Below are 249611 nucleotides of genomic sequence, written 5' to 3'. Positions count from 1 at the left end.
TGCCATTATCATATTACATTCATTCATTCATTCATTCATTCATTCATTCATTCATTGCCTTTTATGCTTATTTAAATTGTATTAACTTTTAAATGTATAGCCTTTTTTAATGTATTTTGCTATGTTTTTTACTATGTAGATTATATTAGATTTATTTATTTCCGTTCAACAATTTTTTTCAAGATATAATCAAAGTAACAATACATATTCAATATAATCGATAATGCAGACAAATCAATAAAATTTCAATTTTCAATTCAATTCAATTCAAGTTTATTCAACCATAAAAATATGTATATACAAATCATACAGTGTACATAATTATGTAATAAATGGTACAAAATATGGCTAGGACCATAAAAAAGCAAACTGCTTGACGTAGAGAATGGCCCCCAAAACAATAACATTGACAAAATTTACAATTTTTGTAACAAATGTTGAATATAAATTAAACAAAACTACAATTTGTTGCAATAATTTTATATATGAAAAAAAAATAGAAATGAACGGAGGGACTTGCCAATGTATTTAATAATGTGCCAACACCAACTTGTAAACATGATTTTTCCAGCTCTTGCTGTTTTTTCATGTGTGATTGTTAACATGTTTGATTATCAATAAAGACCACTTTTAAATTGAATTGAACATTCCTCCGCTATAATAGAGCATTGTGGTGAATGAGCTATTTATGTTTTCAATTACTTTACGTGATGTGATTGGTAGTAAAATAAGAGCACGTAATAGTAATGCCAGCCACACATCAGGTGCACCGCGGTGAAACCATAAAACCATGGTGAAACTGACTGAAGACCGATCTAAGCTATTTTCAATTATCATCGTTCGGTTTGAAGTCGGTTTCGGTTACAGTCACATCAACGAAACCGACTCCAAACCGATCAAATCTATTACGTTATTACCAGTGACATAATCATAGGTCGGTTTGGGGTCGGTTTCGGTCACAGTCACACCAACGGAACCGACTCCAGACCGATCAAATCTAATACGTTATTTCCAATGACATTTCATCGGTCGGTTTGAAATCGGTTTCATTGGTGTGACTGTAAGCATAAGCTTTTAAATCGGTTAGAATAATGGAAAGAACAATTTGCTTATGTAAAGGAAAACCCATTGATGTCATGGCCGTACACAGGGGGGGGGGGGGCAATTGCCCTCCGCCAGGTACTTTGAAAACTAACATTTTATCTTAACTGAAGATTTTCACAAGACTACCAAAAGTGTGCACGAAATCCTTCAATTTCACTTTTAATTAAAAAAATGAAAAAGCGTCCCAATGACAAACTTGGTCAAGGCCCTGCATGGGAACGATTTTTGTTCACAGGGGGTGCTGGTAGATATGTGAAAGCAAAACATTTTTTTAGGGGGTTCTCATTTTTGCTATTATCATATACCTACCTTCTGATTTTCAGAAGGTGCTGCCTACGGAGAATAACACAGGTAGCACCCCCCCCCCCCAGCATCACCTCCGATTTCCAGAACCATGACCTGGGCCCCATCTTACAAAGAATTGCGATTGATCCGATCAACCACAACTATGGACGGCCAGCAACGTCAACGTCTATTATGCATGTTTGTTCAAAATATTTTCTAGATATGATGTTTATGCAAGCATCCATTGTTTCCTTGAACAATCAATGTGCTTCTCTTTGTTACAAAGCACATTGTGCAAATTTTCCTGTAGAAAAAATTATGGCACTGATGGATTTCCATAGAATTACGATTGATTGGATCAATCATAACGGGGCCCTGGCCTCATGGTCTTACCCCCGGAAAAAAAGTCTGCGTACGCCCATGATTAATGCTGAACATTTTATAGTGAAATCACACATTTGCATCTTGGCTCCATAACTGCATGACTGAGCTTGCGCATGAATCCAAATCAAGTTAATGATCAGTACGAAGTTCAGTATAGAATTTCAATAAAAGGAAATGATCCAGTAAGTGATTTATATTGTTGACGAGAAATCTGTATCAGTGAGGGCTCGTTTGGTGAAATGGCTAATTCTTGGCGTAAAAGAAGAAAATATTGGACTTTGCTACCGTTTTCAGTACAGTTCCCATTATTTTTTGGTCCGCACCATTCAGGCCCGCACAAGCGTTCAGTAACTGTAGCAGGTGTCACGCGCGTAAAACATTCTCCATAGACTTGTGTGTTAAAATGGCACTTAAGAAAAATTCATAAAAAATAAATGTGAAATTAGAGGGTCGAATGTTTACTACCTTTGGATAGGATATATATCTGACATTCCATATCTGACCAGAGAAGGGTATCGTAGCCAGCTCATTTTAAAAATAAATCGCCATTTATGAAGATAACTATGATGGGATCAAATTCATCTTACTGAAACAGTAAAATAGCCCCAATTCTTCCGCCAGTCAAAAAATAGTTCCAAATCATCGATATATCTTCCCAATTTGGGCAAAGGAAGTTCAGTAGTTACCATTTCTAGAATCAGTGTTAGATTTTGAATCATATTCATACATTTTTGCCAATCAGCAATATCAAATTGAAAAAAATCGAATGGGTTGGGTCGAACGAATATCTTTAGCCCTCTTGATGTAATTAGTCTCATGGCACCAGCAGAGCTGTACTACGATGGTGCTGATAAAAACAGCACCAAAATAGCCCACGCCATTCATCAACTAAAAAAATTACGACTTAGCCCGGGTCTGGTCTGGAACAGCATGTTTATTATTTGAACCAACTAGAATTTTGGATGAACTTAGCCTTAAAAGAATTGCGATATTTATATTATTCAGATTTTTGACAACGCGTGAGGTCAGTTCCTCTATATTTCGTGTACATGCAAATTCTGTAAATTGCCAATATAAAATTTATGATTCGAGAGATCATATGTATAGATAAAAACATTTCATTGACTTCATGATGTTTGACAGAGTTAAGGCCTATATATATATAGGCCCGCACGTCAGGACTAGCGATCGACCTCATCATTTATTTATTTTATTAATTCATTCATGCATTCATTCATTCGTTTATTCATTCATTCATTAAGTCATTCATTTATTCAATAATCAATTCATTCATTAATTTATTCAATAATTCATTCATTCATTCATTCATGTATTGATTGATTGACTTATGCATGTATGTATTTATTTGTCTATCTATCCATTCATTTATTCATTCATTCATTTATATATTCATCTTTATTTTTATTCATTTTGGGATGTCATATTTTCAACAACAAAAAAGACTGAACTTGTCCCTCGTATACGCGTCGTCCTCGATACACAATTGATATCATGATGAGAATATTGTTTCTCGAATAAGTGCGGTTCTCAAAGAATAATGCGGGTGGATATCGACTTGTTCAAGAGCTAGGTAGTGAGAGGGCTTAACTACCCGAGTACAGAACTATATATATACTCTCACTTGATCAGAGATAATTCGATACAACAGAAGCAGTTTTTTGTTATACAGGCATATTATCATAGCGCTTGCTCAAAAGTGCAATACATTATAATGAGTTGAATTTATTATGTAAATGTGGGTACACAGACATCACTATCATCATAAAGGTGAATAATTATCATGCAGCTACGGGACTGTCCAAAATATTAAAATCATCTTTATAACCACTAGATGTTACAACACATCAGTATAGTGGTCCTTGATTCAAGTACAAATCGAAAAAAAAAACCCAAACAATGTTCTTACTTTGTGGAATCGTAACGAGACTATTTGTATACTAAAATAATTAAGCCGATTTATTACTCTAAAGAGCAAGGGTGATAAAATGTATTCCTGAGGGAGGCATATTCCATACTAAGATGCGTATTGTTATACAACACTACAGTACAATACAGGTCCTACATACTGGTGACACGACATTTGCTCCTGCGATAATTACCCGAGCTTAATTTCGTCTAAGATGTAGAGTTGCAATAGGATTTTATGATAGGTTTTAGGGTTAGGTTTAGGGTACGGTGTAGTGTTAAACCCAGGGTTGAAGTTGGTCATTCTATTAGTGTGTGGAATTTAGAGCGGAGAAATTGTCGCCAGATCAAATGTCATGAAACCTATATAATACTATATAGGACCTGTGATGTGTAATCATTTCATACAACCAGGGTTATGAACCTAATTTTGTTCATTAAAGAAAGTTTAAAGAAAGCTTGAACAAAATCATGTTCAAACTATTAAGCAACAGTGTTCGTTAAGCAATACATGTTAGAAATTGAACATTGCTGTTTGAATTAAAAAAAACCTCTATCAAAAACTCAAATATACGTACGTGATCAGGGCCCGTTGCACATAGTTCACATAATCAAACACAACTCCAGAAATCAATTGTATTTTTATTTTCGCCCAATTAAAAACAAGTATACATAGTAACAATGTTTTGGTACCACCTGGGTTTTCGAGATGAACTAACCAAGTACATGTATTGTTTAAATTAAAAGGGGGAAAAATCAGAACTCAACCAGCAATGATCAATTTCTAATATGTATAGCTTAAAATGTGAACATACATTCTTCAAATTTTTATATAAAACATTTCTCAAAACTCTCTTTTCACCCCTAAAGCGCACCTGCAAGTTCACATGATTTATCAGTCTTTATGATACAGGTTTTCAGTGCGTGCACTCTGCTTAGCTCCTTTTTTTTAAGTTCCGTTTTTTAATTTCTATAATATGTAACGGCGCCAAGTTCTACGTGGAATCACAAAGCATGTGTATTTCTTTTCATGAAAATATGATCATTACCCCAAAACAATGTTATATTGACTTTCTGTTCATTTTTTGTGTGCTGAACAATAGGGAGAAAATCAGTGAAAATCTGTTTACCTAGAAATAAATATTCAACTGAGAGTATTACTATGGCTATTGAAAGGGAATGTAATTCAAGCGTATATACAAAAATATTTATTTTCCGTTAATGACTGGCAATCAAAGCCATTGAAGAGTAGTTTTAGTAAGTATTTTGTTATTTTGTTATAGTTCGTTGATTATCTTTTGGGGTGAATATGGGTAAGGGAATTCGGTAAAAGTAGGGCGACTCGGTTCTGTGCCTTCCGCGGTTAAAAAGGGGGGCCAATTAAAGGGGGCGACTCTATCACCATTTTTTCTCCAAAAAGCTTCTCATTCTGCATTCCATTTTACTTCATTCAAACCGTGTGTTCCTGCATGCTTCACCTCCTTACAAATCTTTGACAATCTTTAACTTGATAACCATAAGTAAAACGCGAGGCATTTTTACGTATAAAAAAAAAAACATGATCTATTTTGTAGGTCTACATACAGTAAAAGCGATCTTTAACATTCACAACGCTGTTTACTATACATGTATGAACCTTACAATAGTTGTTTAACAGTTTAGAGTTAAACAACCATGCTTAATTCATTGATAATTGAAGGTTAAAAGATAAACTTTGTAGTTTAGGATTTCAAACATTTGAACAACTACTGTAAGGTTCATGTGTAAACAGCATAATTCATCATATTTATAACGCAAATCATTTTTTTTGATTCAGAAAAGAAAAGGTATGAATTATCAGGAATATAAAAACACGAAAAAAGGGAATCAGAAAAAAAAACTAAAAGTTTATCGGCTAAATTGTTAAGATAGGGCGGCATACACATTACTATATTGAATGGGCAAAAATTACCTCAACTCTAAAAAATATTGGGTAAAAATGCTCCATGATGATAATTATGTGTCCAACCAACATTGGGCATTTCTTTTGGGCATTTTCATTTATACAGTGTAATCCAAATTTTGCCAATTTTAAAGTAATTGCTGTTTAATTTTTAACCTTACTGGACAGTATGCTTCCCGCATTGGGTAAAAATACTGCCCAAAATTGGTTGGACACATAATTAACCTCGTGCTGGTTAAAATCTAGGCCAATATTTTTTTACAGTGTAGTTGTGACATTTTCAAATCCTAAATTGAATTACATGACCATGATGATTGAAAGATAACTTTTTCATATCCCCCTTATTTTACTATTCCCCCTTTCGTTTCTTGAAAAATCATGGGGCGCCCCTATCCCTATAGTGACGCCCCCGGGATAAATATATGAATGTAGGATTATTATCATACCGACTTTTAATATGATAACCCAGTGTCATGGTTACTGCTAAAACTGAATTAAAAGTGGTGATAGTATTACGCTGCGCCGAATAGACGACGAAATAACGACAAAGTACTTTTTTTCAATTAATCAGAATGAAGAATAAATTAAAATATAAAAAATTAATACAATTAAAACTTCACAGATTTTAAAACTAAGAAAGGAAATTTCAACGTGAAACTTACCTGAATGCTCTAAAAAAAAAATCCTTGAAGTTGAATACAAAATAAATGGCAAACTCGCAAATTCGGCCGGGTAATCCTAGAAAACTGAATAGAAGCTTATAATGAGTAATTGCTCGAGGAGTATTACCAAGGAGATATTAGAAATACCTCCTTGGCATTATTTTATTTTTAATCTCCTCGGTATTACCGGCTATTCATATTGTCGCTCCTTCCACGGGATGAACAAAAGAGATGAAGCGTATTATATTGTTTAAGTAGTAACTTCAGAAAGTGAAACGAGAACGAAAATAATGGGGCTATCCGGGAGTGTAATCTCCATTTCTGAAACAGGTTCAAACACTTCACGCGAAGGAGGACCAGGAAAATAAAAATGATACGAAAATTGAAACACATAGTTATTTATTTAGGTGATGTCGGAAGAGTCTGTGCTCGGAGCCCCGTAACACAAAGATTCGTAATCAATCGCTAAATCCTACTGGCCAATCAAATTCATTGTCGCGTGTGGATTTTGTTCCAGTGACCGAGCCGTGCCCTTCCAATCAGGACCGTTCTTTTCAGATTTGCAATCCATTGTAACCCTCCGGGTTCCGGACCGAAGGATTCTTTCAGAGGCGTAACGTTGATGACAGAAAAAACAAGAACGGGCCCACCATTGTTATTTTTACTCGGCCAACTTTCATTGTTTCTAATATGGCAGAATGGCGCCAAGTTATTTCAACCTTCGATAGATAAGTACACAGACAGTAAAAACGCTGTTTAAGTTTCTATACACCATTGTTTACTATATGAAAACGTATTATACAACAAATCTTATATTTAATATTCAATCTGTAATGAATTAAACATAGTTGTTTCAAAACAACAAATAATAAATTACTACTACTTCTACTACTACTACTACTACTAATACTAATGATAATAATAATGATAATGATAATAATACTTAACTACTACACTACTACTACTACTACTACTAATAATAATAATAATGACAATATTAATAATAATACTTACTATTACTACTACCACTATTACTACTACTACTACTACTACTACTACTTCTACTACTACTACTACTACTACTATTACTACTACTACTTCTTCTACTACTACTATTGATTCTTTTATATTAAATCTGTAACAAATGAAACATAGCTGATTCAATAAATGTTAAACAACAACTAATAACTTACTACTACTACTACTATTACTACTTCTACTACTACTACTACTTCTACTACTACTACTAATAATAATGATAATATAATACTTACTACTACTACTTCTACTACTACTACTGCTGCTACTACTACATCTACTACTGCTACTACTACTACTACTACTACTACTACTTCTGCTACTATTACTACTATTAATAATACTACTTATAATAATAATACTTACTACTACTAATAATAATACTTACTATTACTACTACTACATCTACTACTATTACTGTTGATTCTTTTATATTAAATATGTAATGAATGAAACATAGTTGATTCAATAAATGTTAAACAGCAACTAATAACTTACTACTACTACTACTACTGCTGCTACTACTACTACTACTGCTGCTACTTCTACTACGACTACTACTACTATTACTACTACTACTAATAATAATAATATAATACTTACTACTACTACTTCTACTACTACTACTGCTGCTACTACTACATCTACTACTACTACTAGTGATTTATAATATTAAATCTGTAATGAATTAAACATAGTTGTTTCAATAAATGTTAAAAAACAACTGGAAAGTTCATAGAGTACTATAAACAGCTTTATATAAATTTTTAAACAGTGTTTTGCCCTGTCAAGTATAGTCGCATATTATTATTATTATTATCATATATGATTATGATATCATTACATTTCCATTTAGGTCTGTAGTACTCGGAATTTACAAATGTTAGTTTGCTTCTGTACTATTATGTGATTATGCAGGTACAATGTATACTGTTTAGCTTCAATGGCACTTCACTCATTCGGGTTCATTCGCCAATCGCTCAACTTCAATCACAGGGCTTTGCCCTGTCAAGTATAGTCGCATATTATTTCTGGTTCTTATTTTTGTGCTGATTTTCAAAGACCATGTTAGGGTCTGTGTACATCGTATCATGATAGGTGTTTATGAAAATATATGTATCTTAACAGAACAGTAGCTGCTGCTGCTGCTGCTACTACTACTACTACTACTACTACTACTACTACTACTACTATTACTACTATTACTACTACTTCTACTTCTACTGCTGCTACTACTACTACTTCTACTCCTACTACTATTACTATTACTATTACTTCTACTACTATCACTACTACTACTACTACTTCTAATAATAATAATAATAATGATAATGATACTACTACTACTACTACTACTACTACTACTACTACTGCTGCTACTACTACTACTACTATTACTACTACTACTATTACTACTACTTCTACTTCTACTTCTACTACTGCTACTACTACTACTACTACTACTACTACTACTACTACTATTACTATTACTACTACTATTACTACTACTACTTCTAATAATTATAATAATAATTATAATAATAATTATAATGATGATAATAATACTTAGTACTACTACTACTACTACTACTACTACTACTGCTACTACTACTACTACTACTATTACTACTACTACTGCTACTATTAATACTTCTCCTACTACCACTCGTGCTAGCTACTACTACTACTACTACTTGTAATAATAATAATAATGATAATAATAATAATGATAATTACTACCACTACTACTACTACTACTACTACTACTACTACTGCTACTACTACCACTACTACTTCTACGTCTACTACTACTACTACTACTTGTAATAATACTAATAATAATGACTACTACTTCTGATGCAGCTACTACTACTGCTACTACTACTACTAATAATAATACTAATAATGATAATAATAATACTTACTACTACTTCTACTACTACTATTACTACTACTACTACTTTTACTATACTACTATTAATAATAATAATAATGATTATAACAATAGTTATAATAATAATAATTACTATTTCTACTACTACTACTACTAATACTACAGTGCGTCCCAAAAAAACTATACACTTTTGAAATGGCTGCCAAATAAAAAATGTAGCACTTTGGGGGAAAAGATTTATAGATATGGAAAGCCAATAAAGTCAACTTTCAAATGACACCAAAAAGTTGGAAAACTATTCATGCTTGAGCGAGCACTGCCCACTGAAACAAAGGGTATGAAGATTAGGGTGGGCCGGAATTAGCCTTCCAATTTCTTTCAGGTTTTTGTGTTTGGTACTTGCAAAGTTGAGGGTTATTTGGTGAATTAAAGATCAGATGTGATCAGTTTGTTGTTTGTGAAAATTTAATGCGTTATTAAATTGAAATTTAATGCATGAGTGATCATGATTTGCAAATTTTAGTGCAGCATTTTGTCTTTATCATGTGGATCTCAACAATGTATTCATGAGAGTCAGGGGAAGAGGGGGGGGGGGGTAATATGACTTAGGTAGGTGAAATACGTTGATGGGATAAAGGTCAACAGAACATTTAGCAACCCCTCCCTCCATCTCTACCCCCTCCCCCCACTTCTTGAGAGACTAAGCTTCGCTAGGCTGTACAGGAATTAGCCTTACAGTTTTTTTGAGAGGTTAGTCCTTTGGAACTTACAAAGCAAAGGGTGTTATGCTATTTATGAGTGAGATAAGTTATGATTTCTTAGGCAAATGTCATGAGTTACTAAATTGAAATGTAATGCATGAGTGAACAGGAATTGTAATTTTAGTGTAGCATATTCATCTTGTGGACGGTGTGGACCTCAGAAGTGTGTTCGTGAGAGTCAGAGTAATGTGATGGTACCTGTTACAAGCAAGAGGGCGAGATATGCTAAGACTTGGTTAAAAGGGCATTCCTCTTCTTTTTGTCCTTTTACAAATTAAAAGTCATATGTATCATCCCCTCTCCACCTCCCAGCCCCCCCCCCTCTCTCTCTCTGTCTCACTTCCTGGATTGTAGCCTATTCAAAACTTAACTGCCAAGTGACCGGTGGCTGTTTTTTTTTTATTGAATGATTACCAAGAAATGTAATTATTATGATGATTAATGAAGTAATTTATTGAAAAAAAACTGAATGTTTGATTGATCACATTACACATTGAATGAGTTGATTTACTGATAAATTGTAGATTAAATGATTGATAGGAAAAAGTTGATGCCCCAATTCAGAATTAATCATTAAATCAACATTCTGCTCTGGACTTCACGCGTACATGACAATAGCCATCAGTCTCTCAACAGGAGGGGAGGGCGGGAAAGATGGAGGGGGCGGGGGCTGAATGTTCTGTTGACCCTTATTCCATCAACCTACTTCTCCCACTTAAGTCCTATCTCCCGACTCCCATGAACACATGAACACCATGAACACATTGCTGAGATCCACATGATAAAGTTGAAATGCTGCCCAAAAAGAGATCCAAATGATAAAGTTGAAATGCTGCCCAAAAAGTGTAATTTATGTTCACTCATGCATTAAAGTTCATTTAATAATTTAAAAAATTGCTTAAGTAACCAAAACTGGTAACGGTTGATCATTAATTTATCACAACGCCCTTAACTTTGCAAGTTCGAAAGGATTTGCCTCCCAAAAACTGACATACATTGGAAGGCTAATTCCAGCCCACCCTAATTTTCATACCCTTTGTTTCAGTGGGCAGTGCTCGCTCATGCATGAATACTTTTCCAACTTTTTGATGTCATTTGAAAGTTGACTTTATTGGCTTTCCATATATGTAAGTCTTTTTCCCCAAAGTGCTACATTTTTTATTTGGCAGCCATTTCAAAAGTGTATAGCTTTTTTTGGGACGCACTGTATACTACTAATACTAATCTTGCAGCTGCTACTACTACTACTACTACTACTGATACTACTACTGATACTAATACTACTACCTTCTACTACCAACTATCACCACCACCACCTCCACCACCACCACCACTACTACTACTATGTACTACTACTTTTGCTAATACATATACTACTATATACTACTACTACTACTAGTACTACTGCTACTTCTACTATTGGTAGAGACAGTAGTACAGTTGCTGCTTAATTTTGAAGAACATTACTTTACCTCCTCATTGTCCAAAAAAAATCCATTAGGTCTAATAGTATTCGGATTTTACAAAAATGTCAGTTTGCTTCTGTACTATCATGTGGTTATGCATGACACTTCACTCATTCGCAAATTGCTCAACTTCAATCGCATGCATGAGTTTATTACCATGATATGTGTATTTACTTTGTTTTCATTCTTAGTATGAGTTACACTAACGTTTCCTGGTGTGAAATGAAAAATGTTATATCATTTATTTTTTTAACACTGGTATCTGAAGCCATTCGAATGAATTAAGATTTAGATATTGATTTCAGTCAGGAGCATTGCCCCCCAGAAAGTTTGAAAAATTGAGAAAAAAAAGTTTTAGTAAATGCGCCTCTGTGCCCCCCAAATTGCCCCCCCCCCCTCCCTTGCCTCTTCCCCTATTTTAAAAATCCTGATGGCGCCACTGTCCACAATAGTACCACCTGCATTGAGGCGCAAACCCCGGGAGTGGCGCAACAAAGGAGAGGGGGCGACAGCCCAAATGATAATTCAAAAAGTGAAAGGGGTAGACTTAGGCAAATTTTTAAAAAGAGGGTGAAGGAAAGGGGAGAAATTAGACAGAACAGTATAACTAAATAGATATCACGGTCATATAACTCTATTATATATAATCTTTATTCGCCAAATAATATACATGTAACATATATGTGGCACTTCTATAAAAAGAGAGAAAAAAAAATTGTACACAATAAATCACAATTAATAATTGAAGGGAAAATAAGGGAAAATAAAGGAAAATAAAGAATAAATGAATAAATGAATGAATGAATAAATAAACAAACAAACAAACAAACAAACAAATAAATAAATAAATGGATGGATGGATAGGTAGGTAGGTAGGTAGGTAGATAGATAGATTAGATAGATAGATAGATAGATAGATAGATAGATAGATAGATAGATAGATAGATAGATAGATAGATAGATAGATAGATAGACAGATAGATAGATAGATAGATAGATAGATAAATAATAATAATAATAGTCAGTTCTTGTATAGCGCATAACACATTTATGAATAACGTCTCTATGCGCTTCCAAAGGACTTGGATATTATTACCCTGGCTGTAGCTCAAGCAGCTTTTACGCGCACGGCATTTCAAGGAATAAATTCCTGCCAGGTACCCATTCACCTCACCTGGGTTGAGTGCAGTACAATGTGGATTAATTTCTTGCTGAAGGAAACTACTAGATATATAAATGAATTAAGTAATGAATGAAAAAAATGATAGATAAATGAAAATAGATAAATGAATGAATAGATAAATAAATAAATGAATAAATAAATAAATCAATCAATCAATAAAGCACCTAATAAAGTGTATATAGCCCACCCAGGTAACCAACATTATTGAAGGCATGTACAATATCTTAATATACACTAAGGGTGAACACGGATTATCACGATTCCGTGATAAGTGTTTTCTTATAACACAATTATGAGATAAATCACTCGCGACATTACATATGTTGTTCGAGATGATTAAGTATATAAGTTGCATTTTGCAGTATAGTGAGAAGGATGCTGCTTCGTTGATCTACCCTCGAAAAAGCATTCATTTCTATTCAATTCAATTTAAGTCAATTTTGTCAGCATTAGGTAGGATGGGGGGTCGGGTGTCCGGACACTTTATATTTTTGAAGCCTTCTTTTTTGTCTTTGGATTACACTAAAAATATGAATTCAATAGTTGTAATCATCTTCCATTTTGTTCTCTATAATATTTCCTTACATTTTGTACGAAAAATTGATGAAACTTCGCTTGTAAATTTTTCCAAATGACTTTCTAAAATTGATCGTCCGGACACACAACCTGTCCGGACACACAACAACTGGGTATATGAATGGATTTTGCAATGATTTTTAAAAGTGAGAAGACACAAATCAGTACGATAGGCCTATACAGATTATCACCTTACCTATCACATGTTGACATGTCGGGGCGTCCTCCAACAAGCGGTATGCATGCGAAAAGGTATATATAGCCTCGTTGAGCGATCGACTACGGACTATCATACGGAGTCTCCACATTGGACCGAATTCGATATTTTCTCATGCTTACCAATTACGAACAATCTTATACCAATTTCGTGGGCCTATTTTTTTGAAACCATCGTTATTCGGAGAAAAGACACTTTCAACCTCAGGTAGTATGCTCACGCAAACAAAGAATGGAGTAATTTAACAATCCCAGCATTATCAAGGATCGCTCAGATGAAAAGGGAATTCCTTTGAACCACTGATTCGAATGTCTTGTCGCGCCATCGTGCATGCGACAATGAAGAGATTTCGCAACCACTATACCCAGTCGCTTCTGAAACGTAGAGAATCTATTGTCAAAAAGCCCTTCATTACAAAGCAGCCTTTGCAGAAAACCGGTGAATCAAATCAGCAGTGTCGCCCATGACTCTTTACAAACAACGTTGCTTGCAATTTTTCGTTAGCTCCGAAACCGACACGTGCTAAAATTCGTCATTAAAATTATTTTTCACTGGAATCAGCATTCATATTACGATCATGGTAAAGTGTGAAAGGGCGGTAAATGATGATTCAAGATTCACGTGTGAAAAGGCCCTTATTTCTATACAGGTCTGCTGCATCAGGGTGTGTGTGTCTTCCATTTTAATTCATCCAGTGCTCAGGGGCGGTGCAAGAATATATTGATATGAAAGGGGTGGATTGAGACGACTTAAAGGAGAATGAAACCTTTAGAACAAGATAGCTTTTGTGAAAACAGAAAAATCAAAGAAACACGTTAACGAAAGTTTGAGAAAAATCGGACAAATAATGAGAAGGTTATGAGCATTTGAATATTGCGATCACTAATGCTATGGAGATCCTCACATTGGCAATGCGGCAAAGATGTTTGATGCATAGAGATGTATACTAATTTTCTCTATGGTTTGATGTCACTTGTGAACAACTCTCCCCATTACTTTAGTATAGATTTTACTTTTGCCTCTTTTATCACATAGATCAGTAGATCATGATTGTGTTCTTAGGAGAGCATGTAATACAGATTTTTAAAGAATACATCATGGATAAAGACTTTCTATCACCATAAGAAAAAGCAAAAAGAGACATTTTGGGGGCATTTTATAGTCCATCAAAGGGAAAGTTGTTCACATGTGACATCACACATCCTTGTCGCATTGCCAATGTGAGAATCTCCATAGCATTAGTGATTGCAATATTCAAATGTCCGATTTTTCTCAAACTTTCGTTGATCTGTTTCTTTGATTTTTCTGTTTCGACACAAGCCTGCTTATTCCAAAGGTTTCATTCCCCTTTAATTATTTTTTTTCTTATCGTTAAGTACATTACATGGGTAGGGGAAGGCGGGGTAAGTTGTGACACTTTGCTTTTTGCATGTTAGAATTGATATGATTAATAATCTTGTAGAAAGAAGTACCTTGCCTTAAAATTGAATTCTTCGGAAATATTTGTGTATAATTTTCTACCCCCACACTGAAAGTCATTGTCACCTTTGAAAGAAGAGATGTCAAATGGCTCAATTTGCCCCATCTGTGGGGTAAGTTGAGCCAACTTCTGGGGTAGGTTGAGCCACAAAAACTATGTACAAAATGTATGGAGATAGAACCAGCATGTCAATTTTTTATGTTAAGTCTTTTCACTTGGTAATTCTCTATAAATACTAACATCCTCTAAAACGAAAAGAACAGTCATATAAATTTGCTCCTTTCTGCCTGCATATCGATGGCTTTTTTAAAGGTTTTTTTTTAAATACATTACCATAAGTATTTCCATGGCTCAACTTACCCCAGTCCGAACTTAATGCGATAATTTCGCATCCACACATTTCTTATGCATCCATCATGACTTTGTAAAAGACTATGACAAGAATGAAGGTCCATACCTGGACTAACAATGTTGTTCTTATGTCTTTATTATATTCAAAGACGTATGTGTGTGTAAAATAAACTTATCTATTTCACACCCTTTTTTACTTTTTTGACTGAAATTTGTATTTATCCCTCTAAAATAGTACTTTTTGTTTCAAAGTTGAAAACAATGTGGTGGGGTTATGCAATGGGTCATCAATACATTACACCACCACAATGTCTGACTCATTCATTATTGGCCTGGGGCCGATGGCTCAACTTGCCCCTATGCTCAACTGACCCCGCCTTTCCCTATTATCTAGAACTACCCGACCAAATTGCACAGGCTTTACTGTTCATATGCTCTCCTTCTCATCTTCTTTTTTTATTTTCCCCTTTTTATTTCAAATATCATGGGGACTGTTGCCCCTACACTCTTATTACCGCCCCTGCTCTTTCCTTTTGTGTGCCTTCATGGAAGGGCAAAGAAATATGAAGGAAAATTGGTAAGTAAAACCATAACAGACTTATGATATTATTTTTGTCACCAATCTTGTGTGAACTTCAGAATGTGAATTTTTTTAAAACTTTAAATGTCATTGCCAATACTGCTACTGCCTGTTAATTTGTAAATATATCATCTCCTAAGATCTTATATGCTGACCAGCTAGGATGGCATCTCAAAGCGCTTTGTATCTCGCAGAAAAGACGCTATATAAATGTCAAATATTATTATTATTATGATTAATGTCACCTCTCCAAATTGTGGATGGTAGTTTTTTACGCACTGTGATTATGTTCATCTTAAATCCGGTCTGCAACTGATTCTTACGACATACACTGCAAAAACTGTGGTGTTAATTTAACACTAGTCCGGAATCTATATTTGACCACACCAGAGAAGTGTTAATCAAATTAAATTAATTTGTTTTTTACTATTCCAGATAGGCGTTCATACAACACCAATTAGTGTTAAAACACATAGATTGAATTTCAAACCGGTGTTGTTTCAACACCTCTCTGGTGTGGTCATATTCCGGACTGGTGTTAAATTAACACCGCAGTTTTTGCAGTGTAGTTAAAACCACCCCTCTCCCCCATGCAAAAAAGACGACATGCGTAACGTAATCATTGTGCATAATTATACAAGAGCTTCTGATTTACTCTCAATGGGTTTTTATCAAATAAAATTTATGATATTCCAATTCTATATTTTTTATAAAATAAAGAAATCAAATCAATGGAATTTTCTCGCGTTCAAACATTCCTTCACTGCAATGTCATATTGAAGTTCAGACTACGAATGTTGAAACACTAAATCAAACTGGTAATTGTGATTTTACAAGGTCAGTTAGGTGTTGTATAAATATTTTTCTTTATCACTGATGCAAAAAATGCAACATTCACATGTAATGAAACTTTAAGTAACGGTGTGAGACATCGTCGACTCTCTCGTGTATAGGTAGGCATGCCACCCGTGGTATGCATAGGCCCTAATATTCTGTTTTGCGATATATGCAAAAATGTAGAATGTCATTGTTGCCATATTATACTTGATTTATATCTCCTTTATAATATATTCTGTTTTCTAGAGTGGAGTTAGCTCCTAATTGAAAATGATAAACATCGTAGAATACTCCTAATAGATCTGTCAAGCATAATATAGGATGGGGATAGAGTGACCGGAAGCCTCAATTCTTTTTTATCTTTGGATTACACAAAAAAAATATGAGTTCAGTAGTTGAAATCTTCTTCAATCTTGATCTCTGTTATATTGCCTGACATTTTGTACTAAAATTGATGAGACTTTGCTTGATAACTTTTCCAAATGGCTGTTTAAAATCGATTGTCCGGACACACAACAGCTGTATTTTAAAGAGTGCTTAAAATGTTATGTCGAGTTTGTGGGTGTGTTTGTTTTGTTATTGCTGTGTGAGTTTTTTTTTTTTTTTTTTTTTTTTTTTTTTTTTTTTTACAAATGATAGAATCGTTATTTTTGCGCGTTCTTGGTATTCGCGAAAGAGAAAACACGTAATGTTTAAACCTAGAAGAGAACGAAGCTCATAAACTGACAACACTTTAGTATGAAGAATAACAAGATTATACTTACTCGTAGGTTTAGACGGTTCGACTATAGTCGCTGCATGACATTCGATATAATTTGGACATCCTGAGGGAAAATGGTATGAATAAAAAGTTCTTTCAAGACACTAGACCTGCAGCTTCAAAAGTCAGAAATAACAGTGACTGTGTTTATTTTCCTTTCTCACTTGCAGCGCAGTTCTGTGGCAATTTTTTTTCCCATTACCGTTGTTCCTATAAATGGGTGGGGAGAAAAAAAGGTGCTGGTTCTCGATAGAAATGTTGCGAAGGCGTTCCGAATGGATAACTCTATTAGTTATGTTTTTTTTCTTCCAATATGGTATCGTCAACGGATGGTTGGTGTAATGCCGGGTGTAATGATGATTGCCTGGGTCCCGTAACACAAAGGTTAGAAATGATCGTAGTAAATAAAGTTCTCCATCGGATATAGGGGATGGGGGTGTTTTAGGGAGGGTCGGGGGGGGGGGGGGGTAGGGTCCAGGGCTGAGTTTGTTGTTGAGATTGAATTCATCTGAGTGAAGAGGCCGAGGCGATGGGTTTTTTTTTTTAATATGCTGATGGCTTCAATTCGTTTAGGTTTTATTAATGATTTATTTTTGTGTATTTGGAAAATCTTTTTTTATGTTAATATTTGACACTGGAAAAAAAATCAATATGTTGAATTTATTGTAGAAGTTTTATTCTTATGCATATTATTATCATCAATGTTATTTATTATTATGTATTGGAAGATGTCTGACATTGTGTTTTATTGGAACACTTAAGGGAAGAAAAATGGTGTTAAATTTATGAGTTGTCAAGGTATTTATTATTATTTGTAAAGACATCAAACTTCTATTTGTTATATGTATTTTATTTTGTATATGAATTTGAGTTGTCAATAAAAACTACTTAATACACAAAAATATGTACAATCAATCGTAAAAATCAAGCGTACGATCACCGAATCGTTATGTTTTGCGTTACGGAGTCCTGAAGGTGCAGATCGGGGAGAGGGCACATGGGGCGCACCCCTCCCTCGGACTAAATTGTAAATCTATATCTTTTGAATATATCTAAACAGTCTTAGAAACATTAAGAGTTCTTGATTATAGAGGGTTCATACTTGTCCCGTATTTGGAACCTTTAAATGTTCCCTAATAGGTTCTAAACACCCATTACATTTTTAAAGGTTCTTTCTAGAACCATTTAAGGTTCTTGAGCACGTTTATTTTTGTGAACCCCTTTTCTCGAGGGTTTCAAATACTACACGCGACAAAATGCTTCCAATTCACATTTTTTTTCTAAGAGCGTATACATTGCTTGTGAATATATCTAATCGACGTGAGGACAAAAATGGTCCCTTTTGGAGTGAAAACACTGTTGTCTTTTACCTATATTTTGTATTTTTTGTGTGATCGCTTTTTATTTGATAGCAACGTTGACAGTTACCTTAATCAATTGATTAGCGCAGATTGCACGCAGTCGAGTTTATTTTAAACATAATTCGCAGCATTTATTTTCCATTTTCCCTCTTTGTTTCCTTTTTGCTTTGAGACATAAGTTTGTTTTGTCAACGTGTCTGCAGCGAAGCGAGGCATAGGGAGCGGCTTCTGGATATTTGTTTATAACGGGGATGGGGCATGCATGATGTCCCCTAGGGCTAAAAATAGCATCATACCTATTCTCAATTGAATAACAGAGGTTTTATACAGAAATATTCCCAGCAAACTCTTCCATTAATTTTATACACTTCGTCATTTTTTCTTCCGTCTCTCCCTATTCTCTTTTCCCCCCTCACTATTTGAACAATTACAGGGGGCAGAGGGGCAGTCTGCCCCCCTGACGAGCCACAACCCATGCAAAGGACGTATCTCTGCCCCCCTGACGAGCTTGAAAGACCTTTTTTGCCCCCCCCCCTGACGAGCTTCAAGACCTTTATTACCCCCCTGACGAGCTTGAAGCTCTTTTTTTTTTTTTTTTTTTTTTTTTTTGCTTGTCAAATTTTTTGGCGGACGGTTTTGCCCCCCCCCCTGTGAAAAATCCTAGGTACGCCACTGGGGGGGGGGGTGCCTCATTGCCCCCTATGAGACTGCACCTACATCTTTATGACAGGTACCCCCCCTAAAACGCCATCAACATCAATTCAAGTAAATGTGAAAATGAAAATCAGATACAAACTCCTTTTTCTGCATGGCTGCATGAATGGGTAAGGACAGAACAGTAAAGAAAATTATTGTGGATGAATGTATAGGACGGGGTTGTTAATAGGTCCATGGTTAGAGGGACAAATTAGATTCGATGTGTTGGGAAGGTCACGATTAATCTTACTTTACCTATTAGAATTATATTATAATGATTATGAGAAAAAGAAAAAAAGAAAGAAGAAGAATAAGAAGGATAAAGAAGAAGGAGAACATGGAGAAGAAGCGAAGAAGGAGAGGAAGAAGAAGAAGGAGAACGTGAAGAAGAAGGAGAGGAAGAAGAAGAAGGAGAACATGAAGAAGAAGAAGAGGAAGGAGAACATGAAGAAGAGGAAGGAGAGGAAGAAGAAGAAGAAGAGGAAGAAGAAGAGGAAGAAGAAGAGGAAGGAGAACATGAAGAAGAAGAAGAAGAGGAAGAAGAAGAAGAAGGAGAACATGAAGAAGAAGGAGAGGAAGAAGAAGAACAAGACGAAGAAGAAGAACAAGACGAATAAGAAGAACAAGAAGAAATAGAAGAAAAGGAAGAAGGAGAGGACGAAGAAGACGACGAAGAAGAAGAATGAGAACATGAAGAAGGAGAGGAAGAAGAAGAAGGAGAACATGAAGAAGAAGGAGAGGAAGAAGAAGAAGGAGAACATGAAGAAGAAGAAGAGGAAGGAGAACATGAAGGAGAGGAAGAAGGAGAAGGAGAGGAAGAAGAAGAAGAAGAAGAGGAAGAAGAAGAAGAAGAGGAAGGAGAACATGAAGAAGAAGGAGAGGAAGAAGAAGAAGGAGAGGAAGAAGAACATGAAGGAGAGGAAGAAGAAGGAGAGGAAGAAGAAGAAGGAGAGGAAGAAAAAGAAGAAGAGGAAGGAGAACATGAAGGAAGGAAGAAGGAGAGGAAGAAGAAGAAGGAGAACATGAAGAAGAAGAAGAGGAAGGAGAACATGAAGGAGAGGAAGAAGAAGAAGATGAAGAAGAAGAAGAGGAAGAAGAAGAGAAAGGAGAACATGAAGAAGAAGGAGAGGAAGAAGAAGAAGAAGGACATGAATAAGAAGAAGAAGAGGAAGGAGAACATGAAGAAGAAGGAGAGGAAGAAGAAGAAGGAAAACATGAAGAAGAAGAAGAGGAAGGAGAACATGAAGGAAGGGAAGAAGAAGGAGAGGAAGAAGAAGAAGGAGAGGAAGAAGAAGAAGAAGAAGAGGAAGAAGAAGAGGAAGGAGAACATGAAGAAGAAGGAGAGGAAGAAGAAGAAGGAGAAGAAGAAGAAGAAGAGGAAGAGGAAGAAGAAGAAGGAAAACAAGAAAAAGAAGGAGAGGAAGAAGGAGAAGAAGGAAAACATGAAGAAGAAGGAGAGGAAGAAGAAGAAGAAGAAGAAAAAGACGAAGAAGAAGAACAAGACGAAGAAGAAGAACAAGAAGAAGAACAAGAAGAAAAAGAAGAAAAGGAAGAAGAAGGAGAGGACGAAGAAGAAGAAGACGACGAAGAAGAAGAATGAAAACATGAAGAAGGAGAGGAAGAAGTAGAAGAAGAAGAACAAGAAGAAAAAGAAGAAAAGGAAGAACTTGAAGGAGAGGAAGAAGAAGGAGAAGAAGAAAAAGAAGAAGAAAATGAAAAAACCCGCACTGACCTTCAAATTAGAAAGTGCTGATGAAAAATATAAAATGCAATCAAGGAGAATAAAAGGGAAGAGCGGGGAGGGGGTGGGATGGTAGACTGACAAACCCAAAGGGACTGATAAAACCATCACAATTCGATTCCCTGTCTGAAGACTGTAGAGGGAGCTACAGTCGAATTCAATTTTGAGATATAAAATTCCGCAGTGTCGATATTCCGTCTTGAGTTGAAAATACACTAATGGCAAATCAAAACATCTTCTTTAAATGAAAGTGTTGAATTATAAGCAATAGAGTTTTATTTGTAGTTTCGTCCATATTTACTCTTGACGTTATACATGTAGCTTCTTAATTCCTTTATCCACTACTTTCCCCGTTCTAATGAAAACTTATACTGACCTTTTCTTTAAATTGATTTGGATTTACCTTATTCTTCCCTTTAAAAAAAAAATCATCATCTATATGGCTAATATTGAATTACCCTGCCCCACTCTTTGTTATTTTCTTCTTCTAGTTCCTTTCCCCCTTTTCGCCCTATTTTTTATGTAAATTACCCAAATCATTCGTTAAAAACTCGAAATATAAAGTAAGTTGATCATGCGCACTGGGGCCCGGCAGTTTCCATCAAAGACCCCTTGCAAGATACCGGGAGCCCCTGGAAAACATAGCATCCTTTCAGTGGCATAACCGAGGATGGGTGGGCCGTGGGGGGGGGGGGGGCTCTTGGGCGGGGGATATGATCAGCTTGTGCTATGTAGATATAGGCCCTACATGTCAACAGACATCTCTCCGAATGGTTTCTCCGATAAACTCCCCATGAAGCACCCAGACCCCCCCCCCCACCCGCTCCCCCCCCCCCTCGATCATGTTCCAATTTCGCAATGGAAACACAATCAGATCCATCAGTGTTATATTGATGAGAACCAGACTCGGACTAGTCTTCTCACATATTCTCCCCGACAGTTCAACTTTCGCAGAGTGACGTCCCACATTAATTTCGCCAGCTCGTCCGAAGCCGAAGAAAGTCCCACTCGGTGCACGGTCGAGAAAGAGATAGAGCGCCCTCTCGTGGTTGGAGACCGTAAAATGACGTCAGGCGAGGGAATACCTTCACTAAATAAGGGCAAGGAATGGGAGGCAGGTGACCGGTAGGTCTGCACTGCAAGCAGTCCACCGTGTGAATACATGGCCCACCCAAATATGGCCCATGGCGCTCATGTGCAAGCTCTTCAATCAGCCACCACCAATCCCCCTCCATAAAACTCTCCCAAAATCTTCCCAAAGTACAACAAAAAAGTCGTCGCGTTCCCCCTCCATCTCATCTGGGAATATAGGCCTACATGCAGTTCTGAATTTCAGTCCACCCCCTCCCCCCAAAAAGTTTTCTTATTCAAGTCATTTATGAATAATAAAATTGGTAAATGATCAGTTTTTATGAAGTGTTAAGATGTTTATGAATACCGTTTTTTACGTAATCAAAAATGAATTGCTGAAAAAATGGTGGTCAACTGAAAACGCTTTGGGGGATAGTTTAAGCTTTTGACGCTCATGATAGGCCTACTTTGTGTTATATAAATTAAAATAGATGCAATCTTAGATTATATAGAATTAAGTCGCTTTATGTTGTACAATGCTAAAAAAAAGCGAACTTCTAGTTTTCCAACCCACTTTCTGTGCCCTAAGCTAAAAGTTGACCAACAAGAAAAAAAAAAACTTGAGTGACAATTGTTTCATGGATTTGTACACAACTTTGCTCTACACAAGACACCCAGCTGGATAAGAAGAAGTGAGAGAGAGAGAGAGAGATGGTGCTGAAGTTTCAGGGATTGGTAGCCGGTGATGCTCGCTGCATCTAGCAGGCTCTACCGATCGCCGGTGGTCCTAACTGCACTTTGATTGGCTGTGCTCCTCTTTGGAGGGAGGGAGATCGAAAGGCTGAACCATCCAAAATAGAAAATTACGTCACACTTTCCCATGACAACCCCAGCCCCCTTAGATTGGAAGGGAGTCCCTCTGTATTGGTTCATCTTCCTTCATCATCACCACCACCTATCTCTCTCCGTCCCTGTCTCTCACGTTCGATCGCCGTACGTCTAGTCTGCGCTCGATCCGAAATTTCCCCTGAGCTGGAGTTCGCGAAATGCATGCTGGGAACGGGTGAGGTAGCGGCTAGCAAAGATGGCGGACGGTGAGGATAGCTCCGCCGGTGGGAAGCCGAAATCGGCGCTTATGCGCCGCCATGAACAACTTCAACGATGGAAAGATTCGGAATTTGATAGAGAACCAGCTGAAAGAAATGCAAAGAAAGCCAAAGTGAAATTTGCGGCAGGATGTGTATTTCTAGCGGCCTGTGCAAGCGAGGATTTGGATGAGATCGAAGCACTTATGAAGCGGGGAGCGGACATAAATTATGCTAATATCGATGGCTTGACTGCCCTGCATCAGGTATGTTGTGCGTGTAGTTCATAGTTGTTTGCCCTTTAATCTGGCCCACACGTCATTGGAGAATACTAGGGATCGTATGACTGATTTGTAGTCCTCTTACAATGTGAGTTCTAGGCTGAATATACCATGACAAGATCATGATAGCGAGATGGATCCAGTGCAATGCCAATGACATGTTCTCATCTGGTGCTGCAGCAGAAGGCGAAGTCAAATGTGAACACCCGTGTTGTCACTGTGTGTTTACTGTGTTTCTAAACGGGCATCATCTATGCCCCTGTTCACACAATCAGCTGATTTCACACACACACACACACACACATGCAGCCCCATTCACACTTTCACTGGTGTCTTGTAATAAGACCTATTGTCCACTATTGCCAGTAAAATGATCACTCCTTTCCATGTTTCTATTAAAACTTTTCTCTGGTTTCTCCAAATATTATTTTGATGATGATTGATGATAATCCACAGCCTAGTTTTATATTTATTGTGCCACATTTCTGAAATTCTGTTCGTGTTAAAACATTCAGGTTCAGTTGTTTAGTTGTTGATTATACTAATGTTGATACAAATTATGTTTCTGTCATTATTGCCCTATGTTGTTAAATGCTCTATCAAACATAGATCACCCATTGAGATTATAATTTGATCAACTTCAGGTTTCTTTCATTTCTTTCATTTTCTGTTTGCCTTCTTAATTGATTGATCATTTATTCCAATCCACTGGCACTGCAAATAATAGAGAATAAATAAGATATTGGACCATAATGATAAAAAAAAAATGGGAAAAATTATGATAATGATAATGATAATAACAACAATAATATAATAATAATAATAATAATAATGATAATAATAATAATATTAATAATATTAATAATGATAATAATAATAATAATAATTTGATGATGATGAATAATTGAATATGAAATTATTGTTTGTATTATTTTACTAATATTTAGTAAAGTTCATAGTGAATGATGACTTAATTTAATTATAATTGTTTTATTGAATTTTTTGAAATATATATTTTTTAATTATAATTCTTATCACTCATCATCAGGGGTGTGAGAGTTCAGATTTTTAGCTGATTTCAGATTTTTTTTTTGATTTTGAGCTTAATTTGAGCTTATTTTTGGCTTTCCTCTGTACAAAAAGTATGGGAGCTCTTTTTATTTCAGACTTTTTCAACATTCTTCTTTCAGATCTTTTTATTTGTGACCACTCACACCCCTGCATCATGATCATCATCATTATTATTCTTATAAACAAGTTTTATGAACGGGGGGGGGGGGGGGGGGGGGGGGCAGTAGAGATCTTAGTCTTCAATTCCCCTCTCCTCGCTTTGTTTCAGAGGATGATTGAGCGACATCGATCTTTAAGTTCCATATTCTTTCAATGCCTATCAAGTTTTCATCTTGTTTAGGGCAACAAGTCCTTGGACCTTGGACCTTCAAGTTTTGGGGAAATACTTTTTAATACTGCTTTCATATCAATATAACAAGGGGATGAATAGTTTACGGTGCTATGGTAACATTCTTGACCCTATTTTCAAACCCTGAAAGTTAAACCATTTAGATTGTTGTTTTTGCCAGTGCCACAAAAAAGTTTGGATCTTATGCCCTTTGATGGGAATGTTGATTTCATGAGGGAAAGAGACCTCAATATAAGTGTATGACCATCTTGAGAGGTTTCCATATTATCGAGTTAAATTGGTAAAAAATTCACTACCATGAATGCAGTGTTTGACTTTTACAAATATGTACACTCATTGTTAATACATGGCCAACAAAGCTTCAATAGAGGTCATTGACCTTTAATATTGCACTATTTTACCTGTCTCCCCTTCTGTCGATAGCCCCCCTCCCTCTTCCTCTCTTCCTATTTCCTCTCTTTCCCCTCATCTCCACTTCCCCTCTCATTCCTTCTCTATTCCTTATTCCATTCCCTCTTTTCTGACATGTAATCTCTCTTGTTGTTGTTTTTTTATTTTTAATACACAAATAGTATTTCTCAAATAATTAAATTACTCATTTAATGTATCAATAAAACTGATTTTTTCTTGTGTCAACTGTCAAACATTGTGGAGTTATCTCATTTTTGTTTTGAATATGAAGGAAAATGCAGATTAGTTTTATTAGATGTTTTTCTAACAGGATTATTGAAATGAATGGAAATGCTATATGCATTCTTGGTAGCAATGTGTGCACTTGTTTAGAATAAATAAATCAATAAACAACTTCTTTCAACAAATTTAAACAACACATACCCATTTACATGTAGGTAATTTTAAGAAAAATCAGGGTGAAAATGTTCTACTTCATCTTAATTACAAATAACATTTTTATTGAACCTACAGCATGTAATGGCAACTTGTAGGCCTATTTTAAAATTTACTGAGGCTTGTAATTTAGGTCAAGTCCACCCCGGAAAAATGTTGACTTGAATAAATAGAGAAAAATCAAACTAGCATACATGTAGTGCTGAAAATTTCATCAAAATTGGATGTAAAATAAGAAAGTTATGACATTTTGAGTCAGTCGATGATGTCCATCACTCACTATTTCTTTTGTTTTTTATTGTTTGAATTATACAATATTTCATTTTTTATAGATTTGACAATAAGGACCAACTTGACTGAACCATATTAGTATTGAACAATGCTAATTCCACATGTTCAGGGAGGAAGGAATCGTTGTATCATTTGACAATAAGGAGAAAATAAAAATATTTCATATTTCATATTAATAAAATACAAAACAAATAGTGAGTGGATGACGTCATATTCTCCACATTTGCATACCAGCCAGGATGTGCATACTGTTTTGTGAAATTAAGCGAAACTTTAAAATGTCATAACTTTCTTATTTTACATCCGATTCTGATGAAATTTTCAGTGTTATGCTTGTTGGATTTTTCTCTTTTTATTCAAATCAACTTTTTGTTGGGGTGGACTTGTCCTTTGAAAATATCTTAGGGAGAATTTACCTTTGCATCTTCCTGTATATTTTTGGGGCTGTAAACAGTGTTCTCTCACATTGCATGTACACTAAAAAGTTGACACGTACTGTATGATGACATCAGATGACATTATATGATCTCAAGTACACGTAGCTCAAGCCTTTGACTTGTTGTAAATGTATATTTCAGTTTCTTCATTAGGAAAATAAGGGGGGAAAGAAGAAAAAGAAAATATCCTTTAGCCCACCTGTTAAAGTACATGTACCTACTTTTAATACAGGTGTCTGGTTTTTAACCTTTAACATGTGTGCATACATGTACATAGGTGTATGCAAGTACGCGTATTTTATGTAATACAGTGTTAAATACAAAGTCATATGTCATTATTCAGTGAGAGATAATGCAATACCTTTAACAAGGAAAGAAAAAATCAACCCAGGGGCGAGAATGACAATCTTTCGTCATCATTATGTACACTTTGTATTTAATTCTACATCCCCTATTTGCCTTTTGGAGAAAAAAAAACGCAATGTCTAAATAAACGATGAGTGGACTTAGGCAGCATCTAACACAAGTGGCAAACAGAACTACTTTTGTTGTTTGTTGATCAGCGGGTTGAGGATTTTGATGGATATTACATTTGCATAGCGGCAGATTAAACTATTTATAGAGGGATCTCTTTAATGGAGGCATGTCCTAGCAATGTCCAAGCCAAGGCATTTTTTCTATTAAATAAAAAACTACAGTACCATGCAACTTGAAGTTTATGTTACATGAAGTAACTCTGTCACATATTGTTTTATTCGACTCTTCTTGGTTTTTGTGTTGGGTCAAACTAAATGTGGCACGTTCTTCCTAATCAAGTTGACAGGCTGGCAGCTATGATAGCACTTGTTTTGCACAATTTTGTCAGAAGAAATGTATTGCCTTGAGAGGTTGACGACTGAAAACTGTATCCCAGTTTATAGGATGTCACAACACAAAATCAATCAAAAATGAAGTATACATTTTCCTCAAAGTAAAACTGTGTTAAATTTTTTGTCATATGACATTTATATAATTTTCTGAATTTACGTGTATTATGATATACATGTACTTGTAGTTAAGAGCTTCTTTGTCATCATATCTAAAGAAAAGAAAAACAGTGGATATTTCATAAAATTCCAAAGAAATTATGAATTTGTGACATCATTTTCTTCCTAATTTGCGTACTGCCCAGGATTAGCATTATGATTTTTTTTAAACAGGCCACCCCCCCTTCTACAATCATGACCATGAAGTGAGCTACTGTACAATCTGTCAGACACGAGAAACTTGAACATTAATTATTATTTTGTAGGAGGGAGCCTGTCTTTTGCTCTTCTATTCTGTTCTGGTGTTGATAAAAAAAAAGACTGGTGGATCAATTGCAAAATAGGTACTACATGTAGTCAGCATACAGGAGGGCCATGTAAAGTTCTGGGCCCATTTCATAAACAGGGTTTATTTCCAATTGGTCTAATGCCAATTCGTCCAATTACCAACTTGTCTACTATCATTTGGTCTACCCAGCCCTGGGTCTACCATCAGTTCATCCACTATCCCCATGGTCTAATTACCATTTCGTCCACTTACCATTTCGTCTAATAACCAGTTGGTCCAATTGCCATTTAGTCCATGTACCATTTGGTCTAAATTGGACTAAGTATTAATTGGGCAAAATGAATGGGAAAAAAAGACATATATTTGACCAACTGCTAATAAGACAAAATGGTTGTAGATGATCCGGTGATTAGACGAAGTGATGATTGGACCAAATGGTTATTGGACCAAATGATTGTTAGATTATTAATTGGGCGAAATGAAGGAAAATTAAATGGATATTTGACCAACTGCTAATGAGACAAAATGGTCGTATATGATCTGGTCATTAGACGAAGTGATGATTGGACCAAATGATTGTTAGATGAAATGTTGATGGACGGAATGGCATTAGACTAATGAAGGTAGACTGTGTGGTGAGTGAACGAGTTGGCAATTTACCCATAAAAAGTTGTTTAATACATGATACCAACTCTTGCTGGAACGTCAACTTTCATTGGAAGAGCCAACCAGTAAGCAGAATTTTCACTGTTATGGCAATTTACATTCCATCAAGAATTTCTGTCATTTTTTAATGAAATGGGGCCCTGACTAGTTTTGGGTGAATCAAGGTCAAAGGTCACAGAGGTCGTTCAAGCAATACATGAAAACGACTCATTCTTGCTAAATAAAGAACTGTTTGCAAGTATCAATGGAGTTAAAATGATCTTAGGCCCACCACAGAAAAGGTGGTTTCAGACCGCCTCGAAGTTCGTCAGTTCCAGGTATTCTCTGATCGGGAAATTTACCCCGATCAGAAAATACCAGGTATTTTGGTAATGTGAAAGCAAACTACGCGTAATTTCCCCGAAAGAAAATGCCCGCTAAATAGTAGGTACTTGGCGAAATTACGAGAACTTTCGCGGGGATTTTTCCAAGGTCGCAGGTATTTTGGCAATGTGAAAGCAATTTACGGGAACTATTAGCACAGCGTGTCGTTGGGCGCGGGCGCCGTGGGTGGCTGCTGGGCTAGTGGTTTAGAATCTCGCGCCTTGCCTGCTTATTAGACCATACTGCGCATGCTCCTAACTCCAGGAATTTATCCCAAAGGGTATGTTTTGGGGCGGTGTGAATGCAGGAATAATTAATGGGTATTTTTTAGCCTAAAAATGTTCTCGTAATTTAACGGGGATTCTTGTGATCGAGGCGGTTTGAAACCACCTAAAGAGTGCAACTTAGATTTTAAAAAGAAAATGCAATGTTAAAAATAGTAAAAGAAAAAATCAAGTTTTATTTGGTTGCAACTCTCCTGCAGTGAGTGGGCCCCAGATTAGGTTTAACTGTATGGTTGATGAGGTCAAATGTCAAAAACTTCACAGAGGTCATTGTGCATGTACTGTAGTATACATTTGTCCTGGCAATTAATTGGGAACTGTCTGATGGATCAGCATCATCAACTTCAAACTTTGCTCATGTTATGCATGTGGGAGTGGAAACGATCTGATTCTGAGAGATTCGGTTTAATGAATATGGATCAAATCATCAGAGGCTACAGGGACCCATTGCATAAAACTTTTGTCATGAAAATAATCTCTGGCAAATAAACAAAAACTGGCAAACGAAATTATGCCATTGAAACTCGTCCATAAAAAACACTGGCCCCAAAAAAATTGCCAGAGCTTTTTGTGGGAAAAGTCTTTATTACATGTATGCAACAGGTCCCTTACATGTATATCAGAAATTGTGTGTTTTCACAATAACTAAATATGAAGAATTATTTTATGGTTCCAGGGTTGGATGGGTCAAACTGATTTTTTTTTTCTCCAATGCATGGGAATGACAGCCTTCATGTACCTGATGATACGATCAGCAATATATCTGGGTCACAGGGTCAAAGGTCATAGAGGTCATGGCTCTTTGCTATTTTTAAAGCAGCATTAAACTTGGTTCATGAATAATACATATATGGCAGTAATTATCTTTTTAGAATGAAAAAAAAATTATTTGATATATACGGCCCGATGTTACATTAATTCATAATATGATAAAAAGTTGCTCATATTATAAACCATAATTGAAATCTGATTAGAATATGATTTTTTTAAAATAATTTTGAAAGTTACAGAGTCGGCCTACACATCCATGTAACATATTTCAGATCCAGCAATGGAGTAGGCATGAATTTCAAATGCGCTCTGTCAAGAATGTAGATTTTATTTTATTTCATTAATAATAATAATACATGGCTTTTATGAGGTGCCGAATTATCTAGTTGCCTATTCAATGGCGCACTATATATTACCCCGACTGTAGCTCCAGTTGCTAAAGGCGCTTGGTGCATTCAAGGAATAAATCCTGCCGGGTACCCATTCACCTCACCTGGGTCGAGTGCAGCACAGTGTGGATAAATTTCTTGCTGAAGGAAAACACACCATGGCTAGGATTCGAACCCACGACCCTCTGTTTGAAAGACGAGAGTCAGAACCACTAGACCACGACGCGCCCACACATTACATTACATGTATTTTGTATCTTTGATAGAAGAATGGACCTTGAACATGCAATTTTTTTGCCCGGAGGATACAGTAAATTATGATTAAAGGGATGGAGAGAGTATGTAGTTAGTAGATAGTTGAGGTGCATTGGAATGCATAGTATGCAGACTCGCATTGCTTAGGTTAGTCTACATCCCACTGATGTAGGCATGTGGTATGCAGCTAGTCTCGTCTCAAGGACAACCTCCAACGAACGCCTTACGTCATTCGGATATCAGGCGGATCGTAGTTGGCCCCACATGCGTATGTACGTGAAGGCCCGTCATGTACATGTATGATAATAATCAACCATGTCATTCTCAAAGATTCCTAACTTAATTTTGTACATGTGATGTAGGCCTATGAACTGTGCACAGAACTTCATGTTTCGGCCCTACATATATTTTTTGGCACACTGGTAAACTAGGTACTAAGCTATTATGAAAATGAGATTTTTGTTTAATAGCAACATATATTGAGCTACCGTATTTAAAATTTACTAGGGCTGAGTCAAAATGTTCAAACGCTGTTCAAACGACCGTTAAAGGCATAAAACATTTACCTATTTTGACAAGTGTTTGAACAGAAGTAAAAAAATTAAAAAAATCCCCCAAAGTTGATGAAATTTCACATTTTTACATCCAAGAAATGTTTATTTTTTCCCCATATTTCCTTGAAATAATTGTTATTTAGTTGGAAACTACCAAGAAAATGAATGATATTCCCCTCTTCTTGACTCGGAAAGATGGTACATTCAGTTGATGTCGTGCTAGATCAACTAACATGAAAGTGTACATGTGGGACCACAATAAAAATATACTAAATTCGGGCTATATACAAATTACAAGATTTTAAAAAATAGTTGTAGACCTAAACTTACATTTTTTTAATGCCAATTGATAAGCCAATAATAAGTCCATGAATCATTTATAATCTATATACAGTGTATGCATTTGGGCTCATTTTCTCAACCTGAAAAAAAAATTGAAGAAAAAAATTGTATCACTCTAAAAAACAGTTTTGCTTTACCCATAATGCACTACGATTCCATCTACATGTAGGAGGTGATCTTAAATAATATTGAATTATATTATAGTTTAACTATTAAGAAAATATTTCTTGTACAGGTATATATTCTGAATGTTAAAGCACAAGTCAGACAGTACATGTATGAAAGTGGTGTAGAACGAGGTCGGGCTGTTACCCTTCCTCTTGTTGGGGCAGCAGTGACGTAAACTAAACTCCTGTTACACATACTATGTAGGCCTACATGTCCATGTACCTCTGGATGGGGGCATCACCAGCTCCGATGCATTACATATGATCAAGTCTAATCCCCTGTTTACTTGTGGAATGGTATCAATATCACCCCTTTCCCTTATTATGACATAATTAGGCCAGCAGGGATTAGACTTACATATTGCCCGGTTATCCAACATGAGTATCGTGTGTACATAGTGTTATGCATGTATTGGGTGTTCTGAGTTCTAGGTAGTAGAGTATGAAAAACAAGTGTATGAAATGCACTACAAGCAATGTACTAACATATGGAGGTTTTCTTTTACAGTTGTGGTAACGATCTCAAAATGAGTTTGAACAGAATCCAATAAAACTACCACCCAAGTGTTTGTACATGTATTTATAAATAAAAAATATTTGCCAAATAGCTCTGAAAGAAAATGCGTACCGGTAATTGCTATAAACATATGAGCAAAACAAGCATGCAATTCCATCAAATGTCGGGTATTTTTCCAAGCATCATTAATACACTGTCCCACATATGCTTCTCTGTGTTAGTGATTATCAGAATTATTGATTTTGAGCTAAGATTTAATGATTTCACAAAGATACACCCTTTACATTAATGTACCAGATCTAGATATACATGTACCCCGGTACATGTATGGTGACAATTAACCTTGATTTAAAAGACTTTCTCATGAAATAATTGTTGCTGCAAATACTTTATTTACCTTTAAATCCGTAACATCTAGATAAGGAATTAAAGATCTTTGCAGCAGTTGGTACTTACAGTAGGGCACAAGCTTGTAATTTCATGAAAAGCACCATCATCACCTAAACAACTACAGCAACAAGAAAGCCATGCTTAGAGACATCGTATTAAATGCATTATAAATGTTGCATTTGATGATTATGATTTTTCATTTTAAGAAGTGTAAAAATAATCTGTTAATCATGATTCTTTATTTCCTTTTTTTGTTTTGTTTCTTGTAGGCTGTCATTGATGAAAAGATTGATATGGTGGAATATCTGTTAGAACATGGAGCAGATATAGAAGCACAGGACAATGAAGGCTGGACAGCGCTACATGCCGCAGCCTCCTGTGGATTTGAAGACATTGCATCGTAAGTACATGTGCATTATTTGTTTTATATTTTAACTTTTAACGCCATCTAATTCAGGCTCAAGTGCAAACCATTTCGTTTGAGGGAAATGGTCTGAATTGGCCAGCTTAGGGCCCTGACTGGGATGTGTGTGCTATTCCTTGCTTAACTCATGGAATATTTGGGCTAGACTTGTCTCCAGACCCACTTGTTGAATAAAATTTCAGTCAGGGTCCATGCTTGCATCTGCCTAGATATAAAAAGGCTAATCCCTGCTAGTCCAAATGTGGTCCAGTAGTCGGTGTGGATATACTCAGTGAGCATGGGAGCGGTATTACCAGGTCCCAGCGGACTGAGCTGAACAAATTGATTTATATATTAGGCATAAAAGAATTTAAAATGCGACCAAAAATTAAAATCACAAAATGTTTTTTTTTTTCACCAAATAGTATTTCCAGTCTTCTAGATAAAAAGAAACCGTGAAGTTTCCAAAGTTTGTTAAAGGAGATCACCATATGGAAACACTGCCATAATTCAAGAAAGGAATTGATCCTCTTGGCCAGGCTGCATTTAGAGCAAAGCTAACCTTGAAATCAATCATGATTTCTGTGGAAACCTTGATACTGAGCATGAAAGTTATACGTACTGTATATAGATACATACTGTATATAAACAATCTTTATTTCATAATCAAATATCAAATAGAGACGGTACATGTACAAATTATCCTGTTCCTTTGTCAGTGATAATGGAACAAACTCCCCTTCACTGGCAATAGGCAGGTTTACTGTACATGTACATACCAATATTTCATGTAACTTCATATAGTATGATGCCGGAATTGAGTAAACATGGTTAAGACCATTTATCTACTGCTTAGACTATAACTATGTTATTAATAGTACAGTGTAAAGAGTGTACACCTTGTAGATTGTTGGCCATGTACATGTATCAACAACATGAAAGTAGGTCATTCCGTGGGATACTTCCTAAGAATCGCTAATCCATTCCTTCCACAGAGTTGACTGTATTCAGGTCACAGCCAAGATGGTCAAGCCTCCATATAACTGTCCAACCCTATTTCTAATAATAGCACCTCTGTGAAGCTCATCTGTAATCCCTCTTAATCCCTGAAACCTTAATCCCTCCAATCTCTTTCACCAGTGGTTGATTGTTGGTAACTGTGACAATGGCAAGGCCTTTTACAGCTGCTTTAAAGGGGCAGATCACCTTCTATTGATATTCAGATTTGAACATTAGTGTCTAAACTGGAGAAAGTTCCAGTACAGTACTTGTACCAGGGGATGGGAGGGGCTAATGTACATTGTAGGTGTTCAGAATATTTACATTTTTATGTATGTGTATGTGTAGTAGTAAGTGGGAATCAAGATACTGTAGGCCTAGTTTATTATACATGTATGAAGGCCTACATTTAAAGCATTCTAAGGCTCTCAGACATAGCAGTGTGATGTAGGAAAGCTCAGCAACATTTTGTGTAGGCCTACAATGTGATTGAAGTTGGCAACTTTTATTGCTCCCGAAAATCAAAAACATTAAGAAGTCATGAGCCTGTCCGAACAACTTTGGATAATTTTCTGTAAGAGTTGAACATAAATAGAGCATATATTATGATTGTATACTGCCCAAGCAGTTGTCTCTGATGTGAACTTGGAACAAAACTTGTAGAGGTTGCTGAGCTAACCATATCTGTCTGACTATGAGGAGTAACTGTTCTGTTCAGGAATTTTCAGCTTTCCATCTGATGATAATACTGTCCATGTATTCCAATTTTATGTAGTGCTTGAAACACAGTTTCTCTTTAGGCATACATACATGTACATACTATTCCCTGGTCCTCTGTAGGGTAGCTACATTTAGGCCTATAGTGTGAAGCAACTTCAATGCCACTTTCCTACACTGAAACAATTACCCCTCCAGCCCCCTCCTATCAGTTCAGAAATAAAACTGATATCAACAACAGAGCAATAGGAGTAAATGTCAGAAGTTAGTCACAAGGTTCTTCATTACAGAAGATATTTTTGGTACAATTTTCATACAGTATTGTCTGCCTGTACTATTAAAAGTCTGAGGATTTTTTTTATTTATTTTAATCTTGTGAAGTATATTTTGGGATAGACTGCTGATAGTGCAGCTGTTGTACTTAAATGTAGGTTAACATTTATAGAATTTACTGCTTTGAGGAATTGGTACATGTACTGTAGTCCTACATACTACATTGTGCATAGGCTGTAGGTTAGGGTTAGAGGCTGTTCTCACTACGTTCCTAAAACTAGTTTACTGGAAACTAGTTTAGTGGAAACTAGTTTAACGCATAGTGAGAACTAGTGCTGTAGCCGAACCGCCGAACCGAACGGTAGTTCGCCGAACATGGCACTTCCGAACCGAACAGAACCGAACCGAACACTAAGACTTGGTTCGGAAGTTCGGCAAAAAAAAAAAAAAAACGGCTTTCAGCTAATAAATTTATAACTTTACACCCTTTCTAATCATTATATTTGCGCATTCTCTAATCTTCTTTGCAATTGTATGTTGGAAGTATGCGCTTATTTTGCGGTTACTAGATTTTTTTTTTCATTTTCATGTTGACATTGTGGTTTTTACGGCCCTGATTAAGAAAAGAGATCCGATGAATGATGTCGCGCGAGCTTGCGCTATAATCATTTTACTGGCTTTCATCATCTCTCGCTCTGTGGCCGAATCGCCGAAGCATGGTAAAGAAAACCAAAACTGTATGAGTGTTCATTGGTTAAATCTAATTATTTAAATATTGTTGTTTTTAGGTGGCGAACAAGATTCTTGTTTGAAAATCTTCAAAGTATTTTGAATGAACGAGCTCAATAAACTGAAAGTGAAAGATGAAGTACCATTAATATTACGAATTACGATACGTGATTAAGATCGTAACTCGTGTATTGTTGCGGCGGAGAATAAAGATCTGATTGAGGTGATTAACATTATTATTGAGGTGTCGGCTCGCTACTGTCTAGTTTTCATGATTTTAGAGAGAAGTAAAGAGTTTTGAAAACGAGAGATCCAGTGAAAGTGGGAAATAAAGTGAGTGACTGTTAGAGATGGAAAGGAGAGACGCAAAACAAATAATATAGAAATGAGATGAGGTGAAGTTATCTTTTTTATTATTAACAATCAGATGAAAATAAAAATCAAACACTCATGAATGATTACGGTATAGCATATAGCAAGATCCCCTTCCCCTCGTTGAAAAGTTGAATGAAGATAAAGCGGAAACAGTCATCTCTTGGGGGAAAATGACCCCCAATCTTTACTTTTTTCCCTTTCTTATCAACTTCTCAAATTAACCATAAACAATTCGATGATCACTCTACTCCCCCTGTCCCATTACAGTCGTAAAACTTTGCATCCCACTTTGTCTGTATGTTCATGGTCGAATGAAATCTGACCAATAAAATCATAGAAATCTCGGCAATTGCTCTTCAATCGGTGAGCTGAGTTTCGCGGGTGACAAAGCACATGGCTGTATGTACCAATGCGACAATCAGCGACATGCGATTGGTGGTTTAGTTCACCCATAGAGCCAATTAGCGAAAGGCGCATTACATAAGCACGCTTTCTTCGACACGCCCCTGGCCCTACTATGCCTGCAGTTCAGTGCACTGGCGCTGGCCGCCTCGTATGTGATGCAATGGCCAATCACGTTTGGCCGGACTGTAAATATAAATATTCATGAGCTCAGAGTCCCGCTACAAGGGGACTGCATGCGCTGGCCTAGCTGGTACTGGTACGAGTGCGAGCGTAGTTAATTTGGCAAGTATCCAAAGCGTGGTCCAGGTATGGACGACGAGGAAGAGTCGCCATTTTAGAACTGTGAGTTACCCAATAAATCTGTCATCAGATAATCAAATTCGAGATAACAGTTGATTCGTTGAGCGCTATAACTTTCACAGTTTCATGTCAACAAGATAGAGATAAAATGGTTTGATGTGACAGAGGACACGCGAGCACATGCAGTCAATCGAGTACAAATTGTCTACCGGTACGCTAGCTACGTATACCTGAATGAACTATAACTTTATCAGTCTATCATTACCGAACCCCGAACCGAACCAATGTTCGGCAATTTTCTGCCGAACCTTGCCGAACCGAACCGAACCCGAACATGGCGCCTGACTTGCAGCACTAGTGAGAACGGTCAAAGCGGTCTTGGAAGCGATCTTCCAAACCAGTTTGGAAAACCACCTCGCGATGTAGTTTTCAAGATCGCTTTGCCTCGTTAAACTGGTTTTAGCGTAAGTGAGGACACAACCGTTCTTCGGGAAGCAATCTTCGCACATTTTGAGCGCGCTACTCCACACGACAGGTGTAGAATGCCTATGCTGCGGTTTCGAATTTCGCGCGAAACGTGTCACCCCACTGAGAGCGTTTCCATAGCAACAAGAGCGCTTTACGTGAAGTGATTTTGAAAACCACTTTTGTGTGATCAAGTGGCAACGCTAGCAAAGCGATCTTCCAAAGTGGTTTCCTGAATCGGTTTCCAGTAAACTAGTTTTAGAAAGCGTAATGAGAACGGCCTCCTAGGCCTCCGTATGCTACACTGCAACGTTCTCGCTACCACGCGTCACGGTTGGCGGGCGCCGACAACCCTGAAAATTTTCAGGGCAAATCCGCCAACCGTGAACTTCCCCGACAACCGTGGCCGACAACTGTAAAACAGGCCTAGATCCACACAAAAAACTGAATAATATATTTAAAATAAAAACAATCTGCTTTTCAGATCCTAAAATAAACTTGTCGATTATTTCTTCCCGGGATTTCTTTGCTTCGCTACTATGCTGTATACGATACGACCTCGACTCGAGGCCCAATTTAACTCTCTCTCTCTTATCTGGGAAGTGCGAAGATGTTTACCTCGCATTTGCGTATCGCATTGCTCTCATTATTTACGTCTTTAAAATGGTAGTAAAATACGCTAAAAAATAAAGTGAGAAGAGAGGGGTACCGTGGGTTACTGGGTTGGGCAATGTAATTTAGATGTTACGAATTTCAGTTGATATTGTCATTTATTTTGTCAAAAGTAAAGTGTGTCAAAAAATAATATAAAAATTCGATCGAAATTTAGTTTCATCTCGTCCCAGGCCCCAGCCTTATTATAGCTACATCTACATGAATTCATTGAATGCATTTCTGATGACACTGCCGTAGAACGAATTGAGAAAATTATTAAAAGATCACGTTAATAATGACAAAGCCACAGCCACAGGAATGGATTGATATAATGTCCAACTCATTTACTTACAGCAAAATGATTATTCACATTTATATTCCAATTTTACTCCATAATTTCCAAAGTCTTGATCTCTACATCGATCTTTTGAAAGTGTTGATTAATTTCGCGACGGTGTGTCTACCAAGTTCTGTGTCACTGCACTAGCGCTCGCCATGGCCACATACATAATACAAATCGCACATGGCATCAAAATCTATCCGAGTCTTCCAAAATTAGATGGGATCCAAAACCGATTTGAATGTTTTTTTTTTTTCTTCAGATATTCATTGAATCTGTTATAATTTTCATAGGTAATAATCTTTATTAATTTTATTCACGCTTTTTATCATATTACGACTCATTTTTTAATGTTATACGTACAGTGTATTTTCATTTGTATTGTTCTTTATTACTCTTTGCCTGCCAATTAGTCATTACAGTGAATGCTTCATGAATTTGTTGTACAATTGCTTAACAACTCCCGGTAACAACTACGATTTAAAATAAAATATTATTTGAAATTAATTTGTGTAAAGGAGAAAGAGAATAATGGGAGGTGGTCGTGGGCAATGTAAATGAAAATGATGGGATGTTTGTGACTTTGTGGGGGAGGGGATTGGCGAAAAGAAGTCAATGTTCGGAGCGAATTAAATTAATATTCTTTTATGGATGTGTCTACTGTGATTGTGGCTGCATAATCTTTATGGCGAGTGGAAAATCAACCCTTGGACTTGGTCGGGAGGGGTACGTGATTCAATAGATTTCAATAAAAGTACAAGTGGAATTGACAATTCATTCACAGATATTCATTTCAGGGCCGCGGAAACAGGGGGGGGGGGGGCTGGGTGGGCTTCAGCTCCCCCACTTTTTTTTTCCAAAACCGTGTACAAAAACAGGACCACCTGATTGCGTTTTTTGCATGGTGGTCAGCCCCCCCCCCCCCCCCCCACTTTCAAGACCTTTCCGCGGCCCCTGCATTTCAAGTACGAATTATTGAAGTTGATATGTGTGAACGTTTTAGAGGATATGTATTTCGTTTGCCCACGCCCACATGAGTCGCTATTATAATTTGAATATCGCTGGATGAATTTTTCAATTTCACTTATGTCGTTATATATGTTTTATATCGGAATTGTGTTTTATATATAGAGTTATCTTTACAACGTCGTTAGCCTAATTACTGCGAGTGGATTATATTTATGAAATGAATTGGAATGTGAACGAGACGCCCCAAAGCCGATGGCACGTGATCTAATTAGTATTCACTTTCTGGGTTGAGCCAATCATTGTGCTTGAAAACGGGTTTCCCCGAATTCCCGCCCATGGAATGACTGTGTACCATGTGCGTGACCTGTTAACCTGAATGCGAATCAGCTGGTTTCGTGACCTCAAATATTCTTCATGTTGTTTACGCTGGATGGGGGCTATAAAAAGATCTTTCTGACTCTTTTTTTTTTTCAATTTTAATAATCTGTTCGTGAATTTCTGTAACTTGAAAACTGATGCAATTTATTGAATCACGTACCTCGATCTTCCCACTCATGGTGCAAGAAAATATTTTAAAAATTTAAAATCGCCAAAATATACATGTAAAGAAAGATTATTCAGCCGTCATCATCAGTAGTAGTGTCTATAAATATGCATTCGCTTCGAATATTGACTTCTTCACCAATCCCACACACACGTACGATCTCAACATCCCCTTGTCATTGTCCACGCCACGACCCCTCCCCTTTCGCGCTCCCCCTTCGACCATCCTAGCTACAACCCCCCCCCCCCCTCTTCCTCTCTTTCACACACGCTGTATTTGTAGGCCTACATAGTGCATTATTTAAAAATACAAATCTGCTTTCCTGTCAATTAAGCTTTACTTTCTAAACATTTTAAATCGCAATTAATTATAATAAGAACAAAATCGTAATATTAAAGTATGATGAATGACTAAAAATATTTCTCCCGCTCGTGATGGACACATTCATTATTTTATAGGCGAGTATAGAACAATACAAATGAACATATAGCAATAATTGACAGTGAGTATAAATCTACTTTCCTGTCAATTAAGCTTTACTTTTAAAACATTTTAAATCGCAATTAATTATAATAAGAACAAAATCGTAATATTAAAGTATGATGAATGACTAAAAATATTTCTCCCGCTCGTGATGGACACATTCATTATTTTATAGGCGAGTATAGAACAATACAAATGAACATAGCAATAATTGACAGTGATAAACGAATCTTGATTGGATATTATTAGTATAAACATCATCAGCAGAAGTCTTAATTATGAGAGTCATAGTTTCAGTGAGTATCTGAAAACAAAACAAACATGCAAATTATATCGTCTCATGAATACCGATGCCCATTATTTGGAAGCCTCGGAAGTTTTCTTCCGAGGCTTCCAAACAAAGTCGGAACAATCTTTGGATTGAGTAAGGGCGCGGCGCGCATGCGGTCCGTAGATGTAGTCGGTCATTGACACGCATTCTCAAAATGAATCGCACTTTCTAAGGACGTAGCGATCTAGACATTGGAAAGAATGGAGTACATTATCGATGTCATTGATGTGAATAAATCTATAAACTGTAAGTATAAAATGAGATTGAATTTAAATCTTTTCTTTTGACCTTTTTCATCAGTACTTGCCTTTCTGCTTCAATCGATCGCAATTCGCGCAACCGTTACGGCTGTGTGGCCGGAGAAGCATTAAATAGACATAAAATGTGGTGCATTTAGCAGCAATCTAAGCTCGTCGATATTGATATTTTCGATAGCTACCGCGCTCTGCGCGGGAGGGGGGACACCCCCCTCCCGCGACCCTCCCCCCGTGCGTGCTTCGCACGCACACCAAGGCCGCTGCGCGGCTTGCGTATCATCGCTTCGCGCCGCCAAGCGTCAGAATGAACCTGGCGAGAACGTTGCTACACTGTATATGTGCATACAGTGGCCCGTACTCTGAAATCGGGTTTAATTTAAACTCTGGTTTTAAGTTGTGGTTTAACTATGGAAAGCCAGTTAATACATAAATCTATAACAGTAGAGGTTCAATGTATCAGCTCATTTGACTCCCAAATGTTATTTAATACATGTAACTGCCTGGGAAGGATGACAGTTGTCTTCACCATTAAAGAATTAGTAAAGAGCACAGTAAACATGAGAAGCATTCAATGTAAACAATTTTTTGAACCATTTGGCTTTCCATAATTTTAGCACAGAGTTAGGCCATGGTCTAAGTTAAACCCGACTACAATGTAGGAATACGGGCCAGTATGTACGATTTTTTAAGCACTGGACAATTAGAGTAGGTATCAAAATGATAATCAATAAAAACTTCTCTCTTGCCACTGTTTAACAATTGATTACATAAATGTGAAACAGCTACATGTATTGAAGACATAAAAACATATCCCTTTCAATTTATACAGTATACCATCTGATAGATTTGGGGTTTATATCTCTTTTGGGGAATGTACATACATGTATAAAGCCTTATACACTATAGGGATAAAGCATGTTCAGTAGTCAAAATTTGTTTTAATACCAGAAGATATTGGAGAATCATTGTTTAATTAATGTTTAATAGGGAATTTCATGACACAAGAGAAAGTGAGGAACAATTAATCAGCGCACGACACTGGCTCTGGTCTGGTCTGACAGTCCCAGACCAGTAAAAATTGCTGTTGGGTGAGTACCTATTCAGAAATACCCAGATTTACTGGTCCGACATGACCAGTAAAAATATATCATACTGATACAAATTATGATCTATTCTCCTTTTTTGTTGTAAATTATAAAAGTGGCTCTCCAAAATTGAGAAATTGCTCTCATGAATTATGTAGTGAGTGTGTACTGTTTATTTGTAGTGGGGGTGGGGGGATAAAATCAATAAACGATAGCATAATTAACTTTTAATGTTTTTATTTACTTCGGGGGACCAGTAAATTTTAGGTTCAGACCAGTAAAAAGTTGAAAATCTGGTCTACTGGTCCAACATGAATAGGTTGGACCAGTAGAAAAAAGTGTTAGTGTGGAGCCCTGAATTAATTTTATTTATAAAGCTGTGGTCGATCTGATGCGTGGAAGAAACGATGCAGTTGCCCAATTGTAAGTTTTCTTTTTACATGTATGTAGTCAGACCTTGTACTTTTCTATGGAAGCTTGACATGTACAGTATAAAGTGAGTTGTTTGATTTCTCAACCAGTGGATTTAGTACAAAAATGACTAGCTTTCTGCATTACATTTACAAACAACATCTTCACCACTGATCAAATATGACAAATGCATTAAAACAGATACAAACTCTATTTTTTATCAAACTTTTACCTCGCCCAACTAATAGGGCTGAACAGATTTGGGACAGCAAAGGTCAAAGGTGAAGAGACTACTCGTAGTCTCTTGAACCAGACTCTAGAATAGCAATTATGCATAAAAACTTGCTAGTCTGCAGGCAGCAGCCTTTTGTTTTTGCATAGTGCATAATGCAGAGTCTGAAGCAGTGAGACTAGATGCACTCATGTACACATACAATGGGTTTGGAGTCTAGTTTGGAGTCTTCACCCGAGACATGGTATTACATGTATTTGTTAAATTGGCGGTGTCAGTTTAAAGGTTAGGCCTACCTGTTACTCAATACTGCAGTCCGAGCATTCCATGGCAATGCAGAGCTTGGTTTTGCAGCCTAATAACACAGACACTGGTGAACACAATTTTTACATATTTTACTAGTCTGCGGGCACAGGCCCTGTTTGAAACTATTATCAACAAGTAGGTCTCCAGTTCACATATATTAAAGCACAAATAAGAGACATTCTGTACACAAGTCAATGTCAGGGAACGTAGGCTGCATATATTCAGACCACTTTCCTTTAGTGAAGGGTTTGCAAAGCAAACTAATCTTTGACTTGGTGTCTGTGCATGTCATTGTCAAGTGTAAAGACTAATCTGAATAGTTCGCTGGTGCCTGTCTGCGGGTGATTTGTGAGGAAATGGATGCATAGTTGGGGAGTCAGCCAACAGTTGACATGAAGTTTGACCTCTTCAGGATGACAGGCTCGTCTGACATACATACAACTACATGTACATGTAGTCTTGGCTACCAGACCTCTATGCTTCATGAAAGAAAGTGTGAAGACGTTCAGCCTGAGTTCCTTATAGTGTACTCGTGCACAGGCTTCTGACTAATCCAATTGGATTCTGGTATTTTTTTTTACAATTCTTGTTCTGATGAAACAGCTTGGTCACTATAGAATAACTATGAGACCATAAAATGTTTGGTTTTACTGCATTCTTGCGATTTTGAGTCCCTTATACCGGCTTCTGACTGATCCGAAGGGATTGGTTCTGATGAAACCATTAAGGTCCCTGGAGAAAAAAAAAAGTTTTTGCTTTCAGCGATACGGGCTTGCCATACACCTGGATCATTGAAAGCCCTGTAGGTCGTTGAGCGAAAACTCCCTACTACGGTATATGTTTCGGGTTTTACCGCATTTCAGCGATCTTAATATTCAAACCTCAATTTGAATGCAACTGTTTTGTACGAGCGCTCTGGTAGGTGTTTCATAAAGATCCTTATACTAAATGATACGGTGCACATATTTTCATTGGTGTTGATTTAGCGCATAGAAAAAGGATTACCAGTCATTCGTATCGTCACTCATAACTTTTAAACAACTTTTTGAATCACCTACACAGTACATGTACACCTACCATGAATCATATTTGTCCATGGTAATTCTAATACCCCTTTCATAAACCTATCCTCTAATTAGCCGCCTAATAGTAATGTGGATAATTCAATAAAAATTGCGTTCACAAACTCCGAAAATTATCCGCATTATTTTTACGAGCGCCCGTCCCGAAAAAGGCGGATAATCGTCATGACAACTGGACACGCCCCCTCCGATGCGGTTGTGTTGGAAAAGGGTGACCTTGTGACCGCACCATGGCAATTATCCGCATTATTTGGAAATACGTTCATAAACTGAAAATCTTGTCCCGATGCTGCTATTATGCGGATAATTGCAGCATCAAAATAATGCGGATAACTCTGGTCCTCCTCCGATTTTACGACCAAATTATGCTGCTATTAGCCGCATAATTGGGTTTATGAAAGGGGTATTAGTTTCTGTGCTCAAATTTGAAAGTTTATTCATGTAGGCCTTTGTTTTTGCGGCAACCCCAAAATCGATTTACAAAGACTTTGTGAACGTAGATAGATTCTGATAGAATGTAATCTTTACCACTGAATACCACACCTGGGGAGCGTTTCATCAACATTTATGTCCGACAACTTTCCCCGATTCTGATTGGCTGAGAGGTACTGTTGCTATGGTAATTGTCGGATAAAACAGGACTTGTCGGATAAAATCCGTTCATGAAACGCTCCCCTGATATTTATCTTTGATGTTTATACATGAACATAGGGCCCTGTATCATATGTACAGTAATGTTTGTCGCCCCATGATAACGTACTCTCCTCATTAGTTGTACACTCTATATATCGCCAGGGAAGGGAAGTGGAATAGTTTTTACTATTCCCCTGGTGGGCCTACTTGTATATAGTACAAGCATATTTCTCCAGGGACCATACATTACATTGTATCAGTTCTGTGAGGGGCTTTTGTACAAGTTTTACATGTAGGCCCTACATGTACATGTACATAGATTCAAGTTGGGTTCAAATCAAGTTCATATAATAACATGAAATGTTTTCTTTGGTAGCCAATACTCCAGGCTATATTAATTGATATAGACCCTCACCCCCTATATGAAGCAGTTTGCAGTGCTGAAATATTGGATTTACGACAGTGGACTATCCCATCCCATGGCGTTTACTATACAACCCCTGTAGGCTATCCCATGACTGTATTGTAGCTTCTATGGTATGCCAACTATGCCCCTACATTTCCTACACACACATAGTACACTGACACATAATGTACAGGAGATACATGTAGTATCCCTCCAATGCCCTGTGTTCATTGCATGGGAGGGCTTGTGTGTGTGTGTGTGTAGTGTGTATTGAATGATGTATACAGTGATAAGTAAAGCGCTGTAACAAACAAATCTTTAGTATAGGACAGAAAGAGTGTGACTATTTGAATGAGATCCCTTATTTTCTACAACTGTCTACTGTACATCTAAGGTTTACACTATATTGTACTATTATTACTTGAAGATAATAAGGGTGGTGTATATAATGTACCATCGCACAGTTTGTAATGTCCAGCTTGGATACTGGGTGCATATATTGAGGTGTGTCATAGCTCATAAAGCTATCAGATTGATGAATTGATGGAATTTAGGGTAATGATGCCACAGAGGCTCATCCTAGGCCAGGATTGGATCCATGGTGTGGTTGAGATGGCCAGAGCTCTGTGAGCTCACTATAATTTGCAGATGTCCCTAGTCAAATGTCTTTCTTCTGAAAACAAATATTAAAATTGGTACTGATTTTTTTGGGTGATACTTTGGAAGAAAATCTGGACAGTACATTTTTAATTGAGTTGACAGTCCGGCCCAGTTTATCTGGTCTTTGTTTATATCTACAATGTACTTGTACCACTCCCTGGCCAACTTTAATACTAATACCTACATGAATACCAGGGTGTAGGCCTACTTGTGTAGAAAATGTTCTATATGTAGGCTAGATAGCGATTTTTTTTATAGGCCTACATATAGGCCTACCCCAGTAAAAACAAAGTTTGAAGGGAATAGATAAAGGAAATAGGGAACAGTGGGTCCCAGAAAAAAAAAGGACCAAAAATCCTTGGTTACTCGTTTAGTATAAGGCAACTGATTTGTATTTCATGTACATCATCTTAAAGGTTTTCTTTTCTAATTTGATTTTGATACTATAACAAATAGGCCTATGATATTATTTTTTTAAATGTATGTAGTGATTACAAGAATAGTTTGGAAGTTTGATGTCAGTGTCTAATTGCACTGAAAACTGGTCAAGATTTGTTTAGGATGCGATTACCTTGGATGCTCATAGGTATTTCATATTCATTGTACTAGTATACATTGTTATATATGGTATGACTGGCATCATCGTTGAGGCCCTGATGAGCCGTTGGGTTCAACGTTGGTCTTGTTGGATGTGAAAATTGATTTTTTTTTTTTATAGAAGATTTTAAAAAATGTACATTTTGATTCGACCCCCCCCCCCTCCCCATGAAGCTGCTCGCTGAAAAAAGTAACATGTTTTGCAAAAATAAAATCTACACATGGAATATGATTTTTTTTAGCATTTCAAAGTCGCAAAATCAAGACTGATCATATATACATGAAGGAACAATGAAATATAAAAGGTAGAGAAGTTTTCTGTTTGAGTTTACAAATGTACAACATCTCACAATAGTGACTGATTTGATGTGAAGTTGTTAAAGATAAATGCCAGTTTTATCAATTTCAAAATCAGTTTTAAAGATTCCAATGAATTGACCACCCATGTGTCTGTGCTATGAATGAAAAATATGTGCCAAATGATCCTTGAAGAAATTACTTACTTGCTGAGAAATAAGCAAAATGAGCATGTTATTCCTGCTGGATGTCGGGTCCCTTTTCAAGCAATAATAATGCACTGTCCCACAAGTGCTTATCTGTGTAGGAAATCGCATCTTCAGTGATCATTTTTCAGCATAGATTGATGATTTTACAAAGCGCAGTATGTATAACTGTACCAGATCTAGATGTACAATGATATAATGATGATTAAAGAGAAATGCCAGTAGTTGCAGTAAACACTGATTTCATGAGAAAGTCTGTAAAACAAGGCTTAAAGAGAAATTCCAGTAGTTGCAGTAAACACCGATTTCATGAGAAAGTCTGTAAAACCAGGCTTAATTGTCAGTATATCATCGAGGATCTAGATCTGGTACAGTTACATAAACTGAACTTTGTGAAATCTTGAAATCTACGCTGAAAAATGTTCAGACTGAACTTCCCCAACACAGATAAGCGCACGTGGGACAGTGCATAATTATTGCTTTGAGCGTCGGGCCCGACGCTCTACCCGAATCCTGTGCTTATTTGCTGATTTCTCAGCAATTACAAAATTTGTTCCAGAATCCTTTGGCACATGCGTTTTATTTATACAAACAGACACTTTGGTGGTCATTTCATTGGATTCTGTACGAACTCATTTTGATATCGTTACCAAAACTAGCATTTACCTTTAATTGTCAGTATATCATCGAGGATCTAGATCTGGTACAGTTACATAAACTGAACTTTGTGAAATCTACGCTGAAAAATGTTCACACTGAAGATCACCAACACAGATAAGCGCACGTGGGACAGTGTATAATTATTGCTTTGAATGTCGGGCCCGACGCTTGACCCGCATCTTGTGCTTATTTGCTGATTTCTCAGCAATTACACAATTTCTTCCAGAATCCTTCGGCACATATTTTTTATTTATACAAACATACACTTTGGTGGTCATTTCATTGGATTCTGTACCAACTCATTTTGATATCGTTACCACAACTGGCATTTACAGTACCTTTAATATAGGTTTTACAGACTTTTTCATTAACTACATATTTTTATCTTTTTTTACAAAAAGTTTTTAAAATCAAATGGACTTGGAACGTATGCATTGTATGTTTAGGTGCCCCTACACACAACACTGCTGTATGCTAGTCTGATCATTGCTGGTGTCATATTAGAAATGAGTTGGCTGGCTACGGAACTGTGACAGCATGATCCGATTGTTGAAATATTATACCGCTATCTTCTTGCCTATCTGTAACCTTATCTAGAGTTTGAAAATACATATGTACCAGTACCTCCCCCCCAACACACACAAGTAAAGGGGCTTGGCACAGCCAAGTACATGAACATACTCAAATAATGTACACGATATGAGGTTTGTTAAAAACTATTTTTCGAACATTTATTAAGTCTGAAAAGCCCCCTTCCTAATCCTTAGGGGTTGATTAGCCTGCCATTGCTATGGATAGTATGTGGATGATCTTTCAGTCATTTGATCTTTCTGAAACACTGGTGAATTTAAAGAAAAGTGTTTTATTGATTATCATCATATATTTCATATTTTTCTTTTTGACCGTAGGGCAAGGCGACCTTGGACATATGTAAATTTGTGTATCCCCATAACCACCCCCACCAAATATTCTTGTGTGATATGTATGAATATACAGTACATCAGTTCTTGAGTATTAATGGTTGGAGGCGAGAATATGTACATGTATAATGGGGGAAAAATTGATTTAGGGACTTTAAACATGTATGAAGGCCTACATGCATATCCTTTTCTATCTATGTGTCCAAAGCTATCCCGCTCTACAATGATTACAAAATATATTTAAAGATAGATACCAGTTATGGTAACGATCTAATCATGAGTTAGAACATAATCCAATGAAATTACCACCAAAGTGTTTGTATATATACTGTATGAATAAAAAATATGTGCCAAATAGCTCTGGAAGAAAATGCAAAATAGCTGAGAGATGGGCAAAATAAGCATGGAATTCCATCAAATGTTGGGTATTTTTCAAAGCAATATCAATACACTGTCCCACATATGCTTTTCTGTGTTGGTGATCATCAGAATTATCGATTTTGAGCTAAGATTTCATGATTTTACAACGATAAGTTTACATTAATGTACCAGATCTACATGTACATGTAGATGCATGATAATATTTTGACAATTAACCTTGATTTAAGAGAATTTTTCATGAAATAATTGTTTGCTGCATTTTATACTGTCTTAACCTTTAAATAAAAAATCAGGGGCAGATCCAAGATTTCATGTACCACACTTGAGTACATGCCAACGATCTAGCAATTTTGTACATGATTACCCTTTCATGAGATCATCTTTCATTTTTTAAACCAATTATTTCAAGTTGACATTGATAAAGCAGTTGTTGTTATATGTGCCAAACCACACATGGAAATCTTGGCTAGACTTCAGGGAATGGTGAACTGGAGAGACAGACATGAAACAGTAGTCAAGTGATTTTCATTGACAAATTTGTTCTTAGCCAATCAGGTGCTAGGATTTTGGTAGCTTATAACAAGAGTTGGGAAAATCACTTACTATCTGTTTCATGAAACACTCCCGGCTCCCCATTCTGTGTTAGTGAGTTAACATCTTTTTAACTCGGCCCATTTCTGGGCCCCTGTACTTACAAAGAGTTACGATTGATCCGATCAATAGCCGCAACCCCAACTTCTAAAATTCATGTTTGTTCAAAATACTTTCTAGATATATATATTCATACATCCATTGTTTTCTTTAAAATTCAGTGTGCTTCTCTTTGTTTACAAAGGACGATGTGCAAATTTCCTGTGGAAAAAATTATGACATTGATGGATTTCCATGTACATGTAGTTGAGGGTGATCAGATCAATCGTAACTCTATGTAAGACGGGGCCCAGGTGATATACAATGTACAGTGTGCATACATGTAACTGCATAATTATGCCCCTGTTTGAATTACAGCATGTACATGTACATCATTCAAAATGTAAACAATATTGAAAATTTAACAGTTTATGTTTTTTAATTCTTTAACATGCAAGATTCAACCATATATACCGGTAATCACCGGCCTACCAGTGTAGGTTGTTTTTGTTGAGCAAGCCCTTTCTGTGGAAGCGTGTGGAAGCACCGTGGTGTAGTGGTTCTGAGTCTCGCCTTGTAATCAGAGGGTCGTGTGTTCGAATCCTACCGCGGCCTAGCGTCCTCTGGCAAGGCGTCAATCCACAATTTGCCACTCTCCACCCAGGTGTTAAATGGGTACCTGGTTGGATGCGAAAGCCTATGTAGTATGCCTAGCAATTGAGTCTTGGAACTCTTGTTGGAATGCTCCCCAGGGAGTGGAGAAGGTGCATACATGTACATTGTATGAATCTTGCAATGTTATTTGTATCCATTTTTGTAAATGCATTTACATTCATTTTATACATGTATTCATTGTTGTGAATATGTTCGTTTTCATGCAAAAATTATTGTGAATATATTCACTTGATCAAAGTCATTCTCGTGAATGACACACAGATCTTAAACACAAATTAATTATTGTGAATATGTTCAAGTGGAGACTCATTATTCTTGATCAGGGGTTGATAGAGTAACAAAATCTTTATCTGTCTTAAAGGTACATTGTAAATGCCAGTTGTGGTAACGATATCAAAATGAGTTCGTACAGAATCCAATGAAATGACCACCAAAGTGCCTGTTTGTATTATAAATAAATCATATGTGCCAAAGGATTCTGGAAGAAATTGTGTAATTGCTGAGAAATCAGCAAATAAGCACAAGATTCGGGTCAAGCGTCGGGCCCGACATTCAAAGGAATAATTATACACTGTCCCACGTGCGCTTATCTGTGTTGGTGATCTTCAGTGTGAACATTTTTCAGCGTAGATTTCAAGATTTCACAAAGTTCAGTTTATGTAACTGTACCAGATCTAGATCCTCGATGATATTCTGACAATTAAGCCTTGTTTTACAGACTTTCTCATGAAATCAGTGTTTACTGCAACTACTGGCATTTCTCTTTAACTTCTTATTTCCTTTTTTTTTTCTTTGCAGATATTTAATAGAAAATGGGGCCGACTTAGTAGCATGTAACAATGAAGGGGAATTACCAATGGATTTGGCGGAGGAAGAGGACATGGAGGAATTTTTACAAGATGAAATGGATAAACAAGGTAAGATCTAAGATCTAGAGGTTTTTAAAGGACCAGTCCATCCCCCCAAAAAATTTGTTTTATAAGGAAAAGAAAAATCAGACAAGTTGATAGGTGAAAGTTTGAACAATATTGGACAAACAACAAGAAATTTATGAATTTTTAAAAGTTATAAATATTGGTAATCACTATACCCATGGAGACTTCAAATTGGCCGCATATGGGAAGTCATAGTGATGTAAGGCAAGGACTACTCTTCCATGTACTCCAATACATATTATGGCTAAAATGTTGTTTTCCCCAAAAGTTTTATTTCAAATTATATTTTTCTTTCATGAGGACATAAAACAATATACTACCTGGGTTATATTTAGATTACTGCCTCAGGGGAATGGGTACTTAGAGAAAACCACAAATCCCTGATAATAAAGTACATGGCCTACAAGTGTATGGGAAAGTTGTCCTTGCCCCTTGTCATAATTTACTTACTCAGTTGCCAATTTGAAATCTACATAGTATTAGTGATCTCAATTTTAAAGCAGCTATAACTTTCTTATTGCTTGTCCGATTTCTTTCAAACTTTCACCATTCTGTTTAATTCATTTTTCTCCTTCCCAACACAACATTTTATAGCCAAGGCTGGATTCCCCTTTAAAGGACAAGTCCATCCCCAAAAAAATTTGATTTGAATAAAAAGAGAAAAATCCAACAAGCACAACACTGAAAATTTCATCAAAATCGGATGTAAACTAAGAAAGTTATAACATTTTTAATTTTCGCTTAATTTCACAAAATAGTTATATGCACATCCTGGTCGGTACGCAAATGAGGGAAGTGATGACATCACTCACTCACTACTTCTTTTGTATTTTATTATATATGAAATATGAAATTTGACTAATTTTCTCCTCATTGTCCTGTGAAACAAAGTTTTATTTTGCCCTGAACATGTGGAACTACTATTGTTTAACATTTTATGGTTCAGTCAAGTTGGTCCTTATTGTCAAATCTGTAAAAATTGAAATATTGTATAATTCAAACAATAAAAAACAAAAGAAATAGTGAGTGAGGGATATCATCAATTCTCTCATTTGCATGTGACTAAATTGTGCATATAACTCTTTTGTGAAAAATAAGCGAAAAACGTTGAAATGTCATAACTTTCTTATTTTTCGTCCGATTTTGATGAAATTTTCAGCATTATGCTTCTCTGATTTTTCTCTATTGATTCAAATCAACATGTGTCTGAGGTGGACTTGACCTTTATAGAATCACCAACATGAATCATTAAAATGAGAATAGTAATTAGGGCTGAATCAAAACGTTAAAACGCTATTCAAGCGACTGTTAAAGTGATTGGTTAACATTGGTTTGACTTTTAAAAAATCTGAGCTAGAAGGTCACACTTGTCACCTGTGTCTGTGATATGTTACAAAAATGAAGCCCAGAAAAAAATTGCGTTCGAAAATAATTATTTAGTGCTTCAAAAAGTGAAATATAAAGTGACCGAAAACTCCATCTTAATTTCATCCCATACACTTATGTGTACTATTTAGGCGTCTATGACGCCTATGTACAAAATCGGGGTTTGCCTTGTAGTTTTAGCTTTTCATTCTCAATAATGGTTGTTTTCAGGGTTTATTAGTTCTAATACCTGCACTTGTACACATGTTTCATCTTGGTTTGAGAATTTTTTAAATCGGCTGCTCACAAAGTTAAACAATACCTTTAAAAGCATAAACATTTTAGTATTTTGACAAATGTTTGAACAGAAGTTAAGAAAAACGAAAACTGGCTGTTAATGTCCAGGGCCCCATTTCATAAAACTTGTCATAATAACAAATTTGCAATAACAGTTAAAAGCTACTGAAATCCATCAATCTGATTGGCTAACAGTAAATTTATTATGGAAATTGTGCATTTGTTATAACAAAACAGGGTCCAGGCTTGATGGTCCCTTTACTAACCTGTTGTTATGAATTGCAACTATCCATGCATGAATGATTATGACTGTCTACGCGCACAATTGGTGCTCATTTTCATTTTCCGATGATCATTGAAATATATGTTGAGCGTTGTGGCCCAGTGGATTAGTCTTCGGACTTTGAAACAGAGGGTCGTGGGTTCGAATCCCAGCCATGGCGTAATTTCCTTCGGGAAGAAACTGATCCACAATGTGCTGCACTCAACCCAGGTGAGTTAAATGGGTACCGGTAGGAAGTAATTCCTTAAAAAGCTGTGTGCGCTATGAACGCCTGGCTTAGCCGGGTAATATAGGAGCGCCTTGAGCACCTAACAAGGTGGATATGTGCGCAATATAAATACCCTATATTATTATAGTGTAACTAGTCACGCTCCTGATTTCATAGTTTGTTTGTTCCATTTTTTTAAAGGTGAAATTATATTCTTTGATTAGATTTGATTTTCCACTTTGTATGTTTTGACCCAAACTATGAGTCTGACGCTAATATTGAATGTGAATCTATGTACAGGCCCACTAGATATTAGTGTACATTGTACATGTAGGTCCATGCACACTGTAATATAAAGCAATAATGACAAATTCCAGTTAAAATGCAGAGTTCAACTACATGTAACTGTATACTGACGTTACTGTTGGCCAAATTGTTTATCTTTACAAAATTATGTTGGGCAGCATTTCAATATTATCATTTATACTCTGTATTTAATATGAATGTCAAGAATTTGCCTGTTGGCATTGTATCAACAATATTTTATCAACTTGTAATTATCCTTTGGCAATCGTCATAATCTACATGTACCTGAATTTTTTTGTATTTATTTATTTATTAATTGATTTATTTATTGCTTTAGTATAATTATGTTGGGCAGAATTTCAATATGTTCAATCTGTTTGTAATTTATAGAAAAATTGCACATTTTTCCAAACAATATTATTTGATTTGGCATGCAGTTGTATGAATTTGTGTAGTGCATTACTTATAGAATGGAAATGGTTATGTTCAGTTAATTGCTATCGGTAAATTGCCAATTCGTCTACTGCCAACTTGTCCACTCATCACATCATCTACTATCATTTTTAATAGTCTAATGCCATTCCGTCCATCAACATTTCGTCTATCAACCATTTGGTCCTATCATCACTTCGTCTAATCACCATTTCATCTTATACCCAGTTTGTCTAATATCAATTTCATTTTGCACAATTAACACTTAGTCCAATTAGACCAAATGGTACATGGACTAAATGGCTATTGGACCAACTGGTTATTAGACAAAATGGTGAGTGGACGAATTGGCAATTAGACAATGTGGATAGTGGACGAACTGATGGTAGACCAAATGATAGTAGATGAGTTGGCAATTGGACGAATTGGTATTAGACAAATTGGAAATGAACCTTGCTATCGAGTAATAATAAATTTAAAGAAATGGTTGTTGATACATGTACATGTAGGCACTCTCAGATAGGATGTACTGTGAACTTTGATCATTATCACCTGTTTAGTTTGTTTTAATGACTTCCATTTCATCAACATTTTGGGGGATTTTAAAAGATACCATATGAGCATACCTCTTAATATTCTATTATAACTTAGAATAGAAGATTTTTTTTTCTACTTATTTAATCAATATTGATAAACCCCTTAAAGTAAAAAAAAAAGTCTCTTTTTAATGATGGGTGTCAAATCTATAAGAATTTATTTTTATTTTGTGGGCGCATTGTGGTCTAGTGGTTCTGACTCTCGCCTTTCAAACAGAGGGTCGTAGGTTCGAGTCCTGGCCATGGCGTGTTTGTTTTCCTTCAGCAAGAAATTTATCCACACTGTGCTGCACTCGACCCAGGTGAGGTGAATGGGTACCCGGCGAGATTGATTCCTTGAATGCACGAGCGCTGAAAGGCAGCTCGAGCTAACGCAGGGGTAATAATAATGATATTATGATAACATTGCGCCTCGGAATAGATTGTTTCAAGTAATTATTATTACTCTTAATATTATTATTCAGGTATGCTTCTGATAGATTACATGTAAGTTGATCTGGAGTTGGGTCAGGGAAAAATAGATTTTCTTTACGGGGGCTAGTTTTCTTCTATTCATTCCAAAAGACATTTAGTAATAGCATTGAAGCCATTCTGCCTTACTTTGGCAAAAGGAAGCAAGTTTAATTACAAAAGTATCATTTGTTGTAAATGAGCAATGTGTGTTCGTCATTTACTTAGGCGTCATTGCAATTTAATAGCATATTTTCTTCAATATCTTTCCATAGAATGATCATTTCTTCTCCAAATTTTGCCTGAACATACAAAGGGTGTTTCAGAAACAACAATAACTCAAATTTGACTGATGTGTTACTTGCCAAAGTTGGGCAGCATTGTATAATGGTTATTTTTTAATACACCTTATGGGCACTTTTTTTTACACTTTGGGGGCAAACTGCCTATTTTTTTAGCCATTGTGTATATTTTGGACTGGTCTAGAGCTTGAGCTTCATGTACATGTAGGCCTAATTTTTGCAAAATATTTCACAACTTGAACTGATGAAGAACCAACTTCATTCTTCAGCCAAGTTAGGGCCAATACCTAGTTCATTCAATAGTGGACTACATATATGATATATTCTGTGAAGACCCACCTAATGAATGGCTATGGTGTCTGTGATCAAGTAGACAATTTTGCCTGAACCTCCCAGTCCATTCAATAATGGACTATTCTGTGTGAAGACTCACGTTTTGAATGTCTATGGTGTCTGTGAACAGACAATTTTGCTTGACCATCCCAGTCCAATTCAATAGTGGACTGCACATACTCTGTCTGTGAAGATCCACGTACCGAATGGCTATGGTGTCTGTGAACAGACAATTTTGCTTGACCATCCCAGTCCATTCAATAGTGGACTGCATGTACTCTGTCTGTGAAGATTCACATATCGAATGGCTATGGTGTCTGTGAACAGACAATTTTGCTTGACCCCTTGCTCTGCGGCTGACTCCACAGGATGCATTCTTTGCGGAGCAGCTGTAAACGAGTTATGAGAGTACCATGGCCAGAGATACATTCTCATCTGCCTATGCCTCTAATTACAGAGGCGCCCCGCAAGAAGGTCGTTGATGCAATTGATAATGTACAGCGCCAATGGCCTTCTTGCGCCAACACGGCGATTACATCTCCGCATCCCTGGCGACAGTGTAGACTGGGTGTCTCTGCCAAGGACAAGAGTACAAGATGTCACCAACATTGCGTGGCAGGGACAGCTAGTGGCTATCCTTGCCAAGGAGTTACATTTGCAGTTCAGAAATTTGTTTTAAAAAAATATTTTAAAAATGCTTAAGGTTTGCAGGATTAAAAATAGCGATGTTTTTCCCCTGGCGACTGTTTATTTTGAAAAAAAGAGTTCTGTTTTATGATTTCATGCACACACAAAAAACAAGCTGTGGAAAGTACATACATAGTCGGTAATACAGATACCTGTACACAATCACTTTTGAATAGCCTTTCCCATATCACATCGGAATGATGTCTCAATAAAAAAGCCTTACAGATGTACATGTATCAATTGAATTTAATATTGTTGGAGTAAAAATTAAATTGATTGAATAGGTGAAATTGCATTGTTTTTATTTACAACTTTGTTTTGAGTTGGTTTAACAAGAGAAAGTATGATTAATAATCATAAATAATGCTTTCCTGAATTAACTGTTTTGAGTTTGCATTTTTATGTGTAATTTTGTTTGTTTGTGATCCTATCCTTAGAAGTTTGATTAAATGCACCCCAGATATGATGAACACTTGTGCGTGCATTTAATTGTTGTTTTGAACAATCATGAAGTCTTGGACTGGGGGGGGGGGGGGGAAGAGCCGGGGGGTGGAAGAGCCGTGGTGTAGTGGTTCTGACTCTCACCTTGTAAACAGAGGGTCGTGTGTTCTTTGGCAAGGCGTTAATCCACACTTTGCCACTCTCGACCCAGGTGCTAAATGGGTACCCGGTAGGATGCGAAAGACATCGTATGTTTTAATTTGCCAGCACCATAATGAGGCTGCGATGAATGCAAGGAATGCTCCCCAGGGAGTGGAAATTGTGCACTTTTTCGTGCCGGATTGAAATGAATCCAATGACCGGGTTAATAATACGCTGTAACGTGCTTTGAGCCATTCTGGGAAAAGCGCTATATAAAAATTGGCTATTATTATTATCATTTTATGTTTCCCATTTTAGGCCAAAATGAGGCTTTAACATGTTCATTTATTTCAAAATAATGTTGCATTATTCTCATTTTCATTTAAAGGGAAGTTCACCCTGACAAAAATTTTATTGTAAAATAGCAGAAAGATCTTGAACTCGCTAAAAGGCGTGTGTAAGATCTGCACTTCTCCAGAAAGACAACTTTTTAGGGAGGCATAAATCCAACATGATCATTACTCAAGGACCAAATGGCTAGCACTAACTTCAACTTTTGTCAAGAATTTACCACAAATTCTTTATCCTCTTTTATCTTATAGATGAGCATATAGTTTTCAGCAATCTAACAGGAGATTCTGTACCCAATTTATCTTCCTGTTGGTAACTTCAATTCTTTCAAGAATTCACCACAAATTTTGGTGGCCTCTGTATCGTCCTTTAAGCGGAGCATGTTCAGTTGTTGGCAATCGTATGCAAGATTCTGTCCCCCAATTCATCTTCTACAACTTTTCCATAATCAGTGAATTAACCACAAGTTTTGTATCCTCTTTATCTTCCTACAGATTTAGATGTAGATCAGGCAAGAACGGAGGAGCATGATAAGATGTTAGAAGATGCTAAACAATGGTTAAATAGCAAACAAGTCAAAGACAGGCGGCATCCAAAAACTGGTGCTACCTCCCTCCATGTTGCTTCTGCCAAAGGATATATCAAAGTTATGGAGTAAGTATTTATCTTGATTTCAATTTGGTTATGATAGGTATATATATATTTTTTTATTATTAATATGATTTATTTGGCAGTTTATGCATCAAACACAATAGAATGATGACATAACAAAGTATGACAATAGAAAAAGACTTCCCCATTGCAGATCCCAAAGTTGCCAAGAAGAAAATTAAGAAATATAAAATTCCTGGACCCTGTTACATAAAAGTTCCTTTTACGAGGATCAACAGCCAATCAAAGTCAAGGATTCCATACAAGTTACCATAATGGTAACTTTTATGCAACAGGGCCCAGTACCCCTAAAGTCTTTTTTTTTTTAATCCATTCGTCCATCTATCTATGGAATATGAAACACAGGCAGATGTTGTTCAACTCTTGCTGGTAATAAACACTTGATATATATTTTCACCCAAAATGTGAATGATGTCATTTGCACATAGTTACAAAATCAGGAGGAAAAAAAACACACATACATGGACTACAGGCTAACATTTAGCTTTTCATATTCTTCGTCAAAGACATGTAGCTATGCAAATTTTTTCATTTTTTTTTATTTTTTTAATTTTTTTTAAACCAAACACCCCAGGTCCATGTTTACATAGAATTCACCATTATGGTAACTTTGGTATCCAATGGTAACTCTTTCATGGATTCCTTGAATTTGATTGACTATTGAGCATGGCTACCGCAGGGCTCCACACTAACCCTTTTATTTTACTTGTCCAACCTGTTGGTATTGGACCAGTAGATACCCAGTTTTTCAATTTATTACTGGTCCGAACTTAAAATTTACTGGTCCCCAAAATAAAGAAAATAAAGAAAAAACATTAAAAAAGACTTGAGTTTATTTTGCTGTCTTTTATTGCTTATCATTACCCCCTACCCCCCCCTCCCCCCAAAAAAAAACTTGGGCAAGGTACACACTCACACACACTACATAATTCATGAGAGCCATATTTTTGAGACTCCAGAGCCATTATTATAATTTACAAAAGAGAAGAAAATATCATTTGTATCAGTTTGATATATTTTCTTTGGACTGGTCATGTCGGACCAGTAAATCTGGCTATTTCTGAAAAGTTACAGGCCCGTCAGCAATTTAAACTGGTCTGGGACCGTCGGACCGGTGCCAGTGTCGTGCGCTGGTACCGTGTTAGTTTCCATTGATTAGCAAAAATACCATTACAAGTTTTATATGCAATGGGGGCCTGGTATGAAAAGTCTATACACATGTAGATGCCAATAGGACACTAACATACCATGTACAGTGAGTGAACAATCCCTAGATGACGTACGTAGCCCGATCGGCGAGATCTTCCAGCAGTGGGCCTCGATCCTTGTCATCTTGCGTTTGGTCGGGCAGGGAGGCCTGGGGATGCTGGGAAAACAAAAACTTTTGACTAAGTGCTAAGTAATGCCAACCCTGCGGTCTTCCTGACGTCATCCCATGCATGGATGTCCCTGTGATGAGGGCAGATTGATCAGTATTGTCATCAAATTGGCAATATTTATTTTTTTTAAGCCAGTATACCTTATCCCCTTTGAACAACACCGGGGGAGTGTTTCATGAAAGGACTTGTCGGACGTTTTATCCGAACGTCCGACAAGTCCTATTTTATCCGACAGTAACTATAGTAACAGTGCTTCTCAACCAATCAGAATCCAGGGGGGCGTTTCATGAAAGGACTTGTCGGACGTTTTATCTGACAAGTCCCATTTTATCCGACAGTTACCATAGGAACAGTGCCTCTCAGCCAATCAAAATCATGAAAAGATGTCAGATCTGACAACTTGTCGGATGAAAATATTGATGAAACGCTCCCCAGGAAAGTTGTCAGATCTGACAACTTGTCGGACGAAAGTATTGATGAAATGCCCCCCAGCTCAAGATGTGAAGCTGTCATAGGATTCCTGGATCCTAAATACCCAGAATGCAGTATTTTGATAGTCTTATCTCATATATATCTTTAAAAAAAAGATGAAATAAATTTCCACTACTCTATCATATGATGATGATGATCAGCATTTGTATAGCATCATTTATCTCTAAAAACACTCAGACTCCAGCTCCCCAATGCAGCATGTATGTGAAAAAAGATAGGTCTATAGTTCAGATTGTATTGCCAAGTAATGGAATGTTTTCTCATACGTTTTTTTATTTAGTTTTATTTTCTGGGGGGTATTAAAGATTGAATAAACATTGCCATTTAAAATATGAATTTTAGATAGTTTTCTGATTGTTTTATGGAAGGGTACCAAGGCTACCCTAATGCACAGGGGCTTATGGAGCAGGGGCGCGAGTGTTTAGCTTTTTTAAGCTGATTTTAAATTCTTTGTTTCGATTTTCAGCGTTTTATTTTAATTTAGATTATTTTTGCTCTGTAAAAAACTAATGGAGCTCTTCCAAATATTATTTCAACACATCAGCTTTTTCCAGGGGCCTGTAACACAAAGATTAGCAATGATCGTAGAACATTTTCTATGATTGATTCCATTGGCTACAATGTACAATCAATTGTAAATATCAAGCGTACGATTTATCGCTAACCTTTGTGTTACCGGACCCAGATCTTTGTATTTGTGATCACTTACATGTCATTCAACTAGACAGGAGGGTCAATATCAAATAATTGAAATACCCTGAAGTTTTTAGGAAATTGTGTCCTTTAAGGATAGGTTGTGTATATTTCATCAATTATTTTAATTTTCCTGTATTTGTTCTTTTTCTCCTCCCCAGACTTCTTATACAAGCAGGGGTTGACGTGAACGCAAAGGATAACGATGGATGGACGCCACTCCACGCGGCGTCACATTGGGGTCATAAAGATGCCTGTGAAGTTTTAGTAAAAGCCATGTGCGATATGGACGCAAAAAATAGATTAGTAAGTTTGAGGCACGCCCTCGCTCTGGCAAAGTAAGTGGTGTTGAGGAGTCTGTAGAAAGGATAGCCAGTTGGACATCTTTGAGGAATTGTGGAAGGATTGGTCCAAAGGTATAGCGTGACACACGCTGCTGCGGCAATTGCTCCAGAGGAGTAGCTTCAGACGCGCCTAACGGTTATCCTTGATGCTAACCTAGACCTAATCTAAAGCCCAACTGCAACCATTGCTGCAGTCCTCTAAGGTATTGCGTCACAGGGAAACCTGCAGACAAGACGTGGTGGAAATTGGACTGTAAGTTTAAACTGCCAAACATGGGAACCAGTTAGGTAAGCGTTTCAAGTACCTTGATTTAATAGCAGCTTTTACGTTTTCGCGGAACCGGAACAGGTAGTCTTGTCTGCAAGGTTTCGTGATGACCCATTGCCTTTAAAAGGGATTCATAGCAGTTTAGCGAAGTTCTATTTGAAACACAAGTTTATGTAGGTTTGTTCGCTTCACCAAGATCTTTGGTGAAGACTTGAGACATTGCTCCATTGGTTGCGCTCTTGCTAGCATATTTTCTACCCCAGAGCACTTTACATGTAAGTTTAATAGCAACCATAACAGGAGGGGGGAGAGGGGTGGGGCTTTCCAAGAAGATCAAAAGCAATGTCAGTAGGTCTTTCAAATCAGAAGCTGCGTTGCTATGTCAGAGCACAAGTTATCTTTTGATAGGCATATTTCAAGTCCATCCAGTTGGAATAACCATATTAAAAAAAAACCTATCCTAATTGAAATTGGACTCAAAGGAAGGTACTTTAACAATACTCATGGAGATTGGCTCTCCTGATCCCTTAATACTTTATCAATGAAGAAACTGGAAAATTAAGGTAACGGATGCAGAGTAGGATTTCCGCTGAAATGCTGTAGAGAAAGTAGCTCAACCTTTTGGTGAGGTACCTCAAAGAGCAAATACAAACCACCAAAGCTAAAGACCTGGTTAGTGCTTCATTAAACATCTTGTCAGTGATATTGACTGACAGACTTCCTCTCGGCCAATCGGATGCAAGGATTTTGGTAGCCTATAACAGTAAACACTGGCAAATACTCTTTGTGAAACACTCCCCTGGAGCAACTGTTGCAGGAGCAATTGCGAGCAGAGCAATAATTGAAGATCAAAGTCACCACACTTGTGGGTGGTGGTTTGCTGCAGTGTGTTGTAATAGGGATCTGTGGTTATGCACAGTTTGCCATGCTTAACCACAGGTGCCAACATAAATTCAGACACCCGAGATTGATGGTGTGCTTGTGGTAACTGGCCAGGAGTGAGTGAAATCTGATTTTTCAGTCATTATTTACCATTATAATTATTCATTATTTATTAATTTATTTATTATTATTAATTATTTATTATTATTAATTATTTATTATTATTAATTATTATACATTATATATAACTTGGTAGAAATGTCCCAACACTTAATGACTGATACCCCTTTCATAAACCCATCCTCAAATTAGCCGCCTAAGAGTAATGCGGATAATTCAATAAAAATTGCGTTCACAAACTCCGAAAATAATCCGCACTATTTTTACGAGCGCCCGTCCTGAAAAAGGCGGATAATCGTCATGGCAACCGCACACACCCCCTCCGATGCAGTTGTGTTGGAAAAGGGTGACCTTGTGACCGCACCATGGCAATTATCCGCATTACTTTTGAAATGCGTTCATAAAGTCAAAATCTGGTCCCGATGCCGCTATTATGCGGATAATTGCAGCATCAAAATAATGCGGATAACTCTGGTCCTCTGGTCCAAATTATGCTGGTATTAGCCGCATAATTGGGTTTATGAAAGGGGTATGAGTTTTGTGTAAAATTGAAATCCGTCTGTTAAGTCATGAGTGAGTGAGCACCGCTTTGAATGCAAATTTGTCGCCTTTGAAAAAGTCACAAGATTCATATTCAAAGGTAATTTAGTCGAATGCCTTCTCTTGTGAATGTTCAATCATTGTATTTCTTTTTTTATCATCCATCGCTTGATCTAGTCCAGCTTACTCTATCCTGAAACTAATTGTGCTCTGAATAGGTAGATGAGAACACTTTTATGGGGGTTTTACAATGTTCAGCTCCCCTAAAATTGAAAGGCTTAATCAATCCAGCTTATAGAAAAAATATGTTGTTACAATGAAATATTGTCAATTTTTGAATAAGCGTAAGTATTGAAAGGCTAAATCAATCCAGATTATTGAAGAATTTTTTTTTTTTACGATGAAATATTGTCAATTGTTGAATAAGCATAAGTGATAACTTTAATATCATGGTTGAGCGGTGTTCACATTGAAATGAATGGCACGAAATGAACTAATCCTTTCTTGGTATGGTATGATGAATATGTCCTGTTAACTCTTGAAATTGACAGTGTTAACTTTAATGTGTGCTCTCTCAGGCAAGGCATGACAGATCGATTTCATGTTTACACAGAAGTTAGTTAGCGAGTGAAGACACACTTGTACAAAATTCATTTGCTCACAATGTTTTCAATGAAGAGTTATGTCATTTCAGGGGGATATAAATATCTCCAGCCTGGACCATCCCTTTAAGTCAACTTTTGCCTAAGTTGAACAAATTTCTGCGGTCCCAAACAATTTGAGTTGGGTGCCTTTTCAATAGTCTGTGTCTTTACAGGAATCTTGCTAAAGAGGCACTATGTGCCTTTTCATAACGGGTTTCCTGTCTTCCCCAGGTTTTGTCTAAGACACCGTTCTCATTATAATTTTTCCTGGAAACCGGTTCAGGAAACCAGTTTGGAAGATCGCTTTGCTAGCGTTCCCGTTTGATCACCCGAAAGTGGTTTTCAAAATCACTTCACGTGAAGCGATCTTGTTGCTATGAGAACGCTCACAGTGGGGTGACACGTTTCACACAGTGTGTGGAGTAGCGTGCTCAAAATGTGCGAAGATCGCTTTCCGAAAAACGGTTGTGTCCTCGTGCTAAAACCAGTTTAACGAGGCAAAGCGATCTTGAATACTACATCATGAGGTGGTTTCATGAACCGGTTTGGAAGATTGCTTCCAAGATCGCTTCGACCGTTCTCATTACATGTTAAACTAGTTTCCACTAAACTTGTTTCCAGTAAACTAGTTTTAGGAAGGTAGTTAGAACGGTATCTATAATGAAGTGTGGTAATTGTTAATAAAAGGCCACTTGCAGGATTTCTGCGGCTCTGACTTTTGACCTTAGGCAGAGTGACCTGTATTACCTCATGTCAAATCATCATTTTTTGTTTTCTACCCATTTCTAAACCAGAATCATACAGCATTCGATTTAGCAGACGAAGAAATTCTAAAATGGCTCGAGGAACTAAAAAAGAAACAAGCATCAGTAAGTAAAACCTTTAAAACAAAACAAAAACAGAACAGATCAAAGATCGCTGGATTTTCAGTGATACTATGTTTATTTGTAATTTAGATGTTTATGCATTTGGTTACAAAGAAATCAACCTCCCGTTCTCTGTTGGTGTTGGTTGAGGTTGACGTTTACTTTGTAATTTAATATATTGAATGGTATGTTCAACTTCTGGTATTTTAGCATGATATGAATAATAATATGAAGCATTCATTTAGGAGTTATTAGGATTCTTTTTAAGTGCTGGCAATATCAACGCGAGCCCTTCTTAGTTAAAGTCAAGTACAGAGGGGGGGGGGGGACTTTAAAATAAACCGAGTTCAGAATATTTTTAGACAAACTGTCAAAATATTCAACATCTGTGCAGGGATTTGTAGTGTTGAATGAAAGCTCAGTTATTTCTGCTTCGAAATTAAATTCATAAATTGCCTCGAATAATGTTTTTGAGTGGTAACTAAATACTGAAGTGGGGGTCGACCATCTTGACCTCACAGAGGAAAGAATGTTCATTGCTTTTTTTTCAATGAGTAAAGTATGTTCTCATTGGGAGTTGCAAATGGCTCTCAATGTTCAGGGGGAAAAATGCCCTTACATTCAATTTTTAGCCGCATTTTAAAATTCTTTTGTAATAAAATAGTTACTTGAAGTTCAGGTTGAAGTTTTGATTTCAAACTCTTCAGTAGAAATTATATTGGTTAAGTATTTTATTCTATTTTCCTCCTTGGGTAGGGGAGGTATTGGGAGAGTTGGGTCAAACAAGGGTCACCTTCAAACCTAATGTACACATTTGTCAACGAAGACATTTGTTATTGTTGAAATGGTACATCAATTGCACTGGCTATGACAGGCCGTTTCTAGGAATAGCTGTCAAGCATCAAGGGTCCCCTTCACACTGGTGCTTTTCTCAGAAATGATACAGATGTCAATACCGAAGTACCTGCTAATGATTGATAATATTAAGTCAAGTTAAGAAGTTAATTTGCATTATGAAACCATCAGTATTTGATAGTCTATATGTTGTTCAGAATTGTTGTAAAAACTTTAGCGATTTGGCTATGGTAATAATGGCTCAATGTCTATTGCTCTGTGCATCGCCACATAGAGGATATAAGCACTATTCAAGTGATCATTATTATTATTATAATATCATTAGGTAACATTTAATTAGGAATATGACATTATGAATACTGTATATATGAATGCTGGCAAAACATTGGTAAAATGCATACAAACAATACGGAAATGTATGTGATTCTATCAAATAGACAAAGGCATTGTATTCTAGTTGTGTAATCTTATCTCCTAGTCCATTTATAGTCCATTTCTAGTTTATTTTAAGCAACATGAGATAAGATTCATCGAAGCAATCTTACTTTCTTTTTTTAAAACCAAGATATGATACGGTTCGAATATCAGCCCTCTGAGAATGCGATGAAGGGACGCTATAGCAAAGGCTCCATGCAGCATTCCATTGTCACTTATATACAAACTCAGAAAATACATGATAGATTATCTCTCTACTCCCTGACTCATCTGCAAATTGGCAACCATACCATAGGAGTCAATCTAGCCTTTGTCCCAGACCAAATGATTTTTTTTGCTCTAGATAACAAGAAAAGATTCTTGTAATGCGGAAGTTGGGAAGAAAATTCATGAAGTTATGAATACACTAATTTTTTATTTAAGGAGAAAGGCTTTTGTGAAATTAACAAATTAATACTGAATTAAGTAGGAGTAGTTTAATGAGTATTTGAGATGGATAAGATTAAATTGACAAAATGGCACAAAATACCTTTTCTACAGCTATTCATGTGAAAATGTTGGTTTTCATTCCCAGGCATATTATGAAAGTATATGAATATAAAATATCTTGTACATATACAATGTATTTTAATCACAGCAAGGGTATTGTTACATCATTATATGGATATGTATTGGATGATTTTGGAATGCATTATTAATTCATTTTATAAGTATGAAACAGTTTTATTCTCATTGAAGATTAATGGAGGTATCCTTTATATTAATACTTCTGAATTCTTCCTTATTTTTTTTAAAACCCAGTTATTGAATGTTGTAATAATGGGACGAGTTTAGGTATTTATGAAATGAAATTAAAACTACAATTAATTTAAATGAGAGATATCGGTGGGTTCTCAAGACTGATAACAAATGTCTTGTATCAAATCAAAAATTTTAGACATAACAAAGAAATCCATTTAAACACCTTACAACATGTTGCCTTTGAAAAACACCCCTCGAGTATAGTTTTCATATGGGTCTGAATTTGAAAACTAAGCAGTAGAGCCTTTGTAATGAGACATGTATACAATGTACATTCCGATCCAACAACTGTAGATTCTCCAACAGTCCCTTGTATGCATGGACATTCCTGTATTCTTATTTAGTCTAGCCTTTAAGGCTTTTTAATCATCCAAAATATTAAGTTTTACGCTTCCTATTTTGTACAGAAAATTCAATAGGTCTGTTTGTAGGGACAATCTTCTTCTGAAGGTTTGAGCTATTTGTTTATCACTAAATTCAATAGCAAATGGAAAGCAGAGGGTCTGTAGCCTAGACTTGGATCTTGGCCTTTCATTCCCAGAAATCGTGTAGGCCTACGTTTCTCTGAAAAATTAATTTGAGATAAATATGTAGCATAGATTTGAGAGGGGTCACTCAGGGCTAGCAGTTGACCGATATGAAGAATTTAGTGTTTTGGTTTCAGAGCAAAGATTTTCATCGATTCAGACCCAAATTTGTACAATGAATTTATTCCGTATTCGTTGGGAGGTCTGTTGCACTCGGTATTATAAAAGTATAAAAATAACATGGGGATCAGGGCGATTTCATCCCTAAAATACTCGAAAGGTCCCTGGAATATCCTCATTCATAGCAATGTTAAAGCTTATTGAATGTAGCCTGTGAAAAGTAGCCCCTGAGAATTAAAAAAAAAAAAGATTTTTTTTTGGCCTGGTATTACAGAGCTGCCAAGTAATACGGATTTTCCGTATTTAGTACTGAAAAATGAAAAGAATACTGATGGTTTCATGCAAAATACTGATTTCTAAAGTTTTAGTTTTATGTTGTGTCCTATGGTACTTCTTTGAAAATACTGATTTCCTTACTAAAATACTGATTTTCAGCTTTTATAATTTACTGAATTGTTCTTGTTCTTGTTAGCAGCTCTGGTATTATATGCCTAGAGAAGGGGCGGGGGTGGGTGGGTGGTTACACTACGATACCAAGTGTGATTTTCATTCACAACTATCTCAGTACATTATATTGCACCATTTATGGTACCAGAATTTCCAAGACTTGTCTTTTTAGCCATTTCAAATATGATAACTCTACATGTTTTGATAGGGAATCCAGTGTTTACCCATGGAGGAAAAAAAGGAATTAAACTTAATTTGCAAGTTCAATTTGAGACGATTCAAGACGATGCGGTGAAGGGGGCTCCCCACTCAGCATTAAAGTGAAGAGAAGAAATTTCATGATTATTATGTCATGCTCATAAATATTTTCTTAGTAGATGACATTTGAACATTCTATTCTTGTAATTATAGTTGTAATAATTGATTTTATGAGTAAACTATATTTCATATTCACATTAATGTATAAATGTATGTTCCTTTGATTGGATAGAAAAACATTATCATGAATCTGAATATAGCTATTTCAAAAGGCCATACTTTGTACTGAAATTTCAAACTGATTTGTAAATTTTGATGTTCTTTTTTTGCACTTAGCATAATTGAACTTTGCATGAATGAGACACATTTGCAGTTTGTTTGCGTTTTTCACAGGAGTTTGCTCTTTTTCTTCCTCATGATTCTTGTTCTCTTTTGATTTTGCGCTTCTCCCTTTCGTTCTGTTGTCCCTTTCCTTTGTCCCCCGTCCCAATTCCTCACTTTCAAACGTGTTCTCCCCCTTTCATTTGTGGTGCCTAGCACAGAGTTTTTTTTTTAATTCAAAGAAAGTATGAATTTGCTTGAAGTATTTTAGTGTAGCCTGGCCATTTACTTGTTTTGGGCTGGTTAGTAACACATGGAGCAAATACGCACTGCATCATTCAGATATGTTTAGGCATTTAATGAACTTCTTCATAACTTGTCATCTTTTGTTCAACTGTTATTCATATGTCCTTCTTGTTTTTCACTTTGAAAAGTCTGAATGTTTTTCATTCATGTCTATTTTTCTTCTTCAAACCATATTTTTCTGGTTTGAAGCACATTCCTTCAGATGTATCTTTCCTTTCTGTGTTTGACTTAAACTGAATATAGTCTATCTAAAATTCTTTTGTAAACATGTCTCTTCTATACATGTAATGTATGTATATTTATGTGAACAACATATTCATGTGAACACCATTTCACATATTCTAATTTGAATCTACATCGAAGTGGTTTGAATAATTTATAGGATTAAAACTATGTAAACGGGACTTAGAATAAAGTAGAATTGTATGAACCACAAATTTTTTTCTCAAATTTTAGGTGAACATCTATCCATTAGTAAGGTGGTAAATTATGTGGTTTTTGTGAGTAACCTGACAAAGAAAAAATGTTAAGAGATGGGAGGGGATAGTTCTAAAGCTTCAGCATTGTTGATGAAACGTAAAACGAATCAATGTTTTGTGTTTGTGTGTTGGTAAGTATGTCATGCGATACTGTTCTGATACAGGTGACTGATCACTGCGTTCAAACTGCTAACCCATAACGTTGGCAAACGTAGAATAGCAGAGACTTCTTGTGTGTGTGAACTGGGGTACTTGTCCCCCCCATCTGAAAGCAAGTGAACTGCAAATCTTGTGCTTTAACACCAAGTGCAACACGTCATTGGAGTTTTTTTTCTCAGATATGGGAGTCAGCTTTCACTAAAACGAATTAGGTCGTGGAAGAAAGTAGTACCTAACATGCACCAATTTCTGCAGTTATGATGTGATCTTTGGAAAAATTGATGTTGGTTGTTTTTTTTAAATATGTATATAACTTTAGAAAATCACACAAATTTCAATTCTGTGATTCTGTTCAGACTGCTATGGAATCTTGTATGCTATTTATTCAGCAGTATGAAAAAATAGTATAATAGGTTTATCAATATTACATAAATGAATGACAGTGTCGTCAGTGTGAAGTTAAAAAATAATAAATAGATACAATAAGGTGCCGAACTCTACCTGGGCAGCTGTTTCAAATTTTATAGTAAAACATGTATTAATTCAAAACAAAAAAGCTTCACTCAAACCAGTGAAGAATGTTAATGATTTATTATAATATTCATTGTAAATTTTGTTACCATGTTTGTAACTTACAGCATGGACCCTGCCACAAAGGGTACATACTTTTCATGGCTATTTTTTTAATATATTTTTTGTTAAGAGGGTGGGGGCACACTGCACTTTACCCACCAGCTCAGATTAAAAAGGGTGTAGTGTTAAATGTTAAAACGTTTTCCAATAAATTCAATTTCAACTTAACTTTGGTCCGATTACTGTGACTTGCTGGATATCATGGGGGGGGGGGTGTAGAGGTTTGACCAATTTCTCAAATAGATCCATCTATCTTTTTGAAGTGCCTGTATATGAATTATTGCTATTCGTCTGATAATTGTATCATTCATCCAAATACTTGCAAATTTCATTATTTTCAAACCAGACAGAACTTGTCAACCAAATTATTTATGGTACATGAAAATTCACATTTTCACTTATTGACAATTGTGTAATGGGTAGAAGAAAATGATTGATGTCTAGGCAAGTTAGATCTGTGGATTTATTTGGTTGTAAGCCAAAAGGCTGTAGAAAATTCAAGTCAGCAAGTTGACGCCTTACCTACAAGAGATAATTTCTTATTTTATTGAATGGTTGTAATATTGATTTGCCAATGTTTATATTCTGCCATTTTTCTTATGATGGAATTTCACATTTGAGTAACTTCTTTCTCCCCTTCGAACAGGTGTGTGTATATATTTTGTGTATATTAACATTTATTCCTTTGTGCTATATGTTGTATGTATGCCTGAGTGTGAATAGGTACATTATATGCCAGTAGGATGATTCAGAATATTTTGTTAATTATCGGTTGAAAAACTGAATACAAGCTGATTGGTGAGGACATAATGAATGCTGTCATTGCATTATAATCACAGTATATTATGTTCAGATACTATTTTTGGAGAGAGTCAAGGTCCCTTACTATAATCATTATGAAAACAAAGGATTATTCAAGTATCCTTTATTTTTTTCCCCTTTTAAGAGAAGCTTGAAATCAGGATTTGTTTTACTTTTTGTTCTTCATCTTGTTTTTCTAAATCCCATCTCAAAGGAATTTCAAGTTGATTTTTTTTTAGATAGAAAACTCTGAACCCAAGTTGAATTTTACATTTTTTAAAATTCTTATAAAAAATGATATCTTAATCATAAGAATGAAATGTTTATTAGTTGTCAGTTGTTATGTTGAAGCCATATTTAAGGGCCTGACTTTTCAGCTCTTTGTTTAAGTGTTCTTATTCTTAAACAATAGCCCCTTTTAGGTGACGATTTCCATTTATTTCTATATGAATCTATTATCCCTCTGTTTATACATGTAGCAGCAATATTTATAATGTGTTGTACTGGATTTATGCCAGTGTGAACAGGTTCTTAGAGGAAAATCCACACTTTTATATGTGAAGTGGGTTTACCTTCTGTGAAAATGATATCTATGTTTCACCATTGCTTGATAGACTGAACTGTACAAGCCTAATTGTGTGTTCCTGTAAACTGTCGTCTGTCCCACATGTGCACGTTGTTGCGCCTGTTTTAATGTTGAGTTATCGTTTTGCATGTGTCCTCTTTGCTTTCAGATGAAGAAGGACGAGCCAACCGCTCCCCGGATTGACACAAAAGTACCTCCACCATTGAAACGAAGGTGAGTTCCCACTTCCATCTCTGTGTCGCTTAACATTTAACTTGTGATTTAACATGCATTTTCCTCCACTACACTAAGGTGCATCCATCGGCAGTGTTGACAGGGGGCTTTCCCTATTCGGGGATTTCCCTGTAGGGGAATTCCCTTTCAGTGAGTGGGGGCTTCCCCTGCCTGCACCATCCATGCAGCACTGGAGATACCAGCTCAGTTTTGAGAGTACATTACATCTGGACCAGGTAGACATGATTCAGGAGTGTTGTTATATCAGTGACCCTGTACATATTTATGTGAAGTCAAGGTGTGAACACGCTCTTATTTTTTATTTTATTTATTTTTGCAGTTGGATCTCATCTGATGAGAACTTTGACTTTAAACCCAAAAAATGTTGTTTGTCATGTAGCAGTAATATTAACAATAATAGGTTTTTAGAACTTAAAAAAAAAAAGCCCATAAGTTACGAGCTGATGCACAAACATATGAAATCGGTACACTGCAACATCAATAGATACAATTGATTTTTCAATTGATTGTGAAGAATAGTACATAGTTGTCATAGAATTACAATCGATACCTAATCATTAGATTGATTGTATTTTGTACATGTATGATTGATGGTTAGATACCATACTAGGAAGGTACCATTCCAATCATAAAGTCTTCCCACATATACATCATTATGCCATATAGTTTCATATTGTATAATTTCTTGTTAATCATCAACTATTAATTCTCAGTCCCCAGTGACGTTATCACAGCTTCAATGGCTCACAGCTTGGTCCCACTGCACGTACGGATGCAGAGAGGATGTAAAACGGAAAAGAATCTTGCCATCCGTTGGAAAACGTTATGTATCCGTTGTGTACTCTTTGCATAGCGGGTTTCTTACGCTCTATATCCATCGAGCATCCGTCCACTGTGATATCATTGTTCGCTCATTTTGTCCATTGTCTGGAGCGGACGAAAAACAGATGGAGCGACCCCGAAATTCTGCTTATGATTCTGATGTATCCGTTATGTGTACGTTTTGTGTCCGTCGGCCAGTGGGACCAGGCCTTTATGATAAGATCATGACTTGGTCACATGGTAGTTCTGTTTTGAGAGTGATTTTTTTTTTGTTATTTGTAGAAGTGATACGCTAATGAATGAACCTGTATAGAAACACCATGTGACTTTAAAAGATATTATTGCACAATCCTATGCGTGTGAGGTTTGGTTTTGTTTTAATGCTACAATGTCATAAATTTCTAATGACAGTGTACTTCTGATTTTGTTCTACCGAGTGAGTAAAAAAAAAACTTGACACCTCAAAAAAACCCAAATTTAAGGAAACAATATGTCATGAACGCATAATCATTATATATGGCTGGAAAGAGTATCTTCTCCCAAATAATTTGATACCATATTTATATTGTAAGTCTTCACGCTTGGATGATCAGTAGGTATTCATTGCAGTGATGTAAATTTGGACTTGCGCCAAGGTAAGGCATGACTGCAATGAATGAATCCAGATGTCAATGATGTCATAAATAATCCCATATGAGTCAGCAAACATATTTACTAATCCAAATGGAATTAACTCGAGAATCGATACTAAAATGTGTTTGTTAAACAATCATAATGTTAACTACTGAAAAGGTGCGTTGAAATGGATTTTTAATGCAACCCTTATAGGATTATGACATCATTGACATCTGGATTCATACATTCCATTCATGCCATAATTTGGCGCTAACCGAAATTTACATCACTGCAAAGAATACCTCCTGGTCATTCAAGAAATACCACATAAATATGGTATCAAATTATTTGAGAGAACATTCTCTTTCAGGCCATATGTAATAAGTATGTGTTCATGGCATATGTGAGGTGTCAAGTTTTTTTTTTACTCACTCGGTAGTAAGACTTGTTGATTTAGAGTGATGTCAAAAGGAAATAGGAGTCTCATGGCCCATATGCTCGAAAGATCAAATCCTGAGAATATTTCAGTTTCATTTAGAGAAAGTAATAGTTGATAGTCAACCATCCTAAAGCATGCTTCGGTATTTCCCAACGGATCAGGATACATATATGCTTATACTTAGTAGTGACGATCGTTCAGTGTAAACATGACTTGGTTATTACAGAGGAAGCTGTGCGTAAGATGAGAAGGAGTAGGACATGATCGAGGATGTAATTCTTCTCACTTTTCATCCGGACTGCCGCAAAACCATTGTCATGTCTCTTTTGAATACGTTTCTGAAATGATTTATAATCTTTTATAAACAAATATTACTCTGCAGAAGATATTCATAAAGTGAACGGAATGGAATAATGAACAATAAAACTAAAAACAAATGAAAGCGTTTAGGATCCACCTTCCAAAGTGATGATGAAATCTACTAAATCTCTGCACACATCTCTGCCCATCTAAATGCCCATATACTTTTGAGCTGTGAAAATAATTGATATAAATGAAATTAATTATTGAGTGAAATAAATATATACACTGCATTATTTATTTTTTAATGAAATTGCATATAATTTTATGAATCAAAAGCTAATCTTTCTACATAGAAGCTCCATAAATGTCATCAAGCATTCAGGATTGGACATTGATTTAACAAAATTAATTCTATTCTCTAACCTTATTATTTTTCTATGTTTATAAAAACAAAATTTAGTACTCAGGCTAATTTTATATGGACTTTGATGAAAATATATATTGTCTAATATAAGTAGCTTTGTAATCTATATTGAGTGCATGTGACTGTATTTGCAGACAACGATTATCATCGTCGGGTAGCGGGTATGTATTATGATTTTATTTGCTTTTTTCTCTTTTATTTGACAATTATTATCACTCTCGAAACAAAAATGATGAAATATATATGTGCATTCTGGCCACCCTTTTTACTAACAACAGGCCCCCATGCGGCAGGCATGTTCAGGTATAGGCAAAGCAAATTGGACATTGTGGCCCGAATTCACAAAGATGGTTTTGAAAACCCACGGTTGAATCCATGGTTTATGCAGATTTCCTGTATAAATTACGCTTATTTTACCGCGTATCGGGCGCGTATATAAAAAATGTCCAATGCTGATGCACGCTTTTGTCACATTGCGCCAAATTGACGCCTGTTACCATGGTTAGATACGCTATTTTATTCATGAGTCCACTGTTTGAAGAGTGGACTCATGAATAAAATATTGTGGATAACCACGGCAACAGGCGTCAAGTTGGAGCACTGACAAAAGCGCGCATCAGCATTGGACATTTTTTAATATACGCGGTAAAATAAGCGTATTTTATACAGGAAATCTGCAAAAACCATGGACTCGACCGTGGGTTTTCAAAACCACCTTTGTGAATTCGGGCCTTTGTGTTTGATGATGGTGTGTTATTGTTTTGATTTCCCTTGTTGTTCTTGCTCAACAAAGTCACTACATTTGGTATCAAAATATTTTTTTTTCGATTTTCTCTTTTTCTCAAGTTATTACAGAAAATAATTTATCAAGATTTTTATAACGTTCTTTTTCATGGTATAAGAAAAATATAGACAATAACAAACCATGACATAAATGCTTTTTTGAAATACATACGCAAGCATAAAAGGGATCCTGCTAAAATGCATTTACAGATTTTTGAAATTTGTTTTCTTTGTTCTCTATGTAAAACATCCCCAAAAGAAATGTAAACGTCTATTCATACCTTTAAGTTAGCATAATACAAATTTGCGAAAAGCTCAAAATCTGTATTCTTTGCCCTTAATGTAAAATCCCTCCATTTTTTGAAAATAAAGTACCTCCCGCCAAAAAAAATAAATAAATGAAGTTGCCAAATTTTCTGAAAAATATTTGTTCATTCATCTTCATCTTGTAAGTGTATGACAGAATAGTGGAGATATATTTTATAACCTGAACATGGCCTAGGTCTTCAATGCACTTTGCACTAACACAAAGAAATCCAGCTGTAGTTTATGTACTACCGTATATATCGTGCCGCAAAAGAAATTGTCGATTGTGAGGCTTATTCCACCACATATCAAAAGAAAATTGCACGCACCACCAAAGCACTGCAATTCTTATCCTCAAGTGAATCATTCTTTTGTGGTCTTCCATGATATTGAAGCATTTGCAGATCTGAAAGATCCCCTCATCCTTCCAGGCAAAGTTTTCATCAAAAATTGCGCAAAAGGCTTTTAAAAAAAAAATCAAGCACTTGTATTTCAAAAATATGTGTGGCATATTTCATGGTCATTTTACAAGGAAAGTTTTTCATCTTTTTTGTTTTTTGTTTCCCTATCCCCCACAAATTTTCCAAGTATCAAGTCTGTTCATAGAAATATGTACATATATGCGCACAAAATTCAGTATAAAATGGCACATTTCAGAGGAGTTTCATTGATTTGTGTTTTTTAAAAAAATGCAAGTAAATTTTGCTTTGTCCTCCATTTTACTAGTTTTGCCTACTTGTAACGACAATTTCTTTTGTAAGTGTATGGGGTTGAATACATCATTAGGTACATTGTGATGTAGCGGATGTGAGGCTGGGCTTTTGCGGGTTGAGTGTGTGTTTTTGGTGGATGCGTGTCGGAGAAATAATACTGTAAGATATCATGATCTCTTTTCCAAGTTAAATAAAGATTGAAATCATGTCAGGGATAAATGAAAATAATAATTTTGATCTTGAATTATGCTCTGATATTGAAAGCCTGATAAAATTGCCATGAGGCAGATTTTATTTTTCATGCTGAAAATATTTTTAGCGTTGTATGCAAAATCGAAATCATTTGTTGTTTCAATGAAATTGGTGAGTTTTGCTAATGGGGCAAAAATTGGGGCGCTTTTTCAGGATCAAAATGAAACATGCTAATTTTTGCGGTTATCGGCAAAGTGTTTGCTTTTAATAGTGCCCCTAACTTATCTTTAAATCTTAAATTCAATCATATTTTTAATCTTGAAGTTTCTGACTGGTTTCATATAAACTTGACCAATTATCGATTGGGGACGATTTGGTAAAGAGTGGGTGCCAGATCTAAAGAATAACATTGGTTAAACCAAGAAAATAACTGATGATCACCTTCAAGAAAAGAGATCTTGTTGATATCCTGCAAATGCTATGGCAATACCACACTGTAGAGAGTGAAGGTTGTCCATTCAGACCAGCCAAGGTAGATGTAGTCTTTGACAGGTTTCTTCAGTACACACCTCAAGAAGAAATCATATGGGAGTGATCTGTATTCACCAGTGATCCCTCACAGCCTGATGGATCAAATAGTGGTTTCAACCCTTTTTATTCTGGAACCAAGTTGTACCTGTATAAAGCCTACCGGAATGTCTAGATTCTGTGTTCAACAGATTAACTTTAAATGTAGATATCGTTGACTGGTCACATTTTTGTATCGTAAAACCATTCCAGGAGGCCTTCCCGCGGTCGCCGATACAGTGATGCAATAACGAGCGATGAGGAGATCGAGAAGGCGTTGAGACTATTACGGAAGTATCAGGCTAACCAAGATAAACCCGAACAGCCCCGCAGGTTCATGTCTATGACATTCAGAAAATATTAAAAAGGAAAAAAAAATCGCTCGCAGCTAGATAGAAGGGCCACCTTACCAATTGCTGCTGCTCTATTCGAGCTATGCTAACAAGCTTTCTAACTATTAGCCATGGGGGTCTGTAAACTGTGCATGGAATTATGCAAGACTTTATGAGTAATTCTGTATACAATTTGTATACAGAATCCAGTGGTATTCTCAGTTATTTTTGATGGAAGACTAAATAAAGACTGAATTCTACCTAGGCTATAAAGATGGAGATAAAAGATATGATTATCATACTTACAATCAACAGAAGTATGTGTTTTATTTTTTTCTTCAAAAAGTTAATTGAGATTGTTTAAAAAAACTTAAAATAATAAAGATAGAAATTTGTATCCAAACTGGCACTTCCTTTTTCCTTAAGCTTGTTTGTGAAAGGTACAAATGACTTTGCAAATGATACGAGTATAAACTGTCGAATGAGATGCTAAACTTAACCCCCTGGGAATTTAGAAAATTACAACTACATTTGCTACAATCTCAACTAAATTGTTGTAAATATATATTTCCATTTAAAAAAAGAATAAAATAACTTGCTAAATTGGACTTTTGTTTCTGCAATATAAATGATTGAGAATCATGCCACCTGGCTTGCCATAGTTCTGTCTTTCATAAAGTCATGCATAACTCTACACTACACTGCAAATATTGTAGTGATAAAATAACACCATTGGTGTTACAGAGAACTACACCAACCACTTTACACTGGTGTCAAATTAATGGTGTTAGCTCAACACTAACATCTATTGGTGTTATACCACTCTATGGTGTTATATTCAAACTCCATGGTGTATATAAGACCTTAAGGTGTAGTGCTCTTACAACACTGACAGGTGTTGTTTTTAACACTGTAATTGTTAGTGTTCTATCAGAGACCTTCCATGGTGTACTGTAGTTGTACTTATAGATCTATCTCACATGGGTGTAGGGGAAAAAGACCGTAGATTATTTACTTTCAATTCATTTGCATCATTTATGCTATAGCTATGAGGGATAATTGCAAACTTATAGAAAATATCTGCGAATACACAAAATTCATTCTTTTTCTGTGTTTCACGTTTCAATAATTAATCTGAGTGTTGTTGTCTCCATGGAAGAAAGTCAAAGTTAAAAAAATGAGCAATTGTTAAGAGCACTTGACTTATTATCAGGATTGTTTTTGGTGTATTGCTCAAATCACAAAATGGGGATGATTTCATTTTTTTTTAAATAAAGAAAAATAGAAGTCGAAGGTGGGGGCTTAATGGGCTTTCATGTCAGGCGTTATTACATTATGAATTAATAAGCCTGGTGGCTAAATTTAGTATTCACTGTTATGCCTTGCTTTTGCCAACTCATTTATTAATAATCTCAATCAGTTTTGCAATGAAATGAGAGTTGAAGTCTTCTTGAAGACTTTAATTTGGAAAATCATCTTTGTCATTGATGGAGAAAGGTAAAACCCAAAATGCCATTCAAAGTGAAATTGAATTCTTGTCTGCAGTATTAGTCCTGGCTTTAAAAACAAGATAAAGCACATCATGGCAGTTGGGATTGAAGAGAATCGGTATATTTGAAAATGATTTTGGTAGATTTGATGAAGTTTAGGCAGATGTCTCATTTATGATGGGAGGATGGAAATGGGTCTCCTGGGGAATGAAACTTTTTTTTCTTTTATTTGTCTTTTTTTTTCACTTTCATTTTATTTGTTTTGCTTTTGCAATTTTTTAGCCTACAATAACACTAAGGCCCCTAACAGCAATTCTTTAGAAACAAAAAACAAATACTTAGCTGTTTTTATGGTGTACCTACTTCATGTGTTTTTTAATTTTGATTTATTTAATGTAGTACAAATTACTCAAAATCGATTTGAATTTTTAAAGAAATGATTTAATGAATTTTCGACTACACACTATCTTTTTAGAAGAATGAATATCAGATGCCTTTAATATGATGAACAATATCAAACAATTTTAAGTGAATATGGGGTTGAATGTTTTTATATATGTTTTTCAGAAAAAAATATTTTAGGCCCTAAATTGCTCCTTAGCTACTTTAGTATACCTAAGGCATATTAACCTCTTAGAGAAGAACTTTACAGACTTTTTATTAGTCCATATACTGTTTAGAATGAGGAAATCTTTGAAGATATTTTTTTTCATTTAAAAATATGTATAATTAGTTGAGGGTTTGTTCTTTAAAGTGTACTTTAACACTTCAAAAAGTATGTTAGATTTTGTTCTGAGAAAGAATGAGATGGTAGGGGGTGGTAGTAAAACAACTTTGAGGAAAAAGAAGAAATTGTGCTTAAATAGATTTGCATTATTTTATGTTCATGCTGTTTATTTTCTCACAAAGGGAACTTATTTTCGTTAAAGGGAACAATATACCCAGATATTATCAAACCATTAATGCCATAATGACTTTAATGAGCAGATTTGCTTTCTGATTAATTTCAATAATTCTAAATGGAGCAGCTGTTAAATACTTGGCAATGGAGAGTATTCCGTAGGTAAAATGATACATTCTTTAATATTGTAGTTTCATTTCAACTAAAATCTTACAACTTCAGGGAAGTGATGGCTCTAACTCATCGATGCACTACTATGAAAGGCAGCAGTAGAATTATTGTCAGTGAACTTTAGTTTCTTAGGGGGTTTTGCAAGAAAATATTTGCGATCAATTGCAAATATTCTGTTGCAATTTTACAATTGATAGATCAACGTTAGCTGTAGCAAATCAGATTAAACTTCTTGTCAATCACTAATTTGCAATTAACGGCAAGACATGTGATTGATTTAGGGACCTAAATTGACTTGCGATTGATCGCAAGTTTCTTGCAACACCCCATTAGTCTATGTCTAGTTTTATTACAAAACTTGGAGCAGAATTGAGTGCAGCAACTTTACAAATATCAATTAGAAAAATAGAGAGAGACTTGGTACATGTGAAGCCTACCATGTACCTCTCCTGAACAGGGGTTATTTAAGTCTTCAAAATGTAAAGCATTTGCTGACGATCATGGTTTTGTTTCTTTATACTTAGTTCCATTCATTTGCAGGTTGTGGGTTTGGAGTCTTAGGACAATTTTTTAAGCTGGTTCACTTTGATTGGATATAGTTGATATTTGAAGTGTGCGCATATTTAAGCTTGTTATGCCTTGCTAGCAGGTGGTATTGTATGGATGAAGTTTATATTAATAAGATCAATAGAGACAAAGAAAGATCGAGAGAGAGGGAGAGTGGGGCAGACAAGGGGGGAGGGGTGGAGAAAGAGGGGAATAAGGGAACAGTCAAGGTGGTGAGGGAGAGGGGGACAAAAAGGAGAGGGCAGAAAAAAGGAGATATGTAAAGTGTGCATATTTCAGCTTGTTATAGATTTAGTTTATAAGAAGATCAACAGAGAGAGGGAGATCGAGTGAGAGAGAGTGGGGCAGGCAAAAGGGGGAAGGGGTTGAGAAAAGAGGGGGAAAGGGAAAAGTCAAGGTGGGGAGGGAGAAGGGAGGAGAGGGCAGAAAAGGGGGGAGAGAGAGGGGAAATTCAAGGTGGAGGGGGAAAAGAAAGTGAAGAAAGAAAGAATGAAGTAGAAGAAGGAAACAAGTGGAGCAAAGCAACAGGGGGACAAGAGAGGAAGATTAGGAGGAGTCCGTTAAAAGGAATTATTAGACAAATTATATGAGGAATACACAAGAGTGTCCAGAAGATATTTACCCTTTACATTTGAGATATTTTGAACTTCCAGTCATTATCACCGGATCTATATAGGTATTATGCAGCTAAATAAAACAAGGTTTACTATGTTTTTCTAAGCTCTAGCAGTTCTCACATCCGTATTCTGAGTCACATAATTTACATTTTTAGATGTCTTTGGAATAGATTTCTAAATGTTTTCATCCATTTTTTTCTTTTTCATCAAGATCATCGTCTGATCAAAGGTAACGGTTTCGCCATGGCAATATTCACGCTAGATCATAGTTAATGCTTACAATTTTTCTTTTCTCCTCCTTATCATGTTCAAGACAGATTTAACTCTAAATCATTGATGTATATATTGAGATAGACATTTCTTCATATGAATACAATGACTAAGCTATTTGAGAGCTGTAGTTGCGATACTGCACCTGTAAAGCTTTATTAAATAAAGTCACTCGTGGAGTCATTGATTTATTTATCATTTTCATTATTTTTTATAGAGTAAAAAATACAGATTGGTTTAACCTCTTTAGAAGTTGGACTTCCAAAGTCATATTTGAATCTTGATACCTATCTAACAAACTTACCGACATTCAATGTGAGTTTGTGTCAATTTTGCAACTCCCTGAAAACTTGGTGTTGAGACATCATTGCCACAGCCAGACACAAAGTCATGCAACAAATGATGCACAGTGACATAAACTGACCAATCAGGTGCAGATTCTGTTGTTGCAACTCTCAAAGAGCCATGTCAAGATAAATCAGTTTGTGCAAGAGCAAGTTACTTTTTGCTTCATCCAAGCCAAGGGAGCTTTTCATGGAACATCTTGTCATTGATTTTCACTCACAAATTGGCTCTCAGCCAATCAGATCCTTGGATTTCAGTAGCTGAGAACAATTATCAGTGAAAACCCACTTACAATAGCTTCATGAAATGCTCTTGTGTTTTTATTTCTTCGCTTCTACTCTTTTCTGATTTTTTCAGCCATCCTTACTGTCGAGCCTTCAAACCTAATTAAAGCATATCATGTGAAAGCCAGTTCACAAACATGATTTTTTTTCGCCATTAGCGTGTGAAGTTTAAAGCGATGCTCTTCTTCATTAATGTTTCCTGGTGCTTTCCAACATCACATTAATACATGTACATTTAAAAAAAACATACATCTTCCAGCTTTTATTTATGAACATCATGATTTATTTATGAGTATCCCTGCTGTTACTAAAGGGAGAATGGTATGTAAAACTTCAAGTCTTCATTGTTCTTCCATTGAAAAGGTTAGTCAAAACCTACAAGAAGAAATAATTTCCAAAACTTTGATTAGCTTTATTTTATGCAGCCAATGATTTCTGTTTACATGTGCCTACAACACTATGCATACCTATGCTGTCTCATCACATTGCTGTTTGTCAACCCATGTCAAATACCCAAAACTTTGGGTAACAAATAGTAATTAATGTGAGGGTATAGATATGTATAGCTTGCTAGTAAATGATATTATCACTTTAGGCATTTTTTTTTCTTACTTAGTTTTCAGTTTTCAGCTGGTACAGCATATAGTTTTGCTAAATTTTGTTGTCAGTCAATCGTCATCCCTGGTATGAAAGTTTGACCTTTTTATTTTTTATTTTTAAACAAATTGTTATACTTTGTAAAGTGCATTCCAAAGTGCTAGGAAAAATGTTCCTTATTTTTCAGATTTCACAGTTGGTATACTTTTTACCATTATCTCTTAAAAGTGTGGAGGATACACTATGTATCAAAGTGTGTGCAATTCCAGCTCTCTGCTCTGCGTGTTTTGCACAGATTGGTTAAAGTTGTATTTTTGGTGTAATGGTCACAGGTTACGTGATGGAATCCCTTTGTCCTCTTTCCTTTTTTTTGCAGAAATTTCAAAAATTGTTCTCCCTGTTTGCTGTGTCAAAATGAAAAGAAAATTATCAAGCTTCAATTCCTGCTTTGGAAAACATGCAAATCAAGAGAAAGATTTTTAAAAAGTAGTGTTGATTTCGTAGTTTAAGGTAGATAGGCAGAAATACTACGAGTAGTCTTTTGTTTATTCTGTCTCGAACCAGTCGTGTAAATTTCATTTTGTCAACTTTTGTTCTGGTAAGTTTTGAAAAGAAAAATGATACATTTATTGTTATTTCACCAAGTTTTATGATAATTATAGTACAAAGACCATGAATTTACACCTTCATGCACTCAAAATATGTAAAGGTGTTTCACAAGAACTTCAAATTTTCACATTAAATTTTCACATGTGGTGACACATATGTATTCTTTCTTTGGAACATGCATGCCAATGTTTATTCATATTAAAAGGGGTCTATTCAAAACCTGAAGAAATCATTTATTTTCAAGTGCATGAGAGATTTAATTTTTCAGTTCTGTTCATGATAAAAGAGGAGATTGAGGGGATTATGATGCTTAATTTCCATTTCAAAATCACAAATAAATGATAAATAACTTAATATTCATATTCACATATATATACATCACATCTTTTCCAAAATTAATAAAGGCAAAATATAAGTGTGAAGTCACCCATGCATGACAAAGCACACCATTTTATCAAAATTGTGCATTTATGCCAGCACATTGATTATAACCCAATCCATGCATATTTTCAATTGAATATAATTGCACATATTGTATCACAACATTTATAATGAAAAATTATATCTGTACAACAGTTGCATATCATTGGATATTCATTATTGAAGTAATATTTGGGCTTATATCTTGATAGATGTAACATACAACGTATAAACAAAACTAGGAATAATCATTATTATTTGGTAGCTAAGATTTGCTATATTTAATCTGTAGTAAGCTAGAGGCATAAGTCAGTTATGAAACTAAGACCCATAATAAATAACTAATAATTACAGTAATCAAAGTTACAGTCATTTGTGTACCAAGAAACTTCTGTGTTGGATTTCATTCGAGTTGCAGGTTGATGAATAATTATTCAAGAGCTAACATTGATTTTGGGAAAGAAGAAATCATTTTGATCAATGGCATTTAAAAATCAATTTAAGCCATTAATCAGCCAGCCCTCCGGTTGTTAAGCATACCTTACACAAACTATGGCGTATAAGAAGTGTATGTAGGTGATATAATGAATATGATGCCTTTAAAATAATGCCAGGTATAAACCATGAGATAAATTTGATCAAGGGGAGCTGATTTGAAATAGATTTTTCTCTTTTTTTCTCTCTCTCTCTTCCTTTCTTTCTTTCTCATGAAATGCAATTTCAATACATCCAATCATGTTTTTAAATTACAGAAATACAGATGAAACCTCACTAAATTGTCTTACCTTTTTGCTTTCAAAACACTTTCAGTACATTCCACTCAAATGGTCCAAGAATGACCTCATTAATATTCATCAGATACCTTCGATGATATACAGTGTGATATTCTGTAATAATGCATTGATTGATCAGTAAGACATGGGGTAATTTGTTATATTACCCTCAAAGAACAAAAAGGCACTCAATATTTATGTGTTACTTTCCCGTGATCAACAATTCATCAATTTACATTTCTTGTCACATGCTCTGGTATTTTTTAATTTATTTTTGTCATAAATGAATAATTATTATACTATCATTTCTATAGACTTATTTAGAGAGATACAAAGCGTGTTAGTAATAACAAAGACTCACTCCTATTTTTGTTTCGGTCGTTTCCTCGTCAGGTCGTCTGTTACTCGAATAAGCGTCCCAGATCGGAACATGCTTCTCCACCAAGACATGGCGAAGGAAAGGAAAGAACTGGAAAAGAAAATGCACGGAGGGGATAAGGTAATATAAATCAAAGTGCTGGCACACATTGTAACATTCTCCCTCAAAAGACTATGGCAGCTTGCCCTTCAGATAGGAGGTAAAATGGGAAGTCCTCTTTGGGCAAAAGAATTTCAATTAGATTTACACAATGTAGCAATCGTTTTTTTTTTTAAGGCTTTTTTTTTTTCTTCCATAGATAAGACCCTAACAATTCAAGGGTATCTGTTAATACTACATCAACAAATTATCTATGACATGGCGCAACACAATTTTTTTTCCTGGTGTTTCTCAAGATTCCAGTATAAATTCTGCTTGTTAATCATTTAAGGGAAATGGATTTATTCATGGTCCATATCATTGCTTAAATGAATAGGCTTTCAAACAGGCCTAACATATATACACTGTAAATACAGCCCGAACTTACTTCTACATAGTTTGTGGATATAGTGTTAACTATTCTTTGTTTAAAGCTAAACAAAGCTTTGTCTAAAACAATTCTGTACTCTTTCTTTTTTAGAATACCCTCTTTTTTCCCCTCCAAAGTTGTAACCCAATTATGGACTCCCATTTGAATTTGCTGCCATTGGTTTGCGAGGGAGATATTTGCACCCATAATGCATTTCCACTTGTGATGAGAGCATTACAGATACCTTCACTGTTTTGCTCTCGTCTCTCTTCTCAGTCCAGGTCCCGATAACATGAAGCTAAGCGATTGATCATTGAGCTGATTTCTACAATTGATTGCATTGATTAGTGTGTATGATCAATCATAAAATAAGCCTAACAATCAATCACTTAGATGTATGTTAACTGGCCCAGCTCTTGCTCATTATAAAGCCAGATCTTCCTATCGGGCTTTCAAAGAAACATTTCCCAATTAAAGTTCAGTGAAATATTTACAATGTACTCTTTGATCCTCATTGCATAAAACTTGCCATTGATTATTATTATTATTCGTATGCCATCATTGGTAGTAACCATGGTAACGGTGCTCAGCAGCCAATCAAAATCAAGGTATCCACTTAAAAGTGACTGTCGGTAATAAGTTCATTCAAGTCGTCTCCAACCCTTTTTACATAAAACTTACAATCAGTGGCAACTTACCGTACATGTAAATGTTAACTTCAATCAAACCTTGATTTTATGAGCTTAAAGGCAATATTACTATGATATTTGCAATTGATGTCAATAATATGTACAAGTCAGTTAATAGTAAGTTTTATGCACTGGGCAAAATGATCCAGATTGATCTATCAGTATACTGTAGGACTGTTATAGTAATAATTAACTACTTTTTTCCATTGTTCCTCATTGATATACCTATGAAAGGGTAAATCATCAAAGTTCACTTGGTAGAAACTATTCAAATGTCTCGTACAGGATTTGGGGCATATAGCTGCTATTTGAAGCATGACCGTTTCTTGTGATTGTTTTAGTAATGCCACTTGTCTTGACACCTGACTGGCATGGAAAATCACAAAATGGAAAGGAGTTGAATTTCTATCATGTGAAAATGGCAGCAGTCAAAATGTTAATGTTAATTTTTCTACCTTTCAAAAGATGTCTTTATTAAACCCGATTGTTATAAAAGATGTTTTGTGTTCATGGACGACAATGTTTATCTATTTTCTGGAACAAAAACAGTTTACAAGTATTTACATTTTGATGCCGACTTTAACATAAATGAAATACCTGCTCTTGCTATGAAATTCACATCATTCATGCCCATACATGTTTGATCATGACAGAAATTTCACCATCTTTAATCCATTTATTTTTTTTAGCCAGGAATGGGTATGAAATCGTGATTTTATTGGTATTTTCTTTTCTTCCTCATTCACTTTGTTTTATTGCACTCTTTTGGCCTAGCGTGTTGTTCTCAATTGGCTGGATTGTGCATGTCTATCTCACCATGGCTTGAAAATGGCTTGTATCTTGTTTAAAAAAAGATTGGTTTCTTGTTCACCAAGTGAAAAAATAATAAATGAAGGAAAGTGTCATACAGGAGAATTTTCTATTATTATTTTTTTTTTTGTGGAACCCCCTTCATTTGAAATCTGTTAAGATGACCGGGGGGTGTTTCACAAAGATTTAAGTATGACGTAATTAGAGTTGCACTTAAATGTCTAGTTGCACGTGGTATAAAAGACATGACAGTATTGGCCAGATCATGCCAAGAGGACGCGCAGTACTGCGTATTGATCAATAAGATTGCGCGTTGCATATCATGTACGCGTCAGCATTTAAGTGTGACCTAAGTCATACTTAAATCTTTGTGAAACACCCCCTTGATTGATTTTAATAAAGAATAAAAGAAGGGGATAGGTTTTTTTTTACCTTTTGCCATCATTGTGTAAATTGGCCTGGTTGAAAGTGTCCCAAGGTTGATCAACCAATTCTTACACTGTAAGTGAGAAGAGAGAGAGAGAGAGAAAGACAATTTTTGTTTCATGAGAATGGTATTATTTTTATAATGGGCATTCCGCCTACTGATGTTAATTTGATGTAGATGTAAAGGATGAAGAAAGAACATAGATAACATTGAAAAAAAAACAATCATCAATAATTGGTTATTATTGGGAAATTACTCTGTTAAAATCCTTTAATAAAAGAAGAAAATGGCAAGAATAGGAAATCAGGATTGTTCTTTTTCTCTCACACAAAATACGGTATTAAAATAGAAATTAGAATTATACTCAATGAAGAGCTTGGTTAAGAAAGTACTATTGGTATATTGACCTATTAACAAATATGAAAAGTTATTATCATGCATATTCCATTGGTCAGGGCCATGTAACAACAGTTAGTGATGGATGCAAATATGAAAAAACGAGTTTGATTGGTTCCTTGTCAGCATTTTGAACTAGATGCACAAGCAACACTGACCTTGATTGGCCATTGCAATTATTAAGTGATTGATTGCAGATCTCTAGGTTACAGGGGCCACTTCATTGATCAAAAGTTTTGCCTCCATTTAGAAAGCAACCATTAAGAAGTTCATTTTCTATTGTTGTCCAGAGGAGCAAATTATTATTTTTTTTTTTGTGAATTAAAAAAGATGATAGTAGTCTGTTTCCTAGCCATAGGATTGATTAGGTGGGTGTTTCATAAAGCTGTTCGTAAGTTAAGAGCGACTTTGAGAACGACTGGTGATCCTTTCTTACGCACTAATCACCAATGAACATTTAATGGTGAATATCATTTGCCACAAGAAAGGGTCACCAGTCGTTCTTAAAGTCACTTAACTTTTATATGAACAGCTTTATGAAACGGCCCCTGGATTTGACTGTCTTCTTATAAAAGATAGGCATGTATAATTTACTGAAAGTTTAAAGTAAGAAATGAGTTATTACTCACCTGTTCTATGGAGAAAAAAAATCTTTTTGGTAATGTACTGTACATGTTTATGATATTACCAATCGAGACATTTAGAATCTTTAAAATTATTTTGAATAATTACATTTACATTACATTACATGTGCAATAGGTGGTTAAGTCACAAAAAGGCTCGATATAAATGGTGTCACAAAGAAAGATGTTTTACAGAAGGAAGGGAATTGTTGTGTCATACACTCTTTTATTAAAGTACACCTTTTCAGCTCTGTGACTTAACTTTTAATCGGATTATGTATTATTTTGATACTCTTAACATACTAAAAAGTTTGTAGTCTGTAGTATATTGTCAGTATTATGCAGAGCATCGTATATTCACTGTACCTCTTTTTTCTGTTTTATAAAAGTTATAACCTTTCTTTTCTTCATTTGAGTGAGAGCAGAGAAAATGGGAGGGGAGAAAGATTTCGATAGTGATTTACAGAGAGATAGAGAGATCGTCGGAGGGAGAAAACAGAAAGGGTCATTCCTATTCATGCAATAAAAGAGGCAAAGATGAGCGGGGAAAACGCGTCCAGAAATACATGTCCCGAAGATATTTCAAATAAAGACAGATGGAATGAGTATGGGGGCATTACTTGCCACCACATTTGACCTATTATTTAATTGACTTGTTTTTTGTGAGAATACTGTAATTCATAAATTTTAATCATACCAAGAATTAGAATGTCCGACGTGGAATGATTATCACAGTGAAATTAATTTGGGGGAACTGGGGTAACTTTTCTATCTACAGTGTATGGCTATGGGGCCTGTTGCATGAAAGAAAAACTGGCTTTTTTTTGTTGCCAGAGTTTTACAATGTGTTACGACCAATGGCTTAATTTTATTTGCCAGAGTTTTTTATGGCAAAAGTTTTATGCAACAGGTGGGTGTTTCATAAAGCTGTTCGTAAGATAAGAGCGACTTTAAGAACAACTGGTGATCCTTTCTTGTGGTAAATGGTATATTCATTGGCGATGGTTTAGCGCGTAAGAAAGGATCACCAGTCGTTCTTAAAGTCGCTCTTAACTTATGAACAGCTTTATGAAACGGCCCCCTGGTCCCATACAGGTGTATTTGAGAACCAGTGGCATACATGGAGCGTTTCATATAAGAATTATAATTATAACTATTGTAATAACTTTGCCATTAGAGTAACTACCTTGAAAAGCTTGATTTTGATTTGCTGATTAGCCCTGTTACCATGGAAGTTACCATAATGGTAAAATTACAATAATCATGAGTTCTTCGTGGAATGGGCTCCTGGATATGTTTATCTGACAGTTACCATGGAAACTTTGCTTCTTAGCCAATCAAAACCAAGGAAAGTGACATATCGTCGGGTGACACATGATGGTGAAACGCTCCCCTGGGCTCCGTCTTACAAACAGATACGATTGATCCGTTTAATCTCAAGTATATGGAAATCCGTCAACGTCATAATTTTTCTCTAGGAAATTTGCACAATGTCCTTTGTAAACGAAGAGAAGCACACTGAATTTTCAAGAAAAGGATGAGTGCATGTCATTGAGCATATCAAGAAAATGTTTTGAACAAACGTGCATTTTGGATTTTGATGTTGCTGGCTTTTTATAGTTGCGATGATCGAATCAATCGTAACTCTTTGTGAGACAGGGCCCTGGTCTTGCTTATAGTGGCCTCTTCTTATTCAAACCTTAGCAAGTTATCTCCTCTAATCGATATTAAATATCACTTCTTCTACTAACCAAACCATCATCTCTCTGCACTTTGATTTTTTTTTTCCAGCAGGTCAAGAAGACGATGGAATCATCGAGTTCCAGCGAGGAGGAAAGTGAAAGCGAGGAGGAGAGCTCTGAAGAAGAGAGCGAGGAAGAGAAGAATAGCGACAAGAACCCGACCCCGGTCCGAAGGCCGCTCGAAGTCAACAGTAGACTCGGTCGCCCGACGATCACTCCTCAGCCTTCCGCTCCATCGAAAAAAGAAGTAAAAAAAACTTGTTAATTTGTAGATTGATAGATTTTTGGGGGTTAATTTCTAAGGGTATTTTTATGAGTTAATGTCAGCAAAAGATAAGATTAGTCATGCGTCACCGATCAGGACAAATGTATTTGCCCCTTTGCATTAAAGTTACCAAATGTAACTTTGCCATCCAATGGTAACAATGGTCAAGAGCAATTCAAAACGAAGGATTCAATGGAAGTGACCATGTACTGAACAGATACAGTAATAGTAACTTTTATGCAATTGGGCGTTGGTATTTTGCTGGTGTTAAAATGAATTTAATAACTTGGGGCATTCCTGAAAAGACCTGCAAGTGAGGAGGTACTTTTCCAGATGTTGAGCACTTTTGCATGGATTTCTCTGAGTGGATGAGATACTTTGAATGAAAATGTGGGAAATTTGTCATTTTAGAGGGCATGAATTATAAGACTACATGATGAAATGCTGCATTCTGGGTAGGAATCAATTACAGTTGAAGTGCTTTAGGACTTGAGATGGCACTATTCAAGGGATCCATGGCTCTTTACCTTTAAATTTGATATTTGGTTGTAACCTGATAGGGGGTGGTTGGGAAATTCTGTTTTACATGAATTCATTTAACTTCATTCTTTTTCTTTGACCTTTTTTTTCCATTTCTTCTTTTTTTTCATCAAAGCATTGGAAGAAAGTAAGATTCATTCATTTTATTTGTTCTTTCCCCCTTCACTTCTCTTCTAATGATCGTACCAGCCCTAACGGGTTAGCTAGGCACAGCTAAATTTCAAATTTCAGCAGCAGCTGACAGATCACAGAACCCACCTAATACGCTACTAGCTGAAACTACAGTACAAACATGCATGAGTGATGCGCTACACAAATAATAGGGGGCTGATTATGATTCTAAAGGGGGCACTTGCAAGAGACATGCTATCAATTACAAGTGAATTTTAGGCTCTTGTGATTAATCCCAAGCCTTGTCATTGATCACAAATTTAGGATTGATTGCTAGTCTTTTCCTGAAACAGAAAATTTAAAATGATTCGATAATGCTTACTGTCGACCCATCGAAAGCAAATTCATAAATGAAGATTTGCAATCATTTTTTTAAATAAAAAATTTGAATCAATTGCAGTTAGGTTGCTTGCAACACCCCTGAGTTAAATTTTTGTGAAAGTCCACTCTGGTGTTCCATTGACATTAATAAAGCAGATAATTGATAAATGAACTTGTAAAATTTTGAGTTAATTCCATTTAAGATTCTGTGCTAATGAGGCTTTTAAAACCCATTTGCTAGATTATGTTTGATTGATAACGGCTCGTATATAACCTTCATACTTCTTTTTACATTTTTCCCATTTGCTCAAATTTCTCTGACTCTTATCATAACTTTGTGCTTTTAATTTAAAGTCAATTTTATAGAAGGTGGACTAGTACTTCATTAACTTCTGAACAAAAAACGCAAAACAAGTAGCTACAGGCTTCAAATGTAGGGCTTAATTAGGGTTTGGTGAGAAAAAAATAATATCTACACATAGATTTGTATAGCTAGATTAGAGGGGAATTCCCTCTGTAGATTTTAGGGGTTTTCCCCTATGAAGAAATGATTGGATTGTTTGTATGAAGTGAATTAGCAATTCTCACAGCTCTTGATTATTTGTCTAATATTTGATTTTCACAAACTGTACATGATAGGTAATAGAAGCACTTTTAGATGGAAATGTACTTGCAAAAAGCTGTGTGATAGGATTACACAAAGTCACTTAAGAGGTGTTGATATTGATTTTAGAAGGTGTTAAAGTGTTGACTACCAACATCTGGTGTTTTTACTCATGTAGTAGAGAGAGAGGTTGTGAATTTAACACCAATCTATGATTGAGAGGTGTTCAGTGCTGAAGTAGGATTACCACTAAACAGCACTTCACTGGTGTTGATATTTACACTTGATTCAACACCTTATCTCACATACCACCACGGAAGTAGATTTCTCGATAGAAATAGTTGTACTTGGTTGAAAGACTTTAACGTGTGATGCCTTATGCTGCAGTCACATTTCCCCTATGGTGGCCATACGGCGAGTCGAAAACAGCCGTATTCATTTTTATTCAAACTACCTTTATGTAGCTGGTACAAAAAATGTTATAACGGCTGTTTTCGACTCGCTGTACGGCCGCCTGTAGGGGAAATGCTAATTAATTGAAGCTATAAGTTTCATTTGTCGTGACCAACCAACCAACTTCCAATCGTGTATTTTAAGATGCAAACAAAAATGGCTGTAGAGAGACCAGTGGATGATTCGCTTTAAACTAATCAATTTTCAGAAGCTATATGCCAATTATCTCTCACAAAATTGATTTTGTTTCCCATAAAATTGATTTTAGCTGTAGTGAATCACCCAAGTTGTGCTCACATTGTATGTTAAGGTCAATATGTGGTTAGTGATACACGCTATTAGGATAAAAAAAAGTTGAAGTCTGTATTTGAGATTGGTATTTCATAAAGGGGCTATCGCTCTTGGGCGTTTAGCAAGCGTATTCCGTTATTTATGACAAGCCGTTTTATCGTTTTGATCCTCGATCTTTATATCGAGATTTCAATTTGTTGACAAAATAATGACACAAAATAATTTCTTGATGTCAAGAAGTGGATTCTTGATAGCGAGGAATAAAAAAAATAAGGCTTAAATGATAAACGGCATGCCTTAGGACCATCAGAAATATAAAGAAATAAGGCTTAAATGATAAACAGCTTGCCATAGGACCATCAGCACAAGCTGTCTAAGTCGTTCAGGTGAGATGGCCACTTTAGATACAGGCTATTGTTATATGAGCACACCTTACTCACTAGGAGTTTTCAAACATGGAAGCACAAGATATCCCATCATCAACTGTTCTGGTCGACAGTTCCGGACTGTTCCTCTCGATTTCTTGTTCCCCTATAGTTTGTGGAATCCTCTGTAATCGTCGTGCGAAAATCTCGTCCTCGTCCGTCTATGAAATCCTTTGAAGTCGTTTATTGTCGAGTTGTTGAGTTCCTGTGTCTTTGTCATGTCAGTGGCTTTGTGCCGACTCTCTCTTTCTCTCTTTCTATTATGTAACGGCACCTTCTCTTGCTCTCTTCTCCCCATTGGTTCTCTCTGTAGGCATGAACCATAACGTAATAACATTGACTCTTCTGTGAAGTGGTGTAGTTTGGTTATACCATGAGTTTTTGCATGCTATTATTTCCTCTTTTTTTTTTGCTTTTGATAGTTGGATTGATATTGATTGCACCACCCTCTTATAGCCGACCTGACTTGAAAGTTTTAATCTTATTTTTATTCATCAGATTAATCAACACCTTCGCACATAATTTTGTTTCAATCCTAACAGTGTCTTCAGGATCCATTGAACACAATGGGATATTGCTTGTAGAATTTATCAATGGTTGCTGCAAACAAACAAATTTTATTTTAGTTCTATGGAAAGGAATGGCCTGTCATTACTGTAGAATATATATCTTTGCTTCTACAAAGTTCGGATGAAAGATATTTCTCCTCTCTAAAATTACATTTGGTAGTTTGCTGCTTCAAAATGGCACTAACAGTATCATATTTCTACAAAATGAAAATGGTATTTGCAACTGCAAATTTTAATTTTGTAGATGTGATATGAATTTTCACTTTTGCAAAAACAATGTCTGCATTCTTTTGGCTCCTACGCATTTTATTTTTCTTAAATACTTTATAACATTTTTTTTCCTTCTTGTGGAATAGAAGTGAGCTAAGAGTAAATTTCTTCTGAAAATTGAATATAATTTGGCTTTGAGAAGTTAAGCTTAATGATGTTTTGCTAAAGTAATGAACGTCAAGACATCAGTCATAGACAAGATAAAGACAGCATAGATCACAAAATAAAATGTAAAATGGTTTTGAAATTGTTTAGGAAATATTTCCAGGATTTTTATAAAAATTAATAATATATTCAAGTGCTTTGTATAGATAATATTAAGCTAAAGCATAGTATGTAATAATGATGTCTTTATTACAGGCCACCTAAGGTTTCTAGTTTTAAGGCATACTTAGCAATTTCTGATATTATGTTTAGTTGTAAATTTGCATTAAGTGTGAAATATTAAGACTGATCAAATGGTTACAATGGCCTTTGCAATTAAGCAGTGTCATGATATCACTGATTTTGAACTGTGAATCAAAATCGGTGATAATATGATAAAAAGATTGTTTTTCAGCTACTTACTTAGTTATAGTAATGATACTATTATGAGTATGGGATCTTACGGCACCAAGTCTGTCGGAAATCAAAACGCTTCTGACAACAGAAAATAAGATCAAGAATCAAATAAGAGCATTTTGTTCTCAAATTTTAACTTGTGTCTTTTACGATCCAATAGCATTGCATTTTAGACACCCAAATGAACTGTTTACGTAAGATTCAGTGGTAAAGACTTGTTGAGGCATTTGCCTCCTTACGCCACTTCGCAGTTGGGGGGAGCACAAAGGGCTAAAGGACCAATAAAATATAACCAAGCTTTGATTTTCCTCGATGTGTCACTGTAGACTAGTGGTCTAAGAAATGAAGCTCTAGCTTTCAGCAAAGTTTAGAACGGAATTTGTCACCACAAGTTCTAAAAAAATGGCTAGGTGGTTAGACCTGAGCTATCAGGACCCTAATCTCCTGGGTTCAAACACATATACAATTCAATAGTTCCTCAGGCTGCAGCTCAACTACCCTTTCCCTCTGATAGGATGTGAAACTGCAGGTCCTAGTGTTCTTCTATGTAGTTTTCACACTTCTTGGAGTCGCCTCAAGCTAAATCAGCATCCATTCCAATATTCTCTTTTCATTGCAGGTATAATGTTGCCACAGTACCTCATCTCTATGGAAATAGTGGTTTTTCTGCAGGGAGCAAATTAGGGCTTTGCTCTTAAATTGCCAATTTAAGGAACAAACTTGCAGTGATTTGGTGTTTTTTTCCTCCATTGTCCATATTTACAGAGTTTTCCTCCTCTAAAATTTGATCTGACTCAGAATCCAGTTTGGAGACAGTTTCTACTTACAGTTTGCTTGTCTTCATTGACTTTGTTAATTAATATCCCAGTTTGAGCCTGGCCTACAGACGTATCAAGGGCCTGTTGCAAAAAGAATTGCCATTAAACGCAACTTCAAAAATCAAATGCGACGTGATTTTCCAACCAATCACAAGCCTGCATTTTGGATTTGTGAATGAACTTTTGGGGTTGTGTTTGAGCACAACTTTATCTGCTATGGCTACCAGATCCATTGTCTCTGACATCTTTGATTAAAGTTGGGTCTTGAAGATCAGACTAGAGTATAATAGATTGCACAGTTACTCAGCACATAGTAGCATGTTGCAATCTGAAGAGATACAGTTGAGGCCAGAAGTTTACATATACCCAGGAAATTCAAAGAAGAGTTGACACTTGTCAAACATCATAAAATTAACTGTATCTTATAAAATATTTGTGCTATCATGACGAATTTGATATCAAACAAATGAGTATGTCATCCCCCTTCATCACATTGCTTTGTCATCAGGAGCTGAAAAATATTTAGGTCTTATTTTTCCCAAAAAATTGTCATATTCTAGACAAATTAAAAATAAAAACTTGACGAAAACATTTCATATTTATGCTAGATACTTCTCAACGGGAACATTTCAGATTACACTTTTGTGTTCAGTGATAGAAAATGTAATATAAATCAAAGATTTGACATTTATATATTTCTATGAAGCAATGTTTGAAAATATAATAACAAACAATAGAATACATTTGGCACGAATATTACTTTTTTTCTTCAAAGAAAATTCCACCTGAAATATACTCTTAATCCCAATGGCATCCCAATCATGTGAAAGAACTTAATATGCTCTTTCATTTGATACCAAATTCGTCATGGTAGTATTTATATTTCTGAAGATATAGTAAATTTACTATGTTTGGTAAGCGTACATACTTCACTGAATTCCATGGGTGTATGTAAACTTTTGGCCTCAACTGCATAATTCATGTTCTTCTTTCACATTTAAAGTAAACAAGTGGCTGTCTGAAATGATATTGCATATTGCAGACAGGGTGTGTATTTTGGTAGGTTACAAAGATAACTTTGAGAGGAATTTCGTAGTATTTTTACGTATTGGTATTAAGAAATGGTAAAATTTGGAGCAACATGAAATCATCTTAATTTCCTGTAAGCCAGGCTGAAAAGGGTGAAATTATATTTACTCTTTTTGTTTGTTAAGTTAATAATTAACATAACTTTGTTTTGTTCCCGTTTCTCTACCTGTTCCTTATCAATTCCCCCTCCTTTTATTCTTCCTCCGCTTTCTCTCTTCTCTTCATCTTTATCTCTCTATTTCTTTTATCCCTTTCTCTTCCTCCATCTTTTTATCCTTCTCCCCCTTACCTCCCTTTTCTTTGTGTCTCTCTATCCCATCTGTTTCATCTCGCCCCCATCTTTTCCCTTTTCTACATCTCTCTCTCTTCTACTCTTTCTCCTCCCACCATCTTTCCCACTCACTCTCTCTCTCTCCCTCTCTCTCCATTCACACCCCGTAGATGCCTAGTTTTTCACCCAAACCCTTAGCCCCTCAGCAAGCGCAGGTCAAGCTGCCCCCTCCCAAGCAGGAGAAGAAACAAGAAGAAGAAGTTCCAGCCTGGAGGACGGGTCTCAGGAAGACCACCAGTTCCAGCACGGTCCCGGAACCCAAGAAGACCGAAACCCAGGCTGATAAGTTGGCCCGGTCCGCTTCCACGCCCCGAATACCAACCTCAAAGCCAGAAACTAAGCCTCCAGCAGTATGTCGCCATTTTCTTTTTAATTTCAACCTTAATTTTTTTCTTATAAATCTTAAGATCTTGAGCCATAATTTCACAATAAAATCACCCAAGTTCAGTATTGTCCCGGAACCCAAGAAGACTGAAACCCAGGCTGATAAGTTGGTCCGATCCACTTCCACGCCCTGAATACCAACCTCAAAGCCAGAAACTAAGCCTCCAGCAGTATGTCGTCATTTTCTCTTTCATTTCAACCTTAGATTTTTTCTTATAAATCTTAAGATCTTGAGCCGTAATTTCACAATAAAATCACCCAAGTTCAGTATTGTCCCGGAACCCAAGAAGACTGAAACCCAGGCTGATAAGTTGGTCCGATCCGCTTCCACGCCCTGAATATCAACCTCAAAGCCAGAAACTAAGCCTCCAGCAGTATGTTGTCATTTTCTCTTTAATTTCAACCTTAGATTTTTTCTTATAAATCTTAAGATCTTGAGCCGTAATTTCAGAATGAAATTCACCCAATTTCAGTATGGTCCCAGAACTCCAAGAAGACTGAAACCCGGGCTGATAAGTTAGTCAGATCTGCTTCTATGCCCCCAAATACTAACCTCAAAGCCAGAATCAAAGCTTCTAGCCATATGTCTTTTCCTATTCTCTTTATTTTCACCCTTAAAATGTTTTAACATCAAAGATTGGACCTGTCATTTCTCGATGAAGTAAATTCACCCAATTTCAGTATGGTCCCAGAAATCCCAAGAAGACTGAAACCCAGGCTGATAAGTTGGCCCAGTCTGCTTCCATGCCCCCAAATACCAACCTCAAAGCCAGAAACTAAGCCTCCGGCAATATGTCTTTCCTTTTCTCTTTAACCCCCCTAAAAAAATAAAATAAAATAAAATAAATAAATACATACATAAATAAATGTATTAAATTTATTTGCAAATTCAAAGGTTGCACTCGTAATGATAGAATGAAATTCAATTTCCCAGGCTGAGAGTTGGCCCAGTGCATCAAAGCCAGAAACTAAGCCTCCCGCAGTATGTGTCTTCCTATTTTCATTGATTTCAGAATAAAAAAAAACTTTGTAAAAGGCGACTTGTCACCAAGATTGGACCTGTCATTACATAATGAATTGAAATCGCCCAGGCCCAATCTCCTTCCTTCCTTGCACTTAATTCCAACCTCAACCCCCAAATTGATTGCCCCTTCCACCCCACACCAAAGTACTTGATTCTCTTACACTATTTTCTGAATTTCATCCTGAAAATTCCCTAACGATTGATTATTGCAATATAAAGATTTTTACAGCAATGTTTAACAGCAACATGAAAATTGTGTATTTTTGTACGGTTATTCTGTAATGTGTACATTCCTCATAAATTACTTCCAAATTTCCTACTTATCTCAATCAAGTTTGTATTGCTGATACTCTTTTATCTGTGTTTCTGTAATCCTGTCTGTTGAATCACAATGTTATTTCATATATTAATGTGTGCTATTTCAATAATTTATTATATTAATAGTATTTCTTAAGATTTTGAGATATTGCAGTAACAGAGTGACTGAGTCATGTTTATATTAATTGTTTGTTGTTATTAAAGTGACCTGGATCCCGTAACACAAAGATTAGCGATTAATCGTTCGCTTGATTTTCACGTTTGCTTGTACATTGTAGTCTATGCAATCAATTGAAGAAAAATGTTCTACGATCATTGCTAAGTTTTGTGTTACGGCCAACCCCCTGAATGGTATTGCAATTTATTGATTATTAATTTATTCTCTTGTCTTTCATTCCCCTTTATTCTTTTTATTTGCTTCTTTTTCTTTGTTTCTTCTGCCCCTTTCTCTTGTTTTGTCTTCTTTCCTCTCCCCCATTTTTGCTTTCTGTCCCTTTCTCTATCATTATCTCCTGTCCCTTTCTCTTCCTTATCCTTATCCCCCTTTCTCTTTATTTGTCATCTGTCCCTTTCTCTGTCTCATTGTCTTCCTTTGTCCCTTTGTATTCTGTTTCTTTATCTATCTCTCTCCCTCTCTACTGTCACTCCTCTCTGCTCCCTTTCTCCCTTTCCCCTCTCTCTCTGTCCATATCTTTCTCTCCCTCTATCTTCTGTCTTTTTGTCTCCTGTCCCTTTCTCTGTCTCATTGTCTTCCTTTGTCCCTTTGTATTCTATTTCTTTATCCATCTCTCTACCTCTCTACTGTCACTCCTCTCTGCTCCCTTTCTCCCTTTCCCCTCTCTCTCTGTCCATATCTTTCTCTCCCTCTTTCTTCTTTCTTTTTGTCTCCTGTCCCTTTCTCTGTCTTTTGTCTTTGTCTCGTACAGCCCTGGGAGAACCAGCGGGTATCTCGACCAGCGCCCCCTTCCTCCACCAAAACAGTGGAGTCGGAACCCAGCAGGTTTGTTATAAAGATGCCTATAAAAAAAAGATAATTCACCATTCTACAAACAAATCATTTGTTTTACCTGTGAACCAGTCCTATGTAACACTCTGTCTTGTATTTTAACCTCGTGGGAAGGGCTCGTTTACATTAACACAAATCTGATACAAGCGGTCGTTTCTCACCTCTGCAACTTCCGGCCCTGCGCCATCACTGCAAGTTCATCTGCGCTTCTACGCAGTTGCGTCTCAGGTGTGGAAACAATGCTGTTGCATCAGATATATGTTAACGTAAAAGTCTACCAAGAATACCATCATGTATTGTTGCAATATATTATCTCTTGTAAGAAATATCATGGATAATACTACTTCATGTCCCTTGCCATAGTCTTCAAATGAGTTCTGTAATTCATTTTACCTCTATCTAATTGTACCTGTCACTTCTGTATTCATTTATCACATTTTACTTCACATTTTCTTTTGAATGAAATGATGATCACTGTATAGTAGAACTGTATGATACTTCCCTTTAATAATTATATTGTCTGAGATATTGTGAGATATATATGCAATTATGTAAGAGAACTATAGCTGGGTACAGTGTGCATACATGCCTATCAATGATTTTCCTTTGTATTTGAGCTGGAATAGATTTTTAGTCAATGGAAAGTTGATTGAGAGCTGATATTGCAAGATAAAAATGTTTGGTTAAGCTACTCTTGTTTTTCAAAGAGATTGTTATTTTGTCAGTTGTAGATCATGAATGGATGAATGGAACTTTCTGGGCTTGATGCTCCTGTCACATATGGTGTGGTTTTTCTGTGCAGTAGGAGAACTGCACCTCCGCAAATTGCCGACTCTACAACTGTGAACCTGCCCGGTGGGTGGAAGATTTGCAGTGGCCCTGTGTGTGGTGGTACTGTGCGGAAAAACCATGCCATATTGCAGGGGACTGGAGGAACGATTTTCAAGTAGGGACAGGCCATGCATCCCGCCAGGAAGGCGTATCTCCTAGAAGTGCCTTACAGTGTACAACGTCTTTCTTGTTCCTTGGCTTTACTTGTGAGAAGTCTTTCATGTATTCATGTAAAAAAAATCTATTAGAATCTTTTATTTTTTGTAGTTTTGTAAAGAGCATTGTACAGGCTATCAAAGCTTGGCGCCAAAGAGTACTGTATCGCTTACGACTTTTTAGCGGGATCGCAGGACTGTCCCACATTTGTTCTGTTTCTGGTGGGTTCTCTGAAGGCCAAAGGCAGGCAGTCTGGAGCGATGAGCTGTTGCTTCATGTGTCTTTGGATGTTTTTTCAATCCCTGAGAGATTGTGTTTGGGGTGAAGCCTTTGTCCGGAATATCAGCACACGCCAAAACACACCTATGGGACTGAATCATCCATAGGACTCCAACATTGTTGCTGACAAACTGTACCTTATCTAGATTTATATTGCTGGGAGAGTTTGAGTTTAGATGCATCATACAGAGATCTGACATTGAAGGTGGCTCTCTACTTGGCAGAGAGAAACAACATGCAGTGGATTCGTAAGACATTCAAGAAGTGATCATGTCAGGGACACCGCCATTGATGTCTTCCAGAGGTATACAACTTGATATTGGAAGCAGAGCACCATCTATCACTCCAATGTCACTTTCAAGAAGAAACATCTTTATTTACACCATTTATCCAGAGATTCATCTGGTTGGATTTAGAATTTGACAACTTCTGCTGAGTAAAAGCAGTTCTTAATCTGCCTCTGGAAGTGATTTTAAGACAGGATCTACGAACACTCAACTAAACGTCTATTTCTTCAAATCTACCATTCTAGTCACAAGCACTTTCTGTAGGTATGCTGTTTCTGTGATAAAGCTGTTTGCAGAGTCACTACTGAAATCTGACATAGTAATCAATGTCAGGTATCACTGGTACATTGCCCGTCAGAACGTCTGCTCTATTTTTAAGTGGCTATACTGGTGAATGTAGTGAATATGTGACGTACAGTATCTTCATCGCTGTGGCTAGCAGGTGACCACTTGTCAGCAGTTCTATGCCTCTAGAAGCCAGTAAAGAAAATGATGACAGGTCACACCTGGATCCCGTTTTCAAGATGTCTTATGTGTCCCAACAGTTTGGGCCATCACTAAGTCCATGGAGCCTATTTTGTAATGTCCTGCAAGATTTCATGAAACAGTCCATATTGAACTGATACAGAATTTTCAACATATCACCAGCTCCACTCATTAACATCATTGCCATGAACGTCATCATCTTCTGGTCATTTTCTCTACGCGTCTACTTCATGTTTCATGTTGACTCCAACCAACAAAAATGAGCTGAGATTTTGTCATTACATCAATTCCAAGAACACATCATTAGACACCCTTTTCATTGCCAAGGGGATTTTGAGCCATGTAAGCAATATCTATGGCACATCTACAGGATGTCTCTAAGACACTTTTGTTTAGTCTTCAGTAGTGTTCCAGCACATAGTCTGTACATCAACAACCTTCTGAACAATGTTGCAGAATCATCATTGATCTTCAATTGAGGCATCATAATAATGGACATATTTGAACATACTCTGCAGTGAGATCCAACACCAAAGTCCTGAATAGCAGGTGTCCTTCACTTGCAAATCCCTTGGACATCCATCAGAAATTCGCTGTATTTCCAGATTGAAAAACGAGCCAAAACGTCTGCTATCTTGACTGATGCTTTCAGAAATGACATAAGCATTAACCGATCTGGGAAATACTTGCAGATATTCTGAAGTCCATATTCAATAATTTGGTTGATACTGAAGTACAGGACTAGGAAATACGTCTGAAACAAACAGTCCATGATCTTTGGAAGTAGTGGAAGTCTTTGAAGTCAACACCTTCAAATTGCATTGTAGCTTGAACCTTTTGTCTTCTCTCTGGAGTACATTGTTCGATTTGGAATTCTTTGATCGTCATCTTAGAGTGGAGTCTGATAATTTTGTGACTAGAAAACCATGCAGGACAGGACATAACTTTGCTTTGGTAGATTGGTGATGAAAGACAATTACATAGCATATGCAACATCAAAGACCACATGTGTCTAGCAAATGAAAATCTTTGCCTGAAATGTCTACAGATGAATCATTGAGATTGATAAACAGTTAAGAATCGTTGCCTGAACGTCCTCGGGTGAAGCATTTGAGGTTGATCCCTAAACACAGTCGGGAGCTTTCGAGAAACATCCATTGATGCATCAAGCGAGGGCTCTCTCCACAGTTCACCCTACGTCGGTCATCAGAGGACCTTTCCAGATTGAGAGCATCACCCTCCGGTCCTCTTGGATGTGGTGTGGTTTTCTCACAGGAAATCACATACTTTGTCTCTGCGGTCCTCTACTGGTTGCAGCTCACATTGAAGAGTATAGTCTGTTCGTGCAACTGCTTGGTGATGTTTTACAATAAGGGTGCCCAAGAATACAAGTTCCATTCATCCATTGTAGTTATATTTCAAGTGTCTTGTTGATTTTGTTGTTTTGGGGATAGTAAAAGAATGTCATGAATTGTACAGAATATAGTCTTAAGAGATTACATTCTTTGCCGAAGTATTCATTATTACGTGGTATGTATTCTCTGAAGACTCGTAATGTATTGATTTTTGGAGTAGGCCATTTTGTGCAATTTTGTAGTTAATTTTTTGTCAACTTGCCATCCCTTTTCTGTGCCAAAGTTCTTCAATTTTCATAGATTTTTACCATGAATTATAAGTTAAATCACCTGACTTCTATGATGTATTTAGAGTTTATATTGAACATTTTGCTCATGTCTTGATAGTTAAATTTCCTGTTAAGAAAATGTATATAGTATTCATAATAATGGGAATATCAAATTTGTTTAGAGCTTACAGCTTAGGTCGTTTTTTTAATATTTATCATAGCTATGAATGGATCTGAGTAACCAGTGATATTAGTTTTATCAATCTTTGATTTATTTTTTTTCATTATTTTAATTTTTCATTTGAACTTGCCAATATTTTGTTTGCTTCACTTTTCTCCCCCCCCCCCCCCCCCCCCCGGAAGTGATACTATCTTTCTTCTCTCTACCTCTGTAGAATAAAGTTTATATCCATCCAACAATTTTCAAGATATTGGAGGAACATTGGGGGTATCTTCACAAAATGAATTCCACAAAATGCATGATATAGTAACGGTTTTGATATGAATTCAATGATCTGTATAGGATACGTGAAAGAGACATTACTCCAAGTTTCTGGTCATGACTTGGCACAACCATGAAACATTTTTTTCATGGGTTTTTACTTGAATTTTTCCAAACCAAATGACTAATATGACTAAGGGAAAATCTGAATATTACTTAAAGATTGGTGATATGTGAGGATTTGATTGAAAGTGCTATGTCAGGTAAGCTCATATGGAGAGTTTGAGCATGCCTGACATAGCGGGTGGTAGAATGTTTGTTGAAAAGGACATAATTCCCACAGTCTAATTTTCACGACCGTCTTACTTCTTGTAAAGCTTAAATTCAACGAATCATGGTACATTTTTTTATTGGTGCGCGGGGGGGGGGGGGGGGGGGGGGGTCTGATAAAGATCAAAAAGTAAAATATTTTCCTCCCAAAATAATGAATAATTGTATCCATCATTACAGTTTTCAAGTCATTCATTAAAAATCCTTCAGTTATCTGCTACATGCATCCATAAATCAGTAAGGAAAACCTTCTTGAAATCATAAAGTTTAAAAAGGACTGTCTTTTTTATGCTATCCTGCCATTGGTATCAATATTGAGTTTGAATTCACAGCATTTCGACAGTATTAAGGAATGGTCATTTCAGCTTGCGTTTATGACATCAATTTCCATCCCATTTAATTTTGTGTGAAATTTAGAATAATCATGAATGGTCACATCACTTACAGAAATTCAAACAATAGTTACCTATATCTAGTATCATAAGTGCATATTAATATATCTCCTGGCTCATTTTAGTAATAATTACCAAGTTGTGCAAATTAAATTTCAATCATTTTGATTTTTCTCAAAGCCAATGTGAGCAACAAAATTATGATTATCCTTCTCGAACTTATCTTAGGAAAACCTCTTTTGTTCATATGACACCTAAGTTAAAAAAAAAAATCCTAGCCTACACCATTTATCAACTTAATTATTAAATTGCCTCCAATTATTTTCTCTACTTCTTCCTCAAATTCTGATTCTACTTCTACTTCTCCCACAAATGTATCACTTATCTTTTTTATTATATTTTTCATAGATCTCCTCTATTATTAGCTCATGCTCTCATAAGTGTTTTCTTTGCTTTGCTTTTTTTTTAGTTTTGTGTATTTTGCTGTATTTTTTTTTTGTACAGTATACATTTCAGAGAGTGCCGTCAGTCATGTTCAACCTTTTTTTTATAGTTATAACCAAGTAGTATAAAGAAATTGGTAGGGATATTGTTAGTATGAGAATGAGACCTCTGCATTTCCCATTATTCTCATAAAGAGTGGAATTACATTATAAAGTTAAAGTAAAATAGGATGTTTTCCATTGTTTGAGAGTGAAACATGCCATAGGACAGTATGGCTCCTGAGAAGAAAGTCAGAGCCGCATCTTCAGCAGGTATCCCGTCACGAGGGCACGATATGCTTTACACTGCAGCCCTCCTTCATTCCCCATGAAGAGATGAAAAGGTTTGGGATATTGTCAAGGAAAGAAGCGGCTCTGACTCTTGTTCAGGTGTCTAAGAACAGCCATATTTGCTTGCTTCATTTCAATATCATTGCATAACGAAGAACAGACAACAGAGGGCAGTGTTGTCTACCAGCGAGTACGCCTTTACAAGTGAAGGCATTTAATTTGGTTAGCCCGGAACATCCAACCGATCTCGCCTTGTCGAGAACCACAGATGTAGTCATTTCAGATTCAAATTACCATCATTTTTCAAATTTCAAGCCATCATTGCATTTTCCCCTTCATGAATGTCACCAATATACTTTCAACCTTTGTGTGTTTGTGTGAAAGTTTCATGGTATAATGCATTTGGGGATGATTTCGAGGCGATGACGTGGGTTAGATGTTCCGTTGGCTAAGATCAACTGATGTTCAGTATTTGTTGTTAGATTCGTACGATAAGTAAGTACTCTTGCAAGCAATCCCAAGAGTTCTAGTTTCCAGTTTAATTGCCGTGTTTGGATGCCCCTCCCATTCTGTTGAGGTGTTCAAACCCATTTTGAAATGGAATATTCCTTTTATATTACAGAGTGTTCATGCCATTTGATTTATGATGAGTTTAGATTGACCTATACATGTAGATGTTGGAATGGATTTTGAAACATTTGTGCATGAATTTTTGAAGGCATGATGTTCAGTTCAATTGATTCCATGATTTTGAATAACTTTAGTCCGTGGATAGATCTGTGAAGCAATCCCGCAAAATTCTTGAGAAGGTAGAAGGTTGAAGCTCCCAAAACACAGTTCATATTTCTCAAGAAACAAAAGATCTGGTGCACTGTGTAGCAAACTTGAATGAACCCACTTAATTCATGTTACCTAGATTGAACCATAGCAATGTCTAGGCCATGAGCATTATAATTTTTTTAATTATTCACTTCTTGAAATATTTTTTGAACGTCACAATGAAGTAATGGCTAATTATTTCGTATGATACCCAGAACCAACCACGGTTTGTGAAGGCTATTAACATTATTCTATTTACCATAACACCATAACCCATGTACCCAAACGTATTTTTCATATATATTTATATCTCTTAAGGGGATTCCCCCCAAAGTATTGCTTGAGGGGATCCCCCCAAAGTATTGCTTGAGGGGATCCCCCAAATTATTGCTTCACATTTCTCTGATATTTATGGAATCCTGTTGTGTATTTATGCCGTGGGTGTGTTACATCTAACCATCATCTTCCTCTACCCCTTTTCCTCCCTCCCCACCATCTCTTACATAACTCTCATACCCAAACCTCGAACAAAACCACCACACTCATTCCTCCGCGTAGAGAGGTCATACTCCCCTCTCCACGGGGCAGCGGAAGGCGCCGTATCGCTGCCGAGATTACCACAGACCAGGATAGGACGGAGCCGGCCCGGGATCGCACTATCCGGGACCGGAGCGTTCCCAGCGCGATCACAACACCTAGTACTACCAACGATACCACCTCCACCACTTGCAATAATAACACCTCTGTGGGTAGCTCTGCAACCACCACGATACCTCCATCACGAAGGTAACATCATTAGGGGTCAAAGGTTATGTAACAATGCACCTGCTATCAGACTTTGGGGGATTGGTGTCCCTCAAGGTTATATTCTGTCTCCTATAAAATTGTAACTGAAAATCAGACCTTGATTGAGAGTAATAATGTTATATTTTGGTCTTATTATGATAAGGATTTGGTGTCCCAAAGGGTTAGATACTTTAACCAATATTATTTTGGATAAAACTGAATCTGTCTTCTGTATATGATTTTGTATCATACTTACAACATGCATGAAAAAGAATACACATTCGCAAAATAATTTACAAGTTATAGCGATCAATGCAATTATGTTCATTTTGGAGTCCCAAATAAGACTTTGTAATAGCATGAACAAGCAAACTTACTAATACATTTCAAAGCTTTTCAGCTGATGATATTGTATAACCAACAGTTCCGTACAATTCAGCCAATTTCACAATAGATTTGAACTTTCTAAGATACCTTTAATATTATTGTGAATACATGACATTACGTCAGATGATAATTGAACTGAAGATTGGGTACTTTCGAGATAACATTTTCCTCTCTACTCTTAATAGCACATATCTAATAATAACTTCAACTAAATTCCCTCTAATCCATCTCTTTCTCAATTTAGAATTGAAGAATCCACTCTTTCTGATGCGAAATTATTTAAAATTATTTTAAAATCCCACACAGCATATACACCTTGTCCTCAACATCACTCACTTAATAAAGGGAATAAATGAAACACTTGTCTCCTACCATTATTACTGCACTATGCAATATTACATTACATTGCACTCACGGTTGGACATCAGGAGAACCATACACCATCAGATATATAATCATATTGTTCATACAGTATATTTGCACTTAATATACATATATATATATATATATATATATATATATAGTTATCATGGTCTCATATATTTTCCCAAATTTTCATAATAACCAACTCTTATGTGTACTTATTATTCACCTACCTTCATACTTATCATTCAAACCAGTGATATGGCTTTTAATGATACAGACGGTAATCATAGTCAGGCTACCATCTCAATATCAACGATTCTCCATTTATAAAAAATACTATTGCCTCCTTGATAATACCCTCCGTCCCTTCATATCATGCCATATTTTCCCTTTTTCATCTCACAATGGAGTCCCCCCCCCCCCTTTCTGTAATTATTAATTTTTCATGATTGAACATTAATCACACTTCACGTTTTGTGTATGAGACAATGGCATGGGGATTGCCGTTCAGTTTTGCAACCATTCCGGTTGAATAACGTAGCGTAGTTAATTACTGAAATCCACCATCAACCGGATCAGACCAGCAGTATCCAGTCTCTTCTGCCATGTTAAGGTACCTAAGTTTCCTCAAATCTGGTTTTAACCGGTTTTGTGCAGTTCAACCGGCAGTTTCATTAGTTCAGATACCCCCCCCCCCCTTAAGGTTTTCGTGACAATGGGCTGTGGTCTAGATTAATCTCATCCCAAAGTGGTTTCATGCAGTTTCAACCAGTTTCAACTGCCTCCATGCAGCCTTTAACCAACATTTCCAGGCAAGAGCAGTTTTCCCCCATTGCTTTTAGGTATTACATGTAGATGATTTGGTTCCTCTAATTTAACAAAACTTGAATTGGGATTTTTATGCATTTAATTTCATAGAAATTTACCCTTAGTAGTTTCATAGATTTGATAATCCCTGCATTTGTTAAAAACTAAGAATTGAAAGTTATATGCATCATTAACTATGAGTTATCGACCTTTGTTGTGAAATTAAATATCCTAGTTCGATCACAACTTCTTATAATATTGACAAATGTCAATTAAAGGGGAGGGAGAGTCATTTTATAATCATGACTGGAATAATTTATTTCAACATCCACCCTTCAGTTGTATCTTCAGTACTGCTGTGTCGATCATTCTTATTTTATTTCATCTCTTTTAGTTGCATGGGTTGGTTTGTCCATTAGGTCCATTGGGCATAGCTGCTGTGGAAAGTTTACGTGGTGCCCATTTAGCACTCATATGGACAGATTTTTTTCTGAGTTTAGTATGTTGCATCCACTTTGTATGAAAACCTGTAATCTAAACCATGATAATATCACAGATAAAAATTCAAGAGTTACTACTTAAGAATTCAATTAGGTGCTAATTAATAAGTTCACTCTCTTAGTTTATATAAACCTCTTTCTTACTAATTGAACATGTGACAACCCTTCTAAGGAATGTCAATGTAAATTGGTCCTTATTTGAGTTTTGGCAAATTATGGTTTTGATAGTGCATGTTGTTAACCCTTTGAAACCAAGACTGCACTTAGCAGTTCGACTGGACTTAGATTTTGCTTAGAAGATGGCGATAGCCTGTAGTGCATGGGTTAAAACCAAGCCTAGGAGTGATGGTTTGAAGTTTGGTTTATTGACCAATGAGCTTGTATTACGGAACTTAGGGCGGTTCTGAAGTAAACTTGACGGTATGGGTCATTTTTCTGTGAGTTTCATGACAGTTGATTGCCAATTTGAGGATTTTAAAGAAATGTTCCTAGTTTTAGTTGCAAACCTTGGAACTGAGTCGATATTACAAGTACAAGATCTTTTAATGGTTAATGTTACATTGTGACCAATTAGGAGAAGGATAGCAACCAAAGTTGCACAGTTTGTCACAAATCTCATCAACTTTTATATAGCAAAGTCATCAAATTGGGAACTAATAGTTGTGAAATTCATGACAGTATGGCCTCTCATCAAGCACAGTTCAGGCCCACCATTGGAGTTCCTCGCTCACTGGACCACACTCCAAACTTGACCTTCCGCTCTCTAAACCCCACTGTGCATAACCTAACATCCACTAAAAGGATGGATCGTCCCTTGTTCTTTCCCGTGATCTAAACCATTAGACTTAATAACCAGAACTTGAGACTGTAGTCAGCGCTTCCTTTAACTTGTTGATACCGTCTAAGGCACTTTCTAGAGACTGCGCTGAAGATAATTCTCCATACCTCTTACCCATTCTAGGTCGATTATGACACCGTCGAAGGAGGAGGAGTCGGAAACGCAGAGGAAAGCACGGGCAAAGAGGGAGCGATCAAGTCGGAGATCAACGCAGGTAAGTTCGTACTAAAAAATTTGAGAAAACAAACGATATGATGAAGTGCAAAGCAGACTGCATAAAAATGTCCATATGACTGTTTACTATTGAAAATTGGGTCTAGGCCAACTTGATCTACCGGTACTTTCTGTTTGTTTCATTCCACATGCCTAATTCTAGTAGTTCATCTATATTTACTTACCCTTTTTGTCTAATTGCTATTTAGCCTATTTACCATTTATGTCATATCGAGTGAGGCTCTACCCATTCTCGAATCATTCTTCACTGCCTGGGGTGGATAAAAGAGATAGTTATCACCACCATTAAAGCATTAGGAGAGAGCACAGTAAACATAAGAAACATACAATGTAAATAATGAAATAGTTGTCTTCCCATAATTTAAGTGTAGACTACACATCAATGTCCATTCGACTATTGCAACTTGGATCTATGCTAACTTGATGTACCGGTACTTCCTGTTTTTGTTTAATTCCACATGGCCTAATTCTAGTAGTTCATCTACATAATGATAATAATATAGGATTTGTATAGCGCACGTATCCACCTTGCTAGGTGCTCAAGGCGCTTCTATATTACCCCGGCTAAGCTAGTCTACCGATTCTGGAGCGCACAGCTTTTTGAGGAATTACTTCCTGCCGGTACCCATTTACCTCGCCTGGGTCGAGTCCAGCACTGTGTGGATAAATTTCTTGATGAAGGAAAACACGCCATGGCCAGGATTCGAACCCACGACCCTCTGTTTGAAAGGCGAGAGTCAGAACCACTAGACCACATGTACTTGTACATGTACTTGCCCTTTTGTCTAATTGCTATTTAGCCCATTTACCATTTTATGTCATATCGAGTGAGGCTCTACCCATTGTCCCGTAACCTGAATTTGGGTTTAACTTATACTGTGGTCTAACCCTGTGCTTAAATTATAGGAAGCCAACAATTTCAAAACATTGTTTACATTGTATGTTTCTTATGTTTACTGTGCTCTTTCCTAATGCTTTAATGGCGGTGACAACTCTCTCTCTTTTATCCACCCCAGGCAGTGAAGAATGATTCGAGAATCAAATGAGCTGGTACATTGAACCTCTCCTGTTTGAAATTTATGTCACAATTGGCTATCCATAGCAGTTAAGCCACAACTTAAGACCAGAGTTTAGATTAAACCTGACTTTAGAATATGGGCCATTTTGTCTAAAATTCACTTGGTTTGGCACCACTTAATCTATATGGTTATATTATATGTTTATAAACCAAATATTCATATGACAAAGTGCAAATAAAAAGTATACTAAATGGAAATTAGATAAAGTTGGTTTTGGAATAAATGACAATTAGCCCAAGTGATTATTAGACCAAATTATTCTTGTACCAACTAAAAGGCCATTGGACCAATTTAGTCTCTCCATGATGGTGTCCCTCAAGGTTGTTTACCTTCACCTATAAATTTTTTATTTAGAATAATCCTGTCATATTTTGGTTATTAAGATTATGATTTGGTGTCCCAAAGGGTTAGATACTTTCACCAATATTATTTGGGATAAAACTGAATCTCTGTCTTCTGTTCATGATTTTGTATCATGATTACAACACGATCTGAAAATTAGACCATCTGCTATTAGGCCAAGTGCGTGCAATCCACTCTGTGTTGCTGCTACACTTGAAATACTATTCAGTAGTTATCAAAATAAAGACCAACCCTACTGACAATTTTTTTTAAATGAAAGACACATATATAAGAATCAAAGAAGCTGACTGATGAAAGCTTGAATGAAAGTTTGCATGTGAGATAAAACCATAAATTATTCTTCAAGTGTATTTAAAAAAAATTCAATTAAGTTATCAAAGAATATTGTAGTAGTCGACTCCCTCAGTAGCCATTTCAAATTCACATACCAGTAGATTTTATGATTTCAAGCATTAATGATGTTTAAACATTTTTTTCAGTCAAAATTTCATCTTTCATTTGGTTTATTTGTCAAGTTTCACACACATTTTTTCTTTACTAATGACGGACTCTGAATGTCATGTTGCTAATGTTTTGTTTTTTCCTTATGTCATCACTACAGGGTGTTTCAGCAGAAGATATAGAAAGTGCCGTCAGTACCTTGAAAAATAGTGAACCTAAGGTAAATATTTACTCTGATTGGGTGATTTCAAGTTCGGTGTTGGCCTTGGTGTTGGTGTTGAAATTTGGATTGCTTCCCCTAGCTCCAAAACTTATTCAGAGTTAGTAAATCTGATCCAGATCACATTATTGACCTCTCAACAACTAGTCAGTGACTTTTCGGGACAATCTTCATTTTATGTTTGGTGTTATAATCATGTAAAAATTTATCTTTTTATGTTTGGTGTTATAATCGTGTAAAAATTTACCTAACACCAACACCAAAAGGTCAACACTGAACTTGAAATCACCCATTGTGTTGGGGTTTCATAAATTATTCTTCAAGTAGATTATATAAAATTCAATTAAGTTATCAAAAAATTTGTAGTTATCAACTACCTCAGTAGCCATTTCAAATTCACATTTGAAATTTGATGATTTCAAGCTTTCATGATTTTAAAAATCATGAAAACAAAATAGTGAACCAAAGGTAAATATTACTCTCATAAGGTTGGGGTTTCTCAAAACTATTGTAGCTTCAAGGGATATTGCGAGGAATCATTCAATCAATTTTAGGTCCCAAAACCTTATAAATCAATTTGTGATAGCTAGAATTTACCTATCAATTGCAAATTTGCCATTTCGTTTGCTACTGATTGCATATAAGTATATTGCAACCAGCTGCTGTTAAAACTTTAAGTTCTTTGAAATCATAAAGAAATGCATTTTGATTCTATGACATACATTTAGGCGGGTTGTGCTTGAAAGGAAAGCTTGTGAAATGTCAATCGAATGGGCCCTGGGTATGTTGAACATCAAAATGCTTCGAATGAAATTTAATGGGGGAAATTCTGATAACAATGTGGTTATTATTTTGTCTGTTTTCTATAGACGCAAGATAACAGAGTATCTGTAAGTATACAATGAGTGTTTTTTTTACTTTTGATTTTGTTCTTTATAAGTGGGTTATTCATAAATCACTGCATAAAGCGATTGATTTTTAGAACCAACGAGGATGGTTTGAAGACAAAACATGTTAGACTGAATATAATACAGTTAGAATGCTAAATGCTATTGTTCAATACTGCTGAATAAGTGTAAGAAAAATTACCATTCATTATTTATTTGACATTGATATTGAAATAAGAATGTGGTTATATGCCCTGTTTCACAAAGAGTTGTGTTTGATCCAAGCATTTACAACTATGGAAAGCCATCAGTGTCATAATATTTTGTGAACAAGACATGCATGTAGTCCATCATTACACCAACTATGGAAAGCCGTCGGTGTCATCATTCTTTGTGTATGGGGCTTTCATGCAGTCTGTATGTCGTGCAAAGGAGCATGCTTAATTGAAATGAGTGATGCATGCAAGAGACTTCATCAAATGAAACAGGGTTCCCAGCCCATCAGGGAAAATGATTTTACTTTTTTCCAGTCAGGGAAAAATGACAGAATTTGATTAAAAAATACCTCAAATCAGGGAAAAATCTGGGAATTTTGATCAGCCCAAAAGTCAAAAGCATGGTAGTCAGTCAGACTCTGTTGTATTTTGTTACATATCAAAACAATATACATTGAATGACTGGTTATGGAGGTACTAATTAGTTTTACCATGGTTTTACATTATTGTTTTTATACTGAAAATACATGAATTAACTGCAACAACTATAATAGAAAACATGCGAAACTGGGTATGGGTTTAAATAATTATCAGGGAATTTTTTTAACTTCATCAGGGAAAAATCAGGGAATTTTGTTTTCTTGAAAAGCTGGGAACCCTGTGAAACTGTTTAGGTGGACATTTACATTTGTATAGATGGTGGCGTAGTCAGCTTTCCATAGTTGTGCTCAATTTGATCGATCACAACTCTTTGTAAGACGGGGCCCCTTGATGTTCATGTTTGTAAAATGATTGTTGGTGAGATGGTGTGTTGTTTGACCCTTGACCCCGTGAGCAGGAAAACAATAAACAAGAAACTCCAAGATTGCGACCAAGGATATCAGCTTCTACAGTAGAGAATAAGGTAAAACGATACAATAGATGTCATAATCTCACATCTTAGCACGTCAACGTCATATCAAATGCATGTTAGGTTGTATGGGGCAGTTTAGTCAATAGAAGAGTGGTTTATAAAAGCAAGAGGTGTTTTCAAAGAGTTACAGGTTCGTTCTACAATGTATGAGCTGCAATCAATATTAAGTCTTGCAATTAATCAGCAATTTGCCATTAATTGCTGTTCTGTTCTTGCAGCAAAAAGTATAAATGGATCTACGAGTTGAAATTGATATATCAGAGGCCCATTTCATAAAACAAGTTATAATAACAAATTTACAATAATATTTTATAGCTACTAAAATCTTTCAATCTGATTGGCTGATAGTAAACTTGTTATAGAAATTGTGTATTTGTTATTGTAACGTGTCTTTTTGAAACAGCACCCTGATGCATTGAAATTTGCAATCAATTGCAACGCGCCCTAGGTAAAGCTTAACTCTTTGTAAAACACCTCACATTCATTGACATGAAAAGTATGCAAATGTTATTGCAGGATGTTTTCACAGTTCATTATTGCATCTTGATGGATCATAAGTGACTTATGCATCCAATAGGTTCTGCATCTACAGTAAGCTTCATAATAACATGTTTTAACAGCAAGGTCTGTGACACAAAACTTAGCAATTAATCATAAGATCGATTGATATTACATTATGATCAATGCAATCAATTTGGTGGATTCACGATACGGTGCGCCACCTATCATTTGCTGCGGAATGGTCGAAATTCGCAATGCCTTGTGGGAAAAAGTTGACATCTGTTGCGCGCATGCATGCGCCGATATGCTGCACTGGCCAAAGCGATTCGGCCAGTCTGCATAAAATTATGCTCTTTACCAGGGTCCAGGGGGTGGGAGAGAAATTTGCTGCATATTTGCAAAATTTAGACCGTTGCCATTATGATTTTCATTTTTGAAGCACCACCGCCACATAGCACTGTGCGCTGCCTGCGCATGATGTCTACCCCGAAGTTAGAAATTGCCCTGTCAGCTGCAACCAATAGATGGCGCACCGTATTGTGAATCCACCGAATTGTGGGATATTTTCTACGATGGATTGCTAAATTTTGTGTAATGGAGCCCTATTCGAAGTTTTGCGTATTTGAATATTCCTTCAAATACCCAGGCTTTCAAGATATTTGAATGAATGTTAACTTTTTTTTTTTTTTATTTATGTTGTAAAGAAATAGTTTCGTATGCTCAATGTTACTAACTGCATCATCAACATTACAATCATCAGATTATGTTGTTTAAAATAACTAGAAAGATTGATTGCAAACTCCTGCAGTCAGATTCGCATACAGCCAATAAGAATCAAGAGAGCCACTTCTGATTGCAATCATTGTGGTCAGAATTTGTGTATACAACCTGAATTCTTTTTATTTTTCAGTCAAACTCAGAAAATATATAATTACTTTTTATTTTGATTTATGTTGTACAAAATAGTTTCATATGCAACAGAGACTAACTGCATCATCAATGGCACAATTGTTCATTTCTGTTTTTAAAAGTTGTTTAGAGAATTTAAGATATTGATTGCAAACTCATTCAGTCATGCTGGTGTTTACCAACAGCCAATAATGACCAACTGTGATTGCTAGAAATAACAATTATTTAATTAGAATTCCAGTCCGTGTGTAGTCAAAACTAATAAAATAATATAATTTGCTTTTTATTTTGATTATGTTGTACGCACTATTCTCAAAAGCTCAGTGTTACAAAATGCCTCATCACAATTGTGTTGTATAAAGTTCTTGAAAGATTGATTGCAAACTTGTGCAATCAAACTGACGTTCACCAGCAGCCAATAAGACGGTCACTTTTGATTGCAAGATCTAACCAATAGAAGTTCTATGATTACCAAATAAGAAGATGAGAAGTTAAAAATCTGGAAATCCGACAACCAATCAAAAATATTATTTAGCTGATTTTTTGAATGATTGACAAACTTGTTATCAGAATGATTACATCTTGTGCATTCAAATCAAGAAGTGGTCCAGTAGGCAGTAAGGCTGTGTATAGAATGAAAGAGTGATTTCATCTGCATCATGTATATAATTTGTGTCTCATGCTTTGATCACATTTTAGAGTGGATACCTTGGCCCAGTAATACAAAGGTTTGCGATCAATTGAGATTTTGAAACGATAATTCAGGTTTTGAAACGATAATTCCAGTTGGTTACTCATCGTATATTTAAGCAAATGTGCATGTAACAATGATCTAGATTGGCCGTTGCCGTTTAGTGATTGATTGCAAACCTTTGTGATATGGGGCACTGTTTCCTAAAGGTTGTCATCACTGTCAAGTTGACTGCTATCATGATAACCATCATTGAATGTCACCAATGACATAATACCATTCACTGATGAATTAAGTGAAATAATTCATTTTGATTATCTAGATAGAAAGTATTTTTACTTATGCAACTGTCAAGTTGTCAATGAAAAAAATCCTAGCCAATCGGAATGAAGTACTTGTGTTTCAATGACAATTACTATAGTAACTATACTTTCTAGCCAATCAGAATGGAGTATTTAACCGATTTTGGTGAATGGTATTTCGTCATTGTTGACATTCAGTGATGGTTATCATGGTAGCAGTATTTGAATTCAAAATCCTTTTGAACTTTAAGATTGATTACTTTTTTAGAATCAATATGATATGGTGAACTTATGTTGTTTTTAATTTCATCTTTTTGTTGGCATGTAAACTTGCATGGTTATACCAAATGAGCATTTTGAAAATGCATTGTACTTTGATTATATCATTAGAACACCATTTATAAACAAACTACTTGCACTTATAAGTATATGCACTTGGCAAACAGCTATTACACTGTTGCAATAATTCTTACAAGGGCTCTGCAACATACACCTTTAATCTGTTTCTTTTTTTATGATCGATTGTAACTTGTTTATAATGTTATGTAGACCCACAGTTACACAATTGACAATTTGGATATTTATATATTTGTCATGTTACATGGCCGAGTATTCATGTTACACATTATTGTTTAAAAGGGTAGTTGCAACAAACTGATATTTTATTGCAAGTCTGAGTTACATCCAAAATCAATGCAGTTGGTTGCTAATTTGTGCCTTGCAACTTTGGATAGGGCAGTTTTCTAGCCCTATAGCTAATGAGATGTCAATAATGTGATATGGATCAGTTTTACAAACTCTGAGTAAGTTTTGGTGCTAGGGGAAGCAATCCAAATTTCAACACCAAGGCCAACACCAGACTTGAAATCACCCAGTGAGATCATATATGTTCATGTTTGAGTGTGTAAGTTGACTTAACAGTTGAATGTGAGTGTGTTTCATTGTTAGTGTGTGGGCTACGTGTGTTCAGTTTTTTTAATGGTTCGGGGATTTAATATGATAAATAAGTGTGAGTGTATGGGATATGTGGGTGAGAAAGTGGGTTAGTGGGTTCAGTAAATGGATGTGTTATGTGAGTGTGAGTGGTGATTACCAGCAGGGAACAATTTTCCTGTTATTGCATCGCAATTTGCTCCACATTTTTTATAGACTGCTATGCATAAAGTCTTTTGTATAGCATATTTTGACATAGGACTGTACATTACTTAGTTGAGAGCTTTTCTCTTACATGTATGACCAAAAATGCCATTCAAATTTGTAAAGCAAAATCATTCCCTGACCAGTAAATGACATAATTGAAAGGATGTGTATTGGGGGATGCAGTGGGTTATTTTGGGTTGAATGTGATGTGAGAGAGAGGGTGGGTTGGATTGTGGAGAACTACAGAGAGTTTGTAATGAGGATTCAAAACATACAATTGGCGTGATGAATGAGATTGTCAATATTCCTTGTAACTGCAGGATGATAAGCCAGAGGAACCTCAGACAATGACCTTTGTGGCGCGACCGAGTAGAAGCACAACCTCAGACTCAAGCAGTACCCCTACAGCCACAGCAAGACTAGGGAGAGCCAACAGGGATGATAAATCAGGTTTGTTCATAAACGGCCATGCATTCAAATTTAGGGAATAAGAGTGGTAACTTGACTGACCCTTGAGGAACTCCACAATAATTCATAACAATGTGTAAAGCAGTTCATCACTGAGGTAACATGACTCTGACAGGACATCAAGTTATGTCTAGATCATTACTCCATATATCAATAAATGGAGTCATGTTTCTTCACTCTCCAGCAGCAATTCTTACTGTATAAATTAACAAATAGATTCTCATATAGTCTATTAAACTGATAGCAAACGTTAACACAAAATGTTGTTTGTCTCCTGACTTGCGAATCATGCTTCAATTCATGTTGAATGAACACCTATTTTCTTGATTCTGCTGCAGCAACTGATGAAGCGAAAGAGCGGGCGAAGGAGCGGGAGAAGGAACAGGATGCCTTGAAGAAGAATAGCACCAGTAACACCGCCCTCTCCAGGAGGAGACCGAGAGAGAAGAGGAGAGACACCGGGGTAATTCATCCTGTCGCAGAGGTGAAGGACCCACTTTGATTCATTTTTTCTCGGCTCATTAAAACAAAAAAAAAACAGCATCAAAGACTTCACCAAAGAGATCCGATGCTCACGCTAACAATTGATAAACCATGTAGACACATTCCCTCAACTCGCCGTTAGGTTTTATGCCCTTCTTTTCTCAAAGCTCATTGATTCAATAACACTCTACCATAGCATAATAAATCATTGATTAAAATCTTATCATTATATATGGACCAGTGGCAGAGAACTAACAGACTTTATCATTTTTTCTTTAGGGTTTTATTGTCTCCACAATGACTTCATTCCATGATTGTGGTTCATGAAAAATATGTCTTCATTTCTTTATCCTTTGATGGCCTGGATATCAACATTTTTCAATAGTCACTTATCGGACCTAACTTGGATGATCTGAACACATTTGTTAAATCTTTTACAAAATCCATCCTATTGATGTTTGTTGGCCATACCTTAAGTAAAACGGTCATGCTCAAAATTTATCAACAAAAACAGACTTTGTTCAAAGAATAAAAATCCCCCCCCCCCCCACTGCAAAACAAACAAACAAAGGGCATGAGGGAAGTACTTTGTCTTAAAGACCTTAAATATGTCCATGCTATTTTATTAACGGGCCGTACCCAAATTTGAAATGGCATGTTTGAAATTCATGACCGAAAATGAATTTGCTGGGAAAAAGAAAACAACAGTCCCGTCCCTCTCCCCATGAAGTAAAGATCAAGTGTTAGTGGCTTTGAGGTTTCAGCACCATTTGTGCCATTGATGTTAGCTGGTCATGACCAAAATCAGCACAAAACGGAGCATTTGCTCGGCAATGAAATCAATGACCCCCCCCCCCTGAAAAAAAAATCAAATTAGCATCGTTCATGACGCTGATATCACCTGGCCATATGTAAAGTGAAGAAAAATAGGCCTGCCCCAAATTGAGTAACAAAAGGAACTTTTGCTAGGCAATAAAATCAATGGACAGCCCTCCCCCCTCAAAAGAAAAAAAGGTAAAACGCAAAAGTCATATCAACATTATTTATGCTGCTATTAGCAGACAATATCTTAAGTGAAAGAAAAATAGGAATGACCAAAATCATCACCCAAAAGAACATTTCCTAGGCAAAATAAGGCAATGAAATACACGACCACCCCTTCCCCCCAAAAAAAAAAAAGCAAAACAAATCAAATCAAAAGTGATGCTTATCTTAAATCAATCAACGCTGGGTCTTTCAAATCAATTTTGTGTTTTTTCATGCATCCATTCAAACCCTGCAAGTATACCCAGTCTGGTTTTTGCATATATATATATTCTGCATGGGTTCTTTCAAGTCGACTTCCATTCTTGTAAGAAAAAGCATGGCGCCCTCTATGGAAACTGTATACTCCCCCAAATCTCCCAGCTTCTAGATCAGGGGGGCATTTTATGAATCAAATGGTCAGCAATTTTCACCGACTATTGTTTTAAGCTACTGAAATCCTTACATCTGATTGGCTCAGAGCAACTTTGTCAGTGAAAATCAGCGACTGTGTGTTTCATGAAACAACCCCAGTTTGCTATTCCCCTATTCCCTCATTCTATGCTCAGTGTCTTTTGCATATATTTTATAATTGCAATTTTTTGTGTCATTCCGAATTCCATCGCTTTCCCCGAACGTCTTGTTGGTTTGCTAATAGACGAAACCAAAGGTATGCTTCAAATGGAGATGAAATCACTTGATGTTTTTTTTTTTAACTCATTTTTGTTCCACTTCACTTCACTTCTTCTGTGGGCTATTCTATGCAATTTTACTTTTTCTAAATATCATTTATCTTGGTTTGATATGGATTTATGATCTGAAAATCATACCTGTAGTAATCAGAACAGAAAATTCTTGATGAAATTGTATGGATACGTTCTTTTGAACCATTTGTATGTGAATGGTCAAGACTCTATTCTGTATATATTCAGTATGTTATTTTTACGTCTTGCATGTCAGCAAAAAAACAATATGCGTTTTTTTTTCCAAAATGTAACTATTCTAAACATATTGATATGATTAAGCATATTCAGGCAATTAAATTTACAGGTATGATTTTAGTTTACACACCACAAAAGTATGAATTAAAAGTGGAAAAAGACATGTTTTGTGTTGAAATTATTGCATGGAAAAGCCCTTTGAAAATAAAAATATATTTTGCGAATCCCACAAATATTTTATTTCACTCACATTCATGTACATCTAAATCATTGTGTTGCATTCATTATAAAGCAATTCTTCCCTTCATCAAATTAGAAAAACAAAAACAAAGAAATATAAAAATTGTTTAAAAAAAATGAAAAATAAAAAAAAGCAGAAGCAAGGTTTGAAAATGGCTGTTGAGCCCTGTGACTCGTAGGCCCGTATTCTGAACTCTAACTCTGTGCTAAAATTATGGGAAGCCAAACATGTCAAAATTTGTTCACTTGGTATGTTTCTTATGTTTACTGTGCTCTTTCTTAATTCTTTAATGGTGAAGACAATTATCTTATTTATCCTTCCTAGGCAGTTAAGAATGATTTAAGAGTTAAATTAGCTGATACATTGAACAACTACTATTAGAGATTTATGTCTCAATTGGCTTTCCATAGTTAAACCACAACTGTGGACCAGAGTTTAAATTGAACCCAACTTCAGAATTCAGGCCTTAGAAGTTATAAATTCAAGGCCTGTTGCAGATAAATGCAATCAAATGCAACTCCATTGTTTCATTTTATTAGTGTTATTGAATCCAACTCCTCCGTGTATTAGGCCCCTGGTGTTTGTGAAAAGGACAGATTAAATCATGAAGATGTCATTGTGAGTGAGAGCGGTGTGATAAGTCTTTCTCTCACTCTCTAAAGAAAAGTTAGAAACTACTTACTTTCAGAGTAGATTGCAGTTCCCGCATTTATGAATTCCTTGGTTTGTTTAGATTGAATGCACTTCATATATATATATATATATATATACATTTATTTAAATCATTTCATTTCATTTATTACCATTCATAGCAATCATATCACTTTCACTCACTATTTTAGCAGTGGCGTTGGTGTTTGTTAAAGGGATCTAAGATTGGAAATATGTGATAAATAAGATTCAGGATAGTTAATGATAAAAAAAAATGAAATTAATTTATTATTCAAGGAAATCAATAGGGAAGTGGAAAGAAAAGTATTTCTAAATAATTTTAGTAGAAGTAGTTGTACTAGTAGTAGAGTGATGGAAAATGCAGTACTGTTAGAAGTGTACTAATGATATGAGTAGGAGAAGAAGCGGTAGAAGTAGTAGTGGTAGAATTACTAGTATTAGTAGTAGTTATAGTATTAGTTGTAGTAGTAATAGTAATAGTAGTAGTAGTAGTATAGTAGTAGCAGTAGCCATAGTAGTTGTAGTAGTAGCAGTAGCAGTAGTAGTAGTAGTAGTGGTAGTAGTAGTAGTAGAAGTAGTAGTAGTATAGTAGTAGCAGAAGCCATAGTAGTTGTAGTAGTAGTAGTAGTAGTAGTAGCAGCAGCAGCAGTAGTAGTAGTAGTAGTAGTAGTAGTAGTAGAAGAAGTAGTAGTAGTAGTAGTAGTAGTAGTAGTAGTAGTAGTAGTAGTAGTATTAGTAGTAGTAGTAGTAGTAGTAGTAGTAGTAGTAGTAGTAGTAGCAGCAGTAGTAGTAGTAGTAGTAGTAGTATTAGTAGTAGTAGTAGTAGTAGTAGTAGTAGTAGTAGTAGTAGTAGTAGCAGCAGTAGTAGTAGTAGTAGTAATCGTCAAAGTAGAATTAGAGGTAGTAATAGTACGAACGAGCCCTTTAAGCTACCTTTCATAATAAAACAAATAATTTGTGTCAAATCTTATATAAGATATTATTTTCTACAATACGCTATATGTAATTGCAAATTAAGTTATTGAGAAGAAGGTAATAGTTCATGAAAATAGTTTCAAGCTACATCAACAGTTTAGCTCAGCAGAAAATGGGGACATGTGTTTGACTCTATGAAAAAAATTATTTTGCCAATGTGTTTTTTTGTTGCCAGTATTTCATTTTTGCTTGTTGATTTTGCAATGCACCCAACGTGACTTATATTCATTCTTCATCTTGCTTTACCATTTTTAAATATATATTTTCATATTTTTTGCAGGTCATATTTTTGCTGATTTGCAGGTTTTCTATGAATCTCACAAGATATACATGTATGTTAGGCAAAAGTTAGTTACCAATTGCAACACACACAAAAATCGAACAAACTCAATCCGAAGTAATAGTTGTGTTTTTGATGGATAATCCTACATTATAATATCACATGATACACTTTTCACCAATCATACAGTAGCATTTTGAATGTGGTATATAAAGCAGTAGCGGATCCAGGCGGGGGACCAAGGGGTGCACGCCCCCTCTATATTTTGAAAATAGCCCATTGAACACACATATTAATACCACTGAAAATTGTCGTCTGTGCCCCCTATAGTTTTCAAATTTGCTATTTGTGCCCCCTCTATTTCAAAATCCTGGATACGCCACTGTGTAAAGCCAGTACACACTATGCGATCCGATGCGACGCGATTTATTAATATTCGCATTTTGCATTAAATGTGAAGGTTCCAAGAAGTAAAATTATTTTAATTGAAGTTCGGCATTATTATACTCAGAAAAATGAAATCATAATTGTGCTTTGCCGCAAGCCCTGTGGTCGGAGTAAAGTCCAAATCAGCTTCAAGTCGCAGCCGATGAGGACATCATTATGATTTGAAATTGAATTTGCTTTTATTCCTTCAGGGAGGTTCGAACTAGACTGATTTTCGATTTCAGTAGTTCGTGCAACTATTCTGAACTCTGATTGCTAAAATTTTATCGGCTGGAATGTTCATCTCAAATGTTATTGCCATTTCTTTGAAATTTGGATCGCAATGAATCGCATAGTGTGCGTCGGGCTTATATGATATGAAATGCATGGTGCTTGGTTGCAGTGTGTATCTCTGTACTACCCTCCTATAGCCTAGTGCACAAATCCCCTTCATATTGCACTCTGCACGTTGAATGTGCATGCTTCAGAAATGTATATATATTAATTGTTTTTGTTCTTTTTCCTTTTCTCCCTCCATTATCATTTTCCATCCTTTTTCAAATCTTCATGTCCTCTTATCTCTCTGTCTACCTTCCTTCCACTTTCCATTTCTCCCTTTCACTTATCTTTTACCTTCTCCCCCCCCCCCTCTCTTTCTCATTTCTTATCATTTCCATTGATTCATCTCCTTCCATCCATGTCTCCTTCAAATCTCCATTTCCTCTATCTCTTCATCCACTCTCCCACCAATCTTTATTCACTCTCCATATATCATTCATCCCTTTCACTCTTTTATCTTCTTTCCCCCTCTCTTTGTATCTCTATTCATATAACTTTTCATTGCTTCATCTTCCACTCATCTCTCCTTCAAATATCAATTTCTTCTCTCTCTCCTACCTTCCTTCCAATCTCCATCCACTCTCCATTTCTCCCTATCACTATATTTTATCTTCTCCCCTCCATCCCCCTCTCTCTTTCTCTATATCCCCTTTCACATCATTTTCAATTGCTTCATCATCTTCCTTCTTTCTTTCCTTCAAATCTCATCTTTTCTATCTCTCCTTCCATCCATCCAATTTCCCATTTCTTCCTGTCCCTATCTTTTATCTTCTTTACCCCATCTCTCTCTGTATCTCCTTTCATATCAATCCATCTGTCTATTCTTCAAACCTCTCCTGTCCATTCTCCACTGTCCATTTCTCAATCCTACCTTCCCTTCTTCAATCGATCGCCATTATCTGCTGGCCCGATCATCGATGATCAGGAGGACGAAGATGACGACGAGGAGGAGGAAGAAGATCCTCTAAAGGTGAGTGAACTTTTGCTGTGCTCTGATTGGTCCATTGGACATCCATCTTACTTTCAAATCGGGGGCTGGTTGCAGGAGTGTTTGTCATCAAACACATGTCCTAAAGACAGGAGCCAGGGAACAAGTGTGAAAGTGGGGGGGGGGGGATGCTAAACAAAATTTCATAGTCATTTTCAAATGTTTGCACACTGTTACTGAAAAAAAGTTTGAGCAGGGCTGAGGACCCCCCCCCCCCCCCCCTGTTCTGCAGCTCCTGAAATATGTCAATTTGTGTTTGATTTGATTTTTGGAGTTCTGTATTCGATTGTAATTCTTTCTGTAACCAGCCCTCGGGCTCTGTTTCATACAACATGTTATCAATGGCTGCTGAAATAGTCACATTTGATCAACTGGAAACCAAAATGTTATCAAATTTTAGCATTTGCGATTGATACAAATGGTTATGAAACATGGTCAATTAGAAATATTTTGATTATTGAAGTATATGAAGAGTTTTCAAAATATATAAACAGTGAAGGGCTGCTCAATATGCTGAGATGTGTTAATTATGTGTGTAATATGTATGTTTTCTATGTATGTATTTGTTATGCATTTTTGTGAGTATACTTTGTTTCTGTTATCCATTCTTTTGTCCAATTTCTGTATGTGTTCTGTATATTAGGGAGAGCACTTTATTTCTTCACAGGTTTATGTGTGTTAGAAATTAGTTATACATGTGTGTGGTGCAATTGCAGATGTATATATATCATTGTATTTAAGAAATTGTTGAGTGATGATTATTTGTTTGGAATTGTAATGCAATTAGACTGGTGTTTCCAAAAATGTGTAGAATATACGAATAGCAGCAAGATCTTTGAAGGCTTTATTGTTTTGCACTAATCTATTTGAAGATGTGTATTTAGATAAGGAAATAAATTTGTAGTAATAGATCGGTGGTGTGCTATGTCAAATATATACAGTGGTATACAAATTTGTAATTGCATGATACAAAAGGGAAAATACAAACCGATGCAAAATGCTCGTAACTTTTTTAAGCCAAAGAATAGGGGGAAACAGAGACAGTGGAACATATCAAAGCAAATCAAAAGATACTTATATTTATTTGTCTCCATGAATAATTTTATTCTTTGTTCTCCGTATTCAATTTAAGACTCATTTAGCACAATGCCAGCACTTTTGAATGTCATATTAATGTCATTAGGACTAAAAAACGTGACTGTTACAAGGCTGGTATCATTTTGATTATGTACACAGTCGATATGCTCCAGATCCCGTGGATAATAGAATTCGTTGAATGCTATGGTAAAAAACCTTCACAGTTATTACATTGATAGTGCATTATAATGCATTATAAATGACTGCCTTTGAATATGGAAGTCTAATTTTGATTAATAAACCTATATTCCATGAATGAATCCTCTATTTGCTTTGTAAAATTTAGACTTGTATGAATATGGATTTCAAGTATAATTTCCTTCATCATCATCATCCGTGAAAGTACAGTCCACCGGGATGGTGAGTCGTCATACTTGTAAACCTTAAACCTAGTTCACAACAAATTGACTTGCATTGTGCATTGTAGATTAGCACTCGTGTGAAAATCTGACCAGTTTAGTGTTAAGTCAGGTGTTAACGTGAGTGCAAAGTTGTATGAGAAGTCGTCCATAATTACCAACACCTTTAATAAACTCCTCCCAAGCCATTCTGACTGGAAAAGAGATCATTTGGGTGATGAGAGTCTCCTATATATCATAGATTAGATTGACATTGGTTGCTATGGTGATAATGATGTCATCAGACAAGTATGTGATCGCCTCAGATGGTGTCCGAGGGTCGAATGTTAATTGATGGGAGGGGAGATAGATGCATGTGAGGAGGAGAATATACATTTCATCTGTAATTGTTTTACGGAGCTTATTCCCTGATTCTGTCTCCTTCGTGATGCCTACAAGATGCTTTTAGTCTTTATTTGCAGTCGAGTCTGCCGAGTTGACCTCAAAAGGGAAATTACCGCCTCAGGGGATATTGCAAGGAAATATTTGTAATCACTGATTTTCTGTTGCAATTTTACAATTTTAAGATAAAATTAAGCAGTAGACAGAGCTGCCCAGTAGTACGGAGTTTCCGTATTTAGTACTGAAAAATGAGAAGAATACTGATGGTTTCATGCAAAATACTGATTTCTGAAGTTTCAGTTGTATGTGTTGTCCTATGGTAGTTCTTTGAAAATACTGATTTCCTTTAATAATAATAGGCATTTATATAGCGCCATCTATCCAGAAATATTTTATTCCGAGGCGCATGTTATTATTATTATTACCCCGGCTTTAGCTTGAGCTGCCTTTCAGCGCTCATGCATTCAAGGAATTAATCCTGCCGGGTACCCATTCACCTCACCTGGGTCGAGTGCAGCACAATGTGGATAAATTTCTTGCTGAAGGAAATTACTGATTTTCAGCTTTAAAAATATTGAAATGTTCTTGTTCAGGTTAGCAGCTCTGAGTAGATTACAATCCATGTAACGAGAAGTCGATCAACGATTAGTGCAAATTTTCAATTGACTGCAAGCCATATACTACAGTGTTCACATACTATGGGCATCAGTGTTTGGATAGCATGGTACTGAAGCATAAAAAGCACTACCAGTCCAGTCAAGAAATACTTTCCCTCATGAATTTGTATATCAGTTGGTGAACTTACACCATATGTTGCAAATAATCCTGAGTCGACTTAGGATTATAATCTTGAAATGTAACCCACAAAATGCCTACCTAGTCACACATGTATTACAAATTAGCTATGTATTATTCTGATTGGGCTAATTTGCCAGAACATACATGTAGCCCTTTAACACAAAGCTTTACAATGATAATAGAACAAATTATTGCGATTGATTGCATTGAGGATGATATACAAATAATCATGAAAAATCAAGCGTACATTCATCGCTATACTTTGTGTTAATGGACCCTAGATATTGCTCTGAATAGGGTAATTTGCTGGATCAGAAATTAGAGAGTAATTTGAAAAAAACTGAGGCTAACTGGGGCTGGTGTTGACTGGCTCAAAATAGCCCAGTCATGATCAAGACATATCATAATACTTTGAAAACTGGTCGTGTTTGGTTACAGAAAGGGGAACTTAGAAGTGCTGTTTATTCATGCTGCTCTTAGAATAACAAGAGAGCCGTGATATGATATTTTGTTTTTGTTGATTCAATTGAAGGCGCAGTGCCTTAAGGTCTGCTGCTCGTCTGAAATATCTTGATTGAAAACAGTGTTCACATTAGAGGGGCAAAGGTTTATTCCGTGGGTGAGGTTTACAATAAATTATAAGAATTAGTTAAACTTACCAAATACAGGCATAAGGACAATTGATGAGGACAAGATCCTGCTTAAAAATATAATGATAAATAATAATATAGGATTGTATAGCGCACGTATCCACCTTGTTAGGTGCTCAAGGTGCTTGTCTGAAAATATCTTGATTGAAAACAGTGTTGACATTAGAGAGGCATAGGTTTATTCTATGGGTGAAGTTTACAATAAATTATAAGAATTAGTTTAAATTACCAAATACAGGCATAAGGACAATTGATGAGGACAAGATCCTGCTTAAAAATATGATAATGATAAATAATAATATAGGATTGTATAGCGAACGTATCCACCTTGTTAGGTGCTCAAGGTGCTTGTCTGAAAATATCTTGATTGAAAACAGTGTTGACATTATAGAGGCATAGGTTTATGGAATATATGTCAAATGGCTCTGGAAGAAAATGCGTAATTGCTGAGAAATGAGCAAAATAAGCACAAATTTCCATCAAATATTGGGTATTTTTCCAAGCAATATTAATACACTGTCCCACATATGCTTTTCTGTGTTAGTGATCATCAGAGTTATCGGTTTTGAGCCAAGATTTCATGATTTCACAAAGACAAGTTACATTAATCTACCAGGTCTAGATATATGATATGATCACTATTAATCTTGATTTAAAAGACTTTCTCATGAAATAATTGTTTGCTGGAACTACTTTCTTTTACCTTTAATGCCACACGCAATAGATGTAAGGGATGACTTCAAGTTATCACACTAAGCAGTACTTGACATTTCACATTAAGAAGTGGCTTGTAGATAACTAGGCGGTCTGGTAGTGTTTCACAAATGCGTTAGGAATCACGTAGATGGGACAGATTTCAATAGTATGTCACTGAACTTATGCTTACGATGATACTGTGAAAGATGCCCCAGGATGAAATGAGGTTTGATTGGTAACATTTATATGGGAGTTAACATAGTTTTCAATAGGATATCACTGAACTTATGCTTATGATGATACTGTGAAAGATGCCCCTGGCTGATAGGAAGTTTGATTGGTAACATTGATAGGAATGTGTATATTGGAGTTAACATAGATTTCAATAGTATGTCACTGAACTTATGATGATATCGTGAAAGATGTCCCTGGCTGATATGAAGTTTATCATTTTGATTGGTAACATGCTTTGTTGTGTGTTATCTCCCAGAAACCCCCCACCGTCGTCCGTCCTTTCCAGCTTGCCCCTCTTTCGAACATTCCTCTCATACCTCCAGACTGCATTCCATACAGTCTTATAGGTCATTTCCGTCGTAGTCTCAACACAGTCCCATCTATTCACTTTTGTGTTTGTTCTAGCCATGTATAAACACAGTCCCATACTGTACTTTTCGGTGTTGGTTTAATTTCAGCATGCATAACACAGTGCCTTCTATTCATTTTGGTGTAAGTTTGATATCAGCACATACGACAGTCCCATCTAATCTTTTTGGTGTTAGTTTAATACCCAGTCCCATCTAGTCTTTTCAGCGTTGGTCTGAACTCAACACTTTACACCCAGTCCCTTCTGGTTTTTATGGTGTTGGTGTAATCTCAACACTTTGTCCATCTATTACTTTTGGTGTTTGTGAAAGCTCAACGTTTCTCAACCAGTTCCACTTATCATTTTGATGTCACTGTAATCTCTGCACTTGTAACATAGTCCCATCTATACTTATTAATGTCAGTTCTTCTCAGCACTGGTAATCAAGTCTTGATCGTTTCTTATTAAGGATGCTTCAATACTTGTCACTTCTTCTTTTGATGTGAATATTCAGTAAATCTTTTAGTGTAGCCCCATGCATTGTTATAATGTATACTGCTTATTTCTCAGCTCTGGGTCTTTCATTTACTTGACAAAGTATTTTTGAAGGTATTCTAATTTTGGTTAAACAGATTTTTAACATCTGTTTCAATATACATGTATATCAGAATACAAATTGCCTTTTAATGCTTTGCCATCTGCCTTTCACTCAAATTTCACTTTTCCTTTTCCAGACTTTAGAAAATTCTTTAATACGTGCCGTGCTTTCTGGAAGTGATAATTAATCATTTATTTGGTTGATATGGCAACACCCCAAACGTGCTTTTACTGAAGTTAACCTCACATTGTTCTGCATTCTACCAGCAATATCCTGTCAGAGTTTGAAACTTTAAAAAAGGGACTCAAAATCTAAACTGAAAGAAGAGAGAGAGAGAGCGATCCTGATAAAGATCCTAATGTTTTGATGATAAAAATATTTTACATTTCCTTTTTAAAACAGATACCATGTAAGAAGGAACTGAGTTCATCCGTTGGGCCATACATATTGACTTTTAATTTGTTAAAATGTCAAAACACAAAATCTTGGTTTACACTGCAGAGATTCCATGCTGTACCACAATCACTTGTTCATCCATGCTTTACAAAATTTGAAGTTTGATGTTCAGCAATATTTCAAAAAGATTCTGGCATGTTATTGCATGTCAATCCGCAGTATTCCTTTCTATTCACATAAATTCATTGTTAGATCTGATCTCACCCTTGAAAAGGGCTTTCTGACAATTTAGGTTATGGTTTTGACAATAGGGGTATAATACAAAAGAATTGTAAATCTAGCGTGATTCATTATGTATTGTGATCTTATGTATTGATTCAGACTATGCTTGCTGAATGCGTGATATATTTTTTGTGTGCTCTTTTACTATATTGTAATTTTGTTAGGAAAATAGGTGGAAAAGAAGTAATGGTAATGATAACATGATTGTGTTGTTGTAATATAAAATGATGAGGAGGAGGAACAGAAGATGACGAAGGAGAAGAAGACAGAAGAAGAAGACAACGAAGAAGAAGACAGAAGAAGGAAAAGGAGAAGAAGGAGGAAGGAAGGAAGAGGAGGAGAAGAAGAGGAGGATGGGGAGGGAGAGGTAGGATAAGAAAGGAAAAAGGGGAGGTAGAGAAGAGGGCAATTTGATTATGTATGAAAAATGAAGAGTTATGGAGGACAAGAGTGATAGAAATATAAAGTAAAAGAGAAAGTTAAACAACCGACTCTCCCAATGTTCATATGTATTGTCACACTTGTGTGTTCACTCTGTCTGGGTAGAGATAATGCAAGTTTGACTACCGATTTAACTATGTTTTTAATTCATTGTTACCACAGAAATCATGATCCGTAGAGCAAACGGTGTCTCTTTCATTCTTTCACCTCTTGTATATGTCTCCTATTTCTGTCTCTTCCTTCTCCCTCCCTCTATTAATATGATGTCTTTCTTTACCTTTCTTTTGCTCCACCGATCTCTCCTCAGCCTGTCACCCCTTAATATTTGTGTGTCTCTCCTCTCTCCGGATTATCCATATATTTTCTGTATGCCTCTTTTCATCTTTCCTCTCTGTCTTCTCTTCTCTCCTCTCTCTTTCTTTCTCTTCCTGTGTGTGTTTTTCCCTTGCTGTCTTTCACTTTCTCTCTCTCTTTTATCTGATTCATGAATGTAATGGCATCTCTTATTCCCTGTTTATAAACTTCCATTGCCACGTCTCATACATGTCCTTTCTCTCTCTTCTTTTGTGTGTTTTTCCCCTTGTGTCTTTTGCTTTTCTCTCTCTCTTTTATCTGATTCATGAATGTAATATCATCTCTTATTCCCTATAACTTCCATTGCCACAGTCTCAATACCTGTCCTTTCTCTCTCTCTCTCTCTTTCTCCCCCTTGCACTTCTTGCTGCTCTTCTCTTTTGCCTTTTTTCCCCCTCTCTCTCAACAATCATGATCAGCTGCATTTGCCACTCGAGCATTCACATTATACCCCCGGGCTCCTTTTCACGCCATGAATAGGCTGCATAATCAAAGTGATATTTATTGTGTGTGCGAAAGGGACTGCATGGTGGTGGCAGCGGTGGGATCGCCACTGCTATATCACTGCATCTGTTCAAAAGTCTTGTTTTTTCACACATTCTCTCACGAAGGTATCAAATGAATTGGAACCTCCGTAGAATGTTTGAGCTCGACACCTGTATAGCCAGTCCCATCAAGGATGTTCAATGCATACTTGAGATGGAGGAGTAATTTGAAAGAATATAAGACGCCTGAAGATTGCTCAAGTTAGAATTTATATTTGGAAGAACTGTCAGACTGAATAGGCATTGCACAATAGGTGTTTGTGTAAAACATGCACAAATCGGGGTAATCCTTTTAGCACATGTTTGTGAAGTGATTAAAGAGAAGGTTGCCTTTGTGGAATGCCAGATTGGGCCATTGTACCTCTTTCATGATCAGGGGAGGGTTTCACGGAGCACGGTTTCCACTGACAAATTAGCTCTGAGCCAATCGGATGCGAGGATTTCAGTAGCTTATAACAGTTATTAAGTGAGTGGACTACAAGTGATTTGCAGCTAAGGTGATTAAACACATTTCATGTGATCAGCGGAGCAAGTGGATCTCTTTTATTTATTGATTAATGAATTGGAATGGCTTTTGATCGATTTCTGAGCTGCAGCACTTGGATTGTTGTGTCTGGGATTGGCCATCACTGTCTGCATATATTGTCTCATGTTGTCCTGGCATGGAGTAATGAAGAAAATCTTAATTTGTAGGGCAACTGTTTGTTCCTCTGGATTCAATATGTGGGACTACAGTGGATTTATATCGGAGATACATCAGCGAAATACCGTGAACATGTTTTTGGATCTATTATAATTATTGAACTTTTATTCAACATTTTTGCGTAAGGTGACACTGTTAAGGTGTATTTCGGATTATATTCTTTATCTCTGTTTTCATACCAGTGCTTCAGTTTATTTGAAAGGAATTTATAGTTGCAGAGAAAGAAATAAGAGAACATGTGTCATTGGCTATTTGATAATATCTGGGGAGGTTTCATGAAAGGACTTGTCCGACGTTTTATCTGACTAGTCCTGTTATATCTGACAGTTAGCATAGTGATAGTGCTTCTAAGCCAATCAAAATCATGGAAAGTTGTCAGATCTGACAACTTATCGGACAAAAGTGTTCATGAAATGCTCCCCCGATGAGTAATAGGATGGGACTACAGTTGTACATTGTCATCTTTGGAAGTTGAAAATTTAAAAAATCATAGATATGTAAGAACTGCCCGGGGGGGCCACTTCCATTGACGAGTGGATACCATGCACGACCATGCGGTCTCAAAAAGCACCCTAAACACGTATTTTCCATATTCTGAAAATGCACCCCTTAACAAGTATTGGCGTCTGAAACCCTACCCTTAACAAGTATTGGAAACAAAACGATACTCTTGGCAAGTATTCCCTTAAATGTACCCCTAAACAAGTACAGCGATATTGTATTGTTATGTCACGGGTCTCGGTCGTCGGTTTTACCTTTACAGTTTACACACCATTTGGTTTAGTACGGCCCCAGCTTTCACACCTCGCGCAAATTGGACTCTAAACACGTAGTGTTGGGGCAAAAAGGACATCCTTTGTAAAACATTTTAATTTTGTTTTATCATCCCCGCAAATTTAACCCTAAACACGTAGCTTTCCTAGCAAAATAGATACCCTTTTTTCATTATTTTTGTGTTTTTGACACCCTTATCACGTTACGTACGTAACGTGCCCTATCTTGAAAAAGACATCCTTTTTACGTGTTTTTTTGTTCGCGCATGGTATCCACTCGTCAATGTAAGCGGCCCCATTTTTTTTTCGACTTTATTCATTTTTTTGCTTCGATAACAGGCTCTCCAGGAACCTAGTTTGGGGAATGGTTTTATCATTACACCATGTGCATTTTTCATCGAACTGTTTGAAGAAGGCATCGAGGTACCTTACAGAATGAAGCCCTGTGTTAAAGGAGAATGAAACCCTTGAAACCAGCTGAATCCATATCAAAGAGAAAAATCAAAGAAACATATTGTTGAAAGTTTGAGGAAGATTGAATGAATAATAAGAAAGTTATGAGCATTCGAATATTGAGATCACTAGTGCCATGTAGATCCTCCCAACGGCAATGCGACCAAGATCTGTGATATCACACACGTACAACTCCCTCATTACTTTAGTACTTATTTCACTTATATTCTCACTTTTATAGAGTCTATCACAAGGTGAGGTGTTCTCTTTATGAGATGACAAGTACAGAGGTTTCACAACATTATATCATTGATGAATCGTTTGTCATATGATTAGAATGAGCAAAAAGAGATGTTTTGGGGTATATTTTCAGTGTCCAAATGGGAGAGTTGTACGTGTGTGACATCACAGATCTTGGTCGCATTGCCAATGGGAGGATCTCCATAGCATTAGTGATCTCGACATTCAAATGCTCATAACTCTTTTATTGCTAGTCCTATTTTACTCAAAGTTTTGTTGATCTTATTCTTTTATTTTTCTGCTTTCACAAAAGCTAACTTGCTCCAAGAGTTTCATTCTCCTTTAATGAGACTTGCACATTTCTTGTATTTTTTTTTCATATCAAGTTAAGCAAATGGATACCTTAGCAACTCGCTGACAGCTGAAATCAGTTGTGAAATCAATTTTCCGAGAATTTGATCAGTCTAATGTTTTGACAGTGAATGTGTATATCATAGGTGCCTTTAATATCATTTGAGTTGCTCCTCTTGACCAGAGACTTTTTCATTCGATGATGGTCATGCTTCACAAACCTTACCCCTCCCCACCTCATATTTCAAACATCTCATGTTGCCAAGCTAGCATTATTAATCCCATGGATACCTTGTAAATCATTCATGGCTCCAATATCGTGACCAGCTCCTCTTGACGAGAGATTTTCATTACATGAATGATCATACCCCACACCCCACCCTACCCATACCCCACCCCTATCCCATCTCATTTTCCTAACATCTCATGTTGCCAAGGAAGCATTATTGACCCTATGGATGCCTTACTATCATGGAAGCCGTCAATATAATGTGACTATCTCCTCTTGACGAGAGAAATTTTCATTAGATGATGATCATGCTTCACATCCCCACCCCACCCTGCCCCTGCCCCTCCCCCACCCCATACCCATCCGCTTCTTCGTACCCCACCCCTCCCCATCTCATTTTCCTAACATCTCATGTTGCCAAGGAAGCATTATTGACCGTATGGATGCCTTACTATCATGGAAGCCGCCAATATAATGTGACTATCTCCTCTTGACGAGAGAAATTTTCATTAAATGATGATCATGCTTCACATCCCCACCCCACCTATACCTTGCCCCTCCCCCACCCCATACCCGTCCGCTTCTTCGTACCCCACCCCTCTCCATCTCATTTTCCTAATATCTCATGTTGCCAAGGAAGCATTATTGACCCTATGGATGCCTTGTGTATCATACACGCATTGTATATCATAGATGACACCAATATCATGTGACAAGCACCTCTTGACGAGAGACATTTTCATTAGATTCGTGAGTGATCGCCGACACGGTTTGTCGCGTAGGCTCAGATGACCTGAGACGACCTCGCCCTCATATTGGTCATCTGCATGTCTGGACTGTATTCAATTAAGTCCTTTGAATTCAGACATTATTTCATTTCATTAGCATTTAATTAAGTCAGTAATATAACTCGGCGTCTCAAAATCACTTCAAGAAGAAAGCTTATTGATAGGCAGATGAGGGTCAACTTTATTTATCAAGGTCTTGGGAAATCTGTGGTGTGGGTCCTGTAACACAAAGTTTAGCGATTGATCATACAATCAATTGTACATTGTGATCGATGCAATCGATCTTAACAAATATTTTATACAATCATTAAGATCTGTGTAAAGGGGGCTATGGATTTGCTCTTGAATATTTTGTTATCAAATTTTTGCTTGCATCAAGCATCAGAAGATCTGCACATTTGATAGATGGAGCTAAATTAAAAAAGAGGTGAACTTGTTTAAAAAGAGATCTTTTTAACATTTAATTTGTATTACATAGAGAGAAAAAAACATAGAAAAAGCAACAAGAAAAATTTAAACAAAAATATGATCAATGATTGGGAATTGTAAGTGATTGAAGAACAATAAATCCATGTTTATCCACTTTGGAAGAAGAGAAAACCAATTTCTGTTTTTATTACTTTACCTCATAAACTGCCCAAACTGTAATAATTTGAGAGCATTACACGACAATACAGTTGTTTTAGGATTTTTTTTTTTACTGAACACCATTCTAAAATGTTGACTGTCCCTTTAATGAGGAAAGCTAAATCTGTATAATTGTCTTAACTCTTCTGGTCCTTTCATGTAAGTTACATGTATGAGTTAATAATTTTTAAACTGACACCAACTTGGAGGTGTAGGAGTTTATAATTCATATAGTCCTTATCATTAGAGGAAGAAAACTCATATTTCAATTGACACCAATTTTCTTGGCTGTTCTTGAATATTGAAAATGTTTTGCATCAGTGGAGTGAGTCCCTTTAATGAAGATAGCTCAATCTGTGAAACTGTCTTGACCCTTGTCCTTTAATCCCAGCTGTGAGTGGAATGTCTTCCTATCCACCAAGCTTGGGATGATTGAGATTCCAGTCCCATCTGACTCTCATCCCTCTCTCCCCCATCCTTCTCCCCGCATCATCCCTCTCCCGCATCATCCCTCGCATCCCATTAACATGCCACGAGATGCCATCTCAATGCTCCAATAGAAGCACCCTCGCCCATCTCACGCTGCATAGCCGCTTCGCCCACACCACGCCACATTCGAACCTGTCACGCCGCGGCTTCCTCATTGCACATAGGGATTTAGCCCCGCCGAATGTTGTATGGCCCGGATAATCCCCCATCTTTTGATCTGTTGATCCGCGGATTAGGTAATCCATTCGCCCGTCGCCGCGAATCACCGCATCGCCCTCACAGGCACCATACACACTCCCCCCTTACACTCCATGCTTCGGGATAGCTGATCGGAAAGTGGGATACCCCAAGTAACGCTACACCCTTCGGATAATCACATCCTTTCTGCTCTATGGGATTATACCTGACATCTTCGCTTACATGTATTGTCTATCTTCTTGGTAAACAGATCTAACCTTACATCGAAGCTACCTGATCTGACCTTCCCGAAGCACTCTCGTTGCCTTGCGGAGCCAAAGCAGATGCTGACAGCATCAATTTCTTTTGTTGTTCCTCTATGAAGGCTTAATTGATTTTTATTGATCCGTGCATAGAATCCATATGTCATTTTCATGGATCTGTGTGTGATATCTCTCTCTGTGGAATGCTATTGCAACATTTGATTAATCCACGTTCAGATTTGTGATTTAGTGCTTTAGTTCTTCAGTCGTGCGACCTGCATACAACTCATTTTCGATGTCTTGACTCTGGAGTATCCATAGTATTTGCCAGAGAAAGTAATACTTTCTTGGATATCACATTCTCGCGTGGAGTTTTCATTAGATTTACCATAAATTATTATTTTGAGAGATGTTTTAAAATCAAGCTGGAATTATCGTGTGTGGAATAGCAAGTTCTGTATCCACTGGTCACCATTGAGCTGTGATCATGTATGATTTGTGTCATTACTTCATTTGTCTCGTGACATTTGTTGAGTTAATATTAGCATGTGTTTATTCAGTATTCACTGCAATTCTGCTATCAAACAATATTATTCCTAAGCCATTCATTGGAGGTTGTGGTTTTTGCTCTTGTACTGTAGTTCTTCAAATATACAGGAATAAATGTCACCTTTTTTTTCTCCGATGTCTGGAGAGTATATTGGATACTGAGAGAAAAGGTGCAAATTTCTGAGGATTAATTTGATATTGTTGCTTTTCACATGTTTCTAGAGCTATTTGAATAGTTAATCTTTGTTTATTTTTTAATTTTGAATAATGTTGTAAATCGGATCAAAAATCAGATCGAAAATCGGATCGGCAGTTAAGCTTCTAAAATCGAAATCGAATCGAAAATCGAATCGGCGATGTTTAAAAACAAAGGAATACATCAAAATGTTGTTCGCGGTCGCGCGCATCTTCCTGACAAAGACACAAAGACGAATGCATTGGAATGGAAGTCGCCAACATGCGCGATCGTTTGGAACATGTTTTAAAGCCAGGGGTTTTGAGGTGTTATTGCTTTAAAATAAACCGAGTGATTTTTATTAGAAAGATAAACGAAAGACGCATCTTCCGAGCAAAGGCGCAAAGGAAAATAAAATGAAAATATTTCTCATAGATCACAGGTTAATGAACGATCGGCGGGACATCTTTTAGAAGTATTTTAGGTGCTAGCGATTTAGAATTATTGGAATGATCTCTTACGACGCATCATCTTAAAGTCGCAAGTGCAATTAAAATGAAGTAGACGACGCAAGCACACACGATGATTTGAAATATGTTATTAAAATGTTTTGGGTAGCTAGCGTTTTCAAATCAATTTGAAGTTCACGGCGGGGTCCGCTATCACCACGAGGTTGAAGAGAAGATGTCTATCATCATAAAGGGGGTAAGAGAGTAGCGCAGTGAGCTCCGTCAGAAGCACGATCTTTAAAAGTTCACGGCGGGGTCCGCTATCACCACGAGGTTGAAAATAAAATGTAAATCATCATAAACGATGTAAGAGAGTAACGCAATGAGCTCCGTCAATAGTACGACCTTTCAAAGTTCACGGCGGCATCCGCTATCACCACGAGGTTGAAAATAAAATGTATATCATCATAAACGATGTAAGAGAGTAACGCAATAAGCTCCGTCAATAGTACAGTCTTTAAAAGTTTCTGGCGGGGTCCGCTATCACCACGAGGTTGAAGAGAAGATTTATATCATTATAAACGATGTAAGAGAGTAGCGCAGTGAGCTCCGTCGGTAATACGACCTTTCAAAGTTCACGGCGGCTTCCGCTATCACCACGAGGTTGAAAATAAAATGAATATCATCATAAACGATGTAAGAGAGTAACGCAATAAGCTCCGTCAGTAGCACGATCTTTAAAAGTTCACGGCGGGGTCCGCTATCACCACGAGGTTGAAAATAAAATGTAAATCATCATAAACGATGTAAGAGAGTAACGCAATGAGCTCCGTCAATAGTACGACCTTTCAAAGTTCATGGCGGGGTCCGCTATCACCACGAGGTTGAAAATAAAATGTAAATCATCATAAACGATGTAAGAGAGTAACGCAATGAGCTCCGTCAATAGTATAGTCTTTAAAAGTTTCTGGCGGGGTCCGCTATCACCACGAGGTTGAAGAGAAGATTTATATCATTATAAACGATGTAAGAGAGTAGCGCAGTGAGCTCCGTCGGTAATACGACCTTTCAAAGTTCACGGCGGCTTCTGCTATCACCACGAGGTTGAAAATAAAATGAATATCATCATAAACGATGTAAGAGAGTAACGCAATAAGCTCCGTCAGTAGCACGATCTTTAAAAGTTCACGGCGGGGTCCGCTATCACCACGAGGTTGAAAATAAAATGTAAATCATCATAAACGATGTAAGAGAGTAACGCAATGAGCTCCGTCAATAGTACGACCTTTCAAAGTTCACGGCGGCATCCGCTATCACCACGAGGTTGAAAAAAAAATGTTTATCATTATAAACGATGTAAGAGAGTAACGCAATAAGCTCCGTCAGTAGCACGATCTTTAAAAGTTCACGGCGGGGTCCGCTATCACCACGAGGTTGAAAATAAAATGAAAAATCATCATAAACGATGTAAGAGAGTAACGCAATAAGCTCCGTCAATAGTACGATCTTTAAAAGTTCACGGCGGGGTCCGCTATCACCACGAGGTTGAAAATAAAATGTAAATCATCATAAACGATGTAAGAGAGTAACGCAATGAGCTCCGTCAATAGTACGACCTTTCAAAGTTCACGGCGGCATCCGCTATCACCACGAGGTTGAAAATAAAATGTATATCATTATAAACGATGTAAGAGAGTAACGCAATAAGCTCCGTCAGTAGCACGATCTTTAAAAGTTCACGGCGGGGTCCGCTATCACCACGAGGTTGAAGAGAAGATTTATATCATTATAAAAGGGGGTAAGAGAGTAGCGCAGTGAGCTCCGTCGGTAATACGACCTTTCAAAGTTCACGACGGCATCCGCTATCACCACGAGGTTGAAAATAAAATGTATATAATCATAAACGATGTAAGAGAGTAACGCAGTGAGCTCCGTCGGTAATACGACCTTTCAAAGTTCACGGCGGCATCCGCTATCACCATGAGTTGGAAGAGAAGATATCTATCCCCTTAAACATTGCCATAGATAATACCGCGACTTTCTCCCTGAATAATGCGACCTCTAAATAGCTAGCACCTCAAAAACAATCTTGAAATATGTTCTGAGCGATCACGCACTGTAACCAGATCTACGCCGATTTTTTATTTTCGATTTTTTCCTTCAAGGGGCATGATCGAAGATCGGCAAGTGATTGCCGATTGTGGTGAAATCGAATGGAATCGGTTGCCGATTGCAAAATCGGTTACAAGCTTAATTTTGAAGAAATTTTGGCAAAAAAGTTATATCTCGTCCTGCATTGCACTCTGTACAATCATTACTGTTTGGTTATACCTTTATTCTTAAAGGGGGACTTAACTGTGTGTGGTCTCTCATTGACTGTGTGTTATAAATACATAGTCTTAGAATATACGTTTTCAGATATCTACTAATACTACAGAGAATAAATTGACCTATAATTGTATTTGTATAGAGGAAGTGAGGAACTAAAATGTTTTGAGAGGAAAAGTAATTGTTTTGCTACTTGGTAGCATAATTAGTGCAGTATAAATGTATTGAGTAGTTAATTAGCATGTTATCATTCAAGTGGGTCTATATTACTAGACTACACTAGCATTATGGGTCAGGAAACTGGCCAGGTATGAGTAGTTGAGGACTCGAGATGGAGCTATTTGTTTGTATCTGCTTCAAGGTGTCTCTCTGGTTAATTTGTCTGTTCTTTTTTATGCCTATATATCGGATTTGTGGAAACAAGTATTGGATATATATCATTTGTACAAGTTATTTTCAAGAACTATTTCCAAATATTATCATTGTTGACTTTGTGAAAATTTTCAAGCTGTTAGACCAGCTGAAGTTTTCTATAGGGAAATCACATTCCATGTGTTTCTGAAACTTTGTTAATTTGCCTCATGGGCTCATTTGTCTTGCGCTAATTGCATCTCGCCTGACACTCATTTGTATTTCCTTAATTATTGCTGAGACAAACCGGAGACTCGTTTAAGGGTATCCAGAGGAACGTTTCCTTGTGCCCCATAAAAAGACCAATCAAAGTCCTCACTGTAACACTCTGGCTATATCTCTTGGATAACTTAGGTGTCTCAAGGAGTTCCTTCAGGACTTTGTTGGATTTCTATGATATGTATTCCAAGAAATGCTTCCTCACATCAACAACAACAATAGAGTCCTCACTGTTATCCTCTCTCTTGGGTAACCAGGTTGTCTCAAGATATTCCTTCCGGACTATAGTGGATAAGTATGCTATGTATTCCATGGATTTCTTCTTGGTACCTTTAATATATCAACACCTATTGAAGTTCCTGCTGTCTTTTGGAAAATTAGGTTGTCTCAAGAAATTCCTCCAGGATTTTGATTGATTTGTATGCCATGTGTACCATGATGGGTCTTGTCTTAATGGGATATATCTACCTGACTGGCATGAAAGCATGGACATCCATTGACTGATGTCTTTACAGCCTTTCTGAGGGATTTAGTGAGGAACACCTTTTAAAGGACACTAGGCCTGGGTATCGTCTCAAAAGACCGCTGCACCCACTGAGTTATCTCATACTCTTCAATGTAATAACACTTTTCTTTCTTTTGCATTGTGGTTCAATGGACTCAAGGTATTTTCGCCTAATTATGTAGAAAACTGGTGTCATTGATTTTCTGCCAGTGATGGTGCTTTTATAATTAATGTGTTCTGTGTGAAACACCCTCCTGACTTGAAACATTGGTACATGAGATGTCTTTAGTTATTCTCAAGAACTCACTGGTCTGTTTTTGGAAGAAGACCCTTATTAAGGTCATAATAAGTACAGGTCACTGGGGAGCTTTTCACAAAGCCTTCTAGTACTTGTTTCCACTGACTACTGTTATATAAGCTAGTGGAATCCTTGCATATGATTAGCTGAGAGCTAATTTGTCAGTGAAAAATCATGTTTCATGAAATGCCTCTCTCTTGCAAGGAGCCAACAAATTATCCTGTTTATCAGACATGTGTCTATTCTTCTGCGCTAATTGAAGGCTACAAAGGGTTTGATAGCGTGGAACTATTTCATCCTTCACTCCATTGGTGTACGCATTTTCCAGCCTTGCAGATGCATTCAAGAAAAACATTCCATTTTGATAGAATTCAGTACCTGTTGGCCCATAAAAACTAACCGGGGGTTAATACTTAAAATTACTGTTAAGTACTCAGGTGATGCTAATGATTCAATGCATTTGTATATTGTCATATATATGTGCCTTTAAATGATGCAGACTCTTTCAATACAGTATAAAACGCTGGTTAAAATTATACACAATGCTGTTAACTGTATAAACCTTACTGTAGTGGGTGTGTCGTGGTCTAGTGGTTCTGACTCTCGTCTTTCAAACAGAGGGTCGTGGGTTCGAATCCTAGCCATGGTGTGTTACTGTTTTCCTTCAGCAAGAAATTTATCCACACTGTGCTGCTCTCGACCCAGTTGAGGGGAATGGGTACCCGGCAGGATTAATTCCTTGCATGCACTGAGCACTGGTGATGGTAGCTCGAGCTAAAGCCAGGGTGAAAATAGCAAGCGCTTTGTATCAGGCAAAAAGCACTATATAAATCCAGCTATTATTATTATTATTAGTTGTTTAACAGTTTAAACAACCATGCTTAATTCATTGAGAATTAAACATTGTTGCTCAAGATTTTAAATACTTGTTAACACCAACCACTGTAAGGTTCATATAGTTGGCAGTGTTGTATAAAAAAAAAAATTAAACAGCATTTTTACTGTGTAAGCTTTTGAATATTTGGAGGAACATTGAAGTCTTGAGAGTGCAGTTTGAGGTTCTTCAAATTGTGAATTTCGCAGAGAGACCATTGCTTTTTAGATTTCTGGAAGGAGATAAAAAGATTCCTTCATTTTGCTTGGCTATACCTTTTCAAAGTAATCCTTTGAAAGTGTATTGGGAGGCAATCTCTATTGTGAGAGTAGTGTGGAAAGATCATTGATATTGTCACAATATTGTTAACTTCAAGCCAGGGTTATCATGCATGTATTGCTTTATGGTGACACAACATTTGCTTCTGCGACATATGCTCCGGTCTTGATGTCTCAGGGGGCATAGGGTTCGTGTTAAGATTGTAATAAAGCTTTTGGTTCAGAAAAATGTCTTAATAAGGATTAGGGTTTATTTAGTTTTAGAGGTTAGGTTTTATGCTTGGCTTAACGTGCAGATTTTCCAACGCAGCAATTGCCGCTGGAGCAAATGTCATGGAACTGCTTGTAAGTCTAACCTAGCCATTTACAAACTATTCTGTGGGCCCTTTGCACTATTGAGATGCAATCAATTGTAAAATCAAATACAACTTTGATTTAAACCAATGAACATTGCCCTATGAAACCTGTGTTTGATTATTTTAGTTGCTATCAATACACCTCTTTCTGATCACTTATTTCTTTCTGTTGAATTAGTATCATTGATAACAATATTTATGTAAATATTGGGACTTTACACATTCCAAACATGTATTAGATACAATTGTTGATAATGTATCTTTGCAAATTCTCAAGTTCTCTGTAAAAAAAAAATGTTTTCATTTGTTTTGGTTTGTCTTTTTTTATGAAGCCTTGTAGCCAGATTTATGGAGAATATAAAGTTACATGTATATTTTGTATTTGATTTATTTTTTTTTAAACATGGATGTGATACAAACCTAAATTCCCACAAATTCTAAACTTCATGCTAAAAGGCTCAAGAAAAATTGTGAAATACAACCACAGAACTACATTTTTTTAGTGATTTTTGTAGTGGATTATTAATGAAAACTCAAGATTCATCTTGAAACATTTTTTTTTTCTCAAATTATTGGAGTGATTGTTGCAAGGAAAGTTGATATCATTGCAGGAAGTTGTTGATTAAGTTTGTGAGAATCCATACATGTGTCTTCCAGGAATTTGGCAAGAAATGTTTGCCAGCATGTAGCAATAACGTTTGGATCATCAAAAGTAGGTCAGTGTTTTGAACCCCTTCATGCTTTCATAAAGGAAGGAAGTCTGATGATTGGAGTTATTTAGTGAGTGTGGAAATTGCAATCCAATTATTTTTGTGACAACCATCAAGTACCTTCTCATTTCTTTGTGGTGGTGAAGAGCTGTTGCATTACCAATTCTTCAAATGTACAGACGGCTACAATGTAAATAATGTAGCAATGACTTCGGTTGTATACCATTTGTTGTATGATTGTTGTGATTTCAAATTTAGGACCTTCTTTTTTTCTTTGTGATGGTGAAGAGCTTTTGCATTACCAATTCCTCAAATGTAGAAAGATGGCTACAATGTAGACTGTGATGTAGCAACGACTTCAGTCGTATACCATATGTTGTATGATTGTTGTGATTTCAAATTAAGGACCTCCTTTTTTCTTTGTGATGGTGAAGAGCTTTTGCATCACCAGTTCCTCAAATGTAGAAAGGTGGCTACAATGTAGATCGTGATGTAGCAATGAATTCAGTTGTTTACATACCGTGTGTTGTAGCCATTCAGTTGTATACCATTTGTTGTGACAACATTGTTGTCCGTTCACCTGAGGCAATTGAATCACCTTTGGATCATAAATATCTTTTTATAACCTGTGATTATTCTGCCTACTTCTTGTAACTTGCAAGGTTTTCTGGGGACCTTTTCATGATAGTTGTCAGCAGTGACAAGTTGTCTTTCTGGAACGGTTACCATAGTAACAGTCAGAGGCCAGTGCTTCTCAGCCAATCAAAACCAACTATTTCACTGTAGTAGTCGATGCCGATGATAAAGTCAGTGCTGGCAAACTTTCCTACATGCCCCTGTTCTTGGAGCGTGTGTAGGAACTATGGCACCAGTGGTCACCGTGACTGCAATCGATCTGCTTGATGTTGTCATTGGACCCTGCTAGAAGCGCTCATTACGCTTGTCACTCAATCAAAGTCACCAGACACTCTGTTGGGACCAGGTGTACGTCTTGAGGCACCAATTATCACATTAACTGTACTTACCCTTAGATATCACATATTTATGAAGGATACACTGAAACCTGTCATTACGTCAATCAAGGCACGTACACACGGATTTGACTTGCCTGGAAGTACCACGTGCACAGGAAATTGATGTCGTTTGAGCGGCAACCCCACGTTTCCTCCCAGTGTTTCTTCAAGAGTGCTTGCTTGACTCCCTTTCTAATTGTGGCATTAAGTCTCGGTAAACTCCACATGCACAGCTTGTGGTACAATTGTTATTGACAGCCGAGACATTTTTTTCCCGAACAGTTCATTTCTGGGTGAACACGAAAATATATTATTGCCAGTAGCCTTTGGAGTTCAAACTGATGCTGGACAATCTAGTCTTTGATAGGGTCAGGTCATTGGTTTGATGCATGTGCCTGCTTCTGTTAAGCATTGGAGATTTGAGAGGTATCAACTGGAATCACTCTCGACTGTCCAAGCTATAGTTGGAATGATTCCTTCATCCTTGATTGTGTGGTTACACATCTAATTTCATCTTTAGACTAGGAGTCCGATGTAAACATTGAACTTGATCTGTTCATGTAGTCATATCAACCCTCAACGGATCTTTACCTGTGGGACTTGTGACACAGTTTTGGATTGGGGTTCTTCATAGCCAGTACAGGATACCAATATCCCTCCATCAAAGTCCAGTATGATGGTATGCTGATCGCAAAAGAACTATAACCTCAAGAACCTTGAGAGTTTAAATGGAATATTAACATTTTTGTGGAGACCCGACTGTCATTTTGGAAGTTACCAAAGGCATCGTATTTGTGATATTTGCCCATATTTGGATTAAGCTTCAATCTTGCCAAGGATTGTTACAACCATGTCGTACGGAGGCTACGGCCGCTACGGCTCAGGGAGCTCCGGATCCTCCTATACTCCTGGTAGTGGATCCAGGTATGGATCTGGAACAGGGAGCCGACTAGGTTCCACAGGGAGCTATACTCCAACATCATCAGTAAGCTGCTTTTCTTTCACACTCTTTCATCTGTCTCCCCCTCTCTCTCTCTCTGATGAAATCATGAAATGTGTTATTCTTGAATAAATGCAAGTTTTGAAGTTCGGAATTTTAATCATCTAAATTGTATCTTTTATTGTACCAGGTGGGTGTTTCATAAAGCTGTTGGCAAGTTAAAACGGACTTTAAGAATGACTGGTGAACCTTTCTCACGTGCTAAGTAATCACCAATGAACATTTAACGGTGAATATCATTTACCACAAAGGATCACCAGTTGTTCTTGAAGTCACTCTGAACTTACAAACAGCTTTATGAAATGGCCCCCCGGTAATTAAACTTTTAACCTTTTAAGAATACAAGGACGTGACTAGAAAAACTCTGATGTAATAATTGTAAATCATGTATATGGGGCTACCTACATGTATAACGTGGTGTGTTTATTGATTTTGTTTTTGTTTGAGCAATCAGTCAATGTTAGTGTTTCTGAATTATATTTGTATTCACTGTTGTGATTTGAAACGTACATATACTTTTTTGAATATGCGCATATATAATATGTGTGCTTTGTAGATCTTTAGTTTTAGTAGAATGGTAGAAGCAGTAGGCAAATTTTAAAATGTGCTGCTTCCAGAAGTAGGCATTGTGGTGAAAAAGTATGTTTCTCAGTGTAATATATTTTGTAGAAATTGTAAAATGCAATATGTGTATAATCTAATAATCCCCTTTTTGTTTTGCAGTGGGAATACAAAGCCATTTTCTCATCCCCAATTTTTTTTTTCCGTTTACAAACAGGATAACAACGATCAGTTAATTATCAAGCTCTTCGTTTACCCTCCACAGTGTTTTCAGTTCTTTATCGAATGCAATATTCTTGCCTCAACTATAACAGCAGTGCGTGTGTCACACGCATTGCCGTCTTTGGTATATCCGTGTTTGTAAATTAAAAATCTGTAATCTGAAATGCCTTTTTCCCCCTCAGAGTCGCCGACCATCTCCTCTGTATTCCTCTTATGTAAGCATACCCGACAATTTCCTTTCAACAATTATTTTACACCTCCACTGTCTATGTCAACACCTCGTGTATATATATATATATATAATCCTCGCTATCCTCTCGTTCGTGTCTAGTCTGTGTTCCATACTGAATGTCTTATTTAACCAACATTACATCAGTTAATACTCTATGCAGTCATTTATCAGTGGTTCTGTGTCTACACTCTCAGAATTTTTAACCAACCATTATTAAAGTTGGTTCGAATTCAATCTTACCAACTGTTGGTTAAAACAACGTTGTATGCAAACTGAATTGGTGTTTGTCATAACCAACAATTGGTTACAACAAAGTACAACAAAGTTGCATGCAAAATGAATTTGGTTTGTTTTAACCAACAGTTAGTAATATTTTAATCAGCTTTGGGTTGGTTAAAAATTAAACTGAGTGTATTAGTTATCATATAACTACATCATTCCTCATTGGTAAATTGTTTGTGTTTATTTATTCATTAGGTATACATATATAAGTTGAGAATAAACAAGTTCTAGTATAAATCATTCTCAATCTAGTTTGTACATTGCGTAATTCAAATTTGAGACATTCAGCGTGAGACACATCTAACTGTTGTTACCCTATGCTTTGTATCTGACCTTTTGCATCTAAAGGCGTTTAGAGGCTGTTAAATTGTCAGTGCATTGCTGCTTTCTGGGCTTAGAACCTAAAAGAACTAATTCTGTTAAATTACTTGACAATAATAATAATATGCAACAGTTATATAGCACCTCATTCAATGTTTCTAGCGCTGCATACTATTACCCCGGCTTTAGCATGGCTATCCTGATCATGCGCTTGAGCATTCAAGGAAATCCTACCGGATTCCCATTTACAACACCTGGGTGTAGAGTGGCAAATGTACATAAACGCCTTTCCAAATGATACTTTTACTGATTTCTTTTTATCGACGTCAATTCAGTGCTGGTTTTCATACCCAAAACTGCCACTGGACATTCGTCAATAAAAAGAAAACAACTAATGCAAGACGGGAGTCATTTTCTGCATCAGACTCATAAAAGGAAAAGACAAATGCTGCAGCCTGTGTCTAAATTAGAGGCTATATGATGATGTAAAACAAACAACATTCAATCCTAGGAATAATTTTTAGTCAATTGCAAGAAATATTCAGATTTTCCGTCATCCAACAACAATAAAAAAAAAAATGCTTCTGAACCACTGTGTTTTGGGGTAACTTAACCATCCAAAAATGTTAATTGTAGACTCTGCCAATTCTTTTTTTTATTTGTTAGAATTTTTTAATATCTCAAGTTAGATGTAAACCTCGTACAGAACTTTAGCCTTAGTGTCAATCGAGAAGTATTGTATCCAAGCCTGCATCTGTTATAATATGCGATTATAATATTTTCAGTTTCATATATGTATATCATTGGGACATCTTAATCACTTCAATACTTAACTTATGAACACAGTATGTAATCCCTTTCCTTAGTTGATAATCTGAATGTAGTTCACTTTGTCTTATTCATACATAGTGCCATGTGAATGTACATGTATTGTATAATGTCATATTGATTGAATATTATACAAGTAGCAATCAGTATTCATCTTATCATAGTCATATGTTCATATGAAATTTATGCAATTTGTGGTGAACAATAAACATTCACATAGTGATTAGGTGGACAAGTTATTATGCAAATAATGCACTTCATTGAGGGTGTCATCAAGAAAAGCATGCACAAAGTACCTTTGAAACAGGTCTCATACTGTTTCAAAGATACCAAGTGTGTGTGATTATTCTGATGCCGAGCAAAATGATGTGCATTATTTGTTTTATAAGATAGTGATGTGGGTCCTTGTTATTTGATAAACCATCCTTGTCTCAAAACTATGACCAGTCAATAGAATGAGTCATTAATATCAGTCATTAGCAAATTTTACTGTTAACTAGGGAAAATATATGACCGGTCATGTGATTTATATCAGCCAATCATATGATTAGGATCCATATCACTATTCTATAATGGGCTATATGCTTCATGACAGAGTCACATTCACATTGGTAGGGTACACGGTGCATCAGTCATTTAATATGGTACATTCCCATTAGAATGCATTGCTTATGAAGTTATGTAGAAAGTTCATTCGAACTTGTGGTATAGATAATTAGATATCAATTATCATGTAGAAAATATTTATACTCCAACACATGTATCATTTGAGCATTATTTGTACCTAGTTTGTTAGATATGAATATTTATTAAGTCAAAGTGTTGATGCATATTCATGGGTATTTGATAAATGGTATGCATGCATTTTGTGTGGTAAGTCCTGGGAATGACTGTTCAACTCTTGTTTGAGCCAAGTTTTGAAATTCAATAGACAAATTTGTTCTTAAATCAAATAGTAATTATAGATGAAATTACTTTGCAAAACTACTTTTCACAGTTGCATTGCATATTTTTCCATCTCTTCCTAAAGATGTCCCATAGATGATACCGTTAACATGACCCCGGGTTTATTAATCCCCTTAATTAGATTTGTTCGCTATAATCTAATTATTGTAAGCTTATTATGGGCGTATAAGTCTTTGAATAATTTTGTTCATTTACAATCTTGTAATGTATCAACCACTCTTCTGTGGTTTACAACATACCATATCATTATCCCTGGCTGGAGATATAAAGCTGCCATATTAGATAGATATATGCTAAATCGTTCAAGGGGCATCTCTGCTCAGCCAACCACAAAGTACTTTATCCCACTTGATTACAGACATGACCTAGTTCTTTACAGCACAGTATGACAGGTTTAAAAAAGCAACTTTTCAAATTGGGTGATCAAAGAAAATACAAAGAGCACCGGTAAATACATAGTGTCAGATTCCTCGAGTTGAGTAAATGTTATGAAAAGAAAAAGGAATATCTCTCTTACGTATCAAAATAAAACTAATCGAGGATTTACCTTTTAATATCTAAAGGAAGTTTAAAGGGAAAGTTCATCCTTTGGGTGCTGAACAGAATACTTAAACTGCCATGTTTTATTTATGTCATTATTAAGGGAAGAATGTCATTCTAAATGGGTCCACGTCGAGCAATTACTCTTGAAATACCCTGATGTTTTTAATAGTAATAATTAGGGAAAAAGTTGAAAGGTTTGAGCAAAAAAATTGAACTGGAGATTTTGGTCAGAACTGCACTTGGTTCCATTCTACATGCCTGTGCATCACAACTTCCTTGGTGGAATGTTTGTGAATTTCTTTTCTGCAAATCTCGTCAACAATACCCACATCATGTATTTCATTATTCAATTGATGATACTTTCTAAATTGCTTTGAATTATTTTCATTCATTTGAAAATCACATGATCAAGTCTAAATTTTACCTTAAATCTGCATTTCAGCCTCCAAGAGAGGAAGAGAAAAATATCTTTCCCTTCTTTTGTTTTGGTGTGAAATTTGTGACTCATTCTCTTGGTGATGTCTTTGAGCATTTCCCGGCATTCTGGGGAAGAAAAGGGGGTGTGCGTTCCTTTCAAACAAAAATGGAGTCACCAGTATTTGAGAATGTGTATGTGGCACCTTTCTTCGTTTCCTTTTCTTTTTTACAATCGGTTCTTTCTAAAAGAACTGGAACCAAGGGTCCCAGCCGGGTGTGAAACTATTTCTGCAAAAAAAATCCCGAAATCTGGAGAACCCAGCTGCTCTTACACAATGCAGTATTCATGCAGCTATCACAATAGGTATTGTTAGAAGAACATCTAGGTCTGCCTGTATTGGTGAAGTGCAAGGTTATGAAGTATGGAAATATGATAAGGTATTTAGTCGGTAGTTTTGATGGTCCTTGTGTCGTTTTGATGATCCCGGCTGAGGAATCGAAACCGAGTCGGGTTTAATCACGCTTCTTTTGTTGGGAATAGTCTGTTTTGAGATCGTTGTCAGTGGTACATCTGTTGTGGATTGTGGCAGAAATCTGCAATTTCATTTTGCATGAAATGCACGAAATGATATTTCTGTTACGTGATTGTAAGGCATTGCGATTTGGTGCACAGTTCCATCAAAATTCTAATGATATAGCAGTAATGTGATTTACCGAGATAAAGACGAGTGTAACAGAAGCCAGTTCAACATATACATTTATGATTCATTAGTTGGATTGATTTGCAGCAAGTTTTAATTCAGTAGTTATATGATGGATCCTTTTGATTCAACGGCTTACATGTTAGTGTCAGATGATGACAACGATGATGATGATGATGATGATGATGATGTTTTCTACCATTGTGAAAGTGTGTATGTTAACCAGGTAAGGATCAATTGCCCCAGGGTACTGTAATGTGAATGATACAATCGATAATTGCGATTGATTGTGCTTTTTTTTTTACATGGTTTATCATAATTTACAGTTACATTCAATTATACAGTTGTTTTTTTTATTGATCTTCTTTGTGACAAAGCCAGTTTCTTCATCTTACAATCGATCTCAAATATGGAAGGCCAGCAATGCTATATTGTACTTAACATACAACACTTTATTATTTTCTCAATTTGGACTTGCATAAGAGAGGGTTGTTTGGGCTTAAATAATAATAATTGGATTTATATATTCCACTGTATTCCACTTAACATTCAACACTTTATTATTCTCTCAATTTGGACTTGCAGAAGAGAGGGTTGTTTGGGCTTAAATGCAAGATAGCACACAACAAGTATGTTTAGCACAGGGCCACGTAATATTAAGCTTCGCGATTAATCATGGGACTGATGTCGATGATGGATTGCATCAAGTTTTGTGTAAGATCAATCATAAAAATCAGATCAGTCGCTAACCTTCATGATACAGGACCTTGGACCCACCAACACAGTACAGCAATATGTAATCACAACGCGAGCTGAGCTGGGGGGTGTTTCACAAAGATTTAAGTATGACTTAAGTCGGTGCTGCACCAGCCCGAGTTTGCTCAATCTTGAGATTTTAGCCGGATCGGCCCTCTTCGTGGTTAATCTCGAGTTTCAAGAAACCCCGTCTCCACCACCGCAAGAAGAGCGATTCCTGCTCGAGCGAGGAATCGATGCATTATGGTCTGACGCCGTGAATAAAATAATCCCAAGTTGACTTGGGATTGCAATCTCAAGATTAATCCATTACAAATAATCTCGAGATTGTTCAGATCGGGATAATTTGCCGGATCAGAAATAGCGCGCTAATTTTAAATTTCGGGCTGGTGCAGACGGCCCTTTAGAGTCGCACTTAAATGCCAATGTGTACCTGATATGCAACATGCAATCTTATTGATCAATATGCAGTAGTATGTGTCCTCATGGCACGATCTTACCAATGCAGTCATGCCTTTTATACCACACGTAACTAGGCATTCAAGTGCGACTTATAAAAGTCATACGTAAATATTTGAGAAACACCTCCCTGGTCTGATTTGCACTACTTATTGCGCAATTGGAGAAACCCATGCAATCTTCATATAAGGTGGTTTCAGACCGCCTCGAAGTTCGCCAGTTCCAGGTATTCTCTGATCGGGAAATTTACCCCGATCAGAAAATACCAGGTATTTTGGCGGTGTGAAAGCAAACTACGCGTAATATCCCAGAAAGAAAATACCCGATAAATAGTAGGTACTTGGCGAAATTACGAGAACTTTCGCGGGGATTTTTCCAAGGTCGTGGGTATTTTGGCGGTCTGAAAGCAAATTACGGGAACTTTTAGCCCAGCGTGTCGTTGGGTGCGGCGCCGTGCATGGGTTGCTGCTGGGCTAGTGATTTTGAATTTCGCGCCTTGCTGCTTATCAGACCATACTGCGCATGCTCGTAACTTCAGGAACTTATCCCGAAGGGTATGTTTCAGGGCGGTGTGAATGCAGGAATAATTAATGGGTATTTTTCAGCCTAAAAAAGTTCTCGTAATTTAACGGGGATTCTTGTGATCGAGGCGGTTTGAAACCACCTATATACTGGGACACCAATAAACTGAGGTTGAGGTGGATAAGCTTGCAGCATGCTTTTTAACCACATAATCACAAAAACAAACAGAATATATTTTATTTGATAAGTTGCAGATTCGACCATTTACAAACTCCTGATTTGCTTCTATCCAAAGTCTAAACTGATATTTCAACTTTTGAAACTTGCGAATGGGATTGAAACTTCGCAAAATAAAACAAATTTATTTTAAAAAATTCTCTCTCGTTTATGTTTGGGCTGGTTTTTTACTTCGATGAAATCCCCAAAATTTTCACATTGCTCCTTTGATTTTGTTATTCATTAAAATCTTTAAAAAAGTTTCCCCCTTTTTTAGAGTGCCTAACTGCCAAACATGTGACAATAGTCTTCTAGGGTAAAATCATTATGGATAATCTCCTTTATTGCTACAATCACTATGACAGCTTTTTATTCTGAACCCATAGAAATTTGAATATATTGATGCATCGTTACAACATATGTATTACATACAGTGCCTTTTCTTACAGCTCTTTTATTTGTATTATCTATCTGGTCTGATGATGTTTAACTATTTACATGCAAACCCTATTGAGTTTGCACAGTTCTTGTATGTCACTCAAATTTTCACACGACTCGTCTAACCAAATTTGCCTACCCCATAGAAACGGAGCCTTTTTTCTGTTTCTACCTTTGAGAGAAATCTAGTTGGGTGTTGTGTGTGGATATGTCACAAATTCTGTTTGCAGTAGAAATTAAGCACACAGTTCAATAGAAACGCAATGTTTGTGTTTTTGCCAGGTTCCTCTTAAAGGCTTAGCATATAATAAGGAAAATGACTCGAAAGAACATGCTTTTCAAAAGTGAATTATGAAAGGTGCTTTCTTTTCGTTGTTGTTGAATGTAGCTTCTCCTAAAGAACCTAGTTAGGGGTGTGGGAGGTCGATGCATTTGTTGGGTTTTTTTGGCACAGGGATGTGTGTAACTTATTTCAGATAGGGATATAACTGTTCTGTGATTGTGTATGACACTTTCATGCCCCTCCCCCCTTCTCCCACCCCATCCTGTCCCATATTTATGTTTCAATATACTCCACACATTTTCTTTTTCATTTTGCGTATTGTTGGTTATTCCCACTCTTCAAATTTCTTTGAACTTTGGTCTGTCACCCCCCCCCCGTCCTTTTCTCTCTCCTTTCATTGTTTCTGTGTCTCCTTTTTTCTCTCTCTCTTCCCCTGCTTCCCCCCCCCCCCCTCTCTCTCTCTATCATCTTGCTTTATTATTGCTCCTCCTCTCTAGGTGGTTTCAGACCACCTCGAAGTTCGTCAGTTCCAGGTATTTTCTGATCGGGAAATTAACCCCGATCAGAAAATACCAGGTAATTTGGGAAATGTCAAAGCAATTTACTTGTAATCTCCCCCAAAAAAATACTCGCTAAATAGTAGGTACTTGTCGAAATTATGAGAACTTTCGTGGGGATTTTTCCAAGGTCGCAGGTATTTTGGCAATGTGAATGCAAATTACGGGAACTTTTAGCACAGCGTGTAGTAGGGCGCGGGCGCCGTGGGTGGCTGCTGAGCTAGCGATTTTGAATCTCGCGCCTTGCTTGCTTATCAGACTGTATACTGCGTATGCTCGTAACTTCAGGAACTTATGTCGAAGGGTATGTTTCGGGCGGTGTGAATGTGGGAATAACTAACGGGTATTTTCTTGCCTGGAAAGGTTCTCGTAATTTAAGGGGGATTCTTGTAATCGAGGCGGATTGAAACCACCTTCTCTTTCTCCAATCTTCTTGACTCTTTTCTTTACTCCATCTCTCCCTGCCTGCCTTTCCCCATTGCCTTATATAGTGTACACAGGGGGCTATCCATAGCCATACTCCCTCATTATAAACTTAGTAGTCTTAGCCAACTGAAAATCATACACAACTTGGTCTTCAACAAATCAAACAATGTGTGCATGTAAATTGTGCTTGATTGTTTATTTTTAAATTTCATTTAAATGCAACTCTGCTGCAATGATCCCCCATTCATGTGACAAAATTGAGATATTTTATTCCAATTTAGATTTTTATACAGTTTCTGAATCTGAAGCAAAACCAGACCCATTCATGAAAGTTATCAATTACAATGGGTTGACATTACTCTGGTCAATTTACTCCTCGCCAATAAAGTGCTATTATTTCAGTAGCATATGATAGTAACATTTACCTCGTTGAGTTGTCATAATAAAAAGTTAAATGATAGAACTGCCGAGAACCTCTCAGACTGAGGAGCAACTCGTCGACACTGTGTCAAACAAGGGTCTTGTTTCCGAGACTAAGGGATGGATGCATGTACATCACAGGCAGTGTGGGACCAAATGATCACTTATCAGTCGGGCATCCTTGGTATGCGGGATACCCCCATCTTCTCATTCTGGCCCGTATTACTTGAAGCATAGTGATTGATTGTACAATTGATTTGTGCAATCGATTGCATGCAGTGATCATTGCAATGAAATTTGAAGATCGTCCCTATAATCAATTGCTGAGTTTTGTGTAAACGGGTCCTGACCACCATTTTGATGATAATGATGCTCGCTGGTGAACTTGAGGGAGGAGGCTGATTGCCATGTGGTCTCATACCATTTGGTCTAGCCCTTTAGTATTTGGTCTGCACATTAGACTACCAATTTAGTCCAATTCCATTTGGTCCAATCGTTAGTTGGTTTGATATTACATTGGCCAATCCTAAGTTCCTCTAATGAATAATGTACATAGTCAATCAAATTTCCTATGTTGTTTAATGACTGGTCTGTTTCTTAATAAGCCAGTTCGTAGTTCCTTTCTGCTCATGATCAGAAGATTCTGCGCATGATCAGAGAAAGGTCATTTGTACTAAAGTTGCATGGTGGTTTAAAATTTAATGAGATAAGCACCAACTTTCATGTCTTCTCATATATTCTTTTCAATTGTGTTTTTCATTTGCATCCACAAAGAACAAAAATGCGTCCACGACTGGTATTTCACTGCAGTTTGCCAAGTACATTGTACAACATGCTATAATATAATAATAATAATAATAATATAGGGTATTTATATTGCGCACATATCCACCTTGTTAGGTGCTCAAGGCGCTCCTATATTACCCGGCTAAGCTAGGCGTTCATAGCGCACACAGCTGTTTAAAGGGGAATCCAGCCTTGGCCATAAAATGTTGTGTTGGGAAGGAGAAAAATAAATTAAACAGAATGGTGAAAATTTGAAAGAAATCGGACAAGCAATAAGAAAGTTATAACTGCTTTAAAATTGAGATCACTAATACTATGTAGATTTCAAATTGGCAACTGGGTAAGTAAATTATGACAAGGGGCAAGGACAACTTTCCCATAGGCCATGTACTTTATTATCAGGGATTTGTGGTTTTCTCCTAAGTACCCATTCCTCTGGGGCAGTAATCTAAATATAACCCAGGTAGTATATTGTTTTATGTCCTCATGAAAGAAAAATATAATTTAAAATAAAACTTTTGGGAAAAATGACATTTTAGCCATAATATGTATTGGAGTACATGGAAGAGTAGTCCTTGCCTTACATCATTGTGACATCCCATATGCGGCCAATTTGAAGTCTCCATGGATATAGTGATTACCAATATTTACAACTTTTAAAAATTCATAACTTTCTTGTCTTTTGTCCAATATTGTTCAAACTTTCACCCATCAACTTGTCTGATTTTTCTTTTCCTTATGAAAACAAGTTTTCTTTTGGGTTGGATTCCCCTTTAAGGAATTACTTCCTACCGGTAGTATATGAATATGCATTCAAAGTAGAAATGCAACAAATACCTTCATGGAGTCTTCAATGGTGTGCTATTCTAGTCACCTGGTATAATTCAATTTCTTCATCCTGCTATGTAAGGCATGCATATGTTATATCCTGCTTTGAAATCTGCCTATCATAATGAAATAAATGAAAGGTCATTTGACCAAAATTGTCCCTGATGTAACTACGAACTGGTCTATTGATGAGAAAAAAATATTAATGAGACCAAGCTGGTTTTACATGCAATTTCAAAATACGAAATGATGGTCAAGATGGTATAACATTTTATAGACCAAATGGTTTTAGACAATCCTGTTGTACATGTACATATATATAATATATATTTATATGAAATGGGATAAAACCATGCGGGATAGAGCTAAACATGCAGTATGTTTACATAAAAAACAATAACTGCCACTTGGTTGATTTACTACCAAGTGGCAATTTTATCTCATATTTCATGCTCTCTGCTATTTTAACCAGCATCTTCGTTCATTGCAGTAATCGGGCGGATCCAGGATTTTTCAAAAGGGGAGGGGGCACATTTTCCCAACAAAAAATTTGACAAGCAAAAAAAAAAAGGTCTTCACTTTCAAAAGGGGGGGCACAATTGTGTTTTAACAATTACAAATTTTAATTGTGCCTCTTAATGGGGGGGAGGGCATTGGCCGGCTTTGCCCCCCCCCCCCCCCCCCCCCCCCCCCCGTCCGCCAGTGGTAGTAATAATGAATATGTTCTCAACTTCTCGAAGCTGGATGTCTAAAGTTTTATTAATTGTCATGACTTGTTGTATGTAATCAATGTATATATTGCCTTGGTGTACGAAAGTGCAACTAAAATGTAATGAAATCTTGTACCGGTATATGTTAACTCACAATATTTATTTCTGTTTTGTCTCTAATTATAACTAGACAATAAGGTATGTGATGTATCATTGTACATGTATATTTGTCATTGAGTATGTTTGTATTATATGCTATGTACAATGTCTTGAAGATGTACTGTATTAATGAAATGTGTATGTGGAATGTATGTCCAAAGTGTTATGTCTATTAATTGATGGCATAATGAGCAGCCCTTTGCTTGATTCAAAAGCAGCTCATTTGGATGCTTCTTTCCGCATCAAGTTATCAACTGATTATTATGTACTTTCTATCAGTGTAAGTATGGTACCAAAAAAAAGAGTGTATTAAATACTTTGTAATAAACCTTTTTTAAAGTTACATATGATTAATCATATTTTGTGAATATCCCTATGCTATAGTTTGAGAATCTCATGATTAAATCTCTATTGAATATTAATTAAATTTGGTGTTACTCAAGGTTTGATCGTGTCACCACTACTGTTTGTTTAAAATGCACTTGTTCATTTATTATCTATAATTTCATTAGAAACTAATTGATTTGGTCACAAAAGAATATTCAATTTTTGAAATCATCATTTGGAGGAGATTCATAACATTGCTAATGCTTTATGATTATTTCTTAAACTGCTTCTGATAGTGTATAAACTTAAGGTAATAAAGATTAATTTGTTGTTGTTTTGTTTTTCCTTCTTGATGCACAGACAACTGACCGTTCTTCGAGACCGTCATCAACTAGCTCAGTAGGAAGCAGGTAAGTTAATGAGTTTTCATAGTGACATTTTTAAAAGAGGGTTGATTTTATTGGAGATGCTGTTAAAGTGATTGGTTAACATTGGTTTGACTTTTAAAAAATCTGAGCTAGAAGGTTACACTTGTCACCTGTGTCTGTGATATGTTACAAAAATGAAGCCCAGAAAAAATTGTGTTCGAAAATAATTATTTAGTGCTTCAAAAATTGAAATATAAAGTGACTGAAAACACCATCTTAATTTCATCCCATACACTTATGTGTACTATTTAGGTGTCTATAAGACGCCTATTTACAAAATCAGGGTTTGCCTTGTAGTTTTAGCTTTTCATTCTCAATAATGGTTGTTTTCAGGGTTTATTAGTTCTAATACATGTACATGCACTTGTATACATGTTTCATCTTGGTTTGAGAATTTTTTAAATCGGCTGCTCACAAAGTTAAACAATACCTTTAAAGAGGGTTGATTTTATTGGAGATGCTGTTAATTATTTACGTCAATTTTCCAATGACATGATGACTGTACTGATTCTACATGGCATTGAAAAACATGCACTGGGGTATAATCTAGTACTGTAGATATCAAGTAAAATATGGGGAGATGAAATCCTTTCCATTTGAAGTTTGAAGAAGCCAAAGGAATTAATCTTTTTAACATCTCATTAAAGCTACCGTAAATTACAGTAGTTGCAGTAAAACACTAATTTCGTGAGAAAGTCTGTAAAACCAAGGTTAAGTATGACTATATCATCGTGGATCTAGATCTGGTACAGTTACATAAACTGAACTTTGTGAAATCATAAAATCTAAGCTGAAATACGATCACACTGAAGATCGCCAACACAGATAGGCACACGTGGGACAGTGTATTATTATTGCTGGAATAAAGACCCGACGGAAGTGACCGAATCCGCGCTTATTTTGCTTATTTCTCAGCAATTACACAATTTCTTCCAGAATCCTTTGGCACATATTTTTTATTCATACAAACAGACACTTGGGTGGTCATTATATTAGATTCTGTAAAAAGTCATTTTGAGATCGTTACCAGAACTGGAATTTACCTTTAAATGTGTAATAAAACTTATTTTCAACTTTGCACTGAATCAAGATGAGCTTGAAGCTTTTTGACTGGCACTTTTCAAAGGAATTAATAGAAAGAGCAAAGATGAAAGCAAATGAAGGAAAATGGAAGCCAGCAGAACTTGTTTTACTCTGGACTGATTCAGAAAGTATTAAAGGGGAAGTTCACCCTGACGAAAAGTTTATTGTAAAAATAGCAGAAAAATGATGAAAAATATTGGTGAAGTTTTCAGGAAAATCCATCAAAGAACAAAAAACTTATTAGAATATTAACCATTTGGTCTGTATGCGAGCTGCTTTTCTACATATCGAATGATTAGAAGTCAATGAAAGCTTTTTTTCAGAAAACTGATAATGGCTTTTATTGTACCTTCAGTATATCAACATACAAATCATTTCACACCCGCTCCTAAAAGAAAAATAAGTCACCACGAACCACTAAAAAATTGAAATTTATGCATTTTATCTTGCATAATATATGGGACAGCTGCTCGTATATAACGTCACAAATCAAAAACTTAAAATTCTAATAATTTAATTTTTGATGGATTTTCCTCAAACATTCACCATAAATTTTTTTCTGCTATTTTTACAACAAGCTTTTGTCAGGGTGAACTTTCCCTTTAATTGTTGAATGAAGAAAAATGAACGAGATTGTATAAAACTGTGGTAACCTGACTTACATTGAACTTTATTCAATGAGGAACTAAACAAAACTTTATTTGCTTTATTCAGTGAATCTAAGCTGACATAACTGAAATAAAAAATACTCTCCTAAATTTCATTTAACTGACCTGGGGGGTGTTTCACAAAGATCTAAGTATGACTTACAGTCGCACTTAAATGCTGACGCGTACACAATTTGCAACGCTCAATCTTATTTATCAATACGCAGTTAGTAGTGCGTGTCCTTTTGGTATGATCTGACCAATGCGGTCATGCCTTTTGTACCGATGAAATTAATTTAATGGTTTTACTAGATTAAATGACTATGAACTAAATTGAATGACAATGAAATAATTTGAACTGTTTTGAATTTGATGTTCTTCTACGCCAGATACGGGGACTCATCATCAGTGCTGGATAGATCGAGAGGATCAGATAGAAATCAAACTTCAACTCGCTCTTCTACGGGACAATCGTGTTCATCTTGCAAAAAGGTAAGATAGGAAATGCGTGAAAGGCATGTAGCAGTAAAAAAATTTGGTGCACTATAGGTGGTTTCAAACCGCCTTGGTCACAAGAATCCCCGTTAAATTACGAGAACTTTTTGAGGCTAAAAAGTACCACTTAATTATTCCTGCATTCACACTGCTTCGAAACATATGTAGTATGGTCTGATAAGCAAGCAAAGCACTAGATTCAAAATTGCTAGCTCAGCAGCCACCCACGATGCCTGCCCCCATCTACACGCTGGACTAAAAGTTCCCGTAATTTGTGTTCACACTGCCAAAATAACCGCGACCTTGGAAAATCCCTGCCAAGGTTCTCGTAATTTTGAAAAGTACCTACTTTTCATAGTTGGTATTTTATTTTGGGTAGATTACCTGTAATTTGCTTTCACATTGCCAAAATTTCCTGGTATTTTCTGATTGGGGTAAATTTCCCAATCAGAAAATACCTGGAACTTACAAACTTCAAGGCGGTCTGAAACCACCTTATGTTACTGGGATATGAGATGATAAAATTTCACAGAGGCAAGGCCTAGTATGTGTCTTGTCACAAGTACATGTTTCGTCAAATTGCTGTATAAAGCTGTGGAACAATCAAATTCCTTTTAAAAAAAGACAGCGCAAAGTCTGCAAAATATGTCACAATGAAGGATGATTAGATAATCTATACTTGACCCAAAAAAAATATCAGCAACAAATTAAAATGTCCTGATTTAGGGCGTTTACATTTTTTTTTAATAAGAATAAGAATTTTCTTCTTGTTGGGAATCGCTCATCTAATCTAATACATGTTCATGAACATAAGCATGAAGCAGGAAATTCATCCACATTGTGCTGCATGTAACCCAAGCAAGGAGAAGGGCATCCAGCAAGATTTATTCCTTGAATGCTCAGAGCGCTGGAAGTGAAAGCCGGCATAGATAATATTGTTCCTCGGAATAGATTACTTCTAGCTCGATGGCACTGTATAAATGCCTATCATTATAAAAAGTGAACCAATTTATCTCGACGTGTCAGAAAACTTTAAAAAAACTTCTTAGTATTGTCTTGTCAACTTTGAAAAACGCTTTTAGTATAAATGAAGATGTAAGTGAAGAACTGATAGTTAAGGTTAGTGATTGTGAAAGGTTTCACTTAATACTTAATAAGTTTCATTGATACTTATTGAAGGAGGCTACTATTAAAAGAAAATGCATATAATTGTAAATATTGAAATATACAACCAGGATATAGCTATCCCACAGAATCTTTTATACATAAGATTTACACACTCATTTTTTTGTTTTTGCATTTTTTCGTGGGGCCTGTTTAAAAAGGACTTGCAAGTGTTGCAACTTTGCCATAATGGCAACTACCGTGGTAACAGGGCTCAGCAGCAAATCATAATCAAGGGTTCCGTGGTAGTTGCCATAATGGCAAAGTTACAACAGTTGCAAGTCCTTTATGAAACGGGGCCCCAGATCCCCTGTCCATTAATCATTCCCCCTTCGAATGTAATAATGACTTGAAGATCCATCCAAGCAAAATTTTGAATAACCATATATCGTTTGCCTCATCTCAAATCTCGTTTCACAGTTATTTGAAGAGAAAGACACACTTATAAGCAAACTTCAGGGTGAGGTGAAACAGAAGGATCAAGAGATAGCTGAACTAAAGAGCCAATCAGATCGTAGGTCAGACTCGAGGTCAGGGGATTCAGATAAAAGAGTAAGTGAAGAATGGCATTCAGAGACCAAGACCCGATACTTGACCAGTGTAGACATAGACATATTCCGTTTTCATTAACACCTTATATTTGGTCTGCCCCAGGCCCACACTAAAATAGTCCACACTACAAGCATTCAGTAACTACATGACAGAGCGGTGCTACTTTTACGATCACCCATTCAAATACTTGGGCACATCAGGGATGACGCTGGTCTGGTGCTGCTAATAGCAGCATCAAAGTAGCACCGGTCTGGCACGGGCTGTTTTAGCACGCGGAATTAATAAGCTCAAAATTTCATGACTTATCCAGGAGCTGGTCTGGACCAATTTTGTAAACATAACCTATGAGTCTGCTCCAAGAGCCAATTTCTGAAAAATATTTATGCCAAACATATTAACTACTGTACAGTGTACAGTAAAGGAATGTGTTGTGCTTTCCCAAGTATTGATAATTTTGTGTGATAATGTGACTTAAGTAGGAACTTATTTCTGATTATCATATGTTTCAATTTTTTTTAATTATTGTGCTTACAGGAAAGACGGGGATTAGAAAGAAGAATTTCAGAGCTTGAAGAAGAACTCAAGGTTAGTCCAAGGACACAAGTTGATATTAATTTTAAGAGAAATGCAATGACTTTTATGAGATTAAAAAAGAACAATTTAATTTACATCCTCTAAGGGCCTTTTCACACGAGAATCTGGAACCATCATTGTAATGATGATTGTAATTCGTCTTTAGAATCATCTGACCATTCACACGCTCACTCGAAAACTGTGATTTGAATTCAAATTTCTGTGCCGGAAGGCAGTATTGTCCTTGATGAATTGTCATTCAAAGCACTGCATCGCAATACGATGAGTGAATGACAATAGTATTATCACGGCAGTGCTTGAAATGTCACGTAAGCTCTGCCCCCCAAAGAGGTTTTGGAGGTCAAGCCTTTCAGACATAAAATTCGTACCGTAATTTGAGTAAAACTAAACTGGAATTTACCTCCGGAGTAGAATTTGAACTTGTGATTGTGATTAGCGTTTGTGATTCTAGTTTGGTTCACACGTGCTAAAAATTCGTCATTAGAATTATTATTTTTCACTGGAATCATCATTCAAATTACAATTTTGGTACCGTGTGAAAGGGCGGTAAGGAAAATACTAAGAGTTAGCGTTAGAGTTATCCCCAACCCTAACACCAAAGATTGTTTGAAATATTTAAACAATAAGATACTAAGTAAAAGTAACTTGAAACATCAGCTGAATCCTGTAACATGAAATATCTACTCAATTATACAACTTTTTTGTAAATATAGGTTGGAACATGAATTCCAGCTGTGGTAATGATCTCAAAATGGGTTTGAACAAAATCCAATAAAATGACCACCCAAGTGTTTGTATGTACACATAAAAAAAGATTTGTGCCACATGATTCTGGTAGAAACGTTGTAATTGCTGAGGAATGGATAAGATAAGCTTGGCAATTCACCCAAGTGTCAGATCTTTTTCCATGAAATTATAGTACACACTCCCAAATACAGGTTTTGGTGATCTGCAGTGTAATTTAGTGTCAGCAAAGATTTAATGATACCACAAAGTTAGGTTAATGTAACTCTTCCAGATCGAGATTTACACTGATATGATGACAGTTAACTTTGATTTTACAGACTTTCTCATGAAACTGTTGTTTGCTGCAGCTGCAATAGTTCAGCTTTTAAGAATTTTGTTAAAATATTGCTTATTATATCCTTTTTTTTCTTGTTTCTTTCCATTTCCCGCCAGGCTATGGAACAACTAAAGTCTGACAACCAGCGACTGAAGGATGAGAACGGTGCCTTAGTCCGGGTTATCAGCAAGTTATCCAAATGAGGCCTACTGGTCCCTCTCCCCGGAAACCACTCTTCCACCATCACCGTTACCTCCACACCTCCTCATCGGCTCCCTTGTCGCCATCGGTTTCGTCGTCATCGTCGATCAACTGTAGTTTTTGTCTCGCCAGCCAGAACGACCATTGTGAGGTTTCCATCACGTGTCCTCTGTTCTGGACGCTCACGCGCGACATTCCTGCTGCCTAGGGCTGGCTCTTGTCAATCCCCGTCCTCCGGAGACCATCCCGTCTTCCTTTCTTGGCTAAGCTACCCCTCCCCGACTCCATTTGCTTGATGTACGTTAAAAGATCGCTCAGTCTTTCTTTTATATTCTTGTTAATGATAGACATGTCCCCCTTCCCTATTTGTTTGCTTCCCTGTGAGTTAGCTTTGCCGCTTTGCTTTTGTAGCCGAAAAAAAATGTGGGTAGCGTGGTCTCGACAAGAATCCACACGTTCCTCGGAGCAAGGGGACGTTGGGCTCTGATCAAATCTTGATGATTGTATGTGTTACCATGGCGATGGGTGCTACCGGAGGTCAAAAGGTCAGGCTAAGCAGGAATGCCCAATCGTGCGCTGAGTGCAGGGAGGATGCGTGATGGATACGACAGCAATCAGCTGACCGAGATTTGACCAATCAGGACGGAGCGTGACGGAGGAAGGTTGCGTTTTCGCCGGGGAACGGAGTGGCCGCCCTCGGAAGTGTGTCTATTTGTAGCTTTTAGAACAAAAGGAAAAAAAAAATATGAAGAGGATCCTACAAAACAGAGTTTGCCGAACGCCTTCAACGAAGCTATCCGTGATTCTAAATCGCGAGGATACATCTCACACCAGACTATCACAACGCTGCCCTCTGTAGTTGAAGTGTGGTAATGTTGGCACGTTTCAAGTAGAGAGATCAAATGGCCAAAGCAGCGTTAATTAAAAACAGGACCTTTGTTTTAAGTGTTTCTTGTCGGATAGTAACGAAGGAGTATGTGGGGAGTGCTCTCTGTAGGTAAATATGTGTAGATGAGATAACAGAACTACATAGACCATGATAGAATTTGGGCCAAGCGCTATGGACATTTTTTTTTTCATCATCATTTTATGTTGTAGTATTTATGACATTTTTTTATTACAGGTATTCATTTTGATTATATATGTATGAATGAATACTCCTCAGAATTTGTAATTTTCTCTTTGAATTTCATGTCTTAACAAACAATTATTCAACTCTTGAAGTTTTTCTTCTCATATGTTTGGGGATGTTTGTTGAAATGTGGGCTGGCTTGCAAGGCTGTCCTGTATTTTTCTTGATCAAATCGTGATAAATTGATTAGCGAAGTCTTCCAGGGAATTTGCCAGCATGTGGATTGCTGCAAGTCACTCTCTTGTAACGGTTTGGGCTTTTGAGTGAGTCTTTTCACTGAAGTTACCAAAACGAGTCTGGTATTTGATCATTTGTTTGTGATGATTTGTGTAGATTTCTGTACGATAGAAAAATAACAATCTCGTTGGAATGTTAAAAGGAGTACTTTAACCAAACTCGTAGCTTGTAGACAAGAATAGTAAACATTTATCATTAATAATTTGACAGTAGTCAAAATGAATTACCAGAGTTTAATATTCCTTATTTGATCAGATTGAATTTAATCGTCTTTTTTCTGGATGCTGTTAACATTTTGATTTCTCTCTATCTAATGATTTATATTTTGATGTGATAGGATATGGACAACATTAGAATACCAGATCAATTAATGTTTGATCTCATCTCGGAAAAAATTCAACTGAGATGTAAAAAAAAAAAAATATGGTGATGTATTGATTCTAATAACAGTAGGAAGTATTTAAAAAGCAACGGTAAGGAATGTAGATTTTGTGTGCAATAATTAAGAAGCTTGTGTATTATCATATACTGTTTTCCAGTATAGACTATTTATTGGATTGCTGTATCTCTCTGACTCACTGCTGGCTCCGGGCACACGTCTGGGGGAAAACCCGGGGGTGTTTTCACTCACAGATAAAATCGATTGTTAGTCGTGAAATCAAGTTTGTAAAATTTGATTGGACTGCAGCTTCTGTGTGAATATATCGTAACTGCAAGTGAACCACGTCCGGGAAACCCGGTGGTGTTTCACTTAACACCTAAAATCAATTTCAAGTGAGATGATAATCAGTTTTATATAATTTGATATCAGGTTGCTGATTGTAGGAAATTGATTTCAGCTGTATGTGTGAACCGGCCCCCTTGAGCTAAGCTCTACTTAGAACCGAAGTGAGTACTTGTAGTATTTCACTTCCGTGCGAGATTTTTTTTTTCACTGTATCTAGATAATAAATATGACTCGGTCTCTGTGGTGCTTATGCGTTGTTGTGAAAGAGCGAGCGAAAGAGAGCGTGTGAGAGATGCGTGACATGGCTAAAGAGAAATGAGAAATCGGCAGATTTTACATGTAGCCCTTCGATTATGTCTCCAATAAAAAAAATTTTGCGTCTTTTTGTAGATCCCTACACATGTGCATAGAATCAAATTAATTGTGAAATTGTTTCGTTTTCTACCGGACATGTTTAAAGGTTATTGCACTTTCTGTAACATTGTTTTTTTTTCTGTTATTATGATTATTATTATTAGAAGAGTCGACTACATTGCATGATGTTTGTGTGGTGCTATGTGTGACTCTATTCGCGAGCGAGCATGTTCTGGTTATTCCTTCAAATTATTTGTTGTCTTCGACTTAGAATAAAAGCTGTCTTGAGTAGTAATACAGATGACACGACACTTACATTCGTTAGGCAAGGCTTGTGGACTGCTGTCGACGCTATCATTTTTAATTGCACTATAAATCACCATTAGGCTTTGTTTTATTTTATTATGTTTTATTTGATTCATGCGATGTCGGTTGTTCACTATGTTTTTGGTTGTATTATCATCTTGTTTTTGCCGACCCATTATGTGGCTAGAATACAGGGAACTTCTTCTAGTAAAAAGATATTTTGACGTGAAATTGGTTGAGTGGGGTATGTACCAAACTCCATGTTAAATTGAGGTGTTTAGACAGGTCAATGTGTTTCTTATTAAGGAGAACCTGATTCAATCCCAAAGTTTGTTTTCATTTTTTGTTTGCTATTTTGAAGAGACCCCAAGCCAAGCCTTGAAGTTTCATCACTTATTTTGGGGGAAAATGAAATGAGAGAAATAGAGCAAGAGTTGATTTGATCCTGCCGTGGTCTGAAATCTTTTGAACTTGTGCTTTGTAGAGTTTTAAAGTAGCAAGAGTCGTAGGTGTTATTATTTTAAATCTCTTATCGTAGCACTTGATGTCTGAGTTGCAGATCATTTTAACCCGTCATGAAAATGAAAGATATTTTTTGCTGTCCTCTAAAATCACTGATGTTTAAGTCCATAGAGACCTAACTACATTGGCTTCAAGTCCCACATACTTGTTTTTGTGTCCTGTCTTTGTCATTGTGCTGTTATAAGCAATTCAATAATTCAATGATAATTCAAAAAGCTTTGGGAATTTTTATTTGCATTTATATAATCAATTTAATGAGAAAAATGTGGCTAATAATATTATATATCATAAGCTTTTTAGGGGCAGGTTCTTTTTATAATAGCATGCCCTCGGTAAACACCTTGTTTTTTCTTAAGCACTGTACTTGGCCAATCACTGTTTTGTATGCTTTGCCAATAACATTCAAAAAACAAAATCGTTTACAATTATGAATTTAACTTATCAGTGCTTTTTTTAGTTTTAAGTAAGATTTATGAACGAAACAGTTTCAAAGAAAAGGGAAAAGGGGGAATTTAAAAAGTCCCAAATTACTTGGCAATCTTGTATTCTTAGTATGTTAATGTCTGTATGATTGTGGGTGAGGGTGTGTGTGGATGTGTGTGTTGCTTTCCCTATCTCTGACTGAATAGGTTATTTTTATAGAAATAACTACAGAATTCAGAGATTACTATTCAATATCATGTGCATGTTCCACCTCAGATGAGTTTATGGTAGCCTCAATTTTTTTTTTTTTTTTTTTTTTTGTAACATGGCTTGCACCTAGCCACTTGGGAAGGAAAAAGAAATTGTCTTGTACTAGTCTCGTATTCAGCCACTGTAGAGCATTTTGTAATTGCTTGAGCAATTGTATCGGGTGTGGAGTGCAGTGCCTATCTTACAAAATGTTTTTGTAAATATATTTAAAAAAACATGGAAGGGAGTAACGTACATTGGAGGCATGATTTGATATACCAAAAATGCCCTGGATATCGATGCAAATATGCTGGGGATATGTGAGCACATGTTTCTGATCTTTAATAATCATTTCAGATAGGATTGCAGTCCAGTTTTCAACTCATTTATTATTATTATCATTACAGCAATTGAGATGAAATGGTTGCCCCGATGAAAAGTTTGCCTTATAGGAAGAACAATACCTCCGGGGTGAAGTTTTGAGCTTTTAATCGCACATCAGTTTGAAACAAACTCTCGAGTCCTTTAAGCTTGGGGTGCTATCTTATGCTTTATTCACTTTTCCCCCGTGTTTTATTGTAAATGGGGGAGAGCTTGATAAAGCAGAAATAAACAAATTATTTGGAGTGTGATGTAATTGATTAAAGGTACAATATTTTCCATAGATTTGCATTGCAGATAGTTCTATTATATGAATATTATTATCCAAATTCTAATTATTATTATATGTAGTCCATGGTTTAACAAACGCTGTACAGAGTAGAAATATTGTAGGCTAATATTGGTGCTTTATAACGTGGCAAGTGAGAGTGCGAAAAATAAACACTTTTTTTGTATGTGAGGTGACTATTCCTTCGTTGGAATTCACACAACTTCTTGGTAAATCTATGCACTTGTGTCCGTCTTTTTTTTTCTTCAAATGTCTCACCCTTTCCCCCTCTTGTTTTTAATGTCTATGCTTTTTTAGTTCAAGCATTTCCCATAATTTTTTTGGTGAATAGTAGTATCTTTTTTCTGTCTGATTTCATTTTTTTCTTCCGAGGAGCTTCTTATGAATGAACCTACAACGTTGCTCAAAGAAATATTCATAGCTTGCTTGTTGATTTAGTATGTATGGGAGCTTTGATGATAATTGAAAAATTCATTTCAGTAATTCACCGCTTCTTGTTTCCCAACACTTCTCATCTTGAAAATTAGTTGTAAAAAAATCCCTGAATCTACATTTTGACATTCCTTAAGGCTTATTTAAAAACTTTTTGTAGCGTCACTGAGATGTCCCGATATCGAAATTCACAAAAGCACTTACACCACGTGACACTATTGGCTGATACACTGTCTTTGTAATTGACGAGGGGGGAATCCCCTAAATGGAGAAATGGGGAATCCCCACTTGTGAATCTGCAAGGGTGTGGCCATGTTTTGGTTGTCCTTTGATGGGAAGTGCTGGGAAATGAGAAATTGGCTGAATTACTGGATAATGTTTATCAACGCATTATTTATTCTGTTCCCTTTGACTGTATTTGATCAGAGGTATTTTATGAAATGTTTTCGTGAAATGCTTCACGGGGTCAGGGAGGGACTATTAAAATTGGAGTGCCTGACTTTTGAAGACAAATTGACAAGCACAGCTTACAGCATGTGGGACTAGAAGCAATGAATGTACACCAAACTGAAGTTAGCGACTTGTAATTTTTCCTCACCTCATGAAACAGACATGCTAAAATGCTACCATTCATCTTGTATCATTTCTACCAACTTCCCTGTCACCTGTAACACTTTCATTGCACAAATTTCTTTGTATAAAAAAAGAACGAATGTCGGAGGAATGGGTGGAATTTTTTGTGTGAATACAGCTGTTTTTTGTGGTTGTGAGTTACTATGTTATGGAGCACAGTCTCACAACGTATGAAATAATTCTGTATCTATTTACGTAGGTAATTCTCCATGTTTATAACTGTAATGTACAGTTCTTGATACTAAATACAAAACTATACTATGTCCTGTAGGAATGATTGATTTATAGAAACACAGTGTATTCTCAGTCTTGTATTAGTTTCAGGGAAGATTAATCTTCTCCTTTTTCTCTCCTTTCTCTTTCTCTTTCTTTTCATTATTTATCTTTTGTTACTATTTTAAGTTTATTTCATAATGTGTTTCGTTTGTAAGAGGAGGAAGGCAACTCTGGCTTTGTCATATTAAAATAGTTCTCAACATGAACCTACCTTCGGCTCTTTGCTTTGTATTTATTGTTCGTTTGTTTTAGGGGTTTTGTTGGGATTTTTTTTTTTTGGGGGGGGGGGCTCATTTAAAAATGATATGGGCCCGTATTCTGAAGTCAGGTTTAACTTAGACCACAGTCTAACTCTGTGCTAAAATTATGGGGAGCCAAAAGTTCAAAAATTCTGTTTATGTTGCATATTTCTTATGTTGAGTATTTTGTTTCCTTTTTCATAATGAAGAAATATACGTCAGTTATCATTCCGGGACTATTATGAACAATTTGGATGCCATATGACTTCATAATCTGAATGTGTACTGTTAGGTATTTGTGCCCCAATTGGCTCTCCATAGTGAAACCACAACTTTAAACCAGGGTTTAATTTAAACCTAACTTTAGAATAGGGGCCATGGACTTACAAATAGTTTTGAATGATGTTATAATGATAAAACATTTTTTTATTAAAAAGATTGATATGGAATGTTTTGAGGTGCTTTACAAAATATGAAATAAAATACAGTAGAATCTGCATCAGTTGACCTATGTTCTGTTTCATAAAGACTTGTTATGATAAAAAATACAACATTTCTATGTAACAAGTACTATCGGCCATGCTATCAGCCAATCAAATGAAGCAATTTTAGTAGATGAAAACTGTTAATGCAAATCTGTTAAAACAAGGTTTATGACACCGGTCCAAAACTATGCAAGACATTGGTATATCTTCCAAGTGGAACCGAGTCAAACAGATATCTTTGGTCCAAAGATACTAATACAGATTCTACTGTTATTTGAAATTTAAAAATAAAAGTATGATACAGGACATTGTCATATTGATACATCAGGTCCCTGCCTTACAAAGAGTTACCATTGATCCGATCAATCGTAATTCTATGGAAATCCATCAGTGTCATAATTTTTTTCTACAAAAAACTTGCGTTATGTCCTCTGTATGCAAAGAGAAGCGCAGTGAATTTTCAAGAAAACAACGAATGCATGAATATACATCATAGCGAGAAAATATTTTGAACAAACATGCATATTAGATGTTGACGTTGCTGGCCGTCCATAGTTACGATTGATCGGATCAGTCATAACTCTTTGTAAGACGGGGCCCAGATATACCAGGGCCAGTCATACAAAGAGTTATGATTGATACGATCAGCACCAAATATATGGAAATCCATCAATGTCATTTTTTTTTCTACAGGAAATCTGCACAATGTACTTTGTGAACAAAGAAAATAACATTGAATTGTCAAGAAAATGGTGAAGTATGAATAAACATAATATATCTAGAAAATGTTTGGAATAAACATACATTTCAGATGTTGACGTTACTGGCATTCCATGGTTGAGGTTGATCTGATCAATCACAACTCTTTGTAAGACGGGGCCCTGCTCTGGTATCAACCTACACTGCAAAAACTCTGGTGTTGATTTAACACCAGCCCGGAATCTATATATGTCCACTCCAGAGAAGTGTTAAACAACACCAGATTCTTTTTGGTCTAACACCAGATAGGTGTTTATACAACACCAATTAGTATTAAAACCGCATCGGTTTGATTCCAAACTGGTGTTGTTTCAATACTTCTCTGGTGTGGACATGTATAGATTCCAGGCTGGTGTTAAATCAACACCGGAGTTTTTGCAGTGTACATGAGTTGGAAAGACAAAATGAAACAAGATGTATGGTAATTATGCCGTTTTATTCAATCACAATATTTCATTATTAAAATGAGGCAAATAATCGGTAGTTTGTAAGCAAGGAGCAAGAATACAATAAAACTGCCATCACAAGCTAAAGCCGGGGTAATAATGCTATAGCGGGGTCCGCTGGAAGACCAGTTTTTGGAACTAATTGGCTACCCTGTGTAAATATACCGTTATTATTATAATAACAGCAAGTAAAAGAGAAGAAAGAGAGTGAGAGGTGAGACAGACATTGACAGAGGGTAGAGAAGATTTAAAACAAAAGAAAAAAACATGGGCGGACATCTCTCCCCCCCCCCCCAAAGGTAGGGGGACCAGGCGCGGATGAAGGATTTTTCCCCCAGAAAATTTGACCAGCAAAAAAAAAAGGGTTATCACAAAAAATGTATGGTCATTTCGTCCAAAATAAATTTGACAAGCAAATAAAAAAGAAAGAAAGAAAGGAGAGTGACACTTTCAAAAGGGAGGGTGACACTTTGGAAAAAAACTTTTTTTTTCTATGACAAATTTCGATTTTGAATGATGTATTTTTTCTATCATAAAAGACCGAAAATAGTAGGGGGGACATTTGATATTGTGCCCCCCCCCCTTTCAAATGGTAGGGGGGACGCGTCCCCCCTGTCCCCTGTGATTTCCACCCATGGAAAAAAGGTAATCAGACATTTGAAGAAAAATCTTGTTATTTGTACATGTTGTACTTTATGAAGATACATATATCAGGGGCCACAGAATCGTTTTGAAAGTGAGGGGGGGGGGCTGACCATGCAAAAAATTACAATCAGGGTCCTGTTGCATAAAAGTTACCATTATGGCACTGGCGGATCCAGGGGGGTCACAGCCGTCCCGTGCCCCCCTTTTTGAGAAGCAAAATTAAAATTTGTAATGTAAAAATGCCAATAAAACAGAAGTGTGCCCCCCCCCCCTTCTGAAAGTTTGCTTGTCACATTTTTCCTGGGACGAAATTTTAGGTTAAAAACCTATTCTTTTTTTTTTGCTTGTCAATTTTTTCCTCGGAAAAATATGCCCCCCCCCCCCCGTTTTGGAAAATCCTGGATCCGCCCCTGCATTATGGTAACTTTGCCATGTAATGGTAACTTGCATGGAATCCTTGTTTCCTTTATTCAACGGGTCCAAAATGATCATTTTTACATTTCTGTACACGGGTTTGGAAAAAAAGTGGGGGGCGGGGGCTAACACCCACCCTCCCCCCTCCCCCCCCCCCCTCCCCCGATTCCGCGGCCCCTGTATGTATATTTCAAGAACTTTCAGTTTTAATTGGATAAAAATAGGTGACTGGGAGAGAGAAAAAGAGAGGGGGTGTCAGATACTACGAAGGGTGCGTTTAAAGGGATGGTCCGGGTTGAAAGTATTTATAGCTTAATAAATAGAGTAGAATTCACTAAGCAAAATGCCGAAAATTTCATCAAAATCGGATAACAAATAACAAAGTTATTGAATTTTAAAGTTTAGCAATATTTTGGGAAAACAGTCGTCATGAATATTCATTAGGTGGGCTGATGATGTCACATCTCCACTTGTTCTTTTGTATTTCATTAAATGAAATGAGGTTTATTCAAATTTTTTCCTCCAAGAAGTAGAAAAATTGGAATGACAACTGATTTAGTGCATTAGATATTTATTGCTACAACTTATTTCATTATAAAGGAGACATATTATTCACACAAGTATGAAATAATGAAAAAATTATGATTTTATGTAATAACATAAGAAAACGGAAAGTGGAGATGTGACATCATCAGCCCACCTCATGAATATTCATGACGACTGTTTTCACAAAATATTGCTAAATTTTAAACTTCAATAACTTTATTATTTGTTATCCGATTTTGATGAAATGTTCGGCATTTTGCTCAGTGAATTCTACTCTATGTATTAAAATATAAATATCTTCAGCCCGGACCATCCCTTTAATTCTCTCCATTACAAAATTTCCACTCCCATGGAGGGGGAGCGCTGAGGTTGTAAAACACAATTTCGGACCATAGCAGATGATAGCACGGGCGCTGCTACATAACTTTTTTTGAATAACTTGCCCGACTGGGCAAGTAAATGTAAAAAGAAAGAAAGAAAGAAGACAGGAAAGGAAGAGGAAGCAAGCAAAGAAAAGTTAAGAAAAGAAAAGAGGAAGGAGTGATAACAAATGATGTGAATTACAAAATAACAATAATTAAAATCTCAGATGTTTGAAAATTTGACTCCAGATTGTTTCAGATAGTAATTTTAACGTTTTTGCACACGTTTATTGAAAAATAACAAAACCCTAGTCAGGGCCCCTGCTTGTCCTTTGATGTTATTAAAACTGGATTTCTATCTTCAAGTGAGCAACTGAGCATATCATCTAAGTCTTGCTTTAATACAACTCTAAGGTACATTATTGTTAGGCATAAATCATCTTTTGCAAAAACAAACCAACAAACATATGCCCACTATTAATACTTTCTCGAAATTCGAAGCTATTCAGCAAATTATGTTGCGTTATGAAAGTAAATTATGATTAAATGGTGTCTTATAGCAGACAGAAATATGATTGCCTATAGCAGTTGCTTTTATTTCATCAATAATGTAGACCCATGGTGGTTTTCTTTTAGCTACAAAGTCAAGAACAAATATATCCTCTAAATAGAATCACCAACTATCACAATAAGATCTGAACTTCCTGAATGAGCGGAGATGAATGTAAACAAATCGACCACGCCCATTTTATTCATATCAAATCAGTCGGTTATTTCAGTCACAGGCCCCCAATCGCTTGAAATTTGGACTGCTATCTTCATTATTTATACCATTGAAAATACGAGATGGCTTCTCCAGCGAAGACCCAAGCAACTCTGAAAAAAGACAAGAAAGAGGAGTCTTTCCTCGACAAAGTCACAACGATAGGAAGAAAAAAGAAATCAAAGGAAGGTAATGTACGAGACGATCCTTTTTAAATGAGTATTCTGTTGGTATTTCGTGAAAAACTGGGAAGGCAATTACCGGCTAGTATAGGTTTCGATTTTCGCATTCTTCACATTCGCTCCGACTGTCTCATCGCCTTTTGAGCCTCGTCCTCGGGCAGGGAGTGCGGGGATGCAAGCGAGTTCTCACTGCAAGCATTAGTCTCGCGTTCACAACAACAACAAATCGCGTTCACATTAGCCAGGCGGCTAAGGTTACTCTCATACGAAGCCAGGCCTTCTATCTCATACATAGTTAGACCCACACAGAGCCAGCCAAAACCTGAAAATTTCACCCCCGAGATTTCTACTTTCCTTCTTAAAGATCTAGCTCTAAATCATGTAGGGCCTACATGGCCAGTCATGGGATAAAATAACCCAGAGAGCTCCAGCCCGCATAGCGGGCTGGAGCCCAGACGCTCAGTGTGCAAACGGGCATTCAGGTGAGAGTACCGTGAAGTTTGGTCAAAATAATTTTGATAATACATAATTAAAACAGAAATTAAGCACTTACCACGATTGTATGGATGATAGTCTAACGAGTGGCAGTTTCCTGACATCGAGGCACAGACTGGAACCTCAAAAAACGATCAGTTCTGTCGCGGTGGCTCTCCTTCTTTCAAAATTCATAGCAAAATGGCCGTTCGAGAGGGTGTAGGGCGCATGCGCGAATTTGACAAAGTCTATATGCGCTAGTGCTATACTAGCCTCGGTCTCGATCGGCCATTTTGTGTTGAATTCTGAAAGAAGAGAGCTACCGCGACAGAACTGATCGTTTTTTGAGGTTCCAGTCTGTGCCTCGATGTCAGGAAACTGCCACTCGTTAGACTATCATCCATACAATCGTGGTAAGTGCTTAATTTCTGTTTTAATTATGTATTATCAAAATTATTTTGACCAAACTTCACGGTACTCTCACCTGAATGCCCGTTTGCACACTGAGCGTCTGGGCTCCAGCCCGCTACGCGGGCTGGAGCTCTCTGGGTTAGGGATAAAACGGACGCGAGCCTCGCGTAACGTTGGGGAAGTGCAATAAGAAACAAGATGGCGGCGTAAACATCGGGCAAGTCTCTTCCGTCTTTTCACAATATTTTTTCATTTTTTTGATGAATTCTTGTTTTAAAAATAACAACGAGAGCGTAGAAATGTCGGAAATGAAGTTTTATCCCATGTAGGCCTACATGATTTAGAGCTAGATCTTTTAGAAGGAAAGTAGAAATCTCGGGGGTGAAAGTTTCAGGTTTTGGCTGGCTCTGTGTGGGTCTATGATAGCGATGCTAAACCGGCCGCGCGTTTGCAACGGTATGCTCTGCCTAGTCTTGAGGACGCAATGATGATGATTTTTAAAATAATGAAATATACTTCTTCATCATTGACGTCTTGACACTCTTCCCCCAGTCGCATAAGAGAAGGACCATAATAAAGATGGATTTCCCTCGGAAATCCATCTTTAGAAACAAAAATCACTTTAATTGTATTGATTTCATTAATTTTCACACCTTCCTACGCCTAATGCGTAGGAAGGTTTTAAAAATTATAACATGAAAATGTGAAAAATTTAAGGTTTCTTACCTAACTGATGCTGAGTAAACCCCTCGATCCACATGTAAACAACGTAAGTACAATAGCGTCGACCCTTGAACCGCTTATGTATGACGTACTTCCGGCTAGCGATGCCGTTCTGATGAATAATTTATAGGAAAAAAAATTATTTCGCAAATGTTAAAATTTATCACGTAATTAAAAATAATTGGTATGAAACTGACAATTATTTTTAATTTACGTGATACATTTTAACATTTGCGAAATAATTTTTTTTTTCTATAAATTATTCATCAGAACGGCATCGCTAGCCGGAAGTACGTCATACATAAGCGGTTCAAGGGTCGACGCTATTGTACTTACGTTGTACTTACGTTGTTTACATGTGGATCGAGGTGTTTATCCGGTTAGGTAAGAAACCTTAAATTTTTCACATTTTCATGTTATAATTTTTAAAACCTTCCTACGCATTAGGCGTAGGAAGGTGTGAAAATTAATGAAATCAATACAATTAAAGTGATTTTTGTTTCTAAAGATGGATTTCCGAGGGAAATCCATCTTTATTATGGTCCTTCTCTTATGCGACTGGGGGAAGAGTGTCAAGACGTCAATGATGAAGAAGTATATTTCATTATTTTAAAAATCATCATCATTGCGTCCTCAAGACTATGCTCTGCCCCCGTGTAAAACATGGTCTCAGAAAACTCTTTTCCAGTCTTTAAATATTCATTCAGTAACACTCTGACCCACAAATATCCGCAGATCATTAAATTAAAATATGAAATTCTCACTTTACATTCTGATTTGAGGTTAGAATCGCCAGATATTTTGCACTTGAAATGTGTCATTGAAACCTGCCTGATCGGACGATGCGCACGGCCATTTTGAATCGCAGAAGCCTAAAGTGCAAAGTACTGCTCCTGTCATAATCATGTGACACACAAGATTTTGACTTACACCAGTGTTTGTGGCAAATTGAATTGTTAGCTTAGTACTTTTGCTCTGAAATTATGTCTAAAAAATCCGATTTTTTTTTTTTTTGCATTTTGATATCATGATTTGTTGAGATTTTGTTGATATGGTGATTTGATGATGACATGAATGTTTTGACCCCTTTATCGTACCCCTACACATGAAAAACAAAAAAACTCCCAGCATCATAAGATTCTTTGAATTCTAAGCTTTGTAATGATACCAAACTTGTTACCAATTAGTAAACCGCGAAATACCGCCAGCGGGAAAGACTGGGGCTTGCACTGTCCTCCATCTGGAAAATTTAGGGTCAATGCGGAGACTGTAGTCTGTTGAGTAGGGGTGTTTGGATTTTGGTGATTATGTAACAGATATTGATGGACCTTTCTTGCCCTTTTAAACACTGATTATGGCCCAAGGCCCCATCTGTTTTTTGCCCAATTTACTATAGATCTATGTTTACCCCTTCCATAATTTGCCCCAGGCCCCTGCGTGGCATTACAACCCGCCCCCTCACCCATAATTGCCATTACTCACCCGACCCAATTTTTTTTTCTTGGGGGGGCCCTTTGTTACACGTACCCCAAACATTACTGGCCCTTGCCCCGACCCCAATTTTTTGGCTACCTTTACTCGCCCAACCTCACCAGTCCATGCCCCCCCCCCATCCCGACCTTAATTTTTTTTTTAGGTACCTTGACCTTTGTCCAACCCTTTTTTTTTTTTTTTTTTTTTTTACAGTCGTCCAACATTACTGGCCCCTCCCCCTATCATGACCTTATTTTTTTTTTTAGATACCTTAACCTTTGTTCAACCCTACCGGCCCCTGGCCCCACCCATCCTGACCCCATTTTTTTTTTTTTTTTTTTTTTTTTTAGGTACCTTGACCTTTGTCCAACCCTACCGGCCCCTGGCCCTCCCCTCCCCATCCCGACCCCATTTTTTTTTTTTTTTTTTTTTTTTTTTTTTTTTTTAGCTATACCTTGACCTTTGTCAAACCCTACCGGCCCCTGGCCTCCCCCCCCCCCATCCCGACCCCATTTTTTTTCCCTTTTTGTTTGCAACCTTTAAGTGGTCCCCCGCCCCTGCCCCCCCATCATGACCCTAATTTTTGTTATTTATTTTTTGTTACCTTCACCTGTCCAACCACACCGGCCCCTTCCCCCATCCCGACCCTATTTTTTTTAAGCAGATGATATGTGTGGTATACTATACCATTAACCAATTCATTGATCGGTGATCAGGCAGGTTTCTTGCATAATGATAATAATCAACAATGGTATTTTATTTCAAGAATGTTAACAGCATGAACTGAATTGTACAGAACTATTACATATAAACAAAAGAAAACATAACATTATTAGTACTTAATAAAAATTAATATCAAATTGCATTATACAAATATACATTGGATACAAAGCATGAAGAAGCATAAATCTTTTGAGGGTAATAATGGATGCAGCTGGGCAAGTACCTCTGCTCTTGAATTGTTAATTACATATTCATCTCATTTGCATATTTACTATTTTTTGTAGAAGATAATATTCTATGAATTTGTTCTTGTGCAATTGAACATCATATCATTGATTATACTTGTATCCAATTTATTTGTAATGAAATGGCCCATACACAAGAACAAACATCATTGTAACATATACAATATGTATACTATATTGCGTCATCTCATTTGCATATGCATTTAAATTTGCATACTTTAATACATGTATTTTGTTTGAATTATATATTATACTAGTTTTTAATCAAGGAATGGGCCACTTGACATATTGTTGGTGGTTAATTACCTCATACATGTAGTTTGAATAGAAATATTTTTAACATACATGTATGTTTACAATATGCGTATCATTGCATCACAACCTCATTTACATATAGGATCTTTGGCATTTTAAATTTGCATATTTAACTATATGAAACACTGTTTTTTTGTCTCACCTGCATAGCAGAGTGAGACTATAGGCGCCGCTTTTCCGACGGCGACGGCGACGGCGGCGGCGGCGTCAACACCAAATCTTAACCTTAGGTTAAGTTTTTGAAATGACAGCATAACTTAGAAAGTATATGGACCTAGTTCATGAAACTTATACATAAGGTTAATCAAGTATCACTGAACATCCTGCATGAGTTTCAGGTCACATGACCAAGATCAAAGGTCATTTAGGGTCAATGAACTTTGGCCGAATTGGGGGTATCTGTTGAATTACCATCATAACTTTGAAAGTTTATGGATCTGATTCATGAAACTTGGACATAATAGTAATCAAGTATTACTGAACATCCTGTGCAAGTTTCAGGTCACATGATCAAGGTCAAAGGTCATTTAGGGTCAATGAACTTTGGCCAAATTGGGGTATTTGTTGAATTACAGCCATAAATTTGAAAGTGTGTTGGTCTAGTTCATAAAACTTGGACATAATAGTAATCAAGTATCACTGAACATCCTGTGCGAGTTTCAGGTCACATGATCAAGGTCAAAGGTCATGTAAGGTCAAAGAACTTTGGCCACGTTGGGGGTATTTGTTGAATTGCCATCATATCTCTATGAGTGTAATGGTCTAGTTCATAAAACGTGGAAATAAGAGTAACCAAGTATCACTGAACATCTTGTGCGAGTTATAGTAGTTTTCAAAATCAGCACTGCTGCTATATTGAATCGCGTGATGCAGGTGAGACGGCCAGAGGCATTCCACTTGTTAATAGTTTATATTGGTTTAATCAAAGAATGGGCCAATTGACATATTTTGGTGGTTAATTGCCTCAAAATCACTAGCATGGGTGAAATTACAAAGGCAAATACACATTCTGCATGAGCGGCAGACATTTTTAATGATATGCGTGCATATTTAATTAGATGTTTGCCTAATTTGCATAAATTAAGAAAAAACCGTAGTCTTATTACGAAGAGCAGGCCACAAGCTTCAAAATGAATCGTCACAACATATGTATACAGTAAATATTTTAAAATGATGTGGCATCGCTATCTATGAGATAGAAGGCCTGGCTTCGTATGAGAGTAACCTTACGTTAGTAAATGATTTTTACTCTCTAGAAGCCGCCTGGCTAGTTCACAGCCAACCCAAATTTCCATTTCGTGTGGTAAATTTTGTCAAACGTTTGGCATTAGATCTATAGTGAAATAAAGCATTTGCCGGTCCCTGCAAAATTCAGGTCAAGTCAATCTTGACATTATTCACATTATTAGACCAAAAGCTTCGATCTCTGTTAAGACTAAGAATAAGATTATGTTGGTTGTTCCGCTGAACTCCATTTTTGGCTCCACTCACCAAATACAGAGACCGAAGTTCTAGCTCGATCTGTAGTACTACAGGTACTCAATGGCCATATATTGTTTATGTATTAAGTTCGGTAAACAAGGGAAGTGGGAGTTGCGCGACAGCCGAAGTAAGTCACTGTTTTTCCCCAGTTTTATGTTAATTTTTTTCCCGTTTTGGTGCATTTCAGGCCCAAACTGAATAATCTTTATTTTGGTACAGTTCTTTTTATATATTTTTATGAAATAAAGACAAAAATCAATGAGCCCCGTCAGGGGGATTTTGCATTGTTAACCCCCTAATGGTGGCTGCACGATGGTAAAAAAAAATCCTCGAAACAGACGGCTGCCAGCTGTCTAGACGTTCATATGCCATAATAATCAATATAATGATTGTGGGCATTAACGGAAAGACAAGAGATAAACCACTCTTCCATTCACTGCCATTTATTTTGGTGGTAGGCCGAGTTACGTCTTTTCATTGACAATTCATGATTAGTATGGTGGTTAACCTAGACAGCTGCCTTCTGTAGTGTTGAGTGTTGGTAATGTTTTTAATTTGATTCGATATTACTGTTTGAGCACTATGCTCTATATATTTAGTTATTGGATATTACAGGGCTTCTGACAAAGATTATATCCTGAAACTTTAGTTTCAGCCCATTCCATGCTTGAGAATGTGTTTTATATAAAAAGATTTATATTTATATTAAAGAATTATGCAAATTTCATATTTTGATTGGGCACATGATCGAATTAAAATACATTTTCAATTTATATCCTTCAGACCAATGCTGTATTGAAATAGAATAGAGACATGCTCTTTTTGGGGAATGTACCAAAACTAAAGACAAGCTTTAAAACTAGCTTTATACGAGGGTGAACCAACATATTTAGTTGTGTTTTATTTTGTTTTCTTCTACCCATAATTTATTTTTCTAATGATAATAATATGTGGTCGCATGTCATAAGATGGTCCAATTTTGCGAACAGGGTAAAAATGGTCAAAAAGTTATTTTTGTTTGTTTTATATGGTATTACTGTTCGTCAAATAATCAAGGAGGATTTTATCCTAAAATACCTTTATTTTTTCTGAAAATGACTAATTTATATCTAATTAATACAATGACGTCAATGTAAATTCGAATTTTCAAATGTGTTTTTCTCAAATTGGACCTTCTGCACATAAAATGGTGTAAAAAATTAATGCTACATTGGATCACCCTAGTATTTTGCGGTTTTATTATTTGAACATCAATGCTTACATCCATAACAAACAAAAATGGTAATCTGTTATTGCATGCACATCTAATTTTAACGATGTTTAATTTCGCAATTTTTTCCAAAAAAGTGACTCTTACCCTTACATGCCTTGCAAATTCACTACACCATGAATAGAAAAAAAGTTTTTTGCAATGATACAAGACATTAAAACAGTATAAATGAAGTTAAAAATTAAATGATTAACAAATTTTTGCTAAAATTCACTAATCGATAGGTTGCAGATTTGAGCTAACATGCACATGTAGCTAATTCTTGAATATTTTCAAAGTTGTCAAATTTTGAATAAAACTTAGTTGTTCTTTGTATTGAAACTGGCTAGCAAAATGAGACTGACAGTCAGTATACATGTACATGTTTATATTATGACATAATAAAATATATTATGGCATGATAATACGTTTTAGTTGTTATTTAAGTTAATTAACTTAACATAATTTACCTGCATGCCTATATCTATTTTATGAATCTGTACAACTTAAAAAGTGATGCCTATAGTCTTTAAATAATTCTAAAGTGAAATTAGACCCAATCTATATTGAAATTAAAAGAAATTAGGGGGGAAAAAAGTGTTGTTGAATGTATATATTGGCTAACTTTTTCCTACTTATTCGAGTATATTAATTAGACAGATAATTAATAATTAAACTGTATAGGGACATTGAAATAGTTCCAAAAGTTTATTTTTGACAATAAATGAACTTTATTTTGTTTAAGTAGTGACATTTAACTCAACAAATGCTTTAAATGAACAAAAATCATGAGTTAAGTATCACATTTCAACACATTATCATTCACTGCATCCACTGGCTCCGCCACCCCTGTAACTTCAAACTTAATGTGCTGTAGTTTTTGTTGCTGATATTGTATTGATCTAATTTATAGTAATATAATTAGCCTATACTTCTAGCTTCAAAATGAGACCTTACACAACAAATTTGGCCATGGGGCTGTGATGTACATGAAGCTACAATTTATCCACAGCACTGCGTGGAAATTTTCATCCGCCACCCTTTTTGCATACCCAACTTATGAAATGCGACCATATAGCATTTTATGAGGCGCCGATTTATCTAGTTTCCTATTCAATGGCGCACTATGTATTACCCCGGCTGTAGCTCCAGCTGCTAAAGGGGCTTGGTGAATTCAAGGAATTAATCCTGCTGGGTACCTATTCACCCATTCTCTGTCTTTTTTTCAGATGATATCAATGATATTGGAAGACATGCCTTGGATTCACCTGCCAATCCTGTCGATATCAATCCAGAAACATTTGTCATGGGTGAGTAATTGGAGTTTTATAGAAAAGGGATTATATCTACCGTTTTGCTCAGAATAGTTTTAGTTTATCTATCACGAAATCCTAACTCCTCTGAATTGCTTTCTAAGATGATGGTGATGATTATGATGATGATGATGATGATGGTGGTGGTGATGATCATGGTGATGATGATGATGATGATGATGATAATGATGATAATGATGATGATGAGCTTGATGCATGATGATGATGAGCATGATGCATGATGATGATGATGATGGTGATGATGTTGATGGTGATGATGATGATGATGATGATGTTGATGATGATGATGATGATGATGGTGATGATGATGATGATGATGATGATAATTGATGCATGTACATGTTTATGATGCCATTTATCTGTATGACATCCAAGATGCTGGTCTCAATCACATGTACAGATGCCTTAGAAGATATTTGTATTTTTTGTTTCAGGATATTGATATTGAATTAAAAGAACAAATATTATAGAACTTTAATATGGAACCAAGGTAAAAGTAAAACCTTTAATGGATTGTTGCCTGGATCCACAATGAGATTTAGGTGACGTTGTTTAAGTCTTGATAGAATATTAGTATCAATTCAGTGCCATTTAATTGCAGTGCGAATGTAGAATAGAAGAGCCTCTACTTCATTACTTACATGTATAATATCTTGCAACTCTGCATTATTAATAACAGGATGAGAGTATCATTCACTTCCTGTTTGTACAAAATGTGAAAGCATTCAGGTCAAAGGTCGCAGTGGTAGCAGGAATTCCAATATACATATTTTGTCGGTGACACAACATTTGCTCAGGAATGTGACAATTGCTCCAGTCTTACTATCTCAGAGGGCATAGGGTTAGAGTTGGGATTGTAATAGAGTTTTTTGGTTCAGAATAATGTTAAGATTAGGATTTTGGTTTATTTACTTTTGGAGGCTAGGTTTCATGTTTGGCTAATTGCTCCGATTTTCCATCGGAGCAAATGTCATTAAACCATTTTGTCGCTACAAGTAAAACTTGGGATTGTTTTGTTAATTCCCAAGATAATGTGTATTATTTGTATAATATTTCATCATTGATATGCATATTTTGTTTGTTTTTATTTGTCCTTCACAGAGGAAGGTGAAGAACGGTCGATGATAGAACCTGATTCTAGGGATTCCCCTAAAGTCAAAGAGCTAGTTGAAGTAAGTTTACCTGCATGAAATGTTAAGACCGATTGTATCCACTTTGGTTTACTAGCAGATTTCCCAGTTCTAAGATTTTCTAACATTGTCATGGCTAAATACTATCGATTTGGTCTAACTAACCATCACATGATCTCATATTCTATGTGTATAATGCCTCATCTACAGGCGAACTATTTTGCACATTGTCAATGAAAATTCGATTCATATCATTAACAGTTCATTTAAAATTACATGATATTTTTGCAATTACTTTATAAAAATTGGATCGGCCCATAGCTTTATGCAGCCAGGAGAAGAAAAAAAAATTAATAATAAGTCAGGGTGCTACATAACTTTTTAGAAGCACTTTCCCTGTCGGGCAAGTAAATTTTTAAGTAGTTGGAATATACTTGCCCGAAAATCTATTTTGCTTGCCCAAATAAATCCTTGAAAACAAAGTTTTACCTCTTCAAAAAAAAAAATATTGTGGTTTTATAAACCATTGACCTTTTTGTTCTCTCTTTTGACATTAACTGATGTATACTTTGTTCTTGCATTTCTTTTTCCAAAGTGATTTTATCCTGCCTGCCACGACCAAATTTAGGGTCGATATATCATATCGACCCTAATTTGGTAATTCTACTGTGAGAATTTTGCTTGCCCAATTCGGGAAAGTAGTTATGGTCTTTACTTCAAAACACTTGCCCGACTTTAAATTTTACTTGCCCCGGGCAATCGGGCAAGTGCTTATGTAGCACCCTGTAAGTAAAAAATAATAAAATCATTAAATAAAGGGTGAGAATGGGCTTGCCAGTGACTAAAGGTAATTGCTCACACTGCCATTTTTGGGGAAAGATATATACAATTCAGGCTGCTCTTGTATGTACTCCCCCACACCTCAATGCCATAAGTGAGATGTGGCTCTATAAAAGCTTTGTATAACAATATCAAAGTAAATTTGGGTACAAAATGTCGTAACCGAAACAAAATTCCTATTTTGTTACGTATACTTGAGTTTAATCGCTATCTTTACAATCACAGGGTCTTGTTTGAACCCATAACCTTGTATTGAAACGCAAAAGTCACAACCACTACACTATGAACATTTCTTCTTCTTCTTGTGTGTTAATAATAAGTAAAAAATAATAAAGGCACGATAACTGAAAAAAGGGTTTCCTTCATGAAAGTGTGTAGTAATTTTAAAACAGATTTAATATTGCACTATATAATAAAGAAAGCAGATTCCGTGAACATGGAAACTCCATCTTCTGGGTATTTATGTTGTTTACTCTCTTTACTGCAATTCTGACACTCTTTCACTCTCTTTCATTTCATTAGGTTTTAATCAGATGGATCAATGAAGAGATGAAAGAACAGAGGATAATAGTACGAGATCTTGAAGAGGATCTTTACGACGGTCAGATCCTAGGCAACCTTGTTGGTACGTGATCTACATTATAATTGGGGCTGTTATGCTTTCACACATATTGGTATGGCGACCACCCTTCTCCTGCTAGTACACAATGTTTGAATAAAAAATAATCCATAATTATTTATTTGATTGACTTTCTTTTGTTTATAAAACTGCTTTATCTTCAAGATTTGCACTTGTTGCATCACATGCGTGATGTTTTTTCATAATTTTTTTTTTACTTATATAAATGTAGCAGAAAAGAAATAAAACAAACAAAACAAAATACCATTATTGCCTATTGGCAATGATGTACCAACCAAAGCTGTCCAGCCCCTATAAGCTATAAGCCATTTTATTGCTTTGATGGGTTAAAATATGATTGATTTATCATATGTTAAATAGAAGTTGGAAGATTATTAATATTATATGTGGAATATATTGGAAAGTCAAAAAGGGGCCTAAGCTTTCGATCCTAGCAGAATCTTCGTCGGAGGCAAAATGACAAACATATAAAGTGGAACAACCATAATATAGACCACAAACAAGCTACAGCAACACTAGAAACAAGGCGACAAAAGGGGCATTAGTGAGTAGAGAAGACCAATCAGGTTAGTGAAGGGGATGAAAGAAAAGGAGTAGGCAGACACAAAGGGAAGTTAGTGTAAGTAAGGCCAAGAGGGATTAAGATAATGAGGCAGGCAACATCAAACAGGATCTGGAACAAAACAGTGATAGAGGGATGAATAACTAGAGAATTAGTGAGATATTGTGCGTCTCTGTAGGAACAATGCATTGTTAAGTTCAAATAGGAGCTGTGGATTATAATCAAATAATTGGCTGAAATATATCAAATGACCTGACATTTGTTTTAGCGACAGGAAAATTTGCTAATGACTGGGACAAGTAATAAGTTTTATTGATCTCATTGTTTTTTAGATGAGGATTGTTTATCAAATCACAAGGATCCACATCACTATCATATAAAACAAATAATGCACACATTTGTTGCCTTTGAAACGCATGTTAGAACTCTCCTGCTCTTGCTCTACACAGCTCCATTTGCCGACTCAAGCCAGCCTTCTCTCATTTATTCAAGCCTCCCTCGTCTCTCCAACCCCACCAGCCTCCTACTCAAGCAACTCACCGTGCCTACTACTCAAGCTTTCCACTCCTGGTTTACAGTCCTTTTAAGGACTATACTCATTCCGAAAAGAATACTCTACTTCCCAACCTCCAATTTCTCGCCTTTCTATTCATTTATCTTCTTTCTCTATCTTATAAAACAAATAATGCACATCATTTTGCTCAGCCATTAGTATGAATGCACACATTTGTTGCCCTTGAAACGCATGTTAGAACTCTCCTGCTCCTGCTCGACACAGCTCCATTCGCCGACTCAAGCCAGCCTTCTCTCATTTATTCAAGCCTCTCTCGTCTCTCCAACCCCACCAGCCTCCTACTCAAGCAACTCACCGTGCCTACTACTCAAGCTTTCCACTCCTGGTTTACAGTCCTTTTAAGGACTATACTCATTCCGAAAAGAATACTCTACTTCCCAACCTCCAATTTCTCGCCTTTCTATTCATTTATCTTCTTTCTCTATCTTATAAAACAAATAATGCACATCATTTTGCTCAGCCATTAGTATGAATGCACACATTTGTTGCCCTTGAAACGCATGTTAGAACTCTCCTGCTCCTGCTCGACACAGCTCCATTCGCCGACTCAAGCCAGCCTTCTCTCATTTATTCAAGCCTCTCTCGTCTCTCCAACCCCACCAGCCTTCTACTCAAGCAACTCACCGTGCCTACTACTCAAGCTTTCCACTCTTGGTTTACAGTCCTTTTAAGGACTATACTCGCTCCGAAAAGAATACTCTACTTCCTAACCTCCAATTTCTCGCCTTTCCATCCATTTATCTTCTTTCTCTATCCACTTTTATCTCAGTCCTTCCTGGACTTTACACATGGTGTACCAGAAACTGATTCCAAGATGTTATTAGTGTTCTAATGGTACCCTCTGCGTATAATTCTTCATAATGCCCTACATGATACTAAAAATGTTCATATTTATACCTTCATGTTTAGAAAAATTGGCAGGGATCAAGTTTGAAGTACGCGAGGTGATGCAGTCCGAGATCTTCCAGAAACAAAAAATCAAATCCATCTTGGATTACGTCAACAAACTCCTTACCATGTGCGTATAATTCTTCATAATGCCCTCCAAGATGTGCATTATTTAATATACTAACAATGTTCATATTTATACCGTCATGTTTAGAAAAATTGGCAGGGATCAAGTTTGAAGTGCGGGAGGTGATGCAGTCCGAGATCTTCCAGAAACAAAAAATCAAATCCATCTTGGATTACGTCAACAAACTCCTTAACCTACCTAGATGGAATAAGGACAAATGGAGCGTAGACGGTAAGTGAATAAGTTTGCCTGATGATACTGTCACACCAGCGAAACCGACTCCAAATTGACCGATGTTATGTCGTTGGAAATAACATTTCATTTCATTTAAGAGAATGTTTCATTTCATTTAAGAGAATGTTTAGAAGAACTTGTAATTTATAAATAACTTGCGGAACATCCACTGTTGTGCGTATTTTGTGTTAGCATGACCTTGATGATTTGGTGTATATTATCAGTATTTTCAAGATGTCGTTCTTAGTTAATTTGATTTATTGATATTTGATTATAGGTCAAACGAGTGCCCGTCTGCGTTTTGTTTGCTGCTAAGTTTGTTAATGTTTCGTTTTACATTCAAATCCTAATGTGAATCTTAATGCTGTAACATTCTGTACATATGTTATGCATTTTGTAAATATGTTTATTGTTATTCAGGGCCCCATGGAAGACCACTACTTATTGGTGAATGGGTTACCCTGTCAAAATATCAGAAATAAATAAATAAATAAATGTAGTAGATTTGGTCGGTCTGGAGTTGGGTTAACCGATGTGACTGACACAATACTTGATACTTGATGGAGTAATCCCATTGGCAGCTCATACGGAAGCTATACTGGGATGATGAATAAAGTGAGCCACTGGAAGGAGTGTCATGAAGCGCAGAAATGGTGATGGATAGACATAGCAATTTGTATGTACAGTAAAACTTGCAAGTTAATACTAGATTGGTTAACCAAGTTTGCTTTGTGCAAATTCGTACTGACAAAGAAATACCAACAGAGACACGTTTCTTTGTGAAGAATCCACATTTGCAATGACAGAGATTATTAAATCCTTTATGCTAGTTGTTAAAGCTAAATGACAGTAGTTGCAGTAAAACACTAATTTTGTGAGAAAGTCTGTAAAACCAAGGTTAAGTATGACTTTATCATCGTGGATCTAGATCTGGTACAGTTACATAAACTGAACTTTGTGAAATCATAAAATCTAAGCTGAAATACGATCACACTGAAGATCGCCAACACAGATAGGCACACGTGGGACAGTGTATTATTATTGCTGGAATAAAGACCCGACGGAAGTAACCAAATCCGCGCTTATTTTGCTTATTTCTCAGCAATTACACAATTTCTTCCAGAATCCTTTGGCACATATTTTTTTATTCATACAAACAGACACTTGGGTGGTCATTATATTAGATTCTGTAAAAAATCATTTTGAGATCGTTACCAGAACTGGAATTTACCTTTAAGGTTGAATGCTCTGATTAATCAAAATCTGCTATATCAACCAATGTTAAATTATTTGCTTTGTGGATGATAAGGAGTATAAAATTGGAGCCTTATCATGAAAAGCAATTTTTTAGATTATTTTTTTTCCATAAAAGTGCACTTATTCTTACTTCATATCGTGGAGGAGGATTCTACAGATTATATTTTTCTTGTTTGAACTCATAACCCTCGTATTGAAATGCAAAAGTCACAACCACTACACTTTAAACATTTCTTTTTCTTCTTCTCCTCCTTCTTCTCCTTCTTCTGTCTTCTTCTTCTTTTCTTCTCCTTCTTCTGTCTTCTCCTCCTCCTCCTTCTCCTCCTCCTCCTTCTTCTTCTCCTCCTTCTCCTCCTTCTCCTCCTCCTCCTCCTTCTCCTCCTCCTCCTCCTCCTTCTTCTCCTCCTCCTCCTCCTCCTTCTCCTCCTCCTCCTCCTCCTTCTTCTTCTTCTCCTCCTCCTCCTCCTCCTTCTTCTTCTTCTCCTCCTCCTCCTCCTCCTCCTTCTTCTTCTTCTCCTTCTCCTCCTCCTTCTCCTCCTCCTCCTCCTTCTTCTTCTCCTTCTCCTCCTTCTTCTTCTACTTCTTCTTCTTCTCCTCCTCCTCCCCCTCCCTTCCCTTTCCCCCTCACCCTCCTCCCCCTCCCCCTTCTGCTATAATCTTCAAAGGGCTCTGCAGGATATCTCGAAAATGAAATTTAACTTAGATGCATGTTATGAGGAGGAGCAAGGGATATTTTCAAAGTGGGTTTGCAGGAGCTTTCACTGTAATGTTTGTATTATTTCTTGTTTTTTTTTTTCATTTTGCAGCTATCCATTCACGCAACCTCGTGGCCATCCTCCATCTCCTAGTCGCTCTTGCCTTCCACTTCAAAGCCCCCATTATGATCCCTGAGTTCGTCATCGTCAAGGTGGTCGTTGTTCAGGTATGAAAGCTTGTTGTTAAAGCAAAAGGTGGTGGAACGTCTGACTACATCAATAGAAGTGTAGGGGCCCTTTCATCCATTTACTAAATTTTCCCCCAAACCACCACTTTAATAGTCTTTGAATTCTTTGATCCATGCCTCTTGCAAAACAGGTTTTTATAGAAGAATTGTTCCAATGGTCATATTGTCATTTCTCCATTTTCAATTCGAATCAAAGTCTGAAAATGTGTTATATTCCAGTACTTCTTCAGGATGGCATTGATATTAAGCAAATAATCACTGTTGGTGAGAAGGTGATGGGCAAATTATCACTTACGAGGCAAGCTGGATGTAGCTATCTTTCCAAAGCGAAGCTGAGAAAAGATGGCGAGTACATCCAGCTTGCCGAGAAAGTGATAGTTTGCCTCGTCACCTGAAATCAAGAGATGATGATATGCCTTTATTCCGCATCGAGAGCTACTATAAACAAAGAAACCAATATCAATACTTCTCTATAAGATTTTATTTTAAATCAAGGTTTCCTTTGATAAAAAAAATGCTTGTTTAATGCTAGCACGTATTTGCGATATGTGCGCAAGCATCCGAGGTCTTGCTCCTACATGATTTATTGTGACCTCACAAAGGAACTTTGCCATCACAACAAAACAATCGAGGGGCAATGCACTTTTTGCACGTATGTACACTGCGTGCGCCCATCTAGACCCTGCACGATCGTCACTGCAGATGATGGACAAAAAAAAATCGAGTGGCAAAATTTGCGTGTACTCAAACTAATTCGTAATGCGTTATGACCCTATGGACTGAAAAAGATCGGCAAAACAAAAAAGATTGATTGGGAAACTACCCTTTATCACGTGACTGACTTCTGACCAATCCTATAGCAAGATTCTTAGTATCCATTTGCCACTCTTTACCCTGGTGTAAATGAGTACCGGGAGGGAGGAGTTGCTTGTATGCAGGTAAATCAGGGTGATATGGACGTGAATTGAGCTTATAGTTTGATGGATACAAACACTTTTTAGATTATAATACATTTATACATTATGCTTGCTTATAGTGTTGACCACTTAGCAAGGCGCCCGGGGGGGGGCACTCGACCAAAAAAGTAGTAGGTATGTGCCGCGGGCGAGACAAAAAACGGGGGCCTTGGAGCGGGCTTATTGTAAAAAGGAGGGTCCTCGGAACGGGCTTCGGAACTACAAATGTTTGTGAAAACGGGGGTCCTTGGAACAGGTCGCCTGCGTGCGAGTGCGTATGCAACCCTATGGAACGTGCATGCAGCTAGCCCGGCGGCACGACTGCTAGGCGCGCTAGCGCAGAGGCGATGGTCGGACAGGGAGCTGCGGCCGCTTTTCACCAAAATTGTGACCGGAACGGCGTAACGGAAAATATGCGAAGCTTTGGAGCGGATTTCTTTCTTCTTTTTTCTCGATAAGAAGAAAATGCTATGCTTTGGAGCGGCTTTTTTTGTTCTTTATCTCAAAAAGACAAAAATTATATGCCTTGGAACGGAAATTTGAGTGTAAAAATGGGGGTCCCCTCCGCGGCACATACCCACTATGCATTATATACTGAGTGCCCCCCCCGGGGCAAGGCGGGTGCTATGCACTCCGCATATCAATGAATAGTTCCTGCAAGATTTTCAATATCGTCGTCATCATTTAGATAAAAAATTAGTTTCATAAATATTTTCCTACAGAAAAAAGATGGAATGCTGCAAACATCAAGGGTAGAGGAAGAAATCACAGCAACAAATGAGTGAGTATTTATCTCAATTATCTTCTCTTTTCTCTCTTTTTGGGATATACAATTGGTTATAATATCCCTGTATTTACTTATTCAGAGAAATCTCCCACATTCCTTGTTCATTCTACATTTTTTCTGAAAGCAAATTCCATTTTCAAGTTCATATGTGTAGTTTGGCATGATAGCAGAGCCCTGCAACACAAAAGGATACAATTAATTGTATGATCGATTGTATCTGTTAGTCTATGGCAAGCCATGTACAAAAAATTCATCAATTGTGAATTTTGATCTTTTTATGTTACCGGGGCCTCGGATTTGTATGTAGTTATTTCTAAACAAATCGTTTGAATTTCTATTCATGTGTTTGCATGAAATTAGTACTGATTGGTCGTAGTTGGTGTGCGTAAAATCATACGAACAGCTTTATGAAATACCATCCTTCTTGCATTTAGAATCATATTTCAGAGGTCATCATTTTTTAGAAGGTTTTCTTCCTTCAGTAACTTTCCCATAGTAGCAAGCATATATTTTTTTTACCATGTAGATTTAGTATGTGCTGATTTGCAAGAAAAAAAAAAGCAACAGCCCGAATTCACAAAGGTGGTTTATGCAGATTTCATGTATAAATTATCATTATTTTACCTGGTATATAAAAAAAAAATTCAAATATTGATTCATGCTTATGTCACAGTGCGCTAAATTAACGCCTGTTGCCATGGTGGAGTACGCTATTTTATTAATGAGTCTACTGTTTAGAACAGTGGACTCATTAATTCAAACCTTTAGTCATTACAGCATTTCCCTGAATGAAGTTTTCTCATCAAATCTTATAACTAAGCCATCAGCATTTATATCGAGATCGACAGCATGCAATCTGTGTCTAAAAGTTGCCTTGAAAATGTGTAATGTTTATTGACTATCCTTGCCTAACTTTATAATACATTACAAAAAAAATCTTTGCTTACATACTAGTCTATGGCATATGATCTCTGTTGTAAAGTTGCCTTAACAATGTGTGAGGGATAACCATGTATATCAACTATTCTCGCCTGATTTATCAAAGTGAAAAGATGAATTATTTGCTTACGTACAGGTCTGTGGCATATGATCTCTGTTGTAAAGTTGCCTTAATAATGTGTGAGGGATAACCATGTATATCGACTATTCTCGCCTGATTTTTCAAAGTGAAAAGATTAATTATTTGCTTACGTACAGGTCTGTGGCATGTGATCTGTGTTGTAAAGTTGCTTTGATAACGTGTTCGGGATATACGATGTTTACCATGTTTATCAACGTTTGTCGCCTCATTTTTAACATGAAAAGATGAATTATTTGCTCACACACAGGTCTGTTGCTTGGTTTCATGTAGAACAATGCAGGTATACCAGATAAAAAAAAACAAAATAAAAGGCTTCTATTTATATAGCATTCAGAGACTCCAACTCTCCCGCTTTTGCTGGGAAATCTTCCACTTTCAGTCACTTCTCACAAAGTTCCTCCTCTCCCACCAAAAATGTATTAAGTTTTCCCACTCTAGCTTTGTATCACTGCGTGTCTCTCGTCAGATAATGCCCTTTCTTAAAATTTTAAATAGATATGTAGTTATCAGGCCTGGAATTTCATAATTTTTAGAGCAAGGCCACCTTTTCTACAGGGCGCATTTCAGTTTAAATGGATCAAAATTAAAAGGGCCCAACATTTCTCCAAGGCAAATGTGAGGGCATTTAATCAAGCTAAACTATTAAGGGCATCCACGGTCATCGATGACCTTTGATGACCTTAGATGAATTTAAAGGGGAAGTTCACCCTGACAAAGAAGTTTGAACTTGCAAAAATAGCATGAAACAATGATTGAAAATATTGCTGAAGACTTGACGAAAATCCATCAAAGATTATGAAATTTATTAGAGTTTTAACTTTTAAAGTCATATACGAGCAGATGCCGAAGGTACAATAAAAACCATTTTCAATTTTCATAGGAAATGACATAGGAAAGCTGCTCGCATATGACGTCACTAATCAAATAATTAAGATTCTAATAACTTTTTTATTCTTTAATGGATTTTTTTGTTTTATTGTTTTTTCTGCTTTTTTTACAGTAAACTTTTTGTCAGGTTGAACTTTCCCATTAAGCTCTGGGAGCACTTCAAAAGGATTTGTCAGATGTTTTATCCAACAGTTTCCATAGTGACAGTGCTTTTCAAAATCAGCTGTTCAAAATCAAGAAAAGTCATCAGACCCGTTAACTTGTCAGACATAAATGTTGATGACATGCTCCCCTAGATTAACAATATATGATTCCCCATTCAAGTTTGCCATAACATATAAGGCCAAAATAGTACCATTTATCAGAGAACATTGAAATATATAAACTCAAGGGGACATTGCATTTTGCGCATTTGATGGGCACATCGGATCAAGTCGGTTGTCCAGTTTGCTGGGAATTCCAGGCCAGGTGGGAATACCGGTGTGTTGGCTCAGTTGGTAGAGCGTCCGTCTCACAACCTGGAGGTTGGGAGTTCAAACCCCGGCCACGTCAGACCAAAAGACATTAAAAGGTGGGAGTTGCTGCTACCCTATTTGATTTTCAACGGTTAAAGGGATAGAGCCTCGTCGATCTGGCGCTGCACAGTGGCTGCCAGGCCCACGATCAAAAGGGCAAAACAAATTTTCTGAGTATTTCATTTCTTATGTCTATTTCGAACAATAAAATGAAATATGGATTATGAGAAGCTCCCATTTAGCTTGGTTTGGAGTTGGAGTCTTTGATTATGCTTATATTATCTGCAAATCATAATCATCGCTCATGTTGAACTAACAAAACGAACATGTCATTATTACCGGGCTATCTGCATGTCATGGAAATTTGAGTTTCTAAAATTTTGGATACCAGTTGTCGGGGGCACCAGCGGTGACTAGATAATTGTTCATTAATTGAAGTGCATGTATGAAGGATTTACAATTATTTCTGGAAAGTGTTTCATTCTAAGCAATTAAGAGCAGTGCTCAGAATTTAACATGAGACATTTATTTTTCATTACCATATACATTAAAGGCAAGAATTAGTGATTTTAGGGCAAATAAGAAAATATTACCATTTATGAGAGAGATGTAGAAATAAAGGGGCTTCAGATATATACATGTATGTAGATAAAGGAGCATTTGTCTTTTTTTTCATTTCTGAAATTGGAAAATGCTGTTACTTTATTATTTTCATCAATTATCCAACGTCTATTCATACATGCCATAATGAATTTCATCAGTGTCATATTTCACGTTTGATACCATTACAAATATCATACAAGAATAGTAAAGAAGAGAGAAAACATTTTTTTAAATGTACACATACATGTAGTCTGCAGATTAAAACTCATTTTAAAATATTTTGTTTTTACCAGTAATGTTTTAGAAAAAAAAAATATGTTCAAAGAAATGTTATGAAAATTTTATGTTCAAGTTATAGAAAAGAGAAGATCACATTGCAATATACTTTTTGAATTTTGAAAAAAAAATCAATCTTGCAGCAGTAGTAAATAAAAAAAAATTACAGTAGTCAAAATAGAATAGATGCTTAATAAGACTTGAGAATCATCCAGTATTTTTCAGTTTTGTTTCCAATTAGTAGGCTATGGTAAAGTTGATTAATTGAACATGTACATAATAGATTTAGTGTTAATTATTTTCCATGCATATTGTTTTTATCATAATTTGATTTATTTCAGGGGATGGGGTATTTATGTTTCACTTTCAAATATAAATGCTATGATTTGGTAGCATTATGTTGTCTAATGCATGGCAGATGAGTTGCAAAATAGAATATTGTTTGTATTTTTTATATAATAGGCCCAAATTGAAATATCTAAATAGGTATTTTTTAGGCATTTTTAAGACCATGAAAAAAGCCATTCATGTAATCCAAAGGAATAAATTTTGTCTTTGCCGAGATATGAATGATAAAATTATACATGAAGAAAAGCTAAGATTCAAACTTTAATTTTGTATGCATGAAGAGTAAACTGGCTGATTGCGGTATTTTTTCGCAGTTCACATTCAGCTGTCAGAAACATGTTTGTAAAGATACATATAGGTTGTTTCTAAAAAGTGTAACATTTACTTCTTGTACAGTGAAAAATGCATGTATATTTTTAATAAGACATCTTGTGTTTAGTAATCTTTCGAAGGATATCCCCTTTCAGCTAAAAACTATTCTTCAAGCTAAGGGCCCTGCGATGTTCATCTGTGTCATCATAGTTTTGCCTTTTCCAGTCATTTTCGAAAAGTATAACATTTTATAGAGAAATTTGTTACTTTTATATCATGTTTTTTTTATTATTTAGTGATTTCTATATGATTTATTATTCATATGGCATGTTATATTGTTTTTCTCATTTTTTAGAGTTTTATATTTTTGTTGCTGATTGTTTGTAGAAATTGATTTTACGAACTTTTCTTTTGTAGTAAGATCAGAATCAATATCATATCATTCTCTGATCATCGAAACCCATTATTACTAGCATGAATCCATAAATAATTAACATTATAAAATTCATTGAATTGTTTAGATAAGAGTTCTAAAAATTATTCATATTTTATGGTGTCATCCATAGGTATTGATAACCTAAAGTAGTTTTTACAGGTATTATTTTCTTTTGTTTTGGGTCAAATTGTATTCATAATCGACTTCTTCATATTAAAGCTTGCATGCAATTAGGCTGTTTGATAATGTAGTTCTTCCATATCAAAAGCCATCAGAATTATATGAAGATGGAGAGGTTTCAAAGTTTAAATCATGCATCTTTCTAGGGCATGTGTTTGGTCCTTAAAAGGACCATCCAAACATGATGTATCGGGCAAGTATGTTCTCGCTTCTCTCAGGAGAATGAACAAACTCTTGAAAAGCAGGCAATTTACTCTTAACCCTAATTAAGACTGGGGGAGGAGGCTGATTTGCCCCCTTGACATTTCTTGCGATAAATCTGCCACACAATTTTTTTTTTCTTTCAAGTCTCGCGCAACTTTTTAGACCAATGTTGCGACCCCCTCAGGTACACGGTTTCGAAATTATGCAACATTTTGTTAGTGCATACAGACCCAAATTTGCTCAAAAAAGGGGAATTTGTGTACAAATCCAATGCAAATAGTGTTTTTAGCCAAAATTCATACGTTTCATTATTTTTCCTATTACTGATTAAACTCAATTAATTTTATCTTGTTTACGGGCAGAATAGAATCCCGGATAATTTCCATTGAAAAAACAAGAAACAAAAAGTGTAAAAACACAGAAATACATGTACATAAAGAAATTAAAAAACAATAAATACATTAGAAAATAAATATAATGAAATTTTTTGTGTACATGTAAATACATATGATTAGAATGCGCGTGCCGATTTTTGTCGCGATCATGCGATCGATGGCCGAGATCATAAGGGGAGGGCTGAATCAACCCCTCCCCCAGTTTCCTTAGGTGTTGAAATAGCCCAGACTTTTTAGGGTTAAGGTGGTGTGCATGCTTCCTTCCGTGCAGAGTACATGTCTCTGATTGGCAAGTATGGTATAATGCACAGAGGGAAAGTATATAAAGAAATAAGTGGATGCCATATGAATACATGTAGTTTAATTTGATATGCACAAGATGATTTGCAAATGAGAAGGCCAATGATGGCACAGATTTACAGCTTTTTTTTTAAATCTAACATAATATAATTAATTATATTTTGACAACAAGGGCCCTCTTAGAATCAGTATAGTTTACAACAGTGACAATTCCTTCAAATCAAACCTTGTTTCCAATTATGATGAGGAAAACATGAAATGTTTGGTGGTACACTTTAAGAACTGAACTCAACTTGTCTAGTAATCTTTTATAGTAAACAGATTTGGTATCTGTGCAAGAAAGCCCTAAGTACCACATCTTTCATCTACCACAGTCACACAAAAATGCCCTTATGTAGTGCATAATGTGTGGAGCTAAAAAGGCATTTTGTTTTGCATTAAAAGCAAAAAGAGATATGTGGCAATTACGTCTTTCTGGCACCAATGTGTTGCATTGATTGTATTTAAGGTGAGTATTAAGTATATGGTATAGAGCTCCTTATGATTTGATAAGAAATGACACTGGCTCATAATGTCACATATTTTTATTGAATCTGAAGTTAATAGAGGTAAAAAGGGCTGTATCTGATACTACATAGTTTACACTTGAGAAGTTTTACTATATATACAATGAAATATGGTTCAAAGATAAGAGTTCTAGGTTTCCCTACAGAAAGTTTTTCTAACATCTCTCATTCAACTAACTGTTATGTAATATAATGGAAGAAGGGGTTCTGCCAGTGTAGATACAGTGTTCTCATGTTACTTTTAATATTTCTTAAACCCCTACCATATTTTTATTTTAAAGAGAGAGGGGGATGAGATTATAGTATCATGGGGAGTTTGTTAGAGTTTATGTTTCTTTCTTTCATTCTCTTTCTTTCTTTCTTTCTTTTTCTTTTCTTATTTCTTTCTTTCTCTTTCTTTTTCTTTCTTTTTCTTTCTTTTTCTTTTCTTTTCTTATTTCTCCTTTCTCTTTCTTTTTCTTTCTTTTTCTTTTCTTCTTTCTTTCTTTCGTCCTTTCTTTCTTCCTTCCTTCCTTCCTTCTTTCTTTCTTTATATCTATCTATCTATCTATTGTTTGTTCTTTTCGGGGATTAGGCTTTATCATAAGAGAATCTAATATGAATCACTTTTGTTCTCTTTTATCCCATCATTTTCTTGTTTCACCCTTTTCTATCCCTCTTTCTCTTTCCATCCAAATCTCTTTCCTTAAAAAAACAACTTGTAGGGCCATTGGAGGACGTTTTGGTGAGTACATCATTGATTTGTCTGTCAATTTGTGTATTGGTTTATTAAAGGTTTATTTGATAGCAAAGCACACCCATGGGTGATTATGTTTTGTATTTAAAATTTTTAGGCAAAACTGCCTTTGTTTCATCAAGTTATGGCATTTACAGATCACAGCTCACCATCTCATATACTGCAGCAACATATCATGTGGAATAGAAGACTTTCCTTTTGGATCTGTTGGATGCAGTACTGTGGCAGCCATGTGTATGTGCTCTTTTAAAAACTTCTCTTTCAGATTGGAGGTTTTGTTCCCCTAATAGCAATGGCCCAAATTCACAAAGGTGGTTTTGAATAGCTGGTTAAGACCGGAAAGCGTCCACCACGCTAAATTGACGCTTGATACTAAGGTTACTGTATTAATGAGCCCACTGTTTATGTGAATTAACACAAATAGTGGATTCATTAATACAGTGATCTTATGCTGCAGTCACATTTCCCTGCGATGCCCACACGGTGAGTCGAAAACATCCATTTTGTTTATTTCTTATCCAAAACACCTACATGTATATATAACTGGTAAAAAATGTTATAACTGCTGTTTTCGACTTGCTGTACGGCCACCGTAGGGGAAAAGTTACTGCATCATTGTGACAAACATCAATTCAGTGCATTGATAAAAGCATATATTCCTTATTGGACTCTTTTATAATTTATCCGCTACTTTAAGCATAATCGATGCAAGAAATCTGCATGAACATTGGTTTCAAACCACAAATACGAAACCTCCTTTGTGAATTCAGGCTAAAGTGTACTTGATTAATCAACTTTAGAGATGTCATTAGTCAAAATCCTGTTTTCCGACCCTGGTATTTTTTTTTTTAATTTGCCCGATGGCTCACCATTTGATCTCTTTCATCAAATTTCCAGAACGTGATGCCTTCGACACACTCTTTGACCACGCCCCTGACAAGCTTAACGTCGTCAAGAAGGTAAGTAAGAAAAGGTACCTCATAAAGGCCTATAGAATGAGAATTATATAAACGTTGAAGATGTGTACAAGTTGTACAGTATGTTCATTATTCAAAGTTTATAATGATACCTGAAATTATAATATTGTGGTTGGAATTGTCCCTGGTTTTTGTCTGTGCCTTTGAGATCCCCCCTTCTCTAATATTTTAAAGTTTTCAATTTCAAAAAATATTTATAAAAAGATAATCCAAAATAATAAACTTTTCATGTTTACTGTAACTTCAACCAAATACTTCATGTGGCTGATTATTAATCATTTTCATGTACTCCGTTTCAAGATATGTTATATGTGTAACTTCTCATCAGTACCGTAAATTAATATCAGGAGTAGATATGAACTCATTGATTATAAGTATACTTCAGATAATATTAAGTTGGCTCAGTCGGTAAAGCATCTGCCTGTCAAACCAAAGGAAGTGGGTTCAAATTCATCCCAGGTGGCTGACTGAAGCCTGCGTTGTGCGTAAACGTCTCTCCCCTGTTCCATAGATGCAGACTATGTTACAGTGGAAAACACTCCATCCCTTGGATAGGATGTTAAATGGAGGCCCCATGTAAAGGATAGTCACCACCTTTGCACGTTAAGAACCCACTGCAATTTTTTTTTACAAGAGTAGGGGGAACCCCGGTGTAGTGGTCCACCTGTACTCCCTCAATCAGTTATATCAGGAGGAGAGACCTGCGGGTCACAGTGATTCAGTTCGCTTTTCACCTCCCAGGCACAGGTGACGCCAAACAAATAATAATAACAATGATAATAATCATTTGTAAAGTGCTTGTATGTATATCCAATCTTCTCTCTTCAATATGCTCAAGTCACTAAAATATGATGAAATTATATGGACAGCACAAACAGGGTAGCGTTTCATGAAAGGACTTGTCGGACGTTTTATCTGACAAGTCCTGTTTTATCCGACAGTTACTATAGTAACAGTGCTTCTCAACCAATCAGAATCCAGGAAAGTTGTCAGATCTGACAACTTGTCGGACGAAAATATTGATGAAACGCTCCCCAGGAGTGTATATTACAACTTGTCATCTACGACCATCTGTAACACAACAAAAGCTTTTATTAGGGGACAGACCACATGGTAAATAGCATATTTCTTTCATTAAGTATGCTTTTAATTCATTTATTTTTACCACAGTCACTGATTGCCTTTGCTAATAAACATCTCAACAAACTCAATCTTGAAGTCTTGGACCTTGATAATCAGGTGAGTTGAAATACATAGAAAATATTTTTGTTATGAAGAGAAAAAATTAAATTCATGGCTTATTAATAAACATGAATCGCAGCCCATTGGCTGAATTCATCCTGTATACAATTAAGAGACTCATTACATATTTAAAACATCAAAGACAATACATTTTGCCATTCGGCAAGTGAAAAGGGCAATATGACACTAAAGATTACATAAAAAAAGATATGAAATACTCCATCACAAAACATGAAAAAAAATGAAAAACTATATTTTTCGATGATATAGGCCATATTGCCCTTTTTTGTCGAACAATGATTTGCCAGCACTGAAATAAGAATTGCATAGTTAACAAGGCAAGATTACTTGGGCAACAAAATAGACATAAGTTGTATTAACAAAGGTATATCTGGAACCATGGTTCAACTTCAAGACTTACTGTAATAATATGTTTATCAATAATGATAATAATGATATAATGATAATAATAATGTTAATTATGATAATAATAGTAATAATGGAGATGATGATGTTGACATTAGTAATAATAATGATACTACTAATAATACTACTACTAATGATAATTAATCATGATAATGATAATAATAATGATGATGGTAATGATGATGATGGTGATGGTGATGGTGATGATGATGATGATGATGATGATGATGATGGTGATGGTGATGGTGATGATGATGATGATGATGATGATGATGATGATGGGGATGGTGATGGTGATGATGATGATGATGAAAATTATGATGGCGATGATGATAATTATGATGGTGATGATGATGATTATGATGGTGATAATGATAATTATGATGGTGATGATGATAATTATGATAGTGATGATGATGATTATGATAGTGATGATGATGATGAAGATGATGATTGTGATGATTATGATAGTGATGATGATGATGAAGATGATGATTGTGATGATGATATGAACATTTGAAATGTGCTGATATCCATCATTAGCAGATACTCATCGTCACTAAAGATGTTATGATTTCTAGTCAGTGAATGAAGACTCCATGCTTGGTCTGTAATTAAAATTAGTCAGAAAAAAAATATAAAGGAACTAGTGGTTATGAACCTGTTGTACATTAATTGCTGGGCTACAGACAAGATATTTCTACTTCATCATGACTGTGCATTGAACTAGTATTGAGTGGGTATTATAGTCACTTCCTAGCCAGTAGCAGAGCAGCCAATTAATAGAATTTTTAAGGGGAAAGTGATACTAAATAGGATTTCTTGCCTAGACTAGAAATGGGATTTTTGTAACTTCTAAAAATGATGATTTTTTTTGTGTGTTTTTTCTTCAAAATTTTAAAGAAAAAATAGGAATTAGGCTTAAAGACAAGATAAAAAGATATAAAGAATAGTTTTTTTTTTTCACAACTGATTATTGCAGCTCTGCAGTAGTAGATGTCAGGTTCAAATCGTACCAGTTGTCATGTTTTCTGAGTTACTTCTGATCACAGATTCAGCAGGTGGTGTTAATCTGATATGTTGTAAGTGCAAACAATACATTTCTTGTCATTATATAAAACTTCCCAATATTCCTCCATCATAATTATTTGTTTTCTTTTGATTTCCTAGTTTCATGACGGTGTGTTCTTTATCCTGTTAATGGGTCTGCTAGAAGGCTACTATGTACCTCTACACTGCTACCATATGACTCCTACAACATTTGAAGAAAAGGTAGGCTTAAACTCTATATTCCAAAACAGTGCTGTGATGAGCCCCAATTTTTTATGGGGCCAGACCTTGGGTATGGGGCAAAATTTCTGAAATGCTGCGAGTGAGCGAAAATGTTGACCTTTTTATTACAAAAACCTAATATTTTAATAGATATTAACATGATAATGTCTCAAATCACGAAGAGATGTGATTTTAAACCACAGTTAACCCGACTCTTCGGATACGTACGATAGAGTTCTAAAAGGTACATCAAACTTCTACACAGAATTCTGAAATTTTGTCACAAATATTTTGCATACTAATTCATAAAATATTTATTTGAAAAGGCACAAAAAGAATCTTTTCTTCCATTTTCAATTCGCGTTTGCACAGGTCAATTTCTCATTGCATTTATCTGCACCACTCATATGTATGTAAGAAATACAGATACACATTATTTATTCATTTCAATGCCTCATTCGTTGAAATTGAACTCTTTGAGTGAATTATTTTCAATGATAATAATAATAATTATAATATTAATGATAATAATAGTTCTTGCATAGCATATAACACATTATAAATAACGTCTCTATGCGCTTCCAAAGGAATTGGATATTATTACCCCGGCTGTAGCTCAAGCAGCCTTCAAGTGCTCAGTGCATTTCAAGGAATAAATTCCTGCCAGGTACCCATTCACCTCACCTGGGTTGAGTGCAGCACAATGTGGATAATTTTTTTGCTGAAGGAAACTACGCCATGGCCGGGATTTGAACCCATGACCCTCTGTTTCAAAGTCCGGAGACAAATCCACTGGGCCACAATGCTCCACAAAATGATGCTGGATGAGAACCACATAATTGTTTTTTCTTCATTGTTTTTGTAGGTCCACAATGTAAACTTGGCCCTGGATCTGATGGACGACGCTGGCCTCCCTAAGGCTAAGGCCAGAGCTGAGGGTGAGTGTGTCACATAATCCTGGGCCCCGTCTTACAAAGAGTTATGATTGATCCAATCAATTGCAACTATGGAAATCCATCAGTTTCATAATTTTTTCTACAGGAAATGTGCAAAATGTCCTTTGTAAACAAAGGAGAATACACCGAACTGTCAAGAAATCAATGAATTTATGGATATACATTCATATCTAGACAAAAATTTGAGAAAACGTTAATTTTATAAATGTTGACATTGCTGGCTTTCTATGATTGCGATTGATCGGATCAATTGCAACTCTTTGTAAGACGGGGCCCTGTTATTCCTTGATGGGATGAATTTTTTTTAATTGGGTATTGCAAAAAGGAATGTGTTACGAATGATGACACATAACACTTACAAACTTTTCAAACGAGGAGAGTATAAATCTGATTTTGTACATCCCTGTCTATGAAGACTAAGGCCTGTATTCTGAAGTCAGGTTTAACTTAAACTCAGGTTTAAAGTTGAGGTTTAAAGTTGTGGTTTAAGTATGGATAGTTAATAGTTACATAAATCACTAATGGTAGAGATATCATATTTCAGCTCATTTGGCTCTCAAATCATTCATAATTGTCTAGGAAGTATAAATAGATGATTGTCTTTACCATCGATGAATCGGGAAAGAGCACAGTAAATATAAGAAACATTCAACTTAATAAAAAATTTGACACTTTTGGCTTCCCATAATTTAAGCACAGAGTTAGACCATGGTCTAAGTTAAACCTGACTTCAGAATATGGGCCTAATTGTCCATAACGAACCACCTGCTTATGAAAATTTTTTTTCTTGTATCATATTAATAATCATGATGATTGTTTATCATTATTATTTTCATTTGTATTATCCATTATGGTTTTTTTCTATCATTCATATTATACATTCTGTTTTATTTTTTCTATATGTTAGGGTTTCAATTCTGATTGAAAAAAATAATTAGTTGAATAATAACTGCAGTAGCAACATTAGTAGTAGTACTACTACTTGTTGTAGTAGTAGTAATAGTAGTAGTAGTAGTAGTAGTAAGTAGTAGTAGTAGTAGTAGTAGTAGTAGTAGTACTATAAGTAGTAGTAGTAGTAGTAGTAGTAGTAGTAGTAGTAAAATAAGAAGCAGCAGTAGTTGTAGTAGTAGTAGTAGTAGCAGTAGTAAGCCTCGTTATAATGGTTTAAATAGTAAAAGTAATACTTTCCTTTTTTTTTTTTTTTTTTTTATTATTTGTTTTACAATCATTAATTTCCATTGATCAAATATATTATTTTCTTCCAGATGTTGCCCAACTTCATCTTAAATCCATGCTTCGTCTCATCTACAATCTATTTCTGAGATACAAGCAAAATGATATTTTCATCTAAGTTCCTCCTCCTTCTTTCTTCTCCTTTGGGTATTTCCATATCAATTCTTAAATGCCTGCTCTTATAGATGTGGTACATTTGATTCAGTCGTTCATATCTAACCACTAAAACCAAATTGGTGCTCATTTTTTGCTCGAATGAGATATGTGTTTTCAGTGTTCTGTGAATACATGTTGTCTTATTAACACATCTAAGATTTCCTTGTTTCACTTTGCCTTTCTTTTCTTTATTCTTTCTGTCTTTATTTACTACCTTCCATTGTCTATCAATGATTGTAATTCTGTCTTCTTACTTACCCTTGCATTTTATTCTTTCTTTATTCTTCCTTTCATTTCTTCCTCTTTTTTCTGCAATATTTTCTTGTTTAGATGTTCCCCGTTCTATTCACACTTTTTAAAAACCATATCAAGTTTCTAGCTATCTAACTTTCTTGATTAATCCATTAAAAAATATTTTACTCTTCATTTATTCTTCTTTCATTTATCACATTCCTATTCCTCGTCTCATTCTTCCTCACCATGGCTTCTACTTTTTCTGTTTGTCTTTCTTTTAAGTCAAAAGTTCCTTTCTTTTTTCTTCTTTTTTTTCTTTCTTTCTTCCTTTCCTTCCCTCCCTCCCTTTCTTTCTTTCATTTTTTTTCCGTCTTTCCTTCCTTTTTTTCACTCATTCATCCACGTTCATGCTCCTTCAATCTTATTTTTTTGTTTTACTTCATCACCTTTTACCCTGGTCAAACAACTTGAAATACCTTCCTGTCAAAATATGTCTAAAAGACCCCCCCCCCCCCCATTTAATTTTTTTGTTTATTTTCATCCTTTTTGTTTAATTATACTCTTACTTCATTTTTTTATTCTCTCAATATTTTCGCTTACATTCTTTCTGATTATCTCGCCCTTCAAACTTTGTTTATCTATCTTCTCCCAATTTTATTAACTTTTTCATTTACCATTCTTTCCATCCCCTCAAAACTATTCTGCACCGTGCCAACTTTCATGTTCTTAGTATATCCATGATGGGTATTCTACATTCAAATTTCTTACTTTTCAAAGTATGTTCCATTGTCTATCGTTAAAGGGGAACTTCACCCTGAAGAAAAGTTTGTTGTAAAAATAGCAGAAAAATTTATAAAAAATATTGCTGAAGGTTTGAGAAAAATCTGTTAAAGATTAAGAAAGTTATTTGAATTTTGAGTATTGAATTTGTGACGTCATAAACGAGCAGCTGCCCCGTATGTTATGTAATATAAAATGCACAAATTTCCCTTTATTAATGGTTAATGATGAATTATTATTGTTTTCTTTTCATGATCTGGTGTGAAATGATTTGTCTATTGTACAGTAAAAACCATTTTCAATTTTCGGAGAAAATGACATTTCATTGATATTTTGCCATTCGCTATGTAGGAATGCTGCTCGCATATGACGTCACAAATCAAATGATTAAGATTCTAATAACTTTTTTAATTTCTTGATGCATTTTTCTCAAACTTTCTGCAATATTTTTATTATTTTTTCTGCTATTTTTAAAATGAACTTTTTGCCAGGGTGAACTTCCCCTTTAACAGCTATCTTTTTTCCATCTTTGATTGTCCAAGCATTAAATAATAAGATAGTTGTTACAAGTGTGTGTCATTGTGATCGCAAAAATAATGTTCTGATTTCATTTCTTTGAAGGTTAAATTTGATCATTTTCCTAATGGTCTCTAACGCAGTTCAGTTTTGTGAAGTACCGAGAAAGAAAAAATTCCATGCACCATTCATGAATGATTATATATGCCAATAGTAGAAATGCAAAATGCATGTGTTCTGTGATCGATTTGAATGGCGGCAAACATAATTGTCATAAAATTCTACCATTTAACGATGAGTTTTATGAAAGAGGTTGATCTCAATAATGCTCATACAGGGCATGTTCATGAAATTGTGTGGTAGTAATTGTTATACAATTAACATGTTGATGACTGATGTGTGTAAAAAGTTATTAGTTGTTAGATTTCTCTAAGAAACAGTAAATGGTAATTCTGTGTGGAATGAATATTGTTAACTTCTGAGTAAATATATATTAACAGCATGGAGAAATAGAAATTATGCAAATTTTTATAAATAGTAATAGCCATACGGTAATTATTGTTTTCACCATGAATTATGCTCTGCAAAAAAAATATATATATTGCTGTTTTGTCGCCATTTTGTGTACTTATTCCTGAAGACAATTCTAAATAACAAAATTTGCCATATTCTAGTTGTTTTTTAAAAGGCTAAAAAATGGCTGTCAAAGGAGAGACAAAACTGTGACAAAACAGCAAGTTGCTCACTGAATTTGATTGTCTAAGGTTTAACTGACATAGCAGAGCTGCAAATATTTAGTATTTGTGAATAATTTGCAAAAGGAGTCACTCTTAGTACAGTAGTACGCAGCAGATCTAACTAAATTGATGAATTGGTGATTGACTTGTCAGACTTTCTAAGATTTGCTCCAAGAAAGTGATCAATTTCATCTCCTTATTGTGCTCACTGCTATGAAAAATCGCTTGTAAGTCCCCCATGTGAACTTCCAATTGGTTGAAAAGTTATGATTGATATTTTTGTAAATTGGGTTTGATAATAATTCTTACTGCAAAGGGATCCTGATCATTGTTTTAGATCCCTTTTAAATGCATCTAAAAATGAAAGGCAACCCCCCTCCCCCCCCCCTCCAAAAAACAACAATATTTGCCAGTATAAATGGGCAGTTTTGATTTGTTGAAAATCTAGTTTGCATATGATATCTTTGTAAATTCGAATTGAGTGCAACTCTTTTATCAAATAGCTTCAGGTTAATGTGAAAAAACCTATGTGAAATGCAACTAAAAATCACTTGCAAGTTTAACTGCGCTCTATCGATTAATTAAAAATCAAGATTTGTTTGATAGTTTTGTCAATTGCATTTGATTTTATTCTCTTTATGCAAAGATCTCCATGTCAATGTTAAAGATAAATGCCAGTTGTGGTAACAATTAAAAAAATGAGTTTGTAACGTAATCTAATAAAATGACCACAGAAGTGCCTTGTTTGTATAAATAGATAAACAAATATGTGCTAAGGATTCTTGAAGAAATTCTGTAATTGCTGAGAAATTAGCAAAGTAGCATGGGATTCAATCAAAATGTCGGGTATATTTTTCCAAGGGATAATATACACTGTCCCACACATTCCTAATCTGTGTTGGTGACCTACAGTGAGAATGTTTTTTTTCAACTTAGATTTCATGATTTCACAAAGTTCAGTTTATGTAACTTTACCAGAGGGCCGTTTCATAAAGTTGTTCGTAAGTTAAGAGCGACCTTAAGAATGACTGGTGATCCTTTTTTGTGTGTTAAACCATCGCAGATGAACATGTTGGTGTACCGGTATACCATTTACCACAAGAAAGGATCATCAGTCGTTCTTGAAAGTTGCTGTTAATTTACGAACAGCGTTATGAAACACCCACCAGGGGCCCGTTTCATAAAGTACTTGCAACTGTTGTAACTTTGCCATTATAGCAACTACCATGGTAACATTGATTTTGATTGGCTTTGTGCTGAGTCCTGTTACCATGGTAGTTGCCATTATGGCAAAGTTACAACAGTTGCAAGTCCTTTATGAAACAGGTCCCAGATCTAGATGTACATGTAGGATGATATAGTGACAGTTAACGTTGATTTTACAGACTTTCTTGTGAAATGAGTGTTTACTGCAACTGCTGTTATTTATCTTTAAAGATTCATTTTGAAATGGATCTGAAAGTCACTTGCAAGATGAGTAATTGTATGTTTTCTTCATCCTTTCTTTTGATGACAGATGTGGTGAATTTAGACTTGAAATCAACTCTGAGGGTACTCTACAACATATTCACCAAGTACAAGAATGTCCCGTAAATCACGTCTTCTAACAACTCAGTCTTTAGTTATGCATCAATCATGGAGCTTGTTAACGCCAGGTGTCATAAAGCTGGAGCTTCTTGGAGCTTGTTAACACAAGGTTTTATTAAGCTGGAGCTTCTTAACACCAGGTTTCATAAAGCTGGAGCTTCTTGGAGATTGTTAACACCAGGTTTTATTAAAGCTGGAGCTTCTTGGACCTTGTTAACACCAGGTTTTCTTAAGCCGGAGCTTCTTGGAGCTTGTTAACACCAGGTGGGTGTTTCATAAAGCTGTTCGTAAGTTAAGAGCGACTTTAAGAAGGACTGGTGATCCTTTCTTGTGGTAAATGGTATTCACCATTCAATGTTCATGGTTGATTATGTAGCGCGTAACAAAGGTTCACCAGTCGTTCTTAAAGTCGCTCTTAACTTACGAACAGTTTTATGAAACGGCCCTCAGGTTTTAGAAAGCTGTAGCTTCTTGGAGCTTGTAAACACCAGGTTTTATAAAGCTGTTCGTTAGTTATGAGCGCCTTCAAGAACAACTAGTGATCCTTTCTCGTGGTAAATGATAGACAACAGATTTAATTGGTGTTGGTTTACTTCCCAAGAAAAGGTTACCGGTCTTTCATAAAGTTGCTCGTAACTTACGAACGGCTTTATGAAACACTCGCCAGAGTCCCATCTCACAAGGAGATACGATTGATCAAATCAATCTCAACTATATGGAAATCCATCAATGTCATAATTTTTTTTCTACATGAAATTTTCACAATGTCCTTTGTGAACGAAGAGGAGCACTATTAACTCTCAAGACTGAGGGAGGTAAGAGTATACATCATATCTAGAAAGCATTTTAAATAACATGCATATTTGATTATTGCGTTGCTGGCTTTCCATAGTTGTGATTGATCGCAAATCATTGAAATATGGGCTCCGTAACACAAAGAAAGGGGAAAACAGGAGAGCATTTCATCAACATTTTTGTCCGACAAGTTGTCAGATCTTACAACTTTGCTTGATTTTGATGAGCTATGAACCACCATTACTATGGTAAAACGTCCGACAAGTCCTTTCATGAAATGATCCCCTGGACACGCAGTAGAACGTATAATGAAACGTTAAGGGAAGGGCACCCGAGATAAACATGAAAAACAATGTTTTGATTACCTATTTAAAGGTGATTTTTATTTTAAATACTTTTTGCCATTTTTGTGTGGATCTGGACAGCAACAGAGGCAAATCTGTTGCAAAATTATTTTGTAGTCAGGTGCCACGATTGCAGACAAGCAAAGGCAATATGCAAATTATTAATATTTGATTCAAGTGATGTGAATTTCATGTGATAGTGAAAATCATGATTGAGAGTGCATGGTTTATAAACATTAGAGGGCGGCATATTAAAATTTATTTGGAAATCTTTGAGTTGATGAAAAGTTTTCTGTTATTTTTTTTTTCATCCCATTTTCTCCTTCCTATTTAAACACCAACCCACCTTATATATTTCCCTTTTTGTTATTCATAGTTTGATTTTATTATGATTTCAATATTTTTCATGTTTATGATATTTATTGTCTTGATATTTTTATGAAAATAGAGCATAGATCTGTATTCAAGGGCAGATTACATCATCTCTTTACTTATCAGATTAAAATCAGAAGGATGTTACTTCATATGTTTTCATGCAAAGGGCACGTTCGGTTCTTTATAAAGTTAAACACAACTCGACCCATAATAAAAGTATGCAGATTAACTATAGACAGCCAGTATGAAGATTAATTAACTATGGAAAGCCAAATGTGGCACAAAGCTTTCACAGTTTTAGGTGCCATGAGCCTAATTACAACAGGAAGGCTAAAGATATTCGTTCGACCCAACCCATTCAAATATTTTTCAATTTGATATTGCTGATTGACAAAAGTGTCTGAATATGATTCAAAATCTAACACTGATTCTAGAAATGGTAACTACTGAACTTCCTTTGCCCAAATTGGGAAGATATAAATTGACTTTGGAACTATTTTTTGACTGGCGGAAGAATTAGGGCTATTTTACTGTTTCAGTTGATAAATTAGATCCCATCATAGTTATCTTTATAAATGGTGATTTATTTTTAAAATGAGCTGGCTACGATACCCATTTCTGGTCAGATATGGAATGTCAGATATATATCCTATCCAATGGTAGTAAACATTCATTCGACCCTCTAATTTCACATTTATTTTTTATGAATTTTTCAAAAGTGCCATTTTAACACACAAGTCTATGGGGAATGTTTTACTCGCATGACGCCTTTAGTTCAATATTTCAACATATTGGTAACTTAAACTATTAAAATAAAACATCAAAAAATGGTAATTCTAATAGTTTTCCACCATTAAAGCAATGATTTGAATGTTAAGTGGCAATAAGAATTATAGCATCATAATGAAAACATTGATATGTTTGGTTTGATACACCTAGCTAAAACCATAGATCCTAAAGCATGGATTGAACTAAACAAAGGCTAGAAAACATATCAATTTGTATAAATCAATTCTATTAATGTTAATAATTTCAACAGAATCATTATGTCTGAAATTAGAATATTATGTTAGTAGACAAAGACAAATTTAGGTTTGGAAATATGAAATTGTATTTTTGTAAGGCAAGTGTTCTGACAATGTGTGCATGACTTGGGATAGTATAAGAATGTATAAAGGTATTTTTGCATCAATGAATATAGCTTGATCTGAGTTTTTCCATGATATTTCTTTCCCCAACCATATTTTCTTCAATAAATCCTGTATTTCATTACATATTCTTAACTGTTTTAATAAGTTTACATTTTTTATATATCTCTAATAATGGTGCTATACATTTCAATCAATTATTTGTGCATTTCTTTTTTCTATTTTGTACAAAGAAAGTTAAAAGGTTTGCCTTGTGAACTTCCTATATCATATCATTTATAATGTCCAAAGTCACAAGAATAGTAAACCTATTCTTAGCTCCCTTTAAGGCTGCATTTATGCTAACTTTATGAAGGAAGATTCAGCATTTTGACACTCAATGCCATCCCTGTTCCAAAAAGCAGTTCACAGGTTTATGTATTATTTCCTTAGCTTTTTTGAGAGAAGCCAATTTCAGAAACATGCACTACATATGCTATGTGTGTTTGTGGATAGTGCATGTTTGTGAAAGGGACTTATCGTTTACCCGCAGTTTGCCATCCTTATTTGTATTATTTCACAATTTATCCTAATTTGTGTTATTTCACAATTTTTAAGGACACGAGTATTATTTTTTTGAAATAAATTATTGCTTGTCTAAATGCTGGTCCTGTCTCCAAAAGAATGTAAATATACTCATTGATTGCAGGAATTTGATACCAATCTTTTATATAAAAAAAAAATGTTAAGCTTTATTTCATGTCCAACTCTTGCTCTTTTAGTTAATACCTTTAGTATCCCCTGTCACATAAAGCCCAACAATCGATCGTAAGACTGATTTTTCATAAATTGATCACATTGATACTCACTTGCAATCAATCTTATGCTTTATGCAACAGGGGGCATGTATGGAATTCATCATAGATGATGTATATTGTATTTGTAAGTCGATTTAATGTATTTATTGAATAGTATTTGAATCCTGCATGTATATTACCTGCATGAGACTGTAGATAGGCTTTATTTCTTTTGTAAGAAAAGAATAAAACCTGTGATAAACTTTGTATGAATTTTCTCTGTTTGGTGGAATTCTGTATTTCATGTGTTAGAGGAAGAAGATTGAGATTGTTGCTGAAAAAGAGGATGAAATTGAAGAGCAGTTTACTGATTGGTATGATTTGAAGGATGTATGTAATGGGATATTTCATGATCCTGAATTTGATGAATCCAATGCAGTCATTTGAATAATGGTGATTCCAAAAATATTGGAATGCCGTAATGATTCCAATAACTGGAATGCAGTGAGTCAATTGCATCAAGAACACAGCTGTTGTTGAATAGGTCTTGCGGTGTTGAAAGGAAGGAATGAAATGAAATAAGTCCAATATTTGTAATGCAGTTTGTCTACAATGTTGCTATGTCTGACAAGCTTTCAGGGTAAGAATGTGTGTTTAGAAGGTATACATACATACAATAAAATATACAGTACAAACATTTGATTAGAGGGTTTATTGAATGATGTTGAACCGATGATCTTAAGAACTTGAACGTTTGCTAGAGGATTGTCCGATAAAGCAACATGTGTTCTTTACAAAATGTATTTGGAATATTTGAATGCTATATATTTGGAACTTGGAAGTTGAATGTCCCCATTATATTCTCAGAAATGTTTTAACCAACCTATTGGGTTGCGTTGTTAATACATTAATCGACCAACTATTTGGTTTTAAAAAATCCCATTCGTTTTATATGCAATTTTCTTTTTTTTTAATAGTTGGGAGGCTCATGTTAAACATATTTTTTTCAAAGGAACTTGCATACAAATTAAACTTTACAAAGCAAACAATTGTGTCCACACGCTTTCCAGACATAGTAAAACGTAGTATACAGATTAGATTAAGAATATTATACATGTGGTTCAATCATGAAAATTGAATTAACGGAACACTTTACTCATATCCCCCACCCCCCCCCCCCAACAAAAAAATGATTAAAAAATATAAATGGAGGAATGCCATTATTGGCTGTTGATTAAAGGGAAGGTACGGGCTGAATATATTTATATCTAAATAAATAAAGTAAAATTTACAGAGCAAAATTGTGAAAATATCAAAATCGGATAACAAATAACAGTTATTGAATTTTAAAGTTTATCAATATTTTGTGAAAACAGTTATATGCACATCGTCATGAATATTCATTAGGTGGGCTGATGATGTCACATCCCCACTTTCCTTTTTCTTATGTTATCATAACTGTTTCTTTTTTCATAACATGAGTAAATGATGTGTCTCCATTGTGACGAAATAAGTTGCGGCAATAAAGAACTAATGCACTTAATCAGTTGCCAATCCAATTGTTTTAGTTCTTGGTTGAAAAATGTTGAATGGACCTAATTTCATATAATAAAATACAAAAAAGAAATGATATGGCATCATCAGCCCACCTAATGAATATTCCTAAAGACATGCCTAGAACTGTTTCACCGGAATATAGCAAATCTTTAAAATTCAATAACTCATTTGTTATCCGATTTCGATCAAATTTTCAGCATTTTGCTTTGTGATTTTTACTCTATTTATTGAGATATACATATCTCCAGCCTGGACCATCCCTTTAAACAGTCAATTATATTCAAGTAACTTTCACAGAGGGTTCGATGTATTGGTGTGTTTATGAAGGTGGATCCGTGTTTGTGTTGTGTTGGTTCGACAGTCTGTGGGGGCAAGGGTATGCGTATGAGAATGAGTGAGACAGAGACTGACTGTTATTTTTTTAAGCAGAAAAATCTATACGAAGGATCAATGTAGAGCAACGAACGTAGAGGGCAGCAACACCGTTCGTTGATTTGAGGTCAAGTCCACCTCAGAAAAATGTTATTTTGAATCAATAGAGAAAAATCAGACAAGCATTGTGCTGCAAATTACATCAAAATCAAATGTAAATAAGAAAGTTATGACATTTTGAAGTTTCGCTTATTTTTCACAAAATAGTTATATGCACAATTATTTAGTCACATGCAAACGAGAGAATCGATGATGTCCCTCACTATTTCTTTTGTTTTTTATTGTTCGAATTATACACTATTTCAATTTTTACAGATTTGACAATAAAGACCAACTTGACTGAACCATAAAATGTTAAGCAATGGTAATTCAACATGTTCAGGGAGAAATAAAACTTTGTTTCACAGGACAATGAGAAGAAAATTAGAGTATTTCATATAATAAAATACAAAAGAAATAGTGAGTGAGTGATGTCATCAATTCCCTCATTTGCATACCATCCAGAATGTGCATAATTTTATAACTGTTTTGTAAAATTAAGCGAAACTTAAAAATGCCATAACTTTCTTATTTTACATCCGATTTTGATGAAATTTTCAGTGTTTTGTTGGATTTTTCTCTTTTTACTCAAATCAATTTTTTGTTGGGGTGGACTTGTCCTTTAAAAAGTGTAGACCCTGGTGCAGATGGGAAGGTTTATTCATTTATCACTCTTCATGAGAAAATTGTCACTTTTTAGGTGTTTTCGTATTTCATCCTTGGAATTGATTTTGTCAAACTCATTTCTGATATATGTTAAAGTACTGTAGTTGTCTGTCATTATCACACTTGATCCATCTATGGGTAGAAAAAATCTATTCATTTTTTTTTTTGGGGGGGTCCAATTTTACGAGTGACGAGTCCATCCTTTTATAGTTATTAAGTTTAGGTTAGTTAAGGTTTAGACCTTCTTCTACCAAGTTGGTTTTGCTCAAAACTTTTTTGTTGTTGAAATTGTCACTCAATGTCTCATTTCGTAGAAAAATGCGTGGTCAAAAAAGTCAAGAGGTGATTTTAATATCGTGTTTGAGTAAGCAAAGATTGAGCAAGAAATTAAGGGCGTGATTCATTATCAATATGGCGCCAAAAATGCCTTATTGAAACTTTGAAATATTACAAATTTTGCATTCAATGTGTGCTGACTCTACGTATAACCTTAATAAATCATTTGCATTTTAATAGACAATGACCTTTTTTAAATTTGTTTGTTTATAATGTCCGAATCAGATCATTAAGAAAACACAATAAATCAAAATATACAAAGCGAGTATAATAAGACTTATACAAAGATTACAATATAGAATGATAGCCCAACTATTTAGCAACGTTTTTATTTCTCATTGGAGGTACATCTGAATTCTGTTTGAATTAAGTAGGGGGAATTTATGAAAAAAAATCCCATAGATTACCGTAGGTTTTTATACTTCAACAAACTTCAACATTTTTGAAAACTTTTGTTAAAAAGTCCCTCCGTTGTTATTTTGAAGGAACACTCACTTTTATGTTATGGTTACGTATTATCTCCAAAACCTCAAAATATTAAGTTCAGTATGTGCTACTGTCTGCTACTGCCGGGTGGGGGGCGTTGGCTGAGGATTTTAAAGTGCATACTGGGTGAGAGGGAGGTCGAAATTTCACGTGTTGGGAAAATGTTGCGAATGTCTGTCGGGTCGCGCAATCATTTTAACAATGTGGATATAAACATAAAGGTAAATTTAAATCAAACACAGACCAGTCACCATTGAGGTGTTTTGGGTTTACGCCAAAGCGGAAAGAAGGGATTATACATTAATGCACTTAATGAAACATGTCCACTTTACACATCCCATTGTTCTTGCTTTTTAGTTTGATAAGTGTCCATGTCATTAACCTTCGTTTACTAAGCGAGAGCGCATTGGCCATCGAGTGACATTAATTTTTACCAAATTATTTGAATTTATCATCGAATAAAACGGAATTGCATTACTTACTCACGGGATTTCTCCAAAAGACGCCATAAAAGGTGTTTAAACTGGACATTTAACAGATGGCCTCTTTAAATAAACCTTTTATCTACAGAAAATTTTGCTCAGAAGAAATAATAATGTAGTTTTCCTTTCATGAGGATATTATTATCACCCGAGGAAAGTTGAGAGGTTAACTATGCAAATTCCTGATAATAGCCGGCGAAAGAAAAAAAGTTGTCTCTCATAATTTTCACAATTTTATGCCAAAATTAATTTAAGGGCCAGCAAACTCACAGCAAAATAAATTTAGGGACCTGCATTCTCTTAGTAATTTTATTTTTCAAACAGCCACAGCTTTCTTATTCTGATCAAATCATTCTTTCAAACTTTGACCACCTTTTTTTCATGAAAATATTCTACTGCAAATGTTTGATTCCCTCATTACACTTAAAAACAACACGTGTTCAACCGAGTAATCTATATTGAACTTACGCAAAAATTGGTTAACCCTTTTCCATTAACTATACGGCTGGGAAAAATATTGTGATAACTTATTTTCGGTCAAAATTTGAACCATCCATCGTTGATTTGATTGGTAGTTGATCGAAATTTTAACCAACAATGAATTATATAGGTCACAATTTGCCCAACCTCTTTGACCGATCGTTTCTTATATAATTATGGTCGAAATTTGTACCACTTGGAAGTCTAAATAGCTAACAATGAGCACCTTTTCCAGCCAAAATAACTCTTAAAATTCGGCGGGTTTGGTTTAACCAAATCTTAATACCCCACCACCGATCCCGATTCCTCCCGTTTGGCGGCCACGGCAGGTAGCAATGAGCATCTTTTCCCGCCAAAATAACTATTTAACTTCGGCGGGGTTTAACCAATTCTTTAATACCCCACCCCCGTCCAAGATCCATTCCTCCCGTTTTAGCGGGCACGCACAGGTGGTGATGATTCAGTAAGCTCGTTCAGGAAGTTTCGGAATGTGTTGTAATTAAATGATGACATAAAACAAGACCTTGGATCGCGATACTTCTTGTCAATCTGATATCGGCTAGTCTGCGATCGAAGCCTGACTTAGAAAGTTCGTGCGACCTTTTATGGTTTAATTAGCACCAATTATCGCCAAGTAGTGGTTGCAGGTTGTGGTGGACAAGGGTGGGGTGGGTGGGGTGGGTGGGGTGGGTAATCCTTAGGTGCATGTGATTAAATGAAATTCATCCTCATGATGATTATTATTATTAAACCTTCCAAATGTTAACCATCTGAAGTATATCCTGAATGAGATTAACTTACATAATAATAACCTATCATTGACTTCGATTATGAATTTGAATGTATGTATAGGCCTACTTATTGTTTTGTTATGCACAATAGAAGAGGCATAAATATATAAAGAGTTTTATTCCAAAAGGAGCTAAATCCATTTTTAGCCTTTTTCTGTAAATCAAGGTTTTTTTTATTCACCATTTTCCCTTATCCACAGCTGTTTTATTATATATATATATATATATATATAATGTATTACCACTTTGCCTCATTAATATATATATATATATATATATATATATATATGATATAAATTTCATCTTAGATTAATTAAATCATGTTTTTAAAAATCTGGCATTCAATATCAATTTTGAAGATTTTTTTGAAATTTTATTTTTCATTGATTTAGTTCCTTTTGGAATAAAACCTCGGTTGACAACGTCCATTTTTTTCCAATTCAAACATGGTCAATATTGGAAATTAAACACAAAACACATAGATATTGCTAGAAGAGTACATTTTACATCATATCTGATATTTATCCATTGATAATTTTAAAATAAAAAAACGTTTTTTTTTTCTTTTTTTTCTAAGGACTGTTAGTTTTTGATGTTGAAGGAGCTAAAAAAAGATTCATGAAAATAGTAAATTTATGTTATTTTCATCTAAATTTGCACGGATAGTGTGAACTTGTATCCACAACATATACCTTAAAAATCGAATGCATAACTTTATGTAAAGTAGTAAATTAACCAATTTTAAATAGCCAGGGAGTGGATTTGGCTCCTTTTGAAATAAAACTGTTTTGGAACAAAACTCAGATTTGCAATCAATTTTCACCAACCTTCACAATTTTTTTTTCAAATGCGATATGGTGCATTTGATTCCGAGGTCTATGATACATATATTTATATATTTAAAAACAATCAATTTTAGTCAAAAGTGGATTTATCCCGTTTTGGAATCAAGCTCTTCATTATGATGGCTCACATTATTTTTTGTTGAAATGAGAATTTCATCTAAAAATCAAACATTTTTAGCCTAAATAAAAACAGGGGTGATAACGATAAAAGGGAAGAACAATTACAAGAGCACAAGAAGGAGAAAGAAGAGTACAAGAAGAAAAGAAGAAGAAAAGGAGGAGGAGGAGGAAGAAGAAGAAGAAGAAGAAGAAGGAGGAGGAGGAGGGGGAGGAGGAGGAGGAGGAGGAGAAGAAGAAGGAGAAGAAGAAGAAGAAGAAGAAGAAGAAGAAGAAGAAAAAGGAGAAAAAAAGAAGAAGATGGAGAAATTTAATGGGAGCGAAATGAAAAAAATAAAACTAAATAAAACAGTAATTACAAAATTTCTAAAATTCAAAATGAGGATAATTTTTTTTGTGAATTCCTACAAACAAGCCTTAAAATTCCCCTCTTCGGGTCTGAATTTCATAAAATTTCAGCTCGCGCTTCGCGCTCCCAATATATAATTAGTAAGATACGTATCATGTTCATGAGTACAATGACTACAAAAAGTGCTTCATGTGTTTAGTTTTGTAATCCTAACAAAATCAGCAAACGCTTGGCACTCGCATTAGATGGCTATGGTGAGATATGTATGCTCTTCATGCATTCCAAAAAAAAAATAGTCATTAAAATTTCCCTGTTTGGGGTCAATATATACCAAAATTTCAGCTCGCGCTTCGCGCTCGCATTGATTATCGAAACAGGTACGTATCATAATTACAAAAAAAAATTTGGTCTAAATATCAAATCAAAAATTTTCAACTCGCGCTCGCATCATTTAATCAGTAAGATTTATATCCGTTTTTATTGGCATAGTCTTTAAAATGTCTCTATTAGGTCAGTATACCTGCCAATATCGAGCGCGCTTCGCGTACCCACTAATTAACTCAAATTTTTTGCTGATGCCCCCCCCCATGTCGTGACCCACGGTTTGCCAATGTAAATGGGGTCTACTTACAAAAGATACTAAATAGACATATTGCCTCGGGCTTCAGGCGGGGCAAGTTCTCGTTAATTCCGTCTCAAGTTGATAATGAAGTAGTCCCTTAATTCTGAGAATTCTCTCTTTTTAAGGTGTGTTTATTTTGTATTCTTTGACGTTTGGCCTTCCAGTTGACAAGCTTGGTGATAGGTAGCGCAGACGATGCTTGTATTTCGCGCGCATTTTAATTTGATTTGACACGTATGACAAATTGGTAGGGTGCTGTATGATGACTTAACATAACCACAAGCACGCAAAAATGATATATAGACCTCGTTAGGTTTATGACAACCAAAGTCATGATTTAAAGAAAAATACCTGTGGATTTATGATATTTTTGATGATGATATTAGAATATCATACGAAGAAGACAACTACATCAGTAATATAAGTTTGACAAAATAAGGAAATCGCGATAAATTTACGACCAGAATGGAAAAATCCTGTATTTCATGAACCGGGGGGGGGGGGGGGGGGTGGAATTTCACCCAAAAAAATCAGAGAAGCGCCCCCCCCCCCCATAACGAGAGAAAAGAGGTATCCCTCCTGAAATTAGAAAATAGCCTGTCAAAAGTATGACACATCAAAACCTATTTACACAAAGAAAAAATGACCAAGAGGGAAAAAAAAGAAAATTAAATTTGGACTATCAAACTATAATATTTCAAGTAGTCTAATTTCACGCACTATTATTATTTTTTCTTATTTGGGCCTATACTGGAAACTTTCTACTAAATACTATATGCCTACACTTTACTCAAATATTTTATATTCTTTAATACGTCTATGTCATAGGCCTAAATTAAAAATTGGTCAGTGGAACGAAACTTATAAAATAGAAATCAAATAGTCCTAATACATTCACATCTTACGTAGATAAATACTCATCAAATCAATTGAAATATGATACGAATATTTTCTCGTTCCTTTTACAAGCAAACTCTTTACCAATATTTCAAATCGATAAAGTCAGTCCATTGTGACGTCACGGGATGCATAAATAATTAACATGATGGATAATTAGCAGACGTACGCTTTACCTGTAAGTGGGTGTCTGCCAATAATAGCTACAGAACAGTGCCTTGCCAAGGGATTTGAAACAGGCGAGTACTAATTACTGACCTCCACTTTAATCTATCTGCTTAAAGTCTTTAAGTAGGCTATGGTTTCTATTTGCAAACGAGGCAGACACTAATTCGATTAAAGGGGTTTAATTACTTCTTTGAAGTTTAAGTTGATTAAACTTGAAGTCCTGATATCCTAATTTGCCTCTTAACACAAACCCTCGTTTCAAAATGTGTTAAATTTGTTATATTCGTAACTTAGCAATATTGTCAATCAATTGCGTCAATTGCGATTTAAAAAAAAGCATATACCATGTTTCCAATCAGTCAGAATTATTATGCATTGATTATGTATTTGCTTGGATTAGACTGCATTTTACACCGGGCCAATACATTTTTTTTTTCACTTAATGATTTATAAACAAGTGCAAAAGAATGTTTCTAGTTTTATGTTGTGAAATTCAGATGAGCTTTCAAAATAGTTATATAATATTGATATGAATGAGAATGTTATTATTGTCCTCTCGTGAAAATTGACTTCCACATCATGAAGGAAAATAGTCATTTTAAAGACTGGAAAAAATGTGTGATATATAGTTTGATAGTTGTTCACCTTTTTTCAAAATCGTTTTTGGGGTTTGTTTTTTAGAGTTTCGTTTAATTTATTTAAATAAATAAAGAGGATCAAATAACGGTTAAATCATGTAAGTAGGTATTTTAGTCAATATTATAAGAAGTGGTTTTCATTAACAACTTCAGTAAGTAGTTGTTTTAAATGTTCTGAAATAGAATGACTTTAAAGGGGAAGTTCACCCTGACAAAAAATGTATTGTAAAATAGCAACAACAAAAATATCGCCGAAGGTTTGAGAAAAATTCATCAAAGAATAAAAAGTTATTAGAATTTTAATTATTTGATCGGTGACGTCATATGCGAGCAAATTTCCTACATATCGTATATCGTAAAAAATCAATGACATGTCATTATTTCAGAAAACTGAAAATGTCTTTAAACTGTACCTTCAATATATCAATAGACAAATAATTTTACACCCGTTCCTAGAAATAAAACAAAAATAAGTCATCACGAACCATTACAAAATCAAAATTTATGCATTTGTTATTACGTAACATATGGGGTGGCTGCTCGTTAATGACGTCACACATCCGAAACTTTAAAATTCTAATAACTTTCTTAATCTTTAATGGATTTTCCTCAAACCTTCTCCCAATATTTTTATAATTAATTTCTGCCATTTTTAAAACAAACGTTTCTTAAGGGTCAACTTCCCCTTTAAGTTGGCTTTCAGTGGTTTTATTCTGACAAGAAAAGAGAGGCATGACTTGTCACTGTTTGATATATCGCATTGTTAGAATGTTAACTATCAATTAAATTACTCAACACTTTAAAAACAAGTTTGTTATGTAAAATCATGGTGAACGCATCTTTATATTCCTATTCATCTTAATTTTTACCCCTCTCCCCCCTCCCGCTCTAATCCATCCGATCCTTCACCTTTCCATTTTTTCACACACACTGTTAGAAAAAACAGAAGGTTTTATAGAAGAAAAAAAAGATTTTACTGAAAAAATAACCAAATCATTCTGTAACTGGTTGTAGACGAACTGGGACTTGTAGGAAGAGAGTAAACGAAAGGTATACACTGCAAAAATTCTGGTGTTGATATATATAGATTACGGGCTGGTGTTAAATCAACACCAGAGTTTTTGCAGTGTATACCTTTCGTTTACTCTCATCCTACACGTCCCGGTTCGTCTACAACCAGTGCGTCCACTATAACTATTTTTTTAATTTTCATCTAGCTCATTTTGTTCCAGTAAGACTTTGATGCCTACACATTACTTCTAATACCAACTTGGTCTAACAATACTTCGTCTATGTGATAAAAATCGGTGTTCAATTTTCTTTTTCACCAAATCGAGAACGAAAAAAAAAGAAAATGAAATCAGAAACGATGTCAATTTCTGTTTTGTCAAAGTAAAAACTTGCAAATAAAGTTTTTAATTTTCTTAAATTTAACTTTTAACAAATTCGAAAGGTATATAAGAAAAGCAGGAGAAGACCAAGCGGCATTATTCCTATTACATAATCATCATAAAATGGAGACCAGTGAACTCGGCAGCCTATATAGATATAGGCCTGACCATGAACATAATTATGCTCACCACGCCCCTATATCACATCATGATAATGAACATGATGATGGTTATGCCATGCATATCTTATAAGATTAATGCGGTCGAAATAGCATGACATCTAATCACAATGCAGTGAATTTCATGTTGATGATATGAACTTGCATTGCAATCATTTCATTCCCATGCAGGCCGAACGGATACAGTAGTTTAGAGTCTGGTTACATCGTGGTCTGTGGGTGCGTCGTGGTCTATAGTGGTTCTGACCCTCGCCTTTGAAACAGAGGGTCGTGGGTTCGAATCCTAGCCATGGCGTGTTTTCCTTCAGCAAGAAATGTATCCACATCGTGCTGCACTCGACCCAGGTGAGGTAAATAGGTACCCGGAGTAATTCCTTGCATGCACTGAGAGCCGTTGATGGTAGCTCGAGCTAAAGCCAGGGTAATAATAGCCTCGCTTTGTATCCTCTGGCAAAAAAGCGCTTTATAAATCCAGCTAATATCATTATTATTATTATTTTTATTATTATTATTATTATTATTATTAAAAAAGTGTTGATTTGCTTTTAAGACGTTAGCAAGTTTTCGAACCGGGAAGAGGGACGAATTAAGGAACACAGAAATGTCAGTCAAATGACAATGAACAGCTGGGAGGGGCTTAGTCGAATCAAGTTGGTGAACCGCGGACAGCAGTTCGTCCCAAGTTTCGGAGCTGACGACGAATCGCACATAGTTATTTGTCCAAAGTCCAAGACGAAACTGCTGTTTTGATTCACCAATTTTAGACTTCTTAATTTTTTTACTCATTGTCACGGATATTGTCTGTGTTCTTAAAAGCGTTGTGCGTCGCGGTACAAAAGCGCCCGGTTGACTAAAACAGCGATAACATATTTCTAATAAATTCACCGTATCATTATAAATTCCCATTTTCCAAATCAAAGGATGCAGGGAAAACAAAATTATGAAAATCAGAATTCAGAATAATTACAACATTATGTTCAGTGCATATTTAGTTTTCATAAATTTTCCTGTCATTTTTATGAAACATGAATTTACTTTGACATTTTACTTTTTTATGTTCAAATTTACTATTACCTTGTATGCACCGCTTTGTTCGAATTACCGATAGATATTTCATTTTGTATATAATTGATGTTTTTTAGAACGGTATATCATTTCTTCGTCTTCTTCTTATTATCATTATTATTTTTTTTTTCTTTTCTTCTTCTGTTTTCTTCTCCGTTGTTTTTTTCTTCTCCGTTGTCTTTTTCTTCTCCGTTGTCTTTGTCTTCTCCTTCTCCCCTTTCCCTTCTTCTTCCTCCTTTTTTTCTTCTCCTCCCCTCCTCTTCACCTTTCTATGATTCTTTTGTAATATTTCATTGATGCTTCTGCTTAGGTTAACATATTTTTTTTCATATATATTGTTCGTTAAACACTGGTTTTAAAATGTTTACTATATGTCAATTGTGCTATGTTCCACACGGCCCCAATGGAAATCAGTCTGTGAACTGTTTGGGCTTTTTAACCGTGTATAAATAAAATCAATCTTATCTTATCTTATAGATAATAAAGAGCGTATAGAAAATCACCTTGAAACAACTTGTCAGTGTATTTCACTGACATAATACTTGATTTCAGCCAATCAAGGGCTGAGATTTCGGTAGCTTATAACAAGTCAGTGAAAACTGTGTCATCAAAATGTTTCCGATCACTTGTGTACATCCAAATAATCAATGTTTCATTGGATTTGACATTTTATGATGTAAATTTAATTTGAGGTAGACATTTCAATGAGTAAAATGTGTTTTAGTCATTAAATCTGCTTTAAACAGCCTTGAAAACAACGTTTCTTTCGCTTTCATTCTATGCTTGAGATCCAATTTTTCATTATTTCCACGTGTGTTCTATAGTTTACCCCCCCCCCTCCCCACGTGTGTTCTATTGTTTACCCCCCCCCCCTTCCTGTAAGCTTTTTTTCATTTGATTTTTACATTAAAATCAAATTATTATACAATTTACGTGTTCCATGTGCCGGCGTTTTAACAAACAATATAATCGTATAACGAAGTAAATTATGATACAAACAACGTTTTGTTTTGTTTCAAACATAAAAATATATACATTTACGATGCATAATCAGTTTTAAAAACAAATCTAATATTTTTAATATAAAGACGGATTTAGCTGTCGAAGAAGGAAATATATAAGAGAGAAAGTGAGAGAAATCTCTCCATAAATTCCCTGATTATGGACAATATAAACAAAATCAATATGCATACAACGTTTTACGATAATGATTAAAAGTATCAAAATGCTCTAACTTTATTATAATTTACTTTCATCTGATTATAATGAATTTTGTACAAAATTCCTGTTAATTTGCTCATTATACGTATAATATATAGTTTACTTGAATATCACGGTGGAGAACCCCTTTTAATATATTATAAGAAAGTTTAGAGTCTCTGAAAACATAAGTGAAAACGCGGCTTAATTATAAAAAAACGTTGTTTACTATAATGAAACTTACTTAAAAATCAAACTTTGTTGTTTAAGCTTGTTTAAACTATTTAAATAAGTACTGTAAGGTTCATATAAAAAGCGGTGTATAAAAACTTATAAACAGCATTTTAAAAGATATTAATTTTAGAAGGCTAAGCCTTTGCATACTCGAGCTCACCTAAAAGTTTATTTACAGGGGATCGAAGGAGTTAATCTCTTGGATGAGTCTTGAAATAACCGATTAGTAATACAGCCTGATCCGATGTGACACCCATGGCCAAGTGAGAGAGAGAGAGAGAGGGGGAGATTGTAAAACGTTGTTTAAATTTTTAAGAAGATGATTAAGCCTGTCACTATATGAACTATAATATTGCTTAAAGGTCAGGTCCACCCCGGAAAAATGTTTTGAATAAATAGAGAAAAAGAAAAATAGCAGAACGCTAAAAAATGTCATCAAAATCGGATGTAAAATAAGAAAGTTGGGACATTTCAAAGTTTTGCTTATAGATATGCACAGCTCAGTGACATGCACATGAGACAGTGAATGATGTTCCTCACTCACTATTTCTTTTCTTTTTACATTATTTCATTTTTTACAGATTTGACAATAAGGGCCAACTTGACTGAAATATAATAGTTTTAAACAATGCTAATTCCACATGTTCAGGGAGAAATTAATTGTTGTTTCACTTGACAATGAGGAGAAAATTAGAATATTTCATATTTCGTATAATAAAATACAAAAAATAGTGAGTGGATGACGTCATCAGTCTCCTCATTTGCATACCAACCAGGGTTTGTTTATAACTATTTTGTGAAACTAAGCGAAACTTTAAAATGTCATGAGTTTCTTATTTTACATCCGATTTTGATGAAATTTTCAGTGCTATGCTTGTTGGATTTTTCTGTTTTTTAATTAAATTCAACTTTTTGGTTTTATAACTATTGTAATTTTAAGATTTAAAGATTCCAAAAAGTTGTCTAATAAATTGTTTATTAAAAATATATTATTTTACAAATTCAAAAAGTTAAAAAGAACTATTGTCTAAACTTTAAAAAAAAGTTGTTAAACACGTTGTTTAAAACAGTTTAAACAATTAAAAAACAACGAGCTAACGAATGTAAACAGCGTTTTTACATTGTGGGGTGAGGGTGTATGTGTGTGTGTATCTCTTTCTGTCTCTCTCTCCCCCTCACCCAAACACACACACGCCCACACACACACGGGGGGGGGCACGAGAGAAAAAGAATGACAAATAAAATAAAGAGAAAGGAGAGTGGGAAGGGAAGCACTGACTGATAGAAATATATCAAGTGGAGAAAAAGAACAAGAGAAAGAGAAAGAGAGGGGAGTATAGACATAGAGAATGTCAGAAAAAGATAACAAGGGAGAAAGGACAATGAGGGTAGAAGAGAAAGAAGATAAGAAGAGAATGATTAAAAGGAAATAACATAATGATAAATAACCATTGTTCTGGGATTTTTCACACCAGCACCACCACTAGGGCCAACTCCTGTAAAATAAAAGTAATTGATCAAAGTAGGTTAATATGTCTTTTAAATCCGAGTTACATAACAAACGCCAAATGCAAGTCCATAGCGAATGAAACGATATTTTCATTAGTGCGTACGGTTGGCAGATAAAGTAATAATTAGTATAAAGAATGAATGGATTGATATATGAATGAATTAATGAATGAACGAGTGGATGAAGGAATGAATGAATGAATGAATGAATGAATGAATGAATGAATGAATGAATGAATGAATGAATGAACGAACGAACGAACGAACGAACGAACGAGTGGATGAATGAATGAATGAATAAATAAATGAATGAATGAATGAACGAACGAACGAATGAATGAGTGGATGGATGAACGAATGAACGAACGAACGAACGAACGAATGAATGAATGAATGAACGAACGAACGAACGAATGAATGAGTGGATGAATGAATGAATGAATGAATGAATGAATGAGTGGATGAATGAATGAACGAACGAGTGGAAACGAACGAGTGGATGAAGGAATGAATGAATGAACGAACGAACGAACGAATGAATGAGTGGATGAATGAATGAATGAATGAATGAATGAATGAATGAGTGGATGAATGAATGAACGAACGAGTGGAAACGAACGAGTGGATGAAGGAATGAATGAATGAATGAATGAACGAACGAATGGATGAGTGGATGGATTGATGGATGCATGAATGAACGAACGAACGAACGAATGAATGAATGAACGAACGAACGAACGAATGAATGAGTGGATGAATGAATGAATGAATGAATGAATGAATGAATGAGTGGATGAATGAATGAACGAACGAGTGGAAACGAACGAGTGGATGAAGGAATGAATGAATGAATGAATGAATGAACGAACGAATGAATGAGTGGATGAATGAATGAATGAATGAACGAACGAATGAATGAGTGGATGAATGAATGAATGAATGAATGAATGAATGAATGAATGAATGAATGAATGAATGAACGATCGAATGAGTGGATGAATGAATGAATAAGCGAATGAGTGAATATACAGATTGAATATATGGCCAGAAAAGAGTTTAAGAAAGTAAATGAGTATTCCTAAAACTAATCAATAAGTAGATGGATTAAATATGTTTACAAATAAATAGGTCCTTTAGCAATATACAGTTATTTAAAAAAAAATCAGCATAATTTTGTAATAATAATCGAAATTTCACTTTCTAACTACTTTGTGGCAGGGGCGGGGAAGAAGGGGATATGTCAGTACACCTGTGACGGAGAAATGCCAAAAAGGGTGCAAGACAACAAGCACCAAAAACTCTTGTCAAAACTTGCTGAGAAATGTGTCATTGTTATGATGAGTAGCGATGTTTTTTGTTGTCATCTATTAACAAGCTTGAAACTTTTTGAGAGAAATTCGATGAATCAGAGCCAATAGAGGAAGTGGCGGAATGCGAATCAATTAACCCGATACAATCAGGGTCCCACTCGTAGCATTTGGTGTAAGGAGTTGAAACAAACTCGCGCTGTGCGAAGTCTCTGCTAACAGACCCTTGAAGGCAGCAACATATCAGGGCCCCGTCTCACAAACAGCTACGATTGATCCAACCAATGGCAAGTGTGGATGGTCAGCAACATTACCAACATATATTATGCACGTTTGTTCGAAATATTTTCTAACTATGATGCATATTCATGCATTCATTGTTTTCTTGAAAATTCACTGTGCTTCTCTTTGTTTACAAAGGACATTGTGTCAATTTCATATAGAAAAAAATATGACACTGATGGATTTCCATAGAGTTACAATTGATTGGATCAATCGTAAATCTTTGTTAGACGAGGCCCAGCTCGAATAGGCCTACAATGATACATTGTATGCAGCTAAAAAGTTTGTTAATCCATGTTCTTGTAGGATCCATTGTTGATCAGATGGTTTTTTTTTTTTGTATTTTGGGTTTTTGTTGTCTTCTTGCTTAATCGCTTCGATAAAATGGCGTCTCAAAATGCAACCCGCCACATCGTCGTCATTTAATTCCTTCTCTTTCTCGTCGTGGAATCCACGTTCCTCATCACTCTCCTCTTCCCTTCCCACTCCACCATGAAGCTACATCGATCCTTCTCTTCTGTTTGTTTCTAAAGTTCCCTCCATCGTTCCCTCCCTTCATCTTTCTCCTCTTCAAGTTTTTCTCTCTACCATACACACTTTTCTATATCACCATCCGTCGCTTCCGTTATTCAATTCAAGCATTTCGTCGTCTGTCATTACACCGCCAAAATCACCGTCGCCATTGCAATTACAATCACAACCACCATCACAAACATCATCATCATCATCATTATTACCATCATCATCACCATCATCACCATCGTCACATTTATCGTCATCATCATCAATATCATCATCACCACCAGCACCACCACCATCATAATCATCATCATCATCATCATCACCACCATCGTCATCATCATCACCATCATCATCATCACCATCATCATCATCATCATCACTATCGTCATCATCATCATCATCATCAACAACATCGCCATCAGTGTCATCTTCATTGCTGTCATTACCATTAACATCATCATCCCCATCCTCCTCCTCCTCATCATCATTATCATCATCCTGATCAGTATATCATGATAACTACTATCATTATCATTAACACCATCATCATCATCACTATCAACTATCGACGTCGTTGTCATTTGTCACGGTATCATCATCATCATTCCAATCCACAGAGAGACGGCAAGAGATATAATGTCAGGAACAGTATCAAAAAGTTACGCGACGCGGATCTCTTTATTTCATACACCTTTTTATTAACTTTTGTCTTTTCCCCTCGCTTTTTTATGTTTATACCTTTTCGCATTTTCACTCCTTGAAAAGTCATTGTTGGTCGCCCCCCCCCCCCTCCCCCTGTGACGTCGACCTTGTCCTAAAACGTTTTGGACTCGGTACGTTCAGTTTTAAATTAATACTTTGATCTTCACCGATTATTGCAAAAAACAATGACAGAACATGATTAATGTCGACAACATGAGTAAGCACATTGATACAATAAGTGTATTCTACCTTGTGATAATGTGATCATGTAGAATGACTCCCTTGAACATGATAAAATATTAAAGCCAATACTTGAGGTTTCAATCATGTTTTTTTTCCTTCCTTAAAAATGTTAACACCCACTCAACATATGAAATAGGCCAGGTACAACATAGTATAGATTATCACGTGCAATTTTTGTTTTTCATTTCCACGACCAAGAAAATAAAAAGGAGGGATGAAAGGAAACAGGAAATAGTGAAATGGAATAAAATTTATCTTCTCAATATTATGTCAAAAAGTATCCAAGAATTGTATTTTCGATTTATAAAGATAGAAATTTTTGCTTGCTCGCGAAATTTTACAAAATTTGCCATGTTCGCCCTCTTCAATAATTGCGCCATATCTAACAAGGTTGATGATGGCCTAATCATATGTATTTTAAACTGCAGGGCACCTTTGTAAAGCAGTTTTAAGAACTGAACAGGCCTACCCTGCAGTATAAAATAAATAAAACAAAATAAATAAATAAATAAATAAATAAATATAAACATTAGCAGATGCATATTTTTGAAAAACATTTTTTTTGTAATAAATACAATTACGCATATCGGCCCGATTTTATGATGTTATTTTTCTTTCAATTTTTATTTCACATGAAAATATAGGTAACATTCGTAATTCCGGAAGGTTCGTTATTCCGAAGGTTCGTTATTCCGAAGGTTTGTAATTCCGAAGGTTCGTTATTCTGAAGGTTTGTAATTCCGAAGATTCGTAATTCCGAGGGTTCGTTCATCCGAAAACAAAATAAGGTTCGTTAGTCCGAAAACGCAGTAAGGTTCGTTAATCCGAAGGTTCGTTAGTCCGAAAACGAAATAAGTTTCGTTAGTCCGAAAACGGAATAAGGTTCATTAATCCGAAGGTTCGTTTTTCCGAAAATGAAATTAATCTATTTTTGTAACAAAAATGGTGCTGTAATTAAAAACAACAGGATATTATGCAGTCATAGTATCAACGAAGGATTATACTTGTGTATGTTGTGGTAAAAAAAATGTAGAATTGGCGCTTGGATCAAACATTTTAAGTTTGATTTTCTCTGAGCAATATCGAGCGAATGGATTAAGAATGTCGGGGACTGTGTGTTGGTCACATATGAATAACCTCAAGATAAGGGGATTTTTTTTTGCGGAGAGGGTGTCATTTTTAACAGCTTCTGCTGGTTATGATAAAAAAATCACCGTAGGTAAGAAATGCTTTTTTCTTCAAAAGGGAAATGCTTTTTTTCCAAAATGAAATGTGCTCTTTTTCGACATTAAATACTCTTTTTGAAGTAAAACATAATACATTCCAGGTTAGAAAATCAAGTTTTTTATCACCCTTTTTCTGGTTATAAAAATGCCAGTTTTCTGGTTGGAATATATTAATCTTTCAGTTAATTCTTAATTCGATTAGATACACATATTTTTCATGATTATACAATGAGAACTGCTCGGAATGTTTGATTTTAATTTCTTATTGCAATGTCAAAAAATTTGAGCTGGCGATTAGCGCTCGCAACATCTCGCGCGGGATGCCCTTTTAACAGTATAGGCATATGGCTTAATTAGCCCATTAGACCAAAGAGCGAGTTTTAGAACTTCAGATTAAAACAAAAATCAAAACCGTGTAAAAAACCTAAAAATACAGTGCGCCTCACAAAAAAGGAAACCCGACTTTCCAGAGACAGACTTCACAATTATTGAATATGTGTTTACTATAAATTTGATATTTATGTTAAGAGTGTAATCTCATCTTTGATTCGAGACCAACACCTTAGCAAATCATTCACGGATGGCAGATTACAAGCAATAAATATTGAGGCATGTCAGAAGTGATTTGTCGTCGTCAATGTTCAACTTTTCTGCGCAACCTGATTTTGACATTAAAATTTCAAACCCGTCTTGCTCATTAATGTGTGAAGTGTTCGTCTCATAATAGGTATCAAAATATAAAAAAATAACTGTATGATGGTGTAAATGAAATATCATAATTCATTTTCCTTTGAAGAAAAAAAGACATGGGAATCCCGGTTTCCTTTTTTCTGGGACGTACTGTTTAATAATAATCAGAAATAACTTAAAAAACGGCTTTGCTCAACTTCTCAATTACTAAAAAACACACAATGACATCACACAGATGATAATCTCATGGTCAATATATCACCAAAAGGCAAATTTTTACCCTTTTTGGCTTTGCCCCCCAAGGAAAATAAGTTCGGCCGCGCCCTTGCCTTCCCATCCTCATAACAATTGAAAATGAAACGGTGTTTCTACCCCCCCCCCCCACGCTTGTCCTTTCCGGTTTTCCCGGCTTCGCCACAGATTATTTAATTTTCCGGAATAACGAACCTTTTGAATAATGAACATTCTTTCATTTTCGGATCAACGAACCTTCGTGGAATAACGAACCTTATTTCGTTTTCGGATTAACGAGCCTTCGGAATAACGAACCTAATTTCGTTTTTGGCTTAACGAATCTTCGGAATAACGAACCCTATTTTGTTTTCGGATTAACGAACTTCGGAATAACGAACCCTATTTTGTTTTCGATTAACGAATCCTTTTTTCGTTTTCGGATTAACGAACATCGAGGTATAGGCAATTTGCGTGTTTTGGAATTACGAACCTTCGGAATAAAGAACCTTCGGAATAAAGAACCTTCGGAATAAAGAATCTTCGGAATTACGAAGTGTAAGTATTTACACATATCTTGCAAGAAGCTCAGCCCTTCTATCATGCAAAAAGCATGTCAATTTTCATGTGTTCTTTAAAATCGTTTTTCTCCTCTCCTGTGGCCGTGGGGTCAAATTTCACTAAGAATGGAGTTAGCCATGTTAGCTAAGAATGGTCTGATGTTTCAAGAATCACAAATAAAGATAACACATCTCATGCAACATTATGTGAAAGAACAGAAATCTGAATTAAAAAAAAAAGATCTCCATAAAAAAAACACATTCTATTAAAAAAAAACTTTAACAGAATTATTCCGGGCTGTATTTTTTCATGAAAAAAAATCACTTTTGTTAATATTATAATTTATTTTCAAATGTGTTCTATTGAAGAAAATTTCAGTTACAACTATAACAAAATTATTCTCTATTATATTGTTCTAATGAAAAATCCTCCTTAAGCCTTATGATACAATGATGACGCATAATATAGAGTTCGATGTATCGCAAACAAGCATGAGACAATATTATATAACCTGGAACAACATGAAGACCTTGAGATAAGGTGAAAGTCCTTCAAGACAAGGCGGGGGGGGGGGGGTGGTCGACCATAACTATTGCCTTCTCTTACGTATAGCATGATTACCCCCATGGCCTCAAATTAAAGCAATAACAAATATTTCACAAATTATATGATAATTTTGCAGTTGATAAATTAGAACTACGTATTAGTACCTGATGATTATTGTTTTGATAAGAATAATTATGCCCTGTTAATTGACAGATAGTCGAGTGAAACTGTTTCTGACAGCACATAGTTGATTTTTTTTCCTGCATTTGATTTTTTTAATGTTTTTCCTTTTGTTTTCTTTTCGTTTAATTTGTGACTCTGTTTATTGTTAGAAATGTTAATTTATCGATAATTTGTATAAAAAAATTGTTCATTTTATTTTGATTGTAATCCTTTATGTTTGGATTTGAAATCAATAAAATAAACTTGAAACTTGATTACCCCCATAGGCATCAGCACAGAGGATTATCCTTCGTTCATGGGTGGGGTGGGGGGGGGGGGAGACATCTATGTTGCGCCCCCCCCCCAAACACAAAAGATAATCCTCTGCGCTAACGCCCATGTCCCCCCACCCTCATCGGCATACTTTTACCTCATGCATTTATGTATTTTTATTATTGATGTAATGAATTAATAAATATTGTAATTATTAATCATCAATCAATTCAATATAAATCATTGAATAATCAATTATAAATCAATTAGTTATGCATTATGTATCTTTATTATTGATGTAATGAATTAATAAATATTGTAAGTATTAATCATCAATTAATTTAATATAAATCATTGAATAATCAATTATGATTTATTCAGTTATCTCCTCATCAATATCATTATTTGATTAATAAATTGGTTATCAAAACATTAAATATTTTTTGTCTACACGTGTACCTCCTGATGATAATAATAATACACACCATTATCCTTTCCCGACCCTGACCCCCACAATGTTCTTTTGCATCGTATTGGCTCCCTAATTAAAGGTCAAGTCCACCCTAGAAAAATGTTGATTTGAATAAATAGAGAAAAATCAAACTAGCATAACGCTGAAAATTTCGTCAAAATCGGATGTAGAATACAAAAGTTATGACATTTTAAAGTTTCCCTTATTTTTCACAAAACAGTGCACATGCACAACTCAGTGGCATGCAAATGAGACAGTCGATGATGTCTCTCACTTACTATTTCTTTTGTGTTTTTATTGTTTGAATTATACAATATTTCATTTTTCCTGATTTGACAATAAGGACCAACTTGACTGAACCATATAGTGTTTAAAAATCATATGCTAATTGCACATGTTCAAGGAGGAATTAATTGTTGTTTCACTTGACAATGAAGAGAAAATGAGAATATTTCATATTTCATATAATAAAATACAAAAGGAATAGTGAGTTGATGACGTCATCAGTTTCCTCATTTGCATACCGACCCATATGCATATAACTATTTTGTGAAATTAAGCAAAACTTTTAAATGTCACAACTTTCTTATTTTACATCCCATTTTGATAGAATTTTCAATGTTATGCTTGTTGGGTATTTCTCTTTTTATTCCAATATACCTTAAGTTGGGATGGACTTGTTCTTTAAACAATCCCGGTGCCGCTGTATACTAAAAAAAAATCTTTTGAATATGGGTCGGTGAATCCTATGAGAACCACTTCAATACATTTTCAGACTGTTTTCTGAGAAGAGGCAATTAATATTTTTATCTCCTTTCCGCTGCAATTTTTGGTGCCAAATAAAATTGCTTATTACTACAGGTGTGTCACGTTTGCAAACTTCATTTAAAAAGAATGATAAATCTATAAAAGCCAATACTGTGTGATTATTATATCTATCTGTATGTGAAGTACGATTAATAATTGATTCATCATAATGAAGGGCTGGCATTATAGCCATATATAGACATATTTATTTTGAGATAAATTATATTATAAAAATGCAGCTTAATAGGCCTAATCATCGGAGCCTGGAGTTAAATTTATCAAGAAATGGATGAAGCCTTTAAAAAATATATGTGTTTGAAAGAAAATGCTCATTCACTGTAAAAACGCAGTTTAAAATTTCAAGCAGGTTGTTTAAGCCCGTCACTCTAACAATTGTTTAAAGATTGAAACAAGTTGTTTAATTTGTTTAACAAGATGTTGAAAAAGTTTAAAGAATTTCAAAAAAAGTGTAAATAATTTTTGTAAAAGTTTGTGACGTGTTTAAAAAGTGTGATATATATTTCTTGTTTGATCAAGGTTTAAAGCGTAATTTATGTGTTTTTTTATACAGTGAACTATTTAACTACAAAAGTGACCCAACTTTTGATAGAAATAAAAGTTGTGATATATATAAAGAGACATCATTAATGCCATGTGCGCACTCGTAAAGATTCAGAGTTATTATTAGCAACAATGTGCTGGCTGGTCTATACTTACTGTTTAAAAGCATGGAGGTAAACATAATCATATGGAGTGACAATGTTATGCAAATAGCTTACAATTTATAAAGAAGTACAAAAGAAATACGCAGGTGCAATGTAGCCTTTGGTGGCGACTTGTGATGCCGCCAGTTTCATGGAAAAACTTGAAAATTGATTTGAGGCGAAAAAAGATAACTGGGATATTTCCATTTTTATTTGAGCACAAAACATAGATATTGAACATTATTGAACGAAAGTCTTAAATGATTATGTTGAATTTGTTGATCACAAAATACAGACACAAAATTGGTAATCAAAGGCCAGGGTAGTTCCTACCCCGAAAGAAAAAGAAAGAGAAAGAAAGAAAGAAAGAAAGAAAAAAAGAATGAAAGAAAGAGAGAAAAAAAGGGAGAGCAGTTTTCTGTCATTTTATCGTTGATGGCGGTTTCCTTGGACTTTATACGGCACTGACTCTATTGCCATATGAATACAAATGGCGCCAAAATATATAAGCAGTGATTTGTGTAAATTTAGACTTATGAATTAACGCCGTTTCGGAGATAAAGGGAAGAAAAAGAGTGAAAATATAATTTTAAACATGATTGAGCTAAAATCTATCACACAATTAGATTTTTGTTTTAAAAAAGGCCAAAAGTTTTGCTCGCTCGCAGCTCTCATAAAAGTTGACTCCGCAGGATCATATATATTCCATTATGTCCATGCACTCTTAAAACAAATCAGTCAACTGATATGTCTAGTCACATTTCTGACATAATTCTAGTCAGAAATAACTAAATTCTAGTAAAATACGACTAGAAAATTGTTAAATACGACTAGAATAACAGTTGCACCCAGCTGACCCTATTAAAGGACAAGTCCACCCCAACAAAAACTTGATTTGAATAAAAAGAGAAAAATTCAACAAGTATAACACTGAAAATTTCATCAAAATCGGATGTAAAATAAGAAAGTTATGGCATATTAAAGTTTCGCTTCATTTCACAATTATTTCACATTATATTCACAGCTCGGTCGGTACGCAAATGAGGAACTGATGACATCACTCACTCACTATTTCTTTTGTATTTTATTATATGAAATATGAAATATTTCTATTTTCTCGTCATTGTCATGTGAAATGAAGTTTCATTCCTCCCTGAACACGTGGAATGCCATTATTTTAACATTTTGTGCTTCAGGCAAGGAGGTCCTAATCATCACATTCGTAAAAATTGAAATATTGTATAATTCAAACAATAAAAAACAAAAGAAATAGTGAGTGAGTGACATCATCGACTCTCTCATCTGGATGCAACTGGCTCGTTCATATAACTATTTTGTTAGAAATAAGCGAAACTTTCAAATGTCATAACTTTCTTATTTTACATCCGATTTTGATGAAATTTTCAGCATTGTGCTTGTCTGATTTTTCTCTATTGATTCAAATCAACATTTTTCTGAGGTGGACTTGACCTTTAACTAGTCATTTTTGATTGATTTGTTTTTAGCTCTTGGCATTGAAGTGATGTTGTTATTAAGAGATAAACAAACCTTAATAATGTTGTGACCCATTGACAACCCATGGTGTAATCAATTTGATTATTTTCTTAAATCCACATAAATTTTTTGCATTTTAACGCCGATGAATAAGTGTGTATAATATATCAGAAATAATTCTCAACATTATATAGAAGTATTGAATTCAAAGTCGAGTCTTTAGATTATCATTTTTTTTTATTTATTTAGTTGAAAAGTGCTGAATTTCTTGTTTCACACGGCCCCATTCAGAAAAAGTCAGTTGTGATCTAGGATTTTCCAAAGGGGGGGGGGCACATTTTCCCGATGAAAAATTTGACAACCGAAAAAGGGGTCTTCACTTTCTGTTTTAACGGCATTTTTACATTACAAATTTCAATTTTTGCCTTAATGGGGGGGGGGGGGGCACACGGGCCGGCTTTGCCCCCCCCCCCCGGATCCGCCAGTGTGTGAATGTCTAGGTAAATAATGATGTTCAAAATACAACATAACTAGAAACAAACATCATCAAGGGGAGATTCTAGAGATAATTATGTCGTCGAGAAGACTTTTGAAACTGTTCATATAAAAATATGCAGTGAAGTAATACAGTAAGAAGCCTAGTCATTCATTGATTTTGTATAAGAAGAAGAAGAAGAGGAGGGAGAATTAAGGAGAAGCAGAAGAAGACGAAGAAGAAAGACGAAGAAGAAGAAAAAGGAAAAGAAGTTGAGGAGGAAGAGGAAGGAGAAGAAAAAAGAACGAGCGAACGAAAGAAAGAAAACAGAAGACGAAGAAGCCGCAACAGGAAAAAAAGTGAAATACGAAGTGTTTTCTTTCAAACAAAATCCCCTTTCCCAAAGCATCTATAGTTTTATTTTCCCCTTATATACCTCTCGAGGAAACCTACTTTTATCCTTACGGACAGGAGGTTTAATCTCGCGTAAAACTTATGAAAACTGGGAACTGCGCTGAACTTGTATTCGGCCGAATCATTTCGCAACTATAAATAATATTCTGAGTAATACACCACTATTTGCATCAGTATTGATTGGTGACGTTCGCCGAAAAACCGCGAAACAAGATATAAAATGAGAAATTTTGAACCAAAGCCTTTATTTCACCCGCGAACTTCACAATGGTGTTTTCGATTTCGCACAGAAGTCCCCAAATCACCGAGATCGCGGAGCTTGAGTAATATTTTATTTATTTACATTGAATGATGACAATATTCAAAGTTTTGTGTCCAAGTTTCAAACGGGACGGGCGCAATTCGAAACCGCGGTGGAAGCAGCTGGGGAGCGCTGCAACAGGCGTTGAAAAATAATCAGACATATCAGCCATAACATCGAGAAAAAAGTACAGCCAGCTTACTCATATCACAAAAAGGTATACAGGAAATTGTAGAATGTGAATTTGTTAACTGCCGCAGACACAATTTCAGCCAGGGCAGTCCTTGTCTGGTTTATTTTAGCTCTGATATCCCGTCCCTATGCGGTCATGCAATCTTTACACCCCCGCACAATAGTGGACGCGTCTAAAAGGATGAGATCATCGATTTCTCGTTGGCCATTGTTTGCATTCGAGGTTGGGAGAATTTACTTTTCAATAGCAACAAGTGCATAATACCTGTAAACCGCTAGCTAGGCTTTTGACTTTCATTATTTCGAAAAAGAAAGATAAGCTCTGCACTTTGTAACAATGAAAGTGCGAAAGAAAGAATCGGTGAAAGTGGCCGTGAACTTTTGTATGGGCTGTACGGAGATACAGACGAATAAAGGAGAAAATGTTTGGAGAAGATAAGCGAACAATCGTTATTTGTCGTAACTCCGTTGCATTCATTCTACAAAGTGGGGGAAGTAACCCGTGGAAGTAAACAAAAGGAATATAACATTGATGATAATTTGACGTCGAAATGCCAATTAAAAGAAAACGGAGAAGTAAAGAAGGATTGAAGGAAATAAAAAAGAGAGAAATCAAGGAAAAAAGAAGACAGGAAATCGCGAAGAATGAGAAAAATGAAGAAGGGAGAAATTGCAAGAGGAAAGAAGCCAGAAAAAAAAAGAAAGAAAGGGAAAAGAAATAAAAGACGACGAAAAAGACGAAGTCATAAGACGGGAGGAGAAGAAAAAGGAAAAATAAAATGAAGAAAAAAGGAAAATAAATCGAACACGACGAAAAAGAGTGAGCTGAACAAGAAGAGGAGGAGGAAGAAGAAGAAAGAAAAAATATTAAGAAAAAAGTAAAATAAATAGAAGACGAAAAAGAGAAGAAAGAAAGAAAAAATTATTAAGAAAAAGTAAAATAAATTGAAGACGAAAAAGAGAAGAAAGGGAGAAAAGAAGTAGAAGAAAAGGAAGAAGTATAAGAAGAAGAGGAAGAAGAAAAGGGAGTAAAGAAGAAGAAGAAAAAAAACAAAAGCAAAAGGAGAGAGAGAAGAGCCGACAAGTATATAAGCGATGCCGGGGAGCGAAAGCATTAAATCATAATTTTCATTGTACCGGTGTCACATTTTAACGGATAAAATGTTGCATTGAAAACATATAAAAGTGTTGTACTGTTATAGTAACTCGCTTAAAGATAAGATTGCCTTTTGAAATATATGAAAATTGTTAAATGACAAAACAATTATGAAAGAGGATGGCAACACATGGGGGAAAAAATGAACTTGGCGGCTGCGCAGGTGAGACTGATCATGAATAAATTCTCCCTCCCGTCTTTGGTCCGCGTGGCCCCACCCCCTGCAGCGCTGGTCTCTCTCGATCTAGCAGCTTCAGCGCGCTCATACCATTCTTCATTCCTCACATAGTTTCGGAACGTCTGCTGGAACGCCAAAAATCTTCACTGAAACGCATCTTTTCAGCCAGAATTCCAACCACCACCACTAAGAATCCGTGCCTTGGACACAGACATCATTAGCAATCAGGTCAGTTTGATTAATTTCAAATTTGCTTGCAACTTTAACAAGGTTTTAGGGTACGAGGTCTTTCTGAAATTCCTGCATCTTTGACATTTTTGTCATTTTTGCGACAGCCAGGACTTCCGGACGAGTATCGAAGTTCATTTTGTTTTGGTCGACTTCTAAATCAATTTCCTTTCAGCTTTGGTGATTAGAATTCATCTCACTTGGGCAGATGATTTTTAATAGTCCTTATTCTTACATATTCAAAGGGTGTTTCGAGATGAACGCCGTAATTCGAAGGCGATATTGCTCCATTGCTCCGCCATTCCGCAGGTAAAGTATGCATGCTCGTATGTATATTGCCGGACCGGTAGATCTTCCGTGTATTGTGTGGATGCGAGCTGGGTTATTGTGTAGCGACATAGTTGGCGAGACTCTGGAACCTCGTTCGGACCACAAAAGAAAACATGTCAGCTATTTTGTAGGGGGTTTTGGCATTAGGCTTCTCGACGTTGGCTTTGGCTTTGGTATGTGTAGGGGCACACGCTTTACTCCAGCCGTGCACCCGGGCCAGCTGGGAGAAAATAGTTTCTTCCATATTTGGTGTCTCGCTGCCGCATCTCGCTCCGTGCATCTTCGACTCAGTTTGATTGTTGATAGATCATCGCGGCGATTGTGATGATGCCGAACACCTTCGCTATCTTCATTCTCAATCCCTTACAAAAACAGGGTCTAAACTCTAAAACTTAGTTTATTGGTAGATAGAAATTAAGTCATCAAACTGAAATTATTTCTTTTGACTTTTGTTGCATAATGTTTGTAGAATTAGGTCAAAACTCCTTTTGTATTTTTTTTTTCAAAACAAAAGTTAAAAGCTCGTAAACTTTCTCTTCATTCGACACATGCACATTTGCATTTTACCGACCCCAGGACCAGTTTATAAATCGGTGACAATTCGGTTTCACAACCTCAAAGTCAAATATATTCAGGTGATTGAGATCAAAGCTGATAAATTGTTCATCATCATGTTAACAAAACCTCTTTTTTTAGTTTACGAGACCCTTTTTTCCCATTGTATAATCATGTTTTATGACCCCGTTAATCCTATTATGACGGGAACCTGAAAATCTGATTCGAGGCAAATAACCCGGAAAAGATAAGGCGCTCATTATGCGACGGTAAACATATGGGACGGCGGCTGTATTACCGCATTGCTCCAAAGGCCAATGGGCTAGAGGTGGGGGGAAACTGTTGCCTGTGGTGTGTACCGGCAGTGCCGTAGGATATGCAGCATGTCGGCACTCGGTAAACAACGGGCCGTGTAGTGTACCTTCACAGCCTGGTTTTTGCAAATCCTGTACAATGCCTTTTGTTGTGCAGTGATATTTGCAACGGTTGGGAGGTTCTGATGTTTGCTAAGTCTCTGCACTCTCTATTGTGCCTCTGTTTATATAGTTCAGACGTCATGATTCGGCAGAAATTGTTATTGAAACTGATCAAGTTCATTGCACACAGACTTTTATCTCTTCGCCTTTGAGTTTGATGAGAAAAAACTGTTGAATTTCAAAATCTTTCCCATCAGCAAATCAATTATAATCTGCCAATCAATGAATAAAGATTGTGTGTTTTTTTTTTCAAGGTGTATTCAAACTTTGCTTTCAGTTTTCCATAAACTCTGATTTCGCATAACCTTTGATTTTGTGAACAATGAACAAATTTGTGCAGCCTTCTATGTGATTTAATCTGAATACTGAATACCTTGAGATTTTTTTTTCAATTTCATTGTTTGAGAATGAGATACATAATTTATATATTTTCTCTGATCTTGTGATCTAAGTTTTCATGGATGCAATTTTTTTTAATGGAAGTTTATTATCATCAAATGTGATAAAAAATTATTTGAATTTTGTTTTGTCTGCCATGTCTAAATTCAATATTAGTATTTTTTTCCCATTCAGTATACTTACTGTGGTACCAGTACATTTTTGAAAGACACTTGAAAAAAATTTTCATGAAATTATTTTAGCTATTCAAAATGAATTTTGATGGCCCGTACAAATATTTCAGACCCTTATATTAGATTTGATTTACACAAATTAATCATTTAAAAATCTTATAATTTGACACTAGTCAACTCTGCAAATAACTGTTCTCTTTGATGAATTTAATGCTTATTTGGCCATGAAAAGAAAAAAAAAATGAAAATGATTTTTTTTTTCAAACTTGTGAAAGTGATCATAATACAATTATATGTGTGATCTGTCAAGACTGCCATCATTAAATTAGAAAATGTTAAATTCAAGTACAGGTACAGTGTAGGTCAGAAATGTTCCAAAATGTTTTTATTTGATATGTAGACGTGTAGGCCTATATTGTTTTTTGCACTTTCCTGCATCCCCCTGCTTTTATTAGTTTTATTTCTTTTTCAGTTTTAATTATTTGAAATAATATTGTTTATATATATTATTACTATAATTATTTATTTGTTTATTTATGTATTTATTTTATTCATTCATAAAATTCATTTATTGATTGATTTATTTGTTTATTCATTTGTCTTTTTTTTTTTTTTGGGGGGGGAGGTGCTCAAATTGAAAAGATACTGCATGGACTGGTTTTTATTGTTGATAACCTTGAAACAAAGGAGATGCTGGGTTAGGGAAAAAAATGTTTAATTCCTTATGCCAGTTGTAGAAAAAAAAATCAAATAAAGTTATTTTCAGTCTTTCTGAAAGAGAGACATGAAAGACAAGTTAAAAAGGGAAAAAATGCAAGTAGTCTGCCTTTTACCCGAGCCCTCCAAGAAAAAAAAGTCACTCATATTGATTATTGAAATATTGTTTTTAAGGACTCCTTGATAGGAAAAGGATAAATTTCATTGTGTTGATAGCTATCAATATCCATGTTTACTTGTCATTTACATACACTTCTCAGCAATGAACATCAAGTTTGTAGATTGTTATAGGCAATAGGCCTACATGTATATATTTAGTATTTTTGTGTAGTGCTTTTTTACATGACTGATGACTTATTTAAAATTTGTATGTTTCCATTATTTTTGTTGACTCAGAAAATATTAAGTCATATGCCTCTTGCTTTTCACTACAGTATGTATGGATTAAAAGAATATTTGTTTTCAAAGACAAGCACAAATTCTGCACAATTTTCTCATGCTTGCAAGGATACTTGTTAAAATAGACTATGGAAATCAATGCTATTGAGGCCATCGATTGTAAGATCAAATATTCTCTGACATCAATCAATGTTTGTTCAACTTTCGATGAGAAATAGTTGTCTGGCTTTAACAATTAACCTAGATAATGAAAAGATATGATAACATCGCTCTATTCCTTTTAGCGCAATTTAATATCATTCTACTCCCTACATGTATCTCTGATGCACATATTGCAGTTTACAAATACTGAAAAAACGCTACCCGTATCGCTTAGTTCTATATCAACTCTCGAGTTATTAAGTAGATAACGTAGCGTTATCTCAGTCTTCAAAAGTGCTGAAACAGAATCTGATAAAAATCTGGGCTCTCTGCATTGCTGTCCATTATAAAGGTGTAAGTGGCGGGGAAGCAACGTAATAGGATACTCGATTGGCCCGCTTCGCCCGCCCTGTTCATTTCGTGGCATTCCCTAGTGGTAACTTACTGTTCAAGGATTCTTGCTGGTTAATTTCTTTGGATGTATCAAATCTCATAACTTGTATCAGAGTGCATAAACTGTGATTCACATTGAAAGGGGCACTTTGTCAAATGTACTGGTAGTTTGGAAGACAAGGAAGAAAAAAGAATTTTGAAAAATATTTTGTAAGGCATGGGAAGACTGCTTTGTGTATTTCAACTTGGTATTGCTGGTGTACAGTACAATGTAGGAAAGATTGTCTAACTCTAACATGTAAATGATAAGTTTCATATATACATGTATGTACCAATGACCTCATTTGAAGTTGGACCGAGTGATTTCATGGGGACGATAGTATTTTACTCTATGATTCAATTAATCAATGAAGAGATACATAAAGTATCATAGCTATTAATTTAGAAGAATCTATCTTCAATATTTGATTGTTTTGGTGGTCCGTGATTGATAAATACGAAAAATACTAATATTCAGACACATTTTCTTATCCATCCAATTATCTGATTATCATCCATGCTTTTTTTTGGGGGGGGTGTCGGAAAGAATTATTTGTATGTTTGTATTGTGTCTGTTCAATGTTTACTTTCCCATGCCCACACCAAGTTAACAAAAAGTATTATATTTTGATAAACTACATGTAACCCTCAATTAGGTGTACCGTACTTCTAATTTGAACTATTGTCCTGGGAAATCTTTCTATTCATGAACCAGCAATTGTTATCCTGGAACAAAACCAATCTCCTGGAATCTCAGTTTTAGTAATTTCCTACTGGTAGTTGCATAATTTTGGAAGCTTAGTTGTTCAAACATATTAAGTTGGAATGTGTTGAAGGCTTTGTGCCGTACATGTACATGCAAGTGTACATAATGTACATGTAGGTTATGTGGCTTTGATGATACATGTAGTAGTATAAAATGTAGGCTATCACTTTAAACATCGAAACAATGGCTCTAAAAAGCATTTTTACTGTTTTACAGATTATCACCAAGTCATGCTGTGTGTAATTCTAGTATCCATTTTGGTTGACATCTTGATTGACATTATGACGTATATTGTGATGCGCGGATCAATATGACGCGTATCTCTCCCTCAGATGCCCGGTATGTGAGATCGAGACCAGGGAGGGAAAATTCAAAATACAAATTTATATTTTGCATCGTCTCTGCATGCATGCAAAGTCAGTATGCGCACAGAGACCAAGGAAAAAACAAATAATACAGACCTATTCATTCCCAATATTCAGAAAATCTAGGCAATTCGGTTTTGTAAATGACCAGCTCAGATGTCTGATACGGATAATAATTTGAAATATTTAGTAAAGCTCAGAAAAATATACACGGGTATGTTCTAAATTACATGTGTAATCTACTAAGACTACATGTACCCATAGCTTTGAAAATAATAGTGTCCAGAAATAATCAAGTAAAAATAATTAGTTTCATCATTACATACAAAATTAGTAGTTGGTATAAAATGAAATAGAAAAGAGCTTGTGTCTCATTTCATAATGTTATAAATAATTAAAATATGTGGATAATACTACTGAAATCATAGCATTTCATTGGCTGATCACAAAATCTGCACTTGGTTTATTCATTCAAGGTTTATGAAACTTGGGCCACATTGTAGGTTCAAACTTATAAAAAATGAAAGGAACATTACTTGTTCTATTTTACTCTCCTATATTTATCTGCCACCAAACTTTTTCTTTCCCAGACCCCTGCAGCGGTGAAGTCATCTTGAAAAACAAAATCGGGTGGGAAAGGTTTGTCGTTGTGGAACAAGAGAGAAGTAACGAGATAGGAATGATGGATTATGGGAGAAACTTGACAATATAATAGGCTGGGGTGACTTTTGTACAACCCCAAATGAGTCATTGTAACCCAGATGATGTCTGAGATGAAAAAAAAAAGAAAAAAAAGTTGGTGATGATCTGGACTTTGCTCCCAGTTGTTGACTGTTGAAACAAGTGTGTTGAGATTCTAACATAGAGAAAGAGAATTGTCTTCTTCTTCAATAGAAACTAGTGTGCTGTACACTAGTCTTTGACTTCAGTCATTGACTGTAAATCATCCATTTCACAATTTTCTGATTTTACATTATTGAAAGGACAAGTCCACCCCAACAAAAAGTTCATTTGAAAAATCTAACATGCATAACACTGACAATTTCATCAAAATCGGATGTCAAAATAAGAAATTTATGATATCTTAAAGTTTGCTTAATTCACAAAAAAGTTGTATGCACATCCTGGTCGGTATGCAAATGAGGAGACTGATGACGTCATCCACCCACTATTTCTTTTGTATATGAAATATTCTAATTTTCTCATTGTCAAGTGAAACAACGATTAATTCCTCACATGTGGAATTAGCATTGTTTAATACTATATGGTTCATTCAAGTTGGTCATTATTGTCAAATCTGTAAAAAATGAAATATTGTATAATTCAGACAATAAAAAAACAAAAGAAATAGTGAGGAACATCATCGTCTGTTTCATTTGCATGTCACTGAGTTGTGCATATCACTGTTTTGTGCAAAATAAGTGAAATTTTAAATGTCAAAACTTAATACTGTACAGTACGTTCAATTTTGATGAAATTTTCAGCGTTATGCTAGTTTAATTTTTCTCTATTTATTCAAATCAACATTTTTCTTGTGTGGACTTGACCTTTTACTAAATTGGGTAAAATCAGTGATATTTTTGTAAATATTAATTATTAGTCATGACTCTTGAAAGTAGTACACTGCAGTTCATGTAGGCTATACTGAAGTTTTTAAAGCAACTATTTGCCAATAATAAAGTACACGTAGGCCTGATATTTCAGTTTTTCTTGGATATGTGTAGGCAACCAGTTCTGTGTTGTACTTTATTCTCATCATTCCGTTGTAGAAATAATACTAATAACTTATTTTATCTGAACATAATGGCGTCATACACTCACATGGAGATATTTTGTGCACTCTTACTTCCATAGAGACACTTCTCAAAATACTAAACTCGGTGCGTTGATCCATTTTCTATGCCCAAAGAAACCGAAACTCTAATTTGAATCGTCAATGAGCAGCTAATATTTCTATACTAGTAATACTCCAGGATGTTTACTAGCTTGATACCAAATTAATCAGCGGCTTTTTTTTCTTTATCTCCCCTGGTGGACTTTGGGGGGTGATTCATAAAAATTGCCCAAGTGCAAAGTTCCTTTCATTATTTGCGCGGGAATCACAGTCGTATTGTACTCTTTTGTGCAGCAAAGTTGACTTTGATCACTAAGCATATTTATATATACCCTTAGTGGTGTTTAAAGGATCCGATGATATCAAACACATAACATCTAAAGTGTTTATTGCCAGTTTGCCACTTGGTCCAATACCAGTTGGTCTAATCACAGGAAAAATAAGCATTTTCTGGTACATCTGACGGTTCTGACCTCTTTTGAAATCCATCGTGATTTATGGGGGCTGTTTGCAAATTAGGGTGCATTAATATGTTTTCAATTTTCAGGCCAAAATCTTTGAAGTGGAATGATAGTACAGTATGTTGCAATGTATAGGCCTACATTGTACATAAATATTGTGACAATGGCTCTACAAATGTACGTTCATGTGTACTTCATATAGATCTGTATGACCCTCACAATGATAGCAAATTGGCCATTGTCCCCATTTAGAAATGGTTTTGAATGATTTTATCATCCTTTACAGCCCATTGCCTCTGAATTTACGTGGTAGAATACATATTTTATGAGGTTGGTCATGGTGAAGATCTGATAGTGATTGCAATTGAATTGATAGTTACGAGGCATGATAGCTCAGTTGGTAGAGCGGGGGTTTCGGATCCCGGTGACCCAGGTTCGATTCCCTCTTGGTGGGCTAGTGCTCTTTGGTATTAAAGGCATTAATTCTCAATACCAGGTCCCTCAGAGAGGACCTTAAGCCGTCGGTCCTCTGATTGCTTGCTTACAAGCATTATAAGCATTCATACTTTTAGCAATCAGGTAAAAAAACACAATTTTTACCATATTTGATGAGGTTCACCCTTAAAGCTGAATTCCTGATACATTGTTTTGCCCATCTGTTTCATTTGATTTTCAATGATTCAAGGTGCTACATATTTTGATAAATGGACCTGATTACCATTATCATGAATGTCATTTCATGCATTTTACTTTAGTAACTTAATGATTTCATTCAATTTCTACTTGAAACTCCATATTTAAGCCTAGCAAATTTATCTTGAACAGAAAATAATTGGGCCTTTAAATTGTTTTCATATAATATGATGTATTTATGAAATTCATTTGCTTTTGCATGACCCACTTTGTGGAATAGCTTTCCTGAAGATATATTAAAAATGTACCTCTGTCAAGACTTTCAAAAATCCTATAAAAACTTTTTTGTTTAACTCTTAGATCTCTATGCGCCTTGAGCACTCTATAGAGTGGATTTGGCGCTTGTTAAGTCACATTATTATTATTATTTAGAAGTTTTTTTTTGTAGGTCAAGCATTGCACCGTACCCAATACTTGCCCTAAACCAGGAAAATCTACACAGCTATGACAAAGCAACATCTGTTTGAAAGTTGAAACCCATGTATTATGTGTATAAAGTGTACGTTGTATGACACATCAATGCACTTTTAGTCTAAAGGTGGGGGTATTTCCCCCTTTCTTTTGTATTATTACATCATACCCATCTCTCAGTTGCCCCTAAGCCACATTGTACAGTGTCCTTTCTTCATAAGACGTGGCATTGTTCAGAAGCCCCAGTTCTTCACTGGTCAGCTTCCTTGAAACCCACACAATAAGATACGTTTTAATCTCCATTGTGAACGCTCTACTGTTGTGAGGTAAATGCCCTGTAGATAGCGCCTCTAAATACTGGGTTTAGTGCTGACACTTAACCTGTTATAACATGCTCAGTATGTTCATAATACTGTATTTTGTTGGCTTGAATTGGCTTAATAAGAAAGATGTACAAGTAGGTGCTCAGCATCTTTATTTTGTATAATTTTGAATTCTTGAAGACTACATTCTTCATTGGTATATATATATCACTTTCTTTGAAAGCCTGTAACACATTTGTAAATGTGTAGGACCAGAACAAAAGAACTGCTGACAACAACAAATCATGTACAACCAGGATAGGAAATACTTTTCTATAGGGAGCTTTTGTTTTGACACAATAGGACGATTTCTTTTATTTCAAGGGCTAATTTATTTTGCTCAAAGAGCAATTGTTCTGTAAATGCATATGTTGTTCTGTAAAAGCATATCGTTGTTCTGCTGTAAACATACAACTGTACATTGGGATTAATTGGTTACTCTATATACATGTATCTTCACAGTTCTTATACAAGTGGGGGGGGGGGGGGTCCAGCAGGTGTAGTTAAGCTTATTATAGGAATAAGCTGTACATAGGGGTATACATTTTGAAGTTTTCCTTCAATGTTATCACTTGGGAGAGCTGGATGTAAAAAAAATAATAATAAATCTTAAAATCCATATTTTATTTGAAATAGACACCAGAAATAAAATACTCCGAAAATTTGTTTTGCCCAATTGATCGTGGGCCCGGCAGCCGCTGTGCAGCGCCAGATCGACGAGGCTCTATCCCTTTAATTGCTGAACGCCAAACAGGGTAGCAGCAACGTCTTTTAACGTCTTTTGGTCTGACGCAGCCAGGGTTTGAACCACCGACCTCCCGGTTGTGAGACGGACGCTCTACCAACTGAGCCAACACACCGGTTGTAGGCAGTAGTTGAGATGATTTCTAAGATTTGGTGAGCTTGCTCTATTTCATGTGTGCATTTTTTTAATGTAGGGTTTTTCTGGTTGTACAGTGTACACACCACTATACAGTTACCCGCCTCTGCTGTCTGCAGGACTTCTTTAGTACGGAACAACAGGGGGCAGCACAACCTTGTGAACTCTGCTCACTCGCTAACAAGCCCCGATCTATTCCTAGGGTGTAATCTTGATGGCTATTGTCCTTTCAGACTGTTGATAACATGAAGGTATGCGATCAATCTTGCAATCAATCATAGGGTTACATGTGTGACTGCTGAACTAAAGAGGAAATTGATTGCAATCTTGATTGCAAAACTGATAACATCCCTTTTTGTTAATAATTACTACATGTATAGGATAGTTCTTCAGGTGAAGAATTGACAGATACATGTACATATAGCTGTTTAGACTTGTGTGATTGTCTCGATTTTTTTAAGGTTGTAGAATAAAGACCAATCCTACCATCAATTACAAGTCTGTAGCCACATAATCATAAAGTAATTACAATTGATTATAGTTCATACCTCTGTCACAGTGAACAATACCACTTTTCACTGTTTAGGTAACACAATGGGCCTATTTTATATATTTCCCTCACATATACATGTGTAAAAAACTTTTGTACTGTCTAAATGGGGGTAGGTAGTTTGCTTTGACAAGCATCAACATATTCCTAATCGAATTTGTAAGTGAATTAGGAGAGCTCCTTTCCAATTGATAGCTTCCCTTCTGCTTTCATGTCTTCCATGAGAACAAGTCTTATTTGGCTCAACCAGAGGCCTAACAACTAACAAGTAAATGTCAAGTGATGGGACAGTTTCACAAAG

The 249611-nt window shown here is 35.9% G+C and overlaps 3 protein-coding genes across 12 annotated transcripts; all 3 read left to right on the top strand.

Annotated features, from left to right (window-relative positions):
• The first annotated feature begins 23059 nt into the window (after positions 1-23059).
• LOC129283149 (protein phosphatase 1 regulatory subunit 12A-like) lies at positions 23060-124380 on the top strand. Of its 3 annotated transcripts, XM_064114648.1 has the most exons (20): positions 23060-23666; positions 32957-33087; positions 50911-51029; positions 57734-57893; positions 60637-60781; positions 64068-64142; positions 71016-71080; positions 73839-73865; positions 76479-76598; positions 84035-84140; positions 89268-89462; positions 96034-96273; positions 98576-98649; positions 105633-105860; positions 108882-108972; positions 111036-111095; positions 111965-111985; positions 116974-117103; positions 117460-117605; positions 123427-124036. In XM_064114648.1, exons 1-20 carry the CDS (start codon positions 23400-23402, stop codon positions 123622-123624), a joined length of 2598 nt encoding a protein of 865 aa, XP_063970718.1. In that variant the 5' UTR covers positions 23060-23399; the 3' UTR covers positions 123625-124036. The 3 variants fall into 3 exon arrangements, with proteins under 3 accessions (XP_063970718.1, XP_063970719.1, XP_063970720.1); XM_064114649.1 differs by lacking the exon at positions 73839-73865 and having other exon boundaries at positions 89265-89462; positions 123427-124380; XM_064114650.1 differs by lacking the exon at positions 73839-73865 and having other exon boundaries at positions 123427-124188.
• A 6881-nt stretch (positions 124381-131261) lies between these two features.
• Positions 131262-169325, top strand: LOC129282895 (protein phosphatase 1 regulatory subunit 12A-like). 5 transcript variants are annotated; one of them, XM_064114658.1, is made up of 8 exons: positions 131262-131533; positions 144488-144952; positions 145933-145965; positions 157288-157337; positions 159475-159577; positions 161165-161296; positions 161831-161881; positions 163070-169325. In XM_064114658.1, exons 2-8 carry the CDS (start codon positions 144818-144820, stop codon positions 163154-163156), a joined length of 591 nt encoding a protein of 196 aa, XP_063970728.1. In that variant the 5' UTR covers positions 131262-131533; positions 144488-144817; the 3' UTR covers positions 163157-169325. The 5 variants fall into 5 exon arrangements, with proteins under 5 accessions (XP_063970728.1, XP_063970729.1, XP_063970731.1 ...); XM_064114659.1 differs by having other exon boundaries at positions 131307-131398; XM_064114661.1 differs by lacking the exons at positions 131262-131533; positions 145933-145965 and adding an exon at positions 135422-135598.
• A 4506-nt stretch (positions 169326-173831) lies between these two features.
• On the top strand, positions 173832-211986 carry LOC129282894 (beta-parvin-like). Of its 4 annotated transcripts, XM_064114709.1 has the most exons (15): positions 173839-173963; positions 182281-182361; positions 183487-183557; positions 184878-184980; positions 187234-187377; positions 189444-189559; positions 191259-191317; positions 192652-192684; positions 198132-198151; positions 199061-199122; positions 200311-200379; positions 201979-202080; positions 202946-203018; positions 204302-204416; positions 208209-211986. In XM_064114709.1, exons 1-14 carry the CDS (start codon positions 173858-173860, stop codon positions 204385-204387), a joined length of 1125 nt encoding a protein of 374 aa, XP_063970779.1. In that variant the 5' UTR covers positions 173839-173857; the 3' UTR covers positions 204388-204416; positions 208209-211986. The 4 variants fall into 4 exon arrangements, with proteins under 4 accessions (XP_063970781.1, XP_063970783.1, XP_063970779.1 ...); XM_064114711.1 differs by lacking the exon at positions 204302-204416 and having other exon boundaries at positions 173832-173963; XM_064114712.1 differs by lacking the exon at positions 192652-192684.
• Positions 211987-249611: the final 37625 nt, after the last annotated feature.

This window comes from Lytechinus pictus, unplaced genomic scaffold (assembly GCF_037042905.1).
Source record: "Lytechinus pictus isolate F3 Inbred unplaced genomic scaffold, Lp3.0 scaffold_20, whole genome shotgun sequence".
Lineage (NCBI taxonomy): Eukaryota > Metazoa > Echinodermata > Echinoidea > Temnopleuroida > Toxopneustidae > Lytechinus > Lytechinus pictus.
The sequence above is the reverse complement of the archived record's forward strand: the minus strand, read 5'-3'. Positions and strand labels throughout refer to the sequence as shown.

What these genes read in the sequence shown, in the direction of transcription:
- LOC129282895 (XM_064114658.1), top strand. Translation starts at nt 144,818, where the DNA reads ATGTCGTACGGAGGCTACGGCCGCTACGGCTCAGGGAGCTCCGGATCC. An exon ending in CGTGTTCATCTTGCAAAAAG is followed by an intron (nt 159,578 to 161,164) that starts GTAAGATAGGAA and finishes CTCGTTTCACAG; the next exon opens with TTATTTGAAGAGAAAGACAC. An exon ending in CAGGGGATTCAGATAAAAGA is followed by an intron (nt 161,297 to 161,830) that starts GTAAGTGAAGAA and finishes TTGTGCTTACAG; the next exon opens with GAAAGACGGGGATTAGAAAG.
- LOC129283149 (XM_064114648.1), top strand. Translation starts at nt 23,400, where the DNA reads ATGGCGGACGGTGAGGATAGCTCCGCCGGTGGGAAGCCGAAATCGGCG. An exon ending in GTGGAGTCGGAACCCAGCAG is followed by an intron (nt 98,650 to 105,632) that starts GTTTGTTATAAA and finishes TCCTCCGCGTAG; the next exon opens with AGAGGTCATACTCCCCTCTC. An exon ending in CAAGTCGGAGATCAACGCAG is followed by an intron (nt 108,973 to 111,035) that starts GTAAGTTCGTAC and finishes TCATCACTACAG; the next exon opens with GGTGTTTCAGCAGAAGATAT.
- LOC129282894 (XM_064114709.1), top strand. Translation starts at nt 173,858, where the DNA reads ATGGCTTCTCCAGCGAAGACCCAAGCAACTCTGAAAAAAGACAAGAAA. An exon ending in TCCAGAAACATTTGTCATGG is followed by an intron (nt 182,362 to 183,486) that starts GTGAGTAATTGG and finishes TGTCCTTCACAG; the next exon opens with AGGAAGGTGAAGAACGGTCG. An exon ending in GATCCTAGGCAACCTTGTTG is followed by an intron (nt 184,981 to 187,233) that starts GTACGTGATCTA and finishes CGTCATGTTTAG; the next exon opens with AAAAATTGGCAGGGATCAAG.